Source organism: Notamacropus eugenii, chromosome 1, assembly GCF_028372415.1.
Source record: "Notamacropus eugenii isolate mMacEug1 chromosome 1, mMacEug1.pri_v2, whole genome shotgun sequence".
In the NCBI taxonomy this organism is placed as follows: domain Eukaryota; kingdom Metazoa; phylum Chordata; class Mammalia; order Diprotodontia; family Macropodidae; genus Notamacropus; species Notamacropus eugenii.
Genome location: NC_092872.1, coordinates 254,662,944 through 254,890,184, shown reverse-complemented (window position 1 = coordinate 254,890,184; position 227,241 = coordinate 254,662,944). Strand labels below are relative to the sequence as shown.

Sequence of the window (227,241 nt, the reverse complement as noted above, 5' to 3'; positions counted from 1 at the left end):
TTCCACGTCTATCATTTCATTTGTTCTACTCAACCCTGGAAGGCAACGGGATACAATAAGAGGGTGCCAGATTTGGAGCCGGAATTGAAACCCCAATTTATTTCTGCCAAGAAAGGTTCAAGGTTCAAGCTCTTTGGATTGGCATTCAAGGCTCTCCCCAGCCTGGCATCAGCCTATCTTTTTCAATTTCTATTTGGTCCTTTCTAATTTTCAGAGAGTTTGTTGCTTGGGCAAGGTTTTGTACCCTTTGAGGCAAGCTGTTGGTTTCCCTTCCAATTCTTTCTTCCATAACTCTCATTTCTTTTCCAATCTTCTCCTCAAGCACTCTCACTTCATTTATAAAAACATTTTTAACTTAAACAACAACAACAAAAACTCTTGTTTTATATCTTCTGGTTGAATTTTTGCCCAAGTTGTGTTTTTCTCTGAGGCTTTGCTTAGAGATGTTTTGGAGTTGTTCTTGCCTTCCATGTTGGTGTTTTGAGATCCCCCAACACCATAGTAGTTTCTTTCTTTTGTTTGTTTGTTGGCTCATTCTTCTAGCCTACTTCCTAACTTTGCGCTTCTTATTAGGATGGAGATGTTAGGATTGGACTCTGCTGTCCTCTTGGAGGGAAGGGAGCTGATCCTGTGGCTGTGCTGTGTTAGTCCAGGATCTCAGAGACATCTCATGCTGGGAATCTGCAAGCTTTCGGTGCTCCCAAATCAGCCTGATCCACAGTCTGTCTGCTGCCTGTCCCTGCTCTGAACTCCGCAGGTTCCTGATCTGGGTTTGGGTCTAAACAACAGTAAACTGCTTTTGACTCAGTCCCTCTCAGCCCACTGGGAAGCTCTTCCAGTTCACTGTGGCAGAATTGTAGGCTCTGCTTCCGTCTCGGATTCTGCCCTTGGTTATTCCTCTGCAGGCTGGATTAGAAGCTGAAACTGAGACTCCTCTCTGCTTCTGGGTTCTGAGCCCCAACATTTTTCCCTGTTTATGAACTTTCTCCTTTATTGATTCATCCTCCAAGACCTCCCTAGTGTGAATGCCTCTCTCCTGCACAAGTCTCACTCTGCCTTGGAATTATGACTTGAAACTGGGTAGCAGGTGACGTAGTGGCCAGTGGGTGCCTGTTTTTGTCTCGATGCCCTGCTCTGGCGGTGCCTCATATGGAGTCTGGGGACTTCTCTTGTTCTGGTATGAAGTCTTTCCCTGGGTGCAGGAGTTCTCTCTGCCATGTGCTCCTAATCTGACCCTATTTCCAGTGTCCAAAGACCATTCTGTCTTCCTACATCAAGTTGGGTAGGACAAATGACTCTGTGACTTTTTCTGCATTTACACGTCAGATTTGGCTCTGGTGTATTCTATGTCTGTTTGGAAGAGTTTTGTGGATGGGAGCTTAGCTGCATTGCTTCCTGCTTCTTGTCCACCTTGGGTCTGCCTCCTGATAATTGTGTTTCAATATAAGTAGTCACTGCTATAATCCTAGTATCTTATTCTCTACATTTAAAAATGTAATTCTGAGAACAGCCATACTTTCCCAGACTGCCTGAGGGGTCCAGGACCCCCAGGACACTCAGTCTTTCCCAGGTCCTGTATTTGACCTCTTCTCCTGCTTGGTGGGACCTTGGATTTAGACCCTCAAAACCTCCCACCCCCTAGGGAGCCTTGGGGAGAGGAATTACTATATTGTGTGTAAATTACATATTGATAGAAGAAATTGTAATTAGAGAAGAAACTCAGGCATTCTTTTATAGGATTTAGAGCTGAAAGGGACCATAGAAATCATCCAGTCTAGGAATTCTTTATCTGGGGGGGGGGGGGGTGGTGGTGATAAACTTGTGTCTTTAACGGTGATAGCTCATCAGTTTTTTTTGGTAGGCCTATGGCTTTTATTTCACGCATTTCCAACGTGATTCAGGGAAGAGGCTTCTTCAGGCTGGGCCAAAGAGGGCTGTGCCACAAAAAAGGGGCCAAGAGCCACTGCTCTAATCCAACCCCTCCATTTTGTTTTCTTTGTTTTGGTTTTTTGGAAGAAGAGGAGGGGAAGTGAATCTCCCAAGGTCACATAAATAGTAAATACAGGAACTGGGACCCAAACTTAGTGAATATTCACTGAACTGCAGCTGTCTGCTCAGCCTGGCTTTCTACTCGTTCTTAACTAGTCCTTGCTTTTAGTCTGGGTACTCTTATCTGGCTTCCTTTGCCTGGCTTTCCTATAGGCTCCTATGCTCTTGCATTGCTCTCTCTCTCTGTCTCTATCTCTTTCTGTCTGTCTGTCTCTCTAAATCTCTGTCTCTCTCTATCTCTTTCTCTGTCTCTATCTACTCTATCTCTCTGTCTCTGTCTGTTTCTGTCTGTCTGTCTCTGTCTCTCTATATCTATAGCTCTCTGTCTTCTGTCTCTATTTCTGTCTTTGTCTCTGTCTCTATTTATCTTTGTCTCTCTCTCTTTCTGTCTCTGTCTCTCTCCCTCTGCTTCTCTCTTTCTATCTCTCTGTGTGTCTCTCTCTCTCTTTCTCTACCTCTGTCTCTCTGTCTCTATTTCTGTCTTTGCTTCTGTCTCTGTCTCTATCTCTGTTTCTCTACTTCTGTCTCTATCTGTCTATATCTCTGTGTCTCTCTCAATCTCTATCTTTCTCTACCTCTCTCTCTATATATGTCTATCTCTGTCTCTGTCTCTCTTTCTCTCACAAACATATATTATCCCTCCCCAGAGCTACTGGATGCCTGCCAGTGCAACTGGACCAATGCCGCATGATTCCTGCCGGCCTCTGCTATGGAACATTTCCCAAGCCCAGGGTCTGTTTATCCCATGCCTGGCCCTCAGTTACTCACTCACATGGTGCCCCAGACACTTCCCAGGCCCCATGGGAGGAGGCAGAGAAGAGGAGAATTCAGACAAGATTGAAACTCCAATCCGGGTCAGCTGTGTGAATCTGGCTTTGTGTGAATCACTGTTTGCCTGATGTTGGGGCTGAGCTGATCAGCTACTGAATAACAACAAGAAGACATGGCCTGGCCAGCCTCCTCATAGGCACTTTAACACACATGGTCTCATTGAAGCTTTACCATAAAGCAGGACCAGTGAGAGAGGGGAAGAGAGAGAGACACACACACAGACAGACAGACACAGAGACAGACAGACAGACAGACACACACACACACACACACACACACACACACACCAAGACAGAGACAGACACAGAGACAAAGACACAGAGAGACACATAGAATGAGAGGAGACAGACAGAGACCCACACAGAGACAGAGAGAAAGACAGAGAGAAGAGAGAGAGAGGGGGAGAGAGACACACATGGAGACATAGAGATACATAGAGAGAGAGACACACAGAATGAGAAGAGGCAGACAGACAGAGACACACACACACACACACACACACACAGAGAGAGAGAGAGAGAGAGAGAGAGAGAGAGAGAGCAGGATTTAGAGATGGAAGGAGCCCTTCAGGCCATTTAGCCCAACTCCATCATTTTACAGATTAAGAAACTGAGGAACTGAGGCTCAGAAACAGAAAGTGACTTGCCCAATGTCACATAATCCATCACATATTTATCCAACAATGACTACGTTGCCAGACATTAAGCTTTTGGCATGGGGGGTAAAAAGACAAACACAAATCAGCCTCTTCCCTCAAGCGGTGTTTAGTAGTCTAGGGGTACTTGGTCAGCCTTGCTAGACACATCCTCAGAAAGTAGACATAGTCTATTTCCAGGACTGTAATTGAAGCTTGTTCAGCATAACTGAATTGGTTAGACTTTGACTTAGGCTGGCATTGCCTTCAAGGACCCCAGGTCACCTGCACAACAGAATGAGTCGTCAGAAAAGGAATTTTGTGGAGAACAGCAAAAAGTAAGGAAATCAAAACCACATTTATAAATTTTAATTATGAAAACTTAGGTCCCCGAAGCTCACGTTTGTGTGTGTGTCTTAAGTGGCAAAGCTCACAACAGTGATTCTCTAGCAAGGACATCATTGTTAGTAGAGAACTCAGTTAACCCTGAGATTGAGAGCAGCTTGCTCACCTTGGTGGCATAGCAGTTGCTGAGCAAGTTGATTTGGAGGTGGGGGAGTTCCAGGATTAGGGCTGACTATATTAGGTGTTTATGAGAATTGAGGGGATCCCACTCAGGAGTCTCTTTGAAGTCACAGGCACTGACCTCTGACTCTGGATTCTTTAGTGGTTAAGCTGGACACTGAAACCTAAGCCTCCTGACACTGCTCCCCATCTACTACATGTGTCTAAAGTCTCCCCTAACTAGACTGAGGATCCTCAGGACAAAGACTGTGTCTTCTCCTTGGCTCTGTTTCACTACAAGTCCTCTCCAAAATCTGACTTTCTATTTCCTATGTTCTGAGGTCCCTGCTACCTCTGACATTCTATGCACTATGACCTTAGGACTCTTCTAGCTCTTAAATTCTGTAGCCTAAGATTCCTCCTAGCTCTGAAATTGTATGTTCTAAAGTTTCTTCCAGTTCTGACATTCTGTATCCTATGACTTAAGTTCCTTTCCAGATCTGACATTCTGGATTCTAAGGTCCCTTACAGCTTTGACATTCTAGACTCTAAGGTCCCTCCTAGCCACGATGTTGTATGTTCTAAGGCCCCTCCTAGTTCTAACATCTTCTAAACTTCTTTGTACTTGTGGAATAACGGGAAGAATGTGATGGAGACAGAGGAAGAGACCACAGTCTCTACCCTTAGGGTGTCCTTGGTCTGGTAGGAATCCTCCACATGAAACAGTCTGAAAACACTAGGAGACAGTAAGGGAGCAGATGATACCATTAGAAGCTCCAGCATATGGTATGTACAGAGCCCTGGTTGCTCAGGAAATGGAAGACTTGTTCTCCCACACACTGAGCTTTGGGTGAGCCAAGAAGGATGCCCTAGAGCAGCACCTGGCCTCCGCACTGGGCTTGAGAGGGCTCGCAGATCCCTGCTGAATGCTAATCTCTTTGGGTGCTTTGTTAGCTTTCCTGAGCCCTCTGGTAAGTAGTCTAGGTCAATGTACTGATCGTCCAAGTGCCTCAAGTTGTCTCTATCAGAGACTGACATGGGGGTCAGGGGATTAGAGAACACTCTAGTTTGGATGGGCAATGTAACAGCACTCTCCCTCCACCCTCCACCAAATGCCTCCTCCGCTAGACTCACTGGAGTTTTCCAACAGAATCTCCTTACACTGGGTACTTTTCCAGTTCACATCTCCCTAAATGACCTGGTTACATCTGCCTTTCTCTGAGACTGGGGGAAAACATCTCATATTTAAAGCCATAGCTTTCCTCATAGCACTCATCTGAGATGTAGAGTGGAAGTATTTTTATCCCCATTTTTCCAATGAAAAAACTGAGATTCAGAGGAGGAGAGTGATTTACCCAAGGTCAAACAGCAGGAGAAGGATTTGAACTCAGGTCTCCTGACCCCAAATCCAGTTCTTTCCCCTGTATACAGCTACCTGCACACTAGCAAGTTAATCCCATTCTGTATCTCAAACTGAAGAAAATGCAGGTTTATTAATAGTTTGTGAACTACTGCTGGAACGTTCATTTGCCCAAAAATGAAAGAGTACTAAGATTTATCCTTGGGTTCCAGTTTCATTATAGTTCTAAGAAATGAAGGCACGCATGGAACTGTCATCTGGGAAGTTCTGTTCAGAAATCTGGGGAAATTGGGAGTGGTCCAAGGTTGTCAAGGGCTATGTAGCTTCACAGAGACAGACAAAGGGAATATGGACCCTTCCCCAAATACATCAATTGGGGTAACCAGACCCAGGCCCCTTTTAGTGCAACAATGATGAGTAGGTTAGGGCAGCTAGGTGGCACCAAAGTGCATAGAGCGCTGGACCTGGAGTCAGGAAGACCTGAGTTCAAATATGACCTCAGACACTCACCAGCTGTGAAACCCTGGACAAGTCACTTCACCATTTGCCTCAGTTTCCTCATCTGTCAAATGAGTTGGAGAAGGAAATAGCAAACCACTGTAGTATCTTTGCCAAGAAAACTCCAAATGCGGTCACAAAGAGTTGGATACAATTGAAACAACTGACAACAGCACACAAAGATTAAGACAGGGGTATGTGGAATCCATTTGGTGTCAGAGGATAAACATTGGATCCTCCCTCACTCTAGCTATCTGCCTTCCTCCCCCCATCCCCCTGGGGAAAGGGCACAATATAATTAGCCAGCATCAGTTAGATATTGTATTTCTTTAAGTGAAGTACCATTTTCTTTTTCATTTCCAAGAGGATCATGAATTAAATTTGGCTGGATCTGAGCAAATTTGTGAAATCACTGACGTCTGTCATGTTAGATTTTACCCTCTGTTTCTGTTTCAATCTGCTCTTGGCCGACAAATAGTGCTCAGAATGCCCAAACCCTGGCTGTGCCTTTATCTAATTCCATGCTACCCACCCACAGGCTCTCTCCTCCAGTTTTTCTTCTTCAGTGATTCCTTAAGAATACCTGGTCCATTCTCTCCATCATCCTCACCATTTACCCTTACCTCCTGGACTGTTAGACCATGATGAGAAAGCTGTGGTTAAAAACAAGGTGTTAATGATTGATAAGGCTAAGGTGTTTCCTTTTCCAAGGAGATTTGCATTCTATCAGAGGACATGGATTTCCAATACTGGAACATTGGGCACTGTGCAAGATCGATGGGAAATGATACTCTGTGTATGTGTGTGTGTGTGTGTATGTGTATGTATGTATCTCCTTCGTGGATCTTTAATGACTCTTAATATTTTTCTTTTACTCTTTAGGCTTCCTTTTCTCTATATTTTTAGGTATCTGTGGGTCCTTGGTTTCTGCTTTGAAAAACTCCTTGAAAAGTTAAAAGCAAATATAAATCTACAGAATTCTCATTTTTGGTAACTATGCCTTCCCATAAACTGGGAATTCAAATTCTGGATGTTGATAAAAGACAGGTAATTAACATTACCCCAGGAGGTCTGACCAAAGTGAAATTGTACTCAGGACAGACCCTTTTTTTCTTACCTGGGCATAGACAGATGAAGGCTTATAATGGAGCTGACAGAACTGATGCCATTTGGTATGTCATAGACTTAACATTAGCTATTATATTCTGGATTCTGCTGAGATGAGCCTAAAAGTATTGCTATTTTCCATAATTTTAAATTTATTATTGTAGTATCAGACAACGTCAGAGTTGGTACCTTTGAGATCATCTAAAGAATCATAGAACCACTGAGTCTGTAGATGTCCTGGAGGTCATGGAGTTCAGTTTATTTCTCAGGAAAGATTCCCTCTATGTCAACCATGGTAAGTGGTCATTCAGTCTCTGTGTAGAAAAACTACAATGACCTGTAACTCACTATTCACTTAAGCAGCCCATTATATGTTTGGACAACTCTAATTAATTTTTTTCTTTTTTAAATATACATTTAGTATTTTTTTATTATAAACAAGAAGTTTTTTTTAACATTCTTTAAAAAATATTTAAGTATCAAATTCCCTTCCATTTTTTCTCTCCCCCCCAACTGAGAAAGCAGGTAATTTGATATAGGTTATGCATGTGCAATCATGCATAACACACTTCTGTATTAGTCATACTGTGAAAGAAAATACAGATCAAAAAACCCCCAACCAAACAAGAAAATACAGGTTTTAAAAGGATGCTTTGATCTGCATTCAGACTCTATCAGTTCTTTCTCTGAAGGTAGATAGCATTTTTCATCATAAGTACTTTGGAATTGTCTCGGATTGTTGTATTGATGAGAATAGCTAAGTTATTTACAACTGATTATCATTACAATATTGCTATGTACAATGTTCTCCTGCATTAGTTCATGTAAAGTCTTCCTAAGTTTTTCTGAAATCATCCTGCTCATCATTTCTTATTGTACAATAGTATTCCATTACATTCATATACCTCAACTTGTTCAGTCATTCCCCAATTGATGGGCATCCCCCCAGTTTCTAATTCTTTGCCCCCACAAAAAACTATAAATGTTTTTGTACAAATAGGTTATTTCTCCCCTTTTTAGATCTCTTTGGGATACAGACCTAGTAATGGAATTGCTGGATTAAAGAGCATGGATGATTTTATAGCGTCGTTGGGCATAGTTCCAAATTGCTCTCCAGAATGGCTGGATCAGTTCATAACTCCACCAAGAGTACATTAGTGTCCCAATTTTCCCACATCCTTTTCGACATTTGTCATTTTCTTTTTCTGTCATATTAGCCAATCTGATCCGTGTGAGATGGTAGCTCAGAGTTGTTTTAATTTGAATTTTTCTAATCAATAGTAATTTAAAGCTTTTCTTCCTATGTCTCGGGATAGCTTTGAATACTTTGTCTGAAAACTGCCTTTTCATATTCTTTGACCATTTAGCCATTGGGGAATGGCTCTTATTTTTATAAATTTGACAGTTTTCTAGATTTTTGAGAAATGAGGCCTTTATCAGGGAAACTTGTAAACATTTTCCACATTTATGATTACTGATTGTGTATTTCTCTCTATCCTATCCCCCCATTTATCTTATTCTTTTTTTCTCCTTTCACCCTGTCCATGTTCAAAAGTGCTTTGTTTCTGACTACCACCTTCTTCAATCTTCCTCCCTTCTATCAGCTTCCTCCACAACTTCTCTTATTCCCTTCCCTTCCTACTTTCCTGTAGGGTAAGACATATTTTCCCCAATTGATAAATGGTCAAAGGATATGAATAGGCAATTTTCAGAGGAAGAAATTAAAGATATCTATAGTCAAATGAAAAAATGCTTTAAATCACTATTGATTAGAGAGATGCAAATCAAAACAACTCTGAGATACCACATCACACCTATCAGACTGGCTAATATGACAGAACAGGAAGATAATAAATGATGGAGAAGATGTGGGAGAGTTGGAATACTAATTCATTGTTGGTGGAGCTGTGAGCTGATCCAATAATTCTGGAGAGCAATTTGGAACTATGCCCAAAGGGCTACAAAAACGTGTATACCCTTTGACCCAGCAATGCCACTTCTAGATCTGTATCCCAAAAAGATCATAAAAATGGGAAAGGGTCCCATATGTATAAAAATATTTATAGCAGCTCTCTTTGTGGTGGCCAAGAACTGGAAACTGAGGGGATAGCCCTCAACTGGGGAACGACTGAATAAATTATGATATATGAATGTAATGGAATACTATTGTGCTATAAAAAATGATTAACAGGAAGACTTCAGAGAGACCTGGAAAGAGTTATATGATCTAATGCTGAGCAAAAGGAGCAGAACCAGGAGATCTTTGTACACAGCAACACCCACAATGTGTGAGGATTTTTTCTGGTAGACTTAGAACTTCATTGCAATGCAAGGACTTAAAAAATTCCCAGTGGTCTTCTAAGGCAAAATGCCTTCCTCATCCAGGGAAAGAACTATGGAATTCAATCACAGATTGTAGCAGATCATTTTCTTTTGTATTACATTTGGGTTTGTTATATGATTTCTCCCATTCATTTTAATTCTTCTATGCAACATGACTGTAGTGGAAATGTATTTCATAGGAATGTATGGGAGGGAGGGAAGAGGTAGGGGGAGGGAGAGAAAGAAAAAATCTAGATTGTATGGTAATGATTGTGGAACACTGAAAATAAATTTAAAAAAAGATATATTTTTATTCTCAACTGAGTGTGTGTGTGTGTGTGTGTGTGTGTGTGTGCACGCCCTTACCTCCTCCATCCTCCCCTCCACTGTAAAAGCTCTTTTGTGCCTTTTTGTGTGTGACAGTTTATCCCATTCTACCTCCAGTTTACCCCATCCTACCTCTCCCTTTCCACTTCTCTCAGGGCATTCTTCTTTCTCACCTCATAATGAAATTTTTTTAGATATCATCCTATCATATTCAACTCACACCCATGACCTCTGTCTACGTATACTAACAGCCCTAATAATGAGAAAGTTCTTAGGAGTTACAAGTATCATCTTCCCTTGTAGGAATGTAAACAGTTTAACCTTTTTGAGTCCCTTGTGATTTCTCTTTCCTGTTTACATTTTTATGTTCCTCTTGAGCCTTGTTATTGAAAGCCACATTTGCTATATTCAGCTCTGGCTTTAAGTCCTCTGTTTCATTGGATATCCAGGTTTTTTTTTTTTTTACCTGAAGGATTATACTCAGTTGTTCCGGGTAGGTGATTTTTGATTGTACTCCTATTGCTCCTTTGCCTTCCAGAAAATCATATTCCAAGCCCTCCAATCCTTTAATGTAGAAGCTGCTAAATCTTATAATATTTTGATTGTGAGTCCACAATATTTGAATTGTTTCATTCTGCCTGAATAAAACATTTTCTCCTTGACCTTGGGGCTCTGGAATTTGCCTACAATATCCCTGGGAATTTTCATTTTGGGATCTCTTTCAGGAGGTGATCAGTGGATTCTTTCAATTTTTATTTTACCCTCTGAGTTTTAGAATATCAGGGCAGTTTTCCTTGATAATTTCTTGAAAGATGATGTCTAGGCTCTTTTTTTGAGGAGTTTGAACTTGAAGTGTCTTGGGCAATGGGGAACCAGTGAAGGTCCTTGAACAGGGGAATGACATAGTAAAAGAGAAGTTTATTCTTCACATCAGTTCAACAAGCATTTATCAAGTACCTACTATGTACAGAGTCATTGCCGGGTTTTGGGAATTCCTATCCCCAACAGGAGAGACAACAGGCTTACAAAATAATGGGGGTGGAAGACATGAACACAGACAAATGACTCAATCAGGGATGTGTTCAGGGTCATGAACAGGTTTGAACCAACTGTCTTGACCAATTTGAGGAGAGATCACCGAGCTTGTGGCTTCGGGGAAGATCTCAAGAGCACTGATTTAGGAAGGGTCATTAATGGTTATTGAACCTGGCTCATTCCTTTTACAGATAAGGAAACTGAGACAGGGAAATGAAACCACATGCACATGATTGCATAGGTAGTAAGTGTCTGAAGGGGGATTTGAATACAGGTCTTCCTGCCTCCAAGTCCAGTTCTCTCTCCTCTATTCCACACTGCCTCTAAAGGCCTCAGGGATCAGATAGCATCTGATCATCTTATGTCCTTTATCTCATTTTTTCCTCAAATTATAGTTATTTTTGTATTTCTGTCCTCTCTTACTAGATAGTAAACATTATAAGAGCAGAAAAGGGTTTTTTTTCTTATCTCTGTTTCCCCTACAAGGTCTTACTTGGACAAGGCACTCAATAATTTGATCGGTGAATGAATATATGAATGAATGAACATATGGGGAACATCCTCCCCCAAAGTGAAGGATGTCTTTCCATTTGTTGCTCTTCTCCTCAGTGTGCCCATGTCTCCTCATGCAAGAGAAAACAGGAACTCTGGAGGTCCTCTTCAATTGTTGGGTTCTGTGTCCTGGAGAGAACCCTGGATCTGCGGTAGAAGACCCAGACCAGATGATAACTGCTCCTCACCATGTGACTTTGGTGGGCCAAGATGTAAAACGATGAACGGAAATGAATGAAAGAAAAAGTATTTATTAGGCATTAACCATAGGTAATGTAATAGTGTACCAAGCACTCTGTTAAGTGCTGGAGAGACCCTTCTGGCCATAACTCTTATAATATTACTGACAGGCAGAACAATGTGGTATCCTGAGATGCCTTATTCCTGGGGAAACCCCCTTGTTTTGTCACCCACCCCTCTTTATTCCTTCCCTTTTCCCCAGTCTCACTTGGGTTTTCTTCTGGGGAAATCCCAGATCGCAGTTCTATTTCCTTTTTAGGAAATGCCTCCTAGCGACTTCTCACTCAGGCCAGGGACCTCTGGACCAGAAATAGCCCAATGGAGAGCAAGAAGGATGTGCTGACTTGATAGCCTGACTGGGGTAGCATTATGAGTCACAGATAGAATGTATCACATTGATCAGCTTTGGAAACACACACTTCTTTTCTCAGGAGCAAATGGACCCCAAGTCATCCTATGATTGTGTTCTTTCTTCCTCCAAAATATTGACAGGCAATTGGATTCAATTAAATTCAACCAGTACAATATTTTGGAGGGGAATTAGGAGAAGGAAATGAGATCTTTCCCCCTGCCTCTGAGAATGCCACTAAAGGGTTAAATCAGGCCTAATAGACCCTTTAGCCAAAGGAAGGAGATCCTCCTTCTGCCCTGTAACTTAGGAAAAATGTTTTGTAATTCTTGTTACCATCAGAATGTCAGTTTATTATCACCAGCCTCTAAATTCCACAACACTTACCAAGGTCTGGCCCTGATCCTATATTGTCATTTTCCAGCCAGCTTGAGTTCCCTGGGGGCAGGAACCAGGCCTCCTTCTCTTGTTTTCTCACTGCATAGGACAAGTTTCACAGCTGGGAACTCAGCAAATACCTGGACTCTGAGTGATGAACGTGTAGACAAACCACAGGGCTCAGGGAAGCTTCAGCCAGGCAGATAAAAGCCTCCTTGGCCCTCTGGGCTGTGGGGAAACGAACGGTGGAGAGATCTTCCATTAAAGGAGCAAGCCTGGGTCCAAGGCTGGGGCATGCATTTGCCTTGCAGGGTTATGTCTTCTCTCCATTCATAACCAGCTGTCCAGCAGCTTGGCCCTGAGCATATCCCCAGTATCGAGACTACATTTCCGGGTAAATGAACAATGAGGAGACTGATAAAGGAGGCCTGGGGAGCTGGCATTCATGTGGTTCCCCGGGTATAGAGATACTACATAGGGAGGCAGGAATGTGTCAGCAGAGAGGATTGCTTCCAAAACAGGGACTGCTTGCGTAAACATGGGTGAGGAAGGAAGGGGGCAAAGGAAGGCGCTTTATTAAAGACCTACTATGTGCCAAGCAGTGCTAAGCACAATCCCATTATGATCTCATTTGATCCTCATAACAACCCTGGGAGACAGGGTAGGTGCTATTATCCTCGTTTTACAGATGAGGAAACTAAGGCAAATGGGTTAAATGATGTGTTCAGAGTCCTATAGCTCATCAATGTCTGAGGCTGGATTTGAACTCAGGCCTTCTGGACCCCAGGCCTGGCACTCTCTCCACTGTCTCACTTACCTACTAGGCCCAACTTCAGTTTTCTCCATTGTAATCCCAGGTAGTTGAATTAAATAACCTTTAAGAGCTCTTCAGGTTCCAAGTCTAGGATTTTGCTGCATGGAGTAGTAAGTCTAGGCTGGAGGTCTTGGAGATGCATTTCCCCTTCTCCCACCCCAGCACCCTGCTGGCTCCTTGATATAGGTATGGTTTTTGGTCTTTTCTTGGCATCCAATAACAAGCACACATTAAGCCTGGTGTACAGTGAGCGCTGATGAATGCTTGTTGACGGATAAGCTATAGTAATATTAGAGTCTAATCTTTACTTACTGACTGTAGGATCATGGACAAGTTATTTTCTAAGCCTCAGGCTCCTTATCCGTAAAATGGGCACATAGTCCTTGCACTACCTACCACATTGGACTGCTGTGTAAATGTTAGACATTGTGTAATTAAAAAGTATTATTTTACATATTTTCTGCTAAGGTTTTCTAAATAAGCAAGCAATTGGGTACCATGCTTTTTTCAGAACAATTAGTGGTTAATTTTCAGCCATTTGGAAGCCACATAATTAAGACTGACCAAAGCCTGATGGATTTCCATGAGGTATGTGTGTATGTATGTGTGTGTGTGTGTGCGTGTGTGCATGCATGTGTGTGTGTATGTGTGTGTGTGTGTGTGTGATTAACCAAAAGGAAAATGAAGACCAGTGTAGCTGGATTGCCTGGATGCTATCACCACCCTTTTCCTCCCCAGAATCTCTTGGCCACTCCCAACACCCTGAGTTTGGAGTTACCACTACACCATCAGCTGCCTCATGGTTAGAATCCATACCTCCCATCGCTCTGTGCCTCTGACCAGCCCTTCCCATAAATGAAAAACCCCAGGAAAGTTGGAGGAAAAACAGGACTTGATGGGACATATCTCTTGGTCACAGAAAACTTGAATGAAAAGTCTTGACAGGTAAGGCACAAGGTGAGGGAAGTGGGGCAGAGAGCATCTTTCTAATCTCTCCTGTCCTTCCTTCCCTCTATCCCTGTTCTAGACTTCCATAAGAAGTGGCTGGAGGTCCTGAGCTTTTGTCATCTCCTGAATTCATGACCTATCTCTTAAGGAGGAACAGTGACCAGAATCCAGAGCTGAGAGACAAATCCCATGTCTTTCATCTACCAAACAGCCCTTCTGGATATTAAGCCCTCCTGGAGCCTCTGTTGGAACATGGTAGTGGGGTGAGAAAAGCACTAAATTGGGAGTCAGAACCTGGTCACCAATCCCAGCTCAGCTAGTGTGACCTTGGGTAAGTCGCTTATCCTGTTTAGATCTCATTTTTCCAACTGTAAAATAGATGAACTCAGAGGTCTCTTCTAGCTCTAAATCTATGATTCTATTATCTGTTTTCATTTTCTTTTTTTATTATGAACTTGACAAATACCAGCAACCATGAACATTAGAAAAATACAAAGAACAGAAAAAAGAGGATTGAATATTAAATGGTGAACTTCTCTTTGAGGCAGTAAATTAAGCTTAACACAATAACAACAAAAGTGTCCCACTTATCTGTCTTCCTTTCTGAACTTCCATCTGTGTATTTTTTTTAAATGCTTTATCATGTATTATGTTTTTCTACATTTTTTCCCACCCAAGGGAGGAACAGTCACAGAGGATTAAAAAAAGCTGAACTGTGTCTTTCCTAGAATTCCTGGATTTTGAATAACATGGGTCCAGGAGAAACTGGACATGTAGCCAGCAATATAGTAGATGTGTTTTTCTATATACTTTATTTCTTTTATTAATTCTATGCAAAGACTAAAACACTGTGTACAGTATTTGAGCATGTCTATTGATTCCCGTGGGGAAACTGACACTATTATGTGAAGATTGTATGATTTGGAAAATGGGAAGGACATGGGGGAAGTCGAGTTTGGCCTGTAGGTGGAGATCAGAGTTGCTAGGATAGTCATATACAATGACTATAACCTCTAGACTGACAAAAGATGGTGTGTGTGTGTGTGTGTGTGTGTGTGTGTGTGTGTGTGTGTGTGTGTGTGTATGTGTGTGTGTGCACGCATATGGGCAGGAATAGAAGGTCATTCACTCTCTGAGAACCACAGAGAGCTTGACACTTTCCCAGTTCCTTGGGATGGAGTACAAAGCACCTGGTGAAATGTTACCACCCAGAGCCTGCTCCTTTCCACTGAACAGCATCAGCTTAGGGGCTAATGATGCCACCTGATGGTTAAACTATGCCTTAAACCCCTATTTGAAATCTAGAGTTTCTCCTTGGTGTGGTTGTTTGGGTCTTTTCCATTTTAATTCCTTGTTACTTAAAAGATTGCTTTTTCCTGCCCTCTCTCAATTTCAATATTAGATGACCATTCTTTCAGCTTTCAGGATCTCCTTCTTCCAGCCTGGGTCTCCATTAGAGAGTTGTGGCTGAAAGGATCAACTTTCTGCTGCCCCTACTGACCATAACCCCTTGTCAGTTCACAAAATCATAGGATTTGAAACCTGGAAGGGACATTCATGGTCATCTAGTGCCCAGTCAGGAAGCTACTTTATAGTATCCTCCAAAAGGGGTCAACCAGCCTCTATACAAAGATTTTTGCTGTCTCAGCAGAAGATGGTTCATGTTTTGAGTGATTAGGTTAGGAAATGTCAGCTGATCTCTCATGCTCAAATCTACCTCAGCCCAACTTCTACCCTCTCTTCCTTTTTTCTTCTGCCTTTTGTGGGGCCAAGCAGAATAAAACTAACCCTTCTGCCCTGGGACAGTTCTTCCAATACATGAACTTGGTGGTCTTGTCCTCTCTACCCTAGGCTAAATAATAGGTAGCATTTATGCAGTACTCTAAGGTTTGTCTGTTTTTATTAGCAATAATTATTATCTATCATAATTATGGGCAGCTAGGTGGTACAGGTAGACTGTATGGGGTGTTCAGGAGGACTAACACCTCTAGTGTGAGGGTTGCTGAGCCATTTCAGGGCTACTCATCCACCTTTGTTGTCTATCCGATTCACCCAACTCACTTGTGACTCTGAGAAGCTGTAGCATGTGCAGAGGCTACATGCTGGTCAACTGTCTCTTCTGATGGGCTAAACCAGGTTGAGGGGAACCTATAGTTCTGAAACCTGTCGATGAGTTAGGGGGCTGTCTTGTCTACCCAAGCATGTGAAGACTCCACCCCTGACTCCCCTCCCCACCCTGGTGGAATGAGCAGATGAGAACATTTTGTTCCAACAGCATGAAAGCAGCTGAAACAAGTGCTGTGGAGTGCTTGTGGTTTGTCCTTCATTCTCGAAGAGGACTATGACATCAGGAAGGTGATGCTATAACTTGCAAGTGAATTGGATTTAAGTGAAAGAGAGCTGTGCAAAGTCACCAGTCTCACTTTCTCCTCCACAACCATCTGGGACAACTGGAGAGGGCTCTGTGGATGCTTAGAGGTTGGTCAGTCATAGAGATACCAAGGTTATCCACTGCATTCGGGCCATCGCTGACTTTTGCTTTGCCACTGAACTGTCAATGACTCTGGAAGAGGGAACGAGGTCAATGACATTGTGCAACTCTGTTGTTGTTGAGTCATTTTCAGTCATGTCTGACTTTCCATGTCCCCATTGGGATTTTCTTGGCAGAGATACTAGAGTGGTTTGCCATTTCCTTCTCTAGCTCATTTTACAGATGAGGAAACTGAGGCAAACAGGGGTAAGTGACTTGCCCAGGGTCTCCTGGCTAGGAAGTGTCTGAGACTGGCCCTGTGCTTAATCCACTTTGCCACCCAACTGCCCTAGCTGTGCAACTCAACTTCACTTAAATCCAATGCACATGGGAATCAAGAGATCATCCTACGATGTCACTGGTCCTCTTTGAAAATGAAGGACAAGCAACAATGCCCCCAGCAACTAATACTGTTCTTTAAGGTTACTCTGTTTTTATTATTAACACAAATGGTTTCCATGAGTAATTATTAATAGTAACAACAATTATCTATAATATTTATGGGCGCTAGGTGGCGCCATAGTGCACAGAGCACTTGGACTCAGGAAGACTCATCTTCCTGAGTTCAAATACAGCCTCATATGCTTACTAGCTGAGTGATCCTGGGCAAGTCACCTGACCCTGTTTGCCTCAGTTTTCTTATCTGTAAAATGAGCTGGAGAAGGAAATGTCAAACCACTCCAGTAACCTTTGCCAAGAAAACCCCAAAAAGGATCATGAAGTCAGGCACAACTGAAAAATAAATCAACAACATACTCATTATTCATATTACTGTCAGCTAGCACTTATATAACAACACTTTAAAATTTGTCTGTTTTTATTATTAACACAAATAAGTTCCATTAGTAATTATTAATCATAATAATTATTCATATTAATACCAGCTAGCATTTATATAGCACTTTAAGGTTTACAAAGAGATTTACATGTTACCCTATTTAATATTATTATTGATACTATGAATATAATATTATTAACCTTCTTTTGGATGAGCTCTGGCTTGCCCATGTGCTTTCCAAGCTGCAGCATCTAGAACTGAACACAATACTCCAGGCATGGCACAATCAGGGCAGAAGATGACTGTATAATGAAACCCCTCTTCCTGACACCCCACAGATGAAATTAATATGCCCTAGGCCAGTCTTAGCCTTGGTCGTGCCAACCTCTTGGCCCCCAGTTGCCTCTGCTGTAGCAGGTAGACACATACTTTATGCAGGCTACAGACAGAGCCTAATGACCTATATTCAGTGTGAGTTGGTCTAGATGGCTTCTAACTCCCCTGGGTACAATAGGAAAAGGAATGAATTTGGAGTCAAAGGTTCTCCTCTGGGGTTGGTCACTTTGTGAAAGTCAAGTCTTTTTCTCTCTATACCTTAGCTTTCCCCTGCAGAATGAAGTGTTTACTAAGTGTTTACTACGTGTTAAGAGCTGAAAAGTGAGATGGGTCTTGTCCTACGTCTGTTGGTGGTTCTGGGAACCCAATGCTGTGGTTCTGGGAAGGTGGTCTGTTTCTAGCAGGGCCCTGCCTCTTAGAATATACGTGTTAGAATAATCTGACAGCATGCTCTCAGGACTTCAATTTGGAATGATAAAGCCCAAAAAGGGATTTGACCACAGCCTATAAACTCACAAAAGGGTCACAGAGACTCATTCTTCACTTCCTGGAGTCCATGGGAGCTAGAAGGAGATGGTTTTAGGACAATACAGGAAGTCATATTTCAAGCAATGGGCAGCAAACTTGGGGAACTTTTAAAATTTCATAAATAAAAATAGATTCAAGGAGACTGAAGGAAGCCATAAGAGAGTAAGAAAATGGGGGGAGAGGTAGAGAAGGAAGGAGGAGAGTGTGAGAGAGAGGTAGGAGGAGGATGGGAGGAAAGGATGGGGAGAGACACTGAGGAGAAAAATGGAGGAGAGAAAGAAAAAAGGGAAGTCAGAAGAGCATAAGGAGTAGGAAGAGGAGAGAAAGGGAGAGAGAAAGGAGAACATGAGGAGGGAAGAGAAAGAGGAAGGATGAAGGAGAGAAAAGAGGGAGGAGACAATAAGAGGGAGGGAGAGAAAGAGGGAACAAGGATGGGAGCCAAGGACACATAATATGATCAGGATGCTACTGGGAGCAAACAGCCCAGCCCAGTGCAGCCTGAAGAATCTCCAAATACACCCAAATTCCAAGGTTGGAAGGAAACAGAATCAGAGCCAGATCCTCCTGGTCAGCTGGAGGTGGCAGGCAGATGTTGCCCTGGAATGACCCTGGTCAGGGGGCAGGGTGCCTCACAGGTCCTCCTAGAAAAAGCTTTCTTTTGGGCTTTTGGAAGTTAGGTTCTGACCCCCTGGTCATCATCCAAACAAAATGACAAATGACCTTACTCATTTATGTGTGATTGTGGGAGGGAGGAGCATGGGATATAACTAGGACACTCAGGTCCAGTTTTCATCTTCTAATGTGAAGGATCTTGAGAGATTTTCTCATTTAAAAAGTGAGATAATAATACCTTTGGGACCTATCTCACAGGGTTTTGAGGAGGCTCAGATGAGACAATGGTCATAAAAAAATTGTTAACCTGAAAGAGTGATATAAATGCCATTTCTTCTTTAAGATCCAAATTAAGTGGCACCTCCCCTAGGAAGTTCTCCGTGATCACCCTGGCCTCCAAGGACTTCTCCTTTCTTTGAATTCCCCTAACTCTTACTGTCTGAACTGCTTCTCAAGTCATAGATATTTGGAGTAATAAGGGACTTGAGAGCCCAAGTTAGTGCCTCTCCTTCACCAGATCTTCATGGATTCCAGTCTTCTCTCTCCATCTAGAGTAGCAGTGCCTTGAAGGCAGGGATCAAGTCCTATACCTCTGTTTCTCTCATAGTTTGGCATAGTGCTCAGTACATAGTAAGAGAAAATGATCTCTTAAATCCCTTCCAAACTTACGAATCTGTGATTCTGTGAATTATTTCATCCATCCATCCATCCATCCATCCATCCATCCATCCATTTATCCATCCATCCATGCAACAAACCTTTATTAAGTGCCAGCTGTATGGAGAACACAGATAAGATATGTTTCCAATCCAACCCTCCCCTCAGACACCAGGTCTAGCCAAGGTGGGCACTTTGCCATCTGCCCTGCCCTTGCTTACATACCACTTCGGCTTCCTTTCCTCCCTTTACTCCAGGGAACAATATTCAATACTACTAATGCTACTGGAAGAGGCATGATTATCTAATGCCCTTGGGCTCCACACACAAACTTGTGACTATGTAGACCAAAGCTCCTTTCTCTGGCCACCATTCCCCTAGTATCCTAGTGTTGTATCCCTCTAGTAGTGTGTAAGCTCCTTGTCTTTGAATTTGTCTTTGAATTCCTGGCACCCAACGTACTGCCTGGAACATAGCCGGAGCATCATAAATGCCTGGTGATTGATTCCTGCCCTTGGAAAACTCCAACAGAAAGACAAAAACACAGATAACTGTAACACGGGATCAACACGCTGGAGAGGTACTAAGCAAAATGTCAACAGTGGGAGGATGAGGGAGGCTTCATGAAAGCCACTCAAGTTAGGCCTTAACCTTTCATGTCCTGGACCCCTTTGGTGAACTGGCTGGTGAATGAAGCCCATGGACCTTTTTCAGAATCATATTTTTAAATGCATCAAATGTATAAGCTACAAAGGAAACCAGTTAGTTATATTGAAACAGTGTTATCAAAACATTAAAAAAAACAAAATCCAAGTTCATGGAGCCCAGGTCAAGAAGGTCTCCTTAGAGAATGATTACTTTTCCCCAGAAGTATGCTGGAGTGTGGCAGGAGGATTCTATACACCAGGAGATAACCTTGGGAAGAGGGCTGGTGGAGAGACTGGGGGGCAGTAGGTTGGATGAATTCCAAGAAACATGTCCAAACTGGGCACTCAAGGTCTGCGGATAGGTGGATGTTCTCCCCAAGGTCATCAGCTCATCCTCCAACTCCTGACTTTCTGCCGCCTGGACACTCAGCTCTGACCAAAGTAAGTGGTTAGTCATCTCCTCCAGTGAAGGTGTGTTCCCTCCCTTTTATATGCCTTTGACTCCTATCTGGGTTCCTTCTAGTTGCATGAGAGCAGTAATTCTGACCCTGTCTTTCAAGCAGGATAACTTGAGATTATGTGTAGAAGGGGAAACAGTGGGATGTGGGGGAAAGCTGGAGATGCACATTTGAGTCCTGACTCAGAGCAGTAACTAGCTGTATGATTGTGGGCAAAGTCACTTCCCCACAGCCTCCTTTTCCTGGTTGTAAAACAGATAATGCTTGTGCCTCGACAGGTGTGGTGAGGAAAAGCCAGGGCTTTGTAAACCTTAGGTGAGCAACGTAACAGAATGGAAAGAAAGCCTGCACTGGAAGGTCCAGGAAGACCTGAGTTCAAGCCCCACCTCTGACACCTATGCAGGTGTCAGGTGACAGGCAGTGTGTCCCTCAGGCAATCACTTGATTTCTGAGTGCTTCAGGCAAGCTAAGACTTTATGATTCAGAGGAGGTGTCAATCTGTATTGGAGGAGGAGGTTCTCTCCTCTGGAAGTTTCTTATGCCAATGAAATCACAGGTCCCTTTTTCTTCCCCATCCCTTGTAAATCTAAAAGTGATGAAGAATTATGATCCATTTTTCATCCAGTCCTGGGGCTGAAATGGAAGGTGGCTAGAAGCTGCATATGGTTTGCAAATTCCTGACTATCAGCCCCAACCATTTCTTCTAGAGGCCAGGGAGAAGCTAGTTCCTGAAGTGTGGCCTTGGGCAAGCCAATTCCTGGAGTTTAGGGCTCAGTTTTTTCATCTGTAAAATGGAGAAGGGATGGGAGTTTGACATCTGGGCTATAGGAGGTTAGGGGTGTTATTGACATGAGCAACATTTAAGGAGATTTCAGCGTGGTCTCCTATGCCTTGGCCCTATTGACCCATTCACCTTGTGGTCTATTTTGAAGTCAGATGACCCCAGGACCACATCCAACTTTGACCTCTCAGCTCCACCTCTCCTTTCCCCACTCCCTTCCATTTTTAATAAGCAAAGAGGAGACCTAGTCTTTGGGATGATAGATATTTATTTATAATACAAAAAGTAGGTGTTCCTTGAACCTTCATTAGAATAAAAAAAATCATTAAAAACCTTTTTTGGGGAGAGGTGGGAAAAATAAGCCTTCCCCCATTCCCAGGAAGTAGAAGTGTCTGGCCACTGTCGGAAAGCCTGCTGGGTTAGCACCATTAAGGGCAAGTGAGTGAGTGGAGGGTTGAGATGAGGGGGATGCCCTTGGTCTCTGTGGAGAACATGCTCCCCAGGAAAGTGGGTTAATGAGGTAAGGCCACATCCTTCTCAGCTGTGGAATGGTTCGCACCAGGAGGGTCTGTTTTTAAAATAATAATAATTACTATAATATTATTAAAAATAACAATATTCGTAACAACAGCAGAGTCTGCCCTGGGTTGTGATGAGCACCAGGAGTCTCTCCTTCGAGGGCAGGCCTTCTGTGCTGCCCCTAGAAGTGAGCAAAGACCCATGAGGAGGGAACAGTTGCTTCCTCAGATCCATGGAAGATCCCTTCAAGAGAGGGGCTGGGCAGCCAGCTCACCGACGTGACACCCGCTCATTGCCCCGGTCTCGGGCGCCATGACTGTCCAGGCTACAGGTCTTGCAGCATTGGATCCTGACAGTGGGTAGGTGGCACCTGCCCAGGAGGTGAAGGGTCTCACAGAAGCTGAAAGTGAGACGGTCTCGGTCACAGGGAAGAACTGTGGGTGCAACAGAGGGAGCATGGGTGAATAAGGGGCCACCAGGGGAGAAACACACTTGGCCTGATGCAGAATCACACATGCAGGCACAGACTTGGGTATGGCCATGCTTACTCATGCTATTTCCCCAGGTGCAGATGGGCCCGGTGGCTCAGGCAGAGGAAAGAATTCTTAATTTAGTTCACCTGAGATATGGAAAGTTCATAAACATATTTTTGGTCTGACCACATCATTCCTTTACTCAATAAATTCTAGTTCTCTATTAACTGGAGAACCAAATGTAATCTTGGTTCAGCTTTTAAAGCCTCCATAATGTTACATATTATTCCACTGCCCACATAACCCTCTGGCTATTGCATATATGCACTACTACATCTCCCATCTCCTTGTTTTTGCACTGCCTGAATCCCATACCTGGAATGCCCTCCCATTTCATCTCTGCCTGTTAAGATCCCTTGTTTCCTTCAAAACTCTATATGAAGCCTTTCCTAGTCCCCTCAACTATTAGTGAGGGCCCCCCACCACTTACCTTACGTTCAGTGTGTGTATACATATGTGTATATGTATATATACATACACACATATATACAAACACACACATATTTTATAAATTCTTAATTTATATGTTGGATCCACAATAGAATATAAGGTCCTCAAAGGCAGGGGCTGTTTCATTTTTGTTTCTGTATTGCCAGCAGGGGGCCTGGCATGTAGTAGGCCCTTCAGAAATACTCATTTATCGATCAGTTGCTCTAGATCATCGAGCAAGCTGGGAGCTGGATTGTTTGGGTTCTGCTGTTCACTCTTTGAATCTTCCTCTGTTGGACATTTAGGACAGACCTGTCTAGGGGAAGGAGTGCTGGGCTCCAAGCTGGGGAACATCCACCCACCCAAGTGCCATGAAGCAGCTTGGAGACCAATTGTCCAACTTTTGGGGCCTGTTCTGTTACACTCCAGAGCTGTTTTGAGTTGGAGGAGAGAGGGGCTGGGAGGCTCTTTGTACTTGGGCCATGGGAGGGTGGCAAGTGAGGATAAAGGGGGAATTCCTGGAGCTCTGCCTGTTCTTGTCCGTCCCAATCCTATCTTGTAGTTCCTGATCTAACAGTGAGAGTCAGAGTTGCCTCAGAGAACAGGGGGAAATGAACTGGTAAAGAACATGGCAGGACTGGAACCTGGAACTCTGACCACTTTAGTCTACCCCAGTCATGGGGTTGCCCTGCTCAAGTCTCACTGGGCTCTTGTGCAAAAGGGCAGGGGAGGGGGCTGCAACTCACCCAATAAGATTCTCAGGAGAAGCTGGGAGAGAGGGAGAGAATTGGGGGGGGGGGGGCTTCTGACATGAGAAGCCTGATGTCTTTGAGAGCGTTTCCCTTGCCAGACAGGTGGAACAGACATTATTGTCCCATTTTACAAATGAGGAAGCTGAGGTCTGAGCCTCTGTTTGACTCAGTTTCTTCATCTGCAAAATTATAAGGATAAAGGGAGATAAGTTGAAAAGTACTTGACAAACCTTAAATCTCCATGTGATGCCTCTATTATTAGAGACATCTCTTGGAGTCAGAAAGATCCGAGTGCTGATCTAGCCTCAGATATCTAGTAGCTATTTGATCCTGGGCAACTAAGGGCCCTCTCTGAGCCTCAGTTTCCCCATCTACAAAATGAGAATGATAAGAACGCCACCTACTTCTGAGGGCTGTGAGGATAACATGAGATGACATTTGGAGTTCTTTGCAAGCTCTACAGAAATACTGGTCATCATTATGATGATGAGGTGAAGACCCCTCCTTTCTCTCTCCTAGGTCCCCTTCTGGCCTCATCCTTAGCCAGATTTCTGGGCAGCACAGTCACAACTCTCGGTCCTTTATCCCCCACCCGAACATGCAAAGAGGACTTGGAGAAACCCAAGGCTGTTGTCCTGGAGAGTGAAATCCTGTGCCCTGCAGTCTGGGAAATGGGTAGCCTGCATCTCCTCTCAATTTCTTCCATCAGACTGTGTCTCTTACAACTTTTTGGTAACATAATGACTAAGAGATGTAGGGGGGTAGTTAGGTGCAGTGGATAGAGTGCCAGGCATGGAGTCAGGAAGACCTGAATTCAAATTTGGCCCCAGACACTTTCTAGCTGTGTGACTCTGGGCACTTAACACTGTTTGCCTCAGTTTCCTCAGCTGTGGAATGGGGATGCACTGGAGAAGCCAAGAAAACCCCATGGATGAAAAGTCCATAACGTCATGTAGAGTAAGATACAACTAAATACTGATAATAATAAAAAAAGAGATGTCAGGTACATTCTAGATTGGCTCCTCTTTTTTTTCAAAAGTCATTTCTTAAAAGCCTTTGTCATGCCTCAAAGTGAGAACAAAACTGACAGGCAGTGCGGTATGGTGGGTGGTGCACTGGGCTCGGCAATTGAGAGACCTGGATTTGAGTTCTGATTTGGACACTACTTGAGACATCTCTCGCCTTCTCTGGGCCAAATTTCCCTCTTCAGGGAAATGATGTGGCTAGACTGATAGTTTCTCGGGTCCCTTCCAGGGCTGCTAATCTATGAGTCTTTTCCTTTGTTGAAGATGGAAAATAAAAGCCTGTTTCCTTGCTCCCAGGATCCATCCCTTGGTGTCTGCCTTGTTTGTCCATACAGGCTTTTCTTGGCAGTGATGGAGACCCAGCTGTGGGGAGTGATGACACATCTGGAAAAGCCCCTGCTGTTGCCAGATCTGACACACCTCGTCTAGGGCCTGGAGCCTGGCTGTGCTTTGGGGGGTAAGGCATTTCTCATCCCAACCGCTTACAGATGTTGTCATCACAATAATGTGTCCTGCCTCCTGCCTTTCCACACCCCCACCCAAAAGTGTGAGTGTGTGTATGAGTGTGTGTGTGTACATGTGTATATGAATGTGAGTGCGTATGTATGTGAGTGTGTGTTTGTGTGTACGTGCTCTCGGTCATGTGTTTGTGAAGAGGATCAGATTACACATTTATAACAGAACTTTAATGTCGGCCAAAGATTTTATAGATTATCTTGTTTGATCCTCACAACAATTCCGTGAAGGAAGGCACTGTTGGCCCCATTTTACAGAGAAGGAAACTGAGGTTGAGAGTTTCAGTGACTTGCCCAGGGTCATACAGTTAGGAAGTGTCTAGGGCAGGATTTGAAGCCCAGATTCTAGGTCCCAACAGTGTTCCATGGAGCTGTTTGACTGTATGGCATGAGAGTCTTGCCTTACCAGACCCAGGTTATATGATTCCTATTCTTAGTTTAAATGTCACTTTTAACTTGTCTCACACTGCCTTGAACTCTGGATCACAATTTTTTTTTTGCTTGGTATACTCAAGGCCTTCCACAATCTGACTCCCATCTACCTCTCCAGGCTTATTTCATATTATAACCTGCCATGTATTAGAGGCAGCTAGATAGTGCAGTGGTTAGAGCCCCAGGCCTAGAATCAGAAAGGGCTCAGACTTTACTAGCTGTGTTACCCTAAGCAAGTCATTTAACCACTGCTTGCCTCAGTTTCCCCAACTGTCAAATGGGAATAACAATAGCACCTACCTCCAAGGGTTGTTGTGAGGATCCAACGAGAGAGTAATTGTAAAAGTACTTCACATAGGGCCTGGCACGGAGTAAACACTATATGTTGTTACTATTTTTATTATCATCACTGTTGTAATTATCATGTATTCTATGCTCCAGCCCAAATAGGGCTGTATACTCCTAAGCCCTGGGGCATAGTCAGTAGCACTGCAGAAAATACCACCTCAAGCTGCTGACCAAAGGCAAAGGCTTCTGCAAAGAGGGAGATCTGAAGAGTGAACAACTGGTGAAAAAGATGGGGTGAGGCGGAGAGTTGGATGCCTGGAACGTGGCTTAAAAGATAGGAATGACAGGCTCTTAGCCAGGCTCGGAGTGCCCCTAAGAGGGGCTGGTAAAAACATGTTGATTCAGGATCTAGCAAAACTGACCATGAGAATTTGGCATTGAAAAAGCTGGGGGAGGAACAACCTTTCCACAACTATCTGAGAAAATAATGCAGACAGTGGCAGGTAAAACATAGGAAGAGGAGTACAAGAGGGCCTGGAATTTACTGGAGATAATGCCATAGAAAAGGTCCAGTAACCAAGCCCATGGGCTTCTGATAGCTACAAATCAGTGTACAAGAATGAACAATAAATAGGGTGACCTGAATGGAATGTGGCAAATGTGTCTGCTTTTATGGACCAGTTTGATGATGAAAAAAGACTTTACAAGACCAGTATACCTAACAGAAAGGCCTTAACGTGGGGATTCAAAGTGAATGTTAAGGGCATAACAGAGGCTCAGTGAAAAAGTCAGGATTCTGGAAAGCCATGCCTTATTCAGAACCAATCCATCAGCATTCATTTATTAATAATTACCCACATGTCAGATGTGAGAGATAAAAAGATGAAAATGAGAGAGGGAACAGAATGCATAAAAAGGGGAGAGTAGCATTGCATTTTGAAAAGATATACTCATGTGAGAAACCCCAGAACTGGAGAAGGAAGCATAGTGAGAGAAAGAAAGGAGGGAGGGAGAAACAGAAGGGATGGAGTCCCAGAAATATACTAAAAATCATCTGAAAAGGAAGAAGTAAGAACTCAGGAGTTTGTCTGAAAAAGATCTGGGGGTATTAGAGGACCACAAGGTCAAGATCAAGATGAGTCAACACTGTGATAGGGTAGCTCAAAAAGATAATTCTACCTTGAGCTACGTTAAGAAAGTCCAGTCTATCAGCAGGCACTTATAAATACTGACTGTGCTCCATTAGATTGTAAGTTCCTTGAGGGTACAGATTTTTTTTTGCTTCTTTATGTATTATTCCCAGGAAGACCTGAGTTCAAATTCTACCTCAGACCCTTAGCCTTGGTTCCCTCATCTGTAAAATGAGAATACTGATAGCACCTATGGGGTTGCTTTGAGCATCAATGGAGATAACATATTTAAAGTGCTATATAAACGTTATCTGTTAATTTATAGTAGTGATGAGGATTCCAGGTACCTACATATCTTCTGATACTCCCTCAAAATCATGGCAGCTGATCGACTTTCATTTTGTCTTAATGATTTATTTCTCAAAGGGTGGAGGAGCTAGGAAGAGGGGAATGCCATTCTCTTCAACAAGGAGGAACTGACAGCTGAAGCGAACATGATGGGAATCTTGAGTGGAACTGAGCGTGCCATCTTTGAATTCAGAGGAGGTTGGGCAGAGTCAGCTACATGCCTGAGACTTGGGGGGAGGCCAAAGATCTGCCCTGGAAATCAGCCCAGGAGGGATGGGAAGCTCTCCAGAAAAAAATCCTGACAACACAAATACACCCTGATGAGTAAGAAAAGGGGGAGAAAGAGTTTAGGGGACTCAGATTTTCCAAAGGCACGCACATGAGAGGTGATGGACTTGAGATGCAGAATGAGATGGATTTCGGGATCTGGCCAATGTGGGAATGTGTTTTGCTTGACTATGCAAATGTGTTACAAGAATTTTGCTTTTCATTTTTCTTTCAGTTTGGGAAGGAGGCAGAGTTGAGTTGAGACCCAAGATGGGATGGAGACCCTTTACCGTTGGGTCTGAATCTAGACCTCAGCACTCTGAACCTACAGAATTCATGCCCTTAGGTCATGGGGAAGTTATTCAATATATCTTATCTTTGGAACTCCAGTTCCAAATGCTCACCATTGATCAAGTGTAAACTAGTCCAGTTATCTAGCCAGTTCCAGACTTCAGACTATGCTTCAACTGAGCATTCAATTCACCTAGGGCCTTTCTACCATCCCATCTCTGAACTTTCTCCCTCTGGTTCTGAGTGTAGCAATCAGAGCAATACTATAATGACTTCTGGAAAGAGTTGTGTCAACCTACTGCCTAATGCATCAACTTGTCCCTCAGACCCCAAATCCTCCCTTCTCTGGGCACTACTCCCTAACATATGTTCTTCTTTATTAGAAAGTAAGCTTCCTCAGAAAATTGGGAAAGAATTTCTGCAACTAGTGTCTGTGATAAAGGCCTCATTTCTAAAATATAGAGAGAATTGAGTCAAATGTGTAAGAATACAAGTCATTCCCCAATTGATAAATGTCAAAGGATATGAACAGGCAGTTTCAGAGGAAGAAATTAAAGCTATCTATAATCATGTGAAAAAGTGCTCTAAATCACTATTGATTAGAGAGATGCAAATCAAAACAACTCTGAGGTACAACATCACACCTATCAAATTGGCTAACATGACAAAACAGGAAGATGATAAATCATGTTGGAGAAAATGTGGGAGAGCTGGAACATTAATTCATTGTTGGTGGAGCTGTGAGCTGATCCAACCATTCTGGAGAGCAGTTTGCACAAAGGGCTACAAAAATGTGCATACCCTTTGACCTAGCAATACTGCTTTGAGGACTGTATCCCCAAGAAATCATGAAAATGGGAAAGGGTCCCACATATACAAAAATATTTATGGCAGCACTCTTTGTAGTTGCCAAAAACTGGAAATCAAGGGAATGCCCATCAATTGGGGAACGGCTGAACAAGTTGTGGTATATGAATGTAATGGAATACTATTGTGCTATAAGAAATGATGAATGGGAAGACTTCAGAGAGGCCTGGAAAGACTTACATGAACTGATGCTGAGTGAAAGGAGCAGAACCAGGAGAACTTTGTACACAGCAACAACCACAGTGTGTAAGGAATTTTTCTGATAGACTTAGTCCTTCACAGCAATGCAAGGACTTAAAAAAATTCACAATTGTCTCTTAAGGCAAAATGCCTTCCACATCCAGGGAAAGAATTATGGAATTTGATCGCAGAATGTAGCAGATCATTTTCTTTTGTATTATGTTTTGGTTTGTTTTATGATTTCTCCCATTAATTTTAATTCTTCTATGCAACATGACTAAGGTGAAAACGTATTTAATAGGAATGTATGTGTACAACTTATATAAAACTGTATGCCATCTCAGGGAGGGAGTGGGGAGGTAGAGGGGAAGGGGGGGAGGAGAGGAAAAAATCTAAGATATAAGGAAGTGATTGGAGAACACTGAAAACAAATAAAATAATAATAACAAGAAAGATAGGAACAAAAGTTAAAAAAAAGAAAAAATGATGAACAGGAAGAGTTCAGAGAGGCCTGGAAGGACTTACATGAACTGATGCTGAGTGAAAGGAGCGGAACCAAGAGAACTTTGTACACAACAACAACCACAGCATGCAAGGAATTTTTCTGGTAGACTTAGTCCTTCACAGCAATGCAAGGACCTACAAAATTCCCAATGGACTCTTGAAGCAAAATGCTTTCCACATCCAAAAAAAGAACTATGGAATTGGATTGCAGAATGAAGCAGACTATTTTCTCTTGTGTTTTGTTTTGTTTTTTCTCATGGTTTTTCTCATTCATTTTAATTCTTTCATGCAACATGACTGAGGAGAAAATGTATTTAGTAAGAATGTATGTGTAGAACCTATATAAGATTGCATGCCATCTTGGGGAAGAAGGAGAGAGGGAGGGGAAAAGAGGGGGAGAGGGAGGAAATCTAAGATTTATGGAAGTGATCGTAGAAAACTGAAAACAAATAACTTAATTAATTAAAAAAAAGAAAGTAATCTTTCTGTAGGCAGGGATTATCTTTCTTTTTGTATTTGTATACTCAGCACTAAGCACGATGCCTAGCTTGAGTATTTTTTTATTAGTTTTTTCATTCATTCAAATTTTCAATTCATGAAATTTCATCTCGTGAATTGCATGAATTCATTTCATTTTTCATTCATTCATTCATTCATTCATTCATAGTAAGAGATCACCTAATTATCTTCAAAGAGGTCAAGTCATTGGGCCTGGAAAAGCTACCTCCAGGGTCCTGGAAGGACCGGACTGTGTAACTGTCAGTGACTTTCAAAAAAGTCACATCAAATAAGGGACACTGAGTCATTTTTCTCACTTCCTGATTTCTGTCCAGGGCACTACCTTCCCTCTAGTCATCAGGGTTTGAGACTTCAAAGCTGTCTTTGGCTCCTCCCTCTCTTTCATTCACTTTCCAAGTCTTGTTCATTCCAGCTCCACAACATTCAGTTCCTTTCCTGCCACCCATTGCCTTGACAATTAATTGCAACAGTTCCCTAAATGATCTTCCTGCCTCTGTCCTTTATCCTCTTTGTTGTTGTTCAGTTATGTCTGACTCTCTGTGACCCCACTTGGGATTTTCTTGACAAAGACACAGGAGCAGTTGGCCATTTCCTTTTCCAGTTCATTTTACAGATGAGGAAACTGAGGCAAACTGGGTGAAGTGACTTGCCCAGGGTCACACAGTCAGTAACTGTGTGAGGCCAGATTTGAACTCAGCAAGAAGAGCTTTTCACCATCTGGCTCCAACTTACTGATTTGCTCTCACCCACCCTATATTCCAGCCAAACTGCCCCCAATACCTGCAATACCTTCCTTCCTCGTCTCCAACAGACCACATCTTTGGTGTTACCTTCTTCCTGTAGGTAATCCCTCTTATTATTAATGCTCATAGATGTATGCTGTTTAGACTTAATCTGTATACATGGTGTTTCCTCTTGGTGGAATATAAGCTTCTTGAAGGCAGAGGCTGTTTTGCTTTCTTCTTAGGGTCCAGCGCCTGGTGCCTAGTAGGTCAGCGTAAAGCAAACTGAATTTGGAGTCAGAAGACGTGCGTTTAATTTCTGGTTCTGCTGTGGAACCTTGGGTCAGCCCGGAATGAAAGCACCGGACTTGAGTCTGGTCTAGCTCTGAAGTTTTGAGCCTATAGCTTGTTTAACAACTTCATTTTATACAGAAGGAAACTGGAGTACAGAGTGAGTTAGGTGGATGGCTCAAGGTCACATCATGGGTGAGAAATTCTCCCCTGGCCGGGCCCCTCTAGACAGAGCTCTGCTTCCACACTGGACTGGACCTAAGCCTGCCCCTCACTCCATATGTATCTCCCTCTCTAAGGAGGTCACAGGTAATGCATGTGAGGTTGATGTGGGCTGGGTCATCGTGAAAGGAATTGGCCTGGACTCCCCAGGCTCTTTCATCTGTCTCCCCGCAGCGACTGCCCCCCTCCCCTGCCTCCTGCTTCTCTCTCAGGAACACATGCTCATTCCTTCCCTGTTCTCTGCAGTACCGGTGTGTGCCTGCAGTCAAGGATTCCTGGGAAGGCTCATGAAGCCTGGTTTGGTTCAGCTGCTGGCAGCCAGCTGGTGAGCCCCTGGACTCCCCATTGAAGCCTGGAGGACTCGACCACCCAGGAGGAGGAGGGAGGAAGGGAGTTGGGTGGGGTGGGGTGGAGCTGGTGTGATGGAGCCCAGATGATGGGGAGGCCTGACCATGCTGAGCCTCACCGGGAGCCTATAGCTGTGGGTAGTCATGGGAGGGTGGAGGGGGTTGGGAAGTGAGAGAATGTGGCTGAGGAGGGAGGAAGAGAAGTGCTCACAGTGGCTGCCCTCCAGGAGCCCCTGCTCAAGGAAAATCAGCTGGGAGGGATGTAGAAAGCGGAAGCACCCCTTTAAGACAGGTTCTGAACCTTCTTTGTAAAATGAGGGGGGCAGACTGGATGAACCCAATAGAGGTGACATTCTATGTTCTAAGGCTCCATCAGGCTTTTCCGAGGATGGTCTAAGTTTTACTTCTTCCAGCTGTAACCCATGTCAGGCAGAGGTGACTTTCCCATCTCTCCTTTCTGCAGAGGCTCAGCCCCATCCAGTCTCCTTAACACAATGCATTTTTTGCCTGACATCTCCACCCTTCCCTTCACTCTGTTTTCCTACAAGTGATCCCCTTTCACCCAGGGGGTTAATTTAGAGAAATAATTTACCTCCCCAGGCTGTTCAATGTGTTGGGAAAACAACATCGGGCTGCCTCCACATCCCCTATTCCTCTCCCGCCCCCATACCCCACTCCAATGACTTCTTTCTCTCCTTCTCCCTAGGCTTCCCACAGAGGAGAATGTCAATGATCCTAACCTTTTCAACTGTTCCATTTGCTCTCTGTATGACCTGGAATAAATGTAATATTAGCTAACATTTATAGAGCACTTTACTACTTCATTTGATCTTCCTGAGGGGGTGGTATTATTATCCTCATTTTTACAGATGAGTAAACAGAGGCAAATCAAGATTAAATGACTTGCCTAGACTCACACAGCTATTAAGTATCTAAGGCCAGATTTGTACTCAGGTCTTCTGGGCTCTAGCTCCAGCACTGTATTCACAGTGTCATCTAGGTATTAGACACTTAGAAATACTGATTTTTCCAATGAGGAAATAGACTGAGGTTGAGTGACTTATCCTAGGTTATGTGATGAGTAAGGAGCAGAGGTGAAACTCAAACCCACCTTCTGACCTCAGATCCAGTGAGTGTTCTAACATACCACCTCTCTATTTCATTTTGTTCAGTTTCTGTAAAATGGGGACAATTCATGAGCTCCCTAGGTAGGGTTGAGGTTATGCGGGTCATACATCCATAACTAGAAGAAATCTCTGAAATCATCTAGTCCAATCCCCTCATTTTACAGGTGAGGAAACAGAGGCCCAAGAAAGTTAGCCAACTTCTACCCAGCATTCAAAAGGTGATAAGTGAACATGGAGGTAAAATGCTTTGTCCCTGCACGCCCCCATGGGAATGTCAAGCTGTCAGCGCCATTACCACTGTCTTATTCTCCTAATTGTTTGTGATGGAGTTCAGATAGAAGTGGTCTTGAAACAAGTTATGATCTTGCTACAATTCTTTTATATTTAATGTTCTGTGGACTATTGGATTAAACAACTGCTTTTTGTGACTGAATAAAAGGATTATTGCTCTGACTGCTATTTCTACAGGATTGTTGTAAGAATCAAATGAGACGCTTATAGAGTGCTTGGAAAACCTTAAAATGCTACATACATGTCAGCTATCATCATGATCATTATTACTGGAAAGCCCGTGGGGCACTGTGGAGCTGAGAAAAATAAACTTTCCGGCACAGGCCTTGTAAATACAAGTGTGCTTTGCTTGGCTGTGAGGGAGGAAGAGGAGAGGATTAAGCCTGTGACCTCTGGCCCCCATCCTGGGTTCCCAGGAACAGCCCTGGGCTTCAGAAAGTCAGTTATAGGAGAAAATGGGCTTGGCCAGTCTCAGGTTCAAAAGGGCCACTCTGGCCTGGGAGTTTTGGTGAACTGTGGGTGTAACATGAGCCAACAGTATGGTCTGCTATTTCATTCACAGTCACTGTGACTTTGGGGTCAGAGCTTGCCCATAATGCTTACTGCCTATATGGCCCTGTCCAAATCATGTGGGCCTAGTCTATAAAATGAGAGGAGGAGACTAGAGGGTCTCCAAGGTCTACTGAGACTCTAAGCCCCTTTCATCCTAAGCCCCTTAATCTTCACAGGCCTCAGTTTCCTCTTCTATAAAATGAGGTTAGTCGAGATGGCCTCTAAGGTCCATAGCAGCTCTAGACTATGACTCAATGGAACAAGGCCATGGGCAGGGTAGGCCATTCTAAAACAAGCATGGCGCCCAGAACTCAGGAGGTTGACCCCAACTGGATGCATGAGACAAGCTCTGGGTGCATCCTTGCTAAAAATTCTCTAACATTCAATTCAGCATGTATTTCTTAAGCACTTACTATGTGCTAGTCACTATCAAGCTGGAGAGTTATCCTGGGCAAGGAAGGTTAGGTTTGGAAACCCCACGAGATGAAGAGCAATTGAAGGAATGTCCCTTGAAGGCAGTGACTATTTTGTTTTCGCCTTTGTATGTGGCTGCTCTCTGCCTACTGTGAGGCTAGCATAGAGTAGGTGCTTATGTGTTGAACCGAATTTTAGTGAATTTTCTCAAACAGCCGAACACTAGTTTAAGGTCATTTTCTATAGTTCCCCCAGGAAGCCCTTGGACCAAAGAGTGGAAGTTACAGGGAAAAGCAGATCTACATCAGAATAACAAACCTCCTGTAATGAGAAATGTCCAGCCATGGGGTTAGACCACCCAGTGAGGTAGTGTGTTCACCATCCCTGGAAGTATTCAAGCAGAAGATGGATGACTACCTCTCAAGGATGCTGTCAAAAGGATTGGGGTGGGGGTAGAAAGACCCTTGACAGAAGTTGGACTAGGTGACACCTGAAGTCTCTTCTACCTTGAAGAGTGAGGAGTTTTGAGTCAGAGGACTTGTGTTCACATTCTGACTCCTGGCTGCATAACTCAGGCAATCAGTCAATCAATAAGTATTTAGTAAGCCCTACTATGTGCCAGGTGCTATGCTAAGTGCTGGGGATACACATAGAGGTAAAAACATGGTCCTCACCCTGAGGGAGGTTATATTCTAATAGAGAAGATAACATGCATCCCTCCAACTTCATACAAGATATATGTGGTGTAAATGGGAGGAAATCCCATTGGGAAAGAACTACCAGTGATGGGGAGTGGGAGAAGCCTCTTGCAGAAAGAAGGATTTGAACTGTCCCTTACCTTCTCTGGACCTCAATTTCTTTATCTGTAAAATGGATGGCTTGGACCAACAGGTCTTTAAATTCTCTTTTGGCTCTAAATCTATGATCTCCTGCTTCTCTGAAGAGCTCAGCCCTCTCATTTTATAACAGAGGAAACTGAGGCCTGGTGAAGTGACTTACTGGCAGTAAGAAGCCAAGCTGAGAGTTGATTCCAAGTCTTCTGCCTGCATGTCTCTCCATGACTCCATGCCCTGATCTCTGGGGTCCTTGCAGCTCTCAGACCTTGCAAATCCCCAGAAGCCTCACTGTGACAAAGGTTCCTCTGGACCCCAAGGGCCCAAGAGCTGGGATGGCAGAGCCAGGGCTGTCCAAGGGCCCAGGGATAGCCTGCAGTGGATGTACTGGGGAAGGTCATTCTTGTCCACTGTCTGGCTGCCAGACGTTTGCTCCATTGTTTGTCCTGGCAGGGAACAGCTGGCTTGGGCTTGGCTGATGTTCCCTTGCCAGCTGTTTCCTCCCAGCCAGGTGGAGGGGGGAACACAGCATGTGCCCCAGAGCATCAGGGCATGAACAGTGTTTTCCTTTGGTTTTATGGGCTTTCTCTCATTCCAATCCCTAACCTGTGGGCTCTGGGGGTCTGGGCGTTCAGCCTAGAAGACTTAGGACTCCCTACTCCCCTTGTAGGGTGTACAATGGATTCCACCAGTGGCTGTCAAAGGTTCTCAATCTGACTCAGAACAGGATAAGGAGAAAAAACAATGGGAATGGAATTTCCCACTGAGAATTCTATCACACCTGAGGAACCACCAGGTTGAGATGCATTTTTTCCCAAAGAGGCCAGACTATGGAGTCTAGACCATGGCTGAAGTGTGCTCAAACAAAAATGACAACCTGGGAGGGGGCTCGGTGAGTCTCTGCTCCCTGGCCAAACCCAACTATGTTTCAGGACCCAACCACGTCCCATCACCTCCTCCAGGGAGCCTTCCCAGACAGCGAGAGTCTTGGAATGCTGGAGCTGGGATGGACCTCAGACACCATGCATGGGACAACAGAAGGAGCCCTAGCTTGGCAATTGGGGCATCCTTCCAAAACCTGGCTCTGCAACTTGAGTCCCCAGGTGACCTTGGTTTCTTCTGTAGAATGAAGGGGTTGGATTAGATGATCCCTATAGTCCCTACTCATTTGCCTAGAATCCTACAATCTGTAAAATGGGGAGAACAATACTTTAGAGAGTCACTGTTGGAAGAACTTTTTGTAAATTAGAAAGAATGATACAGGGTGTCCCAAATGTCTTCGTGCAGTTTGAGTTAAGCTACTTAAGGCATGAAAGGTTAAAATTGCAGGAAGGCATCTCATATTATAGATGAGGAAACTGAGGTCCAGGCTAGGGAAATGATTTATCCTAGTTTACACAGTCAGAAGGGCCCAAGTGCCCCATTTCAAAGCTATGGAAACTAAAACCCAGGGACATTGTGATATTGCAGTCTGTTTACAAGGAAGAATTCAAATCCAGGACTCCTGTTGATCTTCCATGGCTCCTCCTAGATCTCACATTCTGGTGGACCCAGAGCAGGGACTAGAGATTTGTCTCATGCCTCAGAAGCTAAAGCCATTATACCCGGTGGCAACCTCATGGGGATGGAGGAGGAAGAGGCCCCGGAACAGATGCAGGTGGCAGGGATGGGGTGGGAGGTTGGGAGGATAGACAGAGTTAAGAGAGAGGTGAGCCCTTTGGTGGTCTTAATCTTCCATAACTGAGGGACCCTGCTGGGTAGCTGGCTAACCAGCCACCTCCCTGATGTTTAAGCCTTCTTCTGTCCTTGCCAATGGGTAGTCAGGAAGCTACAGAAATGGAAAAGTGTGCATGTATGTACTTGTGTGGATGTGTCAGTCAATCGACATATAGTGAGTGCTTGCTACATGCCAGCCGTCAGACTAGGCACAGTCCCTGCCCTCAGGGATATTATGATCTTGCAAACCACAACACACAAGTACAGGATAAACAGGAAAGAATTCAGAGTGGGGAAGGCACCGCATTAAGAGAGGCTGGGACAGGCTTCGTGGAGGAGAGGGGGTTTTAGTTGGGGCTTGAGGGAAGTAAGTTTTTTGATACGTATATAGGAAATGAGATAATATTTGCAAAGCACTTAGCTCAGAGCCTGATATACAGCAGGAGCTCAATAGATGCTTATTGGACCATGTGGGCTGCATTCTGTGTGCACATGTTGACTATATATTCATGTATTCAACTGATGAACTAGCAAGCATTTCGGAACTGAAAAATAAAGACAAAACTGAAATAGCAGCTTTCCTGCAGGAGCTAACATAGTTTGTATTTGTTACACATGCCTACGTATATACATACATATTCCAGTTTCATTGACTGTACATGTTACACATACATGGGTGTGTTTATAGTACTGGGGCACATTCAAGCATCTATTGGGTGGGCACATGTGTACATGTCTCTTTGACCACATGTATCTGTTGCTATGTGTGCGCACATGTGTGTGGGGTGTCTTTCACATGTGCATGTGCTGAGCTGGTGTGTCTAAACTCTTGGCTTCTGGCCATCCCAATGCCTTGGGACGATTCCCAGCTGGCCAGGAAGCTGCAACCATTTCCATCGCTGTTCCTTGCTCTGTCCGGCGGGGCAGCTGACACTCAGACTGTTCCTAACCAGGAAAGGCCCTTTCCGGAGGATTTGGGGGATGGAGGGATGCAATGTACAGGGAAGGCCAGGAAGAAATGAAACTCCATCTGGTCCTGAGTCATGAAACTTATATGAAAATAACCATCCAGGGCATGGACATCAGGAAAATCCTTCATGACTGGGGACCGTTTGCGCCTCTGTGAAACAGGGCAAGAATCATCGACCTATTTTACAACTGAAGAAACTGAGACTCTGGAAGTCAACACAGACTCAGTGCCCTGATTCTCAGGCCCCTGCTCCTTCCAACAGACCCAAAGCTAAGGCCATTTCTGCAAATAGCAAAGATGGACTCATGCAGTGTTAAAGAGTTTAGAGTTTACTTCATGGATATTATGTCACAAGAGCCTTCCCCCAAGTTATCTTGTATTTGCCTTGTAGATATGTATTTACTTCTCCCTAGTGACTGTAAGCATGTTGAGTTGAAGCTTACGCAGTGCCTGGCACACAGTAAGTATTTAATAAAGCCTTTTCAACCCATTGCAATCCCATTTCCCTCTACTAAGAGCAAAAGCCCCTTGGAGATAGGGACTGGGTCATTCTTCATTTCTGTAGCCTTACTATCCAGCACAAGGCCTGAAAAAAGACAGGATGCACTTAATAAATACATGTCAAATGGAATTGGGTAAGCTTGACAGAGGAGATAGTTGCTGGGCCAAGGGTATGGATAGGACATTAGAGGAGATGGCATATCAGGAAGGAAACACAGCACAAGCAAAAGCATGGAGTCCAGAAGGAACAAAATAAGGTCAGGAGTCAGTGAATAATCTAGGATGACTGGAAGGAAGGTGTGTGTGTGCGCAGTGGGAGTGGGGATGGGGAAGGAGTTCTAGCAAAAACTCACCAAAAACACTCCTCTAAAGCAAACAGGTGATGTTGAGTCACAAAGGGCAGCCTCCCTGCCCTCCCAAAAGGAGAGGCCCCTCATGGCCTAGTGGCAAGGGTACTGGGTTTGAGAAAGGGGCTCCAGCTTGACATGAGCCAGAAAGAAGAGTCCCTGGGATATGCAGCTCCAAGGGACTTGAGGGGACTTCGGTTTAAATGTCCCCATTTCACAGATGAGGAAACTGAAACCTCAAGGAGTTTACTGATTGCTTACCCAGTCACACTGCTCCTAAGAGCCAAATGCCATGGTCAGACCAGAGGATCTGGCTTCTCTGAGAGACTCTGAGTTTTGAGCTAAGGAGGCTTTACAAGTCATGTAGTCTGACTTCACCATTATAAAGATGAGGAAACTGAGGCCAAGGGAGAGAGAGTCATCCTTTGCTATGAAGGATGGAGCTGGGATTTAAATTCAGGTCTTTGGTTTCTGGGTCAGCAATCTTTCCACACCACTGTTCATTCCAGATCATACGCTGAGTTTCCCAAACTTCCTAAATCTACCCCCTCCTCGATGCTATCATAGAGAAACAAGACTTTGAGTAACTACAAAGACCCAAATCCAAACCAAGGCCCACTTTGGGCTGTTCTCCAGAGCATGGGCCTCAAGAGGTCAGTCAGTCAACAAACACTTATGAAGTGCCTACTGTGTGCTAAATTCAGAGGACCTAAAACGGGGCAAACAGACAGATCCACAGTCCGAGGGGTCACATGGAGACAATTAGGACTATACTAACTGGCTAACATTCCCCATGCTCTGGGACTGGGGTCAAGGGATCTCCTTAGTGCAGCTGTGGTAGAGTCTGTAGTAAGGTTGCCACTAAGCCTGTCTGGTTTTCTGACTCCTTTCTCATCAGCTAAGATTTGTCAGAAGCCCATGGAAGAAGCTTGGCCATCCCCAGCTGTGGGATTATGGGAGCCTGTCTAGATGGAGAAGTCCCACATTCCAGAGCTCAGAAGACATGTAGGGATCCTCCAGACCAGACTTCTTCACTGATGAAGAAGGAAACTGAGGCCAAGAACAGAAGAGACTGGGGCTTGCTGTCCTCCTTGAGCCCAGCTGCTGCTCTGGATTGATCTAGAGCATCTCCACAGCATACAGGCCATTCCCCAGGCCTGCCATGACCCTCTTCTCCCTCTGCTCTCCCCATCCTTAATCTCTTTCCAAGCTCAGCTCAGATGTCACCTCTGACCTGAGACCTTTCTTAACTCTCCCAGCTGCTCCAACACCCCCCCCCCCCCAAAGAAAATTAGCTTGGATTTATTTTTCATTTGTGGAGGCAGGGTGATATAGTGGATAGAGAGTCAGCCTTAGAGTCAGGTGGTCTTGGGTTCAAGTCCCACCACTGACAGACTGTGGCTGTATGGCCCTGGATAAATCACACCTTCTCCATGCTCCAGGCAACCAATCCTGGAAGTCCCAGAGAATGGGCTAGTCTACATTAGTAGAGGGAGTTTCAGCTGGGGATGAAGCTGGGGGCTGCCTAGATCAATGAGGTCACAGGCCTATCCCATCCTCCCCTGTTCTACATTGCATTTATATATGTGTGTATACACATACATATATATGTGCATGTGTGCATATACGTGTTTGTTGTCTTTCCCACAGAACATAAGTGTGCTGATGACTCAGGCCACCCTCCACTGTCAGTGGTGAGACACTTAAAACTTATGGAAAACAGGAATTATGCCCCATTTCAACAGCATGTTAAGGTTTAAAAAGAGCCAGATCCCCACAGCACCCCTGGAGGAAAGCTGGGACTCCATCATAGGCAGAAGCATTAGTGCTAAACCTGTAGATGCTATACCTGTGTTCTCACCATTGCTCTACATTGCCTTTCCAAGCCATGGGAAGACCCTGTGATGCCACTGCTAGAGAAACTCCCAGGATGAGAACTCCCTCCATGGAGCAGATAGCAGCCAGTCCATAGAGCTGGAAGGGACAGGTCTAAGAAGTGGCTTAGTTTAGTCCCTTCATTTTGTAGACAAGGGGAAGTGACTCACCTGCGGATCAGAGACTAACCCTGCTTTGCTCCAGGCTACACAGCAAGAAATTATCAGAGACTCGTTTGAACCCTGGCCTTCATGACTCTGTCTGGCATTTTATCCATTATGTCAGGAACCTTCACCAAAATGAGATCACGCACTTCTGTAATAGCATTTTCGTGTTTATAAATTACTAGAGGACAACATCCACATTGAAACTTGCCTCAGCCCACAACTCCTGATGACTTCCCATCTCAGTCCAGTGACCTTCTCCTATTGGCAATATCCCAGCCTTGTGGCATCCTCCTTTGGTGAGTGGTTTCTTCACTCTGGCCAGCCTTCTAAGCCAGCTCAACGCCTGGACCACTTTTCTATCTTCCCTGCCTCCTCCACAGCCACCCCTGCTTTTCAGTTCCTTTTAAGGCTCTTGAGGGCAAGAACTGTCTGCATTGCTGCTTGTATTCTCAGTGCTTTCAATAGTGCCTTTTTTCTCTCCATCAACCTAGGCATCCACTTTATCTCTCTCTGTCTCTCTGTCTCTGTCTCTCTCTCTCTGTCTATCCATGCATCTATCTGTCTGTCTATCTATCTATCTATCTATCTATCTATCTATCTATCTATCTATCTATCTATCTATCTATCTATCTATCATCTATCCATCCATCTATCTCTCTATCTTATCTATTTATCCATCTATCAAATCTATTTACTATATCCATCTGAGATCAGATTTGAACCTAGGTCTTCCTGACTCTAAGCCTAGACCTCTATCCAGCTGTCTCCATAGACAGATTTCAGGGGATATATGAACTTGGATGGGGAAAAAAAAGAGATCTTAATTTTTACTAAACTCTCAGGGAAATTCAGCATTTATTTCCATTGTGAATACAAGGAACAAACCATATTCTGAAGAGGGGTCCACAGACTTCACCATATAGCCACAAATGAGGGGTGGGCCAAGGACACAGGAAAGGTTAAGAACTCCTGCCTCTAGCGAGACCACCACCTTCCTCATTCTAGAGACATTGCCTTGCTTAGGGCAGCCCAGAATCAAGGCAGCTTTTTGGGGTGTGATAAAATAACAATTCATAATCATTGTAAATGAACTAGATAATTCATAAATTGGACAGATGATCATCAAGAATGATGGAATATCTGAGGAGGAAAGGACTTTCGAACACAGGCTGTGTTCTAGAACTGGAAGAGGTCTTAGAACAGAGAATGTCAGAGCAAGGAGGAACCTTAGAACATAGAGTGTCAGGGCTAGGAAGGGCCTTAGAACTGTGAAGAACTTAGAACCCAGAATATCAGAGCAAGAGGGGACCTTGGAACTTAAAATGGCAGATTTGGGAGGAACCTTAGAACACAGAATGTCAGAGCTGGAGTCTTAGAACATGGACTATCAGAATTGGGAGGGTCCTTAGAACATAGAATGTCAGAACTGGAAGGCCTTGAGAACATTAAAAACAAATCAACAAGTCATAGAATGTCACCCCTGGGAGAGATCATAGAATGAATACCATCAGATTTAGAAGGAATCTCAGAGATTACATAGCCCAACTCTCTCTCACTTAAAGGCATATGAAACTGGGCCTTAGAAAGGGGAAATGACTTGCCCACAGGTAGCAGGAGGTGGGCCCAGGTTGTGAACTCAGGTTTCCAGGTTTCCATTATTAGGCTCTTTTCCCATGCTGTCTTCCTTTCAATCCCAGACTCCACCAGGGAGAGAATCCAGCCTCCCCTGTGGCCTCCTGAACCCAAGGAGGGTTCAGGGCAGGGGAGAGTCACCTACCTGACTCATTGGCAGGGCAGTCCTGGGGGCTGCACCTCTGGGAGTTTTCAGGCCATGCTTCATGGTCACAAAGACTGTTGTCCTCTTCTGGCTGGCCGGTCTTGGTGTTGACACACTTGACCAGCCGCCGCTGGATCCCTCCACCACATGTGGCTGAGCACTGGAGAAAAAAGACCATAGGAAGGATTCACTCATTCATTTAACAGGCATTGAAAGGTGTGCTGTGCACTGATCTGGGCCCTGGGGAGACAGGACGATTAGACAAGGCATTGTCCCTCAGAGAGCTCATGGTCCAGTAGTGGGATAATTAGATTAGAACTGAATACACTCTTATCACAGGATAAGGATGTGTAACATCACATGACAGGAGTGTAAAATGCAGCGATGTGGAAGGCCGTTAACAATGGGAGTGATTAGGGAAGGCTTCCTGAAGGAGAAGGCCTTGGCATTGTACTTTCAAGGAGGGAGGCTGCTGTAACTGCCCTGGTGGGTAGGAGCCAGGGCCCAGGCTAACGTGATACCTGGGGGAGGAAGAGAACATGGACGAGAACATTTTTGGCATGTTGCACATGGGAAATAGCAATGAAATTGGGAGTCAGGGGTCATGATTTCAAATCCTGCCCTTCTACTTGCTACATTGGTTGTCACTTAACCTTTTTCAGCCTCAGTTTCCTCCCCTGTCCATCGAGTGGAGGGGGAGTAGATGGCCTCTTGGGAGCCATCCCGCTTTACATTTATGATTGTTTTACATGAGAGGTGCTGTATCCTTGGAACAAGGGGGGTTTGGATGCATGGGGGCTCTTCCTGCTGCAGAGTGCAAGGCTCAGGGCTTCTGTCTCCACCTGTCCCTCATGGGCATCTCAGAAAAGGCCCAGAGAGTCTGGTTCCCTCGCTTCCTTTCTAGACAGGCACAGTAGCATCATGATCGCCATTTATAGAACCATTTAAGGTTTACAAAGCACTTTCCATGAATTGTCTCAAAGTATTATGGGTGGTATTATCTCCATTCTACAGATGAGGGAACTGAGATTCAAAGGAGCCCAGTGATCTGGTCAAGGTCTAAAGCCTTGGAAGTACCAGAGGTGTTTAACAAGAATAGGAGCTTTACACATGTTATCTCATTCCTCACAACAGTTACAGGAGTTCGAACCCAGATCTCTGCCAATGCCCCACCCAGCGTTCTCTCCAATAGGCTACACTGCTGGATGAGTGCCAATGACTGCAGGTCATGATGACCTCTGGGGCTACTTCTAGTCTGTACTATGACTGGCAGTGCCAGAGGTGAGGGTGGTGCATTTTTACCCCCAAAGGATTACACAAGTTAGAGATGGAGGAGACCTTGGATGCTCTCTAACCGGATGCCCTCATTTTACAGATGAGCAAACTAACACCCAGAGATGTTCAGTGATCTGCTCGAGGTCACACATATGTCAGTAAGTGACAGGACTTGATCCAAGGGGGGCTGATTTTAAGCCCACCTCCCTACAATCACTGTATTATTTAGAGTTCATTTTTAAAGGGTCCGGGGGGCCCTCCCTTGGCCATACCCAGCCCTTCCAACTTACCTGTCCCCAGGGCCCCACCACCCACTTGGTACATGGGTGAATGTTGCAGGGCCTGGTGGTGTTGGGTCGCATGGTCTCCTCACAGCGCCCGAACTCTGGGCAGGTCACCAGGCGCTCTTGTTCTCCTCCTCCACAGGCTTCAGAGCACTGAGGGAAAATGGAAATCCCCCCAGGTCCCTCATTAGGATTCAGAGGGTATTGAGAGCCTAAGGGAAGGCAGAGGCAGCTGGCAGCAGGGACTCTGGCTCTCTGTGTAAAGTCTGGAGGAGTCCATTGGTGGCCTGAGGCCAGACTGTTCTCTCTTGGAGAAGGGTTTTGACAGGTCCTGCATCCATGTCCTCACTGCCCACCTCACACAAGACACCTGAGCCTGGAAGCCATCTTACCCCTTGTCAACTGGACCAGATACTCTAACCAAGGAAAGCTGGGGGGCAGAGGCACCCCAAGTGGGGCCAGGGGGCTCTCTTGATTTGAGGGAAATTCTGGGGTCAAGGCTGGCTTTAAGCAAAAGTGGAGCAGGTTTTGGCCACATGGAGGTGCGTAGAGAGTCACTGGGAAGATATTCCCATGTCTAAATAGTTTCTTTCCTCAGATACCAGGCAAAGGGCCTTGAATTCCACCACTTGAAAGTCATTTCTTTGGTTCAATAGACCCTTTTGAGGTTCTTGTACAAGGGCCCACCATTTTTCTAGGGATTGCATTTAGTCTCTTCCGTCTTAGGGTAAATGAGTCAGGGAGAGGAGTTTAATCCCTCAAAGGCAGGTGCCAAAACATCCTGAGTTGGGTGGATAGGCCAGTGGCATCTGCCAAACACATGGAAAGGGGCACTTTAGGGGGAGATGAGAAGGACTGAGATGGCTAGAGGTGCGGTCTGGAGGCTAGGTCTGTGCTATCTTCTTCACCACACCCTTACCTCTCTCCAGGATGACGTGTACCAATCCAGGCAGGGGTCCATGTGGCAGGAGAGCTGGCCCAGGGGCTTGAAGAGACCAGGCTGGCAGTGGAACGGACGGAGGAGCCGGCGGTCCCGTGTGTCTACGCAGTGTACATCCCGAAACCTGAAGCCGCCTCCACAATTCCGGGAGCACTTGGGTGGGGAAGGGGAGACACGTCACTGAGAGCAGGAAGGCATGGCAGCCAGCTGCCAAATCCAAATCCAAATCCAAATCCGTGGACTGCCTCCATGGTGGGGAGCATGTAGAAGAGCCTTCTCATATCAAGCCTAGGATCTGGCCCCTCAGATGATCTCTGCTGCCCTCCCCCAGCCCTCCCCTTCTCCAACAGCCCAAGAGACCCATGGCAATAACTTTGACCAGTTGACCAGTAAGTCCTTTCTGCCCTAACTCCAGCGCAATTCAGTTTCCCCAGCATGGAATAGTTCCTCTCCAGACACCAGGGTCAAGTCAAAGGCTCAGTTTCCCTAAGGGTCCAGTGGTTGGGTAGGGGAGGTGAAGGAGGGTGATAGACTCTTTACCTTGCTCCAGTTCCCTACACGCCATGTTGAGCAGGGCCTCAGGTAGCAGCGACGGGCAGGCACTGGCTTGCTGATGGGGATACAATCTTCTTCTTGACCTGTGCTGCAGTGCACGGACCTCCAGATGGCTCCCAGGCCACAGGTGGTGGAACACTGTGGGAGGGGGGAGGGGGGAGGATGAGGTCGGGACCCATCTGCATCCGCTGGTACATGGGCCAACATCCTCAGGCTCAAAAGAGTTAGCTCCCATACATGGCTGGTGAGGGCCATGAGAGCCTAGGTGATGGAGACTCAGAATGACCAATAATAAGCATTTTTTTTTCTGTGAGTGCTCTGGAGCCTTGCCTCTGTCCCATGCCCCCTTACATTACCCTTGCCCTATAAGCTCTTAGAGAGCAGGGATCATGTGCGCAAGCTAAACACATTTTTTTTTTAATGGCCGAGAAGATCAGATATATACATAACAACTATGTACTTGTGGAATGAATGGGTAATGGGCAAAGTAGAAAGGAAAGTATCTCAGGTGGACAAGACAAGATCTGTTGGTCATGCCTTGGGATGACCATTCTCTTTCTCCTCTGCACTGGCCCCCCCCCCTTCCCAACCCACCCCCAGTCCAGGGCCAGAGGAACGGATGCAGAACCATTAAATTATCATCTCATCTCGAGATGGTAGAAGATGATAGAGGAACATGGGGATTAGAAGATTCTAGCTCTGGAACCAGCGTTGGGGCTGCCAGTCAACTACTTCCCCTCTGTGAGCCTGAACCTTTCTATCTGAAAAATGGGACTTCTAATGTCAGTATCTGATGGAGACACTAAGCCCCAGCTTCTTTAGTGTTGGTGTGTGGAGGGGAAGGGGAAAGGGAGAAAGGGGAAAAGACTACATGCTGGGCTTCTCACAACCATGATGACCCCATGTAACATTGAGTCCTTTTCAAATCCCATTATCTATACTTTCAGCTGAGAGCAGAACCTGGAAGCCGAAAGCTGAGGGACTTTCTGCTCTGTCTTCTTTGCATGGAATTATCAGTTGCTCAATTAGGTGACATTGGACTGAATTGTTAGGCACAATCCAGAATAGAGGAGGCCACCCCCTTCCTCTTTCCTCCTCACCTCTAATACTCTGTCCCAGTCAGATCCCGTTTGGAGCACAGAGTCCCATTCTGGGTGCCATATTTTAGGAAGGACACTGACAAATTAGAGTGTGCCCAGAGAAGTGCAGCCAGAATGGAAGGGTCTGGGAAATCATGTCTTGGGACAGTCAGGAATATTAAACTTAGAGCAGAGAAAACTCAGAAAAAGAGGAGAGCTGTTTTCAAGCATTAGAAAGACTGTTACATTCAAGAAGGAGGGTTCAGACTCATTATTGTCCCCAGCTAGCAGAACTAGAAATAATGGAGGAAATGGGGAACGGCATTACAGGGAGGCCAGTTTTGGCCTGATACAAAAAAATATTCCTGACAATTGGACTAGTTAGAAATGACATAAGTTGTCTTGTCAAGTTGTAAGCTCTTGCTAAGAAGAGACTGGACATCTCATAGGAACTTGTACCGAGGGGATTTATTCTATCATGGGACATTGGATGGGAGGAGCTTAAGACACTTTAGCTCTCCTTTTAGGGATCAGTTCTTCAGGGGCAATCCTGAGATTTAGATTTCTATCCCAAGCCCAATTTCTATCCTAAGCCCTCTGACTGGGGCCCTTTTTAGTGAGTTCTTAGGCCCTGACATGCCTGCATGGCACTTACCCCAACCCACTGATTCACTGAAGGGAAACCCCACAGAGAAGAAGGGAAGCTGACAGCAGGGAGGTGAGTCCTTTCTTTAGCTCTTCTAGATTAGTATCTTTCATTTTCATAAGTTTTGAGATAATCTGAAATTGGTCCAGCTGCTCTCTCTCTCTGGCTCTGTCCTCAGCATCTAACTAACATCTCATTTCAAGTAAACCTGAGACCCTTGTGATGTTGGAAATACGAGCCTTGTCATTTCCAACAGAGCCCCAGCGGCAAAAAGTGTCCTCTAAAAATTCACAAACAAATAACCAGTAGGATTATTTTTTTAAGGAAATGAATTGCCCAGTCAAATAAGATTCCTACTAGTAATAACACCATGAACCTCCTCAGTATGTATACTTTTATGCTTTTTTAAAATTTTCATTACCATTGTGGAAATAATAACCATAATAACAATGAAGATGATGATTATAGCTTTATACATGTTATCTCATTTGATCTTTACAACCACCGTAGGAGGCAGCTTCATCACCTGCACCCATTTTACAGATGAGAAAACTGATGCCCAGAGAGGTTAAATGGTTTGCTCAGGATCACAGTTAGTAAGTGTCAGAGGCAGGACTCAAACCCAAGTTGTTCTGACGTCATGACTAGTGCCCTAACCACCAGACCATGCTGCCAAGTTAAATACTACATGGGACAAAACCAGTCTTTTCTCCTGCAGTGCCTGGAAGGACAGAGGAGAGTCGTGGGCCTCAGAGAAGTTCTAGCCAGTACTCACCTCACTCCAGTCTCCGACTTCCCAGCTGGCTCCCCCAGGCACTTTAGTGGCAACTATTGTTCCCTGGGCAGGCTCCTCAGTACCAACTGGCTCTGTCTCAACCACGACCTGGAATTTATTCTTGAGGTCTTTGCCATCATAAACAACATTCCCAGGTGATGTTTCCTCATCTGGATTTTCCAACCACTTGTTTGCCCAGGGGTGGCTGGGGGGAGATGAGAAGTCTGGATAGTGGGATACCCTGATTTCATTGGACAAATTGTCTAACCCTGGGCTGGGGGTCAGTGCAGAGGAGAGGGAATGGTCATCCCAAGGCATGACTACTGGACCAGCCAGGTCGTTGGGATCAGAGGTCACTGGCATCACTGGGGTCTGGAAGTCCCACTGGGGCAGATCTTGGGCTGGGAGGTCCGTACTCCTTGGCCCTGGCACACTAGACATGGCGGGAGGTGATAAAGAGGTGTCTAATGGAAAGACTCTGAGTGGCTTAGTGTCAGAAGGGATGGGGGAAGAGGTAGCCCTCCAGGCCCCCTTAGTGGGAGGGAGGTCATTGTCTCTTAGGCTGTGGTCATTTGAGTTCCATGATCTTTCATCTTTGGAAACAATGATGACTTCTGTCCTTGGAGAACCTGAGGGCAGGGTAGAAAAGAATGGCCCCAGACTAGTAGTCTGGGGAGATGGGAGAGCCGGATTCAGTTCATGGGGAAAGTGAGGAGATGCAGGGGTTGTCTTACTATCCCCTGAGGTGGCTATCTCCCCAGGGAACTTCTTGCTGTCATCATCAGATGCCATGTCCAATCCTTCCCAGAGCAACCAGTCAGGGTCTTTCTCAGAGGCCTTGGTGGGGACATCTACATTACTGTCATCCTTCTTCCCAAGAACTCCAGGCCTCTGAAGATTGGCATCTTCTCCCTGGACCTCTCCTTTGCTTTCCTCACTGTCTGTCTCTACAGGTATCATTGAGGTTGAGGTGGATAAAGAAGGGGATAGAGAGTAGGAAGCTGAGAATGCTGGGTCCTCTTTAGAGATATCATCCGTCATGGGGCCTTCTGGGGACTTATCTAGGAAGAGATTAGAGTAGCTATTTGTAGAACTTGGCGGAGGGCCTAGGAAATCTTCTGGAAGTACCATCTCTCCTTGCTGTCCCTGCCTGGGACTGAAGGGTATCAGGGTGGGGGTGGAGGTGGGGGTGGAAAGGAGAGCCTCAGTTGTGAAGCCCACAGACCGTTGGCCATCAGTCTTCATGACTTCCTCCTGAGCTGGGATGGGCTGGGTCATGTGGTTCTCTGGACCTGCCTGGTCCTTACCATCCAAGCTGGGTGGGGAGGCCAGGTGCGTTCTATCAGAAGTGCCCCAATCCTTGGGTCCCTCCTCAGTGCCCCCACCAATCTCCTCACTTGGCTTGTCCCGGTCCTCAAAAGGGCTGTTGGAGAGATCCTCATGAAAGTTGATAAAGTTGTAATCGTAGTAGAAATCGTCCACAAAAACATTGCCTTTCTTGTTGCTGGGTGAGAAGTCATCCTCGGTGATGACGTTGGAGTCCTGGGGGCCAGGGGCTCCAGGTGCCAGAGGCACAAAGGGAGGAATGTGGTTACTGGGGATAAACTCGATCTCGTTGAAGAGTTCCCTGCTCGAGGAACCGCTCCCCGACCACTCTGGGACGGGCTTCTCGGGCATCCAGGGACACGGTGGCAGGGAACAGGGTGTCTCTGAGATGGGCTTCTGGATGGCATCACACAGGGCTCCTGTGTCATTGGTACAGGAGACCGTCCGGCTGTGTGTGCCCATCCCACAGCTCACAGAACACTAGGAAAAAGAGAACAGAATTCAGGAAGTGGTGCTGGGTAAGACAGCCACATGGAGGTCACCCCACTCTCTCTGCTGCCTCCATCCTACTCACCCACATACCCAATCAATTAGTAGCACCATATGTTTGTGCTTCTCAAACCAAGTACTCCCCCCCACCCCAAGATTCTGTGAGTTCCATCGCCTCCAGGAAGCCTTCCCTGATTATGTCTTCCCATTCAGATCTACCCCTTCTCAGACCCCTCGGGCAGTGATTCATTTATAGCTAGTCTTGCACTTGGTCATATACTCTCCTATGTTCTCCTGTGTTGTCATGAGCGTAAATCTTGAAATGAGACCATTCAATAAATCCCAGGGGCATCACAGGCCCCGTCATCCCAAAAAGGAGGCACCCTCCCACCCCCTCCCAGTGTGAGGACAAGGTAAGAAAGATCAGCTTCTGAAATGGAAGCTAAGACAAATCCACACAAAAGACATGAGATCAGCCATTAGTAGTGATGTCTTCTCTGCCAAGGATTTCATAGGTTTAGGGCTGGAGGGGATCTGAGGCCTTTTAGCCACATCCCCCTCCCTATTTTGGAGATGAGAAAACGGAGATGCACAAAGGGGAAATAACTTGTCCAAGGTCATCTGGGTAGTAAATCACACAACTGGGATTTGAACCTAGGTCCACTGACTCCAGACAGAGCTCTCTTGCTTATTAGCCTAGGAGATGATTTCTAAGTGGGGCTGATGAATCATGGGGTCTCAGAGATAGAGGTGAATTCAGGGGTTATCTCTTCTAAACCTTATCAGAACAGGAATCCCCTCTACAAAATCCCAGAGCAGGGAATATTATGTATCCCAGGCTTTCTTGGGAAGACACAGAACCACAATATGACCAAAGAGAACCTGATCTCAAAGACCTCATGAGGTGTTTAGGGGCTGGGGTTAGAGGGCTGAGACTTCAGAATGTGCCCATGTGTCCTCAGCACCATGAGGACCTGCGGAGAGACAGGATCTTGTATCAGTGACAGACCCCAGGTTACAGCAACACACATTTCCCTAGAGGGGAGAAGGGTGAGGTCCCAGGCTCTATTTACTTATGCCCAAAACACGTTAAGCATTTCATAAGTAATTGCTGGTTAATGATGGTTCTAACTCTACAAGATTATCTCATTTGATCCTCACAATTGAATTATAGTCTCCATTTTACAAATGAGAAACTGAGGCTGACAGTGGTAAAGAGACTTGCCCAGGATCATGTGGCTAGTAAGTATCTGAATCAGGATTTGAACTTCAAGTGGTCAACATTCTATCCATTGTGCAACCTAGCTGGGTGATTGATAGGAGTTCTTTAGGTATTACCCTGGAGTAATTAATTACTGCTGCCTGCCTCAGTTTCCTCATCTGTTTAAATGGGGATAACAATAGGACCTACATCCAAGATTGTTATGTAGATATAATGAAATAATATTTGTAAAGCATTAACAAACCTTAAAGTGTGTTTGGTAAAATGAGAAGGTTGGATCTGTATGGGAGTTCTTAGACTTTTTTTGCATCATAAGCCTTTTTGATAGTCTGGTGAAACCCTGGTCTGTGGACCGTTCTCAGGATAATGCTTTTTTTTTTTTTTTTTAGGTGGTACGATAGAGTGCTAGGTCTGGAGTTAGGAGGACCTGAGTTCAAATATGACCAAATCAGATTTGACCCAGCCATGTGACCCGGGGAAGTTATTTAACACTATGTGCCTCAGTTTCCTCAACTGTAAAATGGAGGTCAAATGAGATAATATTTGTAAAAGTGCTTAGCATAGTGCCTGGGATGTAGTGGGCTCACAATTGATGATCCCATGACCTGTTATTCAGACAAATATATTTCTCACTGAGCCATCTCAGTTCTGTTTTGGATAGAGAGGTGGTGTAAATCAGATGCAAATAAAAATAACCCCATACCTCTCTGCTTTAAGAGAGGAAATTGACATCTGGAGTGTTAATCAGTGAGGAGGCGGCCCCCTTGGTCTAAGTCTAATCAACTTCTGTGGATCTGGCAAAACCGAATTCCTAGGACTGCCGAGCTGACAGGTGGAGCTGGTACAAGGCCAGGGCCTTGGGCACCAGACTGAATGCCAAAGGACAGGGGCCTTGGACAGGTCTGGTGCAGAGCTGAGGTGCAAGCCCTTAAAATATATATTTTATTAGTGTTTTCCTTTCATATCAATCACTGACATTTTCCAAGCTCAATCCCACCCATGCCTTGTAATGGAGACATCAACTTAAGACAAACAAGGCCACCTTGATGACTGACTATATCTGACAGCATATCCAAAGGCATGTCTCACACAGGGACTGTCACCCACCACCATCCTGGGATGTAACTAACTGATGCCATCCAGGGCCCGGAGCCCCAGGCCTGCCACCAGAACTCCCTGCCACCACCACCAACTCCCTGGTGTCTATAAAAAGAACATCACTATCAGCTCTCACCCTAATGCTCTTGGAGCTTGGCACAGCACCTGGCACACAGTAAGCCCTCTATAAATGTTAGCTATTAGAATTATTCTTAGAAGGTGGGGTGTCAGCCTATGACTTGTACTTCCCACTCCTCACCAGTCCCAGTGATTCAGCTGCCATCTTCCAGGGCAAAAGTCCCTTTCTGCTGATAGCCCTCCCTGGGGGGCAGCTAGGTGATGCAATGGATAGAGTATCAGTGCAGGCTCAGACACTTGACACTCACTAGCTGTGCGACCTTGGGCAAGTTACCTAACCCCAGTTGCTTCATCCTGGGTCATCTCCAGTCATCCTGATGAATATCTGGTCACTAGATTCAGATGGCTCTGGAGGAGAAGTGAGGCTGGTGACCTGCACAGCCATCCCTCCCTCAAAACAAAGTCAAATGCAAGTCATATCATTATTTCCGTGATGGCATGGTCTTCTTCAGCAACGAAGGACGAACACACACATCTCAAAGGACAGATTAATGGGGACATTCTAGGTTCTAAAGGAGTGGAGTGGGGATGGAAGGCCTTGGCCTATCAAACATTTTGTGTAGGCAGACCCACCTGATACATGCTAGGTGCACAGCCCTGGGCAAGTCACAGAGCCTCTCTGAACCTCAGTCTCCTCATTTGTAAAATGAGTCCCTTCCAGCTCTGAATCTATCATCACATCACATTTATATACACTTAAGGTTTGCAAAGCACTTTTTTCCCCAAAAATATTTGTAAGAGAAGTAAAATGAGATACAGCTGAAATTCAGAGAAGGCCCTCTGACCCACGGCCAATAGGGGTCACAGTTGGGATCCAAACCCAGGTCTCTTGACTCTGAATCAATCACTCATTCCACTATATGTACCACTCAGGGGGGCCTGGATTCTGCCCAAAGGGAACCCTGCTTCATCTCCAGAGCTGTCCTTACCTTCGGGATATCTGGAAAAGTGCCCAACTCACCTCTGACCAGTTTCCCACTTCCCATGAGGATGGGCAGGGGTTGTCTTCATTACAGGACATGGCGACCTCTGGCTTGGGCAGAGGATGGCAGTCCTCGGGGAGAAGGGCCCTCTGCTCATCCAGCCCAACACTCTGGATGCACAGGACTGTTCTCAGGGCCAGGCCTCCAGGCCCACACGTTCGGCTGCAGCTCTGCCATTCTCCAAACCACCACCTGGAGACAAGAAGGCGTCCGGGGTAGGGCAGAGAGAAGGGAGAGTCAAGTCCTCAAGTGGGACCAACAGCCTGAAAACCCCCAGAACGGATGGATGTCCCCTCGCCTTGGGAGTGTTTCCCACCACCGCTCTCTATGTGTTTAGTTTCTCTTCCTAACACCCTGATGCCCAGTGGAAATCTGTTGCCTGGTATTACTGCATGATTTACCCAAGATCATGGAGCAAATTCATGGCAGGGAGGGACTTCAACCTGTCTTCTCCCCATGTCTCTCTCATTCTTTCTCCCTCCCCCATCTTCTCTCTCTCTTTCCGTCTCTGTCTCTGTCTTCTCTCGTCTCTCTCTTCCTCTCCTTCCTGAGTGGAGTAAACCAATGGTACAAGTTAAGTAGGAAGGCAAGTCAGTGCGCTTCCCTCCTGTGCTTGGTGCCAATTAAACTGCTCCTCTCTCAGTCCTTGGCCTCTGGCCTGTCCTGTTTACATGTCTTTTATACATTTCATCCCCCATGCCACAAATGGACCCACCCTAGCTCCATCTATGAAATTCTCTCTCTTCTCAAAGTTTTTCTGGGCTCTATCTCCTCCACATGGCCTTCCTTGATTCCCCCACCCCAGCTGTATGTGACCTTTCTCATAACCCTTTGCCCAGTGCCTCTTCTGGGGGCATATCTCCTTTTTCCTGCCTCACTGTTATGTGGACACACATCTTTCCCCCCATTAAGTTCCTAAGATCAGGACTTATCATCTATCTCTCTTTGTCCTTCCTCTAGGGCTTAGACAAGTACCATGAATAGATTAAGAGTATAATATTTAACTGAACTGAAATTATATAAAGGTAGACTGACACATGTAAAAACCTTAAAGAGGAATCATTAGATGGGACCTGATAGAATGGGCAGAGTCAGGGGGAAGACCCCTTTTCAGGGCTCAGAATGACAGGATTCAAGGAGTGGAAGAAACATCAGTGGCCGAGTCCAACCCCCATCACAGAGTAGATAAGTGGTCTCCTTGGGTGCTGGAGGCAGAGAGAAGAAAAATGGCTGACATAGGAGGGTGGGGGAGGGAGGCATCACCTGGCTGGGCAGGGCTCCTGGCTACAGTTCTTCTGTCTGTCATCCGGCCTGGACAGGGCATCGCAATGCCGCTCCTCCACAAGACCTGCTAGCTTCTCCACGCAGTGTACGGCCTGTCTCTGCACCCCTAAGTGAGGACACACTGTGTGCGTATGTATGTTGGGGCGAGAGAGGACAGTGAGCATGTCCTACCTGAGTCTCCTTTCCTCAAGGCTAAATATCCTTCTACATTGGGGTCTCTCAAGGTCTTTCTCTATGCCCGTTCATTTTTTCTGCAAGAGGCCTTTCCACATGCCCTGCTTAGATCCCTGCCAAACCCCCTTACTGTTACTGACTTCATTCTGAGATCAGTTCCCATCTACTCAATACATACTCCCTATGAAGACAGTCATTTGCATGTAGTCTCCCCCATTAGTCTGGGAGCTCCTTGAGGGGCAGCTCTGCTTTGGACTTTCTTTGTATCCCTAGCACTTAGCACAATGCCTGGCACATAGATTCTTTTCTTAAATTTAATATTTTATTTTTCTCAATTACATGTAATTTAACGTTCTTTTTTCAAATTTTGAGTTCCAAATTCTCTCCCTCCCTCCCCTCCCCACCTCATTAAGAAAGCAAACAATTGACACAGATTGTCCATGAGACAAATGGATTCTTAATAAAGGCTTGTTGACAAATTGCCTGGTGGCCATGGCCCTCTATTGACTCTGGTCCATCTTCACTTGACTGACAAAATGATCTTCCTAAAAGCAAGCTCTTGACCATGTCACTCTCCTATTCAATGTATTCCAACATCTCTCTATCCCCTTCAGAATCCAATATGGGGTCCTCGGTCATGACCTTCATAACCTGCCCCCGACATTTCCAGTCTTCTTATACTTTCCCCTCTTTTCTGTGGATTATTTGTCATTTATTAATAATGTTTGAATCCAGTTTTATGAGATTAGAGTTTACTTGCATCCAGAATGTTGTCTGACCTCAGTAACTCTCTAGGAATCTTGAATATGACTACAAAGAAACTGGGGTTCCCCCGGGTCCTGGAACCACCCAAAGCATTCTTGTTTTGTGTCCACCCAAGTTTGTGTGATTCATGTGTGACTTGTGTGTGAATGTCTGTCAAAATCCTATATAATGTAAACTTTTCAGAACCTGAGTCTGAGGAAACCACCCCTTCTTTTATAGCTCTCTCTCTCTCTCTCTCTGTCTCTCTCATCACTTTCTAAAACTATTTCAGTTTTGGGATTTATTTTAAGAACGATTGCTCTGCCTCTCCCCTACATACTCTGTGATCCAGACACATTGGCCTCCTGACTGTCCTGTGAACAAGACCCTTCATCTGTTGGCTCTGGCCATTTCCTCTGGCTTTCTTACAGGCCTGGAGTGCTATCCCTCATCTGCCTCCTGGCTTTCTTAACTTCCTTCAGATTTCAACTAAAATCCCACCTTCTCTGAGAAACCCTTCCCAACCCTCTAAATTCCAGTGCCTTCCCTCTACCCATCACTCCCATGTAGCCTGCCTATAGCTTGTTTGTACACCGTTGCTTGCATGCTGTTTCCCCCGTTAGACTGTGTGACAGCAAGGACTGATTTTGCCTTTCTTTGTATCCCCAGCACTTAGCATAGTGCCTGGCATACAGTAGGCACTTAATCAATGCTTGCTGGCTGACTGGCTGAAACAGAGCTGGTAGGCTATCACCACAGCCCTTTGGCCTTTTTCACATGAACTATTGTCTATCTATATCTCCCCCATACTGTTTGTTCTTAGGTAATTGATTTTTTGACCATATATAAAGAGCTTTACATTTATCCTGATCAGAGTTCATCTTATTATCAGCCCACAGTTCTGTCTTGCTTTGATCTTTTAAAATTAAAAATATGAACTCTACTATCAAAAAAGAACACTCCCCCCAAACTCACCCTTTCACAATCTTTCCAGATCGATCTTACCTAGCTTGGTAGATCTTTATGGAATTGCATTCGGTGTGCATTGTTTGTGACAGAGTGACTGTCTTGGAAAGGGAGATAAGGGAAGGACACAGGACGTTTATGTCTCACTCACAGATAACTTAAATTAGTTCTTGTTACTGGCCATGGGGAAGGGGATCCCTATTCAAGGTAAGAGAGAATCTATATTTTATATATATATATATAAAGTCTATATATCATAATTCAGAGACCACCTAAGGTTTATGTCTGTGAAAGTGATCAGAGACCAATGAGGAAAGTTTAAAAATTCTAGATTTTATACTGAATTCCTCCTGAAGCCCTTTCCTGAAGCCTTTTGAAGAATCAGGCCTGGAAAAGACCCTAAGACAGGAGCTCTTAATCTGGGGTCAGTGAATTTTATATATAGATGAACAGGTGGACATACAGATATATAGATGGTAGATGATATAGCTAGATAGACAGCTTCGAAGAGAGATACATACATGATAGATGATATAAAGAGACAGATACATAGATGATAGATAGATGACATTAGCAGATAGACAGACAGATAATATAGGTAAACAAATATCTACATACATATTTAGATATATAGATGGTCCAGAGAGACAGACAGATGGATGCATACATATATACAGAGATGATAGAAAGATAGACGATATATGCATATATATACATATATATGTGTGTATATATGCATGCATACATGCATATATACATGTGCATGTGTGTGTATGGCTGGTTGTTGTCCTTCGTTTTCGAAGAGGACCAAAATGACATCACCATGATAAAGTGAAGTTTCAAGGTGTCCGACTGTGGCTGATCGGACCAATATGAGCTCAGAATGCTCTCCCGCAGATTGGGCACAGATGGTCCACGTGAACATTTGGAGTGGTTACTCCAAATCTGTGCATCCTAGGTTTCCATCCTTTGTAGATGATATAGACATTGATAGAAGGAAAGGAAGAAAGGAAGGAGGAAAGAAAGGAAAAGAAAGAGAAAGAAAGAGAGAAAGAGAAAGAAGGAGAAAGAAAGGAAATTATTTCACTATGTGGGTGGTGGTTCATGGGCTTCACCAGATAGCCCAAGGGGTCCATGACCCCAGTAAAGGTTAAGATGCCCTAGTTTAGAACCTATTACTGTGCCTTGAGTCTGCTTCCTTGTCTTTTGCTCAAGCAGGTCGCTCATGTTCTCTTCCCCACTCTTCCTCCAGGCTCCACTGGGTGAGACTCTGGAATGACCCAGCTAGGTTCCCTCCCTGGCCGCTGACTTCAGCACTCAGGGGACCTGGGGCTAGGCCTATCAGGGGAACAGAGACTTCTTTGTATCCTGCTTGAGAGAAGGGAACCTGAAACTTGATTCCTGGGAGAGGGCAGGGAGGGAGAGAAGAGGAAGGTAAGGGACGACCCTCGGTTTGTGTCTCCCTCTGGTCAATGCAGAGCAGAGGTGAAGGGTGAGAAATAAGAGTGGGAGCTTGAAATGGCAGTAAGCAATCTAGATGACAGTCTAGACCTAAAGGAGGGCTTAGAGATCATCTAGTCCAACAGCCTCATTTTGCAGAGGTAGAATCTGAGGCCCAGAAAAGTTAAGGGATTCTCCCAAGGTCACACATTTAACAATAAAAAAATAGCTAATATTTTCACATTACCTTCTATGTGCCTGGTACTGTGCTAAGTGCTTTATTAAGCATCAGTATTTTTTTTGTCCCTCCTACCTCCTCCCATAAACTGAGGTAGAAAAAAATAGAGACATAGAAACCTTGGGTGGCATGAGTACAGCAATAGAAACCCCCTCCCACATTGCCCATGTCCAAATAGGAATGACTTTTTCTGCATCTAATTAGAAGGAACTTTGATATGGAAAAGTTCAGGGCCTTGAGTTCTGAAAACCAACTTCTCAAGTAGGAGATGGGGGAGGTAAGGTTAGAAAGCTATGTGCCTGAAAAAGATCTGGGGGTTTTGGTGGACTGCCAGCTCAGTAGGAATCAACTGTGTGGTAGGTGAGCCAAAAAAATTACTTTGATCTTGGGCTGCCTTGGCTTTCAGGAATAAGGAGGTGAGAGTCTCTCTGGCCTCCACCCTAGAAGTATCGCATTCATTTCTGAGCACCACAGGTGGAGGACATTGAGTGGTGAGCTGGAGAGCATCTTTAAAGAGAAACCAGGCTTGGAAAGGGTCACATCATAGAACGGTCATCTGAAGGAACTGGGGATGCTTATGCTGGAGGAGAGAAGTGTCAGGGGGCACCTGCTAGAGGCAGTGAGGTGATAACAGCAGAGAGCATGCCTGACTTGGATTTGACACAGACCCAAGTTTACATCTGGCCTCAGATACTTGCTAGCTGCGTGATCATGGTTAAGTTACTTAACCTCTTCCTGCCTCTATTTCCCCACCTGTAAAATGGGTGTAATAATATAATAAGCCACCTCCCAGGGTTGTTGTGAGGATCAAATGAAATGATTTTTGTAAAACTGTGTGGTAAGTTGTTAATAAATCCTTCCTTCTTTCCTGTTTGTGTCTCAGCCTCCCCATCTATAAAATGGAAATGAAAATAGCACCTGCCTCCAAAGGACGTTGTGAGGATCAAAGGAGATGACTGTAAAGCACTTAGCATGCAGTAAGTGCTTAATAAAGTCTTCCTTCTAGCTGCTTTGTGCCTCAGTTTCCCCAGCTATAAGATGGAGATAATAATAACACTCACCTCCCAGGGCAGTGGTGTGGATCAGAGGAGGTAACACACATAAAGATCTCTGCAAACCTTACAGGGATATAGCAATGCTAGTCACTGTTACCCTGATGGCTGTCTTCCATGTTTGAAGGGCTGTCCTACACATGGCCCCAGAGGGTGGAAGGCCCAAAGAGGCAGGTTCAGGCTGGCGATCAGGAAAGTACTCCTAACTCACAGGCAGAATGGGCTGCCTCTGGACATGAAGAGGCCCCATTATGAGAAGTCTCCAAGCCAGACAACCATTGTCAGGCATGTTGTGGAGAGAAGGCTTGTTCAGGCAGTACTAGAGGGCTGCCAGGGTCCATTCCAACTCCCCACATTCTGTTATTCCTGGATGATGACTGGCTGTGTCCCAGAAAGGGGGGGGACTCAATAATTTGTTGCTGTTCAGTGATTTTTCAGTTGTATTTGACTCTTCATGAGCCCATTTGGGGTTTTCTTGACAGAGACCCTGGAGTGGTTTGCCATTTCCTTCTGCTCATTTTACAGATGAGGAAACTGAGGCAAACAGGATTAAGTGACTTGCCCAGGGTCACACAGATTGAAGTTTCTGAGGCTGGATTTGAACTCAGGAGCTTAGTTAGCGCTTGTTGATTCACTGATTTATTTCAATTACATTCAAAATGTGACAGTACTTTAAGTCTACAGAATACTCTAAGAATCTGAATGAATGAATGAATTTAAAAACATTCACTGGGTGCCTACTAGGAATAGATACTTGGACAAAGTGCTGTGTGAGTGGATTCTGCCTGCATCTAGCATTCCTATGGCTCCCAAAGGGGAGAGACTGGCTCCTTGTCAGATGAAGGGTTCCCCTTATCTATAGTCTTTACCTTCTCAGTTGCTTATATCAAGCTGAAATCCACCCCACACCCATGACTCACACCTAGATCTGCTCTCTAGGGTAATAAAGAATAAACTCCCCATGAGAGTTCATCAAATACTCGAGCCAGCTTTCTCATCCTACTTGAGTCTCCTTCCTTTGGTCTTTATATGTTGTGATCTCCAATTCCCTCCCTGTCCTGGTCCTCCCAATTGCCCTCCATAATGGTCCGCAGAGGACCTTCTGCTGTGTTGGCTTGATGTGATTGGGGGTGGTTCCTGCTGAGACCTTGAAGGGCAGCCTTGCTTTACCCTGTGGAGAGGCCATTTCCACCACGATTCAGTCTCAGGAACACTTAATCCAGGAGCCTCAGAGAGCCTGACCCCTTTACTGGGCCCTTTCTGTGCCCCTGGTTTCTTCCTGGTGCTGACCTCACCTCTAACACCATCCTCCATAGATGACCTTTGCCCAGATCTGTTGGGTCACTGGAACACAATGGCTCACATTTGCTGCTGTATTGGCCTTGCCCATAAGTATGACTGTTTATATAGGAAGCATCTGCTCAAAGACTCAAAAGTCCCATTAGGGTCTAGTTTCTATAATTGGCCTGTTGTTCTTCTTTACCAAGGGAAACACTCAGGATGACCAACTTCATTTCCTTTCCATTATAAACATGTGACACATTTCTATAGCTTCAGCAGGGTGATGGAGGACTTGAGTTCTAATACCAGCTCTGTGACCTCCTACCTGTGTGACCTTAGCAAGTCATGTCCCCTCCTCTGGGTCTGTTTCCTTCTCTTAAAATGAGGAGGTCATATGAGATGAACTCTATGGACTCTTACCCAAACACATAGAGGTAAACATGTCCACTCACTCCCTACATATTAATTACCCTCATGGCTTATGCCATCTCTCTAGCTGGACACTGATGGCTGAACAGATGCAGAGGAGCTCCATGACCGGAGCAGCTGAAAGATTTCTTAATTTTGTTGTGACTCAGCTTTGGACAGTCTATAAATATTTTTCAGAACCCCAACTTGGCCTGGGAAGGAAGTCCTGAGAGGTTTCTGAGAACCAATTAAGATGACCAATTTCCAGGTTCAGGCACCTCCCGGCTGACTCAGTGCAATCCTACTCATGGAAAAGGAACCATATAGACTATTCAAGTCAACACTGAAAGAAACCTAGACTATGGGACATTAAAACATAAATCATAGCGTGTTGGAGCTCTGAGGGTCTTTCTTGACCCTTCCCTACCCTTAACCCACCTACCCAACTTAAGCCTTGTCAACCCAACCTCCCCAGCATCTCTTTCATATGGCCTCTGCCTTTCATCTGGACTATTAGGACAGCCTCTTAGTTCATCTCCTTGCCTTTAACATTTCCCCTCTCCAATCCATCCTTCACAGAGCTGCCAAACCAATATTCCTAAACACAGATCTATTTAAAAACTTTCAATGGCTCCCTACTGCCTCAGAGCTAAAACACAAAATCTTCATCCTGGCCTTGAAAACCCCACTGACCTTTCCAGTCTTATTTCATACCCTTCACATAGTCTCCTCACCAGTCAAATTGGTCTGCTAGTTGCTTGATATTCCATTTTCCACCTTCGGGCTTTTGCCAGAGTGCATTCCTATATCTGAAATGTACTTCCTTCTCACCTCCACCATCTACAATCTTTGGCTTTCTTTAAAGTACAGCTCTAGGACAGCATCCATCCATCCATCCATCCATCCATCCATCCATCCATCCATCCATCCATCCATCCAAGACCTTTCTAGTTAGGAGCACTCTCTCCTCTTGAAATGACTTCTTATTATCTTTGGACTTATTTATGAACATGTAGGACCCCCCAAATGAGTGTAAGCTCTCTGTGGGCAGGCAATGTTATGCTTTTGACTTGGCATTCTCTGTGCCTAGCACAGTGCTGGGTACATATTAGGTGCTCAATATATGCTTGTGGAATTGAGTTGAATAGGGGTCAATTGAGGAATGCAAACTACAAAGGATATAGGACCTTGGGGATAAGACAGAGATCCCTAGCACCTGCGGTGATCAGGAAAGGCTTTGAAGGCTTGAGCTGCGTCTCACATGATGGGAAGGATCCAGAGGCAGGACAGAGGGGAAAGCCAATTCTATAGAATCCCAGAATCTCAGGGTTATGAAGGACATCAAAGGCCATTTGGGTAAATGGGTACCTGAACAAGAATCCCCACTCCACTATGTCCAGCAAGTGGTCATCCAGATTTTGGTTGGAAAACTCCGACAACAACAATCTACTCCCCCTTGCAATGACCCACTGTGCCTTTGCAGAGTTCTTATTAGGAAGCAATCCTTTGCATCAACCTGAAATGTTCTCAGTGAATGAGAACAACATGGTACACTCTAAGGGTGGTACATCTAGCGAGAATGGAATAGCAATAATAAATTACCATTTACGTAACACCTACTGTGTGCCAGGTACTGTGCCAAGCACTTGATATCTCATTTGATCCTCATAACATTCCTGTGAGGTAGGTGCTAACATTGTCTCCACTTTACAGATGAGGAAACTAAGGTAGACAGCAGTTAAGTGACTTGCTCAGGGTCACACAGCTAGTAAGTATCAGAAGCTATATTTGAACTTAGGTCTTCCTAGCTCCAAACCTGGTACTCTATCCATTGCACCATCTGGCTGCTGCCCGTGAAATGGCGTGCTGGAACCAGATGATCGTGAGCCTTGAAAGCTATACTGAAGAGGCTAGACTCCTTAGCCTGATATGGAAAAGGAATAGACTGGGCCTTCACCCACAGAGCTTTGCACATAATAGGTGCTTAAGAAACGTTTGTTGAGTGAGGACTAAGCTTGCCTCTGAAGAAGAGAAGACATGCACCTTATGGACAAGGGACTTTGCAGTGAGCTGCTTCCCTAGCCTCTTTCATTCATTCATTCCAAAGGATGGTTTTCTGGGCAGAGGAGAAAGAAATGAAGGTGATATAAAGAGAGGCAGTGTGGTCTAATCAATGGGTAGAGTACGGGAACTGGAGTCAGGAAGACCTGAATTCACTTTCTGTCTCAGGCACTGAATAGCTTCGTAACCCCAGGCAACCTCTGCCTCAATTTCCTCATCTGTAAAATGAGGATAATAATAGCATCTCCCTCCCAGGGTTGTAGTGAGGCTCAAATGAGATAACATATGTAATATTCTCTGTAAACTTTAAAATGCTTAATAAATACTATCGTCATTATGTAAAAAGAAAAGATATCTGGGGCTTTCTTGATGAAGATACTGGAGTGATTTGCCATTTCCTTTGCCAGCTCATTTTACAGATGAGGAAACTGAGGCAAATAGGGTAAAGTGACTTGCCCAGGGCCACCCAGCTAGTCAGTGTCTGAGGTCAGATTTGATCTCAGGAAAATGAGTCTTCCTGACTCCAGATCCAATACTCTATCTGCTGTAACATCTAGCTGCTCACAATGTAACGATAGTAATGGTATTAATGTGTAATATTAATATTACATATGTAATATTGCATATACATATTAATTATGTTATATATACAGATTAACACATATTACTACATATATGCCCATAGTGATAATGCTAACATTTATATACAGCTTTATGGTATACATATTATATATCTGTATATATTATGTATATATTATCTCATTTGATCTTCACAATAACTCTGAGAGATAAGGACACTTACTATCCTCATTCTTCAGATGAAAAAACTGAGTCAGACAGAGGTTAAGTGACTTGCTCAGGATCACATAGCTATTAAGGTTGGATTTGAACTTAGGTCTTCTTGATTATAACTCCAGTGCTCTACCTACTGTACAGTTTAGCTGTCTACTATAGGTATTACAGGTATTATTCCTAGTTTTTAGTTCAATAACTTGTCCAAAGTCATGCAACTGGGTGTCAGAGGCAGGATTTAGACTCCAGGTCCAGGGCTCTTTCTTCTACCCTACGGTCCCATTCATTCCTTCATTCCACAAGCATTTATTAAGCACCTACTATATGCTGGGCACTCCCTTAGGCACAGAAGGTACAAAGGCAATCAGAAAATAGTCCCTGCCCTCAAAGTGCTGGCATTCTATTATGTGGAAACAAAGGACAGATCTAGGGTGGGAAGGAAATTTAAAGTTCATCTAATCCATCCCCCTCATTTTATAGCTGAGGAAACTGAGGTACAGCAAAGTGAAGAGATTTGTCTGAGTTCACAGAATCAATCATTCAACAAACGTTTATTAGGTGCCAGGCACATGGCATTTCTATGTAAACAGTCCATCCCTCTCTACTGAAGAGAATGAGATCGGGCATAGAATTTCCCTATGTTGGTTCTTCTACCTTCTGAAAGAAGAAATGATCATGAAGACAAGTCCTGAAATGATCGGCTTTGCTTTGGGCAGAGAGAGAATGAGCACATATCTAGATAATAGAAGCCTTGCTCCCAACACATCTCTATCCCATCTCTGCTCTGGGCTTGTGACTTGTTGCCCAAACTGGTCATCTATTTCCTCTGTGTCCAGGTGGTCTTTAGCCAATTGTGATGATGATATCATTTTGTGTTTTTACCTCTACTGATAATCATTCAAACGGTTTCCGCTTTATATGTTTCTTAATCTATAACGCCACTCCTTACACTCTACTCCACCACTTAAAACAAATGCTGTCTGCGCACCCAGTGAATATGTAAATATTCACTTTCAGAATGAAAATAAATTGCTAGACAGGTGTGAACAACTTCTCCAGATTTTGGTGGAATACATCATACCCTTTCAGAGATACTGGTCTCATCCCACCAAGTCTCAGTGGTAAAGATGAGGTCAGATTTGCTTCCCTTTGTATTAGACCTTCTCAGTTCACCTTATTTGTCACCTAGACTTTGTACACTTGTGTATATATCTTTGAGTACAGGGGTTCGATGGCTGATGCCTCCCTTGGATTTTGTTGCCCATTAATTTATGACTATTGGGCAGCTAGGTGGTGTCATAGTGTATAGAGAGCTGGGTCTGGAGTCAGGAAGACCTGTGTTCAAGTCCAGCCTCAGACACTTACTCGCTGGGTGATCCTAGGCAAGTCACTTTACCTTGTTTGCCTCAGTTTCCTCATCTGTAAAAATGAACAGGAGAAGGAAATGGCGAAGCAATCTAATATCTTTGCCAAGAAAACCCCAATGGGGTCATGAAGAGTTGGACATGACTGAAACGACTGACCAACAACAATTTATGAATGTCTATTGCCAATCTTCTCCCACCATTCTAGGTACCCTCTTTGGTATCCAGTTTCTTGGATATATGTGGGTAGGGTTTTCCTTCTTCCCTCCTTCCTTTTTCTAACTGCTTTTCAACCTTGATTAGATTTGCAAGACTCTAAGGAAATATTCATTGTTCATTGTACTCCATTCCTGGCCAGGACCTTGTTATTCCTATGTTACAAGTCATAGGTCATAGATCGGGTGTAAGGGCCACTTAACTCTCCATATAGTTTTCAGATGAACAGTTGTCTACTCACACTTCCCCTACCTTGTACTTTAAAGTGAATTTTTTGGAATCTAAGTAAAATTTAGTAATTATTCCTTGTAAATCCCAGTCTCCCCCACCTCCAGTTCACCGTCTATTCAGGTACCAGACTGATATCCCTCAAACCCAGATCTGACTATATCATTTCCTTACTCAAGGACATGTAATGGCTCCTTCTTGCTTTTAGGATAGAATATGAAATCCTCAGCCTGGATCTTGAGGTCCATCCCCATCCAATTTCCATCCTAGCCTCACTTCAGGTCCCTTTGGGTGTTCTCTCGCCCCATGAACTGGTTGGCTCTGCTGTTCCATTTGATCTGCCATCTCCATGTCCTTGCATGGGCAGGGTGCCCACATCTGGAATGCTCTCGCTCACCAGAGCAAACCCAAGCAGACTTCCAAGCCCGGTGTGGGCACTGTCTGCTATATGAGGCCTTTCCCAATTCTCCCCGCTGTCTGTGTTCTCTGCTTCTTGACATCAATATGTCTTATTTTCTACAGATTTTGTATTAGTTAGGCAGTCAATAAACATTAGGCATTGTGCTAAGTGCTGGGGATACAATGAGAGGCAAAAAGACAGTCCCTGCTAGCAAGGAGCTCATGTATTTGTAAAGGGGCAGTGTAGTGTAGTGGCTAGAGAGTCAGCCCCAAACCACCTCTGGCACATCCTGCCTGTGTGACCCCAGGCAAGTCCTTTCACTCCTCTGTGTTCTAAGCAACTCTCTAAGACTGTAAGTGCAGAGAAGGTGCCAACCCGCACTGGTGTTTCTTCTCCTAGAGATTCCCAAAACCAATGGAATCACTCGATCCCAGTCTCTATCTCTGTTTTGTTTACTAATCTGTGTTCACAGGATCAAAGATGTAGAACATAGAGGCAAACAAGGCGCCTTCCCTCCTTTTACAGGTGAGGTAACTGAGGCACAGAGAAGTTAGGAGACTTGGCTTAGATTGCACAGGTGGCCGGCTGCAGGAGCAGGATTGAAACTCGGGTCCTTTGACTCCCACACAGCCTTTGACTGTATGGAATCCTCCTCCCTTCCTCTCAGAATGTAAGCTGCAGAGAACAAGGGTGGTTTCTTTGTTGTTTCTGTTTATCTAACACAATGCCCGGTATACAGAAGGGGCTTCATAAATGCATGTTGAACTGAAGTGTATGATCCCATTTCTTTGATGCTTCATGGTTTACAAAGCACTTCCCTACCAAGAGCTGGTGAGGTGGGCAGCACAGATATTATTACTGTGAGCTCTCATTATCGTCATCTTTCTCTTTAGAGTTCTGCCTTATGTTGTGGGAACTAAGCTCCCATGCCCGCTTCCTTCATTACTCTATGCCAAACTCCTCAGTAGTAAAGGACAAATGTGCGCTCTCTCTCTCTCTCTCTCTCTGACTCTCTCTGTCGGTCTCTTTGTTTCTCTCTCTCTCTGTCTCTCTCTCTGACTCTCTCTGTCTCTGTCTGTGTCTCTCTGTCTCCCCTCCTCTACTTCTCTCTCTTTCTGTTTCTATATTTCTTTCTCTTTCCCTCCCCCACTCTCTCTCTGTTTCCTTCTCTCTCCCTCTCCCCATCTCTTTCTATCTGTCTTTCTGTCTCTCTCTCCCCTCACCCCTCCCATCTGTCTGTCTCTGTCTTTCTGACTCTCTCTTTGTCTTTGACTCTCTCTCCACCCCTCCCTTTGTCTTTCTCTCTCCCTCTCCCCCGTCTCTATCTCTGTCTCTCTCTCCCTCCCCACTCTCTCTGTCTCTTTTTCTCTCCCTCTCCCCCTGGCTCTCTGTCTCTGTCTCTTTCCAATCCCCCCATTCCCTCTGTATCTCTCTTTCTTTTCTCACCTCTCTTTTCTCTCCTTTCCTACTATGCCTCTTCCATAGTCCCAATTTCGGGAGTGAATGTGGATATGGGGTATCCCCTAAAACACCACACATGGTAGGACAGATGGAGAGTTCTCCCTATATCCCCTGTGTGTAGCACCATGACTAGCACAGAGAGGCTTCATAAATCCTTGTTGCAGGCCTGTGCCCCAAAGCTGAGTCAGGCCAAAGTTCTGCCATGGCCACAAGACCTTGTGTGGCCCCAGGCTGGCTGCTGCTCAGGCCAGAGCTCCCAGGAGGGGTCTGCAGCCTTTAACATGTCAACAACACTTAGCTGCACACACGTGGCCCCACCCTGCACTGGCCTTTAGCTGGGGAGTGAGAAGTTCGAATGGGACAGAACTGAGGCCAGCTGGGCTGCTGAGATGTGACACAAGGCAGCTGCGGACCAAGGGGCCATGAGGGGAGGAAGCGAACTGGGAGAACGGTGGCACAGAGTCAGGGAAGGGGGGTAAAAAGGGGCAAGGAAGGAGGGAAAGGCCAACCTGGACTGCACGCAGACCCATCTTTATATGGGAGGAAGAACAAGGCTTCTTAAGCCCAACTACACAGCACATGGACCCTGGAGGGTGCTGTGAGGACCCAGGATCATGGAGTAAGAGCCTGGGAAAAGAAGGGAGCCAGGACCAGAGGAGAAGGATGGGGGGCAAGGAGTCATTTTAAAGGGAGAAGTGCCAAGAAATTAGGACTCTTGGTCATCCAAGTTTTGTAGAAGGGAAAATTTGCTACCAACCACCAGCAGTCCAGAAACACCAAGATGGGCAACACCAGTGGCACTCAAACTTTCTCAGCCAATAAGCATTTATTCAGTACCTACTATGGGCCTGGCAAAATGAAAGTCTATATTCTGTAGGGGAGCATTATGCTTGCTCAGAAACTGCCTGGAAGAGAGTTTGAAATGCCCAAGACCAAAATCTCATTCCCATTCACACAAATACTTAATGCTTCCCAAGTCTGAGAGAGATGTGGGGAAAAGATGACACACTAGGTCTCCAAGATGGGACCTGGGGTCTCAACTTTTTGTGTCTATCATTATACAAACCCTGCTGCAGTGAACCCACATGCATCCCTGCATGGATCTGGACCTCCTTCTCTTCTCCTTCTTAAAAATTTCTTACATGTCCTTCAACGCCCCTCTCAAAACCTACTTGATCGAGGAAGCTTTCTATGATTCACCTCAGCCATCACAAAATCATGACATTAAAGCTGAAGGACCTTAGAGATCCAGTCTGTACCTTCATTTTACAGATGAAGAAATGAATGCCAATAGATTCAGTAATGTGTGCAAGGTCTCACAGGCACTTATGGGGAAGCTGGAACTTGAACCAACCAATGAACAATTATGAAGTGCCTGCTATGTGCCTGGTACTGTGATACGCATTGAGATATGAATACAAAAATGCAACAATACTTATTCGCAAGGAGGGAAGGCATTCAGATCGTATTATCTGTACCTGGAAGAATTGTGAGAAGTCATCTGGATCAACTTTGCCATTCATAGATGAAGAAAGTGAGGCCCAGGGAAGAGGGATTTGCCCAAGGTCACTCAGGTAGTAAACTGAAGAGCTGAGATTTGAACCAATGAATCAACGAGCATTTATAAAGAACTTACTATGTGCCTGCATCTATGGACTAGACGAGAGACACAATAATAATGATGATAGCTATTCTTAAAGCCGTAAGAATAGCTAGCATTATATGGTGCTTTAAGGATTGCAAAGAAATACATACATACATAATCTCACTGGATCATCACAACAACCCTGGGAGGTAGGTGCTATTCTGATCTCCATTTTACAGATGAGATAATTGAGGCAAGAGAGTTTACATAGGGGCCTACAGCTAATAAGTGTCTGGGGCAGTATATGAATCCAATAGTTAGCTCCTCCTACCTGCCTATACAGACAAAAATGAAAGTCTGTACTCTTGGAGGGCTTACATTTCATAGGGGAAAGTATTATTCACGTCTCTAAACCCAGGAGACTTTCCACGATGCCATGTTGTCCCCTGAAAAAGATTCTCTGAAATGGGTGGCATGAGCAGCAAACTTCAGGGTTGACTCATGGCTTTCTTGAGAATGAGCCCAACTAGCTTAAGGTTCTGAGACTCTGACTGGGGAGCTAAACCAACATAGTAGTTCCAGGGAAAGCAGCCATCCACGCTCTCCTCTCCCTGACTGAACTTGGCTCAGAATTCTTGGTTTAACAGCAGAGGGTTCCTGGTTAAGAGACTCCCCTGAGCTGCCTCTAGAGTGACAGCCTCTCACAGGCATGCTTCTCCTAGCTGCTCAGATGCTGGCTTAGGGCTGAGCTTGAGAGGCAGGACACACACACACACACACACACACACACACACACACACACACAACATCACGCACAATATCTGCACAGCTGGTTGACATATGTCCAGGGAACATGGCTGTTTATCCTCCTCCATCCAGAAGAATGTCCACTTATCTCTTGCCCCTCAAGGACTCCTGTGAAGGCCTATCTTGCTCAACATTTTTGTAAATTATCTAGAAAGGTGAGAACTCATCCCCAAGGAGCCTTCACTAGGAGAAGCAACAGAGACATGAAATTGGAAGGACACTGGATTGGAGTCAGAAGATGGGGCCTTGAATTCTGACTCTGTGTGAACTGGGGCAAGTCAAATTTACCTCGAGGGTCTTAGTGTCTTCATCTGTAAAATAAGAGGGGGTGTTGGGACCTCCAGCCTCTCGCCTTTCCAGTTCTCACATCCTATGGGATATGTCCACAGGTGTAAGGCTCCTCCAGAGTTACCTAGCTGACCCCTCTGTCCAATAACTCAGGATGATGAGGGTCCACCCTGTGTCCTTCTTGCCCAGGCCCCAGTATCTTACCTGTGCCACAGGTCACAGTGCATTTGGTCCAGGCTCCATATCGCCACGAGAACTCAGGAGGCTGGATCTCATTCTCACTGTCTGCCTCTCTCTGGATGGTGTACTGGTAACGTACACCAGGATTACTCTCTTGGAACAGCAGCTGGAAAGGGGAAACCGAGGCAGTGGTGAGCATCCTTAACTGCTGGTGCCTAGTAGTTGTGGCTGTGGTGGTGGGAAGCATGTTTACCTGGGGGGGGGGGGGTCAGCCATCAGGTCTGAAGCTATCCTCTAATAGGAACCAGTCCCCTGGCTCTGGAATGTTTGCCAGCGGTTCTGTAACCACAGGCTGTGAGCAGAGCCTGATTGGCTGGGTCCAGCAGCCTGGACACCTAATTAGCAAGTTGGGGGCTTCCTCTCCCTTCCCCTTGTCACCACTAGGGTCCTGACCTTATCAGCTCACACCTGATCTCTGCCAGCTGGCATCCCCTGTGTCACTGCCTGTTACTCTGGGCTTGTGGGTCCAGGGTAAGGGGTTTCCTCTCACAAGAGAAGTATTATAATATAGTGATCAGGGTGTAAGACTGGGAGAAAGGGGACTTAGGTTTGAATTCCACCTCAGACACTTACTAGCTGTGTGTCCATGGACAAATCACTTAACTTCTGCCTGCCTTGGTTTCCTCAACTGTAAAATAGGGATAATAATACACATATTGCCCACTTCATAGGGTTATTGTGAGATTCAGGCAAGACAATGTCTCCAAAGCAACTTGTAAACCTTAAAAGACTCTACAAATACCAGTTATGATCATTAGAGGTCTTTAAATAATAACCAAATAGATCCTTGCCTTATGTAAGCTTTTACTTCCTTGAAGACTCTGTTCAAGCACCACTCCTTTTTAATTTAATTATTTTCAATTAACAAGCATTTTTTCCCCTCTTTCTCATCAGGAAAAAGGAAAAACAAAGTCCTTGTAGCAAATATCCTTAGTCATAGTCAAGTCCCTCATTGGTCATGTCCAAAAATGGACATCTCCTTCTGCTTCCTGAGTCCCTCATCCCTCTGTTATGAGGTGGGGAGCAGGCTTCATCCCTGGTGCCCTGGCTGGTCATCTCATGGATCAGAATTCAAGTTCAATCTAAGTTCAGGGGACCTTGACCTTTTTAAGCTAAGGTCTTTCCAAGGTTTCTGTGTGTCTAAGGGCAACACCCACTCAGTGTGCCTTCTCTGACATGGCCCTCATTGGAGGCTGGAGGTGCTCTGGGTAATTGACAATTATCCCTTCGGTCACCGAGGACTGGGATTGTCTTTTGTCCCTTTTTGTATCCTCAAGACTCCATGAAGTGCCTGGCCCACAATAAGGACTTAATAAATGTTTACTGAAGTGAACGGATGTCAAGTTAAGTAGAAACAAATCCCTCCTGAGACTCATATTTGACTTAGAAAACCACAAATTAACATTATCCATACTGTATTGTATTGTTAAATGTTTTACTGACCATTTGCCCATTTATGTTCCAGGCAGCCAGTCTGACACCTCTGCCCTAAGGGATGACTCCTTGCTTTTGGAGGAAGAGTGATCTGGAAATCAAATCCTGGGTGTTTGTGGGAGCATATAGAGGAGCACATGACATGAACATAAAAGATTGTGGATTTGCATGGAGAGTTGATAGGAGCTTCTCTTCTGCTATTAGAGAGTGCAGGATTATGGGGAACACCTTACTAGGGCCGGAAAGCTGGTTGGACTTCCTCATTGTGCAACTAAGGAAACCAGCCCAGACTGATGAAGGCAGCTAGGTGGTGCAGTGGATGGAGCATGGGGCCTGGAGTCAGGTAGTCTTGAGTTCAAATCAAGACTTGCTAGCTATAACATTATCATCATTGTTGCCTGGCAGGATTTTGTGAAGATTCACTTATTATCACTTTTACTGATAATAAAGTACCATCATTAGCATTTATTATTGTTATTATTTCCACTTCAACTCCCTGATTTTTCAGAAGCTCCTGTGAGCCAGGGAGGTATTCTGATCAGCTCTGGGAATATAAAGATAAAAATGAAGCAGTTCCTGTCCTCAGGAGGATTATATTCTAAGGAAGACAATATGTACACAAATACCTACAAAATATGTACCAACTAGTTTAGGGTTGGGGAGGAGTACTAATAATTAGGGGGATTGGGAAAGACCTTGTAGAGGAGGTGGCACAAGGAGATAAGTCTTGAATGGAGTTAGAGACTCTAAGAGATGGAGGTGAGACACTTACTAACAATGCGACCTTGGGTTCCCATCTAAGCCTCAGTTTCCTTATCTGTAAAATGAGGGGGTTGGAGGAGAGGACATCTAAGGTCCTTATGATTCTTGCACCTTTCCTCATCCAACACCATTTCAACAAATTCCTTGTCCCTTCTGCTGGCTTGTTGGGCGACTCTGGACTAGCCCCTCAGTTCCTTCTGGCTTCAGGACTTTTATCTGTAAAATAAGGTGTCAGGACCAGGTGATCTCAAAGGCCCCCTTATGCCCCATCATTCAGTGCATCTGAGTTGATAAGTTTGGGGGAAGGGAGGGGCTGAATCCTGGCCTTCTGCCCACCCACATATCCTGCCCCATGGAGAATAACTCAGCTTCCACCACATGGCCCTGGAGAAGGTATTCTGGGGGGATGGGATGGACACAAGCCAACACAACACTCAAATGAAGGCAGCTGGGAATACAGCTGTTGTCCAAGGCTGGAGTCTGCTCTTTATACCCTGAGGGAGCTGGGTGCGGGAACAGTCAACTCTTTGGTCAGTGGAGAAGGGTCAGACACAAGAACCGGCCTGGACTGAGTTCATTTCACAGACCTCACTACTCTTCACAGGACCTTAGAAGGCAGAAAATAGGAGGATGGCAGAACTGGGCTGAGAGTGGGATGCCATAGAATTTAACCCTTTCTCCTTTAATTTACCGTGTGACTTTGGCCAAGATGTGCCGAGAACCCTTGTTTCCCCATCTAGTCAAATGAGTGGGTTGGAGTGGATGGACCATGAGGCCCCTTCAAGCCTGAAATCCACAAGCCTATGTCCTTAGAAGTCATGTAGTCCAACTTGCCATTTTAAAGAGGGGAAATTGGGCCTAAGAGAGGGTCATGTTACAGTGAATTAATGGCAGGCCTAGGAGGAGACCCTCAGCTCTCAGGTCATGCTCCTTCCTCTGCGCTGGACTGCCTTCAGTGGGAGGCTTGAGTCTGCCCTTCCAGGCTTGGGTCAGGGGAGACAGGTGGGGACTGGTGACCAGGATGGCATGAGAATAGGCACAGTGCTGGCCCAGTCCTTTGGGCCCAGTGCCTAGAGCAACTGGCCAGAAAGGGGGCTGCCCAGGACGGGGAGCACAAACCCTTGTCCCTGGTCTCTTGGCTCTGTTGGGCTTGGCCTGTCTGCCTGCCTGAGAGATTCATTCATTCATTCAAGTATTTAAGTGCATTAAATGTATACATACATATATGTTCACACATATATACATGTGTATATGTTGTATGTATACACACACATATACACATAACATAACACATCTACATGTGTGCATATATATGTGTATGGGTATGTGTGTGGCACCCTGATATATATATATATACACATATACATACATGTATATATGTTCCAAGCACTATTCTAAGTTCTGGGGTCACAAAGTCAAAGACGAAGTGATCCCAGCCCTTGGCTCTCCTTCTAAACCAAAGACGCTTTTGGAAAGTGTAAAGGAAGGCAAATACATTACAAGCCACAAGACAACCCTGGAGGAAGAGTTCCAAAGGATGATCCAGTCTGGGTCTTGTTTGCCTGCCTGTGAAACGAGGCCTTCAGGGCCTACTTTGTTACTTTCTCCAGGTTCCCTGCAGTCAGAGCCTAGGAGGCCTGAGGATTTAGGTATCTCATGTACCCATAATGAGGCTCTTTTCTTGAAGAGAAGGGTAGCCAAAAATTAGCACTGGGGTGGGGAGGAATGAAGGATAGAAAGCATGAATTCTCACTCCCATTTTGCAGATAAGGAAACTGAGACCCAGAGCTGTTAAATGCTTCACTCAGAACCATACAGCCAGTAAGTGCTCAGAATACAAATCCAGGTCTCCTGATTCCAAGTCCATCTCCCCATTACACCATGAGCCATGTACTGAAAATCTGACATTCTCATACTCTGTAAAAGTTTATTTACCATTCCATTTAAGTTCTGGTATAGCCCTAGAAGGGCAGCAAGGGGGTGTCAGAGCTGAGGTCAGGAAATACTGCCTCACTTGGATCCAGTCGCCTTTCACCTTGGGGGCAGGCAGGGGCTAGAGTGGGAAGCCCAACAGTTTTGGGGTACCATAGGATATAATATATATAATATAATTTTGAGGTGCTATAGGATACAATCCCCATCACCAACCTTGATGCCTTACACATAGTAGGTGCTTTTAAAATTTGTGTTGATTTAGTGCTTTGCACATAGTAGGTGCTTAAGAAAAAAATGCTTATTGATTGGCTATTGAAATGGAGGATAGCCCCAGGGGAGACCTATATTGCCAGCATCCTGGTTCTAACCTTTGATTCTAGAATTGTCTCATATCACTCCCTCTAACTTATACTGTTTCCAGCCAGATTGGTCTACTGTTGTTCTCCATACATGACTCCTCTCAGTCTTCTACCTCCATGCTTTGCCCAGGCTGTCCCCCCTGCCTGGAAGTCCATCCCTTCTCACCTCCACCTCTTAGAGTCTCTAACTCCATTCAAGACTTATCTCTTTGTGCCACTTCCTCTACAAGGTCTTTCCCAATCCCCCTAATTATTAGTACTCCTCCCCAACCCTAAACTAGTTGGTACATATTTTGTAGGTATTTGTGTACATGTTGTCTTCCTTAGAATATAATCCTCCTGAGGACAGGAACTGCTTCATTTTTATCTTTACGTTCCCAGAGCTGATCAGAATACCTCCCTGGCTCACAGGAGCTTCTGAAGAATCAGGGAGTTGAAATAGAAATATAATAATAAATGCTAATGATGGTACTTTGTTATCAGTAAAAGTGATAATAAGTGAATCTTCACAAAATCCTGCCAGGTAACAATGAGAATGATATAGCTAGCACTTATATGGCTTATTTCATTTGAGATCACAACAATGCTGGGAGGTAGGTGCTGTTTGTTATTACCTCCATTTTATAGTTGGGAAAACTGAGGCAGAGAGCAGTTCAGTGACTTGCATAGTGTCACTTGAACTCACATCTCCCTGACTCTAGGCCTGGCACTCTATTCACTGAGACACCAGCTGCTGAAGTAGGCAGAAGAGGAATAGTCCTGTCACTGGGCAAATGGGGACAGTAACTCAGAAAGGTTAAGTCACTTGCCAGGATCACTCAGCTATTTAGTATCACCACTGGGGCTTGGACCCGAGTGTCCTGACTCTCAGCCCAGGGTCATTTCCTCAGGATCTGGCTGCCTCGGTCTTTGTCAATCTACAAGCGACCTCAGACTGGAAACCCCGACTGGGCTATGTCCTGTGCAGTACCAAGCTTGGGACATGCCCTCCTGAGGTTTTCTGGCCTGTGTGAAGATGCTTTCAAGTCTCAGAAGGAGAAGGACAGGGCCACGATGTTGGGGGAGTCTTCCTTTTTTTCTGGAGATGCTCATCATATGCTTCTGCTGTTACATGTTTATCTATGTCTGTCTGTTTATCAATCTATCCATTTATTCTATCTATCTATCTATCTATCTATCTATCTATCTATCTATCTATCTGTCTGTCTGTCTGTCTGTCTGTCTGTCTGTCTGTCTGTCTGTCTGTCTATCTGTCTATTCATTCATCCTATCAATTCACCCATCCATCCATCCATCTTTCTAGCCATCTACCTACCTACCTACCTACCTATCCATTCTTTCATCCTATCTCTCTCTTGCATTCATTTGTCTGTCTGTCTGTCCATCCATCTATCTGTCTATCTGAACAGTTTTGATCTGTAGCCCTCCAGCTCCCGCTGATCTTTTCCTGCCTCAGTTTCAGGCAGACTGCCAACCAGTAACTAGATTTCAGTTCTCAGAAGGCAAATGAAAGGAGTTGGAGGGTGAGCCAGGCCAGGAGAAGGCTGGGATCAATCCCAGGTTACATGTACATCTGGCCCAGGTATGAGCTGGGGTGGGGTGATGGGGGGTGAGGGGAAAGGATCCAAATGCCCAACATTGGCAAGACAGGAGTCTGATTTGGGGGAGGGAGAGAACCCTTAAAATTACTTCATGCCTTCTCAATACAAGGGCCCTAGAACTGAGGAAAATTTTAGTCTCTGTTCAAAACATCTAGAAATTAGGTTTTATTAGGGACACTGTGCTACAAAGGGTTGGTCTTAGCTAACCAACAATGCGCCACAGGCCTGGGAAGTAATCTGCCCTAAGGGTTCTGTGAGAGCAGGGCAGAGGAGGGGGAAGGAAGCTTGGTCTCTGGGTTATTTGGTGAGGGGGAGGGGAGGCCCAGACAGCTGCGCTCCCTTAAGGATTTCCTGTACTAGACATATCAGAAACTTTTTTACTCCTTTCCAGTATAGCCTTCCACCAAGAATAATAGCTCTAGACTTGAGGGATAGGTCTGTCCAATGTGGGGGAGGGTGCTGAGTACCCCAGAACCAGCAATATTCCCCTGGACCTCTCCATGAGGCTGATCATTTAGCATCTCTTTTGAAAGAAGAACGACCGATCCTTTATTCACAAACTCAAATCATTGATCTGACCAAGTTGAGCTGAGTTTCACCAGTGAATGTACAGGGGCCTTGCTGATCATCTCTATGAAATAGGGATAATACTATCTGCTCTCCATAAGCAAATACTGGCATCTCATAATGATCCCTGCACTGGGCCTATGTATCATGTGACTCCACATTACCTTGACAGACAGACTGACAGATACACACACCATCAATCAAATCCACTGCTAAACCTTGTCATTTCTCCCTTATTCTGTCCCTTTCCTATATTCCGTTCTCTTGGCTCACACAGACACCACTCCAGTACCCACCCTCATCACCTCTTGCCTGGATGGATCCTTCTAACTGGCCTCTCTGCCTCATGTCTCTGCTCATGCCAAGCCATCCTCCACTCTGATGCCACAGCATAGGAGTGAATTTTTGAACCCCATACATGCCAGGGGTTCCCTATTAGCTCCAGTATCAAATATCAAGGCTTTCCTTTGGCATTTAAAGCAGATAATAACCTGGCACCTTCCAGCGTCCTCCATGCATTCTGGCCAATCTGGCCTATTTGTTCCTAGAACATGACATGCTCTCTCTCTCTGTCTTTGTTTCTCTCTCTCTCTGTCTCTCCTCCCTCTGCCCTAGCTCCAAACATTTGTACTAGCTGTTCCCTGAGTCCAGAATGTTCTTGCTCCTCACTTTGTCTCTAGATTTCCTGGCTTACTTTATGTCTCAGATCCAATCCCACTTTCTTCAAGAGGCCTTTCCTGGCCCTCCTCCATCCTAAGATTTTCCCCTCTGGGGTTACCTTCTGTTGGTTCTACAGTGAGATTGTTTAGTGGATAGAATGCCAGGCCTGGAGTTAGGACTACCAGGGTTCAACTCTGATCTCAGACACTTACTCTCCCTATGACTCTGGGCATTTGACCCACCTCTGTCTGCCTCAGTATCCTTGGCTATAAAATGGGGATAATAACAACCCTACTTCCCAAGGTTGTTGTGAGCATCAAATGAGAAAATATTGGTAAATTACTCTGCACAATTAAAGCACTGCATAAATGCTAGCCATTAGTCAGTCAGGTATTTATTCAGTCCCTACTATGTGCCAAGCACTGTGCTAAGCTTACATGTGCACAGTTATTTACATTTCATCTCTTCCTATTGGTATGAGAGCTCCTTGAGGCTATAGGCACTTTGTATCCCCATGGCTTATAACAGTGCCTGGTATACAGTAAGCACCTAATAAAGCCTATTGACGATCAACTGGTAGGAAGATAGTAGACTTAAATTCAAGTCAGGAGATCTGAATTCAAGTTTCTCCTCCACCACTTAGTAGCTATCTTACCTTGAACAATTTACTTTCCCTCTCTGAATCTCAGTTTTCTCATCTGTAAAATGAGGATCATAATACATGTACTATCCCACAGGATTTGCAAATTCAAAAACACTCTAGAAATGTAAGCTGGGTTGCTTTTATACCGATGCCCTCCCTAGGCTAGGAGATCCTACAGGACTGGGAGCTTGTCTCCTCCACCAAACTTGTAGCTGTCCAAGAGAAACGACTATGTCACCTCTGACTTGTGTATCCCCCATGGTATCTAGTATAGGGACATACCTGAATCCAGATGGGCTCCCAGGTGGGTCCTGGGGATGTGAGATTTTCCCAGTTCCCATTCCTCTCATATGTGAAGGTGGTCCCAGCCACTTTGTAGTCACCATTCCACTGGATGGTCCACCCGCCATTTAGGAAATACTTTTCTGGATCTTCGCTCCTCAGCGCCAGGAAGTTTGCAGCCTCAGCAACCTCCTCTATCCGAATCTCTCTTGCCCCTACTGGGATCAGCCCAATGTCCACATACCCTGCAAATGGTCCATGCATCCTTATTCAAGCATTCCCTCAGTTAGAGAGAAATCCAAACATCCCTTCCATTCATCCACAGGCAAGGACTCAAGGCTGAGTAAGCACCCACCCGAAAGATGAGATTTCTGAGTGACTAAATGTGTCCCATCCCATCTCAATCCTTCATCTCTCCCTGGTGGAGGGCTGAAATTATTCTCTCAACTTTCCCCTTTGAGCTGAAGGTTTTGCTCCCTGGTAAAGGCTGCACTCCTAAAAAATTCTAAATGTAGTGACCATCAACAAAAACATTCAAACAAGAATTTAAAAAATGACTGTGCATGAAACTACAGGTGTATAATTTGTGGTTTGTTTTTTAAAAGTGCATATTAACCCTCCTGCCTCATCCAGCTTCTAGGAGCTGGAGCCCAGAGGAGAGGGACTCCAGAGAGAAACTTAGAGGACCAGGGAGAAGGTTGTTGCCACAAGAACAGACCCTGGAAGAGAGATTTTGTTCCCAAAGAGGGATTTTTTCAGGTCAGTCCACAAGGAGGAAGTTGGCTTTCTGAAATGCAAAGAAGCATCCGATTAAGGGCATGGTTGACTTTGGGATTCTTGATGGAGCAGTAAGTAGAAAATTGTTTTTTTAACACACATTTTTGATGAGATGGTTAGAAAGGTAGAGAGAGGATGGAGTGAAAGATAAATGGAAAATGGAAAAAGATAGAGAAAAAGGAATAGATGGAGACCATGGGTTTCTGTGGAAGCATCCTTGACAAGTCAGTAAGAATTTAGGATTACAGATTCTGAGCCAAGAGGGACCTTACACACATTGCAGAGGTGAGACTGGTAAGACATGGCAGCTCATTGGGTGTGGTGGAGTGTGTGAGGGGGAAGAGGAAGAAGGAAGCATCTATCAATGATGATTGGGAGATTTTCAGCAGGGATGACTGGAAATGATAGGATGGTGTCTTCAACAGAAATAAAGAAGAGACAGACAGTTGGGGGAAAGGATGTTAAGTTTAGTTTGGGACAGTGTAAGTGAACCAACGGCAAGATATTCAACTGGACGTGGCCAAGAAACGAAAGTGATCAGAACTGGCGATGTAAATATGAAAGTCATCTGCAGAAAGTTGATAACTGGAGACATAAAAGTGAACAAGAATGAGAAAAGAAAAAACACCAGAAGAAGTGAGGAGGAGGAGGCTGAGGACTTGGAATGGGAGAAAGTAGACCAAGGAAGGAGACCAAGAATTAACAGAGAAGTAAGAGGAGAAACAGGAGAGTCAAGTCACAAAAACCAAGGGAGAGGAGAAAACCGAGAAGGAGGAATCACAGGGAAGGCCTGTCTAATCCAATCTTTTCATTTTACAGTTAAGAAAACTGAGGCCCAGGGATGTATTATAATAATAATAATGATAGTTAGCATGTATACAGTGCTTTAAGATTTGCAAAGTGCTTTGCAAGTGTTTTCTCATTTTACAACAACCCTGGAAAATAGTGGCTGTTAATATCCCCATTTTTACAAATGAAGGAACTAAAACACACAGAGATCAAATGACTTACCCAGGGTCACACAGCTAATGAGTGTCTAAGGAAAGCTAGTCTAACCTTCTCATTGTACAGGAAACAGGCCCAGAGAGATGAAGGTCATTAGGTAGCAAAGAGGATAGAGCCCTGGGCCTGGAGTTAGGATGGACCCAAGTTCAAATCCAGACTTGGACCCTGCTGTAATGGTAAAATGAGATAATGTTGTAAAGTGTATGTCTGTATGTTGAGGAAAAAAGATCCAGGACAGAAGGAGAGACTGAAGAGGAAAAGGAGAGAATCCTTAAAGGAGCAGTTCCCAGAGGAGAGGAGAGTAGATCGAGGACATATTGGGATACATTAGGAGGCTAGCATCCTAGAGCTGGACAGATCTCATAGGCCATCCAGGGCAACCCCCTCATGTTTACAGATAAGTAAACTGAGGCCTAGGGAGGGGAATGCAATTTGGCAAGGTCACACCTGTGATAAGCATCAGAGGTAAAATCTGAAGTCCATTTCTCTTTCTCCAGAGTCAGGAATCTTTCCACTGCATTCAGAGGTTGGAGGGAAGAAACAGAAGATAGGTGAAGACCATCTTTTACATGTGAGAAAGAAGGGAGGGTGCAAATACAGGATTCAGGTTCAGGAAAATAGACAGAGGTCATCTGCTTAGAGAACAGAGTGGGGTGGGAGAGCTGAGGAGAGGAGATTTAGATCAGCTGCTTTGGTGTAGGCTTTGTTCTAACTCAGCAGTTGTCAAACTTTTTGATGACTCAGGACCCTTTACACTCTTAAAAATTGTTGAGGATCCCCCCCCTCAAAGAGTTTGCTTTTATGTGGGTCAAATTTGGTGATATTTATTTTATCAGAAATTAAAATGTATTGTTCTTATTATGAAAACTTTTGACCTCAAGGAGCCCTTGGAAGGGTCTCAAGGACCCCTACAGGTCCTGGGCCACACTTTGAGAAACACTGTTCTAAATCGTGAGAGGAAGAGTCAGGGTATCCCCCGGACCCAGTGTCTTCTTTGAATTCTGTGTAACACAGTGAGAGCTGTTCTGCCCTCTACCACAAACTCCTGCTTCCTCACTTCAGTCCTGCCCCTGCCACTTACCCAGGCCTTCGGTCTCTTCAAATGTCTTCTTCACTGTTTCGCAGGTGGAGCCGTCCCCGTGGCACACACCACACCGGTCCTCGATAGCGTTGGAGTCAATCTCATAGTCACAGCCTACATTCTGAAACACAGCCAGCCATGGAGGTCACTGCCTGATGGACCTTCCCTCACCTTTCCCCCGAGCCTCTCTGGTACTGCCTCTGGGCCCAGATGGCCTCCCACCTCCTCCTCGTGGTACTGGCAGGTACTCTGTATAGATGGCAGGAGCAATCAATCACAAACACTGAGGCCCCTCACTAGGCATGGGGGTATGAAGACAAGGAAAACAGCCTCTGCCCTCAAGGACCTTACATTTTAACAGGGGAAATAACATGCATACACATAAATAGTTATATGTTAAACACATACAAGACAGAACCAAAGTAGCTTGGCTGGGGGGCTGGGTAGGCAAGGAAGGTGCTGGGGAGGACCAGGTGGGCCCTTGAAGGGGACACTGGAAAGGAGGTAAGAGTCTTGGAGAGCATTTCAGGCATGGGGATCAGCCAGTGCAAGCACAGAGACGGCCAATGGATTGTTGAGTATGAGTGATAGCAAGAAAATCCAACTGGAAAGTGTGTGGAGGGGAGGCTGAGAAAGGAAGAAGGACCTAGACTTGGAAGAGCATTAAATATTAAACAAGGGAAAATATCTGATGCAAGAGTTGATGGGGGTCCACAAACACATACAAACCCAGGCAGATCAACAATGAGTAAATCAATGGAAGAATAACTCATGTCAAGAGTGTTGAGACTCCCAGAGCACCGTTCCCACAACCACCAGGTAGGGGTAGATGGTGCTACTATCATACTCATTCTACAGAAAAAGACCCAGAAGCCCAGAGAGGAGAAAGGGTTTGCCCATCAAGACAAAGCTGATAGCTTCAGAGCTGGGACTGAAATCTTAAGACTTCCTATTCCAAGTCCAGCATCACCCCCTCCCAACTATCCAATTCTGCTGCACAACCCTGACTCACCTCCACCCCCTAATCCATCTCACAGAATCACAGAATGTTTGAGCTGGAAGGAATGTGTTCCCTAAGTGAGGCTGTTCATGCAGTATATCGAGCCCTAGAGTGTAGGAGGCAGGATGGGAAGCAAAGGGCCTAAGGGATGAGAAAAGTTAGGGTAAGAGTTGGAGGCATTTAGGGTTAGACACTATCCTAGGGCTGATCTGAGTTCAAATATGGCTTCAGATGCTTACTAGCTGGGTGACCACAAACAAATCACTTAACCTCTGCTTGACTCAGTTTCCTCAACTGTAAAATGGGAATGATAATTCCACCTATCTACCAGGGTTGTGGTGAGAATCAAATGAGATAATGATTGTAAAGTACTTCACACATTGTCTGGCACAGTAAGCACTACATAAACGCTAGCGAACATGACTTTTCCACTTATTAGGCTTAACACCCCAACCTCAACAACTACCACCAGCTGGAGTTTCCATCTAAGCAACGCCTGAGAATCTCCTTTCTGATGATTTTTCCTGCCTCACTCTTAAATGCCACTCCACCCCCATTACCGTATTGCTCACGGGGCCACCAGCAGCCAAACCCTCCCTCCTGCCACTCTCCCCCACACTGCCACCTCTCACAGTTAGTACAAGGATTAAGCCTGAATCCCCACCCAGTGCTTGGCCTCAAGGCATCATGATACTAATAGGGGGTGGCTTTCAAGCTGGTTTCTCACACCCTCTGGACTGCAACCCAGAGGCAAAGATGAGGAGGGAGGGCATCCCTGGGATGGGGGAAGACTGTGTAAATGCATGAAAGCAAGAGTGTCCCGTACAAGCAATGGCAAAAAAGACTGGTTCATCTGGAAAGTGGAGTCTGTGAGGGGGAGTAATGAAAAATCAGTCTGGAGAGGTTGGAGCTAGATTGCAGAGGATTTAAATGCCAGAGATGTGTGTATTTTACTGCAGAAGTAAATAGGAGCCACTGACGCTTCTTAAAAGAACTAGAGGTATAGTACTGCTTAGTAAATAGAGAGGGGACCCTGGAGCCAGGAGGCTCTTCTTTCACATTCCACCTCTGGCTATGGAACCCTAGGCTTCCCCAGTCAGTGCCCCAGGCAACATTCTAAGATGATCAGCTACACGTCTGCCTTGGCTGAGCTCACTGGGAGCTCCAATGCCATCCCAAAGAAATAAAACAATCAACCAAGGAAAATGTTCTTTAACAAGTAGAGCTACCCCACAGTGGAATGGGCTGACTCATAAGGTAGTGACTTCCCCATCACTAAAGTGTTCAAGCAATGATGAAATAAACATGGATCTCTTCTCAGAAAATGTGGGAATGAGTCCGACTGGATGGTCTGTATAGCTGAGAAAGCCCAAGGTTTGAGATTTTAGCTCTCTTGGTCTGCGCTTTCCCCCTGTTCTGCCTACTCTGTTCTATCCACCATGGCTGGAGGAACCCCCAAAGGGAGAAAGAAGGCTTTGGACTAAGTCTGACCTTCTGGCCTCCCCATCCCCCTCTGTCCTACCTCAAACCGCTGGCTCCCTGATCCTTTACCAGAAAAAATAGCCCCAGACAGCCACCTTTACATTACAGAGTTGGCTTTTCATCTTTTTGTGTTTTTTTTCCTTTGTGGGAAATGCTTTTCTTCAGCTTAAGAACCAGCCTTTATTTTGCTGAGCTGGAAAAGGCTTCAGAGACCAGATCTGGCAGATGAAGAGAAAGAGGTCAAGGGGCTTGTGTAAGGTCATCAAGTTAGTAAGTAACAAGGGTAAGATTCAAACCCAGGTCTTCTGCCTTCAGGGCCAGTCTTCCTCTTATTACTAAGCTGCCTCCCTAGCTCCTGCCTCAACTCCTTTGGAGACTGCAAGGAAAGCCATGAGATCCAGACAATTTGCTTAGTGTTGTCTATTGGCCAATCCAGCCAGGATGCCATTCTCTGTCTCAAAAGGTCATAGATTTACAGCTGGGGGGTGGGATTGTAGAGGTTATTTAGTCCCTGATGAGGAAGCTGAGGTTCAAAGAGGTGAGACTTGTCCTAAGATCAGTAGTGGCAGCCCTTGGAATGGGGGGTGGATGGGATTTGGGGCTAAAAGATACCTTTGAAGAACATATAAAGAGAGGCACACTGGAGAAGAGGCTAGGTCTAACGTTTGGGTTTGAGTCTGAATGACTTCAGCTCAGTTCTCTTCTCTGACACATATGGGCTATATGACCCTGGACAAGTCATTTATGTTCTCATGGTCCCCAAAAGCTCTCTTAGACTACAAGTTATAGAGGAGGTGCCAATCTACACAGGTGGAAGGAACTTTCCCCACTGAGAATATTCAACTCCAGTGACATCACAGGTCTGGTCCTCCCCCCCAGCCCCCCCAAAAAGGTGTGTAGTGCAACTCCCCCATTTCATAGTTGGGGAAACTGAGGTCCAGAGAGTTTCAGTGCCTTGCCCAAGATTCCACACAGGTGGCAAAACAAGGTCCTCAGACTCTAAATTTAATACTCTTCCCATTGGACCAAGTGGATTATGTATTCCAATCATGGCTCCATGTGCAATGAAGAAATCATTTCCTGTTCCCTGCAGTTCATGTGTCTTGTCTCCTGGGCAATACTGAAAGCTCCCTAAAGACAGGCCTGTCTTCCCTTTGTTTTTACTTTGGAGGCTAGCATGGAGGGTCTCACACATATCATTGATGGACCCGAAGTTATTTTATTTGAACCTTCCATGCCTTAGTGACTGGTCTTCATGAGCTGTTCTGACTGTAAACATTCATAATTTCTTTGGGTCTTAATGACCCAGGCAGTGTGCAGCCCAGGACAGGAAGTATCTGTGGCCCAAGTTCTTGGACACTCAGTCCCGTGGCAGCTTGAGGACAGGCTTACCCTCCTCGTGCTACCCATAGCTTCCCCTCCCACCCCTTCTGCCCCTGAGCCCCTGAGGTCTGGGCCTAAAGAGGGGCATAGGCAGGGGGAAGCAGGGGCATACCTTGCAGATCCCGTTAATGCATAAGTCTCGACTGGTATTCCCTTCAAAGCAGGGCGTCCCATCCACAACAGCATCTCGAAACTTAATTGCAAAATACTCATTTGCAGGCCGGCAGTGCAGCTCACATGGATTAACTATAGGGATGAATCCAGAGAGGGGGGGGAAGATCAGAAAGGAGTGGCCAGCCATGAGTAACATTCCCCATGATGTGGGCCAGCGGAAGGAGCCCATTTCTAGGAATCTGTTGGCTTGGGTCCATGGGAAGAGGAAGACTTAGGCATTCCCAACCAGCCAAGGCAGAGAATCTCTAAGAAACTCACCAAAAAAGGGCCATTTTGGGTTTTAACTGGACCTGTGAGCCCTCAGGAAATGAAACTCCTATCAATGCAAAATGGCACCTTCTCTACCCATTACAATCTTAGAGAGATTCTTGGAGCATCGATTATGGGGCTTGCCCAGACTGCCCCAGCCTGTGTGGTCAGAGATGGGACCTGAAACAGGGGCTTTCGAGCTCCAAAACAGACTCTCTAACCACTAGGCTATGCTGTGTCTCACCAAAATTTTTTATCAGCTCAGAAAAAAATTTCCCCTAAGAAAATAAGCAGACATCACGTGGCACAGTTCCTGGCATATAGTAGGGTGTTTAATATATGTCTATTGATTGATTGATTACAATGATAATTAATAATAATAATCATTTATAAAGTGCTTTAAAGTCTGCAAAGCACTTTACCTGATACCTCAATTGATCCTCATAGCAACTGTACAGCAGGAGGTGTTATTATCCCCATTTTTACAAAGGAAGGAACTGAGGCCAATTCAAGTCAAGTGACTTACTCAAAGTCACACAAGTAGTAAGTGTCTGAGGCAGGATTTGAACTCTTGGCTTCCTGACTCTGTTGCAACACTAACTAGCTGTGTGACCTTGGGCAAGTCATTTAACCCTGTTTGCCTCAGTTCTTTATCTGTAAAATGAGCTGGAGAAGGAAAGGGCAAAACTACTGTAGTATCTTTGCCAAGAAAACTCCAAAAAGGGATCATGAAGAGTCAGACACAACTGAAAAATGGCAGAAAGTTCCTGAGGTCAGGAACTGTTTCTTTCTTACTCTCTGTGTATGGTTAAAAGTTGGGCATTCAACTAATGGAGTGCAATTTGCACTAGGCCAGTACCTATTTGCAAGGCTACAATACACAAAGCCACATGTCTTCAAAATAGCAACTACCTCCCCTCTCACATCTCGATACCAGGGAGTGATGGAAGATGGACAACCCTTTGGGGGGGTGTGTGTCAGGGTGGGATGTGGAGCAAGTATGACCTAAATCTTTAGAATGTCAACTCCAGGGCTTGAAGCTGGACAGGCCCAGGAGAGGGAGAAATACTACCAAAGAGATCAAGCCATGGTTTCTGAAGGTGACTTACTGTGATTAGACACAGGAACCCACTTGTACTGTTCTCCCTTGTAAGGCATGGCATCAAACTGGCTGCATTGGATGTGGCGAAAAGAAGGCCGGTCAGCTGGGCAGGCCTGGATGCTGCACAAACGGAATCGCTTCCGTTCCCCGACACAGTACTTGCCGCCATACTTGGGCCTGGGCCATCGAGGAGAGGAACAAGGGAGAAGAGAAACAGAGAATCAAAAGACAAATGAATCAGTAATCATGTGTTAAGGGCCTGCTCTAAGCCAAGCACTGTGCCTGTGAAAAACTGGAATCCCAGAGGACTGGTACTGAGGCACACACTATCTACCACTAGATAAAGAGAAACGAAGGACTCAAGATGCAGAATGGGACGCCCATTTTTAGACATGGCCAATGCAAAAATTTGTTTTGCTTGGCTAAGGATATTTATTACAAGGGTTTTTGTTTTTCTTTTTCTAGGGTGGGGAGAGTGGAAGGGAGAGAAAATAAATGCTTGTTAACTGAAAACATTAAAATAGAAAAAGTTACACTAAAAACAAAATAAACACAAACTAGGTGTTTTTGAATTAACATTTTCTCTCCCTTCTACACTCCTTCCACTCCATTGGAGGAAAAAGAATGGAAACCATAACCCTTGTAATGAATATACACAGGCAAGCAAAACAAGTGTGGAATCCATCTCCCTGGCTGGTGACGTTAGTCCTCTGGGATCATGAGTGGACATTTTGTTGATCAGAGTTCTTAAATCTTTCCAAATTGTTCGTCTTTACAGTATTGTTGTTATTGAATAAATTGTTCTGGATCTGCTCATCTTACTCTGAATCAGTTCATACGAGTCTTCCTAGGATTCTCTGAAACCATCCCCTTCCTTTTGTCCTCCAGCATAATAGTGTTCCATCACATTCCTTGGCCATAACTTGTTCAGTCATTCTCCAAATAATGAGCACCCACTTATTTCCAGTTCTTTCACACCACAAAAAGAGTTACTAAAAATATTTTGGCAGATATTCATCCTTTTCCTCGTATATAAAGTAATTTCTTAAGGGAAGGCACTAGAAGCCAGAAGGTCTGGAGAGGTCTAATCTAGAATTCAAGCTCTGAACCCAAGAGCCGGGGTGAGGAGGGAGTGCATTCCAGGAGTAGGAGACATTTGTACAAATGCACAGGGATCCCATGCAAAGAGAAGGGAGAGGGAATGCCATGTGTGAGGTACTCCAAGGCCAGTTTAACTAGATTAAAAAGTGCGTGAAGGGCAGTAGCATGCAATAAAGTTGGAGAGGTAATATTACTACTAATATAACTCTTTGTAAATATTGTCTCATTTCATCCTCACAACAACACTGGGAGGTAGATGTTATTAAGATCTTCATTTTACAAATGAGGAAACTGAGGCAGATAGGGTCACACAGTTAGAAAGTGTCCAAGATGAGATTTGAATTCAGGTCTTCCTGACTCTAGACCTAGAGCTCTATCCTCTGTGCCATCTTGATGGCACATTATCAGTCCTGGGACTGACCACCTTCCAGACATCCTGGCTTAAGCCTGCAGTCAATGGTGTGGTGTCTGTCACAGAGCTTGAGGACATCCTTGTACTTTCCCTCCCTGCCTCCCAAATCTCCATGCCAAGATCTAGAAGAGGAAGTGGGGTTTGTGGGGACATTCAGATCTGCCTGATAAATCCAACATGACTGCAAATGTATTACCAAACTATGCTGTGAAACAGGTCTTGAAATAAACTGAGAAGGGAGTCTGTGCGATGGAGGGGAGTGAAGGTCACTTTGTTCCTTGACTATAGAAAAGCACCCCTGGTGACTGGTAGGGTGGGAAGGGCATGAAATGTAGGAGGAAGACTCAGTTATTCAACCCTGCCCCCACCCCCACCTCCACCCCTGCCAAGCCCAGGACTAGGAGAGAAAGCTCCTGTCACCTGGAAGCTCTGTGGGACTCGGTTGCCCCATTTGTAAAATTTGGTTCAGTGAGATGGACCAGATGATCTCCAAGAGCAGGAGAGTCAGAAGGAGGAAACTGAGGCCCAGAAAGGGTAAGTCACCTCTACATCAGTCTAGCATTTTGTATCTGAGGGAACAAGGCAAAAAGTAGACTGCCCAGAACCAGCTAAGAAGTCCATAGGGATGCCATTTTCCCCTTCTTGTGCCCCTCATCCCCTCTCCCAGTCCTGATTGCCCAGAACCTGTCCTGGCTGCACATAGAGTGGCCATTATGAGGGGTGCCCTCCTCCCTGGCCTTCCTGTCTCCCCACTCCCCAGAACTCGTCTGAGCTGCGTGACTTCTCATACAGCTTAAATAAGAATGAGTCACCAACACTGTTCCTTCCAAGGAGATGGAAAGCTACTAGGCCTTAACATCTCCCCTGATTCGACACCCTCCAATCCTTGTCACTATAATCCAACCTGCTGATATAACCTATGGATCCTTGGGCTGGGGGTGGGGAACCTACAGGGGTGGCCCTGTAGGTCCTCAAGTGCGACCCTTTGATTGAATCCAAACTTCACACAACAGATCTCCTTAATAAACGGATTTGTTCTGTAACATCTGGACCTGGTCAAAAGGCCACACCCAAGGATCTAGAAGGCCATATGTGGCCTCGAGGCCACAGGTTCCACACTCGTGCCTGAGCCTTGTCATCTACCCCACTGCTGTACTCTATATAACCTCCTTGGCCTCTCCACTTGCCCTGAAAGAAACTTTCAAGGAAACAAATGGAGTGTGAGCTCCTCAAGAGAACATTTTCCTTTTTGCCTTGCACCCCTTCTGAGCTCAGGACACAGAGTCAGCACTTACTGACTGCAACTTGACTGCAAATTTATTTTCTTTCATTTATTATCATCTATTTGGCTGAGTTCAGAACTGAGTTCTAGACTTGGAGTGAGAGTCCAGTGCTTTTTCTTTCATTCAAACTCAGGATCTGTTCCTTAATCGCTGTGTGACAGTCACATAAGTCACAAGCCTCTCTGCCTCATTTTCCTCATCTGTATAATGAGAGAACTGGACTAGATCATGTTCTCAAAAGTACCACAAGGAATCCATGGAGAGAGTTCATGAAGTCTATGAACTTGGATGGGACAAATGACATCTTTCTTTTAATATAACCGATTTTATTTTAGGCATTTAAAAGCATCATTCTGAATAGTCCCTAGGCTTCACCCAGACTGCCAGAGAGGTCCATGACACAAAAAGCATGAAGAACTGGGTTATTAAGTCCCTCCCATGTACCAGCCATTGTGTTAGGAGCTGGGGAGAGACAAGAAGCAAACCACACCGGGCCCCAAGCGGTTTCCATTCTGTGAAGGAAAACATGAAAATATATACCATGTCAGTCTATGGTGATTTTGGACGCAAGGAGACCTTAGCAGCTGGAAACAGATGTAGAAACTGAGGCTCGAGTGAGGGATAATGACTTTGTTCCCCAATGTTACTTGGCTAGTAAATGGTAGACCCAGGATTGAAAATGACTCTGCGTTCGCTGAACTTTCTTTCCAATAGGTCAGGCTTCCTGCTTCCTTGACGCTTTTTAGCACTCTGGACATCTGGGTGGGCAGGAGAATGCCCCAAACCAGGCCCTTCTACTCCTGGTCCCAGCTGGCGATGGAGGGGGCTGTGCCTGTTCAGGAATGATCCTGTGCATAAACCTCCTTGTGTTCTGGGAAGGACATGGTTGATCTCAGCTCCCAGCTGGCCCATCCAGGTTGGGTGGGGAGGGAGGAAAAGGGAAGGGGTCTTGATCTTTTAGACAAAGACCCTCTGCTCTTCTCCTCTAGAATGGGGGGAGGGTATCTTCAGAGCCATACCAGCCCTCACCCAATGGAGGCACAGCTGAGCTTGCCTTTTCCTCTGTGACCCCTGAAACAATGGAGTATTCAGAGATGACCTGCTTTCTAAGCAAGGCCAGCCTGTTTGGAGACGTGAAGCCAGGGCCAAGGGCATGAGAATGACCACAGGTGGACATTGCATCCCTTCTCCTGTCTCCCTCCTTTGCCTCTCCAGAGGCACCTGGGTCTTGGTATCTTAGGCAGTGAGTCTTTCTACCACATACACACCAGAATCAGAGTCAAGGTCTGAGCAGGAAAGCACTTTAGAGATTACTTAGACCAGGGTCATTTTTTAAATGTTTATACCCCTAGCACTGAGCCCAGAGCCCTGTACGTAGGAGGAACTGAAAAAAAAAAACCTATTTGTTGATATAAGATAAAAGGAAATTTTTTCCATGAATGTAGCACATTTTACTAAATATCCAATTTAATTTGAGAGTAGATGAGGGGCCCTGCCTTTCAGAATTCTAGAACATTTTTTCCCCAAACATTCTTCACTTCTGATCCTTTCTTGAACAACTCATGGGAACAGATAGTTAGAACTGAGGGGACCTCAGAAATCATCTTCTCCTATGAGCTCATTTGGGGATAATGGACCTGCAGTCTGACAAGAATGTGACTGCCTCAGAGTCACACAACTAAGTGGGCATCTGTCAGCAGTGTTTCCTCTGGATCAGGCATGCTGCCTCCCTCAGACATCATGAGCGTCAGGTTCTTATTGGGTGTAGGGATCAGATCTTGTTCTGCCTGGCCCCCAGCAGGCCTCAATCAGGGTCAAATTATAGGGAGGTAGTCTTGGCTTGAAGTAAGGAGTAGAGCTGTCCTGACTGGGTTGGTCATCCCTAAGTGGAACAGGCTGCTTGGAAAGGAAATGAGCTCCCCGCTCCTTGGAGGTCTTCATGCTCTTCAGAGGTATTCTGGAGGAGAGCAATTTTACAGTCCTTCTAGCTCAGAAAGTACCGTATACAGGGGAAGCTAGGTGATGCAGTGGACAGAGCATGGGTCCTAGAGTCAGGAGGGCCTGAGTTCAAAGCCAATCTCAGCTACCTACTAGCTGTGTGAGTTGGGGCAAATCATTTACCCCAACTGCCTACAAAAAAAGAGAAAGTACTGTATGCAGAAGGGTCCAAAATTCCAGAAGACCCAGGTTCCAGTCTTCCTGGAGAGCCAGGCTTCTCAATTGGATAAGCTTAATCTCTTACCTTCATCTAGAAAACCAGGATAACCCTCCCTATGCTTCCTCCCCTTCATCCATCAGATGAAATACTGGCTACTCCCAGTGAAGCATTGTAAATGAAAGCATGAATGTGAAAGCATCTCCTAAGGGTTCACTGTGTGAACCCAAGAGAGGTGAGTTATTTTTGCCATCCCCATTCTGAGTTAATGTGGGCTGACTGTATTTACTGGAATTGGGAGAAGCCCTCCCAGCAATGGTTAAACAGCTGACTTTACTATTGGCCAAGGCCATTTCCTGAACAGATTCACAGTAACACTGGACAGAGGTGGGGGGAGGGACGGGGCTGCTGTGGATGGAATCAGGCCAGGCCTGGGAGAGGCCCGGAGGTCCAGCGGAAAGAACACCGGCTTTGGAGTTCATGAGTCCTTGCTAGCTGTGTGACCTTGGGAAAGTCAGTTGGTCACTCCATGTCCTGCGCTTCTGGTCCATCATCTGCCAAATGGGCAGAAAGATACAAGCAGTGGCCATTGAAGTCAGCAAGACTGACGTGGGGTTGGTGGCCTTGAGGTGTCAGAAAGACCTAGCCCTGGTCCAGACTCTGAGACCAGCTAGATGGTGGGGACATGGTGATGTCTCTTACCTCGAACTATTCCCAGGCATCTCTCTAACACTATTAATAATAATAATAAATAATAATAATAAGAGCTCACATTTATATAGAGTCTACTATGTACCAGGCACTATGTGAAATATTTTACAAATAGTATTTCATTTGGTCCTCACAACAACCCTAGGAGGCAGGTGCTAGTATGACACCCACTTAACAGTTCAGAAAACTGAGGCAGAAAGAGGCTAAATGACTTGCCCAGGGTCGCATAGCTAGTTAGTGCCTGAGGTCAAACTTGAACTCAGATCTTCCTGCCTCTACGCCCAGTGCTATTCAGTTGGCCAGCTGATTGGCTCTCATAGAGGAACTGGCAGCTACATTGGAGGAGGGAGTTTCCACACTGGTAGATCACCCACATGAATCAAATTACAGGGCCCAACTCCCTGTCCCCTTCCTTCCCAAAATACTTGCACTATTTACAGTAAGTTGTGAGGAAATCCCTAGAGGACCCAGAATTGCTAATAATAGGCAGAAAAAGAAAAGAAAGGAAGAGCAGAGGGGATGTGGGGAGGGGTCAGGGAAGAGGGGCCCCATCCTATCTGCAGGGTAAGAATCTAACTTAAGGAAGAACCCCCATTTGACCAGGGAGAACACCAGCATTGGCTTCTGCCTGGACTTGGGGTCCCAAGAGATCTCACCAAAGTGGTACTGTTAAAGAATGCTGTATTTAGTCACAGGAACTGAGTTTGAGTCAGACTGTCATTTCTTACCTGGGCAGCCTTAGCAAGCTGGGCCTCAGTTTCCTCATCTGTAAAGGGGGTGACTAGAAGACCTTTGAGATCCTTTTGAGTTCTAACTCTGCAGTGCTATGAACCTCTGTAGGAGGCCGAGTGGACGCTTGGAAGCTTGGTTCTAAATCAGCAGAGATAGCCAGATGTCTGTCTGGCTAGGTCTCCCCCTGCCCAACCTTTCCCTTTGAATCAGCCGTCAGCCCTACAGGGGCTTTGAGATATGAAGGGCTGTCTCGTTTATATTCAGCCCAGTCTTCTTGGACTGCCAGGAGTGAAACCCCCATCCCCGACTGCTGTCCTTAGGGGGTACTCAATAGGGTAAATGGTCAGGTTGGCTTCTCACTTCCTCTTCCTGTATACCCCCTATACCCTAGCTGGAGGCATGCCACTCGCCTCAGAAAAAGGGAAAATCCCATCCCAGGAAGAGTAGAGCTGGGACTAAGGGTAGGCAAGGTGGGCAGCTGCCAAGGGCCCATGGAGGAATTCTTTTTATGTGGCTTTTTATGAATGCACATATTGTGCATGTGACCTCTAGGTCTTTGAGCACAGCTGTGGAAGACGTCTTTCCAAAGCAGGCGTGGCTATGGTGCAATGGGGTATTATAGGCATTTCTGCACCACAGGGAGACTCAGAGCTAGGGGGTGGGAATGGGGGTGATGGGGCAATTCTTGACTCCCCTCCCAGGTTATGCACATGTTCATACTACCTCAGGGGAGGGATGGAAAGAGAGGAAGGCAGTGTAACTTTCAAACATCACCCAGGAACAAATGCCCTGACCTAGCTCTGGAAGAGAGGAGCCCTTGTTCTGTCCCTCCTCCCCAGAGTTACAAAGCCACATTAAAGGAGGCTGCTTCTGAGAGCCCACTAGCATTTCATCTCTGGCTAGCAGAGGGGAGGAGGGGAATAGGCTCTCTCTAATTATAGGATTTCCTATGGAAAGTGCCCTTTGAGATCATCGGATGCAATGTCTTCATTTCTCAAATGAGCAAACTGAGACCCCCAAAAAGTGAAATGACTCTGGCCTCCATTTCCCCATCTGTAAAATGAGGGTTGGGTGAGCCCTACTTTCTGCTCTAGGACATGGCTCATCTCTAGAATTCTCTATGAGCCTGGGAGTCTGAGGACAGTGGAGCTTTTGAAAACTTTCCCCCTAGATTCTTCTAGGAACTATCTGAGAATTGGTAATGATTGGTTTTTGTTTGTATCCTCAAGACCTCATATAATGCTAGTACATAGCAGGTACTTAATAAATGCTTATCGATTGGTTGATAACCTGGGGACACCATGAGAGACAAGAGGTTTACAGGCTAGAGAAGACTTTGGGTTCAAATCCAACCTCTGACTCTGCTGTGTGACCATAGTAATTCCTTAACCTTTCTGAACTTCTGGCCATTCCTTTAGACTATCTACTAAGTTACAGACTGGTTAAGTTATAGACTACTAAGTGGTAGACTTATCTACTAAGTTACAGACTGGTTAAGTTATAGACTACTAAGTGGTAGACTTATCTACTAAGTGACAGACTGGTTGAGTTATAGATTACTATATTATAGATTTCCACTAACTTACAGATGGGTTCAGTTATAAACTACTAAGTTATAGACTTATAAGTTACAGGTGAGTTGAGTTATATAGACTACTAAGTTATAGACTTCTCTACTAAGTTATAGACTGGTTGAGTTATAGACTACTAAGTTACAGACTAGGAAAAGGAGTTCCCACAATGAGAGAGGCTTGAAGGAAAGAATTTCACAAGATAGCAAGGCCCACGGGGCTGTTCGAACCTAGTGACCTATGATCCTGCTACCCTTGAGCTGGGATTAAGGTAAAGGAGGCTTTGACAGTGAGGCAGGGTAGGGAAGCAGCACAGAGAAGGTGGATAATAAGGACAAAACAAAATACACTCAGACAAAGCCAATGAGTTCATTCATTTGTCTTGACTTTCCTGGATCAAAAAGTAGGGTTCATGGAACGTGGTTGGGGGGAGTCACTGGGAAGTGGACAATGTAAAGAAAAACATCAACCAGACTTTTTTTCTTTTTCCATTGGTTCTGACAAAAAGGCTTAGGTCTAGAAATCAGGAGTCCTGGGTTCCAGTCTGGATATTTGCCCTTTCTAGGTTGCAGGATGAAATGACTCCTATCATCCAACATTCTTCCATTAAATCATAATGAAGTCTAGCCCTTAGGATTTAGGGGGATGACTCTACACTATCTCAGGTCATTCATTCCTGTCTTAAGGTTCATAAGCTCATAGGATCCTAAATCTAGAGGTAAGTGGGACCTCAGAGGCCCTCTAGTCTAACCCCCTCATTTTACAGATAAGGAAACTGAGATCCAGAGAGGTAGGTGAGCCTCTAAAGGTCACACTGGTGGTATGTGAAGTCAGGAGACCTGAGTTCTAGCCCCAGCTTTGGAGAAACCACTCAGCCTTTCTGGGCCTCAGTTTTCTCCTCTGTAAAACAGGGGCTGTAATCAATGCCCTTCTAACCTCATGAGAATGGACGTCAAAGAATTTTGCAAAATAATTTTGCAACAAAAATGTGGTACTTGTTGCTAGGCCATAGGAGGGCCCCAAGAGGGGATTCTTCTTCTTCCTGACTCCTAGAAAGCCGCTCTCAAGGAAAGCTGATATTTCTCCAAATAGTTTCTGATGCTGAGTCCTTCCAGGAGGGAAGCAGATCCTCCATCCCCCAGCCAGTCCAGCTGGAATGGCGCAGGACCAAAATAGCCCTGGAGGAGCCAAAACAAATGATTCCCTGGAGAGAAGGCTGCCAGCAAGTCTGTATGTGTCTGAGGACCGGCCTTGGGCCCTCAGCTCACAACTGACCCTCTCCTGCCTCGAAGATGGCAATGGAAGCCCTGGGTTCTTGACCCAGAAAGTCAGCTAAGACAGTTTGCCTTCTCAAGTCCCTGTTCCATTAGTCATGGACATCTGGAGGACAGGAAGCTAGGGCCCCCAGCAGAGAGAAGAGATCTGAACCTCCAGCAGAGAGATGAGGAAAGGGGCTTTCGAGTCGGGGCAGAGAGCAAGGACATGGGGGCAGGGGTCCAGGAAAGAGGAATCTGTCCTCGGTCACCCCAGCAGCCTATTTTTAGGATTAAATGACAGCATTTGCTGACCTTGCTGGCTAAAGGCATGCTTCCTTAAATGACTAATTAGCGTAAGTGCAGGAAGGGGTCTTAAAGGTCATCTCTTCCCCATAAATAAAATGAAGGGGTTGGACCAGCTGATCTCGATGGTACCCTTGGTCTCTGACATGGAAGGATTCTACATGGGGAGCTGAATTCCAAAGAGCCAACAATAACCCCCTTCTTTGGCAGATGAAGAAACTGTGACCAAGAGAGAAGGGCTTTGTTCCAAAACCCCCAGAAATCACATCACAGACTGAGAGCCAAAAGGACCCTAGAGGCCATCCAACCCAAAGTCCGAATTTTACAGATAAGGCAACTGAGGCTCAGAAAGCAGCTTGAGCAAAGCCGCAGAGGCAGGAAATGACAGTTCTCTGACTAGATCCAAGGTTCTTTCTCCTCCAAGTTCCCATCTCTTAATGGATTTCCAGTCTCCCTCCAACCTCTGCAGGGGAAGAAGGAACCTAAAATTCTCCATGAAAAATTATAACCACCCCAAGATCAGCTGGAGGAGAGAAGATGGCCTGAAGTTGGAACAACTAATGAGGTTAATTGGATTCCGACTTCCCTCATACATTCTCTCTCTCTGTCTCCCATCTCTGTTCATCTCCATCTCTCTCTCCTTCTCTCCATATCGCTCTCTCTCTCTTTCTCTTTCCCTCCCTCCCTTCCTGCCTGCCCATCTCTCTCTCTGTTTGTCTCTCTCTTCCTGTCTGTCTGTTTCTGTCTCTGTCTCTTTCTCTTCCCACTAGAAAACACCATCTGGCAATAGTGACCATCGCTTCATCCCCCAATGCCCTGATGAGCCATTTGGGGGGAGGGAAGGGGCATCCTGTCATGGGTGCCCAAAGGTCATTAGATATTTCAATAAACACTTATTAAGCACCTACTATGTGCAGACACTGTGCTAAGTGCTTTTATAGACATTGACTCATGTGATCCTCACAACAACCCTGGGAGGTATTACAGCACCATTTTACAAATGAGGAAACTGAGGCAGGTAACAATGCACTGGCTTGCCCTGGGTCACATAGCTAGGAAGCATTTGGGGCAGAATTCTTACTTAAGTTTTTCTGACTTCAAATCTGGCACTCTATGCACCTAGGTGTGGCTAAAGTGATTTGTCTGAAGTCACATAGCTAGTAATCAGTCTAGGTGGGATTTGAACCCAGGCCCATGGACTCCAGAGCCAGTATTCTTTCTACTGTTTCCTCCATGAGTGTTTGGAGAAAAGGGGCCTCAGGGGAAGTGCTGACACTGGAGGGAGGGAGGGAGGAACTCCTTTCAAAGGCTCCTTCAGGCCTTGCTTGATTCATCCTTGAACTGAGACCAAATGGGAGAGAGGACAAAGACCATGATAAAGACCTCACCATTGCCTCTCTGGCTGTGGTGAAGACTCCTCACAGTCCTGGGTCCAAACCCTGAGTGCAGCTCAGAGTGGATCTCTTTCCCTCTTTGGTCTTGGTTGCCCTACAGGTCAACTCATAGTTCTGAATGACAGACCTTGAAGATTATCCGGCCAAACCCTTCTGCTTGCCATCTGGGGAAACTGAGTCTTGGCTCCACAGTGAGTAGGTGAGATAGTGGCAGATTGGGATGAGAGCCCAGGTCTCCAGCCTCCCAGTCCAAGGGACTTCCCAAGAGCCCGTTCAGCTCAGTCATGTCCCAGGAGGCACAAAGCCCAGCTTTGGAGACCTTGGGATCTCACAGTGGGAAGGCGGGACATAAGCAGACCACAGATCTGAGAATGTTGACCAACAGTCAGGGGAAACAAATGGCTTCAGGATGTTGGGGAGGTGACATTCCAGGGATCCAAAGCAGCCAGAGTCCTTCATACCCACGACAAACATTGAGCAGATTAACTCCAGCCTCCAACTTACAATGAATATTCTTCCTCTGGAATCTAAGGGAGATAAGGCCACCCAGGCTGCTCCCAGGGGGCTTAGGGCGCCAGAGTCTGGACTAGAGGGGGAAGGGCAGCCTTAGGCGAAGGACTGAAGGCCTCCAGCCCTGCCAGCCAAGCCTGCTCTCTGAAGTCTATCTCCAGTACTTCCTGCCTGGCTTAATCAGGAATCATTGTGTGTCAAATGCAGACAGAGAGATAGATGATAATCCCCAGGTGGGATCATAGGAATCACAGGGGTTTAGATTTAGCACTGAATAGGAACCCCAAAGATCATCTAGTGTCATAAACCTAATGTCAGGCCAGCTAGGCAGCTCCCTAGGCATGGTGTTGGACCTGGAGTCAGGAAGACTTAGATTCAAATCCTGCCTCCCATACCTCCTAGCTGTATGACCCTGGGAAAGTCATTTAAGGAAAAGGAGGTTAAATGACTGCTGTCTACCTCAGTTTCCTTATCTGTAAAGTGGGGAGACTAAAAGCCTCTTCCCAGGGTTGTGGTGAGGTTCAAATTAGAAAACATTTATAAAGTTCTTTGTAAACCCTGAAGTTCTCTAGGGATGGCTACATAATGGCTGCTACGATTCAGACTGGAAGAGAGCCTAGACCTGGGGTCTGGGGACAGATTTTAGGGGTATTTGATCTGGGAGGAGAGAAAATTCCATCTTCATTTTCACTGAAGTCTAATGAAAATTAGCACGTCTTTCCATTATGAATTGTAGGCCACAATACATGGGGATCTGTAGACTTTACTAGACTGCCAAAGGGGTCTGGGACCCAAAAAGAGCTTAGATTCCCTGTCTTAGAGGCTGCTGAGATCATAAGGAAACTGAGGTTCAGAAGGTCAGGGGAGTTGTTCATTGTCATGAACAGCAGAGTGGGTCACAGGATCTGAAAGGTCACCTAGTCGCCCCTCCTCTTTTTACAGATAAAGAAACTGAGGCCCAGGTCACACATGTTGCAATGATCAGAGGTAGAATTTGAATACAGAGCCCTTAAGCCCTAGCCCAGAGTTCTTTCTGCTACCTTCAAAAGATGAAATTAGGGGTTGAACTCCAAGACGCCATATTTATAGCCACTAGACAACATGGTGGGCATCAGTACTGGGATGCCTGGTCATAAGAGGCTGGTCAAAGAAACATCAGGTCAGGGCCTCCTCCAGGAGGCCTTCCCTAGTGGGACCTTCTTTATTCTCACATCCAGCTCCTCTGTTTTTCCCTGTTAGCCTGTGACCACTCCCAGATCCCAGCACACACACAGCCCCCACCTCGACCTCCTTCTGTTTCCTGTATGTGAATTTTGTTTCTCAGTATCTCCTTCTTCTATCTCCCACAGGACCCAGCACAGGGACAGGCATAAGGGAAGCATGTTTCTCAATTCATCTTTGTTAAATGAACAAAGCAGAGAAGCCTAGGCTAGAAGTTTGTCCCACTAACGGGCTGAGAGATGGTCCAGGAAATTTCAGGCAGTTTCCAGGACTGTGGGATTTATAGCTGGAAGGAATATTATATTTATAGCTGGAGTATTACATTTATATATATAAAACAATATAATATATATTGTATTTATGCTCTATTTATATTTATAGCTGGAAGGAATTGTTTAGTCTAACCCATCCCTGTACTGTCCAAGTGACCTTGAGCAAATTGGGTTTTGATGACTTCATCTGTAAAATGGGGGAACTGGACTAGATGGCCTCTAAGATCCCTTCTAGCTCAGAATCTGGGAACCTATGATTAATGGAAAAGGGCACAGACAAAAAGCACACAAGTTGAAAAGATACCAAGAGGCTGTGATCAGCCTGATGGAGAGACTGTCTACACCAACGATTATGGAACTCTCAGTCTCTCCCAGGTTGAATGGTATACCTTCCCTCCTTCCATCCCCCCAAAACAAAGCTCAGCTCTTACGTGGGGTTGCTGCATTGTCTCTCCGAACTCTGCACGCCCACACCACAGCTTCGGGAGCAGCTAGACCAGGAACTCCAGCCAGCCCAGGCTCCATCCACAGCATCGGGCCGGAAGCCCACAGACACACACTCCCCGTTGAAACACCACTGCCAAGAGGCACAAAGAGAAGGGCACACATGAGCATGAGGAGCCGGATAGGTGATATCTCTAGGGAGGGCATCCCAAAGGGAAGAAACAGGGCTAGTTCAACACCCAACTGGCCAAGCCATCTTTTTTAGGCTGAGGACTGAAGATGAGATGAGTGCTTGGGTAAACAGGTACAGGAGAACAATTTACAATAAAGTCTGTAAAGAGAAACAAGAGAAAAACCCTTCAGAATTCTGATCCCTTCTCACCTCTTGGTAGAGAAGTGGTAGACTAGGGGGCAGAATATGTTGTCAGGTATGGCCAATGCAATGATGTATTTTGCTTGAAATTATACTTAGTTGTTATAAGGGAAGGTTCCGTTGGGTTGGGGAGTAAATAGAAAGTTATAGTTATATTTTTAAAAGAAAAAAAGTAAGTAAAAGCACAGCCAGAAAGAGAAATTCTGTCCCTTGGACCAAGATCCAATAAATGCATCTTGATTAGTCTTTAAATTTTGGCACTCTGGGACAAAGGCCCAATTGCCTCACCCTAGGTATAGCCTGGGCTCAACTCTACCATAGTCAAGTCAAGTTACTCCTGTTGGTGGGCCTCAGTCGTTAGTTTGGCCCAGATCCACTCTGAGACTGGGCCCTGCTGCTAGAGGTCTGAGGTCTTGGGCACAGAATACCAAGACTGAGTAATGAGAAGTGGTGTGGTATTTGGAGTTAAACATAATTCAGTTTGAATCTTTGGTCTGCATTTCCTACATATGTATAGCTGGGGATATTAAGTCCCTTAATCTCTCTGGGCTGGAGTTCCCTCATCCATAAAATGATTGGGTTATACAAGATGATCTTGAAGACTTATACCTATTATTCATTGATGACAAGGACAGTGGCTCCTCCAACCTTAACTAGCCCTTCTGAGTCCTCCCTATTCACTCAGGCATGCCTGGATCAGGGATCACTGGACCCTGAAATCTCCAAATCCATGACCTCATAGGGGAGTTTCTCCAATTATCATGTAGTTTGCTGATTGCCTTGGCAGTTGAGTGCTGGGGTGGGTTTGACGTATATAACTATATCTCAAACTCCCAGCCAGAAAGTGGGTCTTGGGCATACGTGGTATCTTTGAAAGCCTGTCAACACTGTATGAAAGGCTGATAGGGGTGGGCTTGGGGGGGGGGGGGTGCTGGGTAAGGTACATCTGAAGTGGCTGTCTAGCTTCCCAGAGTGGGTGTGGGGATAACGGGGAACAATGGTGGATGACCTCAATGATAGAGTAGTATTTCTCTCAAGTTTGGCAGTGGAGACACCCTGAGAAGGAGCAGGGACTGAACTCCCATGTGGATCCCAGTTAACCCTGGAGGATAAAAACCAGCCAAAGGTATTAAATGGGTAGATGGGGGGGATCAGAGAAGTTAGTGACACTGGGGGTAGCACTGGTTATAGAAGGGAAATGGGGGTGGTGGTGGTAGATAGAGCCAGTCCTACGCATCAACAGAATAGGTAGGTGGGTGATTGTTATGTGAAAGAGGAACCAGGCAGCCCACACTACACACACACACACACGCATGCATGCATGCACATACATGCACACACATACAGTATAGACAAACAACATTAAAGTGTGAATCATTGCACTGAGGATTAACATGGAGAGAAGGGGCATATAGCAGCTAGAAAGGTCACATCTCCTGTGAGAACATCCCGGAGAGAAGGTAAGCATGACTTTGTCAACAGCCACTTGTTTTTTCTCAGGCAGGGAAATAATTAAGAACAGGGCTAGCGCTCGGGAAAATGGAGGGGTAGAGAGGAACAATTTGCACAAGGATCATAATAATACAGAGAAAAACAAGACTACTCCATGTTCAAATGTGATGCCTCCTTCCACTTTGCAGAGAAGGTACAAGATGGCGCCTTGAACAAGAGGTGAAGGATGAGGCTTGCCCCTTCAGATGTGGTCAGTGTGACAATCTGTTGTTTAACTACAAATATTTGTTGCAAGGAAAGGTTCTATCAGAGGAAGGGGAATTAGGCATCTATTTCTAAACCTCCTATACAAGTTTGTCATGGTACCAAGAACCTTTGTCATTAGTTACTCCTTTGGATTAAGGTACACATCATGCCTTTATCCCTCATTAACACATCCTTGTGAATTAGTTCTTTGAGTCTTTTCAATCAGGCTGAGATCAGGTTTGCAGTACTCAGAAGTGAGGGCTGGCTAGGACGAGAGGTTGTGTACAACTAAAGACTGTGGAGAAGAATTCTACCCTTTTTTTTTCAGCACCATAATACTCCCAGGGAATGTTCTCCAAATCCAAATCTGAAAGGAAGAGGAATGCCATCTGACATTTACTAACCCCAGTGTAGAAACGCTTTTCACTGGAGAACCAGTAGAGGAGGCTTTGGGGAAGCAGATTCAGTGTGTCTAAGTCCAGCTCCTGGCATGGCTATGGTTACAACAGAGGCCCATGGTGAGGTAATAGTCAATCAAGGGCATTAAGCTGACCTGGGATGATTCCAGGTAGCTTTGGGCCAACTTCCATTTGGTTTATTTTCCACTTTGCCCTACGATGCTTTAGAGTGAAAAGACAAAGAAACTTGCCTTAAGGGCCATAGGCCTCTACCCCAGATTAAAAGAGGAAAAGAAGGGAGGAAGGAGGACCCTCCTCTCCAATCTCATGAATGGTGACAATGACCTGAAACTATGGACACTTTACCCTGTGACCCTTCTTCCTGGGTCCAATTGGGGAAAGCATCCTCTACATTCTAGACACAAGGCCAGGAATCTCTACCCCTGAGGCCTTCTCACTTCACTCAGTCCACACCAGCATCTCCCTTCCTGCTTATGCCCACCCCCAGAGCCCATAATTGCCCTTGCCCTCCTACCTTGTTCTCACCACATCGGGTGCCATCCACAGCAGCATCCAGCTTGGAGTGACAGGTGGTCCCCACCGAACACCACAGGGTATTACAGACGTTCTGTGGAGAACAAGACCGGGGTAGGAAGTAGATAGTGGTGCCAGGTCCCAGAGTGGCCAGACTATAACTGAACTACCCTTCTTCTTCCTCTCTCCTGTTGTCCCATCCTTCAAGGCCCAGTTCAAGGTTCTTCTGCTCCAGAAAGACTCCCTTGACCATTTCAACTCTCCCTGGTCTCCCTCTCTCCTCTCAATGCCTACATTTGTAGTGTCTAACTCACCATTTAGTTCTTAAGGTGTACATGACCACCTATGGGAGTTGTTATTTTGGAATGCTGGTTAGTAGACCAGGAGCTTCTTCAAATTGGGGAATGTCTTTTTTTTTTTTTTTGCCCTCTTTGTATTTATGGCACCTAACACACTGCCTGGAACACAGTAGGTCCTTAATAAAGTTTGTTGATATATCTGATAAGTCTTGTCCCCCTCTCTAGACCAGGAGTTCCCAAAGGAAGGGGCTGAGCCTCCTATGGTTTCCCCTGAAGGAGAGCTGAGCAGAGGGTTGAGCTCATAGTAGGTGATCACTGAATAAAAATGAATCATAGAACTTTAGAGACAATAGGGCATCAGATCCAACCCTAGAGACCACTGAATCTGACCCCTTTCACTTCCCAGAAAAGGAAACTGAGGCCTACAGACAGAGAGGCAGTAACTCACCCAAGATTATAAAGGAGAAGTAATCAGGCACCTCCAAATGACTACTGGAGGACATGGACTGAGAGAGGAGATATCACGGTAGACAGGAAAAGAGCAGCCTTCTGACACTGGCCTTTAGATTCCAAATTGTAGTTTCTATCCATTCCCCCATGATTCTTCCTCTTCTTTCCCTTTCTGTCCCCTATCCCTAATTTCTCTACAGGATGACTTGTAGTGGGGACTGGCCTGCTCAGAGGTACAGGATGAATAATTTAGCATCAGGACAGTTGAGGGACAGTCATTGGGATCAGTGTTTTTCCTACCTGAATCTACCATTTCCTCCCCACCTCCCACTTATTCCAAGAATGAGTCAGAAACTGGTTTACAGCCTGTTTTTGTATCACCTGTGGAGCTAAGAATCATTTTTACATTTTCAAATACAATAAAATTTTACTTAAAAATATAGAAAACATTCTTAGCTCTAGGCCAACCTCCCAAGTTGCTGGCCTTTCTGCAATTTACAACATCTGCTATCACCTAAAGCATAGATATTTCACCTTTGAAATCTATGAATACTGTTTTTAAATAACTGAAGGAAATTTTAGTGAAAATAAAAAAGCATTTTTTTCTAAGATCCCAGATTATTTGAAAACAGGGTTCCTGGACCCCAGGTGAAGAACCCTGGTTCTAGATAAAAGTCTAGAGCAGAAACAGATTTAGATCTGCCTATTTCAAGGAGGCCCCCAGTCCCTCTCTTGCCCCTTTCGAGGCTACCCTCTCTTGATCCAGGTTCCTCGGTCCTGTTCCCTTCCTCATCTGTGCCCAGCAGCTTTCAGAGCCCCAGTGCCTCTGATTCCCTGCTGACTGAGGGTCAGTCGGGCTTACATCCATGTCATCACAGAAGGCTGAATAGGCCCCATATTGGAGACGACATTGGTGGCTCACATCATAGAGAACACCCGGTGGGACAATGGGGAAGTCAATCACATCGTTAGCGGGTGGGTCGTCCAAGCACAGGCCCCATCCTCTGCTGCAAAGGGAAGAGAAACAGCAGGTTAGAGCCAGTGACCATCCCGAGGAGGCAGCCGAAAAGGAATCAGCTCCCCAGGTGGTCTCTGGGTTCCCTTCTTGACCTGACATTCTAAGATTCTGTTTGTCCTCAGCCTCTGGGCCAGAGACCTAGCAGAGACATGGGACTGCAGAATATGTAGCCCTAGAGGGCCTCATTACCTGAATGGTTTTTCCCCAATGAAATAAAGTGGGTGTTGTCTTTGCTGTGTGTCATGTATAGATGGTAGTAACAGGTGAAGGGAAGGAGAGGCACATGAGCCCCTTCCAGAGGAAGGATGCTGCCCTGTTGGTCCATTATCCAACAAAGTACTCATCCTTGTGACCTGATATCGCAGGGACTGAACACCCAAATAAGGTATCAAGTGGCTGTTCCCAGTCCTAGGAGACACACAGGCCAATGACTGTTGTCAAGCACACTACATTCCCACATAGAGTGTGGGCCCTTTCCCTTCCCAATGGTTATGACTCCTCCCCATGTAGTTTGAAATGTTTCTCCAGAACCAACCTGCTTTTAAGGGAACCTGGGAGGTGATAAAAGCCCAATGGAGAATCCAGATCCTTCCTGGAGGCCTCATTCACAAACAAACTCCAGCTGCAGCTAGATTGGGCAAGCACCTGATGGCACCCAAGAATGTCAGGTCCCCAAAGGCAGGGACCCTCTCATATCTGTCTGTACCTCCAGCCCCTATGAGTGTATGTATGACCCCTTTTGGATGCAAGCCCTCAGCACAGTGCCTGTTCCATTTTTTTCCCAAACACCAGATGAATTTACTTGCACATAAGAGGCAAGAAACAGCTAGTATTTTTCCTTTTTCCTCTTCTTGGGTAAACCCTACTTTGTTCCACTATTACCTGTAAAGAAGCATTTTCTTATCCAATATTAGGTATGTAGAAGATTTGATTTCTAACTCTGAAATGCCCCCTAGGATAAGAGGGCATTGGTATCTGTACTTTTTAGATTTCCTTATTAATTTCCACTTGAGTTTCACTTCTGCAGTTAGGTAACTTAATTTGAATTGGAACCTGAAAATTGATCTTGTCGGCTATCACCATAAAAAACATGAGCCAGCCGTTTATTGCTTAACGTTACAGTCTCGGTTTTGGTTCCACTATGATCTTTTCCGAGTTACACAAAAGCCTTAAGGAATATACATATTGACAATCGTCATTGTGCAGAGAAGAATAACTGCTAACCCAAGAAAAGCAAAAGAAACGTGTTGTGTGTTAAATGAATAAATGCTTATTGACGGACTTTATTCCACAGCCTTTCCTTAAAATAGTCCCCTCTCCTGACCCCAGTTCTGCCTATCTCCATACATAAAAGCCTACCGCTCCTTCAAAATGATACTTATTTCTGGAGTGCTCTAAGGTTTACAGGTCAGTCAGCTAGCATTAATTAAGTGCCTACTGTGTACTGGACACCATATTACTCATTGGGTTAGGGAAGGGTCAAGGTCCCTCTAGCTTTGTCCCCATGTCTCTGTTTAGATTCTACTGGGAGCCAAGGGGATTCTTGCTAAAATATCTTCCAAGCTGGGTCAAGGAATGAGGGGAGTGGAGGGGGAGATTAATGAAATTCTGAGCTTCTGTTTCTTGGCTCCAACTTCCCAGGTCACAATCCTTTGATCTCAATTGCCCCGTGACGTAGGTAGTGTGAGTACAATCATCCCCACTTTACAGATGAGGTAAAGTAACACGAAGCTTGGAATAAAGCCCAGGTTCTCTGAATCCCAATCCAATGTTCTCTCCATCAGACCACACTCAGGCCCACTGACAATCCCCAGCTACCTCCTCCACAGAGCTCCCATGCTCTCTCCCTGTCCTACCTTCCCACATGACCCAGATCACACCCTGAACACCCGCAGCCTTTCCTGAGTGCCAGCCTACGGCCGCTTACTGTGGAAGTCCTCGCATCCGGGGCTATCTCTCTGTAAGATGCATATAGCATAATACTGCTCCCCACCCCCCAAACACCAAGCATTGTGCACCTTCCTGAATATTTGCTGAGAACATTCAAGAGGCTACCAGGCTGAGTGTCTGGGGTTTCCCTCCTATTCTCTCTTATAAGTAATGGAGTCATCTGGGCAAGTTCCTCCTGGGTCCTTGGTCACCAGTTCACTTTCCTGGGGCTGAAGGTCATCCCAGAATTCATGTCAAACATGAGGGCAATGGTCAATTAAATTCAACAAGTGTTTATTAAGATCTTTCTATGTGCTGGGTACTGTGCTGGGGGCTGAACGTACAAACACAAAAAACCAAACAATCCCTGCCCTCAAAGAGCTTAAATTCCACCAGGAGATACAACATGAATAAATAAAGATAAGATAATCTGAGGAGGGAGAGAACACTAAAAAATGGGGATGGGGGGAGGGATGGATCAGGATCCCTTTCCTCTCTAGTGAAAGGCAGGACCTCAATCCTCAAAGCCTGCAAGGTCCCAGCTCAGGTCCCCATTGGTCTCTGCTGCCTTCCTGATGCAACAGGGGAAAGGGTGGGGGATCTGGGCTGATACTCCTTCCAAGGACCAACAAAGAAATAGAACAGTGGGTATAGGAATCTGCAGCCAAGTTCACATTCTGGGTTCCACAGCTGGATTAGCTCCAGGGGCCCAACCCAGGGAAAATTCCACAAGAGCTGAGCAAGAGGGGACCTAAGGAGAGGGGGAAGAGAGGGGATGCCAGAGAGGGAAAAGCAAGTGTTTAGAAAACTTCCCAAAGAAATCTGCAAGGATCCCTAAGATGCCACAGATTGTGCCCTGGGAAGTTGGGGTCAAGAAAGAGAAGCTCAGTATTTCATTAATCTCCCCCTCTACTCCCCTCATTCCCTGCCCCAGCTTGGAAGACACTTTGGCAAGAATCTCCTTGGCTCCCAGTAGAGGTTAAATAGAGATGTGGGGACTTAGTCAGAGGGACCCTGCCCCTGCCCTGATCCAGTGCTTAGTATAGTGTCCAGCACACACACATACATATACACACATATATACATATGTGTATATGCATACATGTATATGTATATGTGTACAAATGTATATATATTTGTGTGTATATTCATATATACATGTACACAAATATGCACATACACACACACATGTATATGGGGTCTTGCCCTAACCAAGTGCTTAGTATAGTATATAATAATAATATTAGTCCTTACTATAGTATATAATAATAGTATGATTATTAACAATAATAAATGTTAATAGTAAATGCTGACTGTCTCAGCTCCCTTATTTCCTGCTGCTTCCACAGAAAAGACTCTGTCTGTGCGGCAAGCAGGAAAGGGGGAGATTTGGAAGTCAAGCAATGAAATGAATAGATGCAGCCTTCTAAGGCATGTCAATGTCTCCAGTTTCCTTTGCTTCAGATAAACCTAAATAAAGCAAGACTATCATTTGCAAGAGTCCTAGTGATGCCAAACTCTCTGGTTGGACATGGCAGATCTAAGGGGACATCCTCAAGGATGGCCATTGCCTCATCATGCACTAGCTGGTTCCTGCTTGATGGCCCCCATGCTCTCACCTCTTCCCTCCCCACTCCACATAAATTGCAGGTGCCCAAGGTCACATAGCTAGTAAGAATCTAAGGTCAGATTTGAACTCATTTCATCCTTACTCCACAGAGGCAAAGACCCAAGGTCACCTAAAGCTGTCATCTGTTGTGATATCAGGTCACCTTTCCTTATCTATAAAATGGAAAGACTAATGCAACCTATAGCACAAGGCTGTTGTGACCATCCAAGGAGACAACGTATGTAAAGTGTTCTACAACTGCAAAGCACTCTATAAATGCTAGCTGTTGTTATTATCAAAGTCCAAAAAAGAAAAGAAAAGAAATCAGTAAAACTTGATGAATATATTACAGAAATCTGCAACATACCTCCTACCTCTGGGTTGTCTTCTCATCTCTCATCTTTGGGACCAGGCTTCTTGTTATTTTGCAACATTCACTTTTGGGGTTTCGGGGGATATTTCTTTCCATTTATATTCCATTTTAGTTATTATTTATGCTTTTTTCTTGGCTCTCCTCTCTTCACTCTGCATTAGTTCATATAGATCTTCTCATCCTTCTCTGTCTCCATATTAAGCATCTTTTCTTACAGCATAGTAAGATTCTATTGCACTCATGTGCCATGTTGGTTTAGCCATTCCCCAGTCACCCAGTTTATTTTTCTAAAATGATCTACTGGGGGTGATTACAAGGGGGAAGGAGGGCCCAGAAATGGCTCATGTTCCATCAGCAAACAGGCACATCTAATTATATTTGGGATACCGTGAAGCAAGGGCTCTGTTTTCTAAGCCATCACCATCATCTCATTCTACAAGCCACCATGTAGTCTCAACATTTCACACAAGAGGGAGCCGAGGCCCAGAGAGGTTAAGCCCCGAGGTCCCCTAGAGCCATGGTTCAATTCAGACCCTCTGACTGGAAACCCAGTACTCTGCCCTCCCTTACCCCACTGCAAGTCTGGCTCCTTCTTTCTGCTCCCAGTTCCTTCCTTTAATTCTTGCAGTGCATTTGTCCGCCACTTTATTGTCCTGGGAAAAGTCTCCCTTTGTTTCTGATGTTCCTATTCATGAGGTTTCATGGCCATAATACATCTTTTTTTACCCAACTGTGTTATTACTGTTCCTTGATTTATTATTATTAGAGATTTTTAAAGGCTCTCTGGAAGATTGCTGATGTGTGAGGGAGGCAAATTCTCTCTTGTGACCTCTCATCTTCCCGGCCTGGCCACACTTTGATGAGAACGGGGACAAGAAGTCACAGAACTTGAGGACATGAGCTCTCTGTTCCTGGGATGGGTCATGAGTGTGGCTGAGTGGAGGGGCGGAGGAGCTCCAGGGGGAGCACACAGTGCCCTGCCCTTTCAGATGACAGTGCCCCATTGATCCACCCACACCCCTGCCCCAGGGCCTGACTATTTCTGCCATGATGAAGGGGTAGCCATCTGGTCTCCATCCAGAGATGGATGTCATAAGATTGGGATGCTGAGGCATCCACAGGCTCCCTACCCAAAATAGTGCTGGCTTCCTGGGAGCTGGTATTCAGGGCCTTTCAGGCATGCTCACTTGGAGGGAAAATTCAACCCTTGGCTTGGAGGGGCCAATGGTGATGCCATTAGCCCTAGGCACTTGAGGATTCCAAACAACAATGAACTCTACACAAATTGCTAAGGACCCACCTACTCATATGGCTTTACAAACTCAGAGTCACTATGGCGCAGTGGATGGGGCAATGGACTTGCAGTCAAGAAGCCTTGGGTTCAAATTCTACCTCAGACATTTGCTAACTGTGTGACCATGGGCAAGTCACTTTATCTTTCTGTTTCTCTCGGCTTCCTCATACGTAAAATAGGCCTTCAAGGTCTCTTTTAATTTTAAAATTATGATCTTCTGATAACCAGGCCTGGCCCATGCTGCTAGGGACAAAGAGCAGCTGCCTCTGCTTCTCAGAGGTCCCAGTGGATCATGGATTCATAGACTGTTAGTGCTCAAAGGGACCTCCAAGATCACTCAGTCCATGCTTAAAACTGAGACTGGTAAACATGGTTTACCCAAGATATCACAGACAATAAATGGCACAACAGACTTGAACCCAGAATGCTTGCTCTTTCCACATTTCTCTCACCAACAACTGGCTTTCCAAATCTCATTGAGAATGCTATCTCTCTCTTCTGTGTGCAGCTAAGTAGGACTCACCATTCAAGATCAGATTGAAGTTGGACCTCGTCTTCTCAGACTATATCTGCCCACACTGATCTTTCCTTTCTCAGACTCCTGAATACCACACAGTACAGGCACTTGGTTAAATACTGCCTAGTTGTGCTCTTTAAATGTTAACGGGGCATGTATATAGTCTTCAACTAGAGGTGAGCTCCCTGAGGACAGGATGATGCTTCAGTGCCATCTTTTCTGGTATTTCTCCCTTCCCCCCATGATCTAGCTCAGTGATAGATATACTCAGGGGTCACAGAATCAGACTGAGAGATCAAGTGGCATAATGAGCCCAGAAGACTTAGGTTCTAATCTCACATCCAACACTTACCAACTGTGTAGCCATGGGTAAGTCTCATGAATGCTCTGAGCCACAGTGTCTCTATTTATAAAACAGGACAAAATACCAACCTCAAAGGCTATTGTGAAAATGTATAAGGATGTACATATGTACACACATTTATAATAGATACATATATATGTTACATATTGGTAAAAACATGTAACAGGTGCATTATGTATATAGTCATACATATAATACGCATATGTGTGACATAAATTCTAGATACAACAATGTTATATATGTATGAATGTTAGATGCAAATATCTAACATTCTGCAAACCATAACTGGCCATGCAAGTATCAATTATAATTATTTTAAAAGTAGCTGTGGCTGAGTATACAGGGAGTTAAACCAGGAAGACCTGGTTCAAGTCCTACCTAAGGATAACTGACAGCTGTGTGAGCCTGGGCAAATCACTTCCCCTCTTAATGCCCTAGGCGAATCTCTAAGGCTATACATGGTATGAGAGTGGAGTATCTACATTGGTCAAGATAGTTTCCACATGGGGAATTTATTATACCAATAAGCTGGTTCAAAAATTTTGTTATAAATAATATCGATAACTATAAACATAAAATAGTAAAATCTCTATCTTTCTCTAATGTTCAGCTTAGCCCAGATGTTATTAGGTAAGTTCTCTCTCTCTCTCTCTCTCTTACTCTCTCTCTCTCTCTCTGTCACACACACACACACACACACACACACACACACCAGCTTCATAGGCAGCTACAAAATATTCCTTTGATGCTGGTGATCATTGTCTGTTGTGGGAGGAAGAGACCTGACCTCTGTAGAATTAAGGAAGGAGTATACACAAAACAGACAGAGAATAGAAAATTAGTGTTGTGGGATGAGGGATGGAGTTAGTGACCATCAGAGAAGAAGAGTCAATAGTGAGCTTGAAGAAATGAATTTAAATGAGTGTGTGAGAGTATGTTCTCTAGAGAATCCTGTGGTCCAAATGTCATAGTCATGGTAGCTGACGAGTGAGCCTTCATTTGGGGGGGTATGAGGTATGAGGGCCAGGCAGACCTGAGTTCAAATCCCAGCTCAGCCTCTTACTCCTGTATATTCTTGAGTAAAACAAAAGGCAGCAGGGGTAGTGAGTGAAAAGCTAGCCTTTGAGGCAGGAAGTCATCCCCTTTCTTGGTGACACTGGGTGGGTCACTCACCTCTACTCACCCCTAGGCAGCTTTCTAAGGTTATAAACTGTCCAGCAAGCACTGATCTCAATGGGTAGAGAAAGTCTGTTTATACCCCTGAAATTACAAATCCAATCCAGAAAAATCAATTTCCTTAAAAGCAACCTCAGACTAGTCACTTTATTTCTCTGGGACTGTTTCTTCATCTATAAAATGAAGGAGTTGTGCTAGACATTCTCTCTGATCCCTATTGGCTTTAAATCTAGAATCACATCATCCTAAAGGACAGAAATGAGAGTCAGCCCCAGAGCTCCTGACTCCTAGTCCCGGGCTTTCTTCTCTGTCCACCACCCTGCCTACACTTGCTCCATAAATGGAGCTCCCCTGGTGAGAAAACTGGAGGTAGCCCCAGGGGATGAAAGGCAAAGATTGAGAATCTTCCTATCTCTCCTTCCCAACCAGCAGCTAATAAGAGTCTCCCCTGGGCTAGAAAATGTTTTGCTTCAGTGATGCTGACAGCCCTGTGGTTGACCACCATTCCCTTCAGCTCCATTCCCTCAGCTCACTCTGCTTCTCATATTTCCTCTTCTCAATCCCTTTGAGCTTCAGCTGGTTTCTATAGCAACCTTTCAAACAGACATCTAGGTTAATGCATTTTTTAGTCACTGACATCTTGAGACTTGAAGGAAAAAACCACGAATCTAAACCTCAAAGTCTTCACAGGTTTGGGGATAAAGATTACCCCTTAGGAGGGTCTCCCAATCCCCTCCAACTCAGATTCTTCATCAGTGTTTACATGTTTATGCAGGAAAAGTCTGGAGGGGTACGAGGGCCATAGCTGTCACAGAATAGCTTGTCCTCTAATTCTTCTAATAAAGAGACTGACCTTAGCTTCGACTGAGCCCAAGGGCCCAGACTCATCCCAGATTACAGGCTTTGGGGCCAGCTGCTCTTCCCTCAGTTTAGCAAAGGAGGCCCAAGATCCAAAGCCTCCAGGGAGGATGATGCCTAGCAGAGGAACCATCAGAGCTGATGTTTTCTCAGCATCTTGCAGATTACAGAGCACTCCAGCCAGATGCTGGTTTAGTTGGAGTCAGAAAGACTTGAGTTCAAATCCTGCTTATGAGCTGAGTGACCCTCAGTAAGTTATAGGAGCATAGATTTATAGCTGGAAGGGATCTCAAACACCATCTTGTCCAACTGTGTCATTTTACAGATGAGGGTCCAGAGATGTTAATTGTCCTAGGTCATACAAGGAGGAAGCGGAAAAGCTGGGATTCGAACTCAAGTCCTCTGATTCCAAATCTAGCCTTCTTTCCCCTGAAACATACTGCATGAAACCTCACTGAGCTTTAGATTCTTTGTCTGTGAGCTCCGTTCAATAGACTGTCAGCTCCTTGGGAGCCTTTCTTGTAAATCCAGAATTTAGCATAGTGCCCAGCATACAGCAGGTGCTTAATAAATACCTGTCAGATCAGACTTTTGCCTTTGCTTGTATCCCCAGCACTTAGCCCAGTAATGCCTCATTGACTTGCTGACTATAAAATGGAAATAAGAAGCTAAGAGAATACTTAACATATGTATGAATATATATAGAGTTTGGCAAACCTTAAGGTGCTATATAAATGCTCATTTTTATGCTTTTCTCACCTGATCCTTACAACCTCCTTGTGAGGCAGATACAACAGGTTTTATTACCCTCATTTCACAGCTGAGCCAACTGAAGCTAAGTTAAGCGACTTGCCCAAAATAACATAGCTCATGCCAAAAGCAAAATTCAAATGCAGTTCTATCCCATAAGATGTGCTTGCCCCTCCCCCCACTTAAATTCATTTAGCACTTAAAGGCTTAAAGCAAGCGGTCTTAATCTAGCCCCATTTCTAAAGCAGTGTGGGGAAGCCTAAGGATGGACCCTTTATCAAAATCATGTTCTTTTATATTCAGGGTCACATAGCTTGTAAGCAGGATTTGAACTCGTCTTCCCAAGTTCATAAAAACAGGTTTAATATAAACCTGAGGTTTTCTCACCATAATCCTGTGAAGTATACAGTATAAGCATTACCCCCAGTTTACAGGTGAGAAAACTGAGGCTTAAAGGGGCTAACTGATTTGCTCAATGTCACACAGCTGTTGAGTGGTGGAGGGAACATTAGGACCCCAGTATCCTGACTCCAAAGTCAACATTCTTTCCCTTACACCATACAGTGTCCAAAAGAATAACAAGTCTTTTTTTTTTTTTTAACCTCTGGGTTGTTTAGACCACCTCTTGCTGTTTCTCTGGTTGCCTCAACTAGTCACAGCCCAGCTCTAGTCTGGTGCTATCCAAAGCATCAGGGGCTGGGGTGGACCTTGAGAATACACCAGACTAAAACCTGGCAAAAACCTCTGAAGGCTCCAGAGGACTCCAGTGGCAGACTGAGGGTGTTCTGGGGTATTTTTTTTACCATTTACCTTGCTAAGAGGACTCACGCCCCATTGCACAAGACTGATATCCTGTGACCAAAACCAGGGTCCCAGAAAACAGCTACCTGTTTCAAATGGTCCTATGAGTAACAAGCTTCTAGAGGCAAGAGCCCAGCCTGGGTCACCTGGAGACCTTTGCATGGGCCTGGCTAATTTCATTCATGCTAAGGAACCTGAGGAGAAGAAGGTCACCATTCAGGTGGGCTTGGATGGATCAGATGACAGGGAGGAATGAGGGCTTTGGATAATTACATTTTCTATCTAAGGGAAGGTTAATCTAATTTGATGAGGTAGTGTGGCTGGGGATGGAGCGCTGTACTCGGACTCAGGGCTATTTGTGTTGAAATCTTGCCTGACACCAGCCAGGTGATTATTGTTAACTCACGTGGTCATCTCTGAGCCACATGTAATTCTGCAAGGCTTTATGACAGGTTTATATATTTAATTATATATACTTATATTTTTAATATGGTTTATATATTTTATATAGTTAATTTGGTTTATATATTTAATTATGGATATAGGCCAGTGGATAGAGTACTGGGCCTGGAGTCAGGAAGACCTGAGTTCAAATCCAGGTCTAGAAACTTGTTAGCTGTGTGACCCTGGGAAAGTTACCTAACCTCCTTCTGCCTCAGTTTCCTCAACTGTAAATGGGGATGATGATGATAATAACGACTTCTTCAAAGGGTTAAAATGAGGATAAAATAGTTCCTATTTGTTACGCGTCTTGCACACGTTTAAGCATTAACGTAAATGCTAGCTATTCACTGAGATCACAAATTTTTGACAACTGGGCATCATCGTTGTCATCATCACCATCATTGTCATGGTAATAATAACTACCAGGTGCCATTTGACACATTCCATTTGACCCTCATAATAACCCTTGTAGGTAGGTGCTCCTGGGCCTAAGGTAGCTGTCACTAACTTTGGGACACAGATATATTCTTTTCTAGTTCCTTTAGTAGTTTCTGTGGCCCAGACTCAATCTCTCTGGGCCTCTGTAAAATGAAAGGGATAGGCCAGGTCCTCTCAAAGGTCTCTTCTAGCTCTAGATGTGGCTCTTATGACTTCCAGGCTCTCCCACCATGACCCGTCTTAGTCACATAAGATGTCCTCAGGCGTACACACAAGCAAAGGGGAACATAAACACAGATGTGCAAGCGAAGCTCTCCAGGTAACAGATTCCCTGAAGGTACATGGCTGTGCCAGAAGAGGCTCCATCTGGCTTTTATTCTACTTCCAGTCAAGGCTATTTTAGAAGCAGCAACCCTGAAGTCCTGGCATCCCTCACTGCTTACAGGCAGCCTCAGAGTAGGAGAGAGGCTGGTGCCCACCCCAGGCTGATGGCAGCAGCTGCTGCCTCTCTGCCCCTTTGGCTCCCTTGCTTTTCCTCCCTGATGGTAGGAATGTGATAGACAGGCCTTTTGGTACCTTGTTCTGTATCAATCTTTCCAAAACACCAAAGAAGACCGACCCTGTTTGTGCCTTAGACAACAGAGCCTAGGAGTGGTATTTCTTTGCTGAAAATCCCAGAGGACCTCACAGTTAGATGGTGAGCTCCTTGAGGGCAGGGACTGCCTTTTGCCTCTTTTTGTATCCCCAGCATTGAGCAGAGTACCTAGCACATAGTAGTCACTTTAGTAAATGTTTACTGACTTCTGGTCTGGGTGGGTTTGGAGAAGGAGTCAGAGATTGTCCTGATGGTCAGCAATTTATCTGTAACTTAAGAATCTTGCAGGGGGAACTGGGGCACTGAGAGGTTAAATAATTTGTTCAGTACCACACAGCCAGTGTGTGACAGGAGGGACTTGAACCTATGTCTCTTCTTGCTTTGGGATAAACTGCTAGATTTCAGTTTTTCTGTCCTTTGATTCTCTTCAAAGCCAAGTGACTATTGCAAACTGATTCCAGTTAACTGAAGCTGCTAGCAGGCTGGTCTCCAGAAAATTCCCTCAGTTTCTTTCTAAGACACTCCTTAAAGTTTGCACATGGATAATCTTACTCTGCAATTTGCCACAACCCTGTGAGGAATGGATGACTGGTACTGGCCTATCTATCACAGAAGGAAGGCAGCTAGGTGCTGCAGTGGATAGAGTGCTGGGCCTAGAGTCTAGAAGATTCATCGTCATGGGTTCAAACATGGCCCCTAGCTGGGTGACCCTGGGCAAGGAACTTAACCTGATCTCCTCAGCTTCTTTGCCAAGACCTTAAATGGGATCATAAAGCATTGGGCATGACTGAAATGACTGAACAATAACAAAGATGAGTTATTTGATGGAAATCCCTTCTTTTCACATGGCCTCAGTTTCTCCATTTGTGACATAAAGAGGTTGAACTAGAAGGAACCTCTTCATCCCTTACAGTCATAAGATTTTATGAGTCTATGCAGGTGTACAATGTATGAGATAGCATTTCTAGATGGTACCACCAGCAGAAGAAGGGTACTTCTGAAGATCTCTGGGAGAATCTCAGAAGTGCCAAGAGACTCTCCCCAGAAGAGCAAAGACATCTAAAACACTGCTGAGAGACACCAGAGAGGATGTGACACATCAGAGAGGATGTGACCATGAAGGTAAACAAAAGGAGCCCTTTGGGATAAGGCCAAGCAGATGAGGAAGCCCAGATGCATCATGTTAGCAGAGAACCATGAAGGAGACAAGACAGCGAGTATTGTCCCCACCATTGAGATTCAAAAATGAAATGATTCTTGGGTTAAAAAAATCAACTGCTCCAATACCTAAAGAGAGTGATGTGGTTAGATAAGATAACACCTTGGGTAAAAGAGACATAGGGTGAACACGGGTGGCTTAGGAGACCACCAGCTCACTGGGAGTCAACAGTGTAACATGGCAGCCAAAAACAAAACCAAACAAAACAAACTATTTGGACTTGGCTTGCATTAATAGGAACATGGTGTCTAGGAGGAGGGAGAGGAGAGTCCCCCTGTCCTCTGCTCTGGCCAGACCATAGAAGGAGGATGACAGTCAGTTTTGAGCATTGTCTTTTAGGAAGAAGAAGACTGTATAGATTGAGGAGGTAACCAGGATGGGGAAGGGACTAGAAATGATGTTCCGTGAGGACTGGTTGGGGACCTGGTGGCATTTAACCTGCAGATGATCACACATTTAGAGCTGGAACTTTGAGGTCAATAAGTTCAACCCCAGTTTTACAGATGAAGAACTAATGGCCCAGAGAGGTGACTTTGCCCAGGGTAAAATAGGCAATGTCAGGGGTGGGATTTGAACCTGAATCCTTGTACTCAGCACTCTTAACTGTATCATGGTACCAGTCATGACCTGTGTCTTTAGGGATCTGAAATGCTGCCAAGGGGAAGGATTAGACTTACTTCATTTGGCCCCAAAGGGAGACGATGAGACATTTTCAGAGAGGGAAACTGTGGGCCCAAGGTATGGAAAGCCTCGAATGGGGCTGTCTGGGAAAATGGCCCTCTCCAGGTGGAAGCTTCCCACTTGATGGGGATGTAGTGGAGGTGACTCCTGAAGGGCATGGTTGGGTTAGGGGGTCTTAGATTCCCACAACTCAGTAAGTTGGCAAAGATGAAATTTCCATCTAGCTCTGATTCCCAGATCAAGGCTTCTCCCCTTAGGCCAAGCCTCAGTTGGCATTTGTGGTTGATTTAGGAGAATTTTTCGGAATCAAGCAGTAATCCAAGGACTTGGCCCAAGATCCTTAAGGCCGGAGATACAGATGCAGTGAATACACTCCCCCAGTCTTCTTCACTAGGGCACAGTGTGTCCCTCTCTGACTGAGTCAATGCAAGGATGTGAGAAGGAAACCATTTCTCCTTTCTGAAGTCAACAATCCTACGGGAATTGAGGGCTTGAAATCCCTTTGTATAATTTTAGATAAGAGAGGCAATGTGCTGTATCTTAGTGGGATCTGGCTCAATTAGAAATAGGGGCCACTAAACTGACCATAGGGATCCCTGTAGGTCACATATTGATTTAGAAAAATACATATTAACACTGTCTATGCTTTATTGCATTTTTATTATATTTTGTTAAATATTTCCCAATTACAATTTAATCTGGTTTGGGCTGCCCTCAGGAGTGTTGTAGGCCAGCACATGACTGGCCTGAGTGTGTCTGACACCTTGGGAGTAGTGTATGTGCAGCTGGCCTGGGAATCAGGAAGTCTTGGGTTCAACTTCTGATGTTCTATGACCCTCTCTTAACATCCCTAAGACAAATCTAAGACAAATCACGGATAAGTCACTGACCCCCACAACAGACTGTTCAGACTGTTTGCTATACTGATGAGATCAGAGGTAGGGTATAAATCAATCCCTATCCTTTGTATTTGGGGCAGCTAGGTTGGTGCAGTTGAGACAGTGCAGGGTCTGTAGTCAAGAAGTCCAGCCTCAGACACTTCCTAGCTGTGTGACCCTGGGCAAGCCACTTCACCCTGTTTGTCTCAGTTTCCTCATCTGTAAAATGAGCTGGAGAAGGAAATGGCAACCCCTCCATTGTCTCTGCCAAGAAAATCCCAAACAGGGATCGTGAAGAGTCAGACATGACTGAAAAACAACTGAACATCTTTTGTATCTACTTATCTGTGAACATGTTGTGTTCCTCAGTTGAATGTAAACTCCTAGAGGCAATTTAGTTTCTTTAGTTTTCTATATCCCCTTAGCCTAGAAAAATGCCTTGTACTCCCTCCTCTCCAGAGCTACGAACATGGCATTCCTAAAACACAGGTCAGATCGTGTCCACCTCCTTCCTCCCAACTCATGTGGTTTCTATTACAAAAGACCTTCCTAACCTGCCTCCCATAGACCTTTCTGGCATCATTGAATACCACTCCCTTTTACACACTCTTTGCTTCAGCCAAACTGGCCTTTTTTCTGTTTCTCTCACATGACATTCATTTCCGGTCTCTATGCCTTTGCTTTGGCTGTCCCCCCTGACTGGAATACAGTCCTTCTACTCCTCAGCCACTCAAAAACTGATTTCTTCCAAAGCTCAGTTCTTACATCTCCTTCTACATAAGATCATTCCTACTCTTCCAAGATACTCTCTCCTAGCCCCTAGATATTACCTCGTGTTTATGGTGGACCTACCTTAAGTGGCAATGGGACATCGCTTGCCTCAGAATGAGGAAGGCCCCCTTTTACACATACTGACTCCGGACCCTGGGTAGTTGACTTCACTTGTGAGCAGCCCCCAGGCAAGAAAAAGAGCTGGTCTATACTGGTTAAGGGACTTGGGGGGAGGCACTCCCTGGGCAATGAAATCACAGGAAGGGTCCAAAGCATCTCGTCTAGGCTTATTTGTGTACATACTGTCTCACTAGATAGAATACAAGGTTCTGAGGGCAGGCAGGGATTCAGTTTTGGCTTCCTATCCTCAGCCCCAGCATGCAACCCTAGCACAATGTGTTGGAATTATTTTGTACATATATCATACTTATCTGTGAACACATCGTTTCCCTTGCTAGAAAGTATTTCACAGAGGGCAAATATTGTTGTACTGGCTTGCACAACTTGGTAAGTGTTTTTTAACTGACTGTCTAATAGATACTTCCCAATGACTGCACATGGTAGGTGCTTCCTGTGACCATGGAATTGAATTTGTTCAGTAAGCCCATCTTACAGATGGTGAAAGGCAAGTGAGTGGCCTACGGTCATGCAGGCAGGGATTAGTCAGGGCTCTGTACCCAGTCCCAGCATCCACTCTGAATATGTCAACCAGGACAGACAGGGACTCACAGTCTGGGGAAGGGAGAGACCCTCTTCCAAGGAGATGAAGAGGTCTGTACCCAGCACAGCTGGATAAATGTTTAACTCAGTCAGCTGAACATCTGGCATCATGGAGCCAGTTGTACCTTCTGCCCCTAGTCTTGGAGACTCAGCATAGGGCTTGGAGAGGCAGGCTGGCAGCCACTTGGTAATGTGAGCCCCATGCCCTTCACCTAAATTACCCAGGTAATTGTCTTGGCTGCCAGTCTGGAAGGCGCAGAGCCAGAGAGCTAGAGAGGGTGTGAATGAAGTAGAAAGGCCCTGGGTCCCAGGCCCCAGATATTGATTCAGTTCCCATACTGGGAAATCACTGGCCCTGGGGTTATCTCGGGTAACCTCCCATTTCCTCCCTCTCCGTGTTTGAGGGTTATAGCTCTTCCTTCCCCTCACAGTCCTGGGTGGGAGGGCCTCCGGCTTCCCACTGAGAGGCTCCATGAATTATAACCAACCTCCCAGGCTCTGGGTGAGCACAGGCAGGCAGGGCTCCAAGGAAGGGAGCCTGCCACCCAAGCCTCAGCCCCAGGCTCTCTTCTCTGCATCTCTCTCCCTCACCCCTACCATCTCTGGGCATAGACTCTTCTTGCCTCCTGGGTCCTTTCAGCTAGAGAGGAGGATAGTATAGGAAGGCCGGGAGGAGGACAGAATGAGAGCCCTGGGAGGAAGAGAAAGGAATATTAAGCATTTCTATATCACCTACTCTGTACCAGGCACTTAAAAAAATATGATTTCACAACAACTTTGCAGGTGCTATTATTATCCCCATTTTATAGCTGAGAAAACTGAGGCAGAGGATAAGGGACTTGCCCAGGGTCATACAGCTAGGAAGTGTCTGAGGTCAAATTTAAACTCAGGTCTTTCTGACTCCAAGCCTGGTGCTCTATGCACCAAGCCAAGAGTTCAAGGCTTCTGTGTGAATATAGACAAGATATTTCCTCTTACTCAGCCTCAGTTTCCCAATCTGTCCAAAACTAAAAGGGTTGGTGTAGATGCTCCTAGTAAGGAAAGGGCCCTGGAGCCTTGAGTTCTGAGGCCAAAGGTTTGAATCCTGGCTCAGTCATGTACCTCCTGTAGTCTTAGGAACTTCTATATTTCCTTAGCTGTAACATCCTGATCATATTTCACACTAATGTAGGGTTTTATTATTGTCTCATTTGAGAAACATACAGAGGAAAGAATGCTGATTTGGAGTCAGTGGGCCTGGTTTCAAAACCTGCTTCTTCTGTGTATGATCTGTGTGATCTTGGTCAAAGCCCCTTTTCCTCCTGGATCTCAGGCTACACCTCATCTGTACAGTGAGGGGGAGGACCACTGGACTAGATCATAGTATTGCAGGGTTAGACCTGAAAGGGGTCTCAGAAGACACCAAGTCCAAGCCTCTTATTTTACATATAAGGAAAACTGAGACCCACAGAGTTCAAGTGACAAAAATTAATTAACAAGAATTTATCACCTACCATATATTTCAGGCAAAGATAATAAGCATCAGAGGTGAGATTTGAGCTCAGGTCCTACAGCTCTAGAGATGACCTCTAAGGTTCCTTTCAGTTCTATGATCTCCTGATCCTCTCCATGCCCCAGAGAGATAGACACTACAGGCATTATTATGCCCATTTTACAGATTTACATACTGAGGCACAGAGGGTTGCAGTATCGTGCTCATGAGCCCAAAGATGGGCACTGTCAGAGCTAGGACATCTCTAACATGAAGGGGCTGGACTAGATGGGGGAAGGAACAAGTATTTACTAAGTACCTATTGTGTACTAGCCACTGGGGTAAATGCTTTACAGATATGATCTCATTTGAACCCCATCTGAAATGGCTTTAAGATCCTTCTAGGTCTACACCTCATATATTTAAGGTCCTTTTCAGTTCAAACATTCCATGATTCTGCACCTAAGGTTGCTGGCCTCTCCCTCCCCACCCTCAGCTCCCCATCCAGTGCCTCAGGGGAAGGGGCTACCATTTCCCCCTCTCCCCTCTCTACCCCCATATCCTGAGATATTCAGAGACCAGTCGGGAGGGGACAGGACAGGGCTGGAACCATGCACGAGTCTCTAGGGCAGCCCTGTATAACCTGCAGCCCGCAGGCTGCCTATAGCCTGAGGGCCACCTGTGGCGGTGCCAAAGGATTTCCTCTACATTTTCCTCTACATTTCCTCTACATTTTTCAAAGGCTGCCTGAAATCCTTTAGCCAGTTGTAGGTTGTGCAGGCCTGCTCTAGAGACTGTAGTGGCCGCTCTGGCCCCTAATTCTGGAACGTTTTGAAGATCAGGCCTGGCAGAGAATTCTGGATTCTGATTCTTGTTCTGGGGCTCACTTGGTCCTGCCGTCTTTGAGCCTTCAATTCCTCATCTGCAAAATGGACAGAAAAATTCTGTACTTGCCTTGCCCATTTCCCAGGATTCCAGTGAAGAGTAAATGATAAATGTGACGCCTCTTAAGGGTTTCCCAAAAGGAACGAATTACGATGCAATGACCAGAAGAGAAAATCAAGCAGGGTAAATGGGAAAGAATTGAGTCAGCTTCCCTCTGAGAAAGAGCTAAAGCCAGGAGAACTTTGGAGATGTTATGGCTGACCATCACTACCCACATGATCTTGGCCAAGTTATTTAACTTCTCTGTGCCTCAGTTTCCCCTTTCCTTCTCTGAAGTCAATTCTGAACTGCTTATATAAAAGTCTTGGGCTGGGCTTCTGAAAGTGGTCTGGTTACAGCCTTGGTTCTACTACTAACTGATGAGATGACTGAGGGAAAGTCACTGTCCCTCTCGACCTCAGTTTCCTTTTGACAAAATAGTGATGGGATTCAGAGCTTGCCAAGGATCCTTCTCCTACCTCACTGCTTACCAGGTAGGATGAGAAGTGAAAGGTCCTGGCTTTTTCTCCCCAAAAAGCTTCTTGCCCTTTCTTCTTGCAGACTGATGCCAGGCATTCCTATGCTCAATGGACCAGGGACCTGAAATTTGTCACCCCTTCCGTTTAACTGGCTCCTCCATCTAATTATAACCCAGACCCACTATCCCAGGAGTTTCCTTGGGAAGTGAGATCGTTCAGCAGTAGGACTCAGAAAATCCAGCTGCATTGGCCAGCTCCCAAGTCCTCCCTCCGGTACAAATGGAGAGGAAGGGAAAACAGCTGCCCAACAGCACCAGGGCTCACCCTCAGATAAGGGCAGCAGGCAGCACTTGGGAAGACTTGGAAATTGAAAGTTCAATCTTATAGGTAGGCAAATTAAGTGGCCACCTGCCCAGGGTGCTGGAGATGGTGACAGAGGCAGCAGTGACCTTAGAAGAGTGGTCAGCCCTCTGCTGTAGGCCTCCTCTCATTATATGATACACAACCCCTAAACCCAGCCCACTGTCCCCCCATCAGAACTCTTGTAGCAAGAATGATAACAGTAATTTCTGATGTTTATATACGGCTCTAGAGTTTTCAAAGCTCTTAACATCTACTATCTCTTTGGAACATCCCACCAATCAAGGACAAGAATTCCACCTGGGAACAGTTGTCAGAAGCTGAACTGGGCTTCCTGCTTATTTCATAGCTGAGGTCAGAACAGGTGAGGCAATTTGCTCAAGCTCATGTAGGTGGTAAGTGTCAGAGTTAGGACTGAAGGTCAAAGTCAATGCCTCTTTCCACAGGACACCATTATGGCCAAATCTCCATGATGGACCACAGAAATGTGGGACTGAGGTCATTAGCTAAGACAGGGGAAGATGGCAGCATGATAGGGTCCCTAAGGTGACCTGGAAGCCAGAAAATCAAGTGCTTTCTCAGGTTATGTTTATAGAGGCCCAGGTCCCAGAACAAAGGAAGTGATCGTCTCTGTTCAGTCTCTTTTGTATCTCTCCCAGCCCTGAGCACAGAGGTCTATAAATAATAAATGACAATTACATAATCACCTCTGAGTCTTGCTTTGTTATAAAGTGAGGGAATTGGGCTAGAAGGATCCCTGAAGCTTCATATGTTCTAAATCCACACACCTATGATGGTAACCATCCCAAGGACTGCCCAGATGCTCTGGTTGGGCTAGAATTTGCTTCTGTTAAACATTAGCTTGAAATAAGAGGTCCAGTGACCAGGCCTGTGGAGACCCCTAGCTGGTAGAGATTTGGGGTGGCATTGGACATTTATTGGTGTAGTAGCACTATATATGGAGTCCAAAGACTCACCTCAGGTGCCACGTTCTCCATGAAGTACCCCTTGATTCTCTCTGCCAGCCCCTCCTCCAAGGTATTTTCTCCCTCATCCATAGTCCGGGATGATCTCAAAGGTTTCAATCACAGAATTGTGGATCAGGAGCTAGAAGGGACCTCAGAGACAATCTAATCATTTTATAGATGGGGAAACTGAGGCTTAGCCCAGGATCACAAATTAATAAATGTCTGAGGCCAGACTTGAGCTGAGTCAACTGTTCCTGACCCTAAACTCAGCACCCTGTTTGGTATACCATGGCACCCTTTGCATTTTATCTGATTCTGTAAAAAATCTCAACCTCTATCAAATTGTTTAGTTATAAGGGAATTCTCTTCCATTAGTCAGTCACCAAAGGTGTACTGAGCAAGTGCGCCCTGGCCATTTTAGACACTGTAGGGGAGAGAAAAGAAAAAGAAGACACAGTCACTCCTAGAAGTGCAGGGTCTGCTCAGGGAGTGGAGACTGATGGGCAGGAAATATCTGGATGGCCATTAAGAGCTAACTGGACACTTCATCCCAATTGCTAGAGGAATTCAGTGGCAGGAGAGACACTTATGGAAGGTGACAGTCAAGGAAGGCTTCCTAGATGAGATGAAACTGTGAGTCTAGCTGGGCCTTTTAGGAAGAGAAGGATAGGGGAGGGGACGAACATTTCAGGTTGCAGGGACAGCACAGGCCCTATAGCAAAAAGTATGTGGTGTATTTGGGGTACACTTAAGGGACTGAGCAGGCTGAGGCACAAACTGTGTGCTAAGGAACCACGGGCAATAGAGTTGCTGGTGTAGAAAGCCAGATTGTGGCCCATGGATCACAGGGTATAGAATTTTAGAATTAGAAAGAGCCTGAATTCAACTTCATAGAAGAGGAAGCATCTTGTCCAAGATCACACAGCTACATAGGGACAAATCTGGGAAGGCTTTGAAGCCAGGCATGAGGCCAGACTCTATTTCCCCTGTAAATGGAATAACCTGAAGGTTATGGTGTCTCACAGTGCCAGGGGAGGATTGGAGGAAATGATGAATGTTAAAAGCATTCAACTCACATAAGGAATTCTTTCTATTATATGATGAATATTAATATTGTTCATCCCATAGACAGCTGGAAGGCTATAGGTTAGAAAGTTGGAGTAAACATGGGGAGGCTTCATAGCTGGGTGACCTTACTTTACCAGTAACCCCCCCAATCCCCACATTGCTCCAGCTAGCTCTTCTCCTCCCCCCACCTAGAGTTCTCTTTCCTTTTCTCTTCTTTGTCCCTGGCAGGAGAGGATGGACACTATCCACCAAGAGCCCAGCCAGGATGGTGCAGTATGGGGTCCCCCCAGGGAAGTTTCCAAAGTCAGCAGCTTTGGTGCCAAAGACAAACATGTCCAGGGATGGACTGGGCTTCCTGCAAGTGAAGTTGCTGAGTTCCTCCTACCCACAGAAAAAAAGCACCCCCATGGCGTGGTATTTGAAGCAGGAATGAGAATACAGTGAGCTGATTGCTTTTCCCAGCTCTAGTTTACTGTTAGGGTTGTCTGGGTGTGTGTGGAAGGTGGAAAGGAGAGATAACTGAGGGCAGGAGCAAATAACTCCACTGTTCATTAGGTTATTTCCAGGACAGTCTGCAAGTTGACAAGTTGCTGCTGTGTTTAAGCTCAATTTGGATGGGAAAACTCCACTTGGTTTTATATCCGCTCCAGATCTCCAGGTTCCTGGGTCAGCCCACATTAGGGCAGATGGAAAGAATGATAGGAGGAAAAGTGAGTGTGATAAGAACAGCCAACACCCTGCTGCCTTGGCTGGGGAATGATGCCTGCAAGAAAGGCTTTATGGATCTGACCCATAAAGCAAAGCCAGGTGACAGGGGGAAGGAGCACCGGACTAGGGAGTTAGGAGGATCTCCCTTTTATCTCAACTTAACTGCCCTTCTATGAGCAAGTCACAGTCCCTCGGAACCTCAGTTTCCTCATTTGTAAAATGGTCATGATAATATTTGCATCACTTGTTGCACAAGTTTGTTGTAAGAAGAGTGATTTGTAAATCTTAATGCTCTATGTGCATATTAATGCAGCAGAGCAAAAGATGTCAACACACTGGTCACATCTGAAAATGTAAGCCTCATCCTACATCTGGAGCCATGGCCTCTCTGCCAAGGGCTAGGGAGTACCCTTCCTCCTCCATCTTCTGAATCATGACAGGGCCATTGGGTGAAGTTGTTTTATTTGACTATAGCTTGTCACACTGGGGGATGGGGAGGGGAGCGAATTGGTGGGTAGTCATAGAGACATAAAAAAGAGAAATAGGCATCAATAAAATATTAGTCATAATGAGAAAGACACCATGATGTACTAGGTAGAGAGTTTATCTAAGAGTCAGGAAGCCCTGAGTTCAGATTCTGCCTCTGACAAACTGGGTAGCCAGGATAAGTCACTTGATCTCTCCAGGCAGCTCTCTGAGACTCTATATGCAGAGCAGGTATGAATCTGTATTGGTGAAGGGAGTTTCCTTCATGGGAGCTCCTTATACCAATGAAATCACAAGTCAAGTCCAAAATATAATAATAATATTGTTAATAACCAGAGTGATTTTTGTCCTTCATGGTCAAAAAGGACAAGAGTAACATTCCTATGTCAATATTACAGCAACAACAACATATAATAATGACAAATATTAAGGAATGAGACCCAGATGTAGCAAGAATTTAGATTAGACAGGAGGAAGAATCTTTAGCATCTGAATTGGCCTCTGGGAGAAGTGGCAGCACTAGATTTGATGTTGGGAGGCAGAACCATCGAGTAGGAAGGTGCCTCAGAAGGGTTGCCATCCTCATGCCTACCCTTTTAGTTGACATATCTCTAGGCAGGGCATTTAGTCCACTTGAGCCTCAGTTTCCTCATTTGTACAATGGTGATAAAAAAAAATCTTACACTATTCAGCTCATAATGCTGTTGTGATCCATGTGCACAGGAATATATATGGCAGTACTTTTTGTGGTAGCAAAGAATTATAAACAAAATGGGTACCCACCAACTGGGAACTGGCGGAACAAACTATGACACAGGATGTGACATAGGATTGTGCCATCAGAAATGAGAAGCAGGATGAATTCAGAGAAACCTGGGAAGATTTGTAAGAACTGATGCAGAGGGAAGCAAGCAGAATCAGGAACAGTTTATACAACGACCATAAAAAATGTCAAGTGAAACAACTATGCAAGACTTCTGAACTATCCTCCACACAGTGACCAATCCATGAGCTCAGAAGAGAGATGATGAAGGATGCTTGCCATCGCTTGGAAGAGAAGTGGTGGATCAGAGAGGTGCAGAATGGGACATACATTTATAGACATAGTCAATGGGTTGCTATGTTTTGCTTAATTATAACATTTTGTTATAAGGGAGGGCTTTTATTTCTTGTAAGGGTGTGTGTGTGTAGGAGAGGTTAAGTTAATGATGTGATAGAGATACAAAGAAAAAGATAGAAAATCATATCAAGAAAACATTGAAAATACACAGGAAAAAATGTTCAAAAGGAGACACAGACAGGAAATTTTGTTACTACCATGAATATCTTAACAACCTTCATATCTATTTTTAAAAATTGTACATTAGTTCAGTTTCATATACAATCCTCATTTGGGGTTTTGTTTTTGCTTATTTTTCTATAATGAAATGTCAGTGTTAGTGGATAACTTCATTTTGAAAAGGTTTTTAAGTGACTTAGGAATGGAAGTCAAAACAAGTCTCTCATTAGAGGAGAGAAAAGGATACACATGAAAGATCTGGAAGTAAGCACCCACCGATGTGCCAATGGATTGGATTTGGGGCGAGAGAGATGGAAGACTCTGATGGTGAATCTGGGTAATCAGAAGGATGGTGATGCCTTGGGAAGTCTGGGGAGGAGAGAATTGAGGGAAGCTTCGGGAACATATTAAGCAGTGGGGTTTCAGATACAGTGAGTTTGAGACGCCAATCTATAGCAAAAACCTTAGTTTTCCGGGCTTGGCCCAGCGCCTTAGGGTCCAAAAGTTGCTGTTGTTGGCACATGTGAGGTATCTTACCAGAACATGAGCTGTTTAAAAGAAACACTGAGGGGATCAGGGAGCTTTGGTTCAAAACTTGGCTCTGCTGCTAACTCCCTGAGGGATCTTGGACCCAGGCCATAGGAATTTAAATGTGAGAGAAATCACATATCTTTCCTCAACACACCCAGTACTTTTGTAGGCAATGGATTAAAATTTAAATTCAATGGGAGCTGGGATCATTTCATCCTTTGTATATGTATCCTCAGCACATCACAGTAACAAGCTTAATTAATTGATTAATTTATAAGGGCAGCTAGGTGACTAAGTGGATAGAAAGCTGCCTGGAGTCAGGAAGACCTGAGTTCAAATCGGACCTCAGACACTTACTAGCTGTGTGACCCTGGGGAAGTCACTTCACCCTGTTTGCCTCAGTTTCTCATCTGTAAAATGAGCTAGAGAAGGAAATAGAAAACTAATCCACCTGTGCCAAGAAAATCCCAAATGGGGTCATAAAGAGTTGACACAACTAAAAATGACTGAATAACAATAAGTAGGTGATCAATAAATGTTTTTTGATTGATTAATGGACTGAGCAAGAGATGTTTAGAGTCAGAATGAACAATGATTAGATCAAGTGACTGGATATGGAGGGTGAGTCACTAAGGATCAATAGTGACTCTAAACGAGGTTAGTGTGAGGAAGGAGGGATGAACAGTGAAAACAAGGGATTTGGGACAAAGTGCAGTTGAGGTCACAGAATGGCAGATTCAAAGGCCACCCAGTCTGATCCATATCCAAGCAGAAATTCTCTGTCCACCATAATCTACAGTAGTCCAATAAGTGGCCATCCTGCCTGTACTTACAGGCCCCTGGTGAAGGAGAACTCCCTTCCTCCCTCCAAGGCAGCCCACTCTATTTTGTGATATATCTCTTTGGAAGGATGTTTTTCCTTCTCTCAAGCCTAAATTTGCTTCCCTTGGACTTCCACTCATTGTTCTTAACTCTGCCCTCTAGGGCCAAGTAAAACAAATGAAATCCCTCTTCCCAGACATAGCCCTACAAATACTTGAAGGCAGCTAACATCTCCCTAAGTGTCCTCCTAACCGGGATATACACGCCAAGTTCCTTCAGCTGTTCCTATGACCTCATCTCAAGGAGTTGGCTCTCTTAGCTACCCTCCTCTGGGCACTCACAGGTTTATTAATTCCCTCCCTAAAATGTGGCACCTGGCATTCAAAAAAGTCTCCAGAGTTGGACCCACTAGGGATTGTATTATATACAGTGGGATTGTATTTTAGCCCTGGCGACTAGATTTCACTCTAATCCTGGACATTGGACCTCAAAATGCTGCCCATGGTTACACTGACCTTTCATTTTTCACACAATTGACTAATATTGAGCTTACGTTACCCTGAAACCTCTCACATCTTTTTCAAGATGTGTAGCCAGCTCTCTCCCATGCTGTACTAGTACAACTAATTTTTTGGAATCCATCTAAGACTTTATATTTATCCCTCCTAAATGTCATCTTGTGCATAGAAGTGGCACAATGGATATGGGGCTGGGTTTGAAGTCAGGAGGACCTGAATTCAAATATGGCCTCAAACTTATGAGTCAAGTGGTCTTGGACAGGTCACCTAACTTCTGTTTTCCTCAGTTTCCTCATCTGTAAAATGGAGATAATGATAGCAGCCCCCTCCCAGGTTGTTGTGAGGATCAAATGAGACAATACGCACATGATGCCTGGCACACAGTAGATAACATATAAGTGCTACCTATTGTTGTTACTATCATCATCAACATCCTCTTATTAGATGTTGCATGACATTCTAGTTTGTGATGAGTTTCTTGGATCCTGAGTCTGTTATGCAAGGTATTAGCTGACCTTATGAGGTTCATGCCATTTATAAGTATTTTTAAGGCATGCCATCCATCCCTTTATCAAATCACTAGAAAAAAAAGAAAAGTTTAAATAATCCAGGGCCATGGACAGAGTCTCTACAAGAGACCTCTGTTCAAGGAATGATCAGTAACTCCTCTCTGACTGTTCATTCCATCAGATAGAATCTCCCTAACAAGGCTGTCACCTGACCCCATATCACTTGGTCTTCCCCACATTTCGGCACATGCATGGCTAAAATCTAGCTAAACTCTATCGATAGGCTAGAAATCCTGACCTCTGGGAGAAAAGCGAAAGGAGCCAAGCCTAGCATGAGTTGTCCTTAACAAAGCTAAAAATGCAGGCTCTTACCTTTCTAAATGTTTCCTGATTATCTCCTCAGTAACCTGTCCTGGGCCTTTGCTGTCCAACTCAATGGTCTATGGTGGACAGGATCCACGCTTGCCCATTTCTGAAAATTGGAAGCCTGAGCCTCCCTTAATCTTGCTCTCACCTCATTGATCACCATTGTCAAGGGCCCATTCTTTAAGCTCCCCAAGGCCGGATCCTTATGGCCCACTTAACACAAGTCAGGGACTGTTTACTATCCCTCTGCCCATCTTGAGTATCATCTCCCTGTAAGCAATGTGACAAGGTGTAAGAAAAGGAGAGGAGCATCAGTAAAACATTGACAACAACTTAGGAAGAATTTGTGAACAGATGCAGAGTGAAGTGAGAAGGACCAGGAGAAAAGGGCACAGGATGATTAGACTAACATAAAGGAAAACAGCCATGAAAACCACTGCAGCGCTGATCAGTGCAATGACTAATCAGGAATCACGGGCTCAGAGAACCTGAGGTAAAATATGCTACACCCTTCAGCAGAGGGGTGGTGGGCATACACCAACTTACGGGGCAAAAACATTGGGTTTTTTTCTTTTTCTTTTGCATATGAGTCATTCTTCTTTGTGACAAGAGAGGATTCTATCAAAGTGGGAAGGCATAGTCATCAGGAAAAGATGGTAGAATAACATAGGGTTAGAGTGCCAATCATGCCATCAGAGAAGAAGGCATACCACGATGGCAGAGAAATGATGCAGGCATACATACCAAGACCCTCAGGACAAGCTTTGAAGAAAAGCCACCTGGCTCTTGGCCTTGTCCAGGCTCACCAAGGTTCTGCCTGGAGTGGCCTGCCAGCACTCTGGGAGCCTTTAGGAGGAAAACCACCTGCAGCTTTTATCAGAAAGGGAAATTGGCGATTTAGGCCTAACCTAGGACCTGATGAATAAATCTCTTAACCAGCCTCTCTGCCTCCACGGACTCCCCCACATATACACTCTTCTGATCCATTCTGGACAACGTAGGGTTTGAAATCAGATGTTTCCTCTCTGCTACCTACTACTTTTGTGACCTTCCCTTGGGGCCTCAGTGAAGCTGAGGAGTCAAGGCTGATAGTAGGATGGCTTTTCTCCAAAACTGGAGGCCTGAGGGCCTTGGTACCCTGGCATCCTATCTCTAAATCCTAAAATCCCATGAGGACTGCCAGGTTAACCTTCCTAAAGTATTGTTTCCATCCAGTCCCTCCCTCATGGTCAAAACTCCAATTAGTCCCTCCTCCTAGCCTGAAAAATATATACCAAACTCCTCAGCCCTGTACAATCTAGACTTGAGTGATCATTCCAGCTGGAAATGTAACTGAGAATCAGGAGAGACCTACCTGACTCAAAATCCTGCCTTTGACACTGACTGTGTGACTATGGGCAAGTCCCCAAAACTTCTCTGAGCCTTAGCTTCCCTCTCTGTAAAATGGGGGTAATCCTCTCCCAACAGGGTGGACTATATTCAATGTGGTACTTAGGTCACCAATTGGCCCTGCAGTATATATGCTTCTTGAGGATAGGCCATTTCCCTGTTTTGTCATGGTATCCCTAGCACCAAAGCAAAGTACATGGCACATAGTAAATACTTAATAAATCAACCCTTGATGACTGCTTGATCACCTCCTCTCCCCAAGCTGGCATCTTCCTTTCATGTGCATTACATTCCAGGAGAAGAGACTCCTCAGAGTCCCAGGTTCTGGCCCTATCTTCTCCCATCTCTCTGCCTTTGTTAACAGGCATTTCCTTGTAGTGGAGAAAGCAAAGGACCTGTAATGGGAGTCCATGTGCCAAATCTCCTACACTGTGTGCCCCAAACAAGCCGTTCAAGCTTGTTGAGTCTCAGTTTTTCCATCTATAGAATGGGGGATAATAATATTTGTCACAGTGGTGAAAGCACTTTGTCAGCTCTAGAATACTGCAGCAATGTCATTGTATTTGGTGACACCATTCCTTGTGGCTGAAGATACCTGGGCATCTTACCCCTTTGGGAGACCTTCCCTTCCTCCAAGAGTGCCTTCCTTGACCTATCCATTCAGGCGAGAGTGGCCTCTCTCCATCTTCAAATTTCTTCCTTCCTTTTGCCCATCCCACCCCTCTGATCTCACTCTTTCTTACATCATCATCATCATCACCACCACCATCTGCCTAGACCATGCCTTCCCTTCCAATTAGACAATGATCTCTTTGAGAAGGGCCCAGGGCATATCATGGAATTTCAAAGTTGGATGGGCTTTCAGGGGTCATTTAGAATCCATACTGGAAACCAGAGTCCCATAGAGCTCTCTTTGGGTCTTATATTGAGAGTGGGGCCTTATATGTGGTAGATTCTTAATAAATGTTTTTTGAACTGAATTGAGCTCAGTGAAGACTTGCTGGTTGACTGGCCCAGGAAGTTAAGATGCTGAGAACAGAGCCTTGAGGATATCACCATTTGGAAGATGGTGGCCCCAGACCTCATGTGATCCCAGGATTGGTGAGACTCCAGTGGCTTGTGTTCATCTGACTTCAGGCCACCTCTCCACTGAGGTAAGGTCTGGCCTTATTTCAGCACCCTTGACACATACCTTCTGAGAAGCAAATGAAAGTCTGCCATTAATGCATCATTTCCACTGTAAGAAGCCTGAATTTTTTTCTGCTTTCACCTGGCTTTTACTTTCCCTGTCTATGAAATAATAATCCTGATCCTGCCAACCACTAAGACATCAAACAACATTATGGATTTAAGCACACTTGGTAAAGTCGAAAGCAAGCAAACCAGCACCCACAACAAACAGGTACAATTTTTTCCCACTTTTCTGCTTTTTTTCTACTGGGGACCTTTGTGTTACTTTCTGACTCCTCCCCCCTTCACTGTCCAAATGGCCTTCTTTCAGGATGAAGGCCCCTCAGCTCAGGTATTCCATCCTTGCCTTTCCCCTCCTCCCCGTGGAGCTGAGAAGGACAAACATTCCAGAGAGGTTTGTGGACAGGGAGGGGTGGGTCTGGAGCCCTGCTAATGGCTTCTTCCCAGGCTGGAGGGGCTAGTCAGGAGTCTGAAGGTCCAAAATGTGGCCTTGGGTAAACAGAGGCCTTGCTAGTGAGGAGGGAGTTATTTCTCACTGACCTTAGAGCTTTTTCCATCTGGAAACCATGAACGTCTGGGATTTCTCAGGCCCATCCCCCACTAGGTCACTTTGCCAGTGAGGGTGACATTGTTACTGAACACAGTAAGGTCTCCATTAAACAAAAGGAGGGGTGTCTCTCTAGCTGGCAGCCCTCTGCCCCATCCTTCAAGGTCCCACTTCCTTCGACCACTCATAGACTCTCCAAGTTGTAGTGGCCAAAGGTCACCTTTCCATTTGGAGATTCTGTGCCTATATTTCAGCCCACTGAGATCTCTCCTTTCTCCTCTATGACTCTTGGAGACTGGCCCTATGGTGGAGGTTGGTACAGATTCTAGACTGGCTATGACCCTATTCTCCTGGTCATCTGGTAGACACAGGGCAGCTAAGTGGTAGGGTGAATGTAGCTCCTACTCTGTAGTCAGAAGGAACTGAATTCAGATCTAGCTGGGTAAACCTGGGCAAGTCACTTTACCCAATCTGCCTCAGTTTCCTCATATGTAAAATGAGCTGGAGAAGGAAATGGCAAACCACTCCATTATCTCTGCCAAAAAAATCCCCAATAAGGGGTTACAGAGTCAGACACAACTGAAATGAAAGACAGCTAGGAGCACTGAGCCTGGAATCAGGAAGACCTGAGTTCAAACGTGGCCTCAAATACTGCTTAGCTGTGTGACCCTGGGTAAGTCACTTAACCTCCGCCTGCCTCCATCTCCTCAGTTGTAAAATGGGGATTATAATCCCATCTGCCTCCCAGAGTTCTTGTGAGGATGGGGGCAGGGTTGCAACAATTATAAAGCACCTACCATATACTGGTCTCTTAATTAGTGCTTGTTTCTGGGTTGGGTTTTGTTTATTTTTAAGCAAGTTCTCTCCTCCATGGAGATTTTCTGGGACCAAGAATGAGACTGGACAAGAAAGCAAGAACAGGTTATGACCCATACTTTTGGAGTGAGTACCCATATCAATCGTTCACTATAAGCCAGGCACTGTGTTAGGTCCTTGGGATATAAAGACCAAGGATGAAACAATCCTGGCCCTTGAGAAGCTCCCATTGAACTGAGGAGAAACAATGGAAAAGTCAGTACGAGAAGCATCCCAAGTCCTTGCAGAGTCATGTGGAGCGTAGGCGGGGAATCAGGAGAGACTTCACGGAAGAGGAGGACGCTGGGCATCATCCCCTGCCCTCTGATTTCTCTCTATGTGTCCTGTCTCGGCAGGGAGGGCAGGAAGTGGTCTGTCGAGTGTCTGAGTGCCTGGTCCCTCTTCCCTCTGCCCCAGTCTCCACACTGTCCAGACCACACAAGGGTGTGTTTTCTAGGACGTGTTTACAAGGAAAACATTCTGCTCTGTCTGAGGGAGGTCCTTTGTATTGCTTAGAAATGCAAACTGCCCAGACCTGGACAGGGAGGACCTCAGCTTCTTTTAAGGAAAAAAATAGTGTTGGCTTTTGTTTTTACACCACCTTTGTTTCCAGATATAGCCTTCCCCTCCCCAGCAAGTCATCCTTTGCAAAGAAAATATTTTTTAAAAAGAATGAAAGAAAAGCAGTTCACCAAGACTAACCACCAAACACACCAATGGGGTCTGACACAAGAGAGGGACAGAAACAGATGTGAGAAAGAGACAGAGATGAGAGATGGAAGAGGGAGGAAGGAAGGAGAGCGAGAGAGAGAGAGAAAGAGAGAGACTAAGAGACATAGAGAAAGAGGGAAGGAAGAAAGGAGGAGAGAGAGAAGAGAGGGAAAGAAAGAGAGAAAAGACAGTGAGAAATGGGAGAAAGATGAGAGACAGAAAGAGGGAGGAAAGAAGGAAGGGGGAGAGAGAAGAGAGAAGACACACAGAGAAGACAGAGAGAAAAGACAGAGACAGAAAAGACAGAGAAACAGAGAGAGGCGAGGGGACAGAGAGTGACAGAGACAGAGAGACAGAGAGAGAGAGACAGAGAGAGAGACAGAGAGGGAGAGAGAGAGAGAGAGAGAAAGAGAGAGAGAGAGAGAGAGAGAGAGAGAGAGAGAGAGAGAGAGAGAGAGAGAGAGAGAGAGAGAGACAGGGAGATTTTTCTCATCCCTTTACAAGTCAAGCCTGGCGATGACAACCACACCCCATTCTGTGTTCTGTGATCATTCTTGCTCTTCACACTAATACCATTGCAGTCAGGATCCATATTGTTTTCCTGGCTTTGCTTCCTTCACTCTGTGTCACTTCATGTAGGACCTTAAATTCTATGCTATTTTATTTAGCTGAGTTAGGAGAGGAGATTTTTCCAGATGAAGACAGGTCCATGGGTCCCTGTAGCCGCACAACTGCTGCATCCCTCATGAAACCAGAAAGCAGTTATTTGCCAGCCTGGATTCTCTCTTCTCGCATCACACACACACACACACACACACACACACACACACACTCACATACACTCATATGCACTGCTTTGGTATTTGCATGGTAGGATGCCCTGGATTGAGCTCATTGTCTCTTTCTCAGGTCCTAGATTCACACTCAATCAACCAAGAAGCCTCCTGATGGCAAGGTAGGATGTGGGGCATTCGATTCATGTACCTGTACAACCAAACTCTTATGCCACTCCCTTGCTCCAAAGCCTTCAGTGGTTGCCTCTTGCCTCTCCCTCCTGAGTCTGGCAGACAAGGCCCTCCACAGAGGAGGCAAAAACATCAGTCTTTCCAGATACTTCTTGGGGGGCAATAGATGTTGCTCCACATCCTTCATTCCCTCCCAGTCTTCCCCGTGTTGTTTTCCCCCATTAGAACATAAGCTCCTCTCAAAGGCAGGAACTCTCTATTTGCTTGTACTTGTAGCCTGGTACATAGTGAGCACCTCCTCAATGCTTCCTAAGTCGCCTCACCTTCAGGTTCACTGTTTCTGCCCACCTGACCTGCAATCTGTGCCCCCTTCTTACCTCCTCCCCCTTGGAGGCTATCCACCTTCCATGGGGCTCAGATCAGAGGCCAGCCCTTTCCTGAAGCCCTCTCTGATCCCTGACCATTCATTCTTTCTCTCCCCTTACCTCCTTCAAGCGCAGGCTGGAATCCTCCCCACCCCACCTCTAGCACAAGGTAAATTTCTTAAGAAAAGGGCTTTTCATTTTTGTCTGTCTCCAGCACCCAACACAGTGCCTTTGCACATAGCAGGTCATTTATAAATATCTGTTAGACTGAATACATGACTGATGGACTAACCTTCCCTCTCTCCTAGATTAAGGAAAGAGTAACAGGTAAAGGTGGGGGTTTCCCTCAGCTGAGAAATTCAGTGCTACCCCTCCCACCCCATCAGTCAGGGAGACAAGCCTACCCATCCAAGGGGCTGAGAGGGGTCTGGCACTTACTCGAGGAACCTGGTGATGTACTCCTGGCTGCAGCGGGACCAGGTGAGCGGCGAGGTGTCGTACAGGAGCTGTGGAGACATGATGAAAGGCTTTTTCCCAACGGGCTCGCAGTCATTGCCGCTTCCATCATGCTGAATCCCAAAACTGCATTAAGAGCACAGGCCCGCGAGGGGATGGGTGAGCAGCCGGGCCTCCAGCACGTGCTGCTCCCCATCTGGAGACACCAACCCTTCACAAAAACAAGCAGAGACTGTTGACCCAAACAAGAGAAGGATGTAAGGGTGGGGAACCACCCCCATCTGCCAGGTTATTTAAAAATGCCTCCTAGGGGAAAAGCACAGAGTGGGGATTCAGGATCAAAGGGGGTTGTACTTGGTTCTACCACAATGAGTAATGCCTCTGGGTTTTAGTTCCTAATTCTATACAATATAACTAGATCACCACCAGCATCCCTTCCAGGGGTGAGCTGATAGTTACATTTTCAGTGTGAGCATTTATACCTCAAAAATGAGGAAATGTTATAAATCAGAGCTCAGTTTACTGCTTGGTTGATTGTATTTAAGAAAATGATGGAGAAATGATTAATTAGGGAGATTAAATTTTATAGTGTGTTTTGTATACATTTCCATAAAGCTGGTTGTTAAACATTTACCAGCACACTCTTGGTTCCTTCCTATTTTAAATGCTATGATTTCTATGTCCTCAGTTTCCTATTCTGCAAAATGAGTTGAATAAGTGTTGCCATGGTCTGCCTATCTTCTAGAAAAACTGAGAGGATTGAATGAGGGAAAAGAATGTAAAAATGGGGAAAGGAACACCACTGCCTTCTCGCTACTCTGTAAGGATTTTCTGTTTCCTTGTCATTTTCTGAAATAAAAGTAGGGAAAGTAATCCCTATTAATAAAACCCTGTCCATGTGTGCAGCATTTTATCCCCTAATAGAATGGAAGTTTCTGGAGGCCAGGTACTGCTTCAATTATTATCTGTATCAAGAGTACAGTGCCTGGCATTTTGTAGATACCTGATTTGTTGATTAATTTATTAATCTATTAAAAATATGTTTATAAGATATGAACATATTTTAATTAATGTAATTAAAATATTAAATATTAAGTACATTTATTAAATATATATTATTTATTAAATTTATAAGCTATAAATAGATTTTATTTAATTATAAATATATAAAATATTAAAAATCTGTTTATAAAAGACATCTATTATCTCATTTCAGGAAGTCACAAAACCCCAGAGGGGGAAGGGACCTCCAAGGTCACCTAATCCAACTCAGACCTGAGTAGAAATCTTCTCCATAGCATCCTCAATAAGCTGTCATTGAGCTTTTCCTTGAATATCTCCATGAATGGAAAACTCACTACCTGTCAGGGTTCCTTGAGCAGACGGCTCTCGCTGTACCTGTGATTCTATTTATCGATGAGGAAAGTTCGTTCAATAATGAAAACCATTCTCTGCTCCCCCTCCCCGACCATGAGAAGAATTCTCCCCTGATTTCTCCTGTTAGGCTACAAATGTGGTGGGAGGGGACAGGGGAAATGGAGGAAGGGGAAAGAGAAATATGATCTACGACATGTCTGGGGTCATCTAAGCCCATGATCCATGGATGGAGAGAGCAGCTGCCCACAGCTGGCCCCAGCTGTGGCTATTTTTATCATTTTTCTTTCCTGCTGATTTGTGAGTCTATGTTAAAGTTTCACTAGTTTAGACTGAACTAGGGAAAAGTTGAAAATCATAGTTTTTTTTAATGAACTATTATTTCTTTTGAGTACTTAAGGTAGCCATAATTAAGCTAGCAAACTGTGTTCTCTCCCTAAAAGTTGCCTTTAGAACACCTATTTTAATGAACAGATAGGAATGGTTTATAATTAGCCCCTCTAAAGAGGGGCTAGAAGACGGCTGGATCACTGAAGGTCCAGCATCCTGTGGGCCATCTCCCTTGTCCTATTAGCTTGCTTGAGACATCCCCATCCAGGGAGATTTCTAAGTAACTGCTAGCCCAACCTAGCCTCTGTAATGGTGAGTCTTCCGTCGGTGGGCTCTGACATTATGAACCATTTCAGTTTAACCCAGAAGGTCCCTTGAGTAAGGGTGCTCCAGGGCCCCAGTTTTTTCAGCGCAAAGGAATGAGAATCATTCCCATCAGCTAGGGAGTGTACGGAAAGATATCAGCTCTAAATCACCTGCCTAGTCCAGAAGTTAAAGATGTCCTCACAGATTCCAGGCAAATGTACAAGACCATTTATTTCACTCCAGACATGTCTGGTGGCCAATCCATTCCCTCATGTTACAGATCAGGAAATTAATTACTAGTTTAAGAAGTGACTTGGTCAAGACCACACATTTCCTTAGGAGCGTTGGTCCTAGCTTCGCAGGGCCTGGGTTCAATGGGACTCTGGGCAGGTCACCTAATTTCTCTCAGCCTTAGTTTCCCCAACGGGAAAACAAAGAGGTTAGACTGAATGGCCCCTTTCTAGACCTAGGCTTCCAAGATCCTCATATATGACAACTGGGGAAGATCCTTTTGGTAAAAAACTAACAAAGCCAGGGCAAAAGTTCACCCTGTGCCCCTGAGGGAGGGCTTCATGACCTTTGACTCAAGATGGTTTAGTGAAATGAAAACATGAGTCACCCCCCAGACATTTGGGAAGGAGAGCTTAGTGCCCTCAGTAGGGAAAGCCATGGGCAGCACCTGCTGCCTTCTTGGCTAAGACATCAGCTGTCTTGCCTTCATGTTTGGGGTTCTTTGCCTAGAACATACTGGGTTAATTACTGCCTTTACCCTCCTGACTTATAGGAGGACCAAGGGAGATAACATGTGTGAAGTGCTTGGCAAACCTTAAAATGCTTTAGAAATTCTATCTATCTATCTATCTATCTATCTATCTATCTATCTATCTATCTATCTATCTATCTATCTATCTGTCTGTCTGTCTGTCTGTCTGTCTGTCTGTCTGTCTGTCTGTCTGTCTGTCTATCTATCTGTCCATCTACCTATCCATCCATCCACCCACACATCTATCTATCTACCTTCTGTCTATCCATCTATCGATCCATCTATTCATTCATCTCTTGGACATTTATCAATATTTATATATTTACATATATATTTATAAATATCATTCATCCATCTGTATATCTATTATCCATCCATCCTTCTATTCAGCTATCATCTCTTTATCATCTATCAATCATACACTCATCTGTTCATCGTCTATCACTTATCGTCCATCCATTTATCCACCCATCATCTATTTATCTATCTTCTATCAGAAGAATCACAAAATCTCAGAAATGAAAATGTAGCTCAGAGGTCATCTAATCCAGCCCTGAGCTGATCAGGAATCTCTTGCTGGAAAAGGGGAAGTATAATTCTTAGGAACATTTCCATTTAATCGCAAGATGATCATTTTTATAGGTAAATACCTGTGTCCAAGTTCATGGGCCACAGTGAAGGCCAGAGGGAGCCCAGTGTCTTCATTGATGTTACAGCTCCTGTGGGGCTGGCACATGCCTGATACGTGTGATAAGCCCAATGTCTCACAGGGCCGGTTCATGGCAGCACAGAGATCTCTCCTGGGCACAGAGAAAAACAGACAACTCAATCAATTTCAATTCAATTTGATGAATATTTACTGAGATCCTACAATACACAGGACTCTGGGCGAGGCACGAAGGACCCTTCCATGTACATGGAGAAGGCAGGCCCAGCCTTCAAGGAGCTCATAACTGGCACAGTGAGGGGGGCTTCAAACAAAAAGGCCTAGGTTTGGGTTCCACTGGGATAGTTGGCAGTTATACAACCATGAGCAAATCAGCTGACCTCTCTGGGTCTCAGTTTCTTCAGTTGTTACATGGCAATAATCATAATACTTCCACCATCTAGCTCATAGAGCTGTTGTGCTTTGCAAACCACCAAGTATGACATGTTAGTTATTATAATTACAACAGTCTCAAAGCTAGTTAACTTTCATTCTGTTTCCTGGCTACAGGAAATACCTACCTACCAAGAGAACTTGGTAAGGGGGTGTGGATGGCTCAGAGCATTCTATACTCACTCCTAGAGGAAAAACTTCAAGCATGTGTGCTAAGGACACTGACTCTGCCTCGCCTATGAAATCAGGAGCTCTCTGAGGATCTCCGTTCCAACTTCTGAGCTCATAGTATGAGACTCCAGCATTTACACTGATGTCCCCCAAATACCCCAACTTCCCATTTCCTCAGTCTGCTCACTTTCCGTGACTCAGCCCTAAGTTCTCAGCTACACACAAAAGATGGTTAGCCCCTTGGATCTTACCATTACCTGTAAGTACTTAGCTTCTGTGCTCATTATCTCCAAACTTCCTTATCTTTTCTCATTCTCACTTCTTCACTTTTCCCTCTACGTTGTCTTGCTTGGCAATGCCATTGACCAGGATTCCTAGTCACCCTTGACTCCTCCCTCTCCCTCTTCTTACATTTTCGGTCCGTTGCCAAATTATACTGTTTCTATCTTCACTGCATCTCTTCTATACCTCAGGGTCCCCACCCTGGTACAGAGTCTCACAGTTTGAGGCTGGCCTCAGGTCTCTCCCTACTCCAACTCATCCTCCATTCAGCTTCCAGGGAGTCTCCTAAAGGCTGACTATATGACTCCTCCCACTCAAAGTGTCACGTACTTAAGAAATGCTTGCTAAGTGGCTGAGGGCCATTAATCTGGGAAATTCTGGAGAGAAGCTCTAACAGCAGGGACTCTATAACCTTCTTCAGACTAGGAATTTCCTAGAGACCAATCAGAATAAGATAAGATCTCTCTGAGGGCAGGACACACATCTTCTCCATTAGACTGGAAGCTCCCTGAGAGTTAAATATGTCTCATTCATAGTAAGAGCTTCCTAATAGCAGAAGTTATATCTCTCCTGCTATGCTGGAGCTCTCCAAAGGCCAGGGTCATGATTTCCCCATACATCAGAGGCTCTCTAAGAAAGTCAATAGGACATTAGTGAAAAGTAGGCTCTCCCCTGCCATCTGCCCCACTCCCACTCTATACCTTGTCAGCAGGACTGCGACATCATGATGCAGTGGGTGGGCATCACCCTTCATGTTGATACTTTTTTGCCACTTGCAAAAACTTTTCAGAGTGTTATCTGCATGATGAGTGATCTTGAGGTCCTCCTGGGAAAAGAGATGAGCTGCTTATATGCACCCCCTTTCCCTGGACATAAAGAAAGCTCAAAAAAAGATCCAGATCTAGAGCTTGCTGATACCTCCCTGGTTTTCTCCCTTCCCAGTCTGGTGTTCTTGCTGATACGCTCAGTTGGTTTCAAAACTCTTATAAACCTGGACACCCATGTACATTTCTTCAGGTGACCCCTGAAGCTTCATGGCCATGGCCAACAGAGCTTACACACAGGAAGAGAACTTGCCCCTTCTTTTCCCCTCATCAAGGTATGATTAACTTGGAGCTAGAATAGACCTTTGAGGTTATCTACCCCAATTCTCTTATTTTACAGATGAAGAAACTCATCTAATTAAGTGACTTTGACCCTAGTCACTCAAGAAGTAAGAAGTAAAGCTGGGATTTGAATCCAATCCCTGTGACTCCCAAACTGGTGCTTTTCTCACCACACTACATCCTGGTTTTTGCGCCATATCCTAATGATCTTCCAACATGGCCAGGTCATTTGGGCTGTTGGGTTAAAGTGTTACCCAAAAGAGGTAATGGATGGAAATTTGAACATGGCCCTTCTAGAGTCAATGCCTCAACCCCAAGAAATAGTCCCCAGTAGGAATTTCTGGCAGTTAGGCCAGTAGGAGAGTAATTTGGGAGCAGGCAGGTCTTTCAATGTATCTCACACTCTACCACTCAGGGGCCTCCTTGCTGAGGCCCCATGGTGGTGGTGGTGGGGTGGTTTGCAAGCAGATAGACTGAGTGAATCTTCACTTTTGAGCTCTGGCTTAAGGTAGGCCAGACTCCCAGTACCCTGAGTTCCAAAGAGGGCAGGCACCATAGCCTCTAAATGAATTACCTCCTCATTTCCCAGCAGGATCAGACGCACAATGGAGATGTGGATGGGGTTGCCGATGCTGGGGTCATGGAAGAGTCCAGCCACCTGTCCAAAGAAACAGAAGAAGGAGCATTTCTCACTCAACAAGCAAAGGCAACTCCAAAAGTCACTAACTCAGGCATACTCTTTGATCCATCAATACCACTAGTAGGTCTACATCCCAAACACCTGCAAGAGGAACAGGAAACATGTACCAAAAATCTTTATAGCAACTCTGTTTTTTATAGCAAAGAATTAGAAACTAAGGGGATGCCCATCCGTTGGGGACTGGCTGAACAAATTATGGTTGTTGTGGTCCTTTGTCTTTGAAGAGGACCAAAACGGCATCATCATTGTAAAGTGAAGTTTCATTGTGTCCGACTGTGGCTGATCAGACCAATATGAGCTCAGAATGATCTACTACAGGTTGGGTACAAATAGTCTGTGTTAATATTTGGAGTGGATACTCCAAATTTGTACATCCTATGTTTATTTTGTGCTGTCTCAATTCTGCTTTGCTCATAGAGCACAGCACCTTTTCTTACGTGGGCATGTCATGCTGAGTGGTCCTGTGCCAGTGTCTCCCATGTTGCACAGTCAAATCCAAAGTGCTTGAGAGAGACCTTGAGAGTGTCCTTGTATCGCTTCTTCTGACCACTGTGTGATCACCTGCCCCATGTGAGTTCTCTTTCTGGCAATAGCATATTTTGCATTCAAATAACATGGCCAGCCCATCGGAGTTACACCCTCTGAAGCATAGTTTGAATGATTGGCAGTTCAGCTCGAGCAAGGACTTCAGTGTCTGTCTGGTATCTTATCCTTCCAGGTGATCCTCAGAATCTTCCTAAGACAGCTCAGATGGAAGCAATTCAGTTTCCTGGCATGACCCTGGTAGACTGTCCAGGTTTCATAGGCATACAACAATGAGATCAGTACAACAGCTCAGTAGACCTTCAGTCTTCTCTCCCAAACTTTTCTTTGGAGCCTCCCAAACACTGAGCTAGCTCTGGCAATGTGTACATCAACTTCATTGTCAACGTGTACATCCCTGGAAAGTACACTACCACGGTAAGTGAACTTATCCACAGCATTCAAAACTTTTCCATTTGTTGTAACCAGTGGTTCCACATATAGATGATGTGGTGGTGGCTGATGCAGCACCTGTGTTTTCTTGGTGTTAATTATTAGGCCAAAATTAGCACAGGCAACAGAGAATTGATCCATACTTTGTTGCATCTGAGCTTCAGAGGCTGCATTAAGTGCACAATCATCTGCAAACAGAAAATCATGCACCAACACTCCCTCCACTTCGGTCTTGAATTGTAGCCTTTTCAAATTGAAGAACTTACCATCAGTACGGTAGTTGACCTTGATGCTATGTTCATCCTCATTGAAAGCATTTGACCACATGGCTGAAAACATCATGCTAAAAAGCATGGGAGCAAGCACACAGCCCTGTTTCACTCCGTTGGTGACTGGGAAGGCACGAGAGCATTGTCCACTATCCAAAATTCAGGCAAACATGCAGTCATGAAATTGACGTACAATATTGACGAACTTCTCTAGGCAACCAAATTTTGACATAATTTTCCATAAGCCCTCATGACTAACAGTGTCAAAGGCCTTGGTCAGATCTACAAACATTTGCATTTAAGATTCACAGGTATATGAATATAATGGAACATTATCATGCAAAAGAAATGATGAAGGGGACAGTTTCAGAGAAAACAAGGAAGATACTTACACAGAGTGAAGTAAGCACAATCAAGAGAATGATTATTATAGTAAAAACAATGTTGTAAAGAAAAACAACTTAGAAAGACTGAAGAAGACAGATCAGCACAATGACTAGCCATGATTTCCAGAGGACCAGATGAAGAACTGCGACAGACAGTTGATGGACTCAAGATGCAGAATAAGGGGCATTCTTTCACATACAGATAATGTGCAAATTCATTTTGTGTGACTCAGCATATTTGCTATCAGGCTTTCTTTTTCTTTTTTTCTTTTTTTTTGTTAATGGAGGGGGGAGGAGATGAGAGGAATAGGGCAATCAGGGATAGTCTTCCCCAAAAAAGCAAAAGAAAAAAATTCATTGAATTAAAAAAAATAACTAGCCATTTTAGAGTGCTTTAAGGTTTACAAAGTGCTTCATAAATATTAACTCCTTTTATCCCCACAAAAGCACTAGTTGGGGAGGGGTAGATGTTTCTATCACTCCGATTTTACAGATGAAGAAACTGAGGCAAAGGTTAAAGGAATCAGAGACAAGCAAGACACTGATAGTTTTATGTTGAATTTATTATATACTTTAAAATAAAAGCAAGTTATGTGCAATTAGGCTCAAGTTCATATATAATCCTCTTTTTTATTCATATATATTATATATTTAAATTTATATATAATATATTGGAAGTGATGATTTTTATTTGGAACTTGTTAAGTTCAGAAATCTTGTGTAAAGGATAACTGTCTATGGTGTTTCTTACAAGGAGCCCAGCTCAAATGCCACAAATCCTGGGAAACCTTCTCTAAGTACCTTGGCTGAAAAAGATGTCTCACTCCCTAGATCCTAGCAATACTTTCTATGCCACCAATGCCATCTGTTGGGAGCCACCTATCTTATGTCGGTTACAAAGCTTCGTCATAGATGACAGATTGCATTCCTGCGATCACTGGATTAGAAATTTAGAGCTGAAAGGAACTTAGAAGTCATGTACTCCAATCTCCTCATTTTGTTTAGTGTTTTCAGTTGTGTCTGACTTTTTGTGACCGCATTTAAGGTTTTCTTGGCAAAGATACTGGAGTTCCTTCTCTAGCTCATTTTAGAGATGAGGAAACTGAGACAAACAGGGTTAAGTGACTTGACCAGGTGCCCGAGGCCACCTGGCCAGTAAATATCTGAAGTCCCATTTGAACTCACAAAGATGAGTCTTCCTGATTCCTCACCCACCTCTCTGCTGCCCCATTTTACAGATGGGGAAACTGGCAACTTTTCTAAGGTCATACAGGTAGTAATCGACAGAGGCGATCCAAAGCCAGGGCATGGATATGGGTGGGGGTAAATGCTGAGAAGGGAAGGGTCCACGTTGAAGAAACCTGACTATTTTGAAATATTGGTGCAAATTATACTATCTTTCTTCCTAGCAGCCATTTGGATCAGCTAAAATCCCTAAGACTTTTTCCCCATGAATTGCAGCCAAGCCTGGTCTCTCCCAGATCATATTTATGCAATGTATTTTTTAAAAGTGTAAATGTACCATTTGACATTTACTCCTGTGAAATTTCATCTCGCTAATTTCGGTTCATCCATTCAGCCTGTCAAGATCTTAGTGACTCTAGAGCCTATCGCTTCATGAATCAGGATCCCTCTCAGCACTGTGAATATAGCTCAGCTGAACCTTGGAAAGGTCTCTGATGTATTCTGGGAGAGAGAATGAGGAGTAAACTAACCTCTTTTGTCTGTTAGGGTTTTTTGGAGCTAAGGCATCTTTACATTAGAGCGAACTGTTCTCAGAATGTTTCTTGTCTACAAAATATGAGGGAGTGGAAAGTGCGTGGACTTGGGAGTTTGGCCTTGTTTGTAATTTATAATGGATATTGACAAACTTAGAAAGTGCTTTCTGCACATTATTTCACTTGAGCCTTGAAACAACTCTGTGAGGTAGACACTAAAGACATTATGATCCTTTTTTTTACAGATGAGGAAACTGAGGCTCAGATTACTTGCTCATGGTCACACAGTCAATTAGTCTGATCTGGAAAGAGTACTGGAGAGAGCCAGCCCTGGGACTGGAAGGAAGTCAGAGGGTAGAATTCCATGACTTCCAAAGTCTCTTCTAGCTCTTGAGATTATGAACCCTCTTTGGACCTCAGTTTCTCCCTCTGTAAATGAGGGACTTGGACCTGGAGGATTTCTTTCAAAATCCCTTCTATCTCTGTGCTGACAGTCTGTTCTCCACATGAATGCCCAAATTACTTCCCAATGCACACGTCCAACCAGTTTACCTTACCCACTCAAAATTTTTCTGTGGCTCCCTATTACCAGTGGGATACAAATGAACCTTCTCAGCCCCCTTCCCATATAATCTGGCTCCAGCCTTCCGCACTAGCTGTATTTCATATCATTTTCTTTCACACCTACTGCTGAAGTACCAGCTCCTCTCCGATCCCCTCCTCTGTCCATGCAAACGTAGGCTGCGCCCCCAAGACTAGAATGCTCTCTCTTCTCATTTGGAGGGGTCCAAATCCTTTTCCCCAAGGTCCAGCCTAGCTGCTAACACCCAGAATTATGGAACTGTAGGATTCACTGGGAAGCCCTCCCTGATCTGCCTTACCCAAAAAAAAGGGGACTCTTCTATCTTCAATTTTCTTGGAGAACTTGGTCTGAGTGTCTTCTCTGTCCCCACACACACTACCATGCCCACTGCTCATCTGGACATGCCCTGTGCCAGTTCCCTCAATAGAAGGAAAAGTTTTGGGCAGAGTCAGAGTAGCTTCCTTCAAGATTTGGCTCAAATATCACATTCTGTAGCAGCGCTTCCTGGGGTCCTTTGCTTCCCATGTCTTAGCCTCAGAGATGACTTGCCATCTACCCGGCAGGTATCTTGTATGTGACTCATTATTTACAGGTCATCTCTCCTGTCAGAATGAACCCTCTGTAAAGGCAGGGACTGTTTTTTTGTCTTTCTTTGTATCCCCATTGCTTAACACAGTTTAGTAGGTTCTTAATAAATGCTCATTGACTGACTGATGGATAATGATTGGGAAAAGGACTGGAATTATGATTTTCCTAGTAATAGGAACTAAGAAAGTAAAGAAATTCTCTGTATTCATACAGGTTGGTATTTTCTCCTCAAATTTTAGTCTCAGAGAGTAGCCTAAAGCAGAGACATTAAAAATATAGCCCATCAGTCTCATTTAGCCTAAAGCAGATTAAGTGTAGTTCCTGTTTTATTTTACTGTTATTAAGGGATTAATAAAAAAAAGATACACATAAACATATGTCATTTCCTCAGTTATTATGTGGCCTGTAGGGATCGTTATGTATGATCTAGCGGCCCCTGTTTCTATTTGAATTTGACACCTCTGGTGTACAGCATTATGAGGCTAAATGATGTATCTAGGATCACTTAGCCCCTACATATGGCAGGCAGGGAATGATCCAGGTCTTCCTAGCTTTGAGACCATCTGTCTATCTACTACATCATGTGCTTAATAAATATTTATTAAATTAAGTGGCATCAATTGAAATTGGCTGGCTCAAGAGGTGCCCAACACCTCCCCTGTTGTGGGAAGCCAAACTCCCAAGATAGAGAAGAGTTCTCTGGGAAGCCAGAGTAGTCAAGTGGGGTCAGAGGACAAGAGGTCATCAGGGGGTGCAGTCCATTCTCTCTCCCCTGTTCAGAGGGCAGGGCTTGCAGGGTATAGAGATCGCAGAAGCAAATTTGCTGGTGACATTTAAAAATGTGAAGGCAGGTCTGGGGAGTCTAAATGCCAATTAGATTCCAATTAGTTTTTCCATTAGCATCAAAGAGGAGATTAAGCAGAAAGGCAAGCCCACTGGACTCATACAATAGCTTTATAATGAGTGGTTGATTTGGTTAGGGCTGATTATGCCATGATGATGTCTACAGAGGCATCCTTGAGAGAAGCTGGTAGAGCTGGTCCTAGCCCAGAGGCATATGCTTTTGTTCCCTCATCTACAGCTAGCAGTTAAAGCAGCATAGCCTCCAAACAGGAGAATCAACGACAACCAGGGAGCTCAGTGGTTAGCCCAGAAAGCTCCCCCAAGCAGGAACTTCATCTGTAGCTGGAGAATTCAGTGGTTAGATCCCCACATCTCTCAATCAGGTGCCATATAGTAGGGTTCCAGGGCTGGAAGAACCCTTTGGTACTTTTTTTTTTAATAAGAGCCCTCCCTTGGCTTAGACTTTACTTGGGTCACTTCCATGCTGCTGGCAAATATCTTTTTCCCTTTGTGACCCCTCGATGGGTGATCATCTGCAAGAGGGCATCATTCTCCTTGGCCACAGAGAGTAAAACCAGCACTAATGGGAACGAGCTGTGCACAGGCAGATTTGGGGTCTAACCATGAGAGAGAATGGGTGACTTTATGAGGTTCTCCCTCCCTGATGGAACAGTAACAGACTGGATTGGTGCTGAGGTCCCTTTCAAATTTCTGACATTCCCTGAATCAATGGGAATGAGTGAAGTGTGGACTCGCAATATTAGAGCTGGATGAGGTTTTAAAGGTCAAGAAAATGCACTTCAAGACGGGCAGAGCAAGGTGAACTGTTTAAATTGGCAGTGTAAATATCTACATCTCAGAAATCAGCAAATGTGGAAAATCAGGGCTTGATTTTTTTCTTGCTGACTCTGTACAGTGTGAATAATTAAGATTAAAATTAAAAGTGTGCAGTGGTATACTTTTTTGAGAGCTGGTTGTTAAACATTTTACAAGCACACCCTTGATTTCAGACCAAACCAGGAAAAGTAATGGCTATTTCTTTGAATTATCATTAGATTTGGAGTAGGGCAGAAATATGCTCTGCTACTAACTATGACCCAGGACTTATTCCTGCTGAATCTCAGTTTCCCTGTCTATAAAATGAGGGCATCGGACTAAATCTAACCATCTTTCAAAGGTCCTTCCCAGCCACTAACCTAGGAGCATTATGACTTTCACGAGGTTTTACCAAACCATATGATCTATGAAGTCACTCACTTAGCATTTATTGAGCACCTACTACATACAGATTTCTGTAAGTCTGAGGGCTGTTACTGCCAGGCTACTGAATCTGGGTTTTATCTATTCGAGAATAAGGGGTTGCTTTGAACAGGTGGATGGGATCAGATTAATTGATATAGAATAGATTGGAAACATGGGGGAGGGATGAGTGAGGAAACCAGACCATAATTTGATATTTTCAAGGTGTAGGAAATAGTTTCTAGAGTAGAAAGATCACAGCACTTGAAGTCAGTGGAGCTGGGTTCAAAATCTTTCTTTGCTACTAACCAGCTAGATGATTCGGGGCAAGCTACTTAACTAACTCAGCTTCCTTCTCTGAGGAGACTGGCTTACATGAGACCTAAAAGCTCTCAACCTTGTGATCCTATAATGTGTGGAGAGGGAGGATAAGTCAGGTGAGCTGCCCCCTCTATTTAAAATATAAATAAACAGAGCTCTTGGGCTTTGGAGGAAGCTAGACCAGACTTTGAAGATTTGGGCTGAATTTTGTCTCCCTAGATACAGTGTGAAATCTTGGGGGACAGGAGATGTCTTCCCCTTTTCCTGTTACTCCGCCCAGCCTCAGCACATACAAATCCTCCAAACCCTTCATTTTTATAGATAAGGAAAATGAGGCCCAGGGAGGTTAGGCAACTCATCCTAGGTCACACAGCCTCTGAGAAGCTGAGCTAAAATTTAAGCCCAGGCCTTTGGCCCTGGAATTCAGGCCTCTGTCCGCTACTGCTCACCATGGAGCTGGCCTGGATTTAAGTGCAGACATCTGGAGGTGTCTGCACTATGCTTGTAAAAGGAGGTGGGAAGAATTGTTTTACTCCCATACAAGGTGGCGCCAGGGCCCCTGGGTCCATGGTCAGCAGTGGGAAGGGGAAGTCAGGCGGCAGTCAGCTAGAGAAACAAGCCAGGTAATTACCCAGCTTGAGTCCAAATCCTGCAGCGGTGGCTGCTGCCAGTTAATCATGGGCAGTTATATGGAAAAACAGAATGTGTGGTGGGAAGAAATGCTGAAAGAGGAGAAGTATGTAGGGATGGCTTTTTACCATATCTGAGGCAGGAGGAAAGACAGGGCCAAGCCTCATTTCTCTGATGAAAAAGCTGAGACCCAAGGCAGGGGAGGGTTAATTTGGCCACTTTGAGTTAGTAACTGAGCTAGTAAAGAAAAGAATCCAGGACTCCAGCCCCAAAGAGTGGTCTTTAACATCCCAAATATATTTTTTAGTAGATTCCAGATCACCTCTGTGTAGGCAGCTTTTAGGGAGGAAATTCCCTCTACCAACTAGCAACTTACTCTTAAGGGAATGAGATGTGATAGAGATAACCACTGGACCTGGAGTTAGGGAGACCTACATCCAAATCTCGCCTGTGACTCCTATTACCTTTGTGATGCTAAACAAGTCACTCAGTCTCCTTGGGACTCAGTTTCCTCATTTGCAAAATGAGGGGGTTGACAGTACTAAGCTTATATCCCCAAATGGATCAAAGAGAAAGGAAAGGAACCCAGAGACAGAAAAATACTTCTAGTACCTTTCTTTGCTGTAAGAAAGAACTGGAAACAAAAGGGGGGATGCCCATCTATTGGGGAATGGCTGAACAAATGATGGGAGATGTATATCATGGAATATTATTGTGCTGTAAGAAATAGTGAAAGGGATGAATTCAGAGGAACCTGGGATGACTTGAAGGAATGATGGAGTCAAGTGAGCAGAACCAGGAGAGACAACAACTTTGGAAAGACAAATGACTTTGGAAGAATTAAGAACTCTGACCACGTCAATGATCAATGCTTCCGGAGGACTAATGATGAACTATGCCACTCGGTCCTGACACCCACTGTGGGGCATGGCCAAGGGGAGAATTCATTTTACTTGGCTATCCATGTTTGTTAGGAGGATGCTGTTTTTCTTTGCCAACTGCAGGGTAGGGGAAGTGGAAAGAAGAGAAAATACATGCTTGGTGTAAATTAAATTAAAATGAGGATATTGGACTTCATGATCCCTGAATTCCTTTCCCTATCTACATCTCTGATCCTGACCCTGATTTGTAGTCCTTATAAAGTTGCTTGGTTCTCTTAGAGGTTTAGGTGTCTTGTCCAAGGTCACATGGTCAATATTTGGCAGAGGCCAGTTCTATCCACCTCCAAGGCCAGCTTTATCCATAGGCCATGCCACTACAACTCAGATATGTTGGAGAGGCCTTTTCCTGTCCTTAGCTACCATCTATCCTTATCCCAAGTCATACCACATACAAACCCAGGGTCCCTGTCTTCTGCCACCTTTATAGGCTTCCTCTAACAAGCTTGTCCTCATATCTATCATTCACAGTGAGCATAATCCCAATGTCCCCATTCCTGAGGACTTTTGTGCTTGACCAGGAATTAAAGTCTATGCTAAAGGGATGAAATTTTAGGTGGAATTTCTGGCATCAGGAAAAGGATGAGAGAAGACAAGTGGCAGGAGGAACTCCTGGTGGTGAGTCCCCATCACCAGTGTCTTCAAGAAGGCAGCAACCACCTGCAAGTGGCATGGAGATGATTCCCTTTTAGCTAGTTCTGGTTTGATGATGTGGGGATCATGGCCAGTACTAGGGAGCAGTCAAATAGACAGCAATGGGATACAGCACCAACTAATCAAAAAACAAGCACTTGTCAAATGTCCACTGTGTGCCAGGCATTGTGCTAACTTCTCTCCACTATGGTGCCCAGAACTGAACGCAATCCTCCAGATGCCATCTCATCAGGGAAAAGAACCAGGAAAGCGCATCCCTCTTCCCCTTCCCCCTCAGCTCTCTGCCTGGCTTGCTGGACTTCTCTACCATGTCCCAGCAGCCTCTTCACACTGACTGCACCCTCCTCTGCCTGGAATGTCTATTTGAGGAAGTGCCCAGGTCGGCCACACTCACTCCTTCACTCCTCTCCCATACTATTCCCCAGCGGGGACTTTTCCCACCATGCTCCCAGGGAGGTACTTCCTCTTCACCCTCACTCAGATTTTCAACCCCCTTTTATACGTTGTCTTTGATAGAACATAAACATCCTGAGGGCAAGATCTATTTCTCCTTTTGTTTTTATTTATATTGCCAGCACTTAGCACAGTGCCCAGCTTCAAAGCAAATGATACAAAATGTTCATTGACTTCATTAACTAAGAACTATAGATTCTCACATCTCCCTATGTAGCCCAAGATGAGCAGGTTTGTTCTCCATGTCACAGCACTGACTCATATTGATCAGAGGATGATGGGAGGAAAATTTCTACTGGGCTTCCCTGAGGAAGGAAATGAGTGAGGAAGCTTGAATTCTTCTGGTCCTTCTGTTTCAGACTCTGGAGACTGGGCCTGGAAGGGCTGATGGAGGTCCTTATGGCTGGACAGGGACCAATCCCTAATAGGTTAGTCAATCTGTCAGTAAACATTTAGTAAGTGTCTACTATGTGCAGGACACAGAAAAGGTTGTATGGGTTTACTGAATTATTGTTTCTCTTTTCATACGTGTAGGAGGAGATACTGTGGTGGTGGTACAGTAGTCTAGGTCAGTGGTGTCAAACTCAAATAGAAACAGGGGGCCACTAAATAAGGATCCCTATGAGTCATATAGTGACTGAGAAAACCACATCTTAACATTATCTATGTTCTATTGTATTTTCATGTATTTTGTCATTTTCCAGTTTAATCTGCTTCTGGCCACACTTTGCGGTGTTAAAGGCCATGTGTTCGACAATTCTGGTTTAGACTATCTCATTAACTTACTATATGACCTTGAGCAAGTTGCCTCATTGATCAGGGACTCTGTTTCCTCGAGCTCTAAAATGCTATCACTACTCCATCTTGCCTCCCCTTGGATTCCTTGAGGGTGGGAATCATGTCTTATACATACACTATGGATCTCTCATCGCACTTATGACAGGGCCTTGCACAGGTGATCAATAAGTGAGGGAAGAAATAAGAATCAGTGTCTACCAAAAGTTAATCTTTCTCAGCTTTCCAATGCCTACCAGGTAAAGTCTCTAAAACACTGATTCTGGCATTCAAGACCCTAAGCAATCTACCTCATAGTACCATTTTACAGCTGAAGAAAATGAAACTCATAGACGTTAAGGTATTTGCTCATGTTGATGCAGGACTTGATGCCACCTTCAGCTTTCTTTTTCTTGCACCATCTTCATCCCAGTCGGTCAATTTTGTTTCATATTACTGCCCTTTCCAGTGTCTAGTACACAGAAGGTATTTAATAAATGCTTGCTGATTAATTGACAGACATCCTAAGTCTTAGTCAAGTCAGCCTGCTCTCCAACCTCCCTTCTCATGTTGTCTTCCTCTCCTGTATTGGTGCCTCCCATGTTGGGGATTGGTTTTGTCCCACTCCCACATCTACCTGGTCAAGTCATTTCCTTCTTCCAACACCTAGCTCATGTTTCTCCTCTTCCATGAAGGGAAAGTGATGAGTGCTGCCCACCATTATTTTCTTGTAGTTCTTCCCCTAGTCTGCTCCTTTGTCCTTCTCTCCCTATCCTATCAGAATCATCTGTATGCAACTCTACCTAGCAGAACTACCTCCTTAAAAAGCAGGTCTATGTCCTTTGCTCTTTGTACCCCAACATCAAACCCAGAGTCTTGTATCCAGTCAGTGCTCAATAAGCGTTTTTTTAAAAAAACTGAATGAATGCAACACAAAGAGTCACTAACGGGGACAGTCCAGAAAGTCCCAAAGCTCAAGACAGCACAATCCAACCAGGAAGCTAGATGCAGAACCCAAAGCCCTTACCATGTTCATAACTGTCAACACGTAGTTCTCTACATGGTCCCAGCCATGGTACTCCACCATCTTGGTATCTGCCACCACCAGGGTCTCCACCCACTTCTCCTTGCTGATGGAGCGTTGTTGCAGCCTCCGTTTGCGTTGCTGTTGCTGCTTCTGTTCCCACCTCTCCCTCCTCTTCTCTGACTTCCCCTGATTCTCAGGAGATTCTGTAGAGTGGGCAGGGAGAAAGAGATAAAGAGACTGAGAGAGAGACAGAGAGATCTGGTATATCTTCTGGGAAGGAGAGAAGGGAGCCTTTCATGGGAAGTCATTGGCTCCTAAGAATCTCAGTTGAGGACCTTCTGGGGATGACCTCCTCCATACTTGGTTAGACCAGTTGTAGACAGCAGACAGTATGTCCCTGGACTCATCTCTACCAAAAGAACTTTCCAGTGTGATAGAACCTTCTAGAACTCATGTTCCAAAGCTTTGAAAACCCAAGCATCCTTCTGTTTTAAAATACCCTCTTTTCTGGTCTCCTGGTTTAGTAGGATCCCATTCTAGCAAGACTCCTCAGATAAAGATGAATATGAAAAGGATCTCTGAAGTATGGGGAACTCTTAGTGTGGATATTCTCTCCCTCAACCGTCTAGGACTTAGTAAATAGACAATCTTTATATGACTTTGTGGAGAAGTAGTATGGAGTTGTTTGGGTCATTTAAGAGTTAAATGATGTTCCCAAAGATATACAACCAGGGAATATTTTTGTTGTTTGGTAGTTTTTAGTAGTGTTTAACTCTTCATGACCCCATTTGGGGTTTTCTTGGCAAAGATCCTGGAGTGTTTTGACATTTCCTTCTCCAGCTCTCTTGATAGATGAGGAAATTAAGGCAAACAGGGCTAAGTGACTTGTCTAGGTTCATACAACTTGTAAGTGTCTGAGATCAGATTTAAACTCAGGAAGTTGAGTCTTTCTGACTCCAGGCCTGGCCCTCTATCCACTGCACTCAATTTCCTCATCTGTAAAATGGGAGCAAAAATAGATCTCACAGGCATAAATGAGAAAATTCATATAAAGCACTTAGCAAACTTCAGAGCACTGTATAATATCTGAGGCCTCAGGTATTGCGTGAGTACAGGCAAGCCTCTTAACCTCTCTGGGCAAACTGAGCTTTCTAAGGTGGGGGAAGGAGTGTCCAGACAAACTCTCATTCCATCCTTCCTGTAACAACCCTGGAAAAGGAGGTATGGCAAGCATTATCATCCCCATTTTACAGATAAGGAAATAGGCTCAAAGACAGCAACAGCAGCAGCAGGTGTCATTGACATAACGTTTCAAAGTCTTCTTATAATTTCCATGTGTTATCTCATTTGAGCCTGACAGCAATCCTGGGAGGTAAGTGCTGCAGACATCACCATGACTCTTTTACAGATGTGGAAACCGAGGCTTGGAGGAGTTATCCAAGGACGCACAGCTAGATTTGAACTTCCTTCTTCTTGACTCCAAAAACAATACAAGGCAGAGAAAAGAAGAAGCATTCCTATACTATTTACTATGTGCTAGGCTAAGCACTTTGCAAATATTATCTCATTTGATCCTCTCAGTCTTGGGAGGTAGGTACTATTATCCTCATTTTACAGTTGGAGAAACTGAGGCAGATGGAGATTATGTGACTGGCCCAGGGTTACAGTTAGTAAGTGTCCAAGGCTAGATTTGAACTCAGGTCTTCTGACTGTAGACCCAGCACCACCGAGTTGGTTCAAGTGCCCTGCCCAGAGCCACAGAGCAGAGGTGCCCAGACTCACACTCAGGTCTTTCAACTCTCCATGGGTGTTTTTTCCCCATGAGTTTCAGGGCTGCCAGCAGTGGATGCTGACAGAGAACTACCAGGAGCCTTTCAGGTACCTGCCCTCAGCCCAATCCCTCCTTGTCTCCACAGCAACGATTCTCCCAGCCAGGTCAGCAGATGCCCCCTGGTCCAGTGCCCTCTGGCTCACCTCCTCCTTCCGGGAGACTCACTGTGGCCCAAGGGTTCCCCACCCTCTCATATTGAGCTGTGCTGAGCTTAGGAGAGTTCGTCTTCCTTCAGCTATAAACCAGAGAGAATCAAGGAATCTAAATTTGCCAGTGGAGGATTCCATGTCATAAGCCAGATGACTTCATTAAGGAAACCAGACCCATAGCACCCTGAAGCTGGAAGCAACAAAGGATAACTTAGTCCCAACTGCTCCATTTTAGACATAGAGAAACTGAAGCCCCTACAAGGGTTTGCCTAAGATCCACAACTCTCTGTGACAGGACCCAAGTGGAGAAGTTGGGCCTCCTGACTCCAAAACTGACGCCCTTTCTAAAACACAGTGGAGGTCTAGAAAGAGACTTGGAGTCTTGGAGTCAGAGATCTTAGATTCACAGTCCAGCTCTGCCACCAATGATGTGAAACTCCTGGGATTTGGCTTTCTCATCTATAAATGAAGGTGTTGATCTAGGTGATTCAGTGGTCCCTTCTATCTCTAAATCTATGATTGGGGTAAATAGGTGGTACAGTGGATAGAGCTCAGAACTTGGCGTGAGGTAGACCTGAGTTCAAATCCTACCTCATACCCTAGTGGTATGGCTCTGGGCAAATTACTTAACCTTTGTTTGCCTCAGTCTCCTCATCTGTAAAATGGGGATAATAATTAGCACCTACCACCCCAGGGCTGTTGTGAAGATCAAATGAGTTAACAAACCAAAAGGTGATTTGCAAATCTTAAAGCACAATATAAATGCGGGTTACCATTGTTTGACATTGCGAACTGATGTTATTGATACTATAATGATTATTGTTCTCCTGTGATACTCTCCCTGAGCACTGTGATCCGGAATCATAGACATGGAGAACCTCAGAACTGGAAAGAACTTTTATTTTAGCCCTTGCATTTTACAGGTGAACGTCAGCCGCAAGGGTGCACCAAAGGCTGGTGTTCCCAGGACCCCCAGCCCAGGGCTCTTTTGCCCAGATAGCACCATCTCTCAACATTATTCCAGGCCCTAGCAAAGCTCTACCTGCAGCCTGTCATGATGCCTGAGCATCTTGGCGCCTTGATTGTCACAGCCACTCCCAAGCGTAAGACAGGCAGGCTGAGAGAAGGACCATGGAGAGGTGAGAGAGAGGTGAATCATACGGAGCTCCTGACCTGGGCCTGACCTACAGAGGTGGCTGGCTCCCACACAGATTGGAAACTCAGCATCCATCTGGAAGTCATCAACTCCTTAATAAAGAAGGCAGCTTCCCTGTGGTCTCTCAGGCTTCCGCTTTGGCCAAACCAAATAAGTGAGACCGAAGTAAGTGCCAGGCACATTTTGTTTGGAAGGAAAAGAAGGAAACTGCTTCCATCGGTCAGTCAGTCAATAAATGTTTGTTAAGTGCTTACTATGTGCCAGGCACTGTGTTAAGAGCAGAGGCTACAAAGAGAGGCAAAAGATAGCTCCTGCCCTCAAGAAGCCTCTCTTTCCAGTGTTCTTCCCAATGCACTAAAGGAAAAAAAAGGTACCTTTGATGCCACAGGTGCCCAGGACCCTGGGGAGGGGGGTTCCTGCATGTGCCCTGTGACCTGTTCTCCAGTCTTCTTGGTCTTCCGGTGTCTGACGCTTGTAAACCACATGAGGCTGCACCACTCCTGCCTTGGGCTTGATTCCATCCAGTGGTTCAATAAAATAGTCTTCATTGGAGAGCTGGAACACACCTTTCTGGGCGGGGGCAGGATGGGAGAGAGGGAACAAGAAAACATCATTGCTATGTGTCAATCACAGCACCCAAGGGGAATCATTGGTTGGGAGAACACCGCTCCTTATCACCTACAATCAAGACCAAGTCCTTCTGTCCAGCGTTCAAGGCCTTCTCCAATGTGTTTAAGCAACTTCTCCCACCTCACCTCAACCAAGATACATTAGAATTAGCATAAGCTTAAGAATTATTTACTCCTCTACTAAACTACCCTGACCAAAAAGTCGCTTGGTTGTTAACTCAAAAATAAATGTGCGTGCTCATTTGCAAGTCATTTGTATGCCATCAAATGTCAACATGCGTAGAAAACCCTCTCTCTTATCCACTTCTCCCTTCTTTCTTCCTCATGCCCAGCTGTGGCTGGATGTAGAGAGCTGGTCTGGAGAAATGCCAGCTGGGCTCTGTGCACGTGATCCACTTCCCATGGGACACAGACCCTTCTCAGAGTTTCTCCAATGGATTCTGAGTGGGCAGGAGCTCTAGAGGCAAGAGGGCAGACTTGGACTCTTTGTTACTTTAGTTTCCCTCTTTCCCCAATCCAGGCTCTGTGAGACATCAATGGAATTGCCGATCCTTCCTGACCCCATCCTGAAATCTGGTTGGAACTGAGAAGGCCAGATGCTCCGGGTAGATGCCACTCAGTGGCCCCTCCATGCTTGACTTGGTTCTTTCCACTTTGGCGCTTGGTATGTCCCTGCCTTTGTTCTTATCTCTAGCTGGAGTAGGAAGAACAGTGGGCTGGACACAGACCAGCCTTGTCCCTGGACTCTTGTCTTTGGTTCTAATGAATCATTTCAAAGGCATTGCTCCCCTCTCTATAGTGCCTTCATATACCATCAGGAGCAGACAGGGAACAATTGTGTTCATTTTGTCCCAAAGGGTTCCCATGACCCAGAGGGTGGGAGGCATCCCCAGCCTCATCTGTAAGAGACCATCCAATACAGAAATGCCCTCTATAGTGTCAATTAATCTGTAAGCATTCATTAAGTGTTAACTACAAGCCAGGCACTGTTATCACTAATAGGTGGTCCCCCAGCCCTTCTTTGATCACCTCCAGGGGACAGGAGTCTCTATTCTGTGTTCTAAGATCTCTTCCAGTTCTGATATCCTGAGCTCTATGCTCTAAGCTGTCCTTAGACAGACTGAGGTTCTAAGTTCTATGCCCTAAGTTTGCCCCATTTCTGACATTCTCCACTCCACATTCTAAGGGCTTTCCATCTCTAAATGCTCAAGTTATACAGAGCTATACTTTGATCTCATGACCAGAATAACAGAGAAGGATGTAAAAGGTATTGTTATAGATACAACTGACACTGATCTTACAAAACACTGATTATTACCTAGCTCTTTAGTATAGTCCAGGCCTAATTCCTCAAGCAGTTTATAGCATAGTCCAATGAGCAAGGCTTTTCCTACGGATGCATGCTACAAAGAGGAATGCAGAAATTCAAGGAGGGCTCCCCAGAGCCACACAACTCAGCCCCACAGAGGTTTTCCTACGGTTCTCTTGTTCCCCTAAGTTTTCAAAAATCAAACAGTTCAACAGAGAACAATGGGCCAGCCAGACAAGAAGACCAATCCCTCTTTGTTCTTAGCAACTGCCTATGGGCAGCCGTTGAGTAGAAAAGAGGCTGGTGCCTTCTTTGGGTCTCCTAACAATAGCTGCTACCTCCCTGCCCCACAGACAAGATCAACTGCCCTGCTTTCTTGATGTGGTCAACAGCTAATACAGATTAATCATTCACTCAAAATATTAAGTCAGACTTGGTTCATTGCCTTGGTTATAATTCTTCTTTGCAATATGACTAATGTGAAAACATGTTTAATGTGAATGCATATGTAGAGCCTGTAGCAAATTGCATGTTCTCTTGGGGAGGGGAGAAAAGGGAGGGGAGGGAGGGGGAGAAAATTTGGAAATTCAAAAGCTTGTGGAACTGAATGTTGTAAACTAAAAATAAATAAACTTAAAAAATTTTAAGTAGAAACTAGACATAAGTTCATCAAAAAGAGCTTCATCTTTATTCTAGAGATGTTTTTGGGAGGAAGGTTTTATATTACAAAAGAGGGTGAGATGGGTATTTTTAAGAGGCCTTTTCGGTCTCACCTTAGCCACTCATACAAGAAAAAGTCTGAGCCCAGGGGCTGTTCTTATCATCCTTGTGTTGGGTCCTATGTGTTTTATTTCCCCAGCCAGGTTGACAGCTCTCTGGGCATAAAGACCACATCTTCTCATTCTCTACATCTCCAAAGATGCTTCAAATGGGGCCAAGCACCCAGAAAGCATTTGCCAAAAGCCTGAACTAACTTAAGACAATGGGGTGTAGTGAAAGGCAGTGTAGTGGGAGTTGGAGGTGGATCCCAATCAGACAAGTTCTTTGAGCCTCAGTTTCCTCATCTAGAAATGAAATTGGATGAACTGATCTCTAAGACTCCTTCCAGCTTTAACATTCTTTAATTCTAAGACATATATATGCCTTGCAGGAATTGTTGAAGCCATTATGGACTAAAATGTCCATATTCATTCAGTAACTAAAATGTCCATTCTTTGACCCACAGAGCCCACTGCTAGGCACAGACCCCAAGGAGGTCAAAGGCCCCATATATACCAAAATACTTATGACAACACTTTTATGGTAGAATTAATTAAAAACAAAGTAGATGCCCATTCATTGCGGGAAGGCTAAACAAACTGTGGTATATAATTGGGAATATTCTAAGAAATGATGAATAGTATGTATATAGAGAAGCATAGGTAGATTTTTATGAACTGATGCAAAGTACAGTAAGCAGAACCAGGAAAACAATATACAAAGTGAAGAAAACAATGGAAATAATTTTAAAAGCAAAACAATAAAAACCTCAAAAATGAGACAGAAGAAGATGCTACTCTCAGCTCCTTTGCAAAAGTGGGGAATCATGGTTGTGAGATATTGTATATAATGTCAGACTCAAAAAAGTCTGTTGGTTAGTTTTTGGAACTTTTAATGTTTTCTTTATTTAATTCTTTATTATAAGTGATGGCTCTCTGGGAGCGATGTAGTAGAAAATACAAGTGATTTTAAAAAGGTATCAGTAAAATTTATTTGAAAAAAGAAAACTTTTGCAGATATAAGGTTTTATTATTCCATATTTTCCTGCTTTTTGTCCAACTACACACAGACATCATTAAGATCTTATATTGTATAATGTTATATTATGCTGTGTTATATATTATGTCATGTTACATTATATTGACTTAATTTAGAGGGCCATGTTGAGTTTTTTTTTCAGAGAATTTTTCTCTTTGTACTTTGCAAGACATTTATACAACACTTTGTTACTTACAAAGTGTTTTGCCTATGTGATGCAGAGGAAAGAGCTTGGCTCTGGAATAAGGGTTTTTAAGTTCAAATATCACATGTGATACTTACTACTTGTATAACCTTGGGGTCTAACCTCCACAGGCTTCAGTTTCCTCCTCTGTAATGAGATGGGTGTGTGTGACTGGATGACCTTTGAGGTCCCTTCCAACTCCAGATCCATGATCCATCCTATAATCTCATCTGTTGCTATTATCTTCATTATGACTGAATTGTTCATCTTTTGTTTCAAAGAGGATCAATGACATTGATGGCTTGACTCACAAGTGAAAGGTGATGGCTTGACTCACAAGTGAACTGGATTTATGTGAGACAGAATTGCAGCCCAAAGTTGTCAGCTCCATTCTCTCTTCCAGAGTCACTGAAGACCAGTGGCGGGACAAGAGACAGGATGATTGGCAATGCCCTGGAATATAGTGGATAACCTTGACATCTTCAATGTCTAAACTCTAAGTCCTCCACAAAGTCTACCTCAGTTGATTTCATGGCCATTGGAACAAATTATTCTCATCCACCCATTCAGCCAGGGGAAGTCTTCACATGCTTGGGTTAGACATCTTCCTCATTCATTGACATGTTTGAGACCTCTCAGTTACCCTCAACCTGGTTTAGCCCATCAGAACAGATGGTTTATTGGGATATGGTATGCTATAGTTTCTTGGAACTGACAAGGCAATATGACCAAATGTTTCATGAAGAGATGTTTCTGATTGCTTTTGGACACAGAAAGAAACCAACTCGTTTATTCATGTTCGTATTGATGAGAACATCTGAGCCATCTTTTCCTATGGCTTTAAATTCTTTATCAAAAATTAGGTACTTATTAAGAGCCTACCTTGCATCAGGCATTGTGCTGTGTGCTGGGGATACAAAGATGAAACAGTGCCTACCTCAAGAAGCTTACACATTTTTTGTCTTCTGATTTCATTTAGGGTAAGAATGTTAAGATGGAGACTCACTGGATTGGGGAACAGAAGTGATACTTTTAGAGTATCAAATGGCTAAGTTGATGTTTGGGGGTGGTCTAAGAACTCTGTGATTCTTAACATCTTCTTCTCTCTTGTCACTACTCAGTTACCATGGAAGGAGTCCACATGGAACTAAAGACTGTTTTGTATTTTTAGCTAATCCACGATTTCCTATGACTCTAGAATCCATTGTCCAGTGGCTGCCGTCCTGGATACTGACAAGAATGGCAAGGGTCAAGAAGGCCCAGAGGGCAACAATGGAAGAAAGAGTCACCACAAAGGAACCATGAATCCACCAAGGACAAGGAACAAATGGTCTTGGATCAGGTGAACTTATCCTAAGTTCACCTCAAATCATCATCAGGCTCTCAAGTCCCAGATGATGGAAAACCAGGAGTCTAAAGACTGATGGGGCATCCCAGGCACTGTCTGAAAACTCTAGACCGTGTCTCCAGTTCAGCCATGTGCTCTTTCCCCATCATTAGCTTTGCTTCTAGCCAAGAGGCAGGCAATCTACTAAGATGAAGGGAGAAAATTGCTAGAAGCTCCTTCCTGGGATGTCAGCAAATAACTGAGTCCGAATAAGGGACGAACTCTCAGGTAAGGGTCTAGAGACAGAGACAAGGCATTTGGAAGCAGGTCTTCTCAGGTACCAATGGCATTAAAATTGTTTTTCCTGTGGTTTCACTTCTAAAAGTTTAAAAAGCAGATGATAGTCTGAATTCATACCACTCTTTCCTGTAAAGAGACTCAAAGACCTAGCATAAGATCCTGGCTTATCAAGAGGTAGCACACTGTGATGAAAAGAACCTTGGATTTGGAGTCAAAGGGTACAGACTTGGGTCCCAGCCTGGAAATGATCAACTATATGACTTTAGATAGGTCCTCTCACCAATCTCTCTTATTTCCCTCATCTGTACAATGAGGATAATAAAGACTTTTTGAATTTAATTTTGTATAGATGGGAGGGAGATAGGTCAGTAGCTATTGATATTTTTTCAATCTTTTTTTCAATATTTATAAGGTTGGAGATTTTTTTTTTTTACCACAGCTTCCTCCCTTTGGATAAGTTGTGTACTGCTCCCACCATTGTATTCCCTCCATCACAGACTACCCTTCTATATTCTTAGCCAATCAATGCAGCTGCTTTTCCTGTCTTTGTTCTCTCTGGTGACATTTCTACCTCTTCTACAAGCTCACAGTACCTTGAGGTTAGGGTCTGGGTACACTGCTTCCACTAACCTTGATGGATCAGTTCATTGAAATGGGGTTTCCAAATCTGTTCCATTTTCCCCCTTTTTTTTAAAGTCCTCCTTCCACTTTAATGTTTAATGTCCTTGAGATGTCTTTAGTTCAGACTTTAATTCAATAGCTTGCTAAATGGTCTTTAAACTGGTTTTATGCTTCTCTCTGCTTTATGGGATAATCCTAATAGAGATAATACTGGAACTGGAGTCAGGAAGACTTGAATTCAAATCCTGCTTCAAATACTTACTAGCTGTGGACCCTGGGCAAGTCACTTAACCCCTTTATGCCTCAGTTTCCCCATCTGTAAAAATGGAATAATAATAGCACCTACTTTCCAGGATAGTTGAGAGAATCAAAAGAGATAGCATTGGTCAAGTGCTTTGCAAATGATAAAGTTCTAGCTATTATTAATTGTCCATCATCTTTCGTTGTAAGATTTTATTGTAGTTGTGTGTGTTTATAGCTGTGTAGGCTGAATTACTATCAGAAAACTGCAAATCTCTTTTAGTGACTTCAAGCTCCCTGTGAAAACAAAGATCCATCTTGTCAATGTGAACATTTTGCCAATGTTATGATATATTGGTGAGGCAGAGAACCACTGCCTTGGAAGATATAAAGATGAGAAGTAAACAAAATGCAATAGAGAGACCTGTGATGAGCATGAGCTGGCCACGGCATAACTAACAAGGAATTCCAAAAGAGAAAGGAAATAAAAGCCATCATCAAGGCACTATATGTATGAAATGTCTACTGATTATCAAGGTACTTTCTGAAAAAGGTACTGAGGAATTCTCCTTGTAGTGGTGATTATTTTATGTTGGTTAAACATCTGGATAAAATTTTTATAGCCAGGGCTGATGTCATTTTTGAGGATCACTTATATGCAAATCAAGGGCATCTTTGATGAGGGTATTAGTAGAGGACAAAAGATGCCCATGATTAATACTCAATAGTAGGCCATGTCTTTACCATTTCACAATTAACTGAAAGATGTATACAGTATAAGATGCCTTTGTGATTACTGCTTATTATGAAAAGAATCTGATTCAACAAGAAAGCTACTTTACAGATTCTTTTACAACAAAGAGTCTCTCAATCATATATCAAAAATCATTCAAGATTCCTTGGAAGACATGGCAACTGAAACGATTTTGTTCAATGACCCTCTGATCATAAACATTAGGTGAGATGTAAAAGAGAAAGAGATGTGCTTGCCAAAGGTATTCACCTCTGTGATGAAGGCAATCCAGCACAGTGGTAAGGTTCCCTAAATGCTTCTTTTTTGGGGAGAAAGGGTGACATTGTGTCAATCACATCAAGTCCCCGAACTTTTCAGAGCCTCCTAGAAATCATCTGTAAACACTCAAAGGAGTCCAGTTTATCCATCCACACAGGGAAGGTCAGGTGGATGAATAATGTTTATTGTACAGATTTCACCATGCATTTGGTTGAACAGCCTATTGTCATTCTTCAGTCATTTGGTCATATCCCACTCTTCATGACATCATGTGGAGTTTTTGTGGCAAAGATATTAGAGTAGTTTGCCATTTCCTTTTCCAGTGGATTAAGGCAAATAGAGGTTAAGGGACTTGCCCAAGGTCACACAGCTGGTGAGTGCCTGAGGCTGGATTTAAACTCAGGTCTTCCTGACTTGGAGGTCCAGCACTCTATCCTCTGAGCCATCTAGCTACCTCTTGGACGGCCTACAGTACTTGTCTATTAGTATGTCTACCTGTGATGAATTATAGAGATGAAAAATTATCTGGCCTCTGAGTTGGATGAGAGGAGGGAATTAGGCTGCATTGCTATCAGAAAACTACAAATCTCTTTCAGTGACTTCTAGCTCCCTGTGAAAGCAAAGATCCATCTTTTCAATGCTAACATTTTGTCAATGTTACCATACATCAGTGAGACATGAAAATCCACTGTCACTACAGATCTAAAGATGAGTAGCACACAAAATGCAATGGAGAGACCTATGATGAGTGTGAGCTGATGTGACACATAACCAATAAGGAACTCCAAAGGAGAAAAAAATCACCAAGGCATTGTATGATAGGAAAGGACAATGGCCTGGTCATGTGGCAAGAATGAGAGATGACAGCCTGAGAGCTTAATGGGAATTCTATGATATAAGGAGAGATGGAGAAAAGTCTCCAGGATGTTGGATGAATCCCCTGTGATGAATTTTTGGTAAAACATAAGCAAGAATCACACAAAATGGGTAACCATGAAAGGGCTGTGATCTGGATTGCTGGAGAGAACTCCCAAAACAATGAAATCATAGATCTATTTGAGCATCTGAAAGTTGGACAGTATAGGAATGTTATGTATACCCCAGCCATCACAGGGTCATTAAGAACCAAGTGATTTGTAAACCTCTCTGGGTCTCAGTTTCATCTGTAAAATGAGAGGATTGGATCAGAGGATCTGTAAATTTTTTTTTCTTAACCTTAAGATTCTGTGATCCTAAAACACATTCCTAGGAAACCATAAAATTCTAAATAAACAGGAATCATAATAGTTATTATAAATCAATATGAAAGGTGACTCAAGAGAATAGATAAAGATGACTTTAGAGATGTGTTATATAGTTTTATTAATGAGAATCACACTAAAGAAGATGCAAAACTAGCTCTCTTACTCCCTGTACCCTAAGGACCACTAAACTTTTCCATCTGACTTAGAGCTGAAACCTCCTATGTGTGTTGTCTCTATTAGACTGTGAACTCTTTGAAAGTAGGCACTGTCTTATTCTTATATTTACATCTTCAGGGCTCAGCTCAGTAGTTAATAGGAAGAATGTCTTTTTATTTATCCATTTGTCAATATCACTCTGGAGAAGTATCTCTACTGGAACAGCCCCGACTTCTCTCATTGGTCCAGTTCTGGTTGACATTATAATCAACAGTCCAGATAACAGTATAAATGACACCCTTATCAAATTTCTAGACGATCTAAAGCTGGGGGGGGGGGGGATAAATAATGTGTTGGATGACAATCAGGATCCAAAAAGATTTCAAAAGCATGGAATAATGCACCAAATCTAACAAGATGAAATTTAATAGAGATAAATAGAAAGCTTCAAACTCAAAAAATCTACTTCAAAAGCACCTAAAGGGAGAAACTAGACAAGAGTTTGTGTAAAGAAAACATGGCGTGTTTTGGTGAACTGAAAAGTCAACATGAGTCAGATGCGATTCTGAGCCAAGAGAAAAGAATGCTAACTTAGCTTGTGCTAACTGAGGTACAGTGTCCAAAACAAAAAAGATGGATGTCCCATTACCCTCTGCCCTGGTTAAAGCACATCTGGAGTGCTGGACCCCAGGAGGATATTGATAAGATGAAGTACATCCCAAATGGTCATGACAAGGAGAGTAAGGTGGCAAAAGACCACACCACACAAAGATAGGTGGAAAGAGGGGGGAGTATTTTGCTTAGAGGAAAAAAAACTTATAGGAGAAGAGCATGCATGCCTGAGTGTGTGTGTATGTGTGTGTGTGTGTGCGTGTGTGCGTGCACTTGCGTTTGTGTAATAACTGTCTTCAAGTATCTGAAAGGTACTTAAGTGGAAGAGGATTGAAATATGTTTTCATTGGTTCCAAAGAGAGGAATTGAGATCAATGAGTGAAGCTACCGGGAGGCAGATTTAATCTCATTATCAAGAAATATATCCTAAAAATTAAAGTTGTACAAATGGAGAATGAACTGCCTCCCTCTCACAGAAGGCTGCCAAGGACTTGGAGATATTGCCAGTGTGTTTCCTGCTCAAGGCTGGTTTCAGCTAAATACCCTTGGATATCCCTTCCCATTCTGATCAGAGCAAGGATTTGAGAAAAGGTTGGAAGGGGATCGAGATTCTTAGAGCTGTGGAAGAGTCAGGGTTCTTGCTATGCAATTTAAGGAGTTTGCAGTCACTGACAGGAGACCTAGAATCCAGGTAGTTAGGTAAGATCTGAAGAGGTAGGCACGTGTGTGTTGTAGAGAAGAAGAAAGAAGTCGAAAAGAAAAAGATCAGGAATTCAGGTAGGCAGAGGAGGTCTAGAGAATTTGGGCAGTTGCCAGAGGTCAGGCCTCCAGGAAGATGGTGATGTCTCAAGACAGCAGGTAACTCTTAGAACATCTAGAATCTAGGTAGGGAAGCACATGATGCTTGGAGAGGGACAGACAACTCTCAGGAGTCAGAAATACAGGCAGGAAGGCATGAGAAGTTTAGGCAGAGTGGGAAGCAATCTGAGGTCAGGAATCTAGGCAGATGGGTCCAGTCAGAATATGGGAATAAGAAACTTGCTCCTGAGTGATCATTATCAGAACTTGGAACTGTCAAACCAGGAAATGGTGGCAGGCAAAGAAGTACAAAGACAAGCCGAGGAACATCAGCCTCTGGCTGAGGAATGAGACATCCATGTTCTCAGAAAGACTGCCTGGGGAAAGAAAGAAGAGGAGCTATAGAAAACCTTTGCCACAGTCTGGCAAAGGCAAGAGATGGGATTGTGGTTCACTGGATCCTTCCCTTCCGTTTCCCCACCATACCTGATGAAAGCACATCGTCAGTTCTCTGTTGCTTTCATGGCACCCTTGGAATGCGTCTTCTGCAGAAATCTCAGCTCCTAAGTGCTCTTCCCCTCTGCCTTTCTTATCCTCCCTCTCACTTCTGGTTGACTGGTTTACCTCCTTACACTTCCTCCAATTTCCATATGCCCTAAGTGATCTTTTGTTGTTGCTTTTAAACATCAGTCTTTCCTGGCCCTGAAGTGCCTTCTAGTTCAACCCCCTTCTTTTACAGATGAAGAAACTGAGGCCTTCAGAGGCTAAGTGACTTGCTCAAAGTCACATGTTATAAGTAGAAGAGCCACAATCCAAACCCAGATCCTCAGATGCCCAGTCCAGCACTTGTTTCCATTGTACTGCACCATCCATGACAACTGTGGCATGGGATCTCTGTATATGCAAGTGTTGTGCTCTCTCAATTATTCCCCTTGGCTATTTTAAGCCACAGGCACATAGATTATTAGTGGGGAAAGCATGAGAGGAGACTTCCCAGAACTCCCACAGAACTGGTCAAGTATTTTCCCAGAGTCACTTCTAGGATTCACTCGAGTTGTCTTCCTGTTGCCTTTCTCCCAGGCTCCTTTGGAAACTTACCTCGGGAAGTCTCCACCCCCCTGGTTCCATGTCCTAAGGAATCATCCCAACCCAGAGAAGAATTCTTTGGGGGGAAGGGTGGACAGAAATAGATCAAAGGCCTACCCAGCCCCAGCAGCACCTTCAGGAAAAATCAGAGTATTCTGAGGAAGCCCAAGAACTTGGAAGCACTCCCTCAGCAGAAAGACAGGAAAAGGCAGGCTCCCGAGACAGCCTCAGTTCTCAGAATGGGACAATTGATGCTACACACCTTTGGTGTCACACTCTCCCAGAGAGGAATAGTAACTTTAAAAAACCACAAACTAACATTATCTATGTTATGTCATATTCTTACTTATTTCAATAAACATTTCCCAATTACCTTTTTATTTCATCCCCCACTCTGGTGAGTTTGACACCTCTTCAGCACACCATTATGGAATTCCAGAACATTAGAATTGTAAGCACACTCAGAGGTCATTGTAGGGCAGCAGGAAGAGTCCTGGATTTTGAGTCCGAGGACTTGGGTTCAAATCCAGACTCTGTCACACCTATGTGACCTTGGCCCAGTTCTTTCTTAGCTTTCTTGTGTATAAAAATGATAGAGGTGGACTAGATGACCTAAGGTACCTTTTCAGCTCTGAATGGATGAGCTCACAATCCTAAGACTATTTGTGTTTTTCCATTACTTATAGGAGAATGTCCAGGGCCTGTCATTCAAGGCCATTTCCACTTTAAACCCAACCTACCTTTCTAAACTTGACCCCTACTACTCATGTTCTAGCCATCCCCCACTTGTCATGCAAATTCTTAACTCTGTGCCTTAGATCTTTGCTTAGAATGTTCTCCTCTTCAGGTTGTACCTCCTTTTGAAGGTTCTGCTTAAGCTGAGAAAATAAAAAACACTAAGGACTGAGGGGCATCACTACCTATGGGCTTCCATGTATGTATGTATGTATGTGTGTATGTGTGTGTATGTGTACGTATATTTGTGTGTGTGTTGTTTCTCCCACCAAACCATGAGCTCCCAAGGCAGTAGGAATTAGATCTCCTATTTCTTTAATCTCCTGCATAGTATAGAGCTAAGTGTGGAACACGGATTCATAGATTCTTTGTTGAATTAATTAATTAAATTAATTAAAGCATGTAGCCCCAAGTCATCCTTTCCTCTAACACCATGGAATGGGGCACTCTCCTCTGACAGGAAGCTCTCTCAGATTTATTGGCTCACTTGTGGTTCTGAGCACACTCCTGGTTCATACCTGCCAGCCTCCTTGTTCACTCCTACTGGGCTTTCCCAAAGGACCTTGTTCACATCATACTCACCTCTTTATATGAAAAGCAATGTGGCCCAGACTTGGGGTCAGAAAAACATGGGTTCAAATCCTGCTTTTGACATTCAGAATGAAAATATGGCCAAGACCAAGGAATCTCAGAGTCTTGAGAGTTGGAAAGATCCTTGGAGATCATCTAGTCCAACCATCACATTTGACAAAGGAAGAAACTAGAGTCCAGGGAAGATAAATGACTCGTCTAAGGACATAGGCTTAAAGAGCAGATCTAGGCATAACCCAGCCATATGTCAGAGTAGCAAGAAGAAATACAGTAGGGCCCTCCCTCACAACTACCACATAAAGATCTAGAAAATACACCAATTCCAACTGGGAAATCCAAGAGAAAAATCACAGTGAGTAATTTTTACAGCCCAGATTGGAAAAGGGAGATGAATCAAAAGCTCTGCAGGTGCAGGGGATGGGGTCTGGTCAGGAGCATTCCACACCTTCTAACTTAAGGACTGAATAAGAGCCTACCCACAGCAGTGCAAGAAGAGGACCCAGATCTGGCATAGAGGGGACTGGCATTGGGCAAAGAGCATGTACATGTGCTAATTCATACTGCTATTACTCACTACAGAGTGCTTGGTCTCAGATCCAATGTAGACTGAGGAAGGAACCTATGCCTAGGGGAAGGTAGTCCAGGGTAAGGAGTTATCACAAGCTCTGGACTGTATAATGATCAAGAAGCAAGTATAGAAGCAAGCAGCAGCTATCTCTGACCCAAGGAATAGAGCAGGATCTCAGAGCAGTGCAATAAGCAAGGCAGGAAGCCCGGACCAAAGGGGAACCTGTACTTCTGTCATTCTAATCATGCAGAACTTTTCCAGCTGGATGACAGTAGCAGAGTTCAATAGCTGTCTGTTATAGCTCCAGTTAGAGACAATCCCATAGTTGGGTTGCTCAAACCCAAACCTAAGTCAAGAAGTTAAAGAGATCAGACCACAAGGTCAGTGCTGAGACTGAACCTGGATTAAATTGTTTTGGATTCACCAAATCCTGCAGGTCCCCAACCTCAGCTGACCCTGAGATCATGGAGTGGCACAACACTCAGTACCTTGAGAAAACAGTAGTAGGACCAGAGGACACAAAATAGAACCACAGAAGAGCAGCACAGTCAGTCATTCCCTCCAGAAGTATACAGAGACCATCCCTAACACAAAGTCTTAAATCAGGAAATAAGGCTGGAAAAAGAATTAGGGGAGAAGAACTCCAAAACATCTACAAAATCCCAAAGAAAAGCACAGTTTGGGAACAAGTTAAGCTAGCACTGCCTAAAGAGATGAAATAAAAGGTTTTTTCTTCCAAGAGCTAAAAATATATATGTTTTTTTTCCAAGAGCTAAAAATATATATGTATATATGTATGAATGTATAAATGAAATGAGAGTACTAGAGGAAACAGTTGGGAAAGAGATTTAGAATTATAGAAGAAAAAATTGGAAAGAGAATTAGCAGCTTAGCACAAGAGGTACAAAATCTGCTTAAGTAGCAAATTTCTTGAAATTGGAATGCAGCAAATGACTCCATAGCACAAGAAAAAAATATTACAAAGTCAAAAGCCCAGAAAAAATAAAATAAAATGTAAGGTATCTTCTAGCAAAAAAAATAACTGAAAGCAGATTGAAAAGAGAGTATTTAAGAATGATTTCACTTCCTTAAAATCATGACCAAAAAAAAAGAGCCTAGATATCGTATTTCAAGGAATCACAAAAGGAAACTGCCCAGATTTCTTAGAACCAAAGGACAGAGTAAAAACAGAATAAATCCCCCAGGTTACCTCCTGAAAGAAATCCTCAAATATAAACTTCAGGGACATTAGAGTCAAAATCCTGAGCTCCCAGACCAAAGTGAAAATATTTCAAGTAGTCAGAAAGAAACAATTCAAATATTGTGGAACACAAGTCAAGATCATACAAGATTTAATGGCTTCCATCTTAAAGGAGTAGAGATCTTGGAATATGATATTCTAGAAGGGAAAGGAGTTAGGATTATAACCAAGAATTGCCTACCTAGTAAAACTGAGTGTAATCCTTTAGGGGGAAATGAAAAACAAGTGAAGCAGAGCAGTTTAAAGCATTCTTGCTGAGAAGACCAGAGCTGAATAGAAAATTTGACATTCAAATAGGTCTCAAGAGAAGCATGAAAAGGTAAACATGAAAGAGGAGTCAAAAGGGACTTAAAAAATTAAACTGTTTACCTTCCTATAGGGGAAAATGATACAAATAACTTCTAAGAACTTTATCATTATTAGGGCAGTTCGGAGTCTAAAAAGACAGAGGCCATGGGTTTGAGTCCAGTATGTTGGAATGATGTCAAGAAAAAAAAGGAAGGAGAAATGAAATTTCTGCACAGAGAGCAGGGGGAAAGGAGAGGTAGAATGAGGAAATTTTCTCACATAAAAGAGGCATATAAGGAAGAGTTTTTACAGAAGATGGAAAAATGGGAAAGGACCCACATGTACAAAAATATTTTTAGCAGCTCTTTTTATTGTGACAAGAATTGGAAATTAAGGGGATGGCCATCAATTGGGGAATGGCTGAACAAGTTGTGGCATATGATTGTGATAAAATACTGTTGTGCTATGAATAGTGATGAGAAGGTAGGTTTAGAAAAACATGGCAAGACCTATATGAACTGATGCAAAGTGAAGTGAGGAGAAACAAGAGATCAACATATATAGTAATAATAATGTGGTAATGATGATCAAATGTGAAAGACTTGGCTACTCTGATTAATGCAACGATCCAAGCCAATTACAAAAGGCTCATGATGAAAAAATGCTATCCACTTCCAGAGAGAAAATGGATAAACTCTGGGTGCAAACTGAAATATAATTTTCTCCTATTATTTTCTTGCTTGTTTTGAAATATGGTTAATATGGAAATATGTTTTGCATGATTTCACCTATATAATTGTTATGGTCTCGCTTGCCTTCTCAAGGGGGTTGGGAAGTACAGACAGAATTGGAACTCATAATCTAAAAAGAAAAATAGATTCAAATATATAAATAATTTTTTAAAAAAGTTTCATTTCCCTCACACTAACTCTGGGTCCTAGAAGGGTGCTCTGGAATTCTTCAACTAAAATGAACCAGAATGTCAATTATGTGGGCACTATCCCACCTACTCTCTTTACTGACACAGATTATAACCCACCAGTTCCCACTACCCATTGCTCCTCCACAGTAGATGGTCTTTATGAGTTCTTGTGGCCAAAAACAAAAAACAAAAATCTGTAACACTGGTCATCCAACTTTCTGGTAATGAGCATCTCTGCTTTTAGCTAGACATAACTAGACTTGTGCTAGGGGAGAAATCACACAGGTGGTCACTGGGCCTATATTCAAAGTCTCTCCAGTTTGGGAGGATTTGTCAGAGCCTGCACAGCATCGACACAACTGTCAAAATCCCAGGGTCACCCAACAAGCCAGAATGAGCCTCCAGAAGGAGATTTCAATGAGACAGGTAGGTGATTCCTAAATGCTTATGCTGAATGAGTGAATGAAGAGGAGGCATTCAGTAACCACCAGTAATAATAACCGCCAACATCTACATAGCACCATAAGGTTTGCAAAGTGCTTTGTAAATTAAATTTACATTGGATCTTCACAATAATCCTGGGAGGTAGGTACTATTATTATCTTCATTTAACAAATGAGGAAACTGAGGCAAACAGTGACTTGCCAAGCGTCACACAACTAGTAAGGGGCTGCGATTGGATTTTACTCACTTCAAGCTTAGCACCCTCTCCATGACATCCCCCAGCAGCTTCAACCTGCATGTAATCTCCACCCCAGGAAAATATCTAGAACAATTAATAGGAGAGCAGAGGCAGTTGTGTACTGTAGGCGGGAGGGAAGGAGAGAGAGAGAGAGAGAGAGAGACAGAGACAGAGACAGAGAGAGACAGAGAGAGAGAGAGAGACAGAGAGAGAGAGAGAGAGACAGAGACAGAGACAGAGACAGAGACAGAGACAGAGAGAGAGAGAACTGTCTCATTAAAGCAGTGTCCAAGTTTAACTCTAGAGGAATGAAAGGAAAACTCTCTTCTCTCCGTAAAGATGATGATGACGATGACGGCGACGATGATGATGATGATGGTGATGATGATGATGATAGCTAGAAGCTCAGAGGTGGTAGATAATAATGATTATGGAAAAAAGCACTTATTGAAGACAAGATCAATATGTTGGTTGGTTTGTTTTTCTAACCTGTATTTGTTATTTAGGAAGGATCTGTTGAAATGGAGGGAGAGGGGAAGGTATTGGAAAGTGATATAAAATTAATAATTAACAATCCATGTTTTTAAAGTAAGCATTCATTACATAATAATTGCTGTAGCATTTACATAGCATCTCCAGGTTTGCCAAATACTTTATAAATATTGTCTCATTTGATTGTCACAACAACCCTGGGAGATAGGTGCTCCTATTATACTCATTTTAAAGATAAGGAAACTGAGGCTGAAAAGCTAAATGACTCACCCAGAGTTAACCAGACCATATTTGAATTCAGATTTGATTGAGATCAGATTTGAACTCAGGTCCTCTTGATTATAACTCCAGTGTTCTCTCCCCTATGTCAACTAGCTATCAATATATTGATAAACGGGGTACCCTATTTTGATGAATGAGGCACAGTCCTTGACTTCAAGGAGCTTACAATCAGGCCAGGGATGATAGATTTAGAGCTGGAATGGACCTCAGAAATGAGCTCAGAGAATAGATGAGAAATCAGCAGCAGAGCAGCAAAGCACCCCAAGTCTGAGGGCTAAAGCTAGGGTTCAAACCCAGGCCCGCTGACTCCAAAGCCAATGTTTTTTCTGCCATCCTACTGAACCTTGCTTCCCCCCTAGGGAAGGGGCACCATGTGAAAGGAACTATGTAATGGCTGATCATAAGGCAGGATGATTTCACTCTAAGGCTGCCTTTCCACTGTTGGCATGTATCTCATACACACCTATTTATTTATAATGCTATCTCCCCAATTAAACTATAAACTCCTTGAGAGCAGGAACCGTGTCTTTAGCTTTCTTCCTATCCTCCATGTTGGCACAGTACCCAACATGTAGTAGATATTAATAAATGCTTGAGACTTCATGACTGTGGCCCTCCTGCCTTCCAGGTTATCTGCTTATATTCTAACTGGGTAGACCTACTCTACACACATGAGCCAAGGAATGAACAAGCAGCCAAGCTGCAGGTCCTTAGGGAAGCCTGGGAGAAGGTCAGAGGAGAGGGAGGTCATCTGGCCAGTCTCTGCCCTGAAGCTGCTTCTGTTCCTGACACTGGCTAAGGACCCCGAGAAGCGAGCCAGCCCAAGACTAGCAGGGTCCGGCTCAGCAGAGTCAGCTCTGAGGGATGGAAAAGAAGCAAACTTAGGTTTTCACTCGCCAGACTTCGAGAATCCTGAGGGACCGAGCATTGCTGTCCTTCTTCCAAGCGGTGGGCTCAGCTGTAGCCACACACAGTTGAAACTTAAGCAGTGAAGGGACTGTATTGGGAGAGGATTCTGACAAACATGTAATTATCCCCTAACTTCTAAAGCATCATCAAGCCAGATGTTGGCATCAAAAATATGCTGCCGGTGGACGTGTGGTCTCCTAATTGCAGCCCCTCCACCAGAGCTCCACTGGCATCTCAGTTCTGCTTGAGAGGGATTTGTATGGCTGAGTTTGGGCTTAGCCAAGGTCTGGATGAACTGGGCCAGAAGGCACATGTTGTCAGGAAGGAAGAGGCATTATTGCTTGGATGGATGGTCAAATCAACCGAGGATTTTTAAGGACAGGGAAGATATGAGTGGTTTTGAAGGCAGCAGGAAAGTAAGAGACACAGAGAGACTGGAGATCAACGAGACTGTGGGGATGATACAAGGGGTAATCTGCTGGAGGCATCAGAAAAGGACGGGATCCAGACTGCATGGACAGGGGCTTATCTAGGAGGTGAGTCCTCTCCTCATGTGAGCTGGGGGAAAGAAAGAGATGGTGATTGATACAAAAAGAGGAGGCAGCTCTTGATGAAATGACAATTTTGGAGAGGAACATCTAAGACAAGATTCTCAGCTGATAGCTTAGAGGAGGGGCTCCATGGCAGCTTGAGGAGGCATTAAAAGGTCTGTTCCAAATCTTTAGATATTGGCTAGAGAATTGATCAGACAAAAGTCAGAGCATTGTCTTGTTGCAGGAGGATCTTGTAGCAGATTAGAAGTGGGAGAAGAATTACAAACAATGAACATGATAACATAACAACCCTATTATGTAGGTAGCACAAAGATTATTATTCCCATTTTACATATAAGGAAACTGAGTCTCTGGGAGAGTAAGTGATTTTCCTATGGTCATGAAGTTAGTAAATGTCTAAAGCAGAATTCGAACCCAGGTCGCCATATTGCAAGTCTAATGCTCTATCCACTCACCAGAGGTATCAAACTCAGAGGCAAAAGCTTTGAACCAGATTAAAATGTAACTGGGAAATGTTTAACAAAATAAACATAAATACAATAATATATATTATATATAATATTTGTATTTTATATAATAGATAATGTTAACTTGAATTTGCTAAGTCAATATGGTCCAGAGGCCCTGCAGGGATGACAGAAGGGGAACCATCTTCATAAGACATAGGCCAGACCATGTCACTTCCCTGGCTCGCAAGTCTTCAATGGCTCCCTAGTACACCTAGGATAAAGTCCAAACTCTTCAGCCTGGCATGTAAGGCCTTGTGTAATCTTGCATTATACCCTCTGCCCCTTGTATTCAAACCACACTGGATGAGCTTCTTCATCTCCAAACTCCATACTCTGGCACATACCTGGAACCCATTCCTTTCCCTCTGCCTTCCAGGACCCTTATTATCCTTAATATCCAGCTCAGGTACCCTGTCCTCCAGGAAACCTTCCCTGATCTCCTGGTTGTCAGTGCCCTATCTGTCCTGAAATCACTGTGCATTTATCTTCATACATGTTATATTCCTCATCCCAGTGGGACCGAAGCTCTTTGAGGTGGGAACTATTACAGTTATGACACACAGTAGGTGCTTAATAAATGTTTGTTAACTTGAATCAAAGCAGCCCTCAAGTAACAACAACAGAAGGCAGAGATGTCATCACTTCAGTGTCAGAAAAAAAAGGATGAAGCAGAGGGGGAAATCAAGGCAGTTGTTTCCCTTCCCAAGACACAAGGAGAAAGGCATCCCCTAACATAAGCCCACACATGGGATAGGGCTGACATGACATTTTGTTGATTCTCCAAACTGTTAATATCTTGTTTTTATCTGAATTTTATCTGGGATTTGATTGGTATATGCTTTCTCATTAAGTCTCCCCGATAGATTGTAATCTCTTGAGGGCAGGGAATGTTTCATTTTCGTCTTTGCATTCCAAAGGCCTCAGCACCTGGTGCAAAGTAGGCATTTAATAAATATTTACAGACTCACAGATTTAGCCCTGCCAGGTTTTGAACCTGGACCTTCTGACTACAGATCCCATTTATACTTCTGATTGTATCACCCTGCTCATGGTTCATTATTTATAGATGTAGAGCCGGAAGGGAACTCAGAGGCCTCCTTTTTACAGAGAGGGAAACTGAGACCTCAGAAGGAGTGTGGTATAATGAACAGTGTTGGACTTGGAGTCAGGAAGACCTAGATTTGAATTCTGCCCCAGATTCTTACTGGTTGTGTGCCCTTGAACAAGTCATTTCATAGTTTCTTCATCAGCAAAATGACCAGGAGGCAAAAGCTATAGGGAGGCAGAGAACAATAAAATACAAAAACGAATTTCTTAACATTTCTCAAAAGTAGAATGAGCTGCCTTGGGACTTAGTGAGCTCTTCATCAGTGGAAATCATCGGAAGGCTGGGTGACCACTTGTCAAGGGTATTATAAAGGGAATCCCCAAACAGATGTCACTTTTTTCCAGCTACCAAGAGTCTAAGACCTTCTAGATCTCCCTTGTGAAACTTAAATGAACTCCATTCTCCCATAGCCATCTTTTCCTTAGACAGAATTCACTATGTAATGGAGAATAACCAGATTAGCTAAAGCAGTAAAGCACCTTGAAGGAGAGCCAAAAAGCAGTTTATCCCAGGCAAGTCAAACCACCACCACCACCATTTTGACATTTTTTCAGACTTTGATGGAGAAAGTCCAGGACCTTGAGCCCAAAAGCCTTGGGAAAAGCAGTATCACTCAAACCATGACACCTGCTTTTAGCCTAACCCCCACAACCATCATTATGGAAAAAGAGCCCATCTTCCTCTTCATCACCAGCAACAACTGCTGGCCAGCAATCGTAAAGAGGCAGATAAGCATGGGAACCCTAGTGGTAGCAGCACCCTCTGCATCACCACTTCAACTTCCAACTGGACCCTCAGAGTCAACATCCAGAGAGGCAATTCCTCTGGAGAATAGGTCAGATATCCCCACCAGTCACTAAACAACTGCCACTCAAGAGGTGTGATGAGGCATCTTGGAGGAGACACAGGAGGCATCATATGCCAGGCAAATCAAACCAGTACCATCACCTTGACCATCATAGCCTTGTAAACCCTGATAGAGCCAGTCCAAAACCCTGAACCCAAAAATCTTGGCAATAGCAATGCTTCTAGCCCAGTGCCTGACTGAGGTCATCATCCTGGAAAGCAATTCCTATGGAGGTGAAACTGGGTAAGTGCTCATACAAGTGCTAAGTCACAGTTACTGAAGACCCCAAAAAGAAAGTTTTTGCCACCAAAGCCTTTGACATTGTCGAATGGTTCAACATCAGGAAGAGCTATTATTTTATCAATGGAAATGGCATTTGAAAATAGGTATTATCATCTCTTTTCCAAGGACCAGGGGACCTTTCCATTTGTCTTGCAATTGAAAATTTCCATATGTGCTGTCTCTCCTATTAAAGTGTGGACTCTATTAGAAAAGTGACTGTCTTACTTTTCTATTTGCCTTTATAGATCTTAGTGCTTCACATATACTAAATGCTTAATAAATGCTCTATTCATTCAATTCTTAGAGCATACATGGACTTGTCCTTCCTAGTGAGTTATATAGAATGTACACAAATGTTCCCTCCCTGGCTCCAATTCAACATGTGGAGGCTTGATAAGCCTTCTTCCAGTCATGAATGACTACTGGACAGGTACTATTTGGTCACCAAAAGTCTTCTAATTGGCCCCAGAGTAAAAAAGATGAATAATACAAAAAAGACTGAGAGCTACATATGAATACAAAAGATTCTAGCAGAAGATCTCTACTTTAGTGACTTTTGTGCAAGGAGAGAATGCACCCTGGGGTTGGGAAGGAATATTTTATAATTATTGCTCTTACTATACCTTCTCAGTAAATATCCTTTTCTAAAAGGTAATATAGCTCTTATGGTTGATTAGTACTGGGGAACACACTGATGGGGGCTCAAAAATAAAAGTACTAGAAATTGTAACCTCTGAGTTGTCCCCAGAACCACAAGGGGAGGTGTGGTATTCCCTTTGGCAACAACCTGCCAGTAGGGTGAGTGGCCTCAGAGGGGCCACTTCTGATTCACATTGTAAATACATTCCAAGCCCCTTCACCATGCCAAAACAAAAAATGAAACATAAAGATTGGACAGGTCAGCTCAATTAACCAAAAAAATTAATTACCCCCAAACCACCATTTCCCAAGTATTCCAGTTAAATCAAGGCTCTCTCTACTGTATAAATGCACCTATGATAGGGGCTTGCACTAAATATTTGGTGAATTAAATCCTTCAGCTTGAAAGTTTTTTCTTTTCCTTTTTTTTTTTTTAAGTTTAGCTAATCCTTTCATGTGTCACTAGCAATAATGACCTGCATTTGAATTGCACAGCGTTCACTTCAAAGTGCCTTTGGTGTGGGTCATCTCAAACAGGTCCTCAAAATAATCCTAACCGTTCCTGTTCCTGGAGCCCTTCTGAGTTTACAAAACCCATTCCATGCATGATTCCATCCTATCCTCCCTGTATCCAGTGGGGCAGCTGCTCTAGGTATTATCATTCCCATTTATAGACATGAGGACTCAGGATGAGAGAGAGGTCAGGTAAACAATAGAGCAGAGTGGAATCTAGTTCTTCTGACTTCAAATCCTTTAATAATTACAATGATGATGATAATGATAGTAATAATAACTAACATTTATATAGTGCCTTAAGGTTTGCAAAGTGTTTTGCTTATATCTCATTTTATACCACAGCCCTAGGAGGCAGGTACTACTTTTATACCGTTTTACAAATGAGGAAACTGAGGAAGACAGTGATTAAGTGACTTGACCAGGATCACACAGCTAGTCAGTGAGGCTGGACTTGAGTGTGGTTCTTCCTGATACTATGTCCAGAGCTCTATCCATTGAGCTCCCTAGATGGCCTTTTTAATTTCCATTTTAGGTGAATGAGGGAAGGAGCTAGGCTTGTGTCAATATAGGAACTTTCCAGGATAGGTAATCCCTTTGCTTTGACAGATTTCAACCCATCTGTGAGTTAGATTAGGCCATAGGAGAAGCCTGAGATACAAAGTACTTAATGAGCCAGTCAGTCCGACAAGAAGCATTTATGAACTATGTGCCAGGTATACTGAGACACAGTCCCTCTCCCCTCAAACAGCTCATAATCTAATGGGTGATTAGGGTCACAGAAAGGATCTGAACCTAGTGTTCCAAATACTCCATCCACTATGCCGTATTTCCTCTGTCTCCATTTTACTGGGTGAAAACTCAGTGACATGTTCAGAATTTTGACACATGAGTAGCAGAGCCTAGGCTTTGTGCTTCCCCTCCATGAACACCGCCTTACACTCATTTGTGTGGGCATGTGACCACCCACCTACCCACCCAGCAACACACAGAGAGTCTCACCCAAATAGCACCAAAACACTTACCAAGCCATTGCAGGAACTAATGGCAGCAAAGCCACCTTCCAGTTCAGCGTCTTGAACCTCTCCAAGCAGGTGGCAAGCATAGGAATGTGTGTAGGGACGGATTTTGGCATGGCTGATGCCTCCATAGCGGGTCTCGCTCACAAAGCCGGGGGCCAGAAGCTGGGTATTGATGCTTAGGTTAAACCTCAGCTCCCGCCCCTGGTATAACAGCTCATAATAAGTGGGAGGGCTGGCCCTGGAGAGAAGGTCCCTTCTCCGAAGCACCCGGGGAGATAAGTCGTAGGAGACAAAGGAGCCACCAGCATCCACCCGGATGGGGTGCACGATGTCCAGGGAGGGTTGGCCCCAAGGGAGCGTCTCTGAGAAAGGAAATCACCAAGCAGTCAATAGGCAGCCAAAACAGCCAGCCAAAATATACAGAAAAAAGAGAAATGGTTCTAAACCTATTTTTGCCATCAACTCTTTCAAATAATCTTGGGGAAGTCTCCTGCACCTCCATGCTCCCACAAACCTCAGTTTGAACCCTAGTGGTAGCAGCATCCCCTATACCACCAGTTCAGGTTCCAGCTGGACCCTCAGAGTCATCATCCAGACAGTTAATTCCTCTGGAGAACAGGCCAGATATCCCCACCAGTCATTAAACAACTGCCACTCAAGAGGTGTTGATGATGAGGCATCTTGGAGGGGACATAGGAGGCATCACATGCCAGGCAAATCAAACCAGCACCACCACCTTGACCATCATAGCCTTGTAAACACTGATGGAGTCAGTCCAAAACCCTGAACCCAAATATCTTGGCAATAGCAATGTTGACAGTACAGTGCCCTCAGCCATCATCCTGGAAAGCAACTCCTATGGAGGTGAAACCAGGCCAGTGCTGGTATAACAGCATTTATGAAGCTCTTTGAAGTCAGATTGAGAAAAGAACCCTAAGACAAAGCTGAATACTATGTAAATTGGGATGACCAATCTTGATCCCATAGAAGAGGTGAAGAAATGAACTTGTTTTCCTTCCTTGAAAAGGTAGGGGGCTACGAGCACAGAATACTGCATATGCTGTCCAACTTGTTCACTGTATCCGTTGGCTTGGCTAAACTGTTTTTCTTTGTTATGAGAGAAGGCTCACTGAAAGAATGAGGGGCATTTGTGTGTGTGCATCTGGAAATCACTATTTTATAGAAACAAAAGGCACCGATCAATAAAACATTAACTTTAAAAATAGAAAAATATAACAAACAGATTGAACCAGATGATCTCTGTCCCTTTGCATTCTAACAGTGTAAATCTCTTGTTGAATGTCTATATCCCTTGGCTAACACATGATCCTCTCCCCAGTTCCAAAAATATTTTTCACAAAGAGCATGGGATTAATTCTGTTGGTTTTTGTTACCTATCTCCTGGCAGAGAGATGATGGATTTGAGGTGCAGAATGAGGCATGTTTTTGGACATGGTCAATATGGGATATGCTTTTCCTGATTACACATATTATTGTAAGGCTTCTGTTTTTCTTTCTTCCCTCTCACCCATTGGTGGAGGAACAAAGGGGAAAAATATGGGAGAGAGAAAAAGGAAGGTTAAAAAGGTTGTAAAAAAAAGAGAAAGAAAAGAGAATCATTGAAGTATTTTTCTGAGTAATTAATCAATTTATTGATTGTGGCTAGCAAATAATAAATTATGGTCAGTGGCCCTCTCAGAAATGAAAGACTTGAAGTATTTTTTAATAGAGAAAAAAAAGGCCAGAAAGAAGCACAGACAGGCACAACAATTTTGAAAGTTACATGTTGAATTTATCAGATACTTAAAAGTCAAAAATGGGCTGTATGTAATAGAGATTACATACTAGTTTCATATATAATTCTCTTTTCTCTTCTATTTTGTATATGGAAATGGTCATTTTCTGTGATGTGTTTTGAGTTCAATTTTTAAAAAAAAAGTGCATGCTCTGTAGTCTGTCACTTCCTAGTTGTATGACGTTGGCTAAGTCATTTTCCCTGTTTTCTGATCTGTAAAATGAGGGGCTTGAATCAGATGATCTCAAAGATTCCTGCCAGATCTAAATCAAAGATCTTAAAAGGTTAAAGACAGTACGATTTTTAGAGTTGGAAGATACCTTAGATATGCCCTAGCTGGCAGCTAGAAGGCCCAGTGGTTAGAATGCTGGGCCTGAAGCCAAGAAGACTGGAATTCCAATCCTGCCTAAGATATGTACTAGCTTTGTGATCCTGGGCAAGCCCTTCATCTCTGTTTGCCCCAGTTTTCTCATCTACAAATTAAGGATCATAATAGCACCTACCTTTAGGGCTGTGGGGATCAAGTGAGATAATAAATACTTAGCACAGTGCCTGCCACAAACTAAGCCCTAAAGAAATATCAGCTAGTATTATAATTAATCCCCTCCCTCCTCCCACCATGAGAGATAGGGAAACTGAAGCCCAAGATGACTGGCCCAAGGTCATGCAGACATGACAGGACTGAAACAAAGGTCCTCTGGCTACAATCCAATACTCTTTTTACTATATATCGAAAGAAAGGAAGAATGAATGAATGAATGAATATGCCACTGACTGCATTCAATCCTGGATCTATCATTAGTGACTTGTGCAACCAATGGTGAAAGTTCTATTTTAAAAGCACATTTTTGCCCTGTATAAGGCACAACAGTAATAATGGGAGCTGTCCAAAAGCAGAACAAATAGCCTCGAGAAGTAGGAAGGTCCCCATCAGTAGGGTCTAGCAGAGGTTATATAACTACTTGTCCAAGAAAGCAAAAAAGGGATTCCTAGTAAGGTTCGAGTTGGACTGGACAAACTCTTAGGTCCCTTCCAGCCAAGATCCTAGACTCAACTCCTCTTTGCTCCAGCCACAGCGGTCATCTTATATGTTATTTCTCCTCCATACCTTTGTTTACACCTCCCCTGTTTCTCCCACTTCCTCCCCTCCCAAAATGTCTTCCTTTCTTCCTTGTGAAGACATTCACAAAGTCAAAGTCAAAGTCAGCCCAAGCTTTCAGTTCTCATTGTGTCTCTTACCAGGATTACCCACCTGGTAGAAAGAGAAAATGTTGCCTAAAAGGAGTATACCTGAACTTAAGCAAGACACTTGGCAAAGTCTCCAGATATATCCTTGAGAACATATCTTGGGAGATATGTGCTAGACAATAAAGGTTAGATGGACTTGGAACTAACTAAGCTAACAGAACGAAAAAGATGTTATTCATCTGGAAAACAGTTTCTAGCAGATTGCCTTAGGACTCATATTCTTTTTAATGAATGACTTGGATAATGACACAGTTACAGGCTGGGAAAGGGAGCTAATACACAATTATAACTAACATTTATATAGCTAGCATTCTGCTATTTATAGGCACTTTTGTTCCTCACAACAATGCTGGGAGGTGGGTACTGTCATTATCCTCATTTTACAGATGAGGAAAACTGAGGCAGACTGACATTAAATGACTTGCCTATGGTCCCAGTCTGAGACTGAATTTGAACTCATGTCTTCCTGATTCAGGAGCAATACTCTATCCACTGTGCTACCTAGCTACCCAAACAAATCTGACACAAGAATTGGGATACAAAAAGAAAACCAGACGAGAAGAACTGCTCAAACTAATGAGGTAGAATCTGATAGGGGAAAATGTAAAGTCTTACATGTGTCCAAAAAATCATTTTCACAAGGCATAGGATGGTGAAGAAATGTCTAGGTAACCAATAGTTCATATGGAAAAGACCTAGGATTCTTCATGGACTGAAAGCTCAAAATGATTTGTAAGAATGACCTAACAGTTAAAAAACTGATATAATCTAAGACTTCTGCTTGACCCATAGATGGCACATAATAAACTCTTGACAATTGAGTGAGATGGAGTATCCAGGGCTAAGGAAGTGACAGTCCCAGCTGCTCCATGCACTAGTCAAACCAGATCTAGGAGATTCTAGTGAGTTTGAGCCTTGCATTTTAGGAAAGGTGAAGAGCAACCAGGGTGAACCAGACTTATCATGTGAGTGTCAGGTGAAGGAACCAAGGAGGTTGAGCCTAGGGAAGAGAAGTCTTCGAGTGTGCTTGCTCTATTTAAGCACTCAAAAGGATGTCACATAGAAGAAGGATTTGATTTGTTCAACTTGGCCCCAGATGACGGAAACAGGAGCAATGGGTGGAACTTGCAGAGGCAAATTTCAGTTCACTCTCTGCAAAATCTTCCTCACAATGAGAACCGTCCGCAAACGGAAAGGGTAGCCTTGGGAGATACTGATCTCAAGGAAGAGCAGCTATTGTTCAAGGATGCTCTGGGGGTAGGGGTGGGGAAATTCCCATTCAGATACAGCTTGGACCATACAGTCTTCTTGTGTGTAACACAAACTAACACAAGCCAATCCTTACCTCCTCCAAAGTACCTTTCCTAACCTTGACCCTCCTCTGAACCTGACCCAAACACTTTGGACTCCCTCTGATGTTGACTTTTGGCATTCTGTGTCAACTGTTTTTTCATGGATGTCTACTTGTCTCCCCTACTAAACTATAGGCCCTAACTGCAGGGACTGCATCCTCCACAATACCAAGTAGACATTTGATCAGTTTCTGCAACTGATAGAGATCAGAGGATCCTGGCCTAGAGAGTATTTGCTTTGCCATAAGGGTGTGTGTGTGCGTGTGTGTGTGTGTGTGTGTGTGTGTGTGTGTGTGTTCTCCTGTTCCTGAAGGTACCTGGGTTCTGTCCCAGATGCTTTGCTAGGCAAAGGAGTGAGAATGAGGAAAGAATCAAAGGGCAGATTAAAGAGTATAGGATCAGTGATATAAACCTAAAAAAGGGCCTCAGAAGCCTGTTATAACTCCCTCATTAGATAGACAAGTAAACTAAGGCTTAGAGAGGTTAAGTGACCTGGCCAAGGATTTGAAGCAATATTTGAACCCAGGTCCTCTGACTCACAAATTCTCTCTCTCCCTCCCTCCCTCCCTCTGCCCCTCTCTCCCTTCCTCCCTCCCTCCCTCTTTTTCCTCCAAGACTTAATTGCTTTACAACTTTGGGCCTTTCATTTCCTCATTTTAGAGAGGATGACCTGATGACCTCATCCCAAAATAAGCCTTCTTAGTTCACACTCAGTGGCAGATAAAGGGAAAGAAGATGAGAAGTTGGAGGCCTCCTGAGAATCCAGATCTGTGACCCAGTGGGGTCGCCTGCTACACTGGAGAGAGCAGAGAATGTCAGGAAGAGCCAGGAGGCCCAGGCAAGAGGGGAAGGAAGAGGGGACCAAGAGCAAGCTGGAGGAGCCACACAGGTTTCAGGAAGGAGGCAGGCCCAGGCTCCACAAAGGATCTCCACCCATGGAACTCTCACCCCTCAGTCAGACTTGAAGCACCCTGGTTACGAAGGAGAGCAATATGGAGTCAGGGAAATATGGTATCAAGACCTGCCTCTGAGATGTCTGTGTATGTGTATGTGTGTACCTGTATGTGCATGTGAGTGTGCATGAGTGTGTATAAATGTATGTGTGTGAGACTATGGGACCATACCTCCCAGTGCCCACAGTCAACTTTCAAAAACTCTAACAGAGTCCCAGACCAGAGATTACTTTCTATCAATGGAGGGAGTTTCCACCTCAGAACTTCCTCACACAATTAAAATATAGATCTGGATCGGAAAACATCCCCATGACTTAAAGTGATATAGCACATTCCATGTATTACCTCATCTGCTTCTTCCAGCAAAGAAACAGAGGTGAGGTCTCATGAGTATTACTGGGGAGTATAATATACTATAAACATTGTAAGTACCACTTTACAGAGCAGGAAAATGAGGCACAAAAGGGGACGCTCATGTTATAAAGCAAATTATCAAAAACTAATGTTAGAGGCAAGATTCTACTCCAACTCTCTCCAAGTCTCTCTCCAAAGCACATCCAATGCTTTCCAGAGTCCTGGGGAAAGAAAATGAGAAAAAGACAGACAGACAGACACTGAGACACACAGAGACAGAGACAGAGAGAGAGATACAGAAGAGAGAGAGGGAGAGACACAGAAACAGAAAGAGTTGGAGTCAGATAATCAGAGAAACAAAGAGAGAGGGAGACACACAGAGAAGAAAGACAAAGACAGAGAGGGGGAGAGAGACAAAAAGAGAAAGGGAGAGAGACCTACAGAAGAGGGAGAGAGAAGGAGAGAGATAAAGTTGGAGTCAGAGACAGAGACAGAGAAAAAGAGAGAAGTGAGAGAGACACAGAGAAGAGAGAAAGACAAAGAGAGGGAGAGATGCAGAAAAGAGACAGAGAAGGAGAGAGACAAGGACAGAGAAACAGAGGAGAGATACACACAGAAGAGAGGGAGAGAGACTGAGACAGAAAGAGTTGGAGTCAGAGAAACAAAGAGAGGGAGAAACATAAAGAAGAGAGAGAGGCAGAGGGACAGTCATAGAACCGCAGAGAGAGGTAACAGTAGTGGCTAGAGAACTGGGTTCTGAGGTAGAAAGCCCTGGGTTCAGTCCTGCCATTGACACATCCTGGCTATGTGACTCTAAACAACTCACTTAACCTCTCCATGCTAAAGAACTCTCTAAGCCTCAAGTTGGAGAAGGGGCAGATCTGCTCTAGTGGAGGGAATTCCCTTATCTGAGAGTGCCCTATGCAAGTGAACCTCCAGGACCAGCCTCTATCACGTGTTCCTAGGTGTACACACACACACACACACACACACACACACACACACACACACACACACACACACACTCATTTCAAGGCAGCACAGAACTACCAGTGTCCAGCACTAGACCTGAGCCATCTTGTTACCTGCAGGGCAGGATCATCCATCCCTAGGTGTTCCACCCTAAAGCCTGAGCAGACAGCTGGGGAGGCTGAGTCAGAGGAGTCAGACAGTAAAGAGCAATTTCACCCCCTCCTCCCATTCACCTCCCCATCCCCCAGCACACACACTCTAGTAGAACAGACCCTCTAATACACAGCCCTGGGCCCTGCCCCCCAGTCTGTGGGCTGGATTCCATTCAAAGAAGCAATTCCAAAAAAGTAAATACCAGCCAGATCTCTGCTCCAGACTTGATCTTTAGGGCCCTAACAAAAGGGGAAAGGTGTAGGGAGGAGCCTATAAAATCACGGAAAGGTGCAGGAAAGATGTCACCAAGTAATCCCCCACTCACATGACCTGTCTTCCTCCTCTCTCCCTTTCTCGATACTCCACTCCACTTCCTCCCTCATTCCCCCCTTTCCCCTTCAATATCTTCTTTCACTCTCCCTATCCACTCCCTTTCCTCAGCTCCCCTCCCTCATCCCTCTATTCCAATCTGGGCTCCCCTCCCCCTTCCTTTTTTCCTCCTTTCCTCCCTTGCTCCCCTTCTCTTCCCGCCCTGCAGTCTGTCCCCTCCTCCCAGCCTTGCTGCTCCTTTCCACACCTTAAATTCACACCAAGTTAAGAAATTCTTCTAAAGAGCCTCTCATTTTACAGACGAGGAAAGAGAAGCTCAAAGAGAAAAATGACTTTCTCAAGGACTCCCGTCACTGCCCAAGCCGGGACTCTGAAGCCAGATGTACCAATAGCTGGGGCAGTGCAGACAGTCCCTTCTGCCATTTGTTCTCTTGGGGAGAAGGTCTGAACGCTGCTGCGGTTTCCACTTCAGCCGAGATCCGTTGGGCTCAAGGACCCCCTCATGCAGGCAGAAGCACTGGCTCCAAATCCTGTTTTTTCAATGTATTCACTAGTTGTATGACCTTGGACCAGTAATTTAACCTCGCTGAGCTTCAGTCTGCTCATCTGAAAACCAAGGGGGCTGGACTAGCGAACTTCATGACTCTACCCGAGGTCCCTTAGGGTTGCTAGTGATTCTCAGGTCCCAGGGTCCTTCCCTGCCCTTCCTCCGAGGGGCGTGCCAGAGAGTCAGAGCTGATCCCTAGACCTTAGGGGGGAAACTGAGGCCCTTTGCCCAAGGTCGTAAGGCTAATTAGGTAGAGGGGAGCTGCTGTTCTGACTCCCCAAAGGAGGCAGTGTGGCCCAGTGGAAGGTACCCCAACCGTTCGAGTCTCAGCTCCTCACGCAGCACCTGTGAGAGTTCAACTCTGAGCTGTAAAAGGGGATCCTAAACCGGAGGGCCGGGAAGCGCACTCTCCCCGAAGCGGGACACTGGCTCCTGCTCTCCCAGCTGAGCTCCGCCTCAAGCCTCCAAGGAGCCAAATTCGCTCGCACAACAGACTGAGAGGGGAGAGAGGCCGGCCAGCGGACAGAGGGATCCCAGCAGCCTGGAGCTGACCTGGGCCGGGCTGGGCTTCAGGAGAGCAGCGATCCGCGGCCACAAAGCCCTGGCAGCGCCTTCGGAGCTGCGCCCTCCTCCCGGGGATCCCAAGGCCCTGATCTCAAGCCGACCGTCAGGACCCGAGAGAAAGGCAGACACAGACACACAGACACAGACACGCACACACTCGGACCGCCATTCCCTGAGAGCCCCCGGCAGCTGGCCAGCGGTTGGTAGGTCCCCCAAGTCTCCCCGAGGACAAGGGAGCCTGGTGCGGGTGTCCTGGGATGGTCCTCTGGCGTGATCCACCCCCTCTGCTTTCCTCCCAAGCCTTCTGCACAGGCGGCTGCCTGAAGATTCACCGGGAGGGTCATAGGACTTACAAGCTGGGAGGAACAGACCTTGGACATCTACTCTCACCCCTTCGCTGTCCAACCCTAGAAACTGGCCTTCGTGGACGAGAAGTGACTTGCCCAAGGTCACAGCGCTCCAAAGTGGCTGAGGCGGGTTTCGGGTTCGTTGCAGCGCACCCCACGGCCAGTGAACAGTCCAGGGGCGGCTCTGGGCACAGTGGGTGTACTCGGCCGCCGGGGTGAGGGGAGACAAGGGGCCACGTGAATGGCTAAGCGAGCAAGTTACCCACCTGGTCGGGGCCCTGGATGCCCGGAGAAGCCCAGCGCCAGCGGCAACGCACACTGGAGGAACAGGAGGCGCAGCGGCCGCGGAAGCGCCGCGGCCCGGGGGCTCCGGGGGGCGGCCATGGCCAGGGCGCGCGGGTGGAAACGCGGGGCCCGAGCGCAGCGAGGCACGGCTCCCCCCACCTCACTCGGGGCGGGGAGGGCGCTGGCAGGACGGCTTCCTTCTCGGAGGACTCTTTTTGTCCCCTCAAACTTTCCCAGTCTCACTCCTTCGACAGGCCCCCCTCCCTCCCACCCCCCGACCCCGCCGTCCCCTGGTGGCTCACCCCCAGGCCCCCGAGGTCCAGGCCCCCAGCTCCCGAGAGCTAGCTGCTTCCAGCCTCCTCTCTCTCAAACAAAAGCTGCAGGGCCGGCCCCCTTTTGTGGATTGCAAAAGAAAAAAAAGGGAGAAAAGGAGAGAAGCCACGGAGCAGCACCGGAGCCCGGCACTGGGCGGCAGCGACCGAGCCCCCTCTCCTGCGCCCCGCCCCCCTCCCCGCCCGCTACTGGGCCCGGCTTCATTTGCATACAGCCCAGAGGGTTCTCCTTTAGCCTCGGCCCCCTCCCCCTCCCCCTCCTTCCCTCCTTCCCTCCTTCGCCCCCTCTCTCCCTCTTCTCTCCTTTGTCCCTTCCCCGGGCTCCGGGGCTAAGCCAAGAGCGCCTCCCCACCCGCCGCCGCCAGCCCCGGGGCCGCCCTCGAGACTCGAGGCTGGGTCTCCCTCCTCCCGGCAGCGGCCGCTGGAACTCGCGGCTTTGACGTCTTGCAGCGCCAGCCCTCTCCCCGGGGGCCGGGACGCGCGTCTGCCCCAGACCGGTCACTTGGGACCCAGGTCCACTCCGGAGTTCTGGTCCCGTTCCCTCCCCGGCCTGTACGAGGGCGCCTTCTGCTGGACACAACTAGGGGAGTGCTGCTGGACTCCAGGGCGGCTTTGGTCAAGAACCCAAGCTGTTTGGACAGCGTCCAAAAGAGATGTGATTTCAGTCTTCCCCAGAACGTTCTTTTCCACAGAATCTCCGAATCGAAAGGGACCTCAAAACTTATCTAGTGTAGCCCTCAGAGGGCCAAGAACGATCACTACAACCCCAGAGACGGAGTGGAGGACCAAAAGGTTGGAGGGGGCGGGGGGAAAGATAATGAATCTTGTTAAATGTTGAATTCGAGGTAGGATGGTGATCTCAAAAGTAGATGTCCACCAGGCAGCTGGAGACGTGGATCTGGCGCTCCGCAGAGACAGGAGACAGCAGGGGCTAGGCGTTCAGACAGCACAAACCACCTTCCGTACCTTATCTCATTGGTTCCTCACAATAGCCCCTGTGAGGTAGGTGATACTATTCTCTACATTTTACATCTGAGGAAACTGAGGCAGACAGAGGGGTTAAGTGACTTGTCTAGGTTCACACAGCTAGGGAGTGTCTGAGGTAGGATTTCAATTCAGGTCTTCCTGAGGTCAAGTACTTTTCTCTATTCACTAAAGTACCTGCTGCCTTTAACTATACTTGGGAGTCATCTGAGTACGGAGAGATATGGGATCATCAGGCAGGATAGTATGAAGTAGAAATTCTTCACCTGGGGCAGGGGAGAGAGATTTCAAGGGATCTATAAACTTGAATGGGAAAAACCACATCTTTTTATTCATCAACTTTTAACTGTAATTTTCATTTCCTTCAGTTATTTTTCTGAAACCATTCATTTGTAAGAGATCCATAGGCTTCACCAGGCTGCCAAAGGGTTCTATGACATTAAAATGGTTAAGAACACTTGATCTAGAGAGGACTCAAGACAGAAAATTGGGGGACATACACTAAAGCAAAAAAGAAATCAGTGATGACTGAGTAAAGAAGGATGAGAAGAAACAGTCAGAAGGGTAGGAGGAGAACTAGGAAAGAACAGAACCAGGAAAAACAAAGAAGGAGTTTAGAGGGAGAGGGGATGGGCCATCAATGTCAAAAGCTACAGGACTAAGGAAATCTTTCTTACATTTTTCCTCTTCTCTTCCTTCATCCTCTTTTGGCCTCAGCTGCTGTCCAGTAGACTTATAACACATCTCCCTTTTCTGTAGCCTTTCCTCTAATAAATACCCAATGTGATTGCCTTTTACACTTGAGCGTACCCTTCCCCCTGTCTGTTCCCCTCCCCCCCCCCACTGCCTATAGGGTAAAATTCAGATTCCCTAGTCTTTTAGGGCCTTCACAAGCTAGCTCCAACATACCTAACCTTCTAGTATAATTTCTGCCTTCCCCACCTTATCCATTCAAGAGTCCAGCCAAACTGATACTATCTGTGCCCCATTCCTTCCTGCTTGCTCCACCTCTATGCATTTGTGAAGGCTCTCCCCCATTCTTAGAATAAATTTCTGTCCTCCCATTTACATTTGTTGAAAATTTCTCAAGTCAGTTCATGTGCTGTTATCTCTCTCCACAATGTCCTTTGTAATCCCCAGCTAGAAGTAATTTCTTCTGCCTTGAGTCTCTCACAACTCTGGCTACCCTGGAATCATCTCCTGATATGTCAACAAACAAAAAACAGATTGTAGCACCTAAAGGGCAGGGACTATGTCATTTTTCATCCCCAGATTCAGAAGCTCTGCAAACAGTAAGTGCTAAATAAATATATAAAAATATATTCGCTTTGTTGCTTTTGACAACAGCCAGTTGATTATTTCCATATATATCTTGTTTATACATAGTTGCTTATACAGTTGTTTGTATGTTGTCTCCCTCCCCCACCCCATTAGATTTCGAGTTCCTTGAGGGCAGGGACTGAGTTTTGCCTTGTTTTGTGTGCCTAGTACTTGATAAAGGTGTGGCACACCACAGGCACATAGCTTAATAAATACTGGTTTACTGACTGAATAGCAATCTCCTGGGTTTTGGAATAGCCATAGGGGGAACATAGCCCAGGGGGAAACCTTGAATAAGGCACCACAGCCTTGATGTATGGCAGTGAGGGGGGCCTCCTGTCTGGAGAAGGGATGCTCACCTTGCCTCAGCCAAGGTGATGAGACATTTGAAATTAGTCAGAATCAAGAATTGGAGCTAAACCATTTAGTTCAATCCCTTCATTTTACAGATGAGAAAACTGAGGACCAGAGAAGTGATCTGTGGGATAAGGTAGAAAGGTTGAGTGGTGCCCAGTTTGGGGAGGGCGGGTCTTGAATGTCAGGCAAAGTAGTCTGAACTTTATTTGGTTAAGCTGTAGGGAGTCATTGAAGGAATGTAAGCAGGGGGTGAAGGGGTGTTTGTGGCATCAGAATCTCTTAAAAGGAAGATGAATCTGGTAGCTTGTGAAGAATGGATTGAAGGGGGGAGAGAGGAGAGGCTGTTGAAATAGGCTTGGCACATGATAACGAGGACTGGCGCTTGTTTCTGGATAAAATGTAGAGAAGCCTGAGGCCTTACATATCTGATGGCGACTCTGGAAAGAAAAGGGCACCAGCCAGAGAGAGGAGAAAACTGCTGTTGCCCACGTCTCTGTACCCTTCCATCCTCTGGGCCCCTGTGCCCCTCCCCCAACCCCTCTCACCCCGACCCCTACTTTAAGAAAACAGAGGCATTCTTGGGTAGCCTGAGAAGGCTGCTCACTGCAGCTTCCACTGGCTTTCAGTAAAAGAGTGAAGCCTCCTTGCCAGCCCACCCCAATGGTTTCATGAATGACAAATGTCCCAGGGAGGAGCATATCATTTCTTGGCAGTGACTTTTTTTCATTTTTGCTCCGTGTACATTTGCTATGTGTACTCTTACAAACACAGCCTCTGCCCGCAGAATGATCTTCCCCCCCCCCACCCCCAACCCTGGCAGCGCTCAGGAGGCCAATCTTTCCAGTGGTGCACAGCAGGGCTGCTGCTAGAGGGATTGCAACTTGAGAGAAACCAGATTTTCCTGGAGCCATGTGTTAGTATGCCTTGGCAAACACTTTCTTTCTGCAAACAATAAGTCCAGCGAGATGGGAGGCAGTGCTTCCTCTAGTGGTGGGTGGGCAAGAGTGGTCCACAAGCCAACTCTGGTAGACTCTAAAGGAAGCTGCTGAGAAAAAGGCAGAAACTGAAATCTAGAATATCTTAGTCCTGGAATTAACACAGGAGGAGTACCCTTTCCCTCTGTTCGGATGACTTCCCAGTACCTCCATTGAAAGAAGGTCTCATTCCTCTCCAGGCTGCTCTGGACTTTCTTTGCCATACCCCCAAGTCTGGTAGTTTCTGCACCTTTTCAGTCTGATAATTGTCTGTCCCTTTTCAGCTTTCTTTCATGTGTGGTTTTTTTCCCTAGAGAGCAGACTGGCTTTCTCTCTTCGTGTATTAGTCTGCCCAGCACTTACCGCAATGTAGTTAAGTGCTTAATAAATGGTTGTTGATTTATTGGTGGAATCTAAAAGGTAGAGAGAACCTCAGAGAACTGTTGAACCCACTTGCTCATTTTAGGGAAGGAAACTAAGGTCCAGGAGTTATTACTAATTGGAATAATACTAGTCACTCTGGGTATCATCAGAGGAGCCCTGGATCTAACAGACTGAGATACTTCCCACTGGGCCGATCCTATACCCTTACTCCTTCCAGTGAGTCCCCTGGAGGGGCCACTTTGTGAGCCCACTGAAAGGGGTCAGGGCAGAGGTCCATGGGAAGCACCCAATCCAGAAGATTAGCAGAGCTCTTCTGATGACAGATACTATCATGCCTTCATCCTATGCCTCAGCATAACAGGGATGAAATCTTGCCTGTTCTCCAAGGCTACACTAACAGAATTACTGTTTCCAACAGGTCCTACCAGGCTGGAAAGGCTACAAATAAAGGGACAGTGTCTGTTATCCAAAGACCCACCAGTTCAAGGCTCTTTTCCAAGCTGACTGCAGGGTGATTAGTTTCTGCCAGGAGTCACTTTCAGAGACTCTCTACACACGTGTGCTCACACACACACACATACACACACACACAATTTTTATTTGTATCCTTTGTTTTTACATTGCCTTCACTTCTCAACGTATCCTCATCTCTCCCTTCCCCCATTCAGTCATCCCTTGTTACAAAGATCAAAAAAGAAAGGGGAGGGGGAAAGCAATTCAGTAAAATGAACCAACAATTCAATTGTGTCTGATGGTATGACATATTCGACATCCATATTTCACTACCTCTGCAAGGAAAGCAGTGATGGTTGACTAGATCCAGAGCAGAAAATGACCTAAGAAGTCATCTAACTCAGCCCTCATTTTGCAGATGAGAAAACTGAACCCCCTTCCCACTAAGGTCATCTAAGAGTTAAATTTTAGAGACAAAATTTGGGTTCAAGTCAAGTGACTCTACAGAGCCACAAAATAGTCAGCTAGGTAGATAGAATACTGAGCCTAGAGTCAGGAAGATCTGAGTTCAAATCTAGACTTAGATACTATCCATGTGACCTTGGACACATCACTTAACCTTTGTCTTGGTTTCCTCCTCTGTAAAATGGGGATAATAATAACACCTACCTCCCAAGATTACTGCAAGGACCAAATGAGACAATAATTATTAAGCATTTAGCACAGGATCTGGCACATAATAAGCACTAAATAAAGATTATCTATTATGATCATCATCATCATCATCTCCTCAATTCTTTTCTGGGCTAAGATTGGTCATTATAATGACCCCTCATGCTGTTTATCTTTTTATCCTTTCTGTTTACCTTATTGTCCTTGTATATGTTGTTTTGACTGATTGTTTGTTTTTCCACTTTCTGCTCACTAGGTTTTAGAGTGTTTATGGTCTGCCTGGGAAGAGGAAATGTACAATCTAATGAGATTATGATTCCTTGAAGCGCTGAATAAGTCAGTGCAGCCCTGTTCAGAGATGTTAACAGCAACCGCAAACAAACTGGAAGCAACCTAAATAAATATACAACAATCGAGGAATGGTAAAAATAAATTGGGGTGCATTCATGTGATGGAAGATGGCAGCACCATTAAGATCGGCAGGTTGAGGAACACAAAGGCATCTGGAAAATCTTTCATGAAATAATGCAGAGTGCAAAGATCCGAACCAGAATAGAGCACAAACCAATCACAACCATACAAGAGAAAAAGTGAATGGGAATGAATGGATAAACAGAGTCCTAGTGGATGGGAAACTGGAGGGATTGGAAACCTATAATGAGATGTTGTATCAAAATTAAAGGTAGCTACCAAGTTAATATAATTGTTTATATGGGTGTTCAGTACCCTTGCTTCATTTTGTTTTTTAAATAAGACTCCAGTACAATATGAATAAGATTTAGAACTGGAAGGAATCTCTGAGGTGATCCTATCTAATCCTTGGTTTTACAGATGAGGAAACTGAGACCCAGAGAGGTTAAGTGATTTGCTGAAGCTCATCTCGATAGCAAGTATCTGAGACTCAGGTCTTCTGTCTCCTGATTCCACTATAGTAAGGTCACTGGTCCATGGTTGCACAGCTGGTCAATAGAGGAGTTGGGACTGGAACCCATGGTCTCTCATTCTCTTCCCCTATTCCACATTGTCCTTGTTTTTCTTATTTTCCAGTCATGTCCGATTCTTCATGACCGCATTTGAGGTTTTCCTGGCAAAGATCCTGGAGTGGTTTGCTATTTCTTTCTCCAGTTCATTTTGCATATGAGGAAACTGAGGCAGACAGGGTTAAGTTAGTAAGTGTCTGAGATCTGATTTGAACTCAGGAAAATGAGTCTTCCTGACTCTAGGTCCAGAATTCTATCCACTGTGCTCTCTAGCAGCCCTATATAGCCCTTTAAGGTTTACAAAGCATTTCACGTGTGATAAACTCATCTGGTCCTCACAACTCTACTCTTATTATTCTGCATTTTATAGATGAGGAAACTGAGACTGAGAAAAATTCCAGAACTTGCCCAGGCTCACAGAGCTAGTAAGTGGCAAAGGCAGTTTCCGAATTCACATCTTCCTGACTCCAAGTCCAGCACTGTCTCCACTTTCCCTGACTACTTTTCTACTTAGTAAAATGAGGGCCTGGAGCAGTGGAACACTACAGTCACTTTCCACTCTAAGATTCCTTGATTTTATGACTAGTTATTCATCTGTAGGGCATTTGAGAGATGCTATCCTCCTGAAAACCTAGCCTATTTTTAAAAAAAGATATAGGACAACCATTTTCTCCACCACAAAAATGCCAAAAATACAGGTTTAAGTATACCTTGACAAATACTTAAAACATGGAATAGTAAATTATGACAAAGTATGTTCAGAAGATCATAAACAAATACCCCAAATAAAGGTGGCCTCAGAGAGCTTAAACCTCTTCATCTGCAAATGCTACCAGCTCTGACAAATGCCGTGCCAAGTCTGGGAGCAATAGAGCTTGTAGAGGGAAAGAAGTAACCTCCCTGACCCCAGAGTTGTCAGTCCCTAAACCATGAGATGGCATCGCTTGATCTCTCTGTTTCAATGTCCCCTCATTCAGTCCTACATGTCCTCAGCATCTCACACTTCACTTTGTAGGATCCTGGAGCTAAAACCATCAAGTTCAACTCCCTCTTTTTACAAATGTGGAAGCTGAGGCCCAGAAAGGCCCAAAGTCACTTGGATAGTAAACATCAGTTCAATTTAATTAATAAATCTTTATTAAGAACCTGCTTTGTACAGGGAAGCTCAACCCTTGGGAGCTGGCCTTGCAGGCCCTTCCCAGAGCACAAGTAAAAGCCAGAGCTCTATAATTTGGATAGATGAGGTGCCATATATTGTATGCTATGTAAATGCTCACCGTGCTTTGCCCCAGGGAAATAGTTTGGAGTCAGAAGATCTGAGTTTAAATCCATATTCAGCAACTTTAGGGAAGTCACTTTCTGTCTCTGGTCCTCATTTCTCCCCTCTATAAAATGAAGGGCTTGGACTACATAATTTAAAAAAATAATATCAATAATATTTTGTTTTTTCTCAATTACATGTTAAAACAATTTTTTAAAACTTAAAAAAATTCTGTCTCTCCCTTCTTCCACCTTCTTCCCACTCCCTGAAATGGTAAGCAATTCAATATAGTTTATATCTGTACAATCATTTAAAACATTTCCATATTAGTCATTTTGTACTAGAAGACTTGAATAAAAAAAGAAGGAAAGAAAGTGAAAATAGCACGCTTTAGTCTGTATTCAGACAGCATCAGTTCTTTCTCTGAAGGTGGATAGCATGCTTCATCATGTGGACTACATCATTTTTAAATTTCCTTCTGTGTCTGAATCCTATAGTCTTCCTAAGTGGTGGTGATGATGAGGATGGGAATAGACCAATAACGTTGTGGGTAAGACAGAGGAAACACTAAGAGTCAGATTGGTTTTTTCTGCTTTTCTCGAGGGACTGACCTATAACTCAAGATAGTGGAGCTGGCTGCCATATATCCACTAAGATAAGATTAAAGTCTTTTACTCTTTCTAGGAGACTCCATCAGGAACCACATGTTAACATTCACTTCAGCTAAACCTTCTAGTCATGTAACAGCCACTCCAGCTAAAACTTGTAAACTTGCAAGATGTTCTTCTTTGTGGAAGATCAGTGGCTCAGCTTGTTTGTGTCTGGAAAGAGTATCTCTCTACAACAGGGTATATTCCATTGAGATCATCACCCCACTTGCAAACTTTATCACTTAACCCCTCTAGTCTTCCATGTGCTCCTCTTTGAGCTGGTCTCAAAAGTTCCTTCCTCTAAACTTTGATGACTTCAAGTAGCTCTTGCATTGCAGAGGGCGAAAAGATCTCTCTACTTTGCAATTAGTAAAGAGTAAAGAAGGTCCTTTAGCCACTTTTGCATAGGGGCTTGTAGGGTTAATGGAATATAAGATCTTCCCTGTCCATTAATAGGCATATGTGACCACATGTATCATCTTTTCCTTTGGAACAGGAGCCATGTTCCCAAATAGTGAGGTGACATTAGGTGCGATGCCAAACTAAGGAGTATGAACTTGACCTGTTAGACAATCAGGAAGCAATGCATAATATGGAGCAGGGGGGAGCAGTCTGGATAGATCTATGAAAGAGGTCCTTTATTCTGGCAGCAGGAAAGATGCTGGAAGAAAGTCAAGAAAGTCAAGTTTGCAAAACCTTGTCTGAGGAGGTGATACAAATGCCTTTTTAAGGGTGGGGGTTAATGGGAGCAAAGGGAAGGGAACAGATAACAAAAAATGTTAACTAAGTGTTGGCTATGTACCAGACACTGTACTGGCCAATAGGAATACAATGACAAAAACGAAATAATCTTTGCCTTCGAGGAGCTCACATTTTATTGAGGGAGACATGTATTTATATAAATACACAAGAATATATAATATATGGTGGGGAAAACATTAATCTTGTTTGAACTTAGTTTTTGTGACAAGTAATTGTCTTACCCAAAGCTTATTGTGGGGCTCAGGCTGACCTCTGAGATGCTCCAGGGATGATAGAGACCCCTGAAAAGAATGCTTAGCTCCCACTCAATCCTCATTTTGGGTCCATCCAAAACTTGTGTTTGAAGGTTCGCCAAAAAGTTGTGTTTGGCTTTGCCCCAATTCTATTGACATACTGCTGATATACATCTCAAGCAACCTAACCTGGGAACTGCCCTTTTCTGGGAGCTGCTTAGCTGCAGTGTATCAACCATTCAGCAGTTTATCCTTGTTCAAACACCCTCGTTCGAACTCTATATAATATAAGCCTCACAGAGATTTGAGGAGAGAGCAACACCTTTTTCTGGCTCTCTCTTCTGCTGAACTGACAATAAAATTCTTCCTAAAATCTTTTTAGGTTTTGGGGTTTGTTCTTAACCAATAATATATTCATATATATACCCACACACATAATACATATATATGTATATACACACTTAAATATATATTGTGTGTATATGTAAATTTAGACACAATAAATAAATGGCATTTAGGGGAAGGTCCTAACAATTAAGGGAACCAAGAATGTCTCAGAGCAAAAGGTGGTGATTAAGCTGCCTCTTTAAAGAAATGAGGGATATCATGAGGTAAGAGTATGTTACAGGCATGGAGAATGGTCATTGCAAGGCATGGAGGTGGGAGGGGGAGAATCATGAGGGAAAAAGACATATAAGGCCATTTTGGCTGGACCCCAGTGTGTGGGAAGGGTAGCGATGTGTAACAAGACTGAAAAGACAGGCAGGGGCCAGATTGTGAAGGGTTTTAAAATTCAAAGAAAGGAGCTTATATTTTATCCTAGAGGAAACAGAGAACTATTGTAGTGTATTGAGAAGTGGACTGACATGGTCCTATTTGTATCACCACTTTATCTAGAATGAAGATGAACATCAGGGAGGCAAACTAAAAGTTGCTAACTGATCAGATAGGATGCCCTTTCTTACCAAGGTCAACACCTCTGCATGTATACATGTATACATGGGATTCTATCTCATTCCATCCTCACCAGTAGATGACATCTTCAATCACTGCCATCTCTCCCTCTGTAACAACTGGTTCCTTAATATTAACACTTATATAACTTTTACTATGTGCCAGGGGCTTTATGATTATTATCTTATTTGATCCTTATGACAATTCTGAGGGGGAGGTGATATTATTATCCCCATTTTACAGATGAAGAAACTGAGGCAAGCAGAAGTTAAGTAACTTTCCCAGGGTCATCCAGGTAGTAAATGTCTAAGATTTTTAACTCAGTTCTTTCTGACTCTAGGTCAAGTGCTCTATCCACTGCACCACCTAGCTGCTGTACCGCTTTCAATTACGTCCAAGTGTCCCCCTTCTTTAAAAATTCTTCACTAGACCCTACCATCCACTCAAGATATTATTTTATATCTTTCCTCCGTTTCTCAGAAAAACTACTTGAAAAGTTGCTTACACTCAACACCTCCATTTCTTCTCCTCTCACTGACTACTCATTCCTTTTGCAGTCTGGTTTTTGACCTCCTCATTCAATTGAAGCTGCTCTATGCAAAGTTACTAGAGATCTCTCATTTGCCATATTTGATAGTCTTTTCTCATTCTTATAATTCCATGACTCCTCTCTTGCATATGACACTGCTGTCCACACTTACCTCCCACATACTCTCTTTCCCTCTTGAGTCTCATGATTTTATTCTCTCTTGGTTTAGAGGACAGCTCTGTTTTTGCCTTTCTTTGTATTACCAGTGCTTAGCACACCATCTGGAATGTTGATACTTAATAAATGCCTTTTGACTTGACTTCTCAGTGTCCTTTGCTAGCTCGTCATCCACATCATGCTCCCTTTACTGTGCATGTTCCCTAAGGTTCTATCTTTGTCTCTCCTTTCTTCTCCCTCTATTCTCTTCTCTCTTGGTAACCTCATCAGCTCCCATGCATATAACCATCATCTCCACGCAGATGCCTCTCAGATTTATAGATTCAGTCCCAGTTGCTTTGAGTTTCAGCCCCACACCACCAGTTGTTTACTGGATATTTTAAATGGAATCTTCTGCAGACAACCTAAACTCATTATTTCTAAAACGGAATTCATTATTTTTGGTTCCTCTAACCCCTTCTTTCTTTTGAACTTCCCTATCTCTCTTGAATATACCACCATTCTTCTAGTGTCTCAGCTTCAAAATCTCTACATTATGTCCTCATTCTCCCTCACCCCACATACCCAATCAGTTGGCAAATATTGCTGTTTCTAATTTCACAATATCTCTTTTCTCCCACCCCTTAAACCTACTCTCACAGCTCCCACCTTAGTTCAAGCGCTCATCATCTCTCTCCTAGATTATTACAATAGCATCTTAATTTAGTCTCCCTTCTTCCTGCATTTTCCCACTGCAGGCTACCCTACACATTCCTGCCAAAGTAATTCTTCTTAAGCACAGATCTGACCATGACACTCCAACTACCTCCAGTGACTTCCTGTTGACTCCAGAATCAAATATAAACTCCCTTGCTAGCTTTTAAAGCCCTACACATTTTGACCCCAACCCATCATTCCAGATTCACTGGGCATCCCTCCTCCTACACCCTGTGATCCAGCCAAAATAACCTTCTTTCTGTTCCTCACACATGCATCCATACCCATGACTTTGCACTAACCATTCCCCAGGCCTAGAATTCATGCCCTCCTTACTTCCACATCCTAGAGTCCATCTCTCTAAGATGGAGTTCAGGCACCATCTTCTACATGAGGTTTTTCTTGATCCTCTCCCTCATCCCCAGCTACTGTGTTCCCTCTCAAAGTACCTTAGAGTTATTTGTATCTACTGTCTGTCAGTCTATCTGTCTGTCTGTCCATCTATCTATCTATATCTATATCTATATCTATATCTATATCTTTATCTATATCTATATACCTGTCTGTCTATCTATCACATGAATTTGTCATCTACTTCATTAGACTGTAAATTCCTTGGGAGTCATGATTTTTTCATTCCCTGTACTTTTATCTCTTGTGCTTAGCATTGTTTCTGATACATAATTGGTCATAGTAGATGACTAACAAATGCACAGAAATTGGCTGATTGATCTAGGATGATCTTTGTATCCCCAGCACCTAGCATAGTGTCTGGCAAGTAGTAAAAGATTAATGCATATTTGTTAAATTGAATTATTAAATTGACATCAGCAAGAGAAGCAGGTTTTTTGGGGGGAGGGGAAGATGAGTTCAAAAGAGAGAAAAGGAGAGAGAGGGGGAGGAAGGGAGGGAGGAAAAGAGGGAGAAAGGAAGGAAAGGAAGAAGTGAGGGAAGAATGGGGGAACAGAAGAAAGAAGGAAGAAATGGAGGGAGGGAGGAGGGAGAGGAGAAGAAAGGGAGGAAGGAAGAAAGAGAAGTTGGGGAGGGAGAAAGGAGGGAAGGAAGGGAGGCAGGGAAGAAGGAAGGGAAGCAGGGAGAGAGGAAGGAAAGAAAGAAGAAAGGGAAGGAGGAAAGAAGAAATGAAGGGAAGAAGAAAGGAAAGAAGGGAGGAAAAGAGGGAGGAAGGGAGAGAGGAATGGAAGGAAGGAGGAAAGAAGGAATGGGGAGGGAGGAAAGGAAGCAGAGGGAGGAAAAGAGGCAGGGAGAAAGGTAGAGGGGAAGAAAGGGAGAAAGGAAGGAAGGGAGAGAGGAAGATAGAGGAGGGAGCAAAGGAGGGAAGGAGAAAGGGAGGAAGGGAGGAAGGGAGGAAGAAGGAAATGATAAGTTGTGTATGTCCTGAATTTAAGGTTGCCTGTGGTTCATCCAGTTGGAGATTCTCTATAGGCATTTGGAGTTCATTATGTCCTGAAGTTGAGCTCCTTCTCTATGTCATGGCCAGAGTGTAAAGCTAAAATGACTAGGAGAATAACTAAAAGATCACCAGTACATCTCTATGTTTTCCGGAACTGTTGCTTAAAATTAATGAGGCAAACAAATGGCTAAAACTTGAATAATTCCTGAATCTATAATCTTGGTGTGGCCATCCCCCATAACAATACAGATGAAACCATGTCCATTTTTATCCATCAAATGATTAACGACTTTGGTGAACAAAAGTGGAATATAAGACTTCTCCCATATGATTTTCAGCTAAAGAAGTGGTACTCACAACAATATTTGAACTCAAAGCTGGAGTTGGGTGAAAGAAAAATGATGACTTCACTTTGGTTCACAAGAACCACTTTTTTCACCTTGACAACTCTCTTCTTTGAATTGGACAGGGATGGTTGCAATGCAGTCTGCTCAGAGAGCCAACAGGGGGTTAGCTTCAGAAAATCTCTTCTAGCTCATTGTAAATGTGTGACTGCTCCTACATCAAAACTGAATAATGTGGTACAGAGATTTGCTAATTTAGATGGAAGATCATAGGATTATTGGTTTCAGAGTTCAAAGAATGCTTTTAAATCATTGAATCCATTTAGTCCAACAGTCAACTCAATTCACCAGATATATATCAAGTATTTACCACATGCAAGTCATCATGTGGGCACTTGGGATGTAAAAGCAAAAATGAAACAGTTCCTGCCTTCAGGGAGCTTATTTTCTACTGAACAAAACAACTACATAAATAAGTAAATATTGAGAGAGAGAGACAGGGACAAAGACAGAGAGAGAGAAAGAGCAGGAGAGAGCGCGTGCGAGAGAGAGAGCGAGAGAGAGAGAGAGAGAGAGAGAGAACCAAAAACTGAGGAGGACCAAGAAAGACTTTTTGTAGGATATAGTGTTTTAAAAAAAAAAAACTATGGGGCAACTAGATGGATAGAGTACCAGTCCTGTAATCAGGAGGACCTGAGTTCAATTCTGGCCTCAAACATTTACAAGCAGTGTGACCCTGGGCAAATTACTTAACCCCATTGCCTCTAAACAAACAAACAAAAAAAAGCTAGGGGTTCCAATGAATTAACAGTGATGAGAAAGTCCATGACAAGCATAGAGGGACCACCTGTTCAAACATACAGAAACTGAAAATATGATATCACATATGAAAAACAGCAAGGAAGTCAATTTATCTAGAACAGAGAGTTCATGAAACTGAGTATGTAGAATGAAATAAGATTGGAGATGACTGAGAGTCACATTTTTAAGCCCTCTACATTCTAGAGTGTGGATTCTATATTTTATCCTAAAGGCAAAAGAGAGTCCCAGGAAACTTCTGTAAATGGTCAAATTTATACTTTAGAAATATCAATTCAGCAGCAATATGAAGGATGATTTGGAAAGAGGAAATATTGGAGTCAAGGAGACCAATTAGGAGATAAATGCAGTAGTTCAAGCAAAAGGTGATTTAAGTCTGAGCTGAGTAGTTGACTGTGAAAGTAGAAAAAAAGGGGTGCACAAAATAAATGTGGAACTTGAATGGACAAGACTTACAAATGATTTGTTTTCATGTCTCAGAGGAGAAAAGTGACACCTAGGGAAGTGACTTACCTAAGGTCACAAAGCTAGTAAAATAGTATAACTGAGGTTTGAACCCGAGTTTTGGGACTCCAAATACAAGGCACTTTATGATGCAGCAAGTGATGCTTCCATCAGATATTTTAGCTTCAAGAGGATTGCCAACAAGAGATGTCTTCTAAATATAAAAAAAGGTGGAGGAAAGTAAAACAAGAACTTTCTTCCTAATTGTTGTTCAGAAGCACTTGCTTTGCCCATCAGGCTCTCCAACATGTATCACAATTGATTCGCTTCATTGCAATTTGCTTTGGGTGGAGAGTGGAGTAACTGGATGATCAATGGAAAGTCTCTAGGTGATTCTTCATCTTCACCAAGCCTGACATCCCAAATGAATGTTTAAGTATTCTAGTGAAACAATGTGAAAGCCATTATGTCTCCATTAGCTTTTCAGTTTAAGAAGCATTGCTACCTGAAGACAGTGACCAAGATGGTGGAGGAGCTAAACATCTGGTCAAAAAAAAGATATGCTGGGGGGAGTGGAAGTGTTTAGCATGGACAAAGGACTATGAGTGGATGGGATCTCTCTTTTAATACTTAATGGATTATCCTATGATGAGAGACTGGCTTGCTCTGCTTGGTCACAGAGGGCAGAAGTAGGAGCAGTGGGTAGAAGATAAAGAAAAGCAGAGTTTAGCTTTACGCAAAGAAAACCTTCCTAAAAATTAGAGCTGTCTAAGTCAAATCAGGAGGGAACTAGATGGCTTAGTGGATAGGGTGCTGGGCCTGGAGTCAGGAAATTGTCAGACACCAGCTATGTGACCCTAGGCAAGTCACTTTACCTCTGCTTGCCTTCATCCTCTGAAGAAAGAAATGGCAAACCAATATCTTCGCTGAGAAACCCCCATGGACACTATGGTCCATGAGGTCACAAAGAATCAGACATGATTGATTATTAACAAAAAGCTAAATGGACTCCTTCAGGAGTTAGTGATCCCATCTCAGAATGTTTTTGAATAGAGAACAGATAAGCACCTGGGGGGGGGGGTGTTGTAGAGGAATAAAGTTGGTCTAAATATCCTCCATGATCCTTTCTAACTCTGTGATTCCCTGATTTCCCTCAGGTCTTCTGATAACCAGGTTCAGTGCTCTATCTACTGTACCACACTACCTCTCCAAATAATCATAGAATGTGAGAGCTGAAAAGGATCTGAGAAAACCAACCTATTTTTTGAACAGATGAGGAAACTCACACTGAGAGAGGCAAGATAGTTGTCTAAGGTCACCGTGATAGCTAGTGGTATAGCCAAGATTTGAACCCAAATGTGATTTCAAGGCCAAGGTGCTTTCAGCATCACAACCCATGAGGATGGCTCACATTTTAGAAAGCTTTGGACACAAAGCTTTATATTCACAATCTTCTTTGATCCTCACCACAACCCTATGAGGTAAGTGGCTCTAGTACTATTACCCTCCCTTTACAGATGAAGAAACTGAGGCTGTCAGAAGAAGTGACTTGGCTAAATTCATACAGCTACAAAGTAGCCATTTCCCAACTAGAACTCAGTACTGGACGCCTTCCTTGTCATCCCCACTACACTAAGCTCATCTGTCTCTCCAGTGCAAGGGGTGGGGGTAGGAAAGTATAAGGGTAGTGTACCAAGTTGGGGAGGGGGTGTGAGATGGAGAGAGACACAAAGTTAGTGATATTTAGAGAAATAAGAGACAAGGAAAGAGTAACTGACTGACACAAAGACAGAGTCCAGACGGGAGAACAAGAAAAGACAAGAGATAGAGAGAGGATGAAGGACAGACACAAAGAGGGAAAAGACACAAAGACAGAGAACAAGAGAAATGAGACTAAGAGAGACAGAGACAAAGACAGATACACAGGAAAGGCGGGAGGAAAGACAACAGGCAGTCAGAGACAAACAGAGACAGACCATAAATACTGTAAGAGGAGAGGGATAGAGAAAGAGACTGGAAAAAGGGAAGGATCTAGGACTATAAGGATGTATGGGGGGGGGGGGTAAGAAGAATCTGTGTGGGGGTGGGGTTCGGCTGTGTGAAGGGGCCCTGGACCACAGGGAGGCAATCTAGATGGCAGCTGCGTGGTATGCTATCTACCTCCTACCCCTTCCTCCCCAGGAGCTGGACAAAGTGAGCCTCCCCTTCTCTCCAGCCCTTCGGAACCCAGCCCACACTCCCGCAAAGCAGCGCCTGCGTTCTCCCAGAAGGAACTGGGACAGCCCTGAGTTGCTGGAAGAAAACATGGCAGTTGGGATGACCAGACTAGTGACCTCGGTTGCTTCCCTGGGGCACCTTGGACCCCAGCAGGACAAGAGAAGCGCAGGAGGCCGAGGTAAAGGAATCCAATACAAAGAGGACCTAGTGTTTTCGGGGCGGGTCTACAGTTGCAGCTGACCAATCGCCGCCCCACAAGGGCGGGATCCTCTCTTGTAAAAAGCACCAAACGGATGCTCACCTCCAGTGAGTTGCGCCCCGGAGTTCGCCCAGGACGTGGTGTCCTTGTGTACCGTGTTCTGACTGGCGCCCTGAAGTGGGGGGGGAGGGGGCGGGTTAGGTAGGCGACGGCTGTATACTCCCTTGGGCCCCAGAGTTCCAACTCCATCTGGGACGATGTACGCAGAAGGGGGAGGACGCAGTCCCGGAGCCGTCGGGGCAGTGCCCTCCTGCGGCCGCTTGGAAGGTGCGGAGTCCCAGCTGCCAGTAAACGCCTGTGCCGGAGTCCCGAGCAACGGGTCCCAGTCGGGGATCCAGGACCACAGCTCGGGGAGCCTGGACACCATGGAGGTGCCGGCGGGGGCGGCGATGGTGTTGAGGCTGCTGATCGCTGCGGTGTACCTAGCGGTGTGCGCGGTGGGCCTGGTGGGCAACGTGCTGGTGATGGTGCTGGTCCGGGCGCGGCAAAGACGCCGGCCCTCGGCCTTGAACTGCTTCGTCCTCAACCTGGCTGCCACAGACTTCCAGTTCGTGCTGACTCTGCCCTTCTGGGCGGTGGACACGGCCCGGGACTTCAGCTGGCCCTTTGGGAGCGCCATGTGCAAGATTGTGCTTTCGCTGACTGTACTCAACATGTACGCTAGCGCCTTCTTCCTCAGTGCCATGAGCATCGCTCGCTACTTCAAGGTGGCCGGGGCCTTGCGCCGCCACAGCCTCGACGGCGGAGGTGCCGGCTGTTGCGGGGCGGCCGCCCCAGTTTGGGTGTGTGGCCTGCTTTGGGTGGCCGCCTCCCTGGCCACAGCTCCCACGGCTCTCTTCTCTACGGTGGCCAGCGTGGCTGGCGAGCGTCTCTGCCTGCTCCGCTTCCCCGACGGCAGCTGGGACTGGCTGGCTCTCTACCACGTGCAGAAGATCACCGTGGCCTTCCTGCTGCCCCTGGCCACCCTGTCCGCCTGCTACCTGCTGCTGCTGCGCTTCCTGCGCCGGCGCCCACGGCCTTGGCTACGGGGGGTCTCCGGACCGTCGGGGGCCCCCAGCACTCCCCGGAGGCCGTCGCGAGTGACCCGCTCTGTGACGGTGGTGGTGCTCGCCTTCTTTCTCTGCTGGCTGCCAAATCATGCCATCACGCTCTGGGGAGTGCTGGTTAAGTTCAACGCGGTGCCCTGGGACCGGGCCTACTACCTGGTGCACAGCTACCTGTTCCCGGTGACCATCTGCCTGGCACACGCCAACAGCTGCCTCAACCCGCTGCTCTACTGCCTGCTGCGGCCAGAGTTCCGTCAGCTGCTATGGGAGCTGTGCTGCCGCCGCCGCGGGCTCTCATCCTCCCGCCCGGCGAAGGGTGGGTCGGCGAGTGCTGCCTCTGGACCGGCCCAGAGGCGGTGGAGGAGCTCGAGCTGCAGCGAGCCGCCACCACCGCCGGGTCGAGTCTGAGCCCCGGAAACCTTGCGGCCGGCCTGGCCTGGGCCAGAAGGGAGGAAAGACGGACGGATGCTGAGCTCAAGGGATCAGCACCAAGGAGAGAGCAGTGGCTTCCCTTGGGGGAAGTTAGAGCAGGATTGAGAGAAGAAGTTGCCCAAGCCTTTCACCTGACAGAAGAGCAAACGGTGACTAGGTGGAGGAAAGGCACTTGAGGACTCACCCCCAGTAAGTGGCAGAGTCAGGACCTAAATCCAAGCAGAGGCCACGTCCCGCGCTCCTTCTCTCTCCCTGCCTCCCTATGCCCCCTCTTGAGGTGGCAGTGTGTGGCTGGGCTGTGTGGAGCCCGAAGCCCTGGGCGGGTTGGCTTTAGGGGTATGGGCTACAAAGAGATGGGCTCGACAATAATGTTTTCGTGACGCAGGGGCACTTCAGAGTCTAGGCTCCCAGGGCTCGGTTCGCTCATCACCTGCAGTTCTATCATCCAGTGACGCAAATGACAGCATGCTTATTTTCTTTTTAATCGATTAATATGTTTGAACTCTGGAAAATCCCTGCTTTGTTTTTGTGTGGGTCTGTCTGAGGAGTGGAGGAGGGAGCTCATGGGTTGCATCCATTAACTAAGCATATTGATTGCAGAGAAACTTCAAGCATGAAAAACATGCCTCAGGGGAAAGGGGGAGGCAATTTGGAGCCTCAGATGGGTTCCAACATATTCTGACTGCATCACCTTATAAGTACATGAAAAAGAAAAAAAAAAAAACTCTGCTCCTGAGACCAAAAGGGTATAAATGGGACTACTGTGACCACTCATGCTAATCCCTTCCCAGGATTGCCAGATTGGAGATGTCTTTCGGATACTAGCATGTCCTCAATTTCTTCACGTGCGTTCTAAGTGAAACCACTGGACTGAGGGTCTAGGGCTAAGACCTTTCCCCAGTAGCAAGTGAAGCATTTGGAACAGTGTATAATCTAATCTCTTGAATCTCTGAAGCAGTATTTTGTTAGAACTCTGGACTGGTGATACTTAAATTAGAATCTAAAAGGCTTTTTAAGGTGTAGCTGTAAGCTGGCTCCTTGTGGTCAAATCAGATTAAATGGACATGTTTATTCAACATTTCCTTCCAGTTCTAATGTTTCAAACTGTGTGCTACCACATAAGCTCATTGTGATCCATCTAGCATTACAATATTCTCCCTAAATCCAGGCAGGCCCCTTTCCCCACCTTTTTGTTGTTCAGTCCTTTCCAACTCTTTGAGACCCCATCTGGATTTTTGGCAAAGATACTGCAGTGGTTTGCCATTTGCTTCTCCATCTTGTTTTACAGATGAAGACTGAGGCAAACAGATCCAGTGACTTGCCCAGTGTCACACAGATAGTAAGTGTCTGAGACCAGATTTGAGAACAGGAAGATGAGTCTTCCTGATTCCAAGCCCAGTGCTCTATCCACTGCCATCTAGCTGCCCTTTCCCCCACCCCTGAAGGTAGGTAAATTGCAACAATTTTTATATCAAATCTGGCAACAGCTTCCATACTGACTCAGAGTGTAGGCCCTGGCCCATTTGGAGATGTGGTCAACAGGAGGTCAGTGGTCATAATTTCATCTCCATTGAGACTTTCTAATAAACCCTTACACTTTCCAGCTATAATGGAGCAAACTCAGTTATTAAAATGTGGAAAGAAAAAATATGCTGGGAAAATTCGTTAATCAGTGACTGGAGCCCCAAACAGATGCTGGGGCAGGACCTGTTAGTGAAATGGAATGAAATGGATGGATTTGATTAAATATAAAGTCTAGGAGCTTATTAAATAAGACCCATTTCATCTTTTAGAAGTAGGTGGCTGCAGTGTCTCTCAAATTTCTGAATGGTGGGGAAAGTTTGTTCTGCTAATGGAACAGTTGAGGGGTATGCTAGTTTTATTGAATTCTAAGATATTTTCTTTGAGAATAAACTATTACAGGAGTTGAAAGCTAGCACAGAGCATTGATTTCAGTTAATTATAAGCTGAGGCATTAATTTATCCTCCCAGTTCTCCCTCACACATCTATTGTTCCCTGGGAGCAAAAGGCAGGTTTGTTTTCTCTCTCCTTTGGTTCTTACCCCAATCTCTGCCCACCCTCATCATCTTCCTGCATCTGTTTAGATTCTCTGCTGGTCTCTTGCTGGTGAAAATAACACCCACTTGTGATCCATATGTGTGGAACACAATGAAACTTCTAGGATGAGACTCTGGGGCCAACGATTTTTCCCAGTAGCAAGTGAGGCTTTGGGACAGCTAGAATCTGTTCTCTTGAATCTCTGCAGCAGTATTTTGCTAGCGCCCTAGAATGGTGCTCTTTAAATTGGGATCTAAAAAGGTGTAGCTGTAGGCTGGTTCCTTGTGGACAAATCAGATGAAATGCACCCATTTGCTAAACATACTCTGTGCCTGACCCTGTACTAAATGCTGTGGGGAAAGGAGGATGTGATTCAATTCAACAAGCACTAGGTAAGCAACTGATGTGAGGACATAAATGAAACCCACCTTGCCTTCAAGGAGCTTACATTTTGCTTGGGGCAGGTGGGACATGATGATGATGATGATATTATCTGATTTAATCCTCACAATACCCCTTTGAAGGAGGTGCTGTTATTATCCTCATCTTACTGATGAGGAAACTGAGGCTGAGAAAGATTAAGTGTCGCACAGCTACTGTCTAAGGTAGAATTGGAATTGAGCTCTTCATGACTTCAATTCAGCACTCTGCTGTACCACATAGCTGCAAATAATACAGATAAGTACAAAATATATGCAAATAAAATGCAACATAACTTGAGGTGGAGAAAAGTCTGACAACTGGGAAGATCAGGAAAGGTCTTTGGTAGAATATTACAGTCAAGCTTAGCTTTGAAGGGAGCTAGAGCTTCCAAGATGTACAGAAGAGAAAGGAAAGCATTCTACACTTGGGAAACAGCCAGGGCAAAGGCGTGAAGAGAAGGAAGGTCATTTACAGGAAACACCATCAATCTAGAGTATATGAGGGGGATTAATCAGAAATAAGCTTATAAAAGTAGGCTAGAACTCAAGCTGAAGACCTCTGAATGTCACAGACATTTAGCCTCAGGCAATAAAAAGACATTTTTTTTTTTTTTTTAGGACTCTCTGCTCTGAAAGAGCTTACTAGTTGTCAGAGAAATTCATAGAAACCTAAAAAAGGAATTATCAACAATTGTAATAATCAATAATAACAATCAATCAACAATAATATATAAAGGAACCAAATAGGTAGAGACCAGAGAGAAAGAGTCAATGGGCTGAAATAGTCAAGGAAGGCTTCCAGAAGGAGGTTTGCCTTAAAGGATGAAGAGGAGTTGGACAGGTGGGGCTTTGGCAAGGAGAAGGGCACAAGCAAAGCCTCAGTGGATGGATTAGTTATTCAATAAATAGGAGCTAAGAACTGAATTCTAGAGAATATTTAGAGATAGGACATGGGAGAAAGAAGAGAAGCCAATGAAGAAGACAGAAAAGGAGTTGTTCCAAAGACAGGGAGAATCAGGAAGATATCCTGTTGACAAAGAGGGAATAATTATTACAGAAGTGTGCCTGTTTGTGTGTGTACGTGTGTGTGTGGGAGAGAGGGAGAGAGAGAGAATCTTGTGTCCGAAAAGTCTTAGTACACTAGGGCTGTGCTAAGGTTTTGAGGAAACCCATAAATATTGTTTAATTGAAAAGTGTTTTTCTCATAGGAACATTGATTTAGAGTTAAAAAAGGATCTTAGGAGCCATTGAGTCTAATCTCCCCTTTTGCAGATGAAGAAACTGAGGCCCAGAAGAACAGGTGAAGTGATTTACATACTATCCTACAGATAATAAATTTTGGAGGCAGGATTTCAAACCAGATCTTCCTGACTCCAAGTCCAGGACCATATTTGATCCATATAACATTAGGACAACCCTGTGAGGTTTACCAATGCTGTTATAATACCCATTTTTACAGATGAGGAAACTGATTCTCAGAGGAGTTAAGTGACCTACCCAGAGACATATAACCAGCAAGCACCTGAGGAAGAATGTGGATCTTTCCTGACTCCCAATCTATCACTCTATCCACTATATCACACTGTCTTGAGGTTGGAGCGGGGTCAACAGAGGAAGGAGAATCTACAATAACAATTACTACCAAAAGATCATGGAAAGTAAGAAAAAGAGGTCATTGAATTAATTTTCATTATGTTTCCAATTATTCCGGCATCTTTTTTTGTCTTCATAGACAGGTTGGTGAAGTGGATAGATGGCCGACCAGCCTTAAGAGTCAGAGGACCTAAGTTCAAGTCCTGCTTCTGACATATATTCAGTGAATGACCACAGCCACATGACCTCTGCACATTCCGGGCAACCTGTCGGGTCTATAAATTATAGATGAAATGCTGATCCTCATTGATGAAGGAAGTTTCCTCACGTGTGGGACAGTAGAAAAGGCATTGACTCTGGGACCAGGGAACCTGGATTGAGATCCCCCTCATTGATGCATATTGCTTGTCTTTGTGACCTTGCAACGGTCATTTAGCCTCCTTGGACTTCAGTTTCCTCACATTTAAAAGTGATGGCCCCTGAAGTGCTCTCTTACTTAAATTTACAATCCTATGATCCTACAATGATGAAACCACATGTCCAAACCAAACAAAAGTATTTTCCTGGGTTTGGGTGGGAACTGCTGCAAGTATTTAAGATGAGGTTTTCTGTGGAGTCTAAAATGGTCTATGGATTTAAACATTTTGAGAAATTGATCTAGAGGTTTGTAAAAGGCCATTAGTTTCTAGAGGTTACTTTCCAGCTTAGATCCTAAGAGAATCTACTACATCCAAATCATATGAACCTAAGGTTGAAAATCTCATTATAAAAAGAGCAAAAGAGCATTATGATCAACAGATTCATAACTTATAATGGTACAGGCCCTAGAATACCCACCTGAGAGAGTATAGTGCTCTTTTATGGGCAATTAAAGAAATAACTCTATTGGGGAAAGAAAGTAATGTCCAAGTCATGATGATAGACAAAATGGCAGCTTCACTTTGGGTTTACCAAACCTAGGAGCTAGTTAGGAGCCAGAAGGAGTATGTAGCAAAGATCCAAAGTTGTGAAGGATGACCCAGAGAAGACTGGGATAAGAGAAGGCCCCAGAATGTAAATGACATTAAAGTTTCTTTTCCTCAACTTCTTCACTCAAGAGTGAATTATTTGATGGCAATGGCACGTAAGCCATGTCACTAAATCACAGATTTAGCACTAAAAATACGTTAAAGATCATCCAGCCCAACCCTCTCATTTTTCGAAGAAGGAAACTGAGGTCCTGAGATGATATGACTTGTCTTTACTACATCAAAATTGCTTCAGGACAGACATGGCCAGTCTCAGTCTCTTAGGTTGTTTATTTACCCATCCTTAGGGGAGCCTAGAAGTTGACCCAGGGTTCTAAAGAAATAATGTGCCAGGGGAAACAAAGAAACAAAAAGCAAGGAGTCTTGGGAACAACCTAAACTGACTGAATCACTCTTTCAGGTTCAGCATTTAATATACTAACAGTACCAAACCCTTAGAGATAGCAGTGGGTTAAATAAACACCCCAAGAATTTTTTAAAAAGTACTTCAGGCACATTCTATTCATTAGTTGATCGCTGGTGAGCGACTGGGACTTTAGCTTGATGTTTTAGGGTTCTTTATCTGACTGTGTTTTAACTGGTGTAGGCAATTTGATGTGAGGAAGATCCCTTCAGCAATGCAGAATGGCAGCTTAACTGTTTTATTTTATCTAGTTTTAAGAGCATGGTCTACGGCTGTAAGAGGGTAGGTGACTTGCACAGGGACACACAAGAGGGTGCTGTTCAATCCATCACTTTAGGATTCAGAACCTGGCTCTTTTTACACAAAGAAAATAGATTCCTCCTGAGAGCAAGAATATTCTTTCCTGACAAAATAAGACCAAAAAAATTTAACGTGTGAATCATCAGTGAAGAGAGTGTCTCCAGAGGAAAGAGTTCACAAATGGGTCATTCTGAGGGCCACTGTGAGAATCTGATCCAGGCTCTCCAGTTGGGATGAATGCTTGTCTGGTAGTTAGTTCTCAGTGTTCTTGATCATAAAAAGATGGGCCAAGAGGCTCATGATCCTTATGCAGCCCAAATTGTGTTGTTCCCTTGCTCAGAAACATTCTATGGCTCCCCATTGGCTACAGAATAATGTCCTACCTCTTTAGCCTGGCAATGGGTTCTTCTGCAACCTGGTTTCAACCTACCTTTTTACTCCCTCTTCTACTTATTCTCTCTACAACAGAAAGAATACAACCTTTCCCATCTCCATTCTATTTGTTTATCTCTGCTGGAAATCCTGAAATACCCACCTGATAGAGTATAGTGCTCTTTTATGGGCAATTAAAGAAATAACTCTATTGGGGAAAGAAAGTAATGTCCAAGTCATGAGGGTAGACAAAATGGCAGCTTCGCTTTGGGTTTACCAAATCTAGGAGCTAGTTAGGAGCCAGAAGGAGTATGTAGCAAAGATCCAAAGTTGTGAAGGATGACCCAGAGAAGACTGGGGTAAGAGAAGGCCCCAGTATATGTAAATGACTTTAAAGTTTCTTTTCCTCAACTTCAAAGCCCAGTTCAAATGCTACCTCTTCTGGGAAACCTTCTTTGTTTCAGTAACCAGGAGGAATCTTAGTTCTTTTTCTGAACTTCTATAATATTTGTCTCTACCTGAAGCATCATCATCACCATCACCATCATCCATTACACTGTAGCATTTTAGGGTCTGCAAAGCAATTTCCATATGTTATCTCATTTGATTCTCCCAATATGTAGTTGCCATTATTATCCTCAATTTTACAGATGAAGATATTGAGAAAAGCCAAATAATCTGCCCAGCTAATAAGGATCTAAGGCATGATCTGAACTCAGGTCTTCCTGATGCATATGCATACTGCCATATTCTTTATTATGGTTGTTTCTGAGTGTGTCTTTACCAGGTTCCAGGGAATGTTTCTCAATAATCCATGAAGGGCGTCTCACACAATTGAGTATAAGACCTTAATTAAGCAAGTAGTTTGCAAACTTTATCACAGGCTGACCTAATAGTATTTTAAATGGAACTTACAGCAAAAGTCGATGGATTTCAGAGATACAAAGTATGAGAAGAGGTGGCCAATGTACCTTCATTTACAGTGAGAATATACTTGACCCAGTTAAATGTATCTAACCCATGGCCTCATGTTCCACACTACAGGTTTACATGACCTGGGTTCAAAATTGGGAGAGCTTTTCTCCAACCACCAAATCCCAAAATAGTTCTTTTGCTCCCACTCAAACCTTGGGTTGCTAACTAGGAAAGCCCTTCACCAATGGACCTTCATTATCCAAGTGTCAGTATAATAGAGAAATCCAGATCTTTAGCTCCCCCATGTCATAACTTTAGCTCCTTTCTGATCCTTCATCGATGTGTAGGATCACTTGTGAATTCTCTTGTCTCTTCACAAACCTAGTACTGTCTTCTCTCTTTCTCAAAGGCTAGAAAGTAGAACTCACAGATTTGGGGTTGTTTGAGAGCCAACCTTGAGGCTGGTGCTGCCCAGGGACTCTCTTTCTAAAGGCAATTGGGTAGCACAGTGAGAGCTGGACCTGGAATCAAGAAAATCTTAATTCAAATCTATCTTCAGGTATTTTACTAGCTGTGTGACCTTGAGCAAGTCATTTGAAGTCTGTCTGCCTTAGTTTCCTCAACTGTAAAATAGGGATCATGATAGCAAGCTATCTCACAGAGAAGTTATGAGAATCAAATGAGATAATATTTGTAAAGTGTTTAGCATAGTGCCTGACATACAGCAGGTGCTTACCAAATGCTTATTCCCTTCTTCCTACTCCCACTTTCCTTAAAAGACTAGTTCTCCCCACGACTTAGACACATGGTTCTCCTATCCTATCCTGGGGCTACCAGGTCGAGATGTTCAATCACCATGAGCCTCTGTCATCTTTCTCAGTCTGGGTCCAGGCACTCATAGTACACATATACTTCTCTTGGGCTCAGCAGATATATACTCCTCAACTCTCATGTGCCTCTTCCCCAAAGTAACCATGATAGCCCCACAGGGACGTTGCCCTTCCCTGCAGACCACTCTTATCCCTGCTGCTCTCCAGTAAGTCTTCTAAAATGGAGGGAAAGGTCAGCACAGAAAAATGACTTTTATACTCATCGATGTTGTTCAGTTGTTTTTCAGTCATGTCCAACTCTTTGTGGCCCTGTTTGGGTTTTTTTTGTTTTTTTGTTTTTTTTTGTGGAGTGGTTTGCCATTTCTTTCTCCAGCTCATTTTACAGATGAGGAAACTGAGGCAAACAGGGTGAAGTGACTTGCCCAGGTAGTAAGTATCTGAGTCTTCCCAACTCCAGGTTCAACATTCTATCCACCGTGGCACCACCTAGCTGCCAATAAATGAAATATCATCAAATTCCGAAGACTCATAAACTAATTTGTCTTCTCAAGGCAAGCAGAGAACTCCTCTAACTCAGCCCTTTAATGAAAATTGAACCCTCTTTTCTCAGACTCACCTCATTCATTTTGCTATACCTAACTTTCATTTCCCATGAGTCTTTGGAATCAATCCGCATGGTAGTGGTAGCTTCATTTCTGGTACATAGTGATATGATTAATAAATGCTTATTGACTCATTGACTGACTGAGGTCTCAGTATACCTCATACTGGAAAATCCGCTCTCTCAGCCTTACGTTCTGAGGAGGCTACAGTCAGGAGAGAGGACAAAGAGATCTCACAAGCTAGGACAAGGAATCATCCAACAGTCTTCAGTTTCATTCAGATGAGAAATAGACAGAACCCCCTCCATGTTCAATAAGCACAAAGTCAGAAGTCAAAGATCTGGGATTTCCCCTAGGGCAGTTGTTTCATGGACTGCTATAGAACCTTCTATACCTTAAGGCGCTGTGAATAACTGTGACCCTCATCACTTGGGAGCCAACTCTGAGAATGGACAAGTGTGGTCCCTGGATGGCAGACAAGCGGCTCACTCTCAGCCCAGGCTAGCATCTTTATCTCTGGTTAGAATCTCTGACATTTTATGACACCATGTCTTGGAAGTGACTCTGCATTCTTAAAGCCTATGCCAGTTGAAGCCTAAACTGGAAAAGCATCCCATATAACCTGGCATTTGGAGGCCAGCTTGGAGAGTTTTTCCTAGGGGCTTATCACTAGGCAGGTGGTCAACAGATATTGATTTTCTTTTGTCCATAAGAATTCATGAAGACAATCTGTCAAAGTGTGGAAAAGTCACACTTTCCATGAATGGAGGGAGACACCATAACTATGCATTTTTTCTATATATGCTTATACATATATACATACACATGTATATGTGTGTGTTTGTGTGTGTAATGCTACACACTTGTTTTTCTTTTTATTTCATTATTCTGAACTTAAAAAACACAAAATGAAATGGGTAATTCCATATATACAGCAGAATATAAAAAGAAGAGTATACATCAAAATGCATCTCTTTTGTGTACTGCTTGCTTTTCTTTTTAAATTTAAAATAAATTCAACATATAACCTTCAAGGCTGTCATGCTTGCCTGTGATTCTTTTATAAAAAATATTGTCATTTTTATTATACGGACTTAGCCTACCCGTGAGCAATGACTACTTCTCCAATTGTTTAGATCTGTCTTTGTATGTGTGAAGAGGTTTATAATTGCATTCATAGAGTTACTGTATATTTCATGGCAGGTAAATTCCCAAGTGTTTTATGTTGCCTGTAGTTATTTCACATATATTTTATTTTCCCACATTACATGTTAAAACAATTTTAAACATTTCTTTTTTTCTAAAGTTTTGAGTTCTAAAATCTATCCTTTCTTCCCTCCCTCTTCTCTCCTGCCCCTTCCCTTAGATGGTAATCAATCAGATATAGGTCATACATGTACAATCATGTAAAATATTTCCATATTAGTCAGTTTGTATAAGAAGACTTAAATAAAAGGAAAAAATGAAAGAAAGTTAAAAATGGCACGTTTTGGTCTGTATTCAAATATCAGTTTTTTCTCTGGAGGAAGACGGTATGTTTCATACTGGTCCTTTGGAATTGTCTTGGATCAATGTATTACTGAGAATAGCTAAGTCATCCACAACTTTTGATCAAACAATATTATTGTTACTGTGTACAATATTCTCTTGGTTCTGTTTACTTCACTATGCATCAGTTCATGTAAATCTTTCCAGGTTTTTCTGAAATCATCTTACTTGACATTTCTTATACCACAATAATATTCCACCACAATCCTGTACCACAGCTTGTTTAGCTATTCCCCAACTGATGAGCATCCCTTTGATTTCCAATTCAAAAAAAAAGAGCTGCTATAAATATTTTTGTACAAATAGGTCCTTTTCCCTTTTTTGGATGTCTTTGGGATGTAGACCTAGCAGTGGTATTGCTGGATCAAAGGGTATGCGCAGTTTGGTTGCCCTTTGTTGCCTGTGAGTCTTTCCAGTCTTCTGTTCTCTTATGGGCGTTTAAAAAAATAAGGCATCAATGACCCTGTCTTCTTTTTTCTTTGCTATCCTATCCCTAGCTTTTCTCCCTCCCCTTGAAAAAAATATTGAAAAGAACAAGAGAAAACAAGGCTTTGTCATGTGCATGCAACATCAAAAAAACCCAAACATTCACCTTGCCAGTGTCCAGGAATGTATGTCTGTTTCTCCAAATCGTGTCCATCACCTGTCTGGAGGTGAGTGAGTAGGTAGCAAGTTTCATTTTGAGTCCTCTGGAAATGTCAAATTGCACACTTGTAAAACACTGTACAAAGTGTTTTCATATTTCATTCTGTCCGGGGTCAGTATGGTATAAAGAAAAGAATACTGGCTCAGAATTCAAAGGACTAGGGCAAAGATCTTGCCACTGAGGCAAATCTCCCAACCTTTCTGGACCTCGGTTTTCTCAAATGTATAAACTGTGGCTTGGACTAAGTGGTCTCTGAGGTTTCTTCCAGTCCTAGGATGTTGAACTTCCCAGAAGGAGTGTGAACTGAGTAGATATTATCAACTCCCACTTTCCAGAGAGAGGAAAAGGTGAGCCTTGGGGTCAGGGAGGTTAAGCCACTTGCCAGGGGTCACCCAGTAAGTAGCAGAGGTGATATTTGATCCCAGATCATTTGGTTCCAAGGCCAGTCTTCTTCCTGTTAACCAAGCTTCCTCTTGTACCTAAGAATGGTCCTGTGGCTGAGGACCAGATCTGGCCGAGGAAGAGATCTGTGAAAGGTCAGGTCTGGCTAATTCACTTGGCTTTCCTTGCCTCCTGTAACACCTCCAGAAAGCTTTTAGCAGCCTTGTTTTATTTGTATAAAGAATAAACTTAACAAGATGTCTTGGGGCTGTTTAGTTTTGATCTCTGTAAACACTTCTTTACTATGACTTGTAGAGTGGATCTTATAGTGACTTTGTTTGGGGCTATGGTGACATGTTTGCACTTAGATCTGAGACTCTAATGAGCTAGGATAATGGGAGCATACCAGCTCTCAGCAAGACTTGGATGCTCTGAGACTGGCCTAATATGTAACGGTTTTTGCTTTCAGTGTCTATAATATACAATCTTGATGGGTAGAACATTCCTTTCACTTCAGCCCCATTCCAATAATTCAGTTTCTTGCCATTCCTTAAATTGATTTATGTAGAGCTACATTAGGAGACAGCCAGAGGAGGTGATCTTTGGGGTAACAACACAGCAGCTACTGCCAAAAGACCTAACACTCTTCTCTCCAAGCTCCCTCCTGTCTGACCTCTCCTCAGATTCCATACTGGTTCCTCATTCAGATCCCAACTAGTACCTGAGTGAAGAAAGGCCAGGGTCTCCCACTGCATCCAGGGCTTTTTCTGGTCACCTTGATCTATGCTTGGCCCCTGGATCCAGATGGCTTCAGAGGAGAAAGTGATTGTACAGTCTTCCCTCACTTAAATCCAATTCACTTGCAAGTCACAGTATCACTTTCTTGGTGTCATGGTCCTCTTTGAGAATGAAGAACAACAACAACCACATTGGTCCTGGCACTTGCTAAGTACTTATTAAATCCTTGTGGACTTCCCTTGACTCCAAATCCAATGTTCTTTCTGCACAGCGATGCCTTACATAACCATCTGCGCCCTCCCTGGTTCCTCAAGCTTGTGTGGGTCCTGAGTTGCAGGGTCACAGAGATTCATCTAGTCAAAAGCAACACAGGAGTTGTTAACCCTCTCTCCACAGACCTACAGGCTCCGGGAACCTAGCCTTGCCATAAAAAATGTATCATGATTCGCAGCATGGGCTTGCATCTGCCCAGTTTCGCTTTGAAGTTTACCAGGTCAGAGACTGAATTTCCAAAGACTCTCATCCTGCTCTTTATACGATGAACCATCTTCAGACATTATAGAAGGTAATAATGGGAGGCCGAAAGAGGAACATTGGGTTGAGTGCTGGGCAAGATGGCCTGGAAGGTCTCAGACATTTATAACATTCTATGAAATTTTATAGGTTTTCATGAAAGACTAGAAGGTGTTTTAGTCCTGTCTCTTTTATTAACTTCCCCTGTAACCACAGGCAAGCCACTAGGCCTTATGTTTCAAATGACGGGTTTTGCAACAGACAAGTAATTTTCTTAGGTGGTTTCTACTTCTAACATTCAGTGGTTCTATTGAGTCCAAGGCTACGACCCCTTCCCTTCTAACCAGTGTATTGACTATTTTAAGTCGGGGCTCTATGACCTGATAAACTCTTTACCTTTATCTGTCTTGTTCGATATTTCAGGTCTCCGTTTCATCCCTCAATCCCACCACATGGTTGAACTTCATTCTAGCAAGCAACTATGACCATACATAGACCTTAGCTCAGAGCACAACAGAAAAGATATTCACAAAAACCTTGTGAGACAATTATGATTATTTCCGTTTATAGATATACAAACAGGGCTCTAGAGTCACTGGTCCAAATTTGGTTACATATATGACAAAGGTGAGATTGGACCAGTAGAGGGATGCTTTTTCTCACTACATTCCCAGAAATCCAGGCCAAGGAGGTCCAGGAGTCCTGATTTCCACCCTGCTGCTCCTTCCATTTTCCAGTATTCCTGCCTCTGCTTGTTGGAGTTTTCCTCTTCTGTCTTGAGCTATTATACAAGTTTGCCCCAATTAATCTCCTTGTCATAGTTAAAAATAAAAAGGCTTAGCTATTAATTCAGAAAACAGTAAAAACTAATAGGCCTTTAAAAAACACAAGAACCTAAAGACTTTAACCCAGTTCATTCTGGCTCCAAGGTCAGACCTCCATCTACTAGCTGATGCAGCTCTTACCTTACATTTTGTAGGCACTCAAATGTTTGTCAGATTGAAGTGAATGAAACCTGCATCCAATAAAAATCCAAACTACTGCTAAAACCCAAGCCAAAAGAAAAAAGTCTTCCCTTGTCTTCCAAGAACTAAAAAAAAAGTTAGAAGTACCCCACTACTATTATCTGTTGTAGATAATTTTGTCTAAAATCTTTATTTTGCAGGTAAGAAAACTCTAATCTTGGAAAAAGGATATAATTTACCCAAGAACTAATTTCACTTCAGTACACAGTCAAAAATTGCTTATGTTACCTTATAAGAAGGTAGGGATTTCCTGGGTGTATGGAACTTCTTCTACCACAGTGTGGCAATTTGTAATTTTAGAGAGCCACTTAAGACCCTGAGAGATTAAATAATTGGCCAGGGTCACACAGCCAATAAATCTCAGAGGCTCTTCCTGCCTTCAAGGCTAGCTCTCTCTCCACTGGGTTGTTTTTGTTGTTGTTTTTCAGTTGTTTCTGACTCTTTGTGACCCTATGGATCAAAGCACAGCAGGCCCTTTGATCCTCCTGTCTCGAGAAGTCTGTCCGAGCTCATGCTCATTGCTTCCATGACGCTATCTATCCATCTCATACTCTGCCATCCCCTTCTCCTTTTGCCTCTAGCCTTTTCCAACATCAGGGTCTTTTCCAATGAGTTCTATCTTTTCATTATGTGGCCAAAGTATTTCAGCTTCAGTTTCAATATTTGGTTTTCCAGTGAATAGTCTGATTTAACTTCTTTGAGTATTGACTGACGTGATCTCTTCATTGTCCAAGGGACTCTTGGAAGTTTTCTCCAGCAGCACAATTCAAAAGTATTAATTCTGTAGCACTAAGTTTTCCTTATAATTCAGCTCTCATGGTCATACATTGCTACTGGAAAAACCATAGCTTTGACTATATTCTGAACCTTTGTCAACAAGGTCATGTCTCTGCTTTTTGGTGTGCTATCCATAGTTTTCCTTCCAAAGAGCAAGTGTCTTTCAATATCATGGCCACAGTAGCCATCTGCAGTGATCTTTGAGCCCAAGAATATAAAACCTGGCACTGCTTCCATTTTTTCTCCCTCTATTTGCCAGGAATCGATGAGACCAGTAGCCAAGATCTTAGTTTTTTTATGTTAAATTTCAAGCCCTGACAAAAATGTGCATACCCTTTGACCCAGCAATATCGCTACTAGGACTATATCCCCAAGAGATCATAAAAATGGGAAAGGGTCCCACATGTACAAAAATATTTATAGCAGCACTCTATGTAGTTGCCAAAAACTGGAAGTCAAGGGGATGTCCATCAATTGGGGAATGGCTGAATAAATTATGGTATATGAATGTAATGGAGTACTATTGTGCCATAAGAAATGATGAACAAGAAGACTTCAGAGAGGCCTGGAAGGACTTATATGACCTGATGCTGAGTGAAAGGAGCAGAACCAGGAGAACTTTATGCACAGCAACAACCACAGTGTGTGAGAGTTTTTTCTGGTAGACTTAGATTTTTGTAATAACACAAGAACTTCTGAAAAAAAAAAAAAAAATCCCAATGGTGGACCTCAAGGCAAAAAGCCTTCCACACTCAGAGAGAGAAATATGGAAGTCACTCACATAATGTAGCAGATCATGTTTGTGTATGTGTATCTGTTTGTGTATCATGTTCTGATTTGTTATACGGATTCTTTCATTTATCTTAGTCTGACTACACAGCATGACGATAGTGAAAATATACTCAATAGGAAAGTATATGTAGAATCTATACAGAATTGTATGCAGTCGTGGGGAGGGAGGGAGGTAGTGGGGGGTGGGTGGGGAGGGATAAAATCGCAATTGTATGGCAGTGATTGTTAAACATTAAAAAAAAAAAAATTAATAAAAAAAAAAAAAAAAAATTTCAAGCCCTGGACATGTACCCAGCTCACAGAATGCTAGGCTTTAAAGTCAGAAGAACTAAATCAACTCATATAGAAACCAGTCTGGACATAAGAACCCCTGCAGGCCACATAAATGAAATATCATCTATGGTTTGTTGTATTTTTATTCTGTGAATTTCCCAATTATATTTAAATCTGGTTCAGGGTGTACTTGGGAGTGTTTATGACCTACAAATGGCTAAATGACGCTATAGTGTACATCTTGTTGGCCTGGAGTCAGGGAGACGTGAATTCCAATTCTGCTTCAAGATACTTACTGGCTGTATGACTCTAGGCAAGTTACTTACCGGCTGTCTGCCTCAGTTTTCTCAACTGTAAAATGGAGATAATAATGACACATACTTCCCAAGGTTGTTATGAGGATCAAAGGAGACTAGCAAAGCAATAAAAGTGCTTATTCCCTTCTTATTTTTCTCTCTGTCCCTACTTAGTGTCTGACATCTCTGATCTAAAGAACCTTGACCTATCTTGGACTCAGAAGGCAGAACTCAAAATAATGGGGAGAAGGATTTAGGCTTTAGGTAAGGGAAAATGTCCTCATAATTAGAGCTGCCCAAATAACATTAAAATAGGGGAGGCTTCAAAGTCAGGTTGACCACTAGAGATGTTGAAGGAGGAATTTTTGTTCAATTACTGGTTGGTCTAGATGGTGTTTAAGGCTCCCTACAATTCTAAAATTCTGTAAGTATCCAGTCCAACCCCTTTGTTTTGCAGATGATGTAATGAAGGGGAAATGACTCAACGAAGGTCACTCAGGTAAGGAAGTGGCAGAGTCAGAATTCAAACCCAGGCCCTTTGACTCTTAATCCAGAAAATGTTTTTTCTACTAAATTATATGGCAAATGAGATTAAGTTTGCACATCCATGTCATCTTACTATGTTTCTGGGAGCTGAGGTGGCAAAAACTTTGAGGCATGTGAATATACTGTTGGTAGTACCATGAATTAGTCCCACCATCCTGGAAAATAATTTGGTTTACATAAGAAAAGTCACTGAGCTGTTTTTATCTTTGGTACAGAAATCCCTTTCTGGGACATGTAACCTGAGGAGCTCAAAGAGAAAAAGAAAAGTTCCATATATACCAGAATATTCAGGGCAGCACCTGGGGGAAGCAAGGTGGTAGAGTGGAGAGAGGCCCAGTTCTGAAGTCAGAAAAACTCATCTTCCTGAGTTCAAATCCAGTCACAGATACTTACTAGTTGTGGAACCCTAGGCAAGTCACTTAACCCTATTTGCATCAGTTTCCTCATCTGTAAAATGAGCTGGAGAAGGAAAGGGCAAACTGCTCCAGTGTTTTTGCCCAAGAAAAACCCCAATGGGGCCACAAAAAGTTGGATACAAGTGAAACAACTGAACAACAAAAGGCAAGGGAAGGAGGGCAGGGAGAATCCTAAGACATGGAAACAAAATGGAAGCCATTAATTTGGTGAAGGGTTGATCAAATTATGATGTATGTAAGCAATAGAATGCGATCGCACCATAGAAAAGTCACAAATGTGAGAAACTCAAAAAAGTATGGAAAGATTTCTACAAACTGATACAAACTGAACTTCCTAGGAGACAGAAAAAACAATGTATGTAATATCTACAAGAATGTAAGTGGGAGCAATAGAAAAAATGAAATTGAACTTTGTGTAATTGTAATGAGCAGGCTTGGTTCCCCAAAGAGTGGAGAAGATGTACCTCTCTCCCTTCTTTATAAAGGTGGGGGATTACTGGTACAGAACACTACATATGCCAGCAGACTCAGTTGATTTCCAGGGCTTTTCATTTTCTTTTTTTTTTTTGTTCTTTGTTGCAAGTGATGGCTCATGGGAATGTGGAGGGGGAAATTTATGTTTGGAAATGAAAGTGCTACAAAATATAACACTGAGTTCTGTTTTTAAAGAAACCTGAAATAAAGAAATGTAAATTGCATATAAATTTGGTATAAAGGGGCTTATATCAAAATATTCATGGTAAAATCATGGTAGAGTCACAGAATGGAACATTACCGTGTTGTAGGAAATAACAAATATGAAGAATTCAGAGAAACACAGGAAGACTTGTATGAATTGATGCAAAAATGAAGTAAACAGAACCAAGAGAACATGATCAACAATGACAATAATAATGGAAATAAAAATGATGCAGAAACTCAGAATACAATGACCCATTTGAACCTAGAGATCAGATGATGTGGCAGACATGAACAGATTCCAATGCTGTCTGTGTTGATTGGTTTGACTTGACTATTTTCCTTTAAGGGAGGGTCTGGAGCAGTGGAGGGGCTGGGGCAAGATAAATATGGAAAAGATTGTAATGTTAAGACATAAACATATTATTTAAAATAATTGTTGATGACCTGAGGAGTGTGTACGGTATTCTTTCATCCCACTAGTCCAGGCATGGAGCTGTCAGCCCTAAAAAGCTAACCTAAAAAACATCGTCTTGTTCAACACAGCACTTCAAAAGACTGCTGTGTCCCTAACGGGGACACGATTCGATAGCACAAAAGATTATCCATACACACCACCTCTGTTCAAGAATGTCTCATTAGTACATAACCCAAATCCCCGAGCATGTGATTAATAGAAGGGAGCCAACTCCAAGGTCTACTTCTGATTTCATGTGCTTGCCTTCTAACTTGGGCTCAAAGAAAGGAAAAGTGGTTTCCAGGGATGGTCCATTAGCTAAGAATAGTAAAGAATAGATAAATCATGACTTGCTCATTTCTTCAGTACTTAAAAGGATCCATAGTTTCCTTTGCATAGGTAAACCTTCCATTTAGAGTCCCTGAATAGTTCAGTCAATGATTTTTCTGAATGGTTGGAATAAAAACGATCCCTAAGTAGCCAATCTTCTGGGAATGAGTCTCTGTGATCAAGACTGGTCTCAAGAAGAAAGAAACATTTTCTTACTGGTGCCCTTGAAAGGCAGTATGATGCAGTGAATACTTAGGGTCAGGAAGACCAGGATCCCAATTCTGTTTCAGACAATTACTAGATGTGTGACCTTGGATATGTCAATGTGCCTCTCTGGGCCTCAGTTTCCTCATCTGCAAAATTGGAGGGGACAGAGTCAGTAGCTTTCAAGGTCCCTTCCAGTCCTAAAGCCATGATTCTATACATATGGTTCATATTTTGAAGCCCTTCTAGTTTGTCAGGATCTGCCAAAGTTTACAGTCTTCTTGCCCAGGGTCCCATAACTACTAAATTTCTGAGGCAGGCTTTGATCCCAAGCCCTCTCACCTCAAATACAACATTTTTCCCACTGTGCTACATCATGTCTCTTAACAACGATTCTCATTCTATAGTACTTTTCTCATGACAAACGTGAGACTGGTTGTGT

The 227,241-nt window shown here is 44.4% G+C and overlaps 2 protein-coding genes and 1 long non-coding RNA gene across 3 annotated transcripts; 2 read left to right on the top strand and 1 right to left on the bottom strand.

Moving 5' to 3' along the window:
* Positions 1 to 21,525: 21,525 nt before the first annotated feature.
* On the bottom strand, positions 21,526 to 190,219 carry ADAMTS7 (ADAM metallopeptidase with thrombospondin type 1 motif 7). The gene is made up of 24 exons (XM_072628586.1): positions 189,947 to 190,219; positions 181,069 to 181,427; positions 157,921 to 158,116; positions 154,411 to 154,613; positions 142,887 to 142,970; positions 141,908 to 142,032; positions 140,305 to 140,454; positions 136,864 to 137,007; positions 104,341 to 104,485; positions 102,731 to 102,823; positions 99,714 to 99,859; positions 86,369 to 86,538; positions 84,949 to 85,082; positions 80,972 to 81,092; positions 78,109 to 78,353; positions 69,830 to 69,971; positions 54,100 to 54,226; positions 52,815 to 53,028; positions 47,581 to 49,386; positions 45,066 to 45,218; positions 44,505 to 44,678; positions 43,592 to 43,738; positions 42,027 to 42,186; positions 21,526 to 22,228 (listed from the first exon to the last, which is right to left on the bottom strand). The coding sequence occupies exons 1-24, from the start codon at positions 190,062 to 190,064 to the stop codon at positions 22,065 to 22,067; spliced, it is 5,520 nt and encodes a 1,839-aa protein (XP_072484687.1). The 5' UTR covers positions 190,065 to 190,219; the 3' UTR covers positions 21,526 to 22,064.
* Positions 190,220 to 190,556: 337 nt separating this feature from the next.
* Positions 190,557 to 196,139, top strand: LOC140517394 (uncharacterized). The gene is made up of 2 exons (XR_011971574.1): positions 190,557 to 191,089; positions 195,698 to 196,139. It is a non-coding gene; the product is annotated as an uncharacterized lncRNA (long non-coding RNA).
* An 11,174-nt stretch (positions 196,140 to 207,313) lies between these two features.
* LOC140525044 (relaxin-3 receptor 1-like) lies at positions 207,314 to 209,733 on the top strand. Its single transcript, XM_072640052.1, has one exon. It carries the CDS (start codon positions 207,375 to 207,377, stop codon positions 208,629 to 208,631), a length of 1,257 nt encoding a protein of 418 aa, XP_072496153.1. The 5' UTR covers positions 207,314 to 207,374; the 3' UTR covers positions 208,632 to 209,733.
* Positions 209,734 to 227,241: the final 17,508 nt, after the last annotated feature.

What these genes read in the sequence shown, in the direction of transcription:
- ADAMTS7 (XM_072628586.1), bottom strand. Translation starts at nt 190,064, where the DNA reads ATGGCCGCCCCCCGGAGCCCCCGGGCCGCGGCGCTTCCGCGGCCGCTG. An exon ending in TTAGTTCCTGCAATGGCTTG is followed by an intron (nt 158,117 to 181,068) that starts GTAAGTGTTTTG and finishes GCCCCCGCCCAG; the next exon opens with AAAGGTGTGTTCCAGCTCTC. An exon ending in CACTGTGACCTGTGGCACAG is followed by an intron (nt 54,227 to 69,829) that starts GTAAGATACTGG and finishes GTCCTCACTTAG; the next exon opens with GGGTGCAGAGACAGGCCGTA.
- LOC140525044 (XM_072640052.1), top strand. Translation starts at nt 207,375, where the DNA reads ATGTACGCAGAAGGGGGAGGACGCAGTCCCGGAGCCGTCGGGGCAGTG.